This window comes from Pelodiscus sinensis, chromosome 6 (genome assembly GCF_052426305.1).
Source record: "Pelodiscus sinensis isolate ZL-2025 chromosome 6, ASM5242630v1, whole genome shotgun sequence".
Taxonomy (NCBI): Eukaryota; Metazoa; Chordata; order Testudines; family Trionychidae; genus Pelodiscus; species Pelodiscus sinensis.
The window spans coordinates 96,276,485-96,564,842 of NC_143057.1; the positions used below are offsets into that span (position 1 = coordinate 96,276,485).

Sequence of the window (288,358 nt, forward strand, 5' to 3'; positions counted from 1 at the left end):
GTCAGACGTCACGTCACCGAGGCTCCGCCCCCGCCTCGCGTCACTGTCCGGGCGTAGCCCCGCCTCCGCCGCGCCGCCCGTTATCCGGGCCGCAGCAAGGGAGCAGGCCCCGCAGTGCCGCCGCGCTCCCTGGGTGGCGCCCAGGAGGGACAGCGCGATTGCGGGCTGAGTGCGGGGCGGGCCGCCGGATGGGGTGCGGGGGCGGCGCGCCCCGTCACACACCTCCCCCTCCAGGTTCGCCCGTTCCTCCCCTCGTGTCTCTGGGGTCTCCTCAGGTATTCTGGAAAAAAAGTCTGCGTTCCCGTGGTCCTTCCCCGCCCGGTGGCTCACTTTAAACCGGTAGGGCTGCAGCGCCAGGTACCCCCTCTGGATGCGGGGGTTGGCGTCCTTCATAGCCTGGAGCCACCGGAGGGGTGCGTGGTCGGTCACCACCGTGAACGTACTGCCTAGGAGATAATATCGTAACATGTCAACGGCCCACTTAACCGCCAAAGCCTCTTTCTCTATCGTTGAATACTGCTGCTCCCGCGGGAGCAGCTTGCGGCTCACATATACTATAGGATGTTCTTCCTCTCCTTCCCCCTGGGACAATACCGCACCGAGACCGCGCTCGGAGGCGTCCGTCTGTAAAATGAATGGGCGGGAAAAGTCAGGTTGCGCCAGCACGGGGGCTTGAGTTAGCCTCTGCTTTAGGGTCTCAAAGGCCTGGGCGCACTCGGGGTCCCACCGCACCCTCTTAGGGGCCACGTTCCTGGTTAGGTCCGTCAACGGGGCTGCCACGGTCGCGAAGTCGGGCACAAAACGCCTATAATAACTGGCGAGCCCCAAAAACTGCCGGACCTGGCGCTTCGTGCTCGGGGGGGGATAATCTCGTAATGCCTCCATCTTCCCGATTTGGGGTCGTATCTGTCCTCCCCCCACCGTGTACCCCAAGTACGACACCTCCCGCTGGCCAAACTGACACTTCGCGGGGTTAGCGGTGAGCCCGGCCTCCTGAAGGGAGGATAATACCACCTCTATTTGCCGTAGGTGTTCGGTCCAAGTTGCGCTGAAGATGATTATATCGTCGATATAGGCCGCTGCATATGCCCCGTGGGGCCGGAGCACTTGGTCCATTAGCCTCTGGAACGTGGCAGCGGCGCCATGGAGGCCGAAGGGCATCCGTTTAAATTGGTATAGGCCGAACGGCGTGGAGAATGCGGTTTTCTTGCGGGCCTCCTCCGTCAGTGGGATTTGCCAGTACCCTTTCGATAGGTTGATAGTGGACAAGTATCGGGCATTCCCCAGCCGCTCCAACAACTCATCTATCCTCGGCATTGGGTAGGCATCGAACACAGACACTGCGTTGACCTTCCTGAAATCGATGCAGAACCGGGTGGTGCCATCCTTCTTAGGGACCAGTACGATGGGACTTCTCCACGCGCTGCGGGATTCTTCGATCACCTCCCACCGCAGCATTTTGTCCACCTCGTCACGTACCGTCCCCCACAGTTTCCTGGGCAGTGGCCTGACCGGCTCCCTCACGGGGCGACCGGGTGCGGTCACGATGGGGTGCTGGACCAGGTCGGTCCGCCCTGGTGTCTCTGTCAGGACCTGAGAGAACCTCCACAAGGTTTCTTGTAGTCCCCTACTCTGCCCTGGCGTGAGGCCTGGGCCCAGGTGGGGCCAGGCGGCCACCTCTTCTTCCCTCGGTTCTGCGCCCCACCCCGCCAGGGCCTCCCGGGACCGCCACGCTTTTTAAGCAGGTTGACATGATAAATGTTGGTTGTCTTCCGTTTCCCGGGCATCCTAATCTCATAGTTCACGTCCCCGACTCTCCTGATCACCTCGAAGGGGCCCTGCCAATTAGCTAACAGTTTTGAGGATTGTTCGGGCAACAGGAGGAGAACCCTATCCCCGGGCTGAAAGGTGCGCAACCGGGCATTCTGGTTATAGTAGCGGGCCTGTTTCCCCTGTGCCTCCTCCAGGTTGCGCTTGGCGAACTCACCCACCCGACGTAGCCTTTCCCTGAGCCTCAGGACGTACTGCACTGTCCCTTGTACTCGGGTCTCCTGCGCCTCCCAGGCCTCTCTCACTATATCCAGGATCCCCCTGGGCTGCCTACCATACAGGAGCTCGAACAGGGAGAACCCTGTGGAGGCTTGGGGTACTTCCCTTATTGCAAACAGGAGCGCCGGCAGGGCTCGGTCCCACTCCTTAGGCTCCTCCTCCACGAATTTCCGGAGCATCCCTTTGAGCGTCCGATTGAATCGCTCCACGAGCCCGTCGGTTTGTGGGTGGTAGACCGATGTCCTCAAGGTCTTTACCCTCAGCAGGCGGCACAGTTCCCTCATGACTGCCGAGGTGAAGTTCGTCCCTTGGTCGGTGAGGATTTCTCCTGGTATGCCTACTCGTGAGAAGATCTTAATCAGTTCGTTCGCGAGCGTGGGGGCGGTAGCGTTCCGAAGTGGTACGGCCTCGGGGTAGCGGGTTGCGTAGTCCACTACCACAAGGATATACTGGTACCGGTTCTTCGTCCGCTCTAAGGGTCCTACCAGGTCCATGGCGATTCTCTGGAATGGGACATCTATCACCGGCATTGCCACGAGCGGGGCCTTGGTTACCCTCCCTGGCCCCATTCTCTGGCATTCCGGGCAAGATTCGCAAAAGTCTTTAGCCACCCGGTATATGCCAGGCCAATAGAACCGCTGCAATAGGCGCTGCACCGTTTTCTCATACCCCAGGTGCCCGCCCCAGGGGTTGCTGTGGGCCAGGTCCAACAGCCGCCTGTGATGTAGCTTCGGTACGACCAGCTGCGTGATCACCTCCCCATCCTCTCGTCCCTCAGTGATCCTATATAGGCGGTCGTCTTGGATCTCAAAGCGTGGGTAGCCCCTTTCTCCCTCTGCCCCGGTGGTCGCGTTCTCCCATGCTTGCTGCAGGAGGGGGTCCTCCCTCTGTTCCCGGACGAAGTCGGGGGACCACTCACCCTCTATGTCGGTCGGGCCCTCCCCGGCCCTAGTTCCCGGCTCCCTCATTGGGGCCTCTGCATCTTCCGTGGCCAATGCGGCTTGATCCCCCTGCCACTCCCGGAGGGCCTGCCCGAACCCGCTCCAGTCTCTTCCAAGGAGCACGGGATATATTAGTCCCGGTACAAGGGCAACGTAGGCCCTCCCTTCCGAGCCCCCATCCTTTAAGCGCACCCAGGCAGTGGGGTATGGCTCGACGCGCCCGTGTACGCATTGGACGAACACGGGGGGCCCCCGGGGTTCCCCGGGGGGAACTAGGTCAGCTCGGACCAGGGTCTGGCCGCAACCTGAGTCCACGAGGACGGTGACTACCTGGCCCTCTACCTCCTCCTGACGCAATATCCTTCCCGCGGGTTGGGGCCCCGACCTGCTCTGCCCTGTCATTACCTGCGTAAAGGAGCAGTCCATCAGCGGGCAGTCCCGCTTGAAGTGTCCCTCTTGGCCGCATTGGTAGCATGCTCCCCCGGGACCCCGTGCCGGGGGCGGATTGATCTTCCGCTCTTCCAGGGCAGCTGGGCGGGGGGTTGGCTCCTCCCTCGCGGGGCGGCTCCACACCGGCGCTAGGCGTCTGCCCCCAACGCGGCCGGGGCTGAGGGGGGCACCCGGTCCCCTTGCCTCTCCTTGCCGGGGCGGGGGTCTGGTCTCTCTTGCTGCCCCACTGGAGTGCTCCCCTCGGGACCCGACCCCTTCCCGGCCCCCCTCGGCCGACATATAGTCCTCCATTAAGGTTACCGCGTCGGCCAGAGACGTAGGGTGGTGCCGTCTCACCCACCGCTGCCCTTCGCCCGGAAGGATGTGTATAAACTGCTCCAGGACCACCTTCTCCGCTACCTGGGGCCGTGACCGCTGCTCGGGTTCTAACCAGCGCCAACACGCCTCCCTGAGCCGTTGTGCCACGGCTCGCGGGCGGGCCCCCGGGGTGTATTTTTCCTGCCGGAACCGCTGTCTATAGGTCTCGGGGGTGACCCCTAGCTGGTCCAGGACTGCCTCTTTCACTTTGTAATAATGTAGGGCGTCTCGTGGATCTAGACTCCGATAGGCCAGCTGAGCTGGGCCGGTAAGGTACGGAGCTAGTAGCGTAGCCCGATGTTGTTCTGGCCACCGGGCGGCTGTGGCTACTCTTTCGAAGGTGACCAGAAAGGCCTCGGGATCGTCGGCAGGGCCCATTTTAGTCAATCTTACGGGGAGCTGGGCTAGGGCCCCACCCTCCGCCCCTTCCCCCACGACCGCTGGGGCTGGCCCCCGGCCCGCATTTTCCCACTGTCTCACCCAGTGGTCCTGTTGCGCCCGGAACTGCTCAGTCACGTCACGCATTAGTTGGGCCTGCTGCTCCCGATGCTGCGTGGCCAACTGCTGGAGGAGGGCCGTCTGCTGTTGCTGCTGCTGGTGTTGATTGTCCGTCAGCCATTTGAACACGTCGGCCGCGTTCATGGCTCCGCGTTGCGCCCAGTCACGGCTCTACTCGGCTGTGCGTCCCGTTACACCGTAACCTCCTCCACCCGTGGTTTTTTTTTTTTTTTTTTTTTTTTTGGTGAGTTGTTTTGGGGGTTGTGCGCTTTTATCTAGAGTTCAGTGCCCACATTCTCCACCACGTGTAACGCGGGAGCCCGTCCTGCTCCCCGCCGTGAGTCTGCTTGTCCCCCCTTTTGACGCCCCCCTCACCACTTGTGCTCCTCCGCTTCCCTCCTCCTCGTGCCGCGTGCCTCTCCTCCAGTGCCCTGTGCCTCCTTCCTCCTGTGTTCTCCTCTCCTTTCCTCCTCCGCTCTTTCTCCCGCCTCTGCTCTCTCCTCCTTCTCCGCTCCTTCCTCCTCCACTCGCTCTCCGTCTTCCTCCTCCCCTCCTTGCTCCTCCGTGCTCTCCTCCTTTCCTTCCGTTCCCTCCCCCTTTTGAATTCCCCGCCGGCGTCCGGCCCGGGTGACGCAGTGCGCCACGTCACCAGGCTCCGCCTCCGCCGTGCGCCTGTGCCCGGTGACGTCAGACGTCACGTCACCGAGGCTCCGCCCCCACCTCGCGTCACTGTCCGGGCGTAGCCCTGCCTCCGCCGCGCCGCCCGTTATCCGGGCCGCAGCAAGGGAGCAGGCCCCGCAGTGCCGCCGCGCTCCCTGGGTGGCGCCCAGGAGGGACAGCGCGATTGCGGGCTGAGTGCGGGGCGGGCCGCCGGATGGGGTGCGGGGGCAGCGCGCCCCGTCACAATAGCCATCAAAGCTTTCTTGTACAAGAGCATCCATTCAGTGTGGATACTCTCTTGCACCAAAGCATGTCACTGTTGCAATGTACTTTGAGGTGTGGATGTGCTCTTGCGCTAGAAGTTTTTGTGCAAAAACTCTTGTGCAAAAGACTTCTTGCGCAAGAAGCCTGCAATGTAGACATAGCCTTAGTAAGTTCTCTCTCTTCTGGCAATTCAGTGAATACCTTCAAACCAGTGAAGACTCACCCCAGAACCATTGGAGTATGCCTAGCCTTAGTCAACATGCAGCAGGATGATACTAACAAAGCAAAAACTTAATAAACAACAAATAGTCTAGCAGCACCGTAAAGACTAACAAAACATGTACATGGTGGTATGAGCTTTCATGGGCACAACCCACTTCTTCAGATGAATGGAGTATTAAAAGTCCAATTTCAAAATAAATAGGAGATGGGGGGGGGGAGAAGGAAGGGAAAAAGGGAGAAAAATGTTAAGTAGAGTGTTCATGTTACATGCAGCTAATAGAGAAGATACAAATTGTTCTTAAGTACCCATTATTTGGGTTTTTTTAAATCATTAGGATGTGGAAGGTATTGTGCTAGACAGGGTAACGTCTTTATTCATACCTTTGTGATGGGTCCCAAACCTGTAAATGAAGTTAAGTTACCAGGTTTCCCTGTGTATTTATCTTGTAGAATTGGCCTGAAACAACATGGTGACTTTGAGATCCACTAATGAGTGCCTGGGCAGGTTAAAATGTTCTCCAACAGATTTCTGTGTGTTGCCTTTTCAGATATCTGATTTGTGTCCATTAATTCTATCCCATAAGGTCTGTCTACACTGCATTCCTCTTTCAAGGTGGAAAGCAAATGAAGCCAGGCGAAATTGCAAAAGAAGTGGGGATTTGGATTTTCTTCACTTCATTTGCATAATCGCATCCGGCCGCTATTTTGAAATACCCTATTTCGAGATAAAAACGCCGTCTAGGTGCAGCTATTTCAAAAGAAACCCCTCCTTTTGAAATAACTGTTTTACCTCATTTTTTAAGGAGTAAGTGTTATTTCGAAAGAAGGGGTTTCTTTCGAAATAACTGCATCTAGATGGCGTTTTTTATCTCAAAATAGGGTATTTCAAAATAGCAGCCGGACACGATTATGCAAATTAAGCGCAGGAAATTCAAATCCCCACTTCGTTTGCAATTTTGCTCAGCTGAATTTGCTTTCTTCTCTCGAAAGAGGAATGCAATGTAGACGGACCCATAGAGACTCTCCAGTTTGGCCAATATTGCTGGCATTTGATGGCATAGATCACTTTAGTAGATGTGCAGTTAAATGAGCCCGGATGTGGCAATGGGCCAACAGCAACTGCAGGGCCATGGGGCCAAGATGCAGAGACTTGGGTGGAAGAGGTGGAGTCGAGGGCAGTCAGCCCTTAGCACCACCCACACCACAGTACTTCCCCCCACCTCCCCAACAAGCCTCAGTGCCATGGGGAGCAGCACTTCAGCAGCAGTTCAAAGTGGGACCTCAGGGCTTAGCAGCTAGGAGATCTGGGCTCTTTGAATCTCTGGGCCCCGGGGCAGTTGCCCAGTTTGCCAATCCCGCCAACCCACCCCCGTACCGGTGGGCCTAGCTGTAAGTTTTCAAATGGCTTCCTTTTTATTTATTTTTGCATAGCAGCCACAGACCGTGAAGTTCAGAGGCCAGCAGGATATTAGCTTGACTGGAACAAATGCAGGCAAGGAGGAGGGGAAGCAGACATTGTCCCAGTGAGGCTGCACGCAGATTAGGACTATAATAGAGTTTAAAGAGAAGCTAGATAATTTCATGGAGGTTAGGTCCATAAAAGGCTATTGGCCAGGGGATAGAAATGGTGTCCTTGGCCTCTGTTTTTCAGAGGCTGGAGAGAGATGGCAGGAGACAAATCGCTTGATCATTGTCTTCGGTCCACCCTCTCTGGGGCACTTGGTGCTGGCCACTGTCGGTAGACAAGATACTGGGCTAGAAGGACCTTTGGTCTGACCCAGTACGGCCGTTCTTATGTTCTAGGGTTGCCAACTTCTTATGTTCTTATGTCCCCTTCTCTGCCCCTTCTATGAGGTCATGCCCTCCGTTCACTCCATCCCTATTCCTCTGTCACTTGCTCCCCCCTACCCTCACTTGCTCATTTTCACCAGGCTGGGGCAAGGGGTTAGGGTGTGAGGGGGGTGAGTGCTCAGCCTGGGGGTGCAAGCTGTGGGATGGGGCCCAGAGATGAGAGGTTTGGGTTGCAGGAGAGAGCAAAGATTCTTCTGGGATTTATAAGGCAAGTCCACAAAGTTCCTGCATGTCACCTGCCCCTTTCCCTTTGTCCAACCTGAGTTTTTAGCTGGAAATTTGTTTTAAATGTAATTGCCTCATTTTGAGTTTCATTCTTTATATTTGTCCCCACTTGGATATAGAATATTTCAGCAATGCAGTTTAGGTGGTGAATATGCCACAAGCCACAGATTAAAAAGTCTCATAGAAATAATAATATTGCAGTAGTAGAAGCAGCAAATGTTCCAGCTCTACCAGTCATCCCACAGCATGGCTGTCAATGCTCTGAAAGGCCTTCAAAACCACAGCCCCATGTTAACCCTTTCTCTGCTGGCTCCTGGTGCAGTGAAAATGTGGCTACAGTGTTTGAAGTAGGATGTTGCCAACTCAAGAGTGATGTGCCTGGTTTATGGGGCAGAACTGGCAGTGCATTTTGCTACCAGGTGCATGAACTAACACTGAAATAGTTAGTAGTAATGCTCATCAACCTATAATTTAACAGAGGAATTTTTTGTGGTTTAGTTAATTAAAAGATATTGAAAGAATTTTTTGTGGTTTAGTTAATTGAAAGATGTTTTATGAAATAATTGATATCAATAGTCTTATAGTCCAATAAAAGCTAGAAAATGAAACATTAACATATAGTAGCCTCTTGAGTCACAGTAAATGTGGAGATAGGAGACTTTCTCTTTTATGTCTTTTGCTGGCAGACTATTTGTTTGTTTATAACAAATATGGAAATCTAAATGAGAGCTAAATAGTGTGGCTAATTTCCATGGATGCTTGAGAAATTCATACTTATTATAGAACACAGATGGGAGTAGAGCAGAACCTTTCAATTAGAATGGGCATTTCCGATTCTTGGGTTCTAGAACTGGGGAGAATGGTTTAAAGATTTGTTCAAGTTTGACAGGAAACATTTTATAGTAATCAAGGTCGAGATAAGGATTCTACTCTACAACTTCAATACTGAGGGGGTGCATATGGGAACCAGAATCTCCCTGGGTTTATCCAAAGTGCTGGATCTGAAGAGGTATTTTGATGATGAATAAAATAATCAGCATTGAAACTGTTCTTGATTTTTAAATATTTTATAGCTCTCCGTATATGAAATATAATTTTCCACAGTAGAGTTCCCATCATTCTTTTTTGCTCCACTTACCAAATAATTATGCTAAATACCATCTATTATTCTTCTATATCAGGATATAGTGAGAATTCTAGACAATTCTTGGTCTAGCATTAATGCAGTTCCACCAGTGCTGCCAATTTGTCACATTTTTTATTTTTTATTATCTTGTCTATGTAGAGATAGGCTATGATTTCCATCAGCCTTCTCGCTGTCATCTTCTAGTCACAGCTGGCCTGAGTTCAGTATGAGCTAACAGTCTAGAAGTGACCATATCCTACTTCCAATTTGGAGTCAGCCAGGTACTCACTCCCACATGGAAAACTTAAATATCCTTTCCAGCCAAAAAACATTAACTGGGTGCCTCTCTTTCTTGCCTCATCGCCTATGCAACGAAACAACCAGCATGAAGAACTGAATTGCATATTATTTAGCATATCTGTGGAGACCTGAGACCAAAGCAGGCTTCGGACAAAAGTCAAGAGTCTCACTAATCTCATGGTGCTTTCTGTTTGGCAAGCAGATTGCAAAACTACCACACAATTTTAAAGTCTCTGTTCAAAGGACAAATGGGATCGGAATAACATGGGTGTGGTAGGTTAGGAATTACAGGTAGTTCCCGAGTTACGCAGATTCGACTTACGTCGGATCCGCAGTTACGAACGGGGATTTTCTCGCCCCGGAGGACTCGAGCGGCAGGACGCCTGGTTCCGCCGCCCGCCTCCTCCGGGGCGAGAAAAGCTGCTCCCCGTCTCCCTGGTCTGCTGCGGGAGCCAGCAGACCAGGGAGACGGGGAACAAAGTGGCGGAGGACCCGGGGCCGGACCCGCGGCCGTTTCCAGATCAGCTGGAAGCGCCGCGGGTCTGGCCGGGTCCTGCGTGGCTTTGCTCAGCGTCTCCCTGGTCTGCAGACCAGGGAGACGCTGAGCAAAGCCGCGCAGGACCCAGTCCGACCCGCGGCGCTTCCAGCTGATCTGGAAGCGGCCGCGGGTCCAGCCCCTGGTCCTCCGCCACTTTGCTCCACGTCTCCCTGGTCTGCTGGGGGGGGACGCAGCTAGTGCCCCCCCCAGCAGACCAGGGAGATGTGGAGCAAAGCCTGGGGCCTGTGGTAGAGCAGGTGGGGCGCTGCCGGTTGGTCCCGCAGCACCGCTCCTTGGCGCTACTGGACCAACCCGGCAGCACCCCAGCTGCTCAGCCCCAGGAGTCCTGATTGAGCCACTGCTGATCAGTTTCAGCAGTGGCTGAATCAGGAGCAGCTGGGGTGCTGCTGAGTTGGTCCAGTAGCGCCGAGGAGCGGCCGCGCTACTGGACCAACCCAGCAGCACCCGAGCTGCTCTACCCCAGGCGTCCCCAAGTTAGCCGCTGCTGAAACTGACCAGCGGCTGACTACAGGAAGCCCGAGGCAGAGTTGCTCTGCCCCAGGCTTCCTGGAATCAGCTGCTGATCAGTTTCAGCAGCAGCTGAATTGGGGACGCCTGGGGTTCTTAAGTTGAATCTGTATGTAAGTCAGAACTGGTGTCCAGATTCAGCCGCTGAATCTGGATGCCGGTTCCGACTTACATACAGATTCAATTTAAGAACAAACCTACAGTCCCTATCTTGTACGTAACCCGGGGACTGCCTGTATCTGTATTGTTAGAACTGTATTGATCCATTTGCATGTCTAGGACATGCCTCGCTCCAGCCAGTGCATAGTCTCTCTCTCTCTCAATCAGATTTACCCACACAATAGAAAGACAGACAGACGGACTGACTTAAAATAAATACAGTTTAGCTGTATTTATCCAACTCTCATCAAAAGATGTTGTTACAATAGGTTAGTTTCAATGCTAATCTAGACAAGATTTTTGCAAGTCTGCATGTTACTAGCTGCAAAAATAGCTGCATGAGAACAGATTGGTTAGAAAGCACTGAACATTTTTTTCATAGGGGTTTCTATTTATAAACAACTGTGTAGTTATCTTAGTCTGGAAAAACTACTTGGTTTCATCCAACATGAAGCTTAGGGTTAGTTCTCATGCATGACACATGCTGAAGTTGCTGTGCATGCATCTACAAGAAACATTTCTTCCTCTCTGTTCAGATATGTAAATACTAACCATGCAGCTGGAGCTAGGAAATTGTTTTGCTCCCAATGCTAATTAGAACCACTAACCAGGAACTTTGAGTCACATAAACATAAATGACAATTTGTAAGCAGGTGAAAATAATTTGCGTCTAGATAAATAATACAACTATTCTTGTTGTCCTTTTGCTACTGATTTTTAAAAAATCTCTCAGGGAGGCAGTATTGTAATCTCTAGTTCAAGAGGAAAAGCAAGTATATGGTATCTCTTTGTTGTCTGCTGCCATTATCTTCCTCTTCCTGTTCCTCTTTCCCCTTCCTTTCTGCCTCATGTATGGAGTAATATCTATAGATTTAGAGAAATGGGTCAGCTGATTAAAAGCCCAGTCCTTCCTGCTTCTCTCCTATTCCTTTGAAGACCTCATCCTGTAAGGAGCTGACATCTTCAGTTCCCATTTCAGGAAATTCGCAGTGCTCAGTGTCTTGCGGGAAGTGTATATAGCTTGGATAATCGATGCCTCGTTCAGTGCTCACAGAAGTAGCAGCTGCTGTCAGTCATGCAGCTTTAGGCTTTTAGAGTCAACCTGTCTATAACAATGTGTGTAGTGACAGATGGTGGAACAGGAAAGACAGACAAAAAGTTGCTGAGGGGAGAGGGAATGTGTTCCCAGACAAAAGCTGTGTGTCACAAATACCTGTACTTTATGAAAAGATAACCATACACACAAACTGGCAAAAGGTCAAATTTCAGAGACAGACAGACTTTCCTCAACTCAGGTCTTTTAATGTTTACAGACTTGATTCTCAGCCTTTGAGTTTCCTGGCTTTTGTCAGCTTTTATTGTGTCACAGTGATCGTACCATTGTCTAAACATTGTCTTTGAACAACACATAAAACACAGACTCACACAAGAAAGTAAATATTTTAAAATCTCTTCATGGATATTTGAGCATTCCTAAAGACTGAACAATGACTCCCTCATCTCCCCCTCTCCCACCCCCCATTAAGAGATCAAAAATCAAGGTTCTTGCACAACTCAAGTCTCACTTAAGATCTGTTTTGAGGACCTAAGTGGTGCATGGTCTTGTGTAATGCTTTACACAGATATGAATATAGCCCAGTGTTTACATATTACCATGCATGCATTTTGATGCTGAGTTTATTGCATTTATTTGATAAATTGGAATGATTTTGCTCCCTTGGTTAAGAATCTATTTTGGTAAATGCACTCATGTTAAAAAAAACACACATTGAAATATTTACTGGGATATTAATAAATCTGAAGGGCAATTAATATGGACCCTTTTTAGAAAACTGTCAATAACTTGGAGATAATCAAGTGTCTGCTTGGGTGGGCTTAATCTCTCATCCCCCCCGCCCCACACACACACACACACAACTCCCACCACTACCTCCCAGAACTAATAGGGAGTGTTAGCCTCTTATTCAAACCTTTATTATCCCTTTTTTTCTCTCTCTCCCTCATTCACTTGATTACTTGAGAAATCAAAAAGGACTTTTCTGTGTGTTACACACAAATCTCTGGGTAACATTTTTGTTGAAACTGCCTGACCAGATTGTAGTACTCCCATTTAAAAAAATAATAAGAATCAGCCTAGAAATAATACCAACAGCCTGTCATGTCACTAGTAGAGCTTTCATAATTAATTATGCTAGTTGGCAGGGGATGCTCTGATGCTTATTGGAAGGAAATGTGTCTGCAACTTATTGGTTTTCTGTGTACCCTTTGCAAATATGGTGCAAAATGCTAACGGGCTCTGAGTACCTGCATTCCCATTTGTTTTGCAGTGTTTCAAAATAATGGAATTGCTGTGTAGACACTCACATTGTTATTTTGGACTAACGGCCGTTATTCTGAAATAACGCTGCTGTGTAGATCCACCCGCAGTGGTTTTCAGCATGTGATCCATTGGACCCCTGTGGGTTTACAGACTACTTCTAAGATTTCCAAAGAGATCTGCACTTCCATTTGAAAATTTGAGGTATCCAAAAATAAAATTTAAAAAAGGTAATATTTTTTTTCCAACCACAGACAAGATCTGAGGGTATGTCTACACTACAAAGTTAATTCGAACTAATGGATGTTAGTTTGAATTAACTTTGATAGGCGCTACACTAGCGCTCCGCTAGTTTGAACTTAATTCGAACTAGCGGAGAGCTTAGTTCGAACTAGGTAAACCTCATTCTACGAGGACTAAGCCTAGTTCGAACTTACTAGTTCGAATTAAGGGGTGTGTAGCCCCTTAATTCGAACTAGTGGGAGGCTAGCCCTCCCCAGCTTTCCCTGGTGGCCACTCTGGCCAAGACCAGGGAAACTCTATTGACCCCTTCCCGGCCCCAGACCCCTTAAAGGGGCACGGGCTGGCTACGGTGCCCGTGCCAGGTGCAAGCCTGCCAGCACCCAGCTAGCAGACCCTGCACCTGGCACGGATCGAGCCAGCCACCCGATGCCCCCCAGCCCTCCCCCTCTTCCCAGGACCAGGCTGGCGGCTCCCGGGAGCTTGCCCAGGACCGCAAGAGGCGGGCACCCGCCTGGTCCAGTGCAGACATCGTGGACCTCGTCCACGACCTCCGCAGTAGGCACAGGAAAGCGGCCGTCTAGGGCAGGAGAGCTGCCAGCCTGGCCACCCAGGAGCAGGTTGGCATGAAAATCAAGGTGGTCCAGTGAGACCCCCGTCCCTGAGCCCTAAGCTTAGAATGGCCATACTGGGTCAGACCAAAGGTCCATCTAGCCCAGTAGCCTGTCTGCCAACAGCGGCCAACCCTAGGGACCCTGGAGGGGATGGACCAAAGACAGTGACCAAGCCATTTGTCTCATGCCATCCTTCTCCAGCCTTCCACAAACTTCGGGCAGGGACACCACTCCTACTCCCTGGCTAATACCACTCCATGGACCCACCTCCATGAATTGATCTCACTTCTCTTTAAACTCTGTTCTAGTTCTAGCCTTCACAGCCTCCTGCAGCAAGGAGTTCCACAGGTTGACTATTTGCTTTGTGAAGAAGAACTTTCTGTTATTAGTTTGAAGCCTGCGACCCATTCCTTTCCTTTGGTGTCCTCTAGTCCTTCTATTATGGGAACTAATGAAGAACTTTTCTGTATGCACCCTCTCCACCCCACTCATGCTTTTAGAGACCTCTATCATATCCCCCCTCCATCTCCTCTTTTCTAAGCTGAAAAGTCCCAGTCTCTTTAGCCTCTCTTCATATGGGACCTGTTCCAAACCCCTGATCATTTTAGTTGCCCTCCCCTCTCCTACCCTCTCTCTTCCCCTCTCCCACCTCCTTTTCCCAGTCTCCCCCAGTTTTGTTCAATAAAGAGAGATTCTATTTTTGAACACAATTGTCCTTTATTTTGTGCAACAGGAAGGGGGGCTAGGGAAGGGTAAGTGGAAGGAGGTGAGGGAGGAATGGGGTACGAGCCCCCGATGGGGAGCACTGGGCTGGCTCTGCGGGCTTCTGGGGGTGGAACCTCTCCTGCAGCCCCCCAATTGCCCACTCTCCCCAGATGGCAGCCCACGGCAAGTGCAGCTGGTCTGATGGCCGAGTGCTGTGATGTGCCCAGTGTGGGTAGTCCGGGCAATCCAAGCCACGACTGCTTTGCAAGCGGGGCACCCCTGAGAACTGTCTGTCCAGGGTGGGGGTCAGGTCCCTTTAAGCACAGCTCTCGGCTAGCCTGAGACAGCAGCTCCACGTTCTAAGTCCTACTCTGATGCTCTGCCGGCACTGCTTCCGGCCATCCTTAATCCCGGTTCAGGGTCCAGTTAATGTGGACATGCTAGTTCGAATTAGCAAAATGCTAATTCAAACTAGTTTTTTAGTCTGGGTGCGTTAGTTCGAATTAGCTTAGTTCGAATTAACTAATTCGAACTAAGTTAGTTTGAATTAGCGCTGTAGTGTAGACATACCCTTAGAGAGTTAGCATAGCAAATTATGCCCCCCTCATAAATCTTTCAACATTCTCAACATGGCTTAGTATTTTGCTTTTATGTTGCACGAATGCTGCCTGATCCAAGCGGACGTTAGTATCGAAGGCAACCAACCAACATTTCCAATGTTCGCTATCACCTGATACCAGGCTCCTTTTAACATATTACACAGTCTAGGAGATTTCCATTATTAAGAAATAAAAGAAACTTGCACAGCTCATAAAGCAATTGGGTGTCACTGTTGAAAAGGCATTTTATATGTTTATTATTATTATTATTATTATTATTATTATACATAAGTGTCAGCACACTGGTATTTGACTCTGGGGTGGGGTTCCAGAAGTCAGCACTGCAGTTTTCCCAGTGCTATGGCCAACAGTAGGAATATAGTCAGGGAGATTTTGAAATAGCACCGCCCCACTCCTGTGAAAATGTCAGTGAAACTATTTCAGCGGCAACTTGGTGTTGCAACTATGAAAATAGTTAGGTCAGAGACATTAACATTCCTTTGGCTATGTTGTTTCTGCAGTGTGACTAGGCAACTGAGCCCATTAAAGTATCCCAGGCCTGGTGGTTTCCTCAGTTTTACCAAACATGCAGTATATTCCTATAAAACCTTAAATAAAGTATAACAAGGCAATTTTTAGTAGCTATTTGATTTCAGCATATACAATAAAAGTTCACATATACCAGATACTGAAGCATATGCTTAATTTTAAGCATGTGAAAAATCCCACTGATCAGTGCTTACATAGCTTGCCTTATTTGGTGTAAATTTATTCCATGAATTTTCCATGATCCCCAAAATGGAAATATTTATCTTCACCAAATCGTTCTCCATGATCTGAGGTTCTCAACAAAATAGGATCTGGATTCAAAATACCCTTTTCAAAACAAAACTTGACCAATATTTTACAGAAGCAACCCCCCTCTGACCCTAATTTTGTTATCTCTATTTTAAACCTAGTCACACCTAATGGTAATAACTGCTGCCTGTTGGGGACAGTAATTATGCTTAATTGTAATGATGCCTTCAGGTGATTTAGTGGTACTTAGGTTTTTATGTCTCAGTCTCTTCCTGATTCTGTATGCTTGTGGCCACACTTTTCAGTTCTTCCTTGCCTTGGATACCTAAGGAAAGCACATATAAATGATAGAATGCTTTGCTGTTGCTTGAGGTGATTGTCCATTTGCTCCTTTCATATAACATACTCATATCTGACAGCTGTTCTGACCCTTAGTCAGGCAGCAGGCTGAGTGCTTATCCAAGAGCAGATAGTGCTTCCTCTACAGTTTATCATGATGTGACAGGATCTCCACAGTTCTCCAGCAGTAATCATTTCATCTTCTGTTAAATCAGAAGTTCTACTTCTTGTTGGTTGTCTCTTGGGAGCTGAGGAAGACATGTTGTGCATAAGAAGTTCTACTTAATTGGGCTAAAAATCATCCAATAGGGCCTCATGACTTAGCAGATTCTCTGTACTGTGGGCTAAATTCTCTGCTGACTGGAGTTATATTGGTAGAGAATTTGGCCCCTGTAACAATGAATACATTAAAATAATTCTAGATTTGCAGTTTACTCTAGTACACCATGAACATTTCTTAAAATATAGCCATTACAGATATTTATAGACAGTTCTTATGTGGCAGTGTGATAATCTTTGGCAATAATAATAAAAGTTAGTTTTTATACAGCATTTTATGAGGTCACACAGGAGGCCAGTATCATTTATCTCAGTTTACTGTTGGGGAAACTAAGTCACTAAGTGGGCAATGACTACAGGCTGCCTGTTTAACAGGTGAACTCTGAATATATTCCATAACATCTTAGGGTTGTCTACATGGTAGGGAAATGCACAATATAGGGGCTGTGATTTCTAACATATTTCATGCTCACTGCACGTGGGCCCTATTGGTTCACACAAAAAGTTCCCTAATGCAGTTTAAAGCAGAATTGTGCACAACATTAAAGTTCAGTAGAGAACTTTTACTTTGCATCGTCAGGGTTTACGTTGACCAAAGAACGTGTGGCACATATCAGTGCACTTTGGAAATCACACAGCTGTACTATCCATTACCCCATCCCGAAGACAAGCTTGACGGTATGTTCTGTGTGGAAAGGACTGTCACTTAAGTTAAATGTTAAATAATGACTACTGCAGTTGCTGTGAGTACAAGTTGGGCTAAAATGAAATAGTGTTCTGAAATGACTATTAAACATTCCAAACAAACATTCCAAACATTATGAATATGCCAAATTGTAACAGTCTATGCCTTATTGTTTTACAGCAGAGCTTGGCAGCCTTCGGCAAGCAACCCATCAGGATAAGCTGCTGGTGGGCTGTGAGACATTTTGTTTACACTGACCGTCCACAGGCAGAGTCCTTCTCCTTCCCCACCACAGATCTCAATGGCTGCGGTTTGTCTCACAGCCCACCAGCAGATTATCCTGATGGGCTGTGTGCCAAAGCCTGCCAATCCCTCTTTCACAGTATAGAGAGATTTTTGCTAAATAATCTTAGTGTAATTGACTTATGTCTGCCTAAAACGGAGATTCCAGGTAATTGTTCGAGATGTGCATTTATTCTTGGTTTGAGGCATATTGTTTGGGACTGGAAAAGGCTTAGTGATTATATCCTACCTGTTTTCTTTTAAAAATATTTGTTATTGAAAGAGTGGTTTAGTCAAGCTATGTTGTGGCAGTGTTGATCCCAGAGTACGAGAGAGACAAGGTACAGGAGGGAACAGCGATCTGCGGCCAACAGGAACTTCAAGTGACCATACCTGTGTACACACAGGTAAATAATGCACCAGCAGCCCGAACATCCTCTAGCTTACTGCCCACCTCTGATTTAGATTCTTCCTTCACAAATTGGCGAGGAGTCCTGTGGCACCTTATAGATTAACTGAAGTGTAGGAGCACAAGCTTTCGTGGGCAAAGACCCACTTCGTCAGTCTCCTATAGACAACCACCTAACCTCAAGATGATTCTTACCAACCACCACAAGACATACCACACTAATACCAACCCTGGTACCTTCCCTTGCAACAAACCCCGTTGCCAGCTTTGTCCACATATTCATTCTGCTGATACCATTATTGGACCTAACCAAGTGAGTTATAAGATCAAGAACACATATTCCTGCGCATCCAGAAATATAATCTATGCTATCATGTGCCGAAAGTGTCCGTCTGCTATGTACATTGGACAAACATCTCAGACACTTCGCCAAAGGATTAATGCCCACAAAACAGATATCAGACAAGATCACAAAGAGAAAACAGTTTCTTGTCATTTCAACCAGAAAGGACACAGTCTCAATGACCTGCTAACCTGCATCCTACTTCAGAAGACATTCAAATCTGCACTTGAAAGGGAATCCTCTGAACTGGCATTCATGCTAAAATTCGACACCCTCCGCACCGGACTTAACAAAGACCCCAACTATCTTACACATTACAAAGATAGCTTCCCCAATTATCACCTCTAATACTATTAACTCACAGACATTTCCCCTTCCCCACCTCTAATATCATTAACTCACTGGCACTCACCTTCCTTCCCCCCCTCCCCACATCCCCCTTCTGTTCTGTAATGTGATTTGTCCTTTTCATGTGTGTTCATTTTTTTAAATTGTATCCTTTGGTATATATGGTTGTGACTGTTTTCTTCCATTATTTGATCTGAGGAAGTGGGTCTGGCCCACGAAAGCTCATCATCTAATAAACCATCTTGTTAGTCTTTAAAGTGCTACATTGTCCTGCATTTTGCTTCAGCTACCCCAGACTAACACGGCTACATCTCTACCACTATTCTAAATGAGATGAAGCACTGGTTGGATTAAGTATGGCAATTCCTATGTCTCTATTGTCATTTGTATCTCAGGTCTTGCATTGTAATGTATGGGAAAGGAAAACTTGGACAAAACATGAAGTATCAGACGGGTAGCCGTGTTAGTCTAGATCTGCAAAAGCAACAAGGAGTCCCATGGCACCTTATAGACTAACAGATGTACTGGAGCATAAGCTTTCATCTGCAAATTTGACACCATGGCTGTGTCTACACTGGCATGAATTTCCGGAAATGCTTAAAACAGAATAGTTTTCGTTATAAGTATTTCCGGAAAAGGAGCGTCTACATTGGCAGGCTGCTTTTCCGGAAAAGCCCTTTTTCCGGAAAAGCGTCTGTGGCCAATGTAGATGCGCTTTTCTGGAAAAGAGCCCCGAGCGTCATTTTCGCGATCGGGGCTTTTTTCCAGAAAAGACTACTGGGCTGTCTACACTGGCCCTTTTCCGGAACAGTGTTCCGGAATAAGGACTTATGCCCAAGCGGGAGCAGAATAGTTTTTCTGGAATAGCGGCTGATTTTGTACAGTAGAGCATCGTTGCTTTTCCAGAAATTCAAGAGCCAGTGTAGACAGCTCGCAGCTTATTCCGGAAAAGCGGCTGATTTTCCGGAATAAGTGGCCTAGTGTAGACACAGCCCATCAGTTTAGGATTAAACAAAGACTGTGAATGGCTAGCCAAGTACAAAAGCAGTTTCTCCTCTCTTGGTGTTCACACCTCCACATCTGCTGCTAGAAGTGGGCCTCACCCTCCCTGACTGAATTAACCTTGTTATCTCTAGCCTACATATTTATACCTGCCTCTGTAAATTTCCACTACATGCATCTGACGAAGTGGGTCTCTGCCCACGAAAGCTCATGTTCCAAGTCTATAAGGTGCCACAGAACTCCTTGTCGTTTGGACAAAACAGTGAACCAATGCATATGAAAAGTTTCTCACTTGAGCCTGAATTCCTAGAGCCATATTTTCAGATGGAGAGGTCTGAGATCAGCATACATAAAGGTGTACTCTCAGTTACTGAAACTGTATGTGCAGTCACATCAAATGTGCATAGAATTGTGCATGGTTCCTTGGTATCGCTTTCTGGAAGTTTAACTTGAACATTTAAAAATGTAAAAGAATGTTTCTGATCCATTTAAAAATTAATTTGACTTCTTTAATAGACTTGTGTTTCCTTTCTTCCATCCTATGCTCCATTTTTGCGTTTGTGATGGATAGCACTGGCGTTGCCTGAGAACATCTGGGGCAGGATATCACAGGGGCAGTAGAAGCCAGTCAGAGGTTGAGCTGCTTGGATGGTACTTTACTTGTGCAAAGAGACACGGTTCAATTCAACATTCTCAAGGAATCAGTTAGACAGAGCAAGAGTAAACACTCGGAATTTCACCAGTGCTAAGGAGGTGGAGTGAAGGGGCCACAAACTTGCCATTAATGGGGCAGAGCTCAGAAGGGAGCAGCGAGGAGCTGGCTCTGTCCCTCTTGCTCCCTTGACAGCTCTGATCCTCAAGACACTGGAACTATCTACTGTAAGAGACACAAAACAGAATCATTAGAGTGTTTAGAAAGGAAGCTGATAAACAGGGGAGCATTCAGAGAGAAGCCAAGGGAATGATTAGAACAGTGGCTCCCAACCTTTTGGAGCATATGGATCCCTTTTCCGTCAATTAAAATTTTACAACCCCCAAACAATATAGCTGTGCCTGCAGCCTGCACATCCCTCAGCCTGCACTGCTTCCCACAGCTCCCCTTGGCTAATGGGCCCCGCCCACTGGACTTCTTCCTTCGCTGCATGTAGCTCAGCTATACAGTCTGCTCAGTCCATTTGCCACTGCGATCCTAGTGGCTTCATGCTCATTTGAGAGGCTCCATGCCGGCAGCCAGCACATCCCTCAGCCTGCATTGCTTTTCGTGCCTCGGGAAGAACCCGTTCATAAGCTGACGCCCGCTCTTCACAGCGGGATTTTTTTCCAAAAAGGTTAGCTTTTGAATGAGTCTAAACAGTAATTAACACATATGTGTTTTTATACACTGTACATTTACTTTATTTTCTATTTTAAAGTTTCTGTGGACCACCAGGGGCTGCAGACCACATGCTGAGAATCACTGGATTAGAGGATTGTGAAACATGCTTTCTAGTGGGAGACTCAGGGAGCTCAGTCTATTTAGCTTAACAAAGAGAACGGTAAGGAGTGACAATTACAGAATACAAGTACCTACATGGGGAATCAATAGGTGATAAAGAGATCTTTAATCTAGGAAACAAAGATTCCATGGCTGGAAATTAAAGCTGGACAAATACAGATTGGAAATATGGGGTACATTTTAAACAGTGAGAGTAATTAATGCTTGGAACAATTTACCAAGAGTCATGATGCACTCTCGGCCACTTGCAACTTTTTAAATCAAGGTAGGATTTTTTTGCCCCTAACAATATATGCCTTGTTTAAATAGGAATTATTTGGGGAAAGTTCTATGACTGGCACTCTACAGGAGGTCAGGCTAGATGATCATAGTGGTCCACCCTGGCCTTAGAATCCATTAATACTATCCTAAGGGCTGAGTGTTATAGGAGAATGATATTAGAATGATGTTGGAATAACCATCTAAGATATTATTACAAGTGAATCAATGAATAATTATGACAAATGTGAAATGTGGCAACACTGTACACTTTAAACTTGTCTTTATAGAGCAAGAAGGAGAAATTCCAGGGACAACCTCTGATAAGTCATTATCAGAATGAGGATATGGGATGGAGGCCAAAACCTCCTGTAATTGAAATATAAGCAAACAAGTATGCAACCAGTAAGGAAAAGCTGATAATATCACCTCTGCTAAACAAACCAAATTGTAGGCCGTGGAATTTCTGTTAAAATAGACCAAACTTGGAATATGGATAAAAACAAACATCTGATATACCAAAGGAAAAGCTGTGTCTTGCATATACATCATGCTCCAAAACAAGGAATGACTTATGACAGGCTGAAAACAGCATAATTATGAGCAGTCTGTATGAACAATATAGCACAGTATTATAGGTAAAAGGACAGAGATATATATGTGCCGGAGAAATTATCTAGAGCAGACTTGAAAAGAAGGATGTTTTCTAGATAACATTCAAGTTTTATCTCCTCTCATTGGTCATGGAAAATGACATCATAAGCAGGTACTTCTAATCATTCATCAGAGATTGTAGGCCAGATCCTTGTCCCTGATTAAAACCCATTTGTACCACTCCAGCTGCACAAAGGGGACTTAAAGATAAAGCTGCATCAAACAGGTTACTGAAGTTTACCAAGTGCGAGGGGATCCTTAGCTGGCATAAAACCAGTCTAGCTTTATAATGGCTGCTCCTCCAATTGAGACATAGAAGCATGGATGGAGCACGCTGCTGTGGCATGCAAAAGGTCCAAAAGGAAGTAGATTTAGAATTGCCCTGTTCTGGAGAAGTGCTCAGCTGGGACAGAGCTAGTGTATCTGACTCATGCAACATCCCCACCTGTCCTGGATGTAGGCAACATGCATGAGGTGTGAAGGAGACATTTCCCATTTCAAATACAAGGAACACGTGGTCAATGACTGGATAGCTCATGTGTCATGTGGTGGTCACTCATGCTGCGAGCAAGCAACCCAACATACACTTCATGTGACTTTTCACCCTGGAATGAGGAGGCAGCACCTCTTGATACGTATGTATTTGGTGTCTGGGAGGTGCCAAGATAGCATGGTGATGGGCACAATACTGAGGCCCTGACTGAGTCCAGCACTGAAGTACTTGGGTATTTCCATCCGTATTCAACAGAGCTCTTAAACATGTAGTAGTTCCATTGACTGCCCATTGAAGTTAAGCATGTGCTTAATGAAGCACTTTGCCAGATCAGGGCTTCAGACACTGACATTCGCTGTCCGCTCACTATGCTGGCTCCTTGGGAACAGTTGAAGGGATAGAACATTTGCCAAAAAAGGATGAATGTGATGTAATCAAAGGGAGCCCTGAGACATCAGTGAGACAGCTCACTGGAGTGGTATAGTGCACTGAAATAAAAATTTCTAGCACAGTACCCAGGGAAGAAGAAACAGGCTGAGTCCATGTTCCAGTATGACATTGTGGGAAGGGTGAGACACATTGTGGGAGGGGCAAGAAGAGGGTTAGACAGCAGCTGGGAATTTTGTGACTCCCGTGCAGCATACGTGGTCCAGCCTGTTATAGTCTTACCACATTCTTGGATTTCTCTATTGGCAGAATTCTCACTGCCCTTTTGCTGCTGCTCTGATGAGTGCTGTGCTAGATATTTCCAGAGCTGGGCCAGCAACTCTTGCCTACAAACCAATAAACACAGGGAGGGAAACTTTCAAAGGCATAGATGGCAATTGTCTATACAAGTCATATGGGAATTTGGGACCCAACATCAATTTGAAAATCCCCTTCCCATGAAATGAGGAAGATGTTTCATTAAAATAAAGTTAACTACTCTCCCATCACCACAGACATACAAAACTGGAGGTTACTGCACCCAACACTGAAAGATATTAAAAGATTTAGAAAGCTCAAGCTGAATGACCTCAATGCTTTTATCATACGGCAAACATATTTTGCAGCTTTATTTTTCCGATTCATATACTTGAAATGTTCTTTTTCACAGTGCTCTTAGTTTCTTTCATAAGCTTTTTTCTCTCCTCCCTGTGTTTTCCTCCATCTCCATAACTTCTGCCTAATAATTTTCTATATGTCTTTTGCTTTATTTGAAAAAGTTTTCACTAGGGAAGTTTGTGTTTAAATAGTGTTGAGCTTAAATATATCATTAGATGTGTTACAAAAATATCTCATATAACCAGAATAGCTGATTTCTCAAACTATCAAATTCAGGGATTTATTCTGGGTTTTTTTTTTTTTTCAGAAAAAGATTTAAAATTAATTAAAATAATTTAAAATTAGCTTTCAAAGTTCTGCATTTAAAAATGAGTACGTTTGTTGTGTACATACCTATTGTACACTTGTAAAATGACTATTTGAACGTACATGGCAACATAAGTGTCTAAATGGCTATTTGTGCATGAAAATTCATGATTTTCGTACTTAATTTAGGTGACTACAAAGGTATAAGTGCAGGTCTTAAATTGTTGGGAGGGGTTAGTTGTATGTGTGTGTGGAGGAGGGAAGTGAGGGGTTTGTTTTTTAAAAAGAAAGACAACATTTTAAATAGTTTAAATTGGTAATTTTACCCATTTGGCCCAATATGAGATTTATTTATTTATTTATTCATACCACAGTAATTGCACAAAATGAAAAGCTCATCAGTATTTTGGATAGGTGGTATGTTACGTATAGTGTAATCTATTTCTCTGTAAACATGGCACTTGCTTAACTGTTGCATTCAGCTGGTGTATAGTGGTTGCAGTCCATTAATTGATAGGCACGGGAAAGGCTAAACTTTTTATCAGTTCTGAGATCCAATTTTTAGGCCATAGATTTGGTTTAATTGGATTCTTCAAAGTTTTCTTTACAGAAATGTAAGTTTTATGTATGCGGAAAAGCCCGCCCTACGGAACTGCTCACAGGGCCTTCACAAAGAATAACTGATCTATTTGTAACAAGTGGAGTACACCATCCAGCATTTCACTTTTACTTCTAGTAGCACCAGCTCTGCAGCACAAACCCTAGAGCTATATTTCAGGAGGCATGGGAGAGGGAGGGGAAAATGTTGAATCGCTGCATATAGACAAAGCATGACTGCATACACAGCTTGATAGTTTAGCACAGTTTATTCATTCCAGCTCCTGCACATGTGTGGAACGTTTCTTCCAAAAGAATAACGCCATCTATACTTTATAGACTGCTATAGCAGCACTGATAAATCCAAGGGCATATTCACTTTAAAAAAAGAAACCTTGAACCTCTCTCAATATATTTATATCCTGGGTCAGAGTGCCGGCACTTTGCAAATCAGATTAAAAGTACAATGTAGCATTGAACAGCACAAAGCGTCAGTGGTCCCTTCTTCTACTGAGGGAACCGTGAATTAACCACAAAGAACCAGCAAGAAGTAAAGATCTCAATTCGGGTGATAAGGTGGTAGCTTTGTGCATTAGAATTAAATGCCCTGTGTAATCTATGTCTATATAATTTTGTGTCCGGCATTATGCTATTATTAAGCCCACTCATCAATTTGCAGAGAATTTTACATAGAGGTAACTCCCATTCATTTTAAGTCAATATGGGTATCTCCTAAGACATGGCTGCTCTGTTTTTATTAGTCCTTTTTATTATGTCTGCTGAGGAAGGGAGAGAAGGGCAGGCTGTAATATGACATCATTCTATTCTGTACTGGAAACCATTAATGTAATATAAAACACTGAAGCATGCTGAATGGCCAGAGGAGGCTTAATTTAAAGTAATGCAGTTTAAAGAGAATGTTGTAGAGTGATAAGAGGCTAAACCATATAAATGGTGTCATGCAATCAGTAGACTGCAATGAAGAGATATAGTAGGAGTGACTGGCGGCACTGATACAAATAATGGATTTGTGAAATAAAGGCTGGAGTTCCGCTAGTCTCATTTAATGAAGCTCATTCAGCTTCTTGGATAATTGATTTCTTGTATTCTTTTCACTTTATTGGAGCAAATGTATGGGCACCCAAAATACCTATTACAACACAGAAACCAGCGGTAATGGTACTTTGCAGCTAAGGATTTTCAACATTTAATGAAGCCTCACAAGTTATACTCCTGGTGAGCATTGTTCTCCATCTACTATATAATTGAGAGAGATTATCTGTTTATTTGTCTGTTTGTTCAGGAAATCCTCCTAAATGGTAAGAGCTAGGACCACCAAATTTAGTGTACAGCTTCCTCTTATCATAACTGAAAGCAAGGGTGGGGAATCTTTTTGGGGTAGGGGGCCGCTGACCCTTAGAAAAATCAGTCAGGGGCCACACACAAGTGAGAGGCAAAAACAAAAACTAAACCCTCACCAATGCAGCCCCCTGACTGAGAAGGAGAAAGACACTCCCCACATTCTCCTCACACACCAGAGCCTAGGGGGGCTCAGACTAGTAGATTTGGAGTGTTCCAGCCCTGCAGTGGGGGAGGGGCCTGGAGTGCCAACATGGGCTCTCCAATATTGGGGAGGGCATGAGCTTTGAGGGCCAAGTCCAAGCAAGCCAGGGACCACATCCAGCTCCTGGGTCTCAGGTTTCCCATCCTTGACTTAAAGCAAGGTCAGGGTTTGGTTGTACCAGAAAATGGGATGTGCCTGGAATGGGGCTGCTTCTTATAAAACTATACACAAAAGAGAGAGAATCACCAGGCCAATGAAAGGGGCTGGACTGGGGTAACCCCCACCCACCAGGCTGAGGAGCACAGGGGGCATTTGAGATTGCACTTTGCTCTCACTCCCTGACAGTGACAGGAAGGGGAAAAGAATGCAGCCCTGGTACAAATCTCAGAGTGGGGGCTTTGGCCCCTCCTGCTCTCCCCACCCCCATACACAAACACAAACACACAGAGTCTCCTGCCTAGGGTCCCTGCTTATCCCTCCTCCCCAATCTTGACCCTATGCTTACCTCCTTAAGGTAAATGTGCTAGTGTTTTATAAATGAGGAAGCTGAACACAATAGTATAGAACAATTTGCCATAGGTAAGACAGGTAGTCTGTAACAGAGTCTAAAATAGAGCCCCGATCGCCTGCCTCTTACTCATAATTTTAACACAAAACCCAACCTTCCTCTTGCATTATAGGGTGGAACAGCACATTATGCCTTCAATGCAGAGTAATAAACAGGAAGCACAGATGCACTCTGAAAAAAAAATAATGCCATTTTCATGCAAAGGTCTCTAATAACAATAATAGAAAAATGTGTTAGCAGAAATTGCTCTAAATAGGCTGTTTATTCCTGAGATTTTTATTTGATGGAGAAATCATGTCCTAGACTTAAACATTGAGGCTGTGTCCAGACTCAGGGGTTTTTTCGGGAAAAGTAGCCTTTTTCCGAAAAAACTTCCCCTGCGTCCAGACTCAAGCCGCGTTCTTTCGAAATTAAATCGAAAGACCGCGGCTTTTCTTTCGATGGTGGTAAACCTCATTTCACGAGGAAGAACGCCTTCTTTCGAAAGTTCCTCTTTCAAAAGAAGGCGTTCTTCAATGTAAATAGGGCTTCTTCGAAAGAGAGCATCCAGACTCACTGGATGCTTTCTTTCGAAAAAGCAAGCCGCTTTTTCGAAAGTTCAACGTGCAGTCTAGACGCTCTCTTTCGAAAGAGGCTTGCAGTCTAGACATAGCCTGAAGAAAGAATGCCTTATTTTCATTTTCATATAAAAAAGGGTCTATGCCACATTATTGTAAAATCTAGTTCTGGATTAAACATATAAAAGCATGCTTATTTCCCTTGATGGCTTTTTTATTTTATCAGCATACTTTGGACTTGGACTTGGACCTGATTAATGAAGTAGCTGGTACAACAGCTGCAAATTATTTTTATGCCTGTTGGTGAGAGCTTCAGAATGAAACATTAAGAGAAGTTTCCTAAAATACATGAGCTTGGTTTTATTGTGTATTTAAGAAAATGGAATAAATCTGAAGGAAGTTACTTAGGATAGCTTTTCATGTTGTTGAAGAAAAGAAAATTGCAAGACATCTCTGTGCCTGCAGACCTGGAAAGTGGAATCCGCTTGTGAAATGTGGTCTTAGAAGAATGGGGTTGAAGCTAAAGGTGCTCAGGTCAGTGTGAACTTGCTGGCATTACGTAGGAACACACTAAGAAAGATAGAGACATGATGGAAGTTCAATGAAAAATAAGAACCTACTGTTCAATGGTGCTAGAAATTACAATCAAAATTGCAAGCCAGTGAATCAAAGGACCAAAGTAGGGACTAATATTTCAGAAACATTAAGTGACTACCATGCAAGATGTATATTGAGAGACTATAATGGGAACGGAGATAGAATGGCCCTTCCAATGGAAAGAGACCCATGGTAGGGAAGGGGCTACAGAAAATGAGGAACTTAAGCCAACCCAGGTTGCTTACTGTGGCACTTTGTCTATCTATCATCCTGGTGCCCCCATATTCACCTATAGCAGTGGTGAATGCCCTCTGATATCCACTGTATAAAGTATGTCTTGTGAGGTAACATTGTAAAAGTTTTGATCTGCTGAACATTACTAATCAGTGGGTTGTAGATGCTATCACTGTATGTGAAGTTATGAAGTTTTGCTATGTGTGTGTTACCGGAATGCGTTGTGGGATTGGGTTCACCCACAATTAGCTTTTCATGTACAGCAGTGGAGTAGCCAGACAGTGTTATTGGCTCATCACCACCCATCAAGGAAAGAATCCACAAGCCTAGGAACTGTGTACAATGGAGACTTCGCAGAGTGCATATGTACAATGGAGACTGCTTCAGCCACATCATAGCAAAAGATAAGTCAAGCATGCTGGAAAAAACTATAAAAGAGGGGAAGTGACATCATGATTTGACCTCACTCCCTCCCCACAAAACTCACCACCTGGAAACGCATCTGAAGGACAAGGACTTTGAATTGGGCTGGCTGGTCCCAGGCTGGGAAAAAAGTCCAGACAATTTGTTGAGGGGCTATTCCATCCATCAGGGAGAAACACTGCTTGATTCAAATCTCGTTTTGTATGTAGAATTGCGACTTTACTATTATTTCTTAAGTAACCAACTTTGATCTCTAGTCCTGCTACTTATAATAATTTAAAATCTATCTTTCTGTAGTAAAAAAGTCCATGTTATATTTTACCTAAAAGTATATTTTGGTTGAAGTGACTGGGAAATTTCAGCTCAGTTTACAAAGGCTAATGTGCATCCATTCCACAGTCTAGATAATGAACTTACACTGGGCAGGCTTCTAAGGCAAGAAAATACTGTTTGGGGATATAAGTCTGGGAAGCTGGCAGGTATTGGCTGGTGCGTCTTGATGAGATGCTAGGGAAAGCTTTCATGTAACTCAGTGGATGTGTCCCTGCCTGTGGATGTCTGTAAAGGCAGTACCTGCCTGAGGTTTGTACCTTGGCAACAGAGGGCTCAATGACCCCACAGTCCAGGTTGCACCACAGGAACCTTGGCACACTTACAATAGGCTCACCAAAATGTGTATGTGGTCTGGATGTAGGATTATCATTCACCATCCTCCCTTTTTTCTACAAGGCTGGGTAACCAGTACTCCAGGCTACAAGCACTCTGTCAGTTTTCACATCAAAGTTTTCAGGGGTACATTGACCACATTTTCACAAATGTACCTAGTTTACAAATACCATTTACATGTGTCAGGAGAAAACAGAGAGGTCCATCTGAGGGCTCACTAAACACTTGATTATTCAATTAAAAGAAGAAATCACACTGATTATAACTCACAACTTCTGCATTTTTTTACATTACTGAAGAGAAGTAATTACAAGATTTTTAAAAAATATTGCCATATGTGTGCTTGTTTTAAAGAAATGTAATTTTAACTGATTCCAATTGTGTAAATTATATCCCCAAATCCCTGCCTCCCACTGGCAGTTTTGAATATAGACACTGCATATTAATAGCATGGGTTGAACAAAGGGCATGTTTACTGTCTTTCTGAATAAAAGTGATTAGGAATATGTTAATGCTCAGCTGTATGTGCACTTAATTATGCAACAGAGTAACCAATGTTGCTGCCTTCTGCATACAATTCTTCAAGTAAGCTGTTGACGTCATGGAGTCAAATTGAAGCTAATATTCTCTGAGTTTTGGTAGTCATTTATGGCTGAATGAACACTAGGCCATAGAGAAGTAGGTAAACATTCTTCCAGTAATATGGCCTTCAGCCATTGTTACAGAAACCTCATCATTTTCTATGTCTAGTACTAATAGGCTGCATCAAGACTGGCAAGTTTTTCCGCAAAAGTAGCCGCTTTTGTGGAAAAACTTGCCAGCTGTCTACACTGGCCACTTGAATTTGCGCAAAAACACTGACGATCTAATGTAAGATTGTCAGTGTTCTTGCGCAAATACTATGCTGCTCCTGTTCGGGAAAAATCCCTCTTGCGCAAATGTATTTGCGCAAGAGGGCCAGTGTAGACAGCTAAAAACTGTTTTGTGCAAAAAAGTCCCGATGGCGAAAATGGCGATCGGGGCTTTCTTGCGCAAAACTGTGTCTAGATTGGCACGGACGCTTTTCCACAAAAAGTGCTTTTGCACAAAAGCATCTGTGCCAGTCTAGACGCTCTTTTCTGCAAATGCTTTTAACGGAAAAACTTTTCCGTTAAAAGCATTTGCGGAAAATCATGCCAGTCTAGATGTAGCCATAGTGACTAAGATTGAATTCTCCATCCACTGAAGCCAGAAGGGGCATGTGTGTGAAAATTTAAGAACTCAACCATTATTCAAAATCTCAAGTATTTTTGCCCCCCAAAAGATACATTAGAACGGCACTAATTCTATAGGGATTCAGGTTTCACTTTATTTCCTCTTTATTGATAGAAAATTTTTAAAAACTCACTGCTAACATGTTTTTAATTTAACTAACTGCTGGAATAGTCAGTTTAACAAACTTCACCTCTAAATGATTTTCCCAACACTTTTATTCAGAGAATGAGACACATGATACTTGAACAAAAGTGAAAATGTGAATTGTCTGTAGTAACATATAGACTTTACTAATTGCAGAGGTGGTAGCTACATTGTTCCATAGAGAAGAGAAACTGAGATTTGTAAGTAGGGGATTTAAAAGTCTTTGCAATAGTATTTGAATTAGGATTGAAATTGCCAGTGGCCAGGCAGAATGGAGCCCTGACCTAATGGAAGTGAAATGAATGAAGCAATGGGCAAAGATGAAGTTTAACCTTCTTGTGAAATATCTCATTAGAAAAATCCTGCAATCTTGCTTCCAAATTGTGTATGTGTCAAAATATATATAGTACAGTAGTAGGAAATGAGCTAAGTACACATTAGTGGCTTAGAGCTCTTCGAAAGTTTAAGACTTACTATTACCAAGAATGTGGCCTTTCTTGTCTCCACTGCTCATGTTAGAAAGAAAAAGAAAAGAAAACAAAGATATTTAATTCAGGCTCTGTAGTACACACACACACAAAATAATTTTCTCTTAGAGCCATGCTGTTTGAATGCTATGACAGTCAAAATCTGATGCAAAGTATTAGTTCATTGTACATGCATTGTAAGGCATATTCATTTCCTAAAGTTAAATATATTTACTGTGTTTTCAAAGCAAGCAAAATTGCCATGGCCACCTCTGCTGCACAAGACTGTAGGAAAATCGAATAAATAACAAGCAATTGAGTGTGTTTTTACTCCAAACAGAAAAATGTCACAAATTAAAATACAGGAGCACTTATATCTAATTAGACTCAGGACGGCATGCAAATACATTTCCAGGCTTTCTGCAAATGATATCTTTGTATCCCTATTCATTGACAGATAGGCCATTTTCCTAATGGAGGTACAATTGTTCAGATGCCTTGTTCAACATCCATGTGAAGATGCTCTGCTTCCTTAATGAAGAGCAGCCATACCTGCTGTGGAAGAGTTCTCAGTGGGCATGGAGCCAACATAACTAGCTTGTATGCCAACCTCTTTATTCCCAGTACAGGAAAGTTAGAGCAGTTTCTCCTCCCTCAAGCTATTCTAATAGACAATACTGGCCGCATGAGCTACAAGCTGTAACTAGCTCCATCGCCTCCTGTCAGCTGATGGTGTGTGTGTGTATGTGTGCTGAGAAGAGGTTTAACGTCCGTGACTTTACTGCTAGGACTGGGGTCCCGTCGCAGAGGGCAGCCAACAGACTGACAGACGCCCCTGTTTATAGGAAGAGCTTATTACACCTCAGATTTTAGCTGCTAGAATACAAGATCCCTTCGCAGCGGGCAGTTTAGGAAAGACTGAGAGATGCCCCAATGGATCTGTCACCTGGGAGTGACACAAATCCAAACGCCCAAGTTCTTCCTATACCTGTCCCTTATGACCGGCTGAAGTTCTTTTAAATTGTGCTTGGTTCTGTTACAGCAACTGAAAGAGTCAGGTTAAAACTTAAACAGTTACAGGTTTATTTTAAAAAACTTATAAAAGCATATGGTTACAATGGCTATTGCTCTCTTTCTTAACTGCTAGCAAATATAGATCTTAAAAATGGTTACAAAGAAAATAAAGATAGAAAATAGAAATAATGGTACCAAGTGACAGCTTAATCTTTAAAGAGCTCTAAGTCTATGTGTACACTTAAGACAAAGGACCACATCCAGGTACAATTTTTACCCCCTTCTGTGCCTCTCGACTCCAGCTGGTCAAGCCAGGGCCGGTCTCTCAATTCCTAGGAAAGATGAATATGAGGTGGGCGTCCCATTGGAACCTCGGGAGATCAAACACCTAACCCAACCAGCAGATAGATGGTAGATTGACGCTCAGAGTAAATGTGCTGCTGGACCCATCTTTATACCCCTGGGGGCCCTTATCCTCTTTCTTATCTAAGAGGCCAAATTGTACTGGTCCGTTTTGTGGCGCCAGTTCTTACAAGCAAGTTTCAAGTTAATTTACACTTGCAAGAGAGATAACTAAATTGTGAGTACTAGACACTTTTTTTTAATGGGCAAGAGATTCCTCCCCCCGCGGACGGCTGTGTGTTTGTATCAATATGGGTTTGAGTCAAGGGCACTCCTCTGCAGCCTCTTGGTCAGCAGTTAGCATATCTCTGTTTACAGCCATTCACAGTCACACAGCCTGGGCCTTCTGCTCTGTGTGCCCTGTATGCTCCAGGCAAGCAAAAATGGATGTTACAGGGGGGTTCCTGTCTGGCTACACCTCCCCTGCCTCACATATGCTTTGTCTCCCCCTGAAGAATCCAGACTATTATTGCCTTCTGAACAGATTAGTTTTGAGCATTCTCCTCAGTTATGTAATGGCATGGTTCAGAGCATTGCTAGCACTCACCACTCCGGTAACAGCCTTGGCAGTCAAAAAACTCAACAACTTCAGTGCTTCCAAAAACCCCTTTGTTCAATGTGACAAAGTTTCCTGAATGGATTTCTCTTCTTTCTGGTCTCTTATCACAACCCAAAACGTAGTCTGTCAGGGATATGCACATATTACTTACAAACAACACTAACCCTCTAGTTTTCTGGAGGACAAGAGAGGTTGAATACATAATAAACAGGAAATGCATTAGGCCAGTGTTTTTCAAATGGAGGTATGTGTGTTCATAGGAGTATATAAGCTCTCATCAGGGGATACACAAGAAAAATCCTGGAATGGTGAGCAAGGCACTTGACAATCTAAGTGTAGGTATATTTTATAACTGTCTCAGATAGGGGTGGAGTAGACTACATTATTTGGAAAGGGTATGCAGCATAATAAAATAAATAAGAAAGAGAGGTAAAACATGTAACTGGTTTAATTATTTATTTCAAATTCACAACAATAATTCTGGAGGAGAGCTTTCATGCTGCCTAATTTTGAACTCAACTTAATAGGGTGGTGAGAAATTCGGCTTTAACTCAAAATCATTGTTTGCCATCCATTAGGGAAGACTATGAAAGAGAAAAGTAGGAAAGAAAGATATTTATTGAATAAATGGGATGACAAGTGGAGGTGAAGACAAGAGAATGTAGATCATATACAGAATAGTGATAGAGATGCAGCCGTGTTAGTCTGGTGTAGCTAAAACAAAAGACAGAACTATGTAGTACTTTAAAGACTAACAAGATGGTTTATTAGGCAATGAGCTTTCGTGGGCCAGATCCACTTCCTCAGATCAATTTGTGGAAGAAAATTGGCACAACCATATATACCAAAGTGATACAATCAAAAAAATGAGCACATGAAATTGACAAATCAAATTTTAAAACAGAGTGGAGGTGAGGTTATCACAATAAGGGTGATAATGGGGGAAGTTTATGTGAGGTAATGACATTACAAAGATAGCTTCCCCAATTATCACCTCTAATGTGATAAATTAGTCGGAGGCAGGCTTCCCTAATGTAGACGTGCTCTCTCCACATAGAGCCCCAGAAGGAATAACTTAGAATTGCCCTGGTGCGGGGCCATTTTGAAATAGCAGAAATGGAATGTCTACACATACCTTATTTTGAAATAGCTATTTCAGAATAGGCCTTATTCCTCATAGAATGAGGTTTATTTCAAAATAATTTCAAAATAGCGGAATTGCTCTGTAAACGCTCACATAGTTATTTTGGAATTCACACCATCAGTGACCTCTCTCTTGGCCCATGGTTCTCTATATCCCTAATTTCAAAATCTGCTTAGACACTGAGGATTTAATTCCATCACAGCGGCAGCAGAACCAGCCTTCAAGGTTCTTTAGCACAATATTTTATCCTTTCCACGTACTTATTCTCATCTCACTATCTTCTCGCTCCCAGTTGCCCTTTTGTCAGCTCCCTAAATCTGACTTCATAAATAAAGTTTGTCTGCTGTACTAATACCCAGCAGTCAACAAAAGATTAGTTCCACATTTCAGGTTTCTGTGAGCATCCTGGGTAGCCCTGTTCTTCAACAGATGGTTGTGTAAGCTTGTTCTGGCAAATGAAAATAATGTGATTGGAGTGATGAACAGACTTTTTCTGAGCTCCTTAATAAGTCAGCCATCCCTTTCTTTGAAGTTGAAATTGTCCATATCATGGAGTGTGATCACTTGATGTATCTATAGTCCTTGTCCTTACTTTGCATTAATAATCCATCAGGTGTACAGCTTCTTTCATTGCATTGTAAATATTGAAAGCTCAAAAATAATCTTCATAAAAATCTATTATGCCCTATCTGTAAGATTTGTTTTAAATTGTGGTAATTTTTAATTTTCAAAGCAGTCCATTGGTATGTACTAGAGTTAGATGTCTTTCCAAATCTCAGCTTGAGGCCTCCTAAACATTTTATTCCGGGCTGCAGGATCAACTCGAACCCAAGCATTTTCTCATTTATTTTTCATTCATCAACTTTTCTTGGGGGTATGTGACTGTGATGTGTTGCTAACCCCTGAGATTTATTCAGCAGCTTGCTTTGATGAGACAGACTGAATCATCAAGTCAATCCCCATGCATTTGCAACTCTAGCCCTAGCTGTGAGACATTTCAAATTAGCAATTTATCTCCCAAAATACACGTATAACTTCTTCTATTCTGTTTTTTTTTAAAAGGCCGAAGAGCAAAAAATGTATTGCTATGAGACTTTAGGCCAGACCCAAAGCCAACTGAAGTCAATAAAAGGGTTTTTGGCTCAGGTAACTACTGACCTCAACTTTGTTGCAGCCATGTAGTCACATTTCTGCAGAATATGTGCAGTCTCTCTCCCGGCTTCCTTGTCTGTGAAGTGGTAGAGTCCCCTCAGGTAGTAGCCATCTCTTTGGTCTTTTGTGACTGAGAGTAGGTGGTAGAGGCCAGGGCCATGACTCCACCTCTTTCTTGTCTTTGTAGCATGACATGCCCGCAGGTACATGAAGAGAACAGACTCCACCTTAACCTGAATTCAGGGACTGCTAGTGTGTCTGGCTTCTGCAGTGTTGTACAGTGTGAGGCAGGATCCAGACTTAGTAAAATCATCCCATTTGATGTACACACATCAATTAATCAGGGATAATCCCACTATCAGCTACCAAGTGCAGAAAGTGCTCCTCTGTCAAACAATGGCTCACTTGCTGCCTGTTTAAAGGAATTTCTGTGGACATCTTTGTTCCTTCCTTCAAGAACCAGAGAGAAATTCTTGCATTTTTCAGATTTGTCTTCTCCACCAGCATAATGGCAAAGGACCTTTTCCCCGTTCATCACACATCCCTTTGGTTTTGTAATTTACCTCCACAGTGCTAATTGAGCCAGGAATAGTTCCTGAAAACATAATGCATTTAGTAGCTTGTCTAATATAACAGCGGAGCACTCCAAGGGGAGACACAGCTTACATTGGCAACACTGAGGTTTTGCCAGCATAGTTGATCTCAGATCTCTGAGTGAAGGAAGCTGTACTAATAAAAGCACAATTTCACTAGTACAACTGGGGCTCTTGCCAACACATCTGTGTTGGTCACACTTCATTGCACCCCGACTGACATTTTTCGAGTGGTGAAAGTTTGTAATGTAGACCTAGCCTGTACCTAGAGTAAACGACAAATCCTGATATTCGAAAATGACCTTTTAATTTCTCTTTAATGGCAGCTAAATGGGGGAGGAAGCACCTCCCTCCCATTTTAAATTGGCAGAAATAGATTTGCATCATTGACCTTTAAAGATTTTGATTGCAGAAAAAGTGCTTCCAGTTTGACTCGTTCTTTTCTTCTCAGATACTGTCTCAGTTTGTCATTAAGGAATGTTACAAAAGCAGCTCTTGACAAAACATGCTGGGTTTTTCAGTTGTAGTGGGAAGTATAATTACAGGATAAGCCGAAATGAATTTATGCCAACACACTCAGCTCATGTCACGTGTAAGAGGGAATGAATTAGCACAAAGGTAGCACTAAATCTACACGTGTTCTGCCTTCTTAAACTAGACATTTGAATGGTATGTCTATTTATAGAGACTTGTTCCCCCCCAAAACCAAACCAATCTCTTCCATTACATGGAACTTGTAATTTACCAAACCTGATCAGAATACTGGTATGTCTAATTTTAAAAAATGGATCTATTTGTTTGTTTTTGTTTCTGTGAGCAAACATCAAACAATACCTATTAATTTTAATCAGGGTCTCAGGGTTTGTTATAAATATTAATTTCAGCTGAGAATCTTCGTGTTTTGAGTTGAAGAAGAAAATGGGACCAATGTGGCAAGAATGCTATAGTGCTGCTTATCCATGCCTTGTGTGCTAGCCCTTTGGGCCCATAGCTAATAGGTGCAGTTTAGAGCAGCTCCAAGATTATATAAACACCATTGTAAAAATGGCTCAGGGAAGAGAGAATTCCCCCTTAGCTGTCTTGCACATAGCAAATAATAGGTGCAGCTGAGAATTCAGCCTGATAGAACTTGACTATATATGGAATGGCAAAATATTACTTATATCTATACAGGTTCCTTTTCAGTAATACAACCTACTGTGCTCTCTCCCCCACCTCTCTCATTCATTTTATAATTTAATAATTTTTATATTCTCCCCTAATAATTGGACTTTGTTTTGTAGGGAGTTTTGTAATCACACATCTGATTTTAGTCTGATCCACTCTGTGATGTCTCTCACTTCTTGAAATAAATAACAGAAAGGGAGGAGAGGCAGAGTGAGAAATGAATCAGTGAGAGACAGACAGATACTATTAAATCTTGAAAGGGAGCAAGATTAAATTCGGAACCTGGAAAATTTCTGCAGTCTCTCTCTTCTACATTATTGTCACAATACCTCTGCCAGGTGCTAGATTAATGGAGCTGATTTGCAGCTTCTACCAGATTTAAACCACGATGACCCTTCAAAGTTTGAAAGGCTTATTATAAAGCCAGAAAGCTGACTGATTCTACCAGCCTGGTTGATTAGGAGACTGATCTTATGAATGCCAGGAGGGAAACCTGTACAACTGTTACTTTCCCCCCTCAGCTAGAAACTACAGGAGTTGAATGTGGAGTTCTCTTAGCCATCTTTGCAAAACCTAGCCAAATTGACTGCACTATAATTGTCGTCATTCATTTCAGCACTAAGAGAAATAATTCCCTGAATATGCCTGAAATACATTACATAGTATCTTAACATTTATATAAAACTCTTAATTTTATGAATACTTTCGTACCACAATATATTTTATTTTTCCTGGTAAAGCTTTATTAAAGAATAATATTATTCCTCTACTTTCAAACTCCCCTTCACTATGTCATTCTTATATGCTTATAAAAGTCTCTGAAAACTTAAAGCTACTGATGTTCTTACTGTGGCTAGCTAATCAAATCCTATGGGATGAGATTTTGTCAAAAGTCATTTTCTTTTATCTTTCAGTCTCTTACCAGTGTTGTAGCAGCTGTAATTTTTCTGGTATGTTTATTGGAATACAAAATAGCAACAATATAACCACACACACAATGCTAAAGGCACATTGTAATAGTCATCCAACCCAGTTCCACTATGTAAAAAGGCTTTAGGAAACTGTAAACAATCTTCAAAGGAACATTTTATAATGGGAGTTAGAAGTCATCATTTCCAGAAGAAATGTGAAGAACTGTGGAGTTTGGGGTCAGGAGGGAAATTTAATAAATTCTTAGAAAAAATAATTCTATCCAAGAATGTAAGCAGAAAAGTCACAAGACAGGCAATTAAACTTATTCCCAGACAGAAATTAGGTATCTCAGCTGCTTAATACATCAGTCCCTTTCTGTTGAAGAACTAAGACAAACTGTGCTTCAGGTCACTAATCAAAATGGATTTGGTGACCTCATTCATAAGCCTGGTCTAAAACTCCTGGAAGTCACTGGAAAAATTCCAATGGCTCCAAGGATCTATTGGGCATTTGCTGGCATCACAAAACGGTCACACTATTTGGCTTTGCTCAAGATGCACACAGGTCTGGAACGGCAATTGTGGTGGTGGTGAGGTCTGAGGTGCTTTCACAGAGCTTTTGGAACTAAGCTTCACCACAGCTTTTAGTCACTGCTTTTAATTCCTCATTTTGAGGTGCCCTTTCATTCCCCCATACATTTTAAAAAAAAAATAACCAAAAAATGGTGCAGGACAGAAGGAAAAGGAAGACATTTGAAGATGTATTCTGGGATGCTCTTGGAAAATCTATAATGGCTGCCTATCTTGAGACACCCCAGGTTCTGCTTAGCTCAAACTCACTTTAATAAAAGTGGAGAAACAGGCAATTATCGATGCCTCACAAGTATAAATGTGTATTTATGCTAGATTTATCTGGGCCCAGACTGATATTTTTCCGTGCCCATTTTATCAGGGGAAGCATGGAACAAATTGGGACAGGAATATCTATGTGTAAGCAAGGGCTGAGAATAGAAATTAATCAAATTGATTTGAATGAAATGAAAATCAAAACCAAACTGGCCCTCAAATCTCAGTCAGAACATGTTTCAAAAAGGTGATTTAGCTTTTATTTAAAAGATGTCCACACTTGGACAAAGTTTAATTTTGATGAACTATCAAAATACCCCTGGAAAGGTGGTTGTTATAAGACAAAGTCTCAAAATCCCTACCCAAGAAAAAATCCCTCTGATGAAGGAAATATCTTTGCAGTTGAGGATGGTATCATGGAGATGGCTGACTCTCCTTTCTTCCAAGCAGGGGAAAGGAGATCTGCATGGAGCTATTTAGCACTAACAGGATTTTGAACTTTGTCCAAAATGTCCCTAGCAAATCTTTATTATTTCATACATATCAACTCATCCTGTAATTAGGAAACGTTATATTACAGGCACCTGCTGATGTAGTAGGTAGATAAAATGTACATTGTGTTTTCTTTACACTCTTGGATAGTGTGAACGTAGTTTGTGGAACCTCCATCATTAAAATGTACCACCTTGGAGTACTCACACAAACAAAACTACCACTGAAGTCCTTGAAGGATCAAGCTTAATGTCCTTGTCAAAAGATGTAGCAATTCACAAAGGTTAGAGAGAGAGGAATAACAATAAGGAACAAGCAGGTATGATACACAAATAGTGATTGTTCTCACAGATATTTACACATAAATGTGTCCCATTGGGACTATTTACATGAGAAATATAACTCACATGTGTAAGTATTTGCAAGATTGGACCCTTAGATGAAATATCTGGTGTTCACAGTGGAAAGTACAGTAGTAACATATACAACACTAAATAATTGAAACTCACTGTTGAAAATGTGACATGTCAATATAACAAAAGATACAATAAAATAAAACTAGCAGGCCTGCTTGCTACGAGAAATGAAAATCCACAACAAAAGCAATATTTTGTAAAGAAACAATTAAGCCAATAAGTTTTACTCTACTTCAAGTGCTGCTCCCTTTGTATATTCCACACATAGGTATGCATGACCCTGAGTTCAGAGAGTCTTACCAAGCAGTGCCCATTGGCCCACACTTCTGCAGTTACTCTCCTTCGGCTCCAGGCTGAGGGCATAAAAGGCCATTCAGGCTTATGCCTCTCCAGTTCCTTCGTGCCTCCATACAGAGGGTATATCTACACTACAAAGTTAATTTGAACTAACAGACGTTAGTTCGAATTAACTTTGATAGGCGCTACACTAGCAAACCGCTAGTTCGAACTTAATTCGAACTAGCAGAGCGCTTAATTCGAACTAGGTAAACCTCATTCTACGAGGACTAACGCCTAGTTCGAATTAACTAGTTCGAATTAAGGGCTGTGTAGCCACTTAATTTGAACTAGTGGGAGGCTAGCCCTCCCCAGCTTGCCCTGGTGGCCACTCTGGGCACCACCAGGGAAACTCTTCTGCCCCCCTCCCGGCCCCGGAGCCCTTAAAGGGGCACGGGCTGGCTACGGTGCCCGTGCCAGGTGCAAGCCTGCCAGCACCCAGCCAGCAGACCCTGCACCTGGCACGGCATGAGCCAGCCACCCGCTGCCACCCAGCCCTCCGCCTCTTCCCGGGACCAGGCTGGCGGCTCCTGGGAGCATGCCCAGGTCCGCAAGAGGCGGGCGCCCACCTGGTCTAGTGCAGACATTGTGGACCTCATCCATGACCTCCGCACTAGGCACAGGAAAGTGGCCCTCTAGGGCAGGATAGCTGCCAGCCTGGCCACCCAGGAGCAGATCTGCATGAAAATCAGGGTGCTCCAGTGAGACCCCCGACCTTGAGCCCTGAGCTTAGAATGGCCGTACTGGGTCAGACCAAAAGTCCATCTAGCCCAGTAGCCTGTCTGCCGACAGCGGCCAACACTAGGGACCCTGGAGGGGATGGACTGAAACAATGACCAAGCCATTTGTCTCGTGCCATCCATCTCCAGCCTTCCACAAACAGAGGCCAGGGACACCATTTCTACCCCCTGGCTAATAGCACTCCATGGACCCAACCTCCATGAATTGATCTCACTTCTCTTTAAACTCTGTTCTAGTTCTAGCCTTCACAGCCTCCTGCAGCAAGGAGTTCCACAGGTTGACTATTTGCTTTGTGAAGAAGAACTTTCTTTTATTAGTTGAAGCCTGCTACCCATTCATTTCATTTGGTGTCCTCTAGTCATTCTATTATGGGAACTAATGAAGAACTTTTCTTTATGCACCCTCTCCACACCACTCGTGCTTTTATAGACCTCTATCCTATCCCCCCTCAGTCTCCTCTTTTCTAAGCTAAAAAGTCCCAGTATCTTTAGCCTCTCTTCATATGGGACCTGTTCCAAACCCCTGATCATTTTAGTTGCCCTCCCCTCTTCCACGCTCTCTCTTCCCCTCTCCCACCTCCTTTTCCCAGTCTCCCCAAGTTTTGTTCAATAAAGAGAGTTTCTATTTTTGAACACACATGTCCTTTATTTTGTACATCAGGAAGGGGGGCTAGGGAGGGGTAAGTGGAAGGAGGTGAGGGATGAATGGGGTACGAGTCCCCAATGGGGAGGACTGGGCTGGCTCTGCGGGCTCCTCGGGGTGGAAGCTCTCCTGCAGCCCCCCAATTGACCCCCCCCGGATGGCAGCCTGTGGCAAGTGCAGCCAGGCTGATGGCCGAGTGCTGTGATGTGCCGAATGTGGGCACTCAGGGCACTCCAAGCCAGGACTGCTTTGCAAGCGGGAAACCCCTGAAAACTGTCTGTCCGGGGTGGGGGTCGGGTCCCTTTAAGCACAGCCCTCGGATAGCCTGAGAGAGCAACTCCACGCTCTAAGTCCTAATCTGATGCCCTGCCGGCACTGCTTCCGGCCATCCTTAACCTCGGTTCAGGGTCCACTCAATGTGGACATGCTAGTTCGAATTAGCAAAATGCTAAGTTTTTAGGTCTAGATGCACTAGTTCGAATTAGCTTAGTTCGAATTAACTAATTTGAATTAAGTTCGAATTAGTGCTGTAGTGTAGACATACCCAGAGTGGTTGGAATCCTATGTCCACAGATATCTCCAGCTTCTTATAGTCTGTAAATGGATATTGTAATATAATGGATATTATATTAGACTAGTTAGATTTTTACAGTATTGTTAGTGTTGTGTTCTACATTAGTTGGGAGTGCCTTTCCATGGTCCCAGAGTCCTGGAGTTCAAGAATTTTATCTCTTGCTTTTGCTCCTTCTCTGTGAGCGATGACCATCAAAGCTATCTCTACTGTTTGGAAGCTTCAGGGGGTAGCTGAGTTAGTTTGTACAACAAAAAACAAACTCCGGTCATCTGAAGAAGTGTGCTGTGCCCACGAAAGCTCATGATACCATCTACATGTTTTGTTAGTCTATAAAGTTTCTACTGTTTGGGTAAGATGCAAACATTTGTTTTCCCCATCAACACCCAAAGGTTGTGAACCATGGTTGAGGAAACACTTTATGGAGAAGGTTATGATACCTTACTCTGATCTGGTCCAGGGAGAAATCCCTTGCATATTGGCCCCAATTAACTAGCTGTTCTCTGAGCATCAGCCTGGGAGTGGATCCTAGAGTTACTAAGCTCAAAAATAGTAATAGAAATGTAGCTGTGTTAGTCTGCTGTAGCTGAAGCAAAATGCAGGACTATGTAGCACTTTAAAGACTAACAAGATGGTTTATTAGATGATGAGCTTTCGTGGGCCAGACCCACTTCCTCAGATCAAATAGTGGAAGAAAATAGTCACAACCATATATACCAAAGGATACAATTAAAAAAAACACATATGAAAAGGACAAATCACATTTCAGAACAGAAGGGGGATGCGGGCGGGGGGGAGGAAGGAAGGTAAGTGTCTTTGAGTTAATGATATTAGAGGTGGGGAAAGTTAGATGTCTGTGAGCTAATGGTATTAGAGGTGATAATTGGGGAAGCTATCTTGGTAATGGTTAAGGTAGTTGGGGTCTTTGTTCAATCCCCCCGGAGAGTGTCGAATTTTAACATGAATGACAGTTCAGAGGATTTCCTTTCAAGTGCAGATGTAAATGGTCTTTATAGCATAATGCAGGTGGTTAAGTCATTGAGACAGTGTCCTTTCTGGTTGAAATGGCAAGAAATAGTTTTTTCTTTGTGATCTTGTCTGATATCTGTTTTGTGAGCATTAATCCTTTGGCGAAGTGTCTGAGACATTTGCCCAATGTACATAGCAGATGGACACTTTCGGCACATGATAGCATAAATTATATTTCTGGATGCGCAGGAATATGTGTTCTTGATCTTATAACTCACTTGGTTAGGTCCAATAATGGTATCAGCTGAATCAATATGTGGACAAAGCTGGCAATGGGGTTTGTTGCAAGGGAAGGTACCAGGGTTGGTATTAGCGTGGTATGTCCTGTGGTTGTTGGTAAGAATCATCTTGAGGTTAGGTGGTTGTCTATAGGAGACTATGGGTCTGTCTCCCAGAGCCTCTTGGAGTATGGTATCCTGTTCCAGTATAGGCTGTAGTTTATTGATAATGTGTTGGACAGGTTTAAGTTGGGGGTTGTAGGTGATGACAAGTGGTGTTCTATTGTTGGTTTTCTTGGGTCTGTCTTGAAGTAGATGGTTTCTAGGTATTCGTCTGGCTCTTTCAATTTGCTTTTTTATTTCTCTGGATGGCTAGTTGAGATTTATAAATGCTTGGTAGAGATCCTGAAGCTTCTGGTCTCTGTCAGTGGGATTAGAGCAGATGCGGTTGTATCGAAGGGCTTGGCTATAGACGATGGATCGTATGGTGTGTTCTGGATGGGAGCTGGAAGCATGTAGGTAACTGTATGAGTCAGTGGGTTTTCTGTAGAGAGTGGTGTCTAATTTTCCATTGTTGATTTGTACTGTGTCCAGGAAGTGGATCTCTCGTGTAGAATGGTCCAGGCTGAAGTTGATGGTGGGGTGTAGGTTGTTGAAATCTCTGTGGAATATCTCCAGTGTTTCTTGGCCATGCGTCCAGATCATAAAGTTGTCATCGATGTAGCGTAAGTAGAGAAGGGGTGAAAGGGGACGGGAGTTGAGGAAACATTGTTCTAGGTCAGCCATAAAGATGTTAGCATACTGTGGAGCCATGCGTGTACCCATGGCTGTGCCGCTGATCTGGAGGTGGAGAGATCCACTTCCTAGACACCACGGGATGATTTAAGATCCCCAAACGGAAGGATAAAGTGTGGAAGAAAAAGAATCTACTGGTTCCATCGGTGACTCTGACTCTTAAACATCTATTGGTACTATCCAAGTGTGCTGAACTTAACTATTTGATAGTACTGATTCACCCTTCTAAGTACTGGCCACCCACAACATCTCAGGGCACATTGGACCCATCAGTCTTAAGGCCAGAAAGCCCCAAACGCTGTAATGTATGGACAATCATGTCTCACTGGAGGATATCTGTCTTCCTTATCCTCAGTTCCCTCTTCTCTCAAGCCCAGTCCTCCTAAGGAAGAAGTAGAAGAATTTACTTTTTAAACATAGGAACCCTTTCTGCTCCAACCCTCAGGCATGAGTGTTCATCCAATGCTGATATACAGGCAGTCCCCAGGTTACGTACAAGATAGGGACTGTAGGTTTGTTCTTAAGTTGAATCTGTATGTAAGTCGGAACTGGCGTCCAGATTCAGCCGCTGCTGAAACTGATCAGTTTCAACAGCGGCTGAATCTGGATGCCAGTTCTGACTTACATAGGGTATGTCTACACTACATAGTCTGACTTACATATGTCTGACTTACATAGGGTATGTTCGAACTAGCGGGGTAATGTAGGCATACCGCAATTACAAATGAAGCCCGGGATTTGAATTTCCTGGGCTTCATTTGCATAAGCCGGGCGCTGCCATTTTTAAATCCCGGCTGGTTCGAACCCCGTGCCGCGCGGCTACATGGGGCACGAACTAGGTAGTTTGAACTAGGCTTCCTAGTTCGAACTACCGTTACTCCTCATTCCGTTACTCCTCACTCCTCCAGGCTTTGCTCTGGCTTTGCTCTGGGACTCCGCTGCCGCTGCCTCGGCTTTGCTCCCGGTGTCCCTGGTCTGCTGGAGACGGTCTCCAGCAGACCAGGGACACCCGGAGCAAAGCCGCAGCAGCAGTGGAGTCCCGCGCCTCCCCGGCTTTGCCACAGCAAAGCCTCAGAGGCGCGGGACCCCTCCGCCTCCCCGGCTTTGCTCCGGGTGTCACTGGTCTGCTGGGGACGGTCCCCAGCAGACCAGGGGCACCCGGAGCAGCTTTTCTCGCCCCAGAGGTCGAGGTGGCGGGACCGCTGCGCTCTGGGCGGTCCCACTGCCTGCGAGCTCCGGGGCGAGAAAGCCCCATTCGTAAGTGTGGATCTGACATAAGTCGGATCCGCGTAACTCGGGGACTGCCTGTATTCACAAATGTTTCTCTGTAGTGGTAGTCCCAAATAAGACATCATGGCTACAGTCCTCCCATTGAATGACTAGCTCCAAATAGGTATCTCCAATCATGCGGTCAGGTCAGCAACTTTGTTCCTCCTCCATCTTCTAGAAACACTAGTTGCCTGCATGAACAAAGATAAGTTCATTTAGACTCCCAGCAGAGGTGATAAACTTTATCAGAGTGATCCTGGGCACAATTTCAGCAAGAGTTTTCTTCCCCTTTGAAAGATTTCAATCAGTTAGCATCCTGATAACACCGATGATTTGCAAGTCAGAAGGTACAGTCCAAGTATACCTTTCTCTACTAAGTCATGTGGGCTTGTGTACTTCAGTGACTATTCATCAGACTTCATCTGTGCTGCATGCAGGTCAGATGAATGACCACACAAACACTAGAGCAACCATTCCTGACAGGGTCATCACCTATCTTCCGTCATAGTCAAAGTTGGAAAAAGTGCAAGTTGCCTTCTACGCTCCCAGCCCTAGTATCACCACTATAAAAAATACATCCTTTCTGTGTTGGGGTGCTCACTTGAGGCCACTTGGACCCTATATGACTTCACACTGCACATCACCCTTCTGGAATGACAAACAGTCTGCCTGGCCTGAAGGGACTTCCTCTCTCTCAGACATTAACACTGTATCCAAATGATACTGGACATTACTATCATCTTTAATGTAAACAATGAGGGTGGAATAACATCCTGTAAGTTCTGCCTGGAAGCAGTCAGATTTTGGAACTGGTGCATTAGATACCACATCACCAGCCAATCATATACCTACCAGGTGTTCAGAATTCTCTAGTGGGCAACCTAAATGAAGAGGAAACTTCCTCGTAAAGTTCCAGAGCAGGTGTGGGCCATGACTCCCAGGGCAACACACTTCTGTTATCACTGAAAGACCATTTCAGATATGCCTTTCCACCCAACCCTCTGCCACTACGGGTCTTCAGAAAGATCCATCGTGGCAGGGCTAGAGTCATTCTCATAGCACCCAACTGGTCCAGATAGTTTTTGGCTCCTGGTATTTCTAAGAATGTCAACTCATCCTCCTTTCAGGATCAGTCTATTCCTAGATCTTTCAACTCAGGAAGATGACAAAATCAGATATCTCAATCCAGATCTATTCTATCTCATAGCCTGTTTATTGGATGGGCATTAGATCTAGAATGCTCATGTGTGGAAGCTTTTCAGACCATTCTTAATCAGAGTAGGAAAGATTCATTAGGAACTGCTACTTAACTAAGTGGGTATGTTTCTCTACCTGGGCACAGTGCAATCAATCTTCCTCAGATTCCACACATGTCCTCATCATTTTAGATTATCTCTTGTCATTGAAGAATGTTGATCTTTCCATTAGTTCACTGCAGTTCCGTTTAACAGCAATCAGTGCTTTCCTTCCTCCAGTAGACAGACATTCTATTTTTACACCCCACAACAGTTAGAATCATGAAGAACCTACTTAGGGTCTTTCAGCCTATGGTGAAGCCTCAAAGAGACCACAATCTCATCCTGTCAGTACTCACCAGACCAATATTTGGCCACATACTACATGTCCCACTTTTCCATGAAGGTCACATTTTTAGTTGCTATTACTGCACTAGAATGGGTTACCTAGGGAGGTGGTAGAATCTCCATCCCTAGATGTTTTTAAGTCTTGGCTTGACAGAGCCCTGGCTGGGTTGATTTAGTTGGGATTGGTCCTGCCTTGGACCTGATGACCTCCTGAGGTCTCTTCCAGCTCTATGATTCTATGATTCTATCCAGAACGGTGAATAAGATGGGAGCACTTGTGGGTAATCCACTATGTACTATTTTTCATTCATCCTAAGTTCCTCACTAAGGTAATTTCTGAATTCCATATTGACCAACCTATCTACTTACCTATTTTCTTCCTGAAACAATGTGTTTTCACTGAAGATAAAAGACTTCATTCCCTGGGTGTCGGATGTGCTCTGGCATTCCACCTGCAAAGGACCATGACAATCAGAAAATCATCAAAACTATTTCTCACTAGAGCAAAAAAGGTCATGGCAAGCAATATCTTTTCAGAGAATCTCTCAATGGATATCTGGTTGCATCATCCTGTGCTACCAATTAGTGCATATCTCACCCCCAGGTAGGGTCTGAGCTCTCTGGGCTAGAGCACAATCTGCTTCTGCAGCATCTCTACAGGAATTACTGATACTGGACCTATACAGAGAAGTTACCAGGAGAAACAGTCACATGTTCACAAAACATTACACATGAGATGTAGTGGTAAGGACTGCAGTTCTTCAAGCAGCTTTGCTGCTGGCATCCTTGTACCACCCTTCCCCAGTCTGAATACTTGTCAACTACCTACATGTGGAATACATTTAGAGATCAGCACCTGAAGAAGTGGATGTTATTTACCTGTAACTGGAAGTAGTTAGTAGTAGGAAGAGGAAATGGAAAGACATCAGCCTGCATTGCCTCCTATGCCTTTGGTCTGAAGTATGAGGAGAGCAACTGCAGGGGTGTGAATCAATAGGCACTGCTTGTTAAGAATCTCTGGACTCAGGTACATGGCATTCATGCATACCTACAAGTGGAATACAGATAGGGACCACACATCTCAAAGCACTTCCAGTAAGTCACCTCCATTTATAACTGCTTGAATTCCATTGTAAGCTATTCTAAGAACTAATATTTTAATTTCACTGGAAATTTCCACTACATGCATCTGACGAAGTGGGTCTTTGCCCACGAAAGCTTATGCTCCTACACTTCAGTTAGTCTATAAGGTGCCACAGGACTCCTCGTCGCTTTTGCAGATTCAGACTAACACGGCTACCCCTCTGATACTTTAATTTCACTGCCACTGGTATAAATCTGGAGTAACTTAATTGACTTCTGTGACTGGCCAGATATAATTTAGAGCTCAGTCCTGTAAGGCACTGAACATTCTGGCCCTCAGTTAGCAGTGCATGTAAGCATGTACTTAACTTTAAGGACATGAGTAGTTTTATTGATGTCAATGAGACTAATCACATGCCTAACTACATGCTTAAGTGCTTTACTGGATTTGGGCCAAAGTGCCACATAGCACCTTGAAGAATTGAGCCTTTAAAATAGTTTTTATAACTGAAGGATGCTAACAGAATTTATGGAAGATTATTTTTTAGGGAATCCAATTCTGCACTAGCCTATAGCTCCTCCATATATTTGTCAAATTAAATGTCTTCTGGGCTGTAAGTATTATTCATAGAAGACATGACATTCTTTATAAATGACATTTCCATCCATTATAACTTGAAAACAATCTTCCAAATTGAATAGAATGTTTCATTTGGGAAATCTGTTTTTCTGTTCTACATAACGTTCAGTGATGCAATCTCTAAGCCCACTTTATAAGTGTTGTACGTGGAATTAGCAAAACCCCGGGGTTATAAGGAAACCTTTCTTTTCCATCTCAGTAACTTATTTCCCTATTGAGGATTGGAATTCCATTTTCAAAGGTGTGAGAAGTAAGTTCATAGATCTTAATATTGGTTAATGTTTATCCTTATAAATCCTGGGGCTTTCAATTTTCTATTTTCAAAAGGAGGTGACAAAATATTTGGAAGTAATTCCTCTAGAGTGAAGTAGCTACTGACACATAAAATCCTCTTATAATAGTGTGATGAATGGGAGAGGCACTACCCTTTTCTGGACACCCCAGCCATTCAGTTAACTAAATTGCCTGTAAGGCGTAAGGGATAAAACCCAGAGACAGTGGGTCCTTAAGAGTCTCCAGGAAGTGTTGGCAGGAAGCCAGGAAAGCCAATCAAAAGAGAGTGTGAGTTTTGAATAGAAGTAGGACTATCCTGTTGCACTCTTTTGTGTGAGTAGAGCAAGAGCTAGGAGAGATGAGTTAAGCCAGGAGCAAGGCATGGAATTCCCAGGCTAAACCTTGGAACAACAGAGATGTACATATAATAGGGAATGTTTAGTTAGACATGATTAGGTTATTTTCTTTATTTTCAATTTATTGAACTCCTCTGTGCTAAGTCCATGTACTCCCCCTGTGCTCTATAACTTTTAAACTAAATTCCAGGGAAGCAATTTCTGTGTTTTTAATCTGCCCTTTTTCAGTGGTTCTATAACACCTAGCAACCAAGTATGCTTTACCAAGTATATCTTCTTTGTTTCATTAAGAAAATCACCTTTTTTAGACTATGATCTGACAGCTGCATGCTAGAAGGGAGGAGTTTCCATGTGCATGACATGCCTGAGACTGAAAAGTTAGCTATTAAGAAATGAAAGGGTTTTTTTTCAAGCTCTCTCCTGAGGGAGGGTTAAAAAGCATGGGAGTGCCCCACAGAAAGAAATTCCCATGTGCATCTTCCTGGGTTTTCAAAGGGGCTTTTGCATTTGGGTGGTGACAGCGTACTATCCAAGGACAGGGAAACTGTGACCGTGGGGAGTTTTTAAGCAGGAGCCTTTTGTGGCAGGGTATTTTAATATCTCTTGAGGGTCTCCACCTTCTGCACTCGGGGTACGTCTACACTGCAATACTATTTCAAAATAACTAGCACTATTCCGAAATAACTTAGTCCCCATGTACACAACAGGCAGTTATTTTGAAATAGTGTCATAATACTGTCAAGCTGGAGGTCTTCTTACTCTGACTCCTGTAACCCATGGGCTACGTCTAGACTCGCATGATTTTCCAGAAATTCTTTTAACGAAAAAGTTTTCCGTTAAAAGCATTTTTGGAAAAGAGCATCTAGATTGGCACGGATGCTTTTCCGCAAAAGCACTTTTTGCGGAAAATCGTCCGTGGCCAATCTAGACGCGCTTTTCTGCAAAAAAGCCCCGATCTCCATTTTAGCGATCGGGGCTTTTTTGCGGAAAACAAATCTCAGCTGTTTACACTGGCCTTTTTGCGCAAAAGGGTCTTTTGCCCGAACGGGAGCAGCATAGTACTTCCGCAAAAAGCACTGATTTCTTACAGTAGGAAGTCAGTGCTTTTGCGGAAATTCAAGCGGCCAGTGTGGACAGCTGGCAAGTTTTTCCGGAAAAGCTGCTGATTTTCCGGAAAAACTGGCCAGTCTAGACACAGCCTCATTGTATGAGGAATAAGGGAAGTCAGAAGAAGAGTGCTCTATTTCAAAATAAGTGCCATGTAGACACTCCCTATTTCGAAATAAGCTATTTTGAAATGCAATTGATGTAGCTCATTTGCATAGCTTATTTCGAGTTAAGCCCTGAAATGTAGATGCATCCCAAAAGTGTCAGAGTGGGGAACAGTCTTGACAAGTAGCATTTACATTAGAACAAGCCAGACATAAATTGTAAATATGCTGATTGAAAGGAATGGAATGTTACCTAATGAACCCCTAAAGTCAGGGGGACTGTGAATTAGGACATCTTAGTTTGGTGTTGTCTGACATTAATCTGCATCACCTGCAGTGAGTCCCCCACAGTTAACGTATCTGTATTGTACAACTTATACAATAAACAAACAAACAAATACAATAAATTTAATCATAAGTACTCTAAGCCGCAGACTCCAATAGGGAGTTATTTCTAAATAACTCGCCTTATTTCAAAATAGCAAGCAGAACGCCCACACTACGAAGCCCGTTATTTTGAAATAACGGCCTTATTTCAAAATAATAACTCCTTCTTATAATGAGAAATAGCGCACTTTCAAAATTGTTATTTCAAGAGTTATTATTTTGAAATAACTTATTTTGAAATAATTTCCTAGTGTAGACATGTCCTAAGAGAGACTACCATGAAAGCCCAAAATTGTTATAAATGTTACAACTGGGATTCATTACACAATTGATCACCAACCATTTTTTGTATGTGCCTATAAAATATTTCCTGGTTGACAGACCAATACGTTTCTTCTAAAAGCTTTTCATTATGAAATTGAAAAAAAAAATCCAGCTTACATTTCCCAATCATAATATGAGCTCTTAATATTTCAATTTGAGTAATTTGACTTGTGCCTATTTTCTCTTTTCTATATTTTTTGCACAAGGGAGGTGATGTCCACACACTAGCAAAATAGGTTTATGAAGTGTCAAAGTAAGCTGTCAGAATTGTGTCTTCAGGTTCCTCATGTCAAATTGCACACCAATCCTTTACCTCAACCAAGTCTGGATATATCCAAGTTCAGTATGTAAAGGGTGTCTGCTACACTATTTGCCACTCCAGAAAAAGCAGAATTGTCATAGGGAGAGAACTGCTTAGAGGCTGGAGAAAACTGGTTATTTACATAAGAAGAACATAAGAACATAAGAACGGCCGTACTGGGTCAGACCAAAGGTCCATCTAGCCCAGTATCATGTCTACCGACAGTGGCCAGCACCAGGTGCCCCAGAGGGGGTGGACCAAAGACAATGATCAAGCGATTTGTCTCCTGCCATCCCTCTCCAGCCTCTGACAAACAGAGGCCAAGGACACCATTTTATCCCCTGGCTAGTAGCCTTTTATGGACCTAACCTCCATGAATTTATCCAGCTTCTCTTTAAACTCTATTATAGTCCTAGCCTTCACCGCCTCCTCTGGCAAGGAGTTCCACAGGTTGACAACACGCTGTGTGAAGAACTTCCTTTTATTAGTTTTAAACCTGCTACCCATTAATTTCATTTGGTGTCCTCTAGATCTTCTATTATGGGAACTAATAAATAACTTTTCTTTATCAGCCCTCTCCACACCACTCATGATTTTATAGACCTCTATCATATCCCCCCTCAGTCTCCTCTTTTCTAAACTGAAAAGTCCCAGTCTCTTTAGTCTCTTTTTAATGTCTGAATGTCTTTACTGAGTCACTTCTCTGGCATGTGCTGCCTCAGTTCTGCAGCATAAAGACAAATATTTTCACAATTGTGACATCTATACATAGATGACTGAATGGAGAATGCAAAAAGTGAATTATGCTGAAACAGGGCCTGATGCTATAAAATGCCAACTGTTTATTGGCCAATTGGGTAGGAGCACCCTCAACTTAGTCAACACCAAAGGCCTATAGAGTTTTCACACTTCACTGCTGAAGTAAGGATTTGGAATGCAAGAGGAATACCCAGTTTCTGAGCTGTGCCAAGGAACATTCAGTGCAGCTTTAGTGGATGGGTAAAAGGGAGAAGATAGTGCAAACATGTCTCTATGCCTTTATATTACCCTGATCCCAAAGCCATTCAGGGGACATTCCACTCCCAAATTTATTTCAGCTGCTAACAGTCCAATCTGGCATCCAGGGTGTAAGAGAGGCCCAATCATGCCACACTTTCCCCAGTCACATTCCCACTACTCTGTGCCACTGAAAAATTCCCCATGTAATGGAAATCATTCAGCAGCAGGCGACGCTGTTTCTAAGTGGGTGGAGGGGCTGTCCTATTGTATAGGAAAATCATGCCCTCTGTGTGAAAGAGCTGAAATAGTGATACATGAAAAAGGATGTCGGGCGGAAGGTGGTCAAAAATAAAAATAAATAGACTGGTTCTGAATAAAGGACTTAACCACCAGATTGCTTCAGAACATTTCAACTGTTAAGGTCCTGTCAAGGATAGAACTGATACTACAGTAGGGCTGGGCAAAATACAGCCCAGGGACTGGATCTGGACCATGGACCACCCTTCTGGGACCGTCAGAAATGTAGCAGCTGCGATTTAAAACACAGTCCCTGAAGCTCTATGCTCTGCGGGGAGGGGGAGATTTTGTGTGATCGCCCCAGCCCCAGCCCCAATACTCAGCTCCTTTTGGCCAGAAACAACCAGCCAATAAGAACTGACTTCAGCCAATCTCTCAGCTCCTATTTGCTGGAAACAGCTAGCTAATTGGAGCTGAGAGATTGGCCTAAGAGACTGGGGCAGTGCAAGTTTCTTCCCCCACTAGGAGTTGAAGACCCATGTGGTGGGAGCAGCCTGTATTTTCAAGCAGGCCGGGGCTGCAGCAGGCAGGGAGGCCAGCCTGACTTGGGGGTGATGCAGCCTGATGGCCAGGAGACACTTAGCTAAACTCCTGCAAGCTAGCACCTGCTTCGGGCACCCCAGCCCCTCCTGCACCCCAACTCCCTCCCCCAGATCACCATCCAAACTCTCTGCATCCCCTAACCCAGATCACAACTCCCTCCCAGACCCTGTACCCCCTCCTGCATCCCTCCCCCAGGCCTCAACCCTCTCCTGCACCCACACTCCCTCCCTGATCCTACACCCCAATCTCCTGACCCAGGTCACAACCCCCTCCTCCATCCAAACACCCTCTCAGACCCCACACTGTCTCCTGTACCCCAGTCCCTTACCCCATGAGCCCTTCTGTACCCAGCCTCCATCCTAGACCCCACTCCCCCTCCACAGGAAAGTGTAGCCCTTGACCACTTACAAAAATCTTGGAGTGGCCCCTCACCAAAAATTATTGCCCACCCCTATACTACACAGTAGGAGACATTAGTCCATACAAAATATGTCAGAATAAGGTTGGTTAATTTACTGAGTAAAAGGCATGTTAGGCGCTCAGTCAGTAGGAATCACACTTTCTTCAGTCAGATGTTTTAATGAAGATTGAAGTCATGGCTAATTGTTGTATAAGGGGGAGGTCGATCTTTTAGTGTTTGATTTAGCGCGTCTAGTGTAGACCCCCAACTCAAATGCTGAGGGCAGCCTCCACTGATGTCCAGTACTACTCATTCTGCGAGGAGAAGGAGAAGCCAACAGGAATGGGCGCTCCCATCAGCCACCCACAGTGTAGACGTTGCAGCAGCTCAGCTTAAGGTAAACCGATTCCAGCTATACAAACCGTGTAGCTGGATGGCGTACCTTAAGTGGACCTGCCTGGTCTAGTGTAGACCAGAGGTATGTGATTGAGCTCTTTCTCCTAAAATGTGTGCTACTACATTAATATGGGGTGAGCCCTCTCCATGCTGAAAAACATAAAAGGGAGGTTCCAAGGACAGCAATTTGGACTTCCAGGCAACAGGAGAGAACAGGAGATTTGTTCTCCTGGTAAACCTCCAAGATCCTCATAGATAATGAGGAAATTATGATGTATTATGAGCCAACTCCTGTCTGGTCTGGAGAACAGATAATATCCCTGCCCCACAGAATACTTTGGGGGGAAATACATGAAGGGAAATGTTCAGGAGTTGTTTTCTTAGAGTCAACTCCTTCTGCAATAGGATGTGATTTCAACTCCCTGCCCCTACTGAGGTCTATTTGTTTACCAGATCATCTCCTAAGTGAAAGCCCTATTAGTTGAGGTGTTAAAAATCATACTGCACAAAATAATAAAATGCACAACAACCTGAGCAAGAATTCCTCATTGCTTGAGAGATGACTGGGATGATCTAACAGAGTGTTGCCCTCTTTAACTGCTGTAATTGTGTGAAATAGTGTTACTTGTTTTTTCCAAACCAAGTGTTACTTGTTTTGAGAGCTGATGTTAGAGGAAAGACCACTGGTGCCAAAGGAAAAATGAAAAATAATAGGCTTTTATTCTGTGCTTTATCTTGAACAAAATGTATTGTGTGTAGCATTGCAGAGATGTGTCTCTATATTCATAATATAAAGCCAGGTTCTCATTTACACTAGAGTCCTTTTACACTACTCTAGTTCTCAGCGATGTAGCATCATAATTTAGAACATGGGCAATAGTGGTATAAAGGGGCCTCATGTAACTGAGAATCTATGTCTTACAGTGTTAACTGATGACTTTTACATCAGAATGAAGATTTAGTTCTTTGATATGTACAGCACCAGATATTACAGCTGAAGATAATCCTCAAAGACACCAAGTGACATGACTATTAAAACCTAATATCTCTTCACAGAAAGCCAGATTTTGCCAGTGGCCCCTGTCCTACAAGACTGCCTCTGCCACTGAAGTAATCAGCTTTACTCTAGATTTACATATCTGGTCCTTAGCTTGCATGCTACATGATTTGCAATATATAGTCAAGCTTAGCATGACTGATTTAAAAAGAAAACTTGATGAGATGAATGAAACCACAAGAACAATGACTCTTTAGATACCATATGTAATTAATGTTGATAACCTGAACCATTAGTATAAACACAATTCCTGCAGCAACTTAAAGTCGAGTTGAGGAGTTGGAGTCGTTAATTGGCATGCAGTGCGAGTAGCTTATTAGCCTGCTTCTATCTCTATGGTAACATAACTGTCACTTTGCAATTGATAACACTGAGCTGAGAGGGTTTTTTTATTTCTAGTTCTCCCTTCTAGCACCTTATGTTTATGAAATTAAAAAATAATGTGTAGCTCCTGGTCCCAGAGCATCATAGGGAAAGGAAACAATTTTAACCACAACTCAGCACCGAAATTTCAGAACAAAAATTGGAAACATGCCTTCCTTTTATGGTCTGTGCTCTGCAATCTGGAAAATGCAGAGAGTTGAATTAGATTTGCAATTGTATAAAATATTGCTCGCACAAAAATCTATCAAAAGAACATTAAGGTCTACAGTCCATTTGCTTTCTAGAATCTAATTTTTATTTACAGTTTTAGATGGTACAGAAACATCTTATTCTGCCCTATATATCTTGCCTTAGTGATAGAGAATGTTGATGATAAAATCATGTTATCTCTTTCATTGGATGTCTGCAAAGGAAAATAATTGTGATTCTTCTTTATTAGGTGGGTACTGTAGACAGCATCAAATTGTTACCTCAATTAATACTCACAGATCAATATTATACACCATTGAGAATCAAAATAAGTTTTAGCAAGAATGTGCCAAAAATACAACCACACTCAGAGATGAAGCACAGTGAAAAAATGTGTTAGGGGGATGAGCCACACCAGAGCTAAATCAAATGCATGAATTTTTCATAACCTGTTCTCCATTCTTTTCGTGAATTCATTAAAATTAGTATTAGGAAGCTATTAAAAGAAACCTCTCCTAGTTAAAGAGATGGGGATTATTCCTACAGCTTTTAAAAAATATTTTTAGTTCCTCAGTGTTAATTTTCTTTGCAAATGATCTCACTTCACCACTTATTCATATTTCCCTAGTGTAGACAGACAAAGAAAATAAAAGAGCTATTTCTAATGTGAGTTCAATCATACAGTCTTTTAAAACAAATGGTTATTTTAAAACTAGATCAGAAATAATAAATTCCAAATTCAGAGAAGTTTACTATATCATGCAATGACACATGGTGCATAGAAAGAATTCCAGACACTAATGTTGCTGTGAGCTCCTATCCTGCACTCTGATCAAACACATGCACCCAAAAGAAGTCTTGCTGATTTCAGTGGGACTCCTCTTAATGCAGAAGAGACAGTCCTTCCATTATGCTGGACCCAGCTCTCACAGGGCATTCTCAGTCTTAACCAACACATTGATTTCCACTCACAGGTCAACAGGGAGTTCTGAGTGCAGATCCCAAAGCACGAGTGTCATGTGCTCCCAAAGAGATGTCCCGCTGAGAGGATGAGCTGCTACTTGCCGCACTACCTTCAAACTCCTAGTTATATAGCTCCATGTGGAGTACATTACAATAGTCTAATCTAAAGAAAACAACAGCCTGTATAGAATGGCTCACTACATCTGAAAAGAAAGGATTATGAAATACATGATTATAAATTGTGTTCCCAGGACATGGACAGCATAATAGTATTAAGTGTTAAAGATAGGGTTGCCAACTTTCTACTTACACAAAATGGAACACCCTTGCCTACCATTGCCCCGCCCCTCCTCCATGGTCCCACCCCTCCTTACTCCCCTCCCCTCCCCACACTGTGCACTCTCCCCACCCCCACTCACCCTTTCATTTTCACTGAGCAGGCTCAGGGGACCTGGGCTATGGAAGGGAGTGATAGCTTCAGCTGGGGGTGCAGTCTCTGTGGCGGGGCCAGAAATTAAGAGTTCAGGGTATAGGAGGAGGCTCTAGCTGAGGCATGAGATTTGGATGTGGGGGGTGGTGAGGGCTTTGGCTGTGGGTGCAGGTTCAGGGGTGAGGGCAGGGATGATGGGTTTGGAGTTCAGGAGGAGGTTCCAGGCTGAAGGGGGGAGCTGAGGGGTTTGGGAGCTGAAGAAGAGGGTTGGGGTACAGGGGGTTGAGGAATCTGTCTGGGGGTGCAGACTCTGGGGTGGGGATGGGAATGAGGGATTTGGGGTGTAGGAGGGTGCTCTGTGCTGGGAACAAGGAGTTCAGAATGCAGGAGGGTTTCAGGGCTCTGGCAGGGGGTTAAAGTGTGGGGAGTGGGATGAATGCTTTGGCTGAAGGTACAGATTTTGAGGTAGGACTTGGTATGAGGGTTTTGAGGTATAGAAGAGCACTGCAGGCTCAGGTTGAGGGGTGCAGACGGCAGGAGGGGATCAGGCTAGGACAGAAGTTTGGGGTATGGAGTGTCTCAGGGGTGCAGGCTCCAGGCAATGCTTACCCCAAGCAGCTTCCAGAAGCAATGACATGTTCACTCTCTGGCTCCTCAGTGGAGTCACAGCCAGGCAGCTCTGTGTACTGCCCCATCCGCAGGTGCTGCCCACGGAACTCCCATTGGCTAGAGTTCCTAGCTGATGGGAGCTGCAGAGCCTGCACTTGGAATGGGGGCACTGTTTGGAGCACCCTGGCTGTGCCTATGCATAGGAGCTGGAGGGAGGACATGCTGCTGCTCGTGGGAGCGGTGTGGGGAGACAGCAGCTTTTAGCCCTCCTGTGCTGCCAACCAGACTTTTAACAGCTCAGTTTGCAGTGCTGGTCAGAGTTACCAGCATCCCTTTTCAACTGGGCATTCCACTCAAAAACTGGACACCTGGCAACCCTATTTAAAGTTTATAATTGCTTTATAACTGGTTGCTCTCAGATATTTTTAAAATACTTTATAGAAATTATCTATGCTAATGGACTTAACTAACAATATTACTCTCATAACACAGCGTTAATCTAGCATTTACCATCGTTTTTAGATAATTAAGACAGACATTATGTGACAATCCTCAGGAGGGTAAATTTAAAGACAGTAAACAGTCCTGTGGCACCTTAAAGACTAACACATTTTTAAGAGTTTTAGAGGGGTAGCCGAATTAGTCTGTAACAGGAAAAACTTCAAAAACAACAAATAGTCTGGTAGCACTTTAAAGATTAAAAAACATGTAGACGGTATCATGAACTTTCATGGGCACAGCCCACTTCTTCAGATGACCGGAGTGTTGGAAGTCATCTGAAAGTCATCTGAAGAAGTGGGTTGTGCCCACAAAAGTTCATGATACCGTCTACATGTTTTGTTAGTCTCTAAAGTGCTACCAGACTATTTGTTGTTTTTTAAATTTTTAACAAATATTTATTAGCCTTCACGATGCCACAGAATTGCTCATTCTAATGTGACAATGGAAGCCAGTGAAGCTGTATCAATTTGAACAGCTCTAATAAAGCTACTCTGTATTTTTAAAGTCAGCTGCTGTATTCTGGTTTTCTACCAATGCCTGCTTAGTAATTCATTGATGACTGTAATGGGTTAGGACTTCCATTGACTTCACTGGATCCAGGATTTCCCATTAGATAGTTACTAAGTATTGATTATTGTTTATTGTTAGAATTATTTTCATTCGGTCTTTCCTGAGGCAATCAGACTTCATCACATTTCTTAATGTCTTGAAAGTTTGGGAACTGCATAACCTCTGGGAAAACAATGACCTTTCAGCATTCCATAGACAAATCATAAAATGAACACCTGCATATCTCCTTAATGCACACACTCGTAATAAAGACAGTGCAGCTGTGGTAGCAGTGCTGAAGTCAGCATAAATAAACACAGTGGTTCCTCATCCCTCGCTGACTGACTATCACACTTATGGACAAAAGATGTGATGTTAGAGGAAAGAGGTGGTGTTCTTATCCATGTAAAGAGGAGCACTGCTGAAACATGTATCTGATGCCCTTTTGCATGTCCCTTCCCCAGTGACATCTCTAATGCTGCACATATAATTCACTGAATCACAATCACAGAGGCCAGATAAACATGAATGAAGCCACAGAGGTGGAAAATCCAGGATAGCTAAAATGCAGATTGTTCATCCAGTGCAATCTCCTAGGTGCTCTCATATGACTTTAATGTACAGGTGGGACTCTCAAAGATTAAAGGTCCCAGCATTAGAGATTAATTTTTTTATATTAAGATGGAGTAATGCATGGCATAGTTTCTGCAAGCTGCTCCTCCACTTTATTTATTTATTTATTTATTTAGTTTCTTTGGTTTGGTTTATTACTTGCATTATCACAGCATTTAGGAGCTCCAATAATGGGCCAGGACCCCACTGTGCAAGGCGCTGTTCAAACACAAAGTGAAAAGATAGTTCCTGCAGTGATAAAATAAAGAGAAGCCGACTGCAGTCTGATCCACATTATGAGCCTGATCTTGAACAGTTTAAGTCAATGAGAGTTTCTCCGTTTACTTCAATGGGCTCAGCATCAAGTCCTATTGAAATACATTATTCCAGTTTGCTGGCAATTGGCCTTTATTTGGTAAGAATTTGGATGCATTTGCCCTAACCGTGGCAGTTTCAGAGAGCTGTGTGGGGTTGCAGCCACCTGCTTCCCCTTAAATATATTGTATTTGTTTAGATTTAGTGCACTGCAAAGGACACCTAGCCATATGCTTTCTAGACAGAATTTACAAACACCCACATTAAAAAAAAACCAACACGTCAACATAACAGAAGCATAGCTGTGCCATTCAATATAAGTTATACCTAGCAATCCTCCCAAGCCAACAAGTCAGCAGCTGCACCATAGTTAACTGTTTAAACTAGGAGATAGGAAGTAGCGGGACACAATCAGTTAAAGAGTCATCTGGCTAAAATCCCATTGAACCCTCTGAAAATCATCCCCTACAGATGTTTGCTTTCCTGCAAATTTTCTGCTCCAGGTGAGTAACACATGTTGTTGTAGAGTTGTCCGTAAACATTTGGCACCTACTGCAAAGCTGTTGCAATTTCCATTTATGATGAAAGCTGGCGCAGATCGTATTTCACATGGGACTGTTCACTTCATGCCAAATAGGCCAAAAGCACAAATAATATTTTGTTAATTAATGTAATAATGACTTATATTTCCCAAAACCTTAAGGGTTGCAAAGATAAAGAGTGGAGTTAAAGAGCTAGGATGAAACATGTTGTCAGTGCGTCACTGGAGCTTGCTTACTCAATGATACCTGGAAATCCTTATTGTGGCAAACTGGCAAAATTCCCATTGAAGTCAATGGGAATTTTGCCAGAGTAAGTGCTAAGTAGGTAATTCATGCCTGGGCCCACTAAAATCATCAGTGGAGTGAGAGGCCACGCAAGTAAAATACTTCCTTATGACTTGAGTGGCGACCTGGGTAGGGAACTGGGATGTAAAAGGGGGTGCAAGTTTGGGGACGAGAAGGGTGCAGGAGAAGGCTCTGGCCTGAGGTAGGAATGTAGGAGGGAGTACATGGTTTGGAAGTGAGGTTGTGATGTGGGGAAGGGGGATGGAGATTTTGGATGGTGACTTGGTGCAGGGATTTGGGGTAGGGGTGCCAGGTGCAGGCTCTGACCATGCTCTGACAGGAGTTGCTTACCTAGGTGGCTTCTGACCAGCAACCCAGCAGGACCCTCAGGCTATGGCTACACTGCTGGTTTTTTATAGAAGAGGATATGCAAGTCACACTCGCATTTGCATATCTTCCGATTCTTTTTGTGGAAGAGGTTTTGCCAATAAAAAGCCCAGTGTAGATGGGGCCATTTGTTGGAAAAAAACCTCTTTCACAACATCTTGTAAACCTCGATTTTTGAGGAATAAAGGATCTTTGTTTTTTTTCTGACAAATGGCTCTGTCTACACAGGGCTTCTTATCCGCAAAACCTCTTCCGCAAAAAGAATTGGAAGATATGCAAATGTGAGTGCAATTTGCATATCCTCTTCTGCAAAAAAACGGCATTGTAGCCATAGCCTCAGGCAGGCTTCATCTCTGCTCGATGTGGCTCTCTGTGCTATACATTGGGAGGGAGGCTTTCTGCACTGCCTCAACCTCCACCACGATCTCTCAGCTCCCATTGGCTGGTTTCTGATCAATAAGAGCTGAGAGATTGTGCATGCAGGCAGGGACAGGGCACAAAGCCTCCCTCACCCCTGCACATATGGTACAGAGAGCCACATGGAGCAACCAGCTGCTTTGAGCAGTGTGGGGCTGCTCCATTCCTGAAGTTCCTGGTAGGGTGGGCAGTAGGCTGGATTGAAAGGCTTGGCAGGTCAGATCAGGCCCGTGGGCTGTATCTTTCCTGCTCTCTGCTCTTTCACAACTGTGTCACTCCTATGTAGACTCATATTCAATTTGTCATCTACTGTAACCTCCACAATGTTGTCAGAAGTACTATTAACCAACAGAGATTGCTCCCAGTTTGACAGTGGTAACTTTGAATACTGTCTTTCCATCAGTTGTGCACTTACTTCATAGCAATTTAATCTAGACTGCTTTCTCCTAGTTTACTTGAGTGTGTCATGTGGACCTGTATTAAAAGACTTACTAAAATCAATGCAAGTTTTAAACTAAATGTAATTTATTTGATTTCTGCTCCTGAAGAATGGTTCTCCACCATTCCCAGTTCCTCCTTTATGTTTCTGAAAGTACAATGTCCCCCTGTACAAAAAGGTTTTTGCAAGAAAATGTGATATGCTCTTTTTTTACCTCCTTGTAAATGTTCAGATGAGCTGCCTAATGTGCAAGTTTTACTTTCTAAGGGAAACTTTGTGACTGCTTTGGAAAGCAGCATTGTGAGGGTTTTGTCTACAAGCTCTATCTGCCAGTTCAATTTTGCTGAACTTCAAAAATATTAAATGGACCTCGGCAAAACTTTACAAACGCGGACTCGACTGTACCTCCGTATAGGTTACATTTTTACAGCATGATACTTCTTCCCTAGAGGTGTCCTGGAGACATTCCAAAAATGTATTTATTTCCTTATCTCACACTTTGGCACTAATTAATCTTGGTAGTGGAAGGCTTTGTGAAGCACTGAACTCACATCTTGAATGAGGCCTCATATTTCAAAAGGCTACCATATATGGTTCACCTTGCTCAGCAGGAGCCAACCCAGGTTTGCATGTATCATTTTGTGGTGGTTGGGTTTGTTATTTTGCAACAGCATCAAAGCAAAGGCAAGACTCTTTCCTGTGTTAGGGTAGCGGTGCGCCATTTTCCCAGAGCAAAGGTACCTAGAAGTTAGTTAGGTTTTTTTTTTTTTTGGAAGATTCTTACGTAGTGTAGATTTGCCATTGCAGCTCCTTGCCAACTTCTCTTCTTTGTCACCTGTTTCCAGGCATGGTGCTAGGAAAGGAGGCTTAATAGAGCAGCTTTCATGAGGCCACGTGGGGTAAGCAACCCCAGGATAAGGTACAACGGTAACTTAAAGCCATCTCCTGCCCACATTCAATTGCATCAAGCACTCCGCAGCTGGTGCTGAGGGTTGGTTCCAAAAGGTTTTACCCTATGAATTACTAACACTTCCCTTGCAGATGGCATATGATGGAGGCTGCAGTGGGCATATGCACAGAGAAGCATTGCACACCCCCCCCCCCCCAGATGGCAGCCTGCGGGAAGTGCAGCTGGGCTGATGGCCGAGTGCTGTGATGTGCCGAGTGCGGGCATTCAGGGCACTCCAAGCCAGGACTGCTTTGCTGTCCCTCATCGAGTTAGACAAGCGAGCGGGGAACCCCTGAGAACTGTCTGTCCGGGGTGGGGGTCGGGTCCCTTTAAGCACAGCCCTCGACTAGCCTGAGAGAGCAGCTCCACGCTCTAAGTCCTAATCTGATGCCCTGCCGGCACTGCTTCCGGCCATCCTTAACCTCAGTTCAGGGTCCACTTAATGTGGACATGCTAGCTCGAATTAGCAAAATGCTAATTTGAACTAGTTTTTAGGTCTAGATGCGCTAGTTCGAATGAGCTTAGTTCGAATTAACTAATTTGAATTAAGTTAGTTCAAATTAGTGCTGTAGTGTAGACATACCCTTGATTTGGGTTTCTACTGGGAATCTTAAAACAGCCATGAAATAGTCTAATCAAAAAAACTTGTAAAATCTCATAATTGAATAGCCAGCCAACAATCTGGGCTCTGGGTTGTCCTGGGTGGGCTGCAGCAATGGGAACGGGGAAGTACTGCAAGTCTGCCATACCTGCAGAAATCTGCATATTTTTACAAGTGTTTGATCATGTCTCCAGAAAATCTCACTCACCGTAGGCCTTTCAATGAGATGGCATTAATGCAATATAGACTCTGAGTTTAAAGTGTCAGAGAGGCCCCTACGGCAGTCTTAATTAGAGGTTATAGTAAGATATGGTTACAAACATTTAGCATTATGCAGATACTTCCCAAACCTAATCCCTTATTTCTGAAATACCATAGGATTTATAATTGTGGCACAGGATTTATAATTGCTGCCTTTTGCCTTTTACATAGTTCATCTCACCACATCCTGGGTGAAGTATTTGAAGAAGAATGTAAGAAATATTTGTGGTTCTGGTGCACTAAGAGGAAGTACTTGGTGAATGAGCATACCAGGGTACAACCTATATGTACAGGCAAAATAAAACATGAATATAGTTGAACTATTAACAACATTGAGCACTGTGTGGACAGCTCAAATATGTTACTCACAGAGAATTTACAAGTATATCATCCTGGTTTGAACAATTTTGTTGGGTATTTGTTTATGGCTTCAGTGTCATCTAAGATATTAAATCCTTTTGTGTCCCTCCTTTATCAAATACATATCTAGGATTTCAGGTTTAAACAAAACTAGCTCAGTAGAATCACTTCCAATGAACACTGTAATAGGATGACAGTTAAACCACAGGCGTGCAAACTTTTCATTTAGTTGATCTAACATGGAAGATACTCTACATTCACTAAGTTTCAAAATTTAGCATTTACTTTATAGAGAGGCCCACTAACAGTGCTGCTAGAATTAAAAGACTGTCAGCCTTTTCCATTGTGAAAGTTTGCTCTATCTGAAATCTGCTGAAAGGGGGGAAATAAAGAAAAAAATCCAAGCGGGATTTTTCAAGTTGTCATGTGGTTCGATTTATTTTAGATCCAAGAGAAACCCAATACATGCCAGGGCTACTTACCCACTTTCTTATTTATTGCAAGTTTCAAGCAGTTAATACAGGTGTTTAAGTTTGACAAGCCTTAAGCACAATTACTATGCAATTTAAACCATAAATACTATAAATTCTAAAGCTTCAGAGGGTAGTCGAGTTAGTCTGTACAGGATAAACCAGACCATTTGTTGTTTTTTAAGTTTATAAATTCGAAAGCAATTATTACAGTGCAAAGCAATGCAAAAACAATTACTAAAAGATCTGCTATATACAATAATAAAGCCTAATTCACTTACGCTTCACACATATGCTACCTACAGTGCCAGGCAGGAGGTCATGATTCCGTTTCTTCCCAAACAACGGAAAGCCACGCACTGGGTAGCTGGTGGGAAGGGCCTAATTACTTCTAGTTATATTGAGCAGGACATGTGGGTCAATCCTGCCCATTCCCTCCCTCTAATTGTTCTTACTAAGCCCAATTTATAGCGAAGTGAAACTTGGTCATTCTAATAATATCTACCAATTGATTATGTATTGTGTAGGATATGTAAAATGCCCAATGCCCCTCTTTGGGGTACATCCTGCTACTCAGGATGTTACTGCTATGTGCGCAGTTGACAGTTTCATGGCTGCCTCTCTACTTTTTGCTTAACAGAAACAAGTACTAGTATAAGGCAACTTGTCCTATGTTCTAGATGTGGTCTTGTGTGCCATGCTTAATCTGCATTGTTATGCAAAACATTTCCTGACTCTCGGGCCCTGCCTATGCACTTTGTTGCACCAGACTTGAAATAGGCCAGAAATCCTCACTTTGGACAAGGCAGACATCACCATTTATTGCCAAGGCAGGGTAGTCCAGGCTCCGCTACACAAGTTTACCTTTTTTATTGGCTCTCTTTCTGAAGTGATCCATATATAGAAGCAGAGAGAGCCGGGGGAAAGGGTGACAGAAAGATCCTTTGTGCCCTTGCCCTCCAATCCCTCCTATTAAGTCTAATTGTATCCCAAGTCTGACTCTCAGGCCCTATCAGGCTGGGGGAGGAAGCCAGGAGGTCCATTTGGCCTGGGCCTAAGAAGACAAAGGGGCCTCAAATTTTGACATTTTTCTACCAAGTCATTTGCATGTATTATACAGTTGGCAGTTATAACAGAGACAACAAAAGAAGCTATATATGCCTGCATTGTGGGACCTCGGGAATTTTTTTGGTCACATCCAAATTTTCACCTGCATGACTGGTGACTGAATGAAATAGCTTCTGTGATTAGTGATTCTACGTTATGAAATGCTGTTTGCAGTCTTTGCATAGTTTAGAGGTTTTGAAAGTCATAATTACTTCTGTGACTATAAAGTGATTTTGTTTGGTCCGAGGGTGAGTTTAACCTTTAAATTAGATAAACTTAAAAAACAACAAATGGTCTGGTAGCACTTTATAGACTAACAAAACATGTAGATGGTATCATGAGCTTTCATGAGCACAGCCAGCTTCTTCAGCTTTTGTGGGCACAGCCCGCTTCATCAGATGAAGAAGTGTGCTGTGTCCACGAAAGCTCATGATACCATCTACATGTTTTGTTAGTCTATAAAGTGCTACCAGACCATTTGTTGTTTTATAAGTTTATCCTGTTCAGACTAACTCAGCTACCCCCTGAAGCTTTAAATTAGATGTTTATCTCTGCATAGGAGATTTTTGTATTCCTGTTTTCTCTCATATGTCTTCATATAAAATAACCATATCAGGCTCATCTGCAGGCTACCTCTTTGTCCTGTTTTAGATTCACCTTTAACGCCATTTTTGTGATAATAAACTTTAAACTTTATATATAATCTGGCAATCATCCCATGTTCATATTCATAATAAGGCACGAGTTATTAGAGGAATTTAAATGGGAACATGTTATCAGACAAAATTTCAGGATTTTGAAATAAGGTTTTAAGGGCCATGGTAAATAACATCCCCCCAAACTGTTATTATATAATGTTAATTGCGAAGTATATACAATTCAAATTTTGTATAACCAATAGCCTTTACTAAATTAATTTGTTGTGTGTTACTGTATTTTAAAAGAATCCCTTTATAAAAATGAAGCATAGATTTGAAAGTGGTGCAAGTAAGAGATGGCTAAAGTAACAGAGAGAAGCAGCAGTTAAGAGTTTAAAGCCAATAACATCATCTCTCATAGAAAAGTATCAGAGGGGTAGCCATGTTAGTCTGGATCTGCAAAAGCGACAAGGAGTCCTGTAGCACCTTATAGACTAACAGATGTATTGGAGCATAAGCTTTCGTGGGCAAAGACCCACTTCGTTAGATTCATGTAGTGGAAATTTCCAGAGGCAGGTATAAATATGCAGGCAAGAATCAGGCTAGAGATAATGAGATAAATTCTATTAGGGAGGATGAGGCCCACTTCTAGCAGCTTATCTGGAGGTCTTTCACGAGGCTTATAGGAGCAGTCGACAAAGGCTTCCCTTGTCAACCGAGCTGCGTCTAGACTGCCGCGCTGTGCCGGATCAGCTGATTGTCGGCACAGCGCAACGGCCATTTTTATTTTAATGAAGCGGGGATTATTTAAATCCCCGCTTCATTGACTATGTTGAGTAAACTATTTTACATGGCTCCGTCAACGGAACCATGTAGTCTAGACACACCCTCATTGAGGCCTCTAGGCACTAATGCAATACAAATTGTTAATAATAATAGCTCTCTTCTTGTACATCACAGTCACTCTCCTCCAGGTATAGTACATGGTTGTGAATTATCTGGTGCTCTGAAAGTTAACATACTAAAATTCTGTCAGACCAGCGGTAGAGGGAACATGTCCAATCTGCAGGCAAATCTAAACTCTGTAAGCTAGATCACCTCGAGTGGTCTCAGCACAGCACCTAGATATAGGAAGAGTGGTAATCTCAAGCAGATTGGTGTTTTTATTGTCTCTTTAAGTATTGACTACTGGCTTATATTTTTTTCTTCAGGGATGCTCGGGTTTCCTTGTCTTTCTCATTTTTATGGCCTTCTGCCATGCAGCAGTTTAGTTTGCAAATGTCTGGCAAGTGTAAAGGGTGGAGCTTGTTTTCTTTGCCTGACAATCAGTCTGGCCACTGTTAATTTCTCAGGTTTGTGCTATGGTTTTGCAAATTCATTTATCAGGGAAAACAGATTCTGTTCTTCATACCTGCCATAGATGTCTCACTTTGGCCATGCAATTTCCCCCTCTGAGTTTATATTGAAAGAGTACACCCATTACATTAGAGGGTATGTCTATATATACACTGCACTTAGTATAGTTTTATCTTGTCTTTAATTCCCACTGACTTTCCCAGTACATATGGTTCCATTATCCCTTTTCTGCAGATAGTTGGCTGAATATCTTACCTTTATCATGTCTAATTGCCTTATTTATTGCTTCCACGCCATCTCTGTTCCTTAGTTCTCCCTTCTGCCAGAGTCCCTATATCTAATGCTGGAAAATGTTCTCTTATTTTCCCCCACTTTAGTGACAGTTTGTAGGAGGGTTCCTGTATATAAGCACATTATATTGAGTTGTATATCACCTGTTTACAGGACAACTCTCCTAAATTGAATTCTCTCACCCAGAGACCCTGAGCCAAGAAGGGTAATTTCATTGCACAGTAATACTCTGTTCAATTGTGCCAATCTCAGGGTTCACCCTCTAGGAGAGCAGGTCAGGGTTCTCCTGCCTGACTTTCTTGGAGGGTCCCAATAGGGGATAGTAGCTTTAAAAAAGGCCTGCTGATAGAATCTGCTAAAGGGAGACACTGAATTGATCACCCAGAGAAAGAAAAGTTACAACTGCTTTCTGTCTTTGTGATTTCCTCGCATTCATGGACTGTGATGTGGACCTTGGGGTTACTTAAGCACTCTCCACAACTGGATGCTCTCACTGTAATTACAGCTGATCCTATCGAACAAGATCCAATGCAGAAAATTCACTGGGTAACATGGCACTATATTTGAAATGAAAACTCAAGGTGCTACTAAATAATTAGCTTTAATTTTTGTGTTGATTCCCTTTTGTTGGTAAGGCCCATTTAGAAACTTGAACATAATATTTCCCTAAGTCTCTTACTGGTCTCGTTTGGGGTCTCTAGTTGCTGCTGTAATCCAAACAACAATGGTTATTAGGAGAGATGCTGCTTGGGGAAGCAAACTCCCCAGCCTGTGACTCCACATAACCCCTACCCCACTCTGCCCAAGCCCCATGCCCATCCCACTGTGTCCTTTTTTTCTTCCTTCCCCCTCTCTGCTCACCTATTCCAACCAAATCCCTAAACCCAAATGTAGCAAATGACATTTGAAAAAAAAAATCATAAAATTTCTTTCTAAAGAAAAATGGAGCATGTTTTCCACTGCATTCCAGATTGTGAAGACTGAACATGCAGAAGGTAGCTAATTGAGAGCACTAGTTGGGAATAAAAAAATGTCAATCACAGGTTTTTTGATATACCCTAAAGGTTATCAGAGATTCATTTGCAAAATCTTTGTATGAAGGACAATTCAATTGTCCTGCTGAATACAATCTTAATTATTATAGAATATATGATGCATCTCTTCTCTGTTTTACATTTTCTTAATCAGTATTTCTAAGCTGATATTTTATTTGAAATATACTCTTAAGCCTTCATAAAGTAATCGTTCCAGATTACCACATACTCATTCCTGAAACAAAGACATTATTTTAAATTAATTAGTCAGAGCAGGTTAGTGTGTTCATAACAATGTTCATTGCTTTTAGAAAAAGGAAACACTAATTTATTTTGCGTGATCTCCATAACAATATAAATGCTCATAAAATTTCACCATATGTTTATATTAAATGTTTCCAAAGATTTTAGGCATAACGAAGGATTTTATATCTTTCTAAGACACTGATTTTGGTGGAGGGTTCTCTTAAAACTAGTTCATCAAATAGTCAGAAGGGAAACTCATTTGTCTAGCTCTCTGGAAGAAAAAGAATGTTGTCCCTTTTAAGGACTCTCTTCAACCAAGTGGTGAAAGCACACAGTGATAAACAGAAATGACAGGAAGACTTTGGTAGCAAGCTTTTGTACATAGTAATTAAAAATAAAACGTGTATTTTACATAAGGATGATCTTTTAAATAATGTATTTAAAAACTATACGTCAAAGGATACAAGCATTTAAGGCTAAAGCTGAATTAGGGATGTTAAATTTCGATTAATGAACTAATCAAAAAGTCAATGGGATTTCCATTGACTATTCAATTACTCAATAAAAACCAGCATGTTCTGCCTTTGAAATATATAAGGGGTTCTTGTGCATTTCAAAGACCACGGGCTCCAAGTGGTACTTCCGCATTAAAGCCCCCAACAGAGGCTCTTGTACTTTTCAAAGATTGAAATGCCACATGGAGCCCGGGGTAAGCAGGACTTCCCGCTGGCCCCAGGCTACATGTAGCATTTCAACTACTTGGTGTCTTGTACATTTCAAACTGGAAATGCTGCAGGGAGCCTGGTGCCAGCAGGAGACTCTGATCCCTGCTGGCCCCAGGCTCCATGCGGCACTTCCTTTTTGAAATGTCCAAGAGTCCCAGCGGCAACTTGTGTACATTTCAAAGGTGGAATGCTGCCGCTGTGCCCCTGCTCCCTCCCACGGAGCTGGGGGGAACTGGCTTTTAAGCTGTCTCCCTTCTAGCACCCCCTCCTCTTCCAACCCTTGCTGCCTCTTTTTGACAGAACCAGCAAGGTGGGGAAGCAACTAGTCAACTAGTGTGTTGACTATCCAATAAGCTTTAGCTTATCAGGTAGTTGACTAGTTGATTAGTCACATACATCATTAAGCTGAATACTCAGACTGTGCATGTAAAATATATGCAAGGATTTTTTAGAGATGTGATTTTATAATATTCAGCAACAAAATATTGAAAAGTTTCAAGTAAATTTTAAACTAAAGTAGACATATTACAGCAATGCACAATTATTTCTGTCAATAAATTCAGAAACTGACAGTATATACCTCTGGGTTGGCACATGCCTGTTAAATAACTACATAACCACTTAATGGCTCTTTCACAGGTTTAATGTTATGCTAAAAGGTCTGGCAAGCTGGAAGGCTTTTCACAAGTTACTAGATCCACTTCAGAGGAAGACTCACCATGCTTCTACAGCTTGCTGTGGGAGCTGGCAGTAAAGGTCAGAATAAGGATAAGAAGAGGGGAAAGGCTGAACATGAAGACCCAGGGAAGGCATTGCCTCCCCTTGCCTTTTATATCCATCGCCTATGCCAGAGGACAACCATCTTGCTCACAGCAAATTTCAAATTTCTAAATATGTTTGCATTCCTAATTGGAAAAAAACCTGAAACTGCAAACAATGATTGTGTTGAAACATCTGTTTTGAGGCTAAAAGGTCAGGTTTTCAATTTGGGCCTCACACTCTCTTTGGTCAGAAATTTTTCCACCAACATGGTATTGAAATTAGTACATTTCCACGAACGGAACAGCTCAACTTTCATACAATGACTTATTTCAACAAAAATACCTTACGTTGAATAGGTTCTAGGTTGGAACACTGGTTAGATCTAGTTATTATTTGTGTGACTGAACATTCTGAGTTTTGTTTTAATGGAGGAATTATGTTGAGTGTCTAACAAATGGCAGACACTCCAGGTTAGGGAAGCAGCATTTTGATCTTTGAACCTCATCTCTGTGTTCAAATGGGTAATCTGTAGAGAAACAGGCAAACAGACAGACAAAACCAAACCCAGCAAGCACTGTCACAACTTCCTATTTGAGGAATTATTAAACTGCTGGTCGGCAAATATTTGCGCTACTCGAAGGTAAGTGCGGGAGAGCGGAGGGTGGGAGGGGGAGTCTCTCACCATTGATTTCTTTTACATTCAAAGAGCAGGCTGTAGAATTTAAGGAAGTTATTCAACAAAATAATTTTTACTAAGGACTGTCATTTTATATGTTTACAAAGAGACAACAATAATTCAGATAATCCAGAACTAATGAAGCCTGAAAGCAGAGGAAAATGGCATCTTTTAAATGAGCACTCAGGGAGCAGAAAATATAAAGGCTGCTTTCTGCCTTCAACCCACATTTCTCCTCTGAGGGAAGTAGATCAATATGTATTTTTTTAAGTCACACCTTCATTAATTTGCTACCATCTTGTCAGAGTTATAATGAAAGCATTAATGCTAATGACTTGGAGAATGACCACAAATGTAATCACCCTGGCCGAGTTTAATGCTTCAGCCTTTGTTTCATCATTGTAATACTCACTTGGAGAAATACATTTAATTAAGAGTATAAATAACACAATGCTACATGGGGGAAGAGAACCATGGCAACAGCAACAACAGCTTTTGATGCACATTGTAATGCATACATAGATTTTACATTAAGGTGGGTGGTGAGCAGGGCTTTAAAACTATGCAGTTAAATCATGTAAGCATGCACTGAGATTTAGGAATATGAAAGTTATACATATCTGATGTTTCCAATGTTGCTATCTAAGACCAGAACCTCCTATTCCATTCGGTGTCTTCTTGATATATTTTAGGCTCTTCTAGTTAGATGACTAACAATTTATTGTGAGCCAGTTCTTCACATCCTTACTCAGACCACACTCACAGTCAGTTTATTTACCAATAATGATAGAAATGTAGTCGTGTTAGTCTGGTGTAACTGAAACAAAAAACAGGACTATGTAGCACTTTAAAGACTAACAAAATCACCTAATAAACCATCTTGTTAGTCTTTAAAGTGCTACATAATCCTGTTGTTTATTTACCAATAAGTACAAGATGGGAAAGGACTTCACTGTTTGGCTCTATGTTTTTATATATACAAGTCATTGTGACTTAATTTTACTGAACTGTGACATGTTGTAGAGAGCCAACATGTTGTCCTTCATAAGGAGTACAGGCAGTCCCCGACTTACGCGGATCCGACTTATGTCGGATCCACACTTACGTATGGGGCTTTCTCACCCCGGAGCTCGCAGGCAGTGGTCCGCCACCTCGACCTCCGGGGCGAGAAAAGCTGCTCCCGGTGCCCCTGGTCTGCTGGGGACCGTCTCCAGCAGACCAGGGGCACCGGGAGCAAAGCCGCAGCGGCAGCGGGTCCCGCCCCAGAGCAAAGCCTCAGAGGCGCGGCACCCCGCCGCTGCGGCTTTGCTCCCCGTGTCCCTGGACTGCCGGGGGGGGGGGCGCAGCTAGTGTGTCTCCCCCCCCCCCCCCCAGCAGACCAGACTTTTGTTGTGGACCCTGGGGCAGAGCAGCTGGGGCGCTGCTGGTTGGTCCCGCAGCGCCGCTCTGGGCACTACTGGACCAACCCGGCAGCACCCCAGCTGCTCTGCCCCAGGCGTCCTGATTCAGCCGCTGCTGGTCAGTTTCAGCAGCGGCTGACTTGGGGCCGCCTGGGGCAGAGCAGCTGGGGTGCTGCTGGGTTGGTCCAGTAGCGCCGAGGAGCGGCGCTACTGGAGCAACCCAGCAGCACCCCAGCTGCTCTGCCCCAGGCGGCCCCAAGTCAGCCGCTGCTGAAACTGAGCAGCACTGACTACAGGAAGCCCGAGGCACAGTTGCTCTGCCCCGGGCTTCCTGGAATCAGCCGCTGATCAGTTTCAGCAGCAGCTGACTTGGGGATTTGGGGTTCTTAAGTTGAATCTGTATGTAAGTCAGAACTGGCGGTCAGTTTCAGCAGCGGCTGAATCTGGGCGCCAGTTCCGACTTACATACAGATTCAACTTAAGAACAAACCTACAGTCCCTATCTTGTACGTAACCCGGGGACTGCCTGTAGTTCCATCTTGGAATTGCTCATTCCTATTGTCATAGATAAGCAGAGCAGCTAGCCCCTGCCATGGCCTATGTAATTTCTGTTGCTGTTTGTCTTCTCTACATGATGAAAAAACCAGAGAATGCTACCACAGTGATAAATAAATTTCCAAACAATTAGGAATGTTCACCCATCTCTCTGAGAATGTTGCACTGTTCCCTATCAACATTGTATCTGAGCGCCTTCCTCATATGCTAGATTGGAAATTAAAAAATCCATAGTGGATATCTTGGGGTCTCTGGCACTTGTCTCATATCAGTTTATAGATTGCTGGATTGGAGGTTTGGGGTATGTTTTGTTGATCAATTTCTTTTGTTTTTCTTTTGTTGCAATGTCTGGTGTTCTTAAGAGGATGGCTAGGGAGTGGGGGGAGGGTGGTGGTATGAATGGTCATTCTGATTATAATGGAAAATATCAAATAGGCCAGTTTCATATAATTTCCTCTCTGTGATCATATTTTAGTCCATATAATCTCCCCCCACAGACAAATCCTCTCAAATGAAAATGCTTTGATCCTGGCATACATTCTCTACTCTGAAGTTGTGACCTGTATTGTCCCAAGCAATACAACTGTCATGCTGGTGGTTAGCTCAAGTTATGTCATGTAGCTGGTACTTGAGACACTAAGTGCTTTGAAAATTAGGGCCAAAGCCCATAATGAGCAGTGGCGCATGATCTAATGCAGGCACTGGGACACCATGCCAGAAAAGCAGAAGTGGGCAGCTGCTTTTTGTACTTGCTGGTCCTGTGTACTGTGTTTATATTCACTTTAATGTAGCAGTTCTCACACTGTGAGTCAGCAGTGAAATGCTGAGGAGGGGGGCAAAAAGGTTCGGATACCGATGTGGCTGACTTGGTGTGCCTGGCTGACGGGCCACAGAAAGGTACCTCCCTTTTTTCAGGTTCTTCAGCTGCACACCCATGCCTGGAGTTAATCCCAAAGCAAAGTCAAACATTTAGGTAGGCCATGCCCTAGCAGCTGCAGCTTTCTGTCTCTCCTGCACACACCTGAAAATCTTTCACTTTTTTCCCGTACATTTTCCCTGTGTTCTTGGCTGCTGTTTATGTGGATGCTGTTCCTCCACCTTTTATCTATGAGATAAGCATTTCCCTACCTACTTTGAGACTCCCACTTCGGTGCCTCAGCTTGAGCAAGACCTCTGAGCTGCTGATTAGCTGTGGGGTAGCACAGGACTCAGTCACACATTAAGTTAACGCAATTGCTGATTGGTGGAAATGTAGGTGCCTTAAGAAATTAGGCATCCATGGGATTATACACCAGCTGAGTGGCAGTTTTGAAAATGTCAGTGATGTTTAAATGGCAGTAATTTAGACAGGCATCTAAAGAGGCACATAAATACCTTTGAGGATCTGAGTGTATGTTCCATTAAGATTCTAGAGAAGTTATTAACTGCAAGAGGGAATAATGAGGGTATTATGAAGTTAGCATAACCCCCAGATGCAGAGGAAAGTTTTGTTATGAGGTGTTGCTTTTCTGGTATTTCATACAGTAAGCACATCCTATAGGTATGGTAGTAGTAGACCAACACCCAAGAGTTTAAGGTCTGACTTGGAACCCACTTTTTCCTTATTAGACCATTTCAGTTTCCACAGCAGTACAATGGAAACACCAGGAATTGTTAAGGGGTAAGCATGGCAGTTATTTTTTTGTCGGAGAAAAGGAAGGGAAAGCCAGTCTTGAAGCTGTGTTCTCCATGAGTCTCCAATTTGGAGGCACACTCTTGAAGACCGTTTGAAAATGTGACCTTCCAATTCCTGAATGCCATCCTTGAAGGCTCCCAAGTAAAAAGGAAGTTCTCCCACAGTTTGTTCTCACAGGGCAGCAATAAGAGTCCTTTCTTTTTCTGCAGCTAAGAAGCAGATCAATCCTCCTCTTTCCTCAGAGAGTTAATAACGAGCAGTATCCACAAAAACCTGACATGGGCCTTCCAGATAGGATAGGGACCTAAGGAAGTAAAAGAAAATAAATTGGGCACTCAGTTGTTCTGGCATAAATATCTCCATACTGGAGGTGGGTGGATATAGTTCATTCTGTTTCCTGGAGGATTTTGATATTTAATTCTGATTTGTAGTGAAAACCAAATATTACAAAATTATCTGTGAAAAGGAGTGTAGCCCCATCCCCAGCTGTGAAAATCCAGGCTGTTCCTGAGCTTGGGCACCAAGATTCTTGGGGCTTATAGGCTTTCATCTCCTGATCTGCCCACCAGGCGGGCTGCTAAGGAGCCGGGCAGGCAAGCTGGCAGAAAACCATACAGGATTACATTAGAACAAGGTCGAAATCTAACTGATTCTAATTGTCCGGAATGTTTCAATTCTGATGAGTTGGCAAATTCTGACAAAATTGTTTCATCAGAATTTTTCCAAACACATCTGTTCCAAACCCTTCAACAGTACTTCCCATAACCACGACATCACCCTTATGGGGTTGAAACTTCTGTAGCAGATGGCGATGAATAAGACTCCAAATGAAAAAGACAGACTAGAAAGAAGGGAGGAGCAGACACTTCTTCTCAAAACAGTCTTAATTGTTCAGTCACACATTAAGCTAATGGGAATTCTCTTAGCATTGGTTAATGGACAAAATCAGGACAGAATAAGGTGCATGGACAGAATAAGGTACAGCATGATGAAGGGCCCATCCACAAGCAAAAAAAAAGGGGGGGGGGAGGGGAAAGGGGGATTTTCAAGAAAGCCAACAGTAGCAAAACCATTGCCAAATTATGAGCAACAATTAACAAGATTCTAATAGGCCACACATAGTGTAGGAGCTTATGTACTCATTTAGTGCAGTCCGTTTGTTTAAATAATCTCAGTTTGCTTTTGCTCACTCTGGACACTGCAGAGAAAATTAGATCTCTTTAACACAGTGAGAAATTGGAGCTCAGTATGTAAACTGTTAATCTCTTGTGTAAATTTGCCATTCCAAATATAGTCTTAAGAATAAATATACATTCATATTTTAATTATTTAAAGATCAAATAGTACATGTAAAGAAATCAAACGTAAGTTATGCATGAGAATTTCTAAGATAAATTTAGTCACATTCCTTTGGTATTTTCACATTCCTCTTTCTAATGCTCAATTTCTCTTTGCTGAAAGTGGGTAGCATAAAAAACAAAACAAAAACAAATTTGTTTTCCATTACCAATGTGTATGGTGCAACGTTGCTCACAAAAAGAGACATGAAAGTAATTGATCTGACCAGTAAGCACAGGCATTATTTGAATCTTCATTTTTCATCAACTAGCTCTCTTCCTTAGCAAAAAGTGATGTTTGTTTATTAACTAGTAGAGGGGAAACAATTCCTGTTAAATTATTTATCTGATTTATCTTTTTTCAGATGCCAAATTTCTCAAATTTAAATATCCCATACTTCATTAGCATAAACCAGGCCGCCACTTTTTTTTCAAAATGGAGCTTTTTCTAAAAAACCAACAGTCTAGATGCGTATCTGTCGAAAATAAATCCTTTTTCAAAAGATCCTGTATTCCTCAAAAAATGAGGTTTACAGGATCTTTTGAAAAAGGGATTATTTTCGACAGATCCGTGTCTAGACTGCAGGGGTTTTTTTTTTTCAAAAAAGCTCTGTTTAGAAAAAAGCAGTGGCCATGTTTATGCTAATGAAGCACGGGATATTTAAATCCATGCCTCATTAGCAATTTCAACATGCCTAATCTACATCTCTCTGTCAACAGAGAAGTGTAGTGTAGACATACCCCCCATGTATAGACTGTATAGCTAAAAAACAGTTCATGGAAATTTTAGCCTATTAATGTTGATTGCATTTTGATATGGTGTTGAAAACTACCTGGCTCCTTTTAAATTCATATATATTGAGGACACTTAGCATCTAATACATCACACCTAAATCCCATTAAATAATTTGGAAGGCTGAACAATTATTTGAACTAGAATAGTACATTCTCGAAAAATTGACATCACAAGTATAATCTTTATTCCAGCCCCATAGTGGTGATATTTGAAAGTCCCTTGAAAGTTCATATGTTTGGATAATTTTGGATCAGTGCTTTTCTGAAGTTATCTAGCCTCTTGTTAAGCTACAGGGAACACAAGAGCATCATTTCTCATTTTATTTCTCCTAGTCACTTCTTATTCTTTATTGTACTGGATACAAAACCAGAGCAAGCTCTCTCACTATTATCAGGTCCACCTCTGGACCTGACTGCTAAGAGCAGAGACTAGGAATACAAATTAATGCAGATACATTTAAGCTATTGGGCTTTTTCTGAGCCCCAGAAATGGTTCAACTTGGGTTTCACTTCAGTATTGGACAAAGGTTCACATTGATGCTTATTTTCTCTCTCCTGATTAGAGAAAATATTAAACTCAAATCATAGCCCAATAGTGAATTCTGTTAACGAGTGGAACCAGAAAAGTCATGAATTTTATATTTTTTTCTGAATTTATGGTGATGTGTCATACTTTTGCTCCCGAAGGGAAATCTTTATGATACTCTGAAAGTTCAGATTCTGGCTGCTGTCATGAGTAATCCTTGCATTAATGGGTGTATTTATAGATAAATTACAAGCTCTTCATCATTTTAGAAATCAATGAAGCAACTTACCAGAGGAAGCTGGAGTAATTCGTTGCTATCCATTGCTCTACTATATATTTTAAGCAATAAAAAGAAAGATAATTTTTCCATTAAGGACACTGTGACCGTGTATCTTAGAAGGGAATTCATGAGGCTGACAGAAGAAGTTATGGAATGAATTATAATTGAGGGTTAGAAAACAGGTTTGGGTTTCAAAGGCTGGTTGTTCTGTTGCCGCATTGGATACTCTTGCTGTTCTTTGACAAGATGTAATATGATAACATGGGCTTATTTGTTCCCCTCCTCTGTGTAGGTGTGCACAGAAGATGGGGAGAGAGAAAAATTGATCCCCATTCCCTTCCTCAAAGAAAGTGGATAAGGGTGGGAAAGGAAGTGGGGTTATGACTCAGCTGGCCCTGCATGAGGGGACTGACACAGCACCCATGTTGCATGGCACAGGGATCAGTATGCCCCTGGGGGGCAGTGTGTCTTGTGGAAAAACATTAAGCTGGAGCTTAATGCCACAATAGAGCCAATAGTGTTTGAATAAGCATGTGTGTGATGGGGTGACCTGGTTTTAGGTAAACATTTGGGGGTCAGTGTTTTCAGAAGTGCCTATTATGTAGATGTCTCTGCTTTAGAGTGTCCAACTTGGGACCTTTTACGGCCCAGGGTTCAGAATGGCAGAGAACCTCTAGTTCCCACCACAAGGATATATGTGCATGGTCTGCAACACAACCTAAGCATCTGGACATTTTGATCAAGAATTTGCTATAGCTACTAAGCTCATCAAACTGTTGAAGTGCCAGATACATCAAACCAGTCTGATCAATTTACGCTCACAATATTTAGTTCAGATCCAATTGGAAAGATGTTTAACCCAGCAGATAGTGCTGAAAATGATTTTCCCATACAACTAAAATATGAGTTAAGAGAACTCAAGTGCTGTCCCTAGCTCACTTTATATTTTAATTTACCTTAAAAGACTTGATTCATTTTGTCTCTTCCGGTGTCATGAGACCTGCATATGTGGGAACAAGTTTAGCTGTTAGGCTGGGATATCTGGCTTCTTTATCTCGCCCACATCATGGCTTCCATTGTTAACCACCTTAGAAACCCTTAGTCTGTTCATAGCACTTTAAAGACTAACAAGATGGTTTATTAGATGATGAGCTTTTGTGGGCCAGACCCACTTCCTCAGATCAAATAGTGGAAGAAAATAGTCACAACCATATATACCAAAGGATACAATTAAAAAAAAATGAACACATATGAAAAGAACAAATCACATTTCAGAACAGGAGGGGAATGCGGGGGAGGGGGGGGAAAGGAAGGAAGGTAAGTGTCTGTGAATTGATATTTCCACTTACCTTCCTTCCTTCGCCCCCCCCCCCCCTGCATTCCCCTCCTGTTCTGAAATGTGATTTGTCCTTTTCATATGTGTTCATTTTTTTTAATTGTATCCTTTGGTATATATGGTTGTGACAATTTTCTTCCACTATTTGATCTGAGGAAGTGGGTCTGGCCCACGAAAGCTCATCATCTAATAAACCATCTTGTTAGTCTTTAAAGTGCTACATTGTCCTGCATTTTGCTTCAGCTACCCCAGACTAACACGGCTACATTTCTATCACTGTTCATAGCAAGAGAGAGTGAGAAAGGTGTTTCTTGTTCCTTGTAATATGTTTGTCTTTGCATACCGTCTGCCTTAAACCACATTCTAATGCTGCTTTCAATTCTGCCTTATACTGTAATGGGATCTGGTAAGTACAGTGTTTTATCTGAATGGGTTATGAAATAGCACCCCCCTGGGTAAAGCTGAATGTGAAATAATTTCCTCCTCTTCATTCTTGAGGTCTATTTTTGAGAATTCATTGTCTTATTTTGTATTAGATTGTTTCACAGAATTGTTTCTTTTTTCCTGGGGACTGAATTTGTGTGTGTGTACACACATGCACGTGTGCACACATTAAGGGACAGGAGAAGAGAAAAGGAGCTTTGTTGTTCATATATGGTGCATATAGAAATCCTTGTGCATATTTTACAAGAGAACAGCCTGGGAGTGGTGCTACGTTCAGAGGCTGTAGAGGATTTGCCTCTCCCAAAGTGCAGATCCCCATTCACTCTCATTTCTGCATCTCAAGTAGAGGCATGTGTCTTTCTTTCCCTCATGTCGTGAATTTTTCCAGGCTATGATTTTCTCCCTGCCTGCACTGTCAATTTCCCAGCAAGTCAGAATGACTACGCAGGCCTTTGCTTTCTCCTCAAAGTCTACAAAAGTACAGCTGCCCACAGCTAAAAGGTAGAACACAGCTGTTTTTAGTGAGCACATTTATTGTTAAGGTCAATGTATAACAGAGAAAACATACTCATTGAAGCAACACACATGGTGCACGTTGAACCTCTCTAGTCCGGCACTCTCTGCTCCAGTAACATCTGTGGGCCGGCATGATTTTGGTTAGCCAGATGTCTACTTATCATGGATGTGGTGACATTTTCAGCAGTCCCATAAAGTTTGTTTACAGACACAAGTCCTGGCTCTCAGTGTTTTCTGCTATTATTTCACTCAAATTTACCCCAAATGTCTTCTAAGAGCCCAGCAAGCAGTGGAAGTGTTGGTAATGCTACTAGACAATATTGACCTCCCATGGTTTGGCAAATTCTCTGGTTCAGCCCTGGTAAGGTCCTGAGGGTGCAGAACTAGAGAAGTTCAACCTAAGCTTACTGGAGGTGACTATTAGCTCCAACCAGGGCTCTGACAGGAAAAAATCATTCAAACCCCACATAGGATTTTTTTTTCTGTGCTTGGAACTTCATAATATCCTTTTCTCAGAAAAAGAACACATATTCATACATTATCCTTTCCTTTATACAGCTTGGTTACGTGATCTACCAAGACCATGAATAGATAGTCAGTCAGACAATAGTTTCCCTTCTGGGCATAGCTTCTAAAGCTTGGGTCCAGAGATAAGAATTTGCATTCCCTTCTCTGGGTATCTCCTAGGAAACCCACATCATCTTGTTTTAAAAGTGACTTCTTGTCTGGTACATGGTTTAAAATTCTTTAATGCTTATAACATTTCCAAGATTTTATATTGGCCAAGTCTTCCCCTAGGAGTACTAGGGAGAGACATAAATAAAGGTGTCCCACAGGGGTCTATACCAGGACTGATATTATTCTACATATTCATAAATGATATGAGAAAAGGGGTAAACAGATAGCAAAATTTGCAGATGATACAAAACAAGACAGTTATGTCCAAAGCAGATTGTGAAGAGTTACATAGGGATCTTGCAAAACTGGGTGACTGGGCAACACAATGGCAGATGAAATTCAGTATTGATAAAAGCAAGGTTATAGACACTGGAATATAAATATCCCAACTGTGTAAATATGACATGATGGGGCCTATGCTAGCTACCACCACTCAAGAAACAGATCTTGGAGTCTTTGTGGATAGTTCTCTGAAAACATCCACTCAGTGTGCAGCAGCAGTCAAAAGTATCTAACGATGTTGGGAATCATTAGGAAAGGTATTGATACTAAGACTGAAAATATCACATTACCTCTGTATAGATCCATGATATGCCCTTGGTGCTGCTCTTATAGGGTATGTCTACACTGCACTGCTATTTCTGGGTACCGGAGGTATCCTGAAATAGCTATCCCACGTCTACACAAGCCACTCATTATTTCAAAATATTTTTCAAAATAAAAGGTGTGTTATTTCGCCATCCCGGTAAACCTCGTTGCACGAGGGATAAGGGAAGGCTTGAAATAGGCCATTATTTTGAAATATGGCGCTCTACAGACATGCCAAATTTCAAAATAAGCTATTTTGAAATAGATTTGAGATAATATACGCAATTTGCATAGTGCAAACTGCGTATCTTATTTCAATTTTAGGATGCTGTGTAGATGTACCCATAGTGGCAACAACAATGGAGAATGATTAATGCATGTCCTGAGTGAGATTACAGGGCACAAGGCTGAATGGCTTTAACTACAAGTATACCAATCACATCCCTGATTTTCACAACCTGGAACACTTTATTGCAAATACAAAATGAATGTCACTCATAAAACTAAGGAAAAGAATCAGACCAGTTTCTGTTGTGAGTATTACAGGAATTAAAGATGAAATCAACAACAGCTAGCCCAAAAGCTCCATGATCTGAACACTTCTAAAGCCATTTTGTAAATAGAACAAATTACAAGCAACTGTGATTTCAAGGACTTTCTTTCCATCCCAAGGTCTTTATGACTTCACAAAGCCAAACAGCACTGGGTTATGCAATCAACAAAGTCCTGGCAAGGACTTGAAGCACGGTAATTTAATATTTGTCTGTTTTAATTACATACAGCTCTCTGATCTGCTCCAACTGTATCTGAAGCCATCTATACCTTGTCCTCTCTCCTTGTCACCTCCATGCTGTCATCTCCCAAGTTATTTCTCTCCGGTCTGAAGCACCTTCTGTGTACACCCTTTCCTCTTTGTTTTTCCTCCCCTGAAATCACTGACAGCTGTTTTCTGCCTGTCTCTATTGAGCCTGTGCCTTCATGTCCTACATTCACAAAGCTGAAGCACACAGGGATGAGTGTTTCTGTGGGAGATGAAGAGAGTGTTGCCATTCACCCATGAACAGTGATGATACACACTTGAGAGTAGATGCTGAATCTTCCTCATTTACAAGTTTATTGTCACAAATGTGACTCACGCTAGCTTTTGGTTACAGAAAGACAGAAAATGGCAGGTACAAGCAGCCCAAACAACCTGTTTGGCCTGGATCATAAATTCTGCTGTAAACATTCTCAGCCTACAATGTATATATATTTTACTTACACACACACACACACACACACACACACACACACACACACACACACACACACACTTTTGCACATGACAGGAGGTCAAGTGCATTGGAGAATTACCTGCAAATAGAAAATATTGCATCACTGGTCTTCTTCAGATAATTAGGAATTCATAAACTCGAGCTTATCTGTTTTTATTACAACAATGGTTAGTAGGTCAGATCCCTTTATGAGTTCACAGAGCAGCTAAGTTGGGCCTATAAAAGTCCGTTCAACTAATATCAAATATTTTCAAAAAGAGCTGTGTATTAAATTTTATTTTTCTGTCAAATGAGGGGGCAAAAAATCTCTACCAGACCTCACACAAAAGCTGCTTTGTGTCTCTTTTGAATGAAGAGTGACTGCATTTACACTTTGTTTCCTTCTGAAGCTTCCTCATAGAAAAAATAATTCATCGCTAAAATGGGCTCTGCCTGGTCAAGGTTTCCTCATCCTGATCTCACAGTTAGCTTTGTACACTTCACGTTCATAAATAGCTTGAGAGTTTTCAAGCATCTGAGGTCATTGAGCTTCACACAATTGTTCTTTGTTGTGCTACGTGAAGGAGATTGCATAAGGCCAAGCTTGGAGTTCCTGGGTATTATATTTCTCAGCATTGAAGGCCTATCTCTTTGAACTCAAAAGTAGTGAGGTTATCTAGAATGACCGTGGCAATTGTTCTACATGCTTTGTAATATCACACATGATTTCAGAAGTGGAAGTCCTAGAAAATTATAGCAACCTTCAGAGTGGATAATATCTATCAAGTCTAATGAAATAATATTGAATGGATAGTATTATTGATTGAATGGATCCTTTATTTGTCAAAGAAGTATTTAATCAATATTTTTATGCATTATTTGTCCAGGTTAGCTGCCTATTACATTAGTCTATAATGAGTGATTGAACATTACCTCAATGTTAATCACAGTAGCCAAATTAAAATTAAAAACATAAATGAAAATTAATTGCTACTCACTTGGCCTAAACTACCAGCAGTCTGCATTCTGCACTGAAGAAGCTCCCATTTTTATTAAAGAAATTAATCTACATTTGTGGAACAATAGATTAAATAGCCCATCCCTATAATATAAAAATGGCCCATGTTAATTTTCTTTACTTTTGAATACTCTTGGACCTAAGCCTGCTAGTCTCACTTCACAGTGAATGTGTACCATTGATTTATAAGTGACAGACCACTTGATTTAGTACCCCACCCGACACTATATTTCTGCACATGGAGAGGGTCCAAAATGCATGGATCAGGGCCAAGAAAGGTGCATAAGAGGAAGCGCCTGCTCGCCTGTTGTTTTCCCCTTAACCGTGACATACGTTGTTCTTAATGAGCTCTGTACTGATCTGGAACCACAGCTGAGACTAAAATAGGAAGGGACTGAGTAGAGATTGGCTACTTTCAGCAGCATAGGTTCTTGTTTGTTTGGTACTGATTTAGAAAAAAGGATGCCATGCATGAGTCACCACCGCTACTGCTGCTTGCAGCTCCTTGGAAGTCACCCGTCCACGTACTGATCTGGAACAACCATATCTAGCTTTTAACATCAGATGGTCTGATTGCAGTGAATGATGCAGCTAACTAGATGGTGAATTAGTAAAATAGGTGAATGGTTGTTCTTTCGGTACATTTTAGGTTCAGTCAGAGAAGAAATCGCTATTATCTATAAAAAAGGTAATGCAAGATTAAAAGCATTTGACAATGAATTGACTGCTAGAGGTGTGGGTAAGAATAAAACCCAGATCCTCCGCTGATATAACTCATCCTAGCAACACTGAGTCAACTATGCTATGCTGATTTATACCAGCTAAGGATCCGTCTGACAGTTCATAGACTGTTGCCTAGGTATGCATGGAAATTCTTTTTCTTTCTGAGATATATTCGTCTTGCCAGAACTAAGTAGTGTGTGGGAGCTTGTATTCTGACAACTGCATTGCCTGCTGCACATCTTCACGCCTCAGACTTCTTGCCTGTCTTGATGAGAACATCTCCAATCAGTTATTTTTTGCTCTTCTGACTTTTTCAGCAATTATACCATTCTCTTTGTTCCTCAATTTATTCAAATAATGTAATTGTGGCATATTCTGGAAAAGCATGTAATGCTCTAAAAATGTGAGTAGTTACAAAGTGTTCACAGATGCAACATCTCTCTCCATGCCCTTCAATCCTGGTTGCCTGGTCAACTTATATACAGGACACATTTTCAGAAGGGCAAGTGATAAATTATATCGCAATTTCTGTTATGCACATGCAATACACACCCATAGGTACATACACATAGGTATTGAAAGCTGGATGCCCAAAAACTGAGGCTATTTTTTTGAAAAGTGAGGCATATTACCATCTGCTATACTTGTATGGTGTCTAATGATAAAGGAGTCAATAATTTCCATTCAGTGTCCAGCGGGCAAGTTTGTACATTATAATAATCACCCATATAATTGCCAAACCTCAAGTGGGGATGTAAAGTAGAGCTGGTCAGAACATTTTAAGTAAAATATGTGGTTTTCTCAACATGGAAATGGGGCACAGGAAGAGACAGTGTAAGTGGAAAACCCAGATTCAAGTCCATCCTTCGCCTTCTTCAGAATGAGCATGGATGAAAAATTCTGCTCCAGATCAGGCAGAGCGGGGACTTGGAGCTGGGCCTTCCAGGCTGTGCACACTTCTCCAAGAAAATAAACCTCAGATTTTATCTGAAAACCAACATTTCACTGCAGTTCCATTTTGTGACAGGTTTTGGTTTCATTCCAGTGTGGAACCCAAATAAATTTCGAAACCTCAAAAAGATTTTGTGTAATGGAATTGTTCTCCTCTGGTCAGCTCTAATGTGTGTAGTGAACTCACTGCTAGATGTAGTCCCACCAGGATAGGAGCACTGAAGAAGTTTGTTTCATTTCGTATACTGCATCTATTCTGTGATCGACGGAACATTTTGATCATTAGAGCTATCAGGCCATATCTGCACTATGTCTTTAAGTCAGCAAAACTTTTGTCATGCAGGAGTGTGAAACACACACACACATACACACACACAGAGCAATATGTTTTGCTGAAATAGGTACTGGCTGAGCTATTTTACTATGTCAACAGGAAAGCTCTCTTTGAATGGCATAATGTGGTTGCATGAGCAATTTTACAGCAGCACAGCTCCTATTGCTTCTGTAAGCTTGTAAGTGTAGATATGGCTTACATCTGAACTTTGTTAAAGGCACTCAAAAATGTAAAAGGAAAATAATCCTAAATTCAATCAGGTATGAATAAAATAACCTTCAACTAGCAGTTCTCTTGAGTCCCCTTCCATTAGTCTAAGCTAATTTCAGCAAGCCATTGAATCAGTAGAGTACAAAACAGCATACATGATAGAAAAGATGTGATTTCCCAATCCTGTAAAGTAGTTGTTAGAGCTGGTTAGAAAAATTCCAATTAAACAGCATTTCATCAGTATTTGCTGATTCTGCAAAACTGAAACATGTCCCAGAAATGTTCTGATTTTGCTGAAATTCTAACAGAACGCTATCTGCCAGGTGTCCTTCTACCTTACCCACATAATTCATTGCAACCTGGACTTTCAGGGTCCCTGGCTCTGGAGCAGACAGTGGATGCAAACTGTCCTGAACCCAAGGACCACAGGACTTCCAGGATCCTAACAGAAATCAAAATGGATTTTGAAATAGCTAAATCCTCCATTAAATGGAATTACCTTTCTCCGCACATTTCTACTCATCATCCCTGTAGGCCAGTTCTAGACCTACAGGGTTTAATTCTTAACACCTCCCCATGTAAGTAGTCAGTAGTGCAATGAGAAGAGTTTCACTGACATGAGGAAGGATTTGCGGCCATGGACCCAATGTCATTGGGAATAGTGGGGTCACTTTCTTGGTATCAGTAATCATACTTAACCACAAATTAAATGATGCAACAAGGTAACATTTGAGTTATTTCTCAAATATCTCATTAATATTAGAATAAAAGGAGACTAGTATTACATTACTTTATCATTTAGTTTGACAAGCCTTGGAAATGGGTTACATAGGGGATTAGCAGTCAAAAGTTACAAGTCAGGAAGTTGATTAGGCAATTTATCTTTCAGCTATCTTACTGTTAGATTATTAAACCCTGACACTTGCAGCCATGCATGCTAATAGAGAACAATTTCTCAGCTACAGTGTAATTGCTGTTGCCAGTTTATTTTAGAGTAAAAGGTGCTACTGTTTCAAAGGGGATTAAGTTTATGGAAGAGTCTGGATGTTGACAATCAATCAGTGATGTGCTGCCAATATTGTAATAAAAGATTTTACTTCCTTAGCATTAAATAAACTATGTGTTCCACGGCACATATGTTTGCAGAGTCAGAGGTTAGGGGATATAAGAACTTACACAGAAAAGACCAGAGCTGGGGATTCTACCGATAGCCAAAATCAAAGCTACATTTTTGTGACAGTCATGGACTCTATGTGTTTTAAATAGAATGTCTAAGGCTTTAGATATTTCATTATTTCTCCGGGGTTTGAATCAAAACAAGCACTAGGTTTACAGAGGTAGGCCCTGACCCTGCAGTTTATGGTGGTGGGTGGATTACTGCACCCACATGAAACCTCAGTTGCAAAGCCCTCTTCCTGGATGCTGGCAGTAATAGGAATGTGGCCTTAGCAAAAAGGTATCTGTCCAGGTTCTGCTACTCCTCCCTTGGCACAGTTTGATAAAGGGAAGCAAATGCAGCACGAGCTCTCTCCCTTCACCTATCTTCCTGCATTGCTGTTGCTGTGGGGGAGAATAGCATTTTAATAGTTCAAAGAAGCTGTATAATGTTGTTAATGGTTTAGATTGTGAGCTCTCTAGGACTCTGGCTGGGCCTTTGTATGATATTGTAAATATCTGTATTGCAAAATGAAAGATATTAAAATAATATGACCTATAACTATGGTGCTGGAAAATTGTTACTTTTGCCGCTCCTATCCCCCTAATTGTGATATTTTGGTAAAATTTAGTGTGACGAGCTACCAGCCCCCATCACAATGGGGGAAGAAGGTGACACGGCTTTGCAAACAAGCATATTAAATGCAACTGATTGAAGTGTTTACACATAGAATATATTGCTAACATTGTGTTCAAGTTGTGGAATTTGAATGAGGTAACACCATTGCTAGAATTAGCTGACTTTCTGGCCTCATGGAATTCTATGGCAAAAGTTCTATTCACTTCAGCAGGATTTACACATTCAAGATAAGATTGCAGGGTATGCTCACCTGTAGGGTTGTCAGGTGTCTGGTATTGAACCGGAAAGTTCAGTATTTTCACCTCCTGTCTGGTAAAAAAATTCAGAAAATACTGGACACCTAAAATTTCCGGTACTTTCTGATTTTTTCCCAGCCAGGAGGTGAAAATCCTGGGCTGTCCAGATCAATACAATGGCAGCCTGGCAACCCTAGTGCTTATCGGGTTCTGCAGGGGAGCTGTCCAGCCCACGCAGAGAGGCAAGATGGCGGACAGCCACCGGAAGCCTTATAAGGCCAAAAAGTCTCACCATGCGTTTCTTAAAGGGGCCACGCTGGGTTTTTTTTTTTGCTTAACAATTCTTGGGGTCCTTTTTGGGGGGGGTATTTTTTCTGAAACCATCTGGCAACCCTACTCACCTGGCAACGTTATTTGAAACTGCTTGTCACTTAGTGCTCCACAAAAGTATTTTTAATGGGTTGCTGGAAGAAAAGTCTTTTGTAGCAGGAATAATGTAATAGTACTGAGCTGAGTGAAACTAGCAAACCATTCTTCACACTGAAAGTCTCCCCAGTTTGTTCTGTGTGATGTTAAACAAAAACTCCAGCTCCAAGTTTACCTTTTTGTGACATCTGGAGGACGTCACACACGTCTGACTACATTAGGTACTTATATGAACCCCATTATTGTAGTACTGATGTGTCTCGTAGTCTTTAATATATTTATACTCATAGCACTCCGGTGAGATAGAGAAATCTCATAATTCCCAGATGAGAAATGGAGGCACAGAGGCCAGATTTCCAAAGTTATTAAAGTGCATAAGGATGCAGATACCTAGTGACATTTTCCAAATGAGCTAGAAATTAGGTTCATAGGTGTTTCTGGAAATCCAGTTACGTGCCTATCTGCAGCATTAGGCACCATTTACAAATCTGATACAGAGAGATTAAAGACCAGAATTGTAAAAATATTTAGGCATTGCAGCTCAGCATTGCATTGTCTAATTGATTTAGGGGCCTAAATATAATTTACAAAAGGATTTAGGCTTTTAATCCCCAGACCATTTCACACATGTGAAAGCACTAGCAACCTAAATGTAATGCAGCTTAGCTAAGGGTGGGACCTATAATCTTCTAGGTTCTATTCCCACTTCTGCTGCTCACTTATCTGACTCATAGTTTGTGTGGATGCACCATTATACAAAGGTTAATTAGGCTTTGCAGAAGTCCTGTGGGGTAGGTAAGTATCACTGTGCCCATTTTACATAGGGGAGTTGGAGGATGAGAAGAAATAAGTGAAATGGCCTTCTAGTCCCATACCAAGTCTATTAGACAGGGGCCCGCAGCCAAGCCATAGAGAATATATGGGAAATATTTTTCACTAAATAGTATTGTTAAGCGATTATATCTATTTATTTTAATTTATTTTTGTTTGTGAAAATGCTCCAAATTTGGTGAACTTGAAAATAACATTTGCTTGGGCAAAATTCTGATTGAAGTTAGTGGGAGTTTTGCATGAGTAAATACTAAAGGTTCTGTCACAACTTTGTCTTGGCAGCAACCCCTTAAAGGAGATGTCTGGGGAGCAGAAGTACACATGTCCAGCTGCCTCCACTAAGCTCTGGGGTACATCAATCTAATGGGGCCAGCACTCTGCACTCCAACCGATGCCTTCTTGCTGTTTCTTTCCCCCATAGAAGTCCCAGTTTAGCCAAACGAAGCAGTGCAATCAGCAAATTAGGTTTAATAAAAGTATAAAGGAAAAGCAATAGATATTAAAGGTGAACAGGCAGGATATTGCAAGATGAACAGGCAGGATATTGTCTTCTCTTAATTCAAAAGGCCTTGGGTATACCCCAGTTCTCTCTTCCACCCCATGAGTTCACCTTGTCTCAATCTCTTTCCTCCTCTCAGCCCAGGGATCTATGCTCTGCTTTCTGCAAGGGCAGACATTCTGTTGGCTGGCAAACCTCTCTTGGGATTTCAATACCTGTGACCCCCATCTGAGTGGAATTCCCTCTGTGTAACTCCTCCTCCAGTGCTGGAATGATTTTCCCATGTAGATAGATGTGGCCATGCTAGCCAAGAGCAGCCTCCTTAACTCCTTCCATAGTGGGAAAGGTTTGTATGCCTTGTCACAGGGTCACTTTCATTTATTCACTAATATATTCAAACCAATGTGACTAAACATTATTCTTTTGATTTTTCTTCCTATGATGAATCATATCCTAAAGTCTATTGTTAACAACTGGATGCTTGCCACATTCACAGCTGAACAAGCTGCAGAAATATAAAAACATTTTCTGAACTAGCTAAGTGACAAACCTATTAAAAGCCTTTGATGGTGTGCAGTGTATTTGCGGCTCAAGCGTGGGATAATTTGCTGCATGCTTACCATTGTTGAGAAATGAAGTTTTAGGCACCATTTTGCTCACTGCTGAAGGGAAGGCTTAATGCTATATGCATTGTATATGCCTGCTCAGTCTTAGACAGTTACAGTGAGAGTGTCAATCTAATAAGAAAGAGCTGTAAATAATAGTCATTTGTAGCTTTTCATAAATGCACACCATATTTTACAAGCACCTGTCTTCCTCAGTCTCTGTCTTTGAATCCCTCCTCATCCCCTCCTTTATTACTGTAACAAGTTTAAATTCCTCACGTCTGACCTATGTTTAAACTCTCATTGCTCCAACTGGTCCTTTAGCCTCGTGATAGCTAAAGAAGATGGAAAAAAGAGGACAAGCTTTCATTGCAATAGCCAAGGAGTTAGAGAAAGCTGGTAGAGAATGCAGCTTCTCCCAAATCTGGAAGAGAAGAGAGCTCCCCTCAGCTTTAAGTGTTCTCCCTGTCAGTGATATCCACCTCACCAAACTCTCTTATTTCCTTTTCCTCCTATTCATAAAACAACTCCTCCTCCTCCTGCCTAGTTATATCCTCTAGAAGATTTATTTCTTCAGTAGATCCACAAACACTGACCCACAGCAGTCAAATGCCTTCCCCCTTCGCCCACCCTCAACTTCATGACTTTAAACATCTCTGACTAGTAGGATGCGTCTACACATTATGGGGCTTAACTCGAAATAAGCTACGTAAATTGAGTTACATCAATTGCATATCTTATTTTGAAATAGCTTATTTTGAAATAGGAAGTGTCTACACAGCACTTATTTCAAAATAGAGTACTCTTCCTCTGACTTCCCTTATTCCTCGTACAATGAGAGTTATAGGAGTCAGAGTAAGAAGTCCTCCAGTTTGACAGTATTTTGACACTATTTCAAATAACTGCCTGCTGTGCAGGCACCAAGTTATTTTGGAATAGCGCTAGTTATTTCAAAATAGTATTGCAGTGTAGATATACTCTTATACTATGTCTAGACGGCCCCTCTAGCACAAAAGTATATGCAAATGAGGCAAAGTATGGGATATCACTGTGCCTCATTTGCATAATTAATGAGGTGCTCGTTTTTGCGCAAGAGGCTTTTGCACAAAAAGAGCCATCTGCATGGTTCCTTTTGCACTAAAACCTCCTCTTGTGCAAGAGCTGTTCTTCCTCTTTCTTTCAGGAAGAATGGCTCTTGCGCAAGAGGGGGGGTTTTGCGCAAAAAGGAACTGTGCAGACGGCTGCTTTTTGTGCAAAAGCCTCTTGCACAAAAATGGAGTCTCATTAATTCTGCAAATGAGGCACAGCAATATTCCACGCTTCACCTCATTTGCATATTCTTTTGTGCAAGAGGGGGCAGTCTAGACATAGCCCCTGGGTTTTATACTGTCATCAATCAATGTGGTATCTAAGGGCTAGAATATTAGAAGTAGTTAGGTGCTTAGCTTTCACTGAGTACGTTCCATGTAAAACTAGTAGCAGCAGTGAAGATCCTAGTGGGTTTAATGGAGTCTCTGACACTTCTGTTTTTTAAACCCTTTGCTTGGAGTAGCATTTGTTTTTTTATTTTCCCTCCCTTTGTTGGCTTTTTATTGTTGTTGGTAGGGGCTACAGGGCAGTAGGGTGTGTTCACATTGTTTTGTTCTTATGATGAGGAGGCCTTTTCCAAGACAAAGGCTTTGCAGCATTCCTAAAGATGCTCAGATTTTAGATTCACTTGATCTCTGGAAGCTCATGCCATAGTCAGATCTCTTAGGCAAAGAATGCTTTGTCCCCAGATTTCACATGCTTCAACCTGGAATTTGCAATCTGCATTGTGGCAGAGAAGCACAATGGCACAGCAGTTCATAGGCTGAATATCATTCTGTAATGTAGACGCAGCTTGATTTGTTAATTTCTTTGGAAGTTAGGACCAAAAGCCTTAAACTGGCAGCAACAACAGATGCATGAGCATGAGACTGATATGCTAACAGTGGACTAAGCCACAGAAGGCAGACAGTGGCAGTCTGTATTAACTGGCATCTGTGCGTCGTCAGTAAATCGGTACCCTCTGGTTGTTTCAATGTGTGTTATCTCTCTGGCTGTTAGACTGTGAGCCCTTCAAGCAGGGACTTGCTTTCCATTTGTGTTTTGTACAGTCCCACTAGGTGCCCGATTTTGAATCACTTACTCGACTGGTGAGCCAGCTCTCACACACAAGTATCCCCGCTGAGGTCAAGTGAGCAATTGTTCCACAGTGTTAAGGGTTTGTAATGTGGCCCTTAGTAGGCCAGATTCTCCCAACTCTTTGAATCAGCAGCTGCTATTAATTTCTCAATTATTTATGTACTTATTTAGCCATGACAGATTATGTCTGGTTTGTCTTCATCCCTTGTTTTTGAGGAAAGGCTCATGCAAAAAGAGTGAGGCTACTTCCATAAATATAGGGTAAAGGTTTTTCCATGACCCAAAGATCCCACCACCTGACAGACAAAATAAACAGAAGACAAAGTACAGGATAACAGTTCAGGGAAGTCATAATGTGGAAAGAAAACAAGAGAACTGAGGGAGTTACCCAGTGTTTCTACAATGAAGAGGTGGAAAAAAAAAACTAAGCAGCACAGTTTTGGGGGATATATGCAGTAAAGCCCCTTACTCAGATTCCTGGGGCCTCCACTGTATCTCCCCAACATTTATTAATTTCCCAAATCCCCAAAACATAAACATATTCAAGATAAGAAAATGTAATTAAAATCTATTTGGCTGTAGAACAGTCTGCTACGAGCAGAGGTTGAAGCTCCACATTTGAACTAATATCTAAAAGGCAGTGCTGTCAGATGGGTGTAGCAGGTGATTCAAGTTAGCCACCATCTGTGCAAACTCCCGCATACAATGAATGAAGCGGTGCCATGCAAGTTAGCTATAGAGTAAGGGGAATGATTGGTTAAGTTACATCTGATATTACAAAGGCCTAGGACTTGAATTGCAGTTGCATAGCCTTACTAGAGCTGTACACTACACAGGTGCAATTTGTAAAGTGAAAACTTACAAATGGGATGCCAACAGGTGTGAATCTCAGGGAGATTGAACCTGGTGCTAATTCTGAAAAAAAACAGTCCTCCACTGTGCTTGTATCTATTTCCATCATTTCACACTGATTCAGTAAACAGTATGGGCTTCAGAGTGACACACAGACAAATGACATTCCTAGAATCTTATTATAGATACTGGAATGTAGAAAACACTTAGGATCTGAGTCTATCACCTGAACTTCTATTGAGATTGAAATTGAAATCACTGGGACTGCTTGTGGATCTGGGTATTATTCAGCAAGAGAAAAACAAGCAAAATTAGGCCCATTGTGTATATATTAGGGAACAATCCTCCATTGGGAAAATGTATGTGAGAAAAAAACTACCTTGAATATTCAAAATGTGTGGCTCTGTGGTCTGTAAGACCTGGAAAGGAAATGTACTGCACTCTGTTTTATGCACTGCTGGATGGAAGCATGAGTTCAGATTCCAAAATAATGTAGATTGCGTTTTTGTAGAGGTGACATTCTATATGAAATAGATCATTCCAATGGACATTGTGTGAAGCCAGGGTAATGACTTAAAAAGTGGTGTTATGCCAAAAGAAATATGAACCTGAGTCAGTAAATGCAGATTTTAAGAACTTGTTTTTTTTCCAGATGTGTATTTATGATAGCATTGTGAGCCCCTAGTACCATACAGACTATGCAAATCTTCCTATTTTTAGGTTTCTATGACCTTTGGAATACCTAAACTTGCACTGAGCTCAACAAGCTTCTATTAAAAATTTACAGATCTTATCTAATACGTAAACTGCAGTGTGGACTAAAGAAGAGACTGGAGGAAGAAAATATAAATGGTAACTCTGTAAGCCTTTGCAGTAAACAAAATAGTCAGAAAAAACCCACTAACAGCAAAAAACATAAAAGAATCCACATCACCTATTCCTTCCTGATTGCCAGGCAAAGGAAGTAGAAAAGGTGATTTAAGACAGAAAAACAGAGGCAGTTTTTTATAGGAATGCACTATCTGCTGAATAGTGACTATAACTTTAGTCTTAACAGTGGTACCATTGAAGTCAAAAGTAAATTTGCCACTGACTTCTATGAGACCTGGATCTATCCCTTTGTAATCCTATAATCCAATGGGTATTAGTATAGACCAGACCAAATGAGTGAGGGGCTTTGTTTCTTAATAGTGACTGCCCCATATAAAAAGTTAATGAGCCTGTCAATTACCAGATGTTTTCAGTTTTAAAGATTACAGGTTCTAACTCAGCTGTTCGTCCAGATTTGCTTATACTTGCACTATGTAGAATGCACCAGTTTTGCTTTACAGATGTTTATGTGAATGTTTTCTCATGTCTCAGTTCTTCAAAGTGTGTTCTTCATAAGAATTGCCTTTGATCCTAAGATTCAACACATTCAAAATCTTGAAGGAAAATAGTAAAAAATGCTGAGTTTCTACTGGTTTCACAAAACTGAAAGTTTCACAGGGTTTCAGTGCAAAGCAGAAATGCAAGATTTGCAATTTCAGGTTTGACTGAAAAAGTTTTGTACAAAATGTATCAGAGAACCCTCCTATGCACAAACACAAATCCTATTAGCTGATTAATTAAGGAATTAACAGGTGCACTTATTAGTAATTATGTTTTTCTCAAGGTCCACATGTCTTGGTTAGGGTATAATCAAGTCCAGATTTCAGAGAAAATAATAATTATCAAAAGATTATATTAATTAAAGAAGAAGATATAGGGGTCCATTCAAAAGTGTCTGGTGGTCGGCATTTGTACCACACTCCACCTACTACCCCAAATTAAATGTATTGAAATCAATGGCTGTTATGCATACATGGCACTCAAGAACATAAAATAAGAACAGCCATACTGGGTCAGACCAAAGGTCCATCTAACCCAGTAGCCTGTCTTTTGACTGTGCCTGGTGCCAGGTGCCCCAAAAGGAATGAACAAAACAGGTAATCATCAAATGATCCCTCTGTTGTCTTCCATCCCCAGCTTCTGGAAAACCTCTGAAAATTGTTCTATAAGTTTCTCAAATTAGACATCCTAGAGCCCAATGAGACTTGCCCATACTCACATAGGGTATGTCTACACTACCCTCCTAGTTCGTACTAGGAGGGTAATGTAGGCATACCGCACTTGCAAATGAAGCCCGGGATTTGAATTTCCCGGGCTTCATTTGCATAAGCGGGGCGCCGCCATTTTTAAAACCCCGCTCGTTCGAACCCTGTGCAGCGCGGCTACACGGGGCACGAACTAGGTAGTTCGAACTAGGCTTCCTAGTTCGAACTACCGTTACACCTCATTCCACGAGGAGTAACGGTAGTTTGAACTAGGAAGCCTAGTTCGAACTACCTAGTTCGTGCCCCGTGTAGCCGCACTGCACGGGGTTCGAACGAGCGGGGTTTTAAAAATGGCGGCGCCCCGCTTATGCAAATGAAGCCCGGGAAATTCAAATCCCAGGCTTCATTTGCAAGTGCGGTATGCCTACATTACCCCGCTAGTTCGAACTAGCGGGGTAGTGTAGACATACCCATAGAGAGTAGGGATGTTAAGGACTAGTCGACTATCCGATCAGCAAATGCTTATTGGATAGTTAAGTTGACTAGTCGCTTCCCCCCCCCCCCCTCCTTGCTGCCTCTATCAGATACAGGCAGCAAAGGGGACGGAAGGGGATACTTCAAAGTGGCAGCACCACATAGAGCCTGGGGTACGGGCTCCATGTAGCGCTGCTGCTTTGAAACACCATGCCGGCATTTCAAAGGGGCAGCGCCGCACAGCTGATCCCAGGCTCCACGTGTCACTGCCCATTTGAAACACCACCATGGCATTTGAAAGAGGCAGTGCCGCGTGGAGCTGACCCCGGGCTCCATGTGGCGCTGCTCCTTTGAAATGATGAGGTGGCATTTCAAAGTGGCAACGCCGCGTGGAGGCTGGGGTTAGCTGGGGACTCTCTAGATGACCCCAAGCTCCGTGCGGCATTTCCGCAGAACCCGGAGTCAGATGGGGAGTCTCCAGGTGATCCTGGATTCCGTGATCTGCTGCCACTTTGAAATGATGCACGGAGCCCAGGATCAGCTGAAGAGTCCAGCTGACCCTGACTCTGCATTGCGTTTCAAAGTGGCAGCACCACATGGAGCCCGGGGTCAGCGAGGGACTGCTGACCCCATGCTCCATGAGGGCATTTCCACCTTTAAATGCACAAGAGCTCCCGCTGGGGACTCTTGTACATTTCAACGGTGGCACGCTGCATGTAGCCCGGGGCCATTATCCAAGGTAAAAGCATCAACGTGACTGAGCAGTTACATAAAATTATAACAAAGTTTTCTTAGAATTGGTTCCTCTTTATTGCTTTTGTATGTTTTCTGTTTCATTTTACTGTATTACCTTTTGTTCAGTATATTAAATTACATATTTATGGATCCGTCACAGGGATATGAAAACAGACAGAAGAAACATAAACGGGTTACTGAAAATTGTATGCAGGCTATTCGAGGATAGAAGCTGCATTATACCTAACGTCACAATCTTGTGCAAAAATATTAGCATCAGGCACTTTAAAAAGTGATTGTTATGATTATATAACGGTAGGATGGGTAAAAGAGGGACATGACCAGCTGGAAAATGAAATGGCTCTGCTCAGGTTTTGAACATGTCAACAGATAATGAAAAAAAAGGGGGGGAGGAGCTGTTATGGGGACAGGAAGTTTTGCTTATAAATAGAGTATCATTTACCTCATGATGCTGCAGAAATCAACTCTTGCTGCAGACTTGTGCTACAGCGTGAAACCAGAGTAAACAACATTGGTCAAATCATGGTGTACACCAGAACATTTACACTAGGGCTACGTCTAGACTGGCATGATTTCCCGCAAATGCTTTTAACAGAAAAGTTTTTCCGTTAAAAGCATTTGCGGAAAAGAGCGTCTAGATTGGCACGGACGCTTTTCCGCAAAAGCACTTCTTGTGGAAAAGCGTGTGTGCCAATCTAGATGCGGTTTTGCGCAAGAAAGCCCCGATCGCCATTTTTACCGTTGGGGCTTTTTTGCGCAAAACAGTGTTTAGCTGTCTACACTGGCCCTCTTCCGCAAAAATATTTCTGGAAAAGGACTTTTGCCCGAACGGGAATGTCAAAGCATTTGCGCAAGAAGCACTGATTTCGGACAGTAGAACATCCGTGCTTTTGCGCAAAATCAAGCGGCCAGTGTAGACAGCTGGCAAGTTTTTGCACAAAAGAAAAACTTGCCAGTCTAGACACAGCCTAGGGGTTTGCAAAACAGCTGCATGAGCAGCTAAAAATGCAGTGTACACAAGGCAGTCATGTTCAGTAACAAAAAATGTTGCTAATATTTACACAGGTGGAGAAAACCTTCCAAATCATCAGACATCCTCAGAAGTTCAGTGACATCTTTCTGATTCTATAGACAGCCTGAAACAATTACTGAGACTATATCTAAACTACGGACTTTACAGCAGCACAGTTGTGCCACTGTAAGATCTCCTGTGTAGCCACTTGATGGCAAAAGGAGAGAGATCTCCTGTCCACACAATTAAACCACCCCAATAAGTGGTCTGTTTTTCTCTCCCTACACTCGACCAACAAAAGGGCTAGTGCAGACGTAGCCTCAGATTTATGAAATGCTCCATTTATAACAATGAGTTGTTAACTTAAACTGAATCATGAATTCACTATTTTAATATTGATAATTGTTTAGCAGAACTGTCCAGATAATTGTTTAGCAGAACTGTCCATAATAAACTTTATCCATGTTTACTTTTGGGCATGTCAAAATTTCTAGCTTTTTCTCTGTCTTCTACAGAGAAGTTATTTGTTATCAAGAAAAAATAATTGTGTAACACTGCAAACTGAAAAGCAAAGAGTAAAATAAATGGAATGTAGTATTAACAACATGTAACACTGGGTTGTTTGTAGTATTCATTTTCATATTTAATTGAGTAAAAACATCTTTAAAAAAAATCCTGTAGCTGCTGCAGAATTTCCAGTCTGCTGGAGAATCCTGGGCACTTTGGCACACATTTAGTTTTAGCTTGCCAACCACTATAGAAGACCTTGCTTAAAAATGGAAGACAAATTGGAAACTGGAGGAATGAATCAAAACAGGAAAACAGTGTTCTTCAGATCAATTTCCTAAAGGTTTCCTTGACAAGCTTTCTTCACCAATTTTGTTGAGTGGTTCATGTTAGAGAGGTTGTCTGTTATTGGCAAGTTTCATTACATTTTACAGTTTATTAATAAACAGTGTCCTGGCTCCAACAAGAAAGGGCAAAAAGGATGAATAGAAATTCCCTGCACAATTAATCTCATTGGTGCAAGGCAGTAATCTATAGGGTGGGCTTCTGCCTGTTTTAAGGGTATATTCTGCAGCTACTATGAACAAGAATAAAACACATTGGCCTGCTGCTAATGAAGATGGTAAAAACCTAAGTACTAGCTGGTTAGGGACTAGATATGACTCTCTTAGGGTATGTCTACACTACCCCGCTAGTTCGAACTAGCGGGGTAATGTATGCATACCGCACTTGCTAATGAAGCCCGGGATTTGAATTTCCCGGGCTTCATTAGCATAAGCGGGGAGCCGCCATTTTTAAATCCCCGCTGCTTCGAACCCCGTGTAGCGCGGCTACACGGGGCTCGAACTAGGTAGTTCGGACTAGGGTCCTATTCCGAACTACCGTTACTCCTCGTGAAACGAGGTGTACCGGTAGTTCAGAATAGGCACCCTAGTCCGAACTACCTAGTTCGAGCCCCGTGTAGCCGCGCTACACGGGGTTCGAAGCAGCGGGGATTTAAAAATGGCGGCTCCCCGCTTATGCTAATGAAGCCCGGGAAATTCAAATCCCGGGCTTCATTAGCAAGTGCGGTATGCATACATTACCCTCCTAGTTCGAACTAGGAGGGTAGTGTAGACATACCCTTATAGACCACTGTGTCATTGTCAACACATAACACATATGTCAGGGTATGTCTACATTAGCCACCCTTGTTCGGACTAGGGTGGCTAATGTAGTCATTCGAACTTGCAAATGAAGCCCGGGATTTAAATATCCTGGGCTTCATTTGCATGTTCTCAGGCGCCGCCATTTTTAAATGACCGGTAGTTCGAACTCCCTGCCTCTGGCTACATGTAGGAGGAGTAACGGTAGTTCAACTTAAGAGTTTTAATTCAAACTACCTACCCCGTGCCGAACTAGGGTGGCTAGTGTAGACATACCCCCAGTGATTAGCTTGATATGCTTCCTGGTGCATGTATGTCTCTCGAGGTATTCTGCCCGCCTGGCTGGTTATTTTGCAAGAGGCCTGTTTTGTATCTGGCACTGAAGATTCATAAACATGAAATTCAGCTCTCACCAGCTGCCAAAGGGAGAGAAGATTCATAGTGAGACCCTCCACCAAGACGCCCTTAACATCCCCAGTGTGGGCAACTAGGAACTGTCAGCAAAAATATCTAGACTCATCTCAGCCATCACAAAGAGACACGGGCAGACTCTGAAAGAAGTAGAGTAGAACCAATACATTGGATAGCATGCAACACCAGCATAAAAGACTGTTCAGTTTGTAAGACACTTGTATAAATGAAATCATATACTTCTAGTATGGAATTTGGCTACTGCGTTCTGTGTTGGCTGAAACTTCAACTGACCTTCATACACAGTCCGGCTAGGTCACTTAATTGATTCACCTTAGAGGAAATAATAAAGACATGGATGAAATAATAAAGACATGGAATCCTCACGTGATCCCTCCCCTGTCACCCACTTCCAGAGAAACAAGAGGCTAGGGACACCATTCCTACCTATTCTGGCTAATAGTCATTGATGGACCTAACCTCCATGAATCTTATCTAGCTCTTTTTTGAATCCTGTTAAAGTTCTGGCCTTCACCACATCCTCTGGCAAGGAGTTCCCACAGGTTGACAGTGCGCTGAGTGAAGAAAAACTTCCTTTTGTTTGTTTTAAACCTGCTGCCTATTAATTTCATTTGGTGACCCCCTTAGTCTCCTCTTTTCTAAGATGAAAAGTCCAAGTCTTTTTAATCTCTGTTCATATGGGATCTGTTCCAAACCCCTAATCACTTTTGTTGCCCTTTTCTGAATCTTTTCCAATGCCAATATATCTTTTTTGAGATGAGGAGACCACATCTGTATGCAGTATTCAAGATGTGGGCATACCATGGTTTTATAGAGACAATAAGATATTTTCTTTCTTATTCTCTATCCCTTTTTTAATGATTCCTAACATTCTACTTGCTTTTTTCACTGCCACTGCACACTGAGTGCATGTTTTCAGAGAACTATCCACAATGACTCCAAGATCTCTCTCTTGGGAAGCACTTACATAAGTGTCTCCAGGCCAGCAACCCTGTGGCACCGCCAATGCAGGCTAGACTTCCTGCCTGCTGCAGCCCCAGACTGCTTGAAACTTCAGACTATTCCCTCCACGTGGCTCTCAGCTCCAGGAAGGTGAAGAGGCTTGCGTTGCCCCCATCCTCCAGGCCAATCTCTCAGCTCTTATTGTCTGGTTGTTTCCAGCCAATAGGAGGTGAGAGATTGGTTCAAATCTGTTCCTATTGGCTGGTTGTTTCCAGCCAATAGGAGCTGAGGATTGGGCTGGGGGCAGAGAGATCACACAAAGCTTCCCCTGCCTGCAGAACAGTGACCTACATGGCCTGCGCTTTAATCCATGACAGCTGCATGCCTGAGGGTCCCAGTAGGGTGCTCTAGGGGCCGGATCTGGTGGTTTGGAGGGCCAGATCCAGCCCCTGGACCATATTTTGCTGTATCAATGCTTTGTGTCTGTAGTCATCATGAAAGGAGTTTTGCTAAATGCATATCATCTGTTTAAACCATAACTGCAATTGGAGGATTTGTACTGGCATTTTATCCCAGTCAGTGAAGTTCAGAATTTCAGTTGGAGCTCAGATTTTCATCACACAAAACAAATGGATTGATTAGATTACTTTTCATTTTTAAAGCACCAACTGTATTCCTGGTTCATGCTTCAATAACATTTATATGCTGATTTTAAAATCAAAAGAGCTACAATGCAGTTAATGTATAGGTTTGATTTTTTTGAAAACTGGACACTTCAATAATCTAAATACAGTATACATGTCTCAGCAGAAGCTTGAGTTTGTTGTTAAAGTTTAACTTTTCTGCTTAGAATCTAAATTTCAAACCTATGTGTAACCAGGGTCTCAGAGAAGGCCACACTGAAGTTACTCAGTACGGGCAAGGTGCAAAGAATGGGCTAGATAAGCTCCAAAGATGGTGGTCATTCCAGTACTAAGATGCACCGAGCTAGACTCAACACAGCTTCTATAATACCTAAGGGTACATCTGCACAGCAGTTTTATTTTGGAATAACTAACATTATTCCGAAATGACAAAAGAGCATGTCTACACTAAGGATGTTAAAATGTGGTTCATTGACTAGTTGACAGGCACTTCCACATTCCTCCTTTGAAATGTACATTTCAAAGGAGGAATGCGGAATTCCGCGTACAGCCCAGGGCTAGGGGGAAGTCCCGCTGACTCCGAGCTGCACACAGTGTTCCTGCTTTGAAATACACAAGAGTCTCCAGCGGGGGCTCTTGTGCATTTCAAAGACATGGAGCCTGGGGTCAATTGGAGACTCACAGTCCCCGCTAACCCATGGCTCCATGCTACACTGCATGCCGCTAGGAGCCCGAGTTCAGCTGGGCAGTCCTGGCAGTCAGCTGCCACTTTGAAGTACCCCTTCCCCCCCCCCACTTTGCTGCCTCTATATCATGGAAGCAGCAAGGGGGCGGGGGAATATTGACTAGTCAATTAATCAAAAGACTATCTAATAAGCAAATGCTTATTGGATAGTCGATTAGTCTTTAACTTCCCTAGTCTTTAACATCCCTACAAGCTTTTATTTCGACATGTTGAGTTGGAGGACTTCTTACTCCTACTCACGGTAACCCTCATTTCACAAGGAGTAAGGGAAGATGAAGGAAGAGTGTTCTTCCTTTAACTTCCTGTTGTATAGGCAATGCCAAAAGCCAAGTTAGGCTATTTTGACTTAAGCTACGCAATTGACATAGTTGCAGTTGCTTAGCTTAATTCGACTTTAGCTCTGCTATGCAGACATACCCAGCTGATTACCCCAAAGTCAAAACACAATTCCCTTAAAGTAACCCAGCTTTGGGCTTCCATCCAGACACCTAAGGCAAATATGATGATGATTATTGAAAATTTTATTCATCATATAAGAAAGTGTTACCAATATCAAAATATAGGAGGCATTATATGCCAGGTTAATTAACATTCTTATTAGATCATATTAAAATACAGGCTTGTGGTCAATTCTCATGAACTAAACTAAAATCTAGGAAAAAAGAAAAGAGAGAATATTGGTTAAAAGATCAAAATACATGCAGACATGATTAGAGTTCAAAGATCATTTTCCTAGTAGTGATGGTAAAGCTTTGTAGTTGCAAAAGGTTCTTTCAGAACTAGTCCATAGATAATAATTCAATGTTCATATCAAATGTGATCCAGATGGAACTGGATGTATCAGGTTTATGACTAAAGCTTCCCCTGCATAAAGCATCAGTCAGCTCTGAGATAAAAAGGATCAGGATCCACCAGCTTTTTAGACAGTTCCAGACCTTCTTTTGACAGCTTGGAGTCCTTAGCAGAACAGGCAATTGTCCTGACTTTGAAGTAGGCCTACTTCCTGAGCATCACTGGTAATTAGCTACATAGATTAACATAAGGCAATTGCCTATTTTCTACCATTTGCAGATGATCCACTGTATACTTCACACAGAAATCAATCCAGTGGTATCCAACTCATCTGATAAGTGGGTGGTGCCCACAAAAACTCATGAACTTGTATATATATTTTGTTAGTCTTTCTGTTGATTATATTGTGAGCTGATGTTCAAGAATGTTAAGTAGCTGCCTTTTTTGCTTTAGGAAATATATGAGGATGTCACTTTAAATCGGCAAGGAGGGCACAGGTACAGTATGCTTCCTTTTCCATGCTTTATTTGTGATTTATTAAAGCCGGCAAATTGAATTTGTGAACGAAATTTGGCTATATACTATATACTGTAAACATTAACTTTTTTTTTTTTACAATTATTGAATAAATAATGAAACAGTAATGCTGCTGCTCTTTCTTGGGAAGAAAATAAATGGCCATAGAATTGGAGAGGAAATGGTCCTGTCCAGTAGGAAGAGCCCTCACCTCCTAGAGCTGGATGGTTTTTGTTAAGTTTGATGCTAACCCAAAAGCCACACTTACTCTTCTGGCCTTTACTGCCGGTGATCAGGTGTACATTAAAATAATTTGTGCTGAAAAGAAATATAAGTAACATATTCAGGGCTGGAACTTCAGCTGTGCCAGAGAACCATTTGATGCAGTTGGGTCAAAAGGCACCTTTAAGCCTCCTTTGCACTCTCCAAATTTTTGGGTCTGCGGCAGACAGGTCAGCACTCAGAATAATTTAGCTAAACTGAAGGTATCTTTTTTTTTCAGTTATGCAGTCTGGGATGGGACTGTGGTAGGTGTGAGGAGGCACAGGTTTTCTACCCTCAGACATCTTGTTAAGGTAGCTTTCCACTCAGAGCATAGGCTGGGGTCTATCCCAGTCTGTGCTGTATGTTACATAGCTTACAAACTTTCCATATAAAAAGTCTATTGTAAATTATTATTTTGTCCATTGACACAGAATTTGCATGTGGTGATGCTGGTTGTTCTCTCATTTTGCATTTTCATTCTTATGAACAAAAAAAGTAGAGCTGCAAAACAGGGTTTTTTAAATACATCTGGAGAAACTAATAATAGTGTAGGCTCCAGCCTGTCTTTGTGAGGTGTACACAGGGATGGTTTTTTTTTTTTTTTTTTTTTTTTGGTTTTAAATGTCATACAAAGGAAACAATTCTTTCTTGGGGAATATTCAAATTTTAAAGCAAGGTACATGGAAAAAAACGTGATGGAGACCAGGAAAACTTGGTGAAGTGTGCAAATGACTTATGTTCTCATGCCTTCCTATCCAAGTTACCTGAGTTGATGCACATAAATTAAGTCCTTGTTAGCAAAATCTTCTAAAAATACATAGCAGTGCTCTTTATAACATTTATCATCCAGAATATAGAGAGTAAAAGGGGAGTCAGATTAGGCTGTTTATTAGTAACTCCACTGTGATGACTTGTATATTACAGTGTGGCACAGTGACATCACTTCACGTACCAATATTCCATGGGACGCTTGGAGATCAGTCAAACTGAACGAGGTAAATGAGGCAGCACTAGGGTTGCCAAGAGTCCTGTTTGGGAACCTGGCATTGGCCAGTCAGATGTTCTGACTGGACACCAGGGCTGTGTCTACATTGGCACCCTTTTCCGGAAAAGGGATGCTAATGAGACACTTCGGAATTGCAAATGCCGCGGGGGATTTAAATATCCCCCGCGGCATTTGTATGAACATGGCTGCCGCTTTTTTCCGGCTCGGGGTTTTTCTGGAGAAAAGCACCAGTCTAGATGGGATCTTGCGGAAAATAAATCCTTTTCCGGAAGATCCCTTATTCCTACTAGGAACTCCTACTAGGAATAAGGGATCTTGCGGAAAAGGGTTTATTTTCCGCAAGATCCTGTCTAGACTGGCGCTTTTCTCCGGCAAAAACCCGAGCCGGAAAAAAGTGGAAGCCATGTTCATGGAAATGCCGCGGGGGATATTTAAATCCCCGGTGGCATTTGCAATTCCGAAATGTCTCATTAGCATCTCTTTCACGGAAAAGGGTGCCAATGTAGACACAGCCCAGAAGTCTAATTACTGAGAGCAGGGGGAAGCATTGGGTCATCAACCCGAACCAACTCCTACTCAGCTGGGGCCACTTCTGCCTCTCATGGGCAGGCATGCTTTGTATCAGCAGTTACTGATCCCATCCCAGCCCTGGAACAGCAGAAGCCCAGCTGTGGATGAAGGAGTGAGGTGGAGGGGATTGAGCGATGAGGAAGGGAGGAGGAAGAGCCATGAGCAACAAGGGGGAAGAGCGCACAGAAGTTAGTAGGGGCTGGACCTTGGAGAAGAGACAGAGTGAGGACAAGGCAGGGGCTGGGCCTCAGGAACCAGGGGTAGAGCAGTGAGGACCTAAGAGGGGAAGAGGCCACACAGGGGGCTGAGGGACAGTCTGATGCACTCCAGCTGTAGTGTTTAGTTTTCAGAGATTAGAAAGCTGGCAATCCTAGGTGGTACTTGGGCATTGAATGGTTTGGCCACTAACTTGGTACATTAGGCCTCTTTGATGCAGTTAATTACCTGAGAATTTTTCCAATGGCTCTCTCATCTGTTGCTCAAAGATAGTCAGTCCTCTCCTTTTAAACCAAGGTTTTATTTGAATCTCAAAGGGAAGCACCTATTCAAAATATGCACCTTGATTTAAGCTGCAATCAACTAAGCAAAAATGTTTTACTGGGAAAAGCATCTGAATAGCTCCACCAAAGCAGTCGTACATTGTACAGAACCTGATCACATATGTAGCTCCATTTAAAGTTGATCATACCTGTGAAATACAATGACAGATTTAGGGGCAAGCTATGGAGAGCAGAATAGAGCCCTTTTGTGTATAAACTAAAGGCTGAAACCTTTGCAATTTAGTATATCACTATTATGCTCAAAATGAGCCTGGAAGTGACCGTTAGCAGATGAAATGAACAAATATCTACTGCTCCATCACTCAGGCTCCTATATTCACTTATCTTTACATCCCCTCCTCCCGCCAAAAAATCCTAAATATGAGCCCTCTGTGGATTAAGGGCTAACTTTCCAATCAGGTTTCTACCTGGCCTCCATCTCTGCATATGCCAATTTCACAAGCAGGCTACTGCACCTGGTGTAAAAAAATCTGCTTAAAATGCTGACACTATTTAAAGGGCATGCATGCATGGGCTGCCTGCATCTGCAGGGAATGGGCACAGGCAAGTGTACATACAAAAAACAAAGGCTTCCCTACAGAAGTGTTCTAGATGTCTGAGAGGATGCATGGTGCTAAACATGAATAACAGACCAGGAAAAACATTGGAGCCTTCATCACACAACCATGACTCCAGTGCTAGCATGGGTCTCCCATTAACAATTGCACTACCTAGGCATCACTACAACAGCACCACATCACTCCCTCAGGGATCCCCCAATGTCTATTCCTGTTGGTAGCAAGTAGGTGGATATCAAGATACACACATGTCCTATCCTCAGGGGTAGGGGAGCTTGCCAGCCTAAGTGGGAGCCAGGATCTGTGCAGGGAACTCACTTCGGGAATGAGACTTGAGTTGCAGCATCTGAAGCTTGAGAGCAGGAGCTCACGATGCAATCTGTTCTGTGAACAACCTTTTCCATGTTATTTCTGGCTGCTTCTGCAATGTGTCATTGAATGCTAGTCATATTACGAAGCACAATAATTGCATCGCCTCCTTTCTTTGTTGCTCACTCTGACTGTTGATTAAACAATCTATGAACTGCTATTAGTTATAACATGTAAGGGCAAAATCCCACTTCCCATCTGCAGCTGGGACCCACACAAGCAGAAAAATGCCCTTTAGCTCTCCCTCGCCCTCCTCCCACATCTTAAACCTCTTTTACCTTTAGGAGTTCAATTATACAACAGATACGGGTAAAATTTGTGCATTTTCTTATTTGAACCCACCTTTTTAGTTTACACTGCCATGCTTAACGCTGAGCACCACTGAAAACCCCAAATAACTAAGCCTTGTTAGTTTTAATGTGCTAATGCAACACAACTACTACTATTAAAACCTTGTACTCCAAATGGAGCATAGGTCATCTACAAGTCCCCTCCCTTCACTCTGTCTTGAGACAAAACTTCTAACCAACTCCGGGAATACTCCAATTGTCATTCTTCAATCTCAGTAGATCTTCTCCACATTGTCCGAAGTCTTCCTCTTTTGCGTTTTCCTTGTGGGTTCCATGTGAGAGTTTGACAGACTATACTGAAAGATGGTTTTCTGAGAATATGGCCTAGCCATCCCCACTTTCTTCACTTGATTTGAACGTCAAGTGGTTCTTTTCCTGCTCTGTTCCAAAGCTCCTCAAAGTTCTGCTATTTGATGCGAAGAATGTACCTCAGGCATCTGTTTATGAATGTCTGTAGCTTGTGATTTAAAGACTTTTTAGTATACCAAATGCAACACAAGCTGGCAACTATATTAAATACAAAATGCAGCAACATGCAGGGATGGAGTCAATACATGGGTTTAATCTTTTTTTTTTTTTATAGCGAATGGTGTGACAAAGTGAGCCATTTTTAATCTTGTGTTTAAATGTGTGCCTCAATTTCCCTTGTATGTTGCACAAGTCAGTAGGAGGTGGGACAAGGGTGTGTAATCACTGCAGAGATGCTTACAGGGTAAGCGTGACTGTGCCCAGACAATGACTAGACCCACTATATCTTAGCAATTGATGGCCGTGGCCCATCCTCTTCAAGGTAACTGAAGCTGGAGAACAAAGGCAAAATAAGTGACCAGTTTTCCTGGGAAAGAGACAAAAGACAGAGGAAAGGCAACTGGGCTTGGCTGAGGGTGGGTGGCTGGCAGCTAGTCAGTCTCCTGGTCTGGAACTCACAGGAAGAGACCAGGGCTCTGGATCTTCCCCAGTTGGACTTTGCTGACTCTTCCTTCTTTTCTGTGCTTACTAGAACTGCTCTACTCTGTGTCCCATGTGAGTAATTAACCCCTTTATTTTACAACCTTGGATGTGAGTCACTGCTGACTGTGGAAAACTAGGGCACACACCCTCTTTGCGGGGGGGCATGTGAGGCTTCCCCAAATGTCCTGTTCAGATGGACTCACTGCTGTGGGGAGCTCATGACATGAAACAGAGTACTGAATGTGCCACGGTCATACCCAGGAGGCACCAACACAGGTTTGTCCTTGTGGGAGTATGGCCCAAGGGGAAGTCACAATATAAGATGGCTGAACTTCCTTCCGAGCTGGTCTAGAGCAAGTAGCCTGTTTTCCCCTGACACATGGCCCAAAATGTAGGAACAGGTTTTATCACTTCCAAACTAAAGGTAAATTAGAAATGATGGGTCAAATTCTGATTTCATTCTTATTTTCATATAACAGCAACAACTGCTCCAATGAAACTGCCACATGTTCCTGACCTTTGGTCAAAGCCAATAAGATTTGGATGATTTCTACCCTCACACTATAAATTGGCCCATTTTACCACTTGGTACCAATTTAAGAACCTCCCCCAAACATATCAGGCACTTGTTTTCATTATTTTTTCAAGGAAAATTCTACACGTGCTATTAGCTGCAAGCCCATTTTAGGTGTTCCCCCTGCAGTTGTACAAAAACGAGATGGACAAAGGGGAAGGAAAACAGTCATAAAGGGTCCCAAACTTGTAGAAGTAGACAAATGGGGATTTGCAAGACATGTCTTGACCTAATCATGGTGGTAGCTAATCCAAGGGAGTGTCATACGACTGGAGATCTGCAGGTTTTGCTGTACATCAGCCAAAGCTGGGCAACAACTCCACACCAGAAATCCACAGAGGTACTAATTAGTATCAACATACCTTTGGGATGTTTTGGCATTGAAATAACTAAAACATTAATCTTTACTCGGTACACTAAACATAGTCTTTTGCCACTTGTTCAGACTGAAATGGTCATCTGGGATCTTTTTTACAAGCTTTTCTTTAAAAAATATTTTTCATGTATCTGCAGTAATAAGGTACATTGGCTGTATGAAATATAGTAGCGGGAATAGTTTCAGGTGTATTTAAATGTTAAGTTAAAATAGCTAGCTACTCCACTTTATGAAAACTTACAGGGGGGAGTCCTGGCTTCATTTAAATCACTGACAAAGCTCCTACTGACATCTGTGGAGCCATGATATCACCCAAAATGTTTAAACAAAACCCTTCCCTACACATTCTTCATTCCAGTGCCCAGAGTGACACCCACTGCTGACAAATTCCACTGCAGGACTGTTCTTTAAAGTGGTAAGAGCTGACATCAGCTTTCTCTTGGCACAGGGTGTTGAATTATCGAGTGTGTTCATGTTAGTTCCCTCCCCCGCCACACACACTTCAGAGACCTTCTTTAAGCCCCCATTGCTATTAACCATCTTGTACATTTTCAAGTGATTGCAAACTCCTCATTGATGCATTGAAATACTTCATTGCTACGTTTGTTCATTAGGTGAAGGATAAAAGAATCTCACTGATTGACTAATAGGTTGGAACATGTTGGAAATGCTGATGAAGGTAATTTGTTTGCAGATTGTTTTGGAGGAAAAAATCCGTTTAGAAACTTTTTCTTCCTGATTTCTTTGGCTTTCACTTAGAAGAAAACTTATTTTAACATTTCAAAATAAACATTGCTTTTAGAATTGTTTCCTTTGAAACAAAAGACCTTGTATATTGTAGGTGGTTAGACTTAGGTGCCACAAACTCCTTTATTATTATTTTTTATTATTATAACTAGCCACAGCCCAGCATACCCGGATGACCTGGAGGAGGTGGCTGCAGTAGTTCGGGCCCGGGGGATGGACAGACACCTCCACCCCTGAGCACGGGTGTGGGCAAGGGGTGAGAGTGCCAAAAGCTGTGAGCCCCCTCTTGGTGGCCAGCAGCAACTCTTCGCGAGGCCCAACTCGGGCACGGCTGCCATTTTGAGTAGTTGCATTGAACGTGGCAGGAACTGCAGGAGCCTGACCGCACAGGGGGATAGCCATGGATGGTGGCAGGATACATGGGGGACATGGGATCTGGTTCCTGAGAGATTCCCTGGTGGATGGGGCGAAGGAGATGGGGGTGGCTGAGTAGCTGAGGTAAAAGGCGCATGGAAGTGGGAAGCCCTGTGCCAGTCTGGGACAGTGGGAGAGGTGCGCTCCTGGCGGCAGGCAGTATGGAGGCCTTGCTGCAGCCACAAAGGTGGGCAGCAGCAGCACGAGATATCTCTGCCTTGTTGAAGAGGCAGTGCTGCTATAATAAGGCACATGGGTCCTTGCATTGTCATCCCAGTGCTCAATGTCGTGTCCTATTGTGAGACCTCCTTGTGCCACATGTTCAGCCTCCATGCTCCCAAGGCCAGCCTTAGGCCGATTCATCCGAATCGGGCCCTGCACCTAAGGGGGCCCCGCGCCCCTGCACCCGGAAAAGCCAGCAAGTTACAGTCGGGGCCATGCTCCACCACTATGCGGAGCTGGGTCTCTCTCCGGCTCTGCCAGGAGCGGGTCCTCCGCGAGTCCTCCTACCCCGCCCCCAGAGCATCCCCCTAGACCCTGAAATGTCCCTGCCGCTCGCAGCTCCTCCTCGCCGCCTGCTGCTGTCCATGCGCGGCGCTGAACGTGGGTGGGGAGGACGCCCGGGCAGTCACATGACGTCACGGAATGGGATTTTGAAACTCCTGGGAAGCACATTGCGGGGCCTCGCTGGCTACGGGTTCAGCCTCCGGGACCTGAGCGCAGACTCCAACCCCGCAATGGAGAAGGCAGAAGGTAGGAAACAGGCTCGTGCGGCGACGGCGGCAGGGGAAGGAAGGGGGCTTGGGCGGAGGAGAGGAGGCAGAGGGGGAGAGGTGGAAGAAGAAGAGGTTTGGAAGAGGGAGGCACCAAGAGACAGGTGTGCAGGAGAGACAAATGCCAGGGGGCCAAGTGCAGACAATAAGGAAAAGGGCAGGAGGGGAGGTGTCAGTGGGAGGGAGGACAGGGTGATGCTGGGAGAGGAGAGGAGAGGGGAAGGGCATTGGGGGTAGAGGGGGAGGTGCTGAGTGAAGGCTTGAAAACAGGGGTGAGCATGAGAAAGTTGGGGATGGAGCAAGGCATGTGTGAGGGCACAGAGGGGCAGGAGGGGAATGGGGCAGAGAGTGGTGAGACAGCTGGTATCAGGGAAAAAGGGTGCAGGGGCAGTAAGGGAAGGGGGAGGCACCTGGAGGGTGCAGGGCTAAGGGAAGGTGCAGGTGCCAGGGGATTCTGGGGTGAAGCAGAAGGGCAGACACCTGCAGGGGAGGGACCAGTACCAGAGGAGAGAGGCAGGGCAAGTGTGTAGAGAAAGGTGTTAGAAGAGGGGTAGCTCACATGATCAGAGTGGGGCTACTGGAGGAGTGGGCAAAAGGGGGAGAGAAGGGCTGGTGGAGGGGGGGCAGGTTGCAGGAGGGCTGAGGGCAGTGAGAAGGGTAGGAGTCAGGACAGCAGAGGAGAGTGAGGACTTTGGGGCAGCAGGAACCAGGGGAGATGATGGCGCAAGGAAAGGAGACATGGCAGCAGAGAGAAAAGGTTATGGTTTATAAAATATTTATTAATAACTTGGTATGCTGCCTACGGTCAGTTTGTTGGTGCCCCGCGGTGCAGTTTGGGTTTATGTGGGGATCAACACGTGGCCGGCGAGTGGGAGCCGAAACAAAAAAGTAGTCAGTGTAATGATCTTCTGTTGATGTGTGTTTCAGTAGTTAAATTCTTGGACTGTCATTGCTCATGTAAAGTGCTGTCACATGGGTAGAAATCGGGTAAATATTGCATTTTATTAATATCAGCAGAACTGACTTAAATGGGGCCTGTGTGTTGTGTAGTCTTGCCTTAATCTTTGTATTCATACCTGTCAGTGTCAGAGAAGCTATTTGTATATATTTGCTTGCATATGCAACCACACTTAAGTTGAGGCCCTTAGCATGTTCTGTAAGTATCAGTGTGGCCCCTGGGGCTTCCAAAGTTGAGTTTCCCTAGCTCATCCCTGACAGGTGTCTATCTAACCTGATTTTAAATATCTCCAGTGATGGAGATTCCGCAATCTCACTAGGCAATTTATTCCAGTGTTTAACCACCCTGACAGGCAGGAAGTTTTTTCTAATGTCCAACCTAACTTCCCTTGCTGCAATTTAAGCCCATTGCTTCTCATCCTAACCTCAGATGTCAAGCAGAACAATTTTTCTTCCTCCTCATGATACTCTTTTAGATTCTTGAAAGCTGCTCTCATGTCCCTTTTTGGTCTTCTCTTTTCCAAGGTAAACAAAGCCAATTTCTTCAGCCTTGCCTCATATCTCATGTTCTCTAGAGCTTTCATCATTTGTGTTGCTCTTCTCTGGACTTTCTCCAGTTTCTCCACGTTTCCTGAAATGTGGTGCCCAGAACTGGACATGATACTCCAGCTGGGGCCTAATGTAGATGGCTCATTCCCTGCCTACGGGACGCGAGACTAGGTGGGTTAATTTCCAATCCTCCTGTTTATTCTCTTCCTAAGCCAGGAGGGCACGGTAGTTCTGATGGGGGCTCTGCAGGAAGGCAGCCCGCTCTGCGCCCTTCCTGAAACCTTGTGCAGGTGTTAAACAGCTATCCAGCCCACCCTAGAGGTGACTGCATTTCAGCGTGCCTGAAGCAACACTGCACCAGCAATGGACAGGAGAATGGTTCCCGGGTATGGCTTGCTCATGACTGCTTCAGTCCCATTGATGGGCCTCAGCCTCTTTCCTTCCACTCCTCTGCTTTGCAATGGGGCTGTAGACTCTGGGGGACAAGAGTGGAGGCAGGCAGAGGTGTCTCCCTGCAGCAGATGTAGACACATCTCTGTATTAATCATTCTCTCACTGAAGTTTTTAGCTTTGTATTGAGTCCTTTTACATGGAAACTTTGTATTGCATCTCGGTAGAATAGTCCCTAGGACAAGTGAGGCAGAAACTGTCCCTGTGGGGTGAATGAGGTGAGAATGGATATGGAGGAAGGTGAGCACCTCTGGGCAGTTGCAAAGGTTGGAGAGGGGATGGAAGCCAGATCGAAGATCAATGAGCTCTGGGAAGTGGGCCCATTGAAAGGAGACTGGACCCGTGGATGCTTTGGGGGTCTGCAGCAAGGGCCTGCTTTGGGAAGCCCCCTCTTTGGAGGTGAATGTGGCAGCATTGAGAGATAACCCAGATGCCGGCAGATACTAACTGCAGAGTAATGGGACGGCTCGCACTGATCTTGCACATGCATAAGATGATAGATATTCAGGAAGGTGTGTGTGTGGGGGGGGGGGAATAGTGAGGGGGCCGGAAATAGTGTGATCCCAGGCACGATCTGACTGAGCCTCCTGCCCATTTAAAGTGAATGAGTTGTCCCCTTTCCCCAGGTTACTGCAGTCTGCTCCCTAAACTGTCAGAATAATATTTCTGGCATTTTCTAGAACTCAAGTCTTCCAGTGTATTCTAAAATGTTCTCTGTGACAGACGGCATGATGGACACTTCCCCTTTTATAACAGTTTAGATTGTGTTATTTTTATTTGTGATTTCTTTCTTTCTTTATTTAAAATATGTTTACCCCGCCTCTCCATTTTAAATATTCGAGGTGGCTTACAACATTTTTAAAACTATAAAATGTGAAATATGGGACCCCAAAGAGGGGAGGGACATAAAACCTGCTAAAACACCTCATGAGGAGGGGACACACACACACACACACACACAACTAAACACCAATAAAAGCATGAGTAAAAAGGGTGACCGTGGCCTGGTACCAAAACAGTGCTAACGTTGATGCCAGGTGAATTCCATAGCCTAGGGGCAAAAGCTGAGAAGGCCCTGCTCCACACAGATACCAGCCTTATCTCCATAAGTGGAGGAACACAGAGCGGAGCCTCCTCAGCTGACCTCAATCCCTGGGTGAGTTTGTATAGGATGAGACAGTCCTTCAGATACCCCATTTCCAACCCATTTAGGGATTTATAAGTCATAACCAAGACCTTGAACTGTGCCCAGAAACATACTGGAAGCCAGTGCAACTGCTGGAGCACCAGCATAATGTGCTCCGTGTAACGAGTATTAGTTAAAACTCGAGCAGCTGGATTCTGGACCAGTTGAAGCTTCCGAAAACTCTTCAAAGCCAGCCCCACATAGAGCGCATTGCAATAATTCAGTCGGGATATGACAAGAGCATGAATCACTGTAGCCAAGTCATTCTTATCCAGGAAGGGTCATAGCTGAGCTAAGTAATTTTTAATTTATTTTCTTGTTTCAACTTCTGGACTTACCCCCATTTTCACTGGCATTCATTGTGTTAGACTGTCATGTTATTGGATTTTAATGAAGAGCAGCGTTGTACCCAAATTTGTGTGTTTGCCACAAATTTGGTACAAAGTGGCAATGTGAGATGTCAAATGAAAGTTAATGCTATGTTGGTGCTGCCGAGGCTACTCTTATACTTGTACAATCTGTGGTTGTAAAGTTATGAATATAGGCTTTGTATCCATATTTTAAATATTTTCTGTCTGGGAGGTACAGTAGGTGTCGACCACCTACTATGAGAGGCCTTTGCTCAATGCTTCATGGGAGATGGCTCTCAGGATGTCAATTGACACCTGAGGAGCACACTATGTCCCCTTGCCTGACGCATCTGAATACTCCTTGGCTAAAAAAGGACATAGACTGGTTTGGTGGTCATGCGATCATCCCATTTTGGGAGGAACCAGCACCCAGGAGAACAAGGGATTTTCCCATCATATGGGAAAGGTTATAAAAGTATCCTGAGGGTGTCTCCATCTTGTCTTTGCTCTTGCCCTCCTCTGTAGATGCACCTTTGCCTAGAAAAGAGGGCTCAGAAGGATTTGTGGACCTATCCTAATATAGGATGTAAACCAGCAACCTATAACCTGGCAGTTTGTTACATCCCTGCTAAGAGCCTGCATCAAGAACTTGGTAATTGATGTATGTAATGTATTTTCTTTAGCAATCTTACTCTCAACCTTTTCTTTTATTAATAAACCTTTAGATTTTAGTTTCTAAAGAATTGGCACATTGTGCTCTTTTGGGTAGGCTCTGAGGTATAAATTGACCTGAGACTGTAGCTGGTCCTTTGGGACTGGGAAAACCTGCTCAGGGTTGGTGAGATTAGTTTTATAACCTCTTACATATGTAAAGTGTGGGGCCGGTTGTGGCACGGGTAACGCTGGAGTGTCTAAGGGGATTGCTTCTGTAACTTCTTACTGACCCAACTGGCAGCCAAAGTGTACTTTGTGACTGGTTTGGGGCCTTATAGAGGGGAAGCCCCAGTCTTGGTCTGTAAGTAGCCCTGGTTATAAGCAATTTACCCTGATTTGACCCTCTCAGCAGTGCCCTAGACCACCTGTTATATTACAGTAAAACTCCAATAGTCCGGCATCCAATTGTACAGCACTCCTGATAGTCCGGCATCAAAATGGCAAGAGCCTAGTGAGTGAGCTTCGGCAAAAAACGAGTCACAAGGCAACAGCGGTAGCAGCTGAACTGAGCAAAAAGGGTTAAAAAAACTAAAACATCACAGTATACTGTATACAGTATGTACAATAAAAAGGGTTAAGAACACTTTATATACAGTATATAATGTATACAGTATACATATAACCAGCTTATAGTACCTCCTGATAGTCCGGCATATCCGATAATCCGGCACCACCTAGGTCCCAAAAGTTCCGGATTATCGGAAGTCAACTGTACATAGGCATCCAGTCACCACCAACCTTCTTGGTGGAAACTGATTCAAAGAAGTCATTAAGCACCGTTATCATTTCCACATTTTCTGTTATTGTTTTTCCCCTCTTCATTGAGGAATGGTCCTACCCTGTCTTTGGTCTTACTCTTACTGCTAATATATTTGTAGAATATTTCTTGTTACCCTTTATGTCTCTCGCTAGATTGAGCTTGTTTTGTGTTTTTATCTTTCTAATTTTGCCCCTACATACTTGTGTTATTTGTTTATATTCATCAATTGTTCTTTGACCAAGTTTCTACTTTTTTATAGGACCCCTTTTTGATTTTTAGATCATTCAAGATCTCCTGATTAAGCCAAGGTGGTGTCTTGTCATATTTCCTAACTTTTCTATGTAGTGGAATAGTTTGCTCTTGCACTCTTAATAATGTCCCTTTGAAAAACTGCCAACTGTTTTCAATTGTTTTTCCTCTTTGTCTTGCTTCCCTTGAGACCTTACCTACCAGCTCCCTGAGTCTACTACAGTCTGCCTTCTTGAAATCCATTGTCTTTATTTTGGTGTTTTCCTTTCTACCATTCCTTAGAATCATGAACTCTATGATTTCATAATCACTTTCACCCAAAGTGCCTTCCTCTTTCAAATTCTCAACCAGTTCCTCCTTATTTGTTAAAATCAAATCTAGAACAGCCTCCCCACAGTTGCTTTCTCCATCTTCTGAAATAAAAAAACTGTCTCCAATATATTCCAGGAACTTGTTGGATAATCTGTGTCCTGCTGTGTTATTTCTGATCCGATGCCTGGCTAATTGAAGTCCCTTATTATCACAAAGTTGTGTGCTTGGGATGATTTTGTTAGTTATTTAAAAAAAGCCTCACCCACTAGTTGAACATCTAACCTAGCCATTTGTTTGTACAATTCTGAATACTTGGACTTGTGTTGCATAGAACTATGAAAACAACAAATATGAAATAAACAGCAAGTCCTTTCAGACTAAGGGATATTTTCAAAAGGTTGAAAGGACTGTTGGGCACCTTTTTCCCACAGAAAATCAAGAAGAACTAGGCAACTTTGTGCCTTTAAAAATCTCTCCTAGGTAATACAATCATCCTGGTGCAGTAAATTATGTAGTATGTCATGGGCATAGAGCCTCAGCTGCCTCCTCATCCCTCAAAAAGGTCCTTCTAAACCACAGCAGTGCTGAGGGATATTGGTAGAGTGGCATGGAGAATTGTGACTTCCATTCCCTTTGCTCTGCCAGGTTTTAATGCTCTGCCAGGTTTTAATGTGACTTCAGTATGAAAGATGCCAGTGAGTAAATGGAAGTCTAACTTCAGTACCGGGCAAATTAGTCGAAACAATAGTAAAGAATAAAATTGTGAAGCATGTAGAAGAACATAATTTGTTGGACAAAAGTCAACATGGTTTCTGTAAAGGGAAATCCTGTCTTACTAATCTATTAGAGTTCTTTGAAGGGGTTAACAAACATGCGGATAAGGGGGATCCAGTAGATATAGTATACTTGGATTATCAGAAAGCCTTTGACAAGGTCCCTCTCCAAAGGCTCTTGTGTAAACTACGTGGCCATGGGATAAGAAGGTCCTTTCTTGGATTGAGAACTGGTTAAAAGACAGGAAACAAAGGGTAGGAATAAATGGTAACTTTTCAGATTGGAGAGGGGTAACTAGTGGTGTCCCCCAAGGGTCAGTCCTGAGACCAATCCTTTTCAACTTATTCATAAATGATCTGGAGAAAGGGGTAAGCAGTGAGGTAGTAAAGTTTGCAGATGATACCAAACTGTTTAGTATAGTCAAGACAGAAGCAGACTGTGAGGGACTCCAAGATGATCTCACCAAACTGAGTGATTGGGCAGCAGAATGGCAAATGAAATTTAATGTGGATAAGTGTAAAGTAATGCACATTGGGAAAAATAACCCCAACTATACGTACAGTATGATGGGGGCTAATTTGGCTACGACAAATCAGGAAAGGGATCTTGGAGTTATCGTGGACAGTTCTCTGAAAACTTCCACGCAGTGTGCAGTGGCAGTCAAAAAGGCAAATAGGATGCTAGGAATTATTAGGAAAGGTATAGAAAATAAGACACAGAATATCTTACTGCCCCTGTATAAAACTATGGTACGCCCACATCTAAAATACTGTGTACAGATGTGGTCTCCTCACCTCAAAAAAGATATTTTGGCCTTGCAAAGGGTTTAGAAAAGGGCAACTAAAATGATCAGGGGTTTGGAATGGGTCCCATATGAGGAGAGGTTAAAGTGACTGGGACTTTTCAGTTTAGAAAAAAGGAGACTGAGGGGGGATATGATAGAGGTCTATAAAATCATGAGTGGTATGGAGAGGGGCGATAAAGAAAAGTTATTTATTAGTTCCCTAAATAGAAGAACTAGAGGTCACCAAATGAAATTAATGGGTAGCAGGTTTAAAACGAATAAAAGAAAGTTCTTCTTCACACAGCGTGTAGTCAACCTGTGGAACTCCTTGCCAGAGGAGGCTGTGAAGGCTAGGACTATAATAGAGTTTAAGGAGAAACTAGATAATTTCATGGAGGTTAGGTCCATAAAAGGCTATTAGCCAGGGGCTAAAATGGTGTCCTTGGCCTCTGTTTGTCAGAGGCTGGAGAGAGATGGCAGGAGACAAATCGCTTGATCATTGTCTTCGGTCCACCCTCTCTGGGGCACCTGGTGCTGGCCACTATCGCTAGACAGGATCCTGGGCTAGAAGGATCTTTGGTCTGACGCAGTACGGCTGTTCTTATGTTCACTTTCCTGTGATGGTCACTTGGCACCTTTCACCAAGACTGAAGTAATTAAACAAGAAATAATTGATTCTAATTGATTCTCTGTTCCACACTGAATCACAGCTTTGCATAAATTAGCAGGGTTAAAAAATTCTTAATAAAATTGCCATCACTTCCAGTAAAGCACAATCTCCCTTTACTTGTTTTTCTTTTGATTTTGCATGCTTAGACCCCAAGGAACAACATTTACCTGAGAGCATCTGCAGTCTTTGAATGGTAATCTTGATTTCTAGCGAATAAAGTTCTTAAAAAGCATCTTCTCTCCACATTGACAGTAATTAAGTCAACGTTGAGGCATTCTAATTGTTAAATAGCACTACAATTCAGCAGAGCACCATAAGCGAGTTTGCGCATAACACAGCTCACACGAAAAGTGGGCTTGTCAATGGCATAAAACAAGTTTGCTGTTCACTTTAATTTTGCTATACATGAAACAGCTTTCCTTAGCCAAAAATTGATTTTCACATAGAAAACAAGAAAATAACGAGCCAGATTTTCAACCAGTGTAAATTGATTTCATTCTCTCTTGCAGTCAATGAGTTATAGCAATTTACACCAGTTCAGGATTAGGACCAACTATTTCCAATATGGAACAGAGCCTGCTTTATATCGTATCAGACTGTGAAATAAATTGCAGAAACTGCATGGCACAGATTGCCTGTAACTCACCTTTTATTGCTCTGCAGTAGGTGTATCACCCTTGTAAATGGGACATTAGCCACTAACAATGGGTAATGCACTAGGTTCCCTGTTACTTTTGCATCCTTCATTTGATATTCTGCCATTTTCTTAAGCCAGTTCTCTAACACCCTACCTTTCAACTCCGAGAGTAGGAGGCATAGGAAGATATGGCAGGGGGAAAGTAGGGGTGAGTACAGGGTATTTCTGGGCTCTTGCTGTCCCAACATGGTGTAACAAACCTTGAGGCTGCTCTAACTTGTTCTAGGACCCAAATCAGCCCTTGGCAGCCTCAGCATTGAGGAAGTGCAAAAGAGGTGTCAAGTTCATCTGGATTCAGTGTCAGGGTTATGCAACTTATGTATAGCATATTGTGACTTCAGTGTCTCAATATTTTCTTGGAGTTTCTTTTTAATGGCCCGTATATACATATTACAATGAAGTGCCTATGCCCCAGTATTTTCAAATCTTAGCCTTCATTAACCCTTCAGTAACAATTGTGTTAGAGCAACACATTCAGAGAAAAAAATTGGCCATTTCTCCCAAAGGCAGTTACTATGGTTTCCAGCCTTTTATGAGCATTGGGGAAGGTAGAAGAGTTGAAGCAGTGCATGGGAACCCATGTACATAAATCTCATTAATGACTAGAAAGATTCATGATTTTATCATCCACCTAGTCTCTTCCAAATGTTCCCAAGCATGTCAAGACCTTGTACTTTTTCATATGGTTGAGGGAAGAAGAAGGCTCCCAAAAGGAATCAGTATTTCCAGCAGGGACTCAAATTTATAACCTAATGGTTAACTGCATTGGACAACAGGAAGCACAAAAGGTAGCTCTTGCTTTTTCACAGCATGGACAAGGTAAAATAGACACTGAATTGCAGATGTGTGCTTCCAGGCTAATGAAAATCACACACAGTGACAATTTCACTAATTAACAGAGGGAGTGCTGGGGTAGTTACACCATAAATGCAGAGTTCATAAAAATGGCTGTGATGAGGACAGCTTGTTCTTATGAACACTGCAAATCCTAATTATCTGAACATGAGTTTTCATTAATGTATGCCACAGATGCAAGCTGTGATATTGCTGTAGCAAAGGGATCATTCTGCATATAGTACTGTAGCCAAAGTCGACCTGGGAAAAGAACAAAAAACATTTTTATCATGGCACATGGACTGCATTTGTCAGTGACTGACATTCAAAACGTGTCTAGCCACTCTTAGGGTATGTCTAGACCGTGGGGGTTTTCCGGGGTACCAGACGTATCCTGGAAAAACTCCACCGCGTCCAGGGAACATGTCTGCTCTTCCACACAAAAAAAAAGTGGAAGAGCAAGCACGCTTGTTCGGGAAACCCTGTATACCTTGTTCTATGAGGAATAAGGGTTACTCCGAAAGAGGAGGCTTTTCCACCATTTGGCTCCGTCTAGATGGGGCCAAATGGTGGAAAAGCCTCCTCCAGAAAAGCAATCAGAAAAAGCTATGCAATTTGTGTAGCTTTTTCTGAAAACGTGCTAGAGTGTAGACCTATCCTTACATTTCAGCCAGGGTTACAGCACAATCAGTGGCTAAGTATGGCATAGTAATACATCCTCTGAGGGAACAATACATATACATAACCTTGTGTAACCCACATGCCTAGGGTACGTCTATACTACAAGCCTCTTGAGAAAGAGCAAATGCAAATGGAGTGCTCATTTGCATAGGTTGTGCTCTCATTTGCATTTTCTCTTCCTTTCCCTTTCACACAAGAGATTTCTGAGCAAAAAGGTGCTGTGTAGACGGCACCTTTTTGTGCAAAAAAACCCTTTTGCGCAAGAGCCGTTCTTCCTCATTTTTTGAAGAACAGCTCTTGCACAAAAGGGGGGTTTTGGCAGAAAGGTGCTGCCTACACAGTGCCTTTTTGCACAAAAACCTCTTGTGCAAAAGGGAAAGGAAGAGGAAATGCAAATGAGAGTGCGACGTATGCAAATGAGCGCTCCATTTGCATTTTCTCTTCTGCAAGTGGCTTGTAGTATAGATGTAGCCCTAGTGTGGTTCACTGTCCCATGCAGAGGCACCTAGACCACAGCAGCAAATAAGAACAAAAGACCTCTACAGTAGGGGCTAAGAGCTCAGAGGGTAGATGCTCCTATACTAAGCTCCAGAGTGTCCCAGGTTCAAATCTGCCTGGTGGCAGGTACACTTCCACTACTACAGCTTTTGCTCCCAGCCTTCTCATCCAGCAAATAATTCCTCCAGAAATGTCTGGTCTATATTTTCTGTTTCTAGCTGAGCAAAGCCCAGTGACCTTTGGCATCAGTAGTCTTTATCCCTTTAGCGGGATTCTGGTTACTGCTTAGTGGTCTCTGTAGGTGACGTGAAGCATGTTGTTTCCTGGGAAGGTCTTGGACTAAATCCCAAGTGGGACGGAAATGCTAGGCACCATCTTTTGTCACAGATAAGATTTAATGGGGCCAGAGGATGTGAGATTAAAGGACGTTTGCAGGAAACAGCAATCATGTGATCCTTATGATTAATTTAAAGGCACGTGTGAAAATAGTATAAGGGAAGTTAAATAGTGGAGTCTAAAAATGCTAGAGTTCTAAAGATACCAGGCTGTGATGGCCTAGATTTTCATAATTGAAGACATGCACACTTTGCATCTACAAATGACCTCTGAGAGTCTGCACACATTATCATCACATTAGCATATGCAATCACAATATCTGCACATACAAAATATGCACATGTGGTATTTTGAAGATGTGGGTCAATAGTTTGAGGCTTATAGTGATATCTTTTTGTTTAAAGCATCATGTCTGCATAGATTTTCACTATGGGCAAATAAGGATGTTTTCATCTGTTTGAAAACAGATTTCATTGTTGATGATACGCAAATGATCTTTGCTGTTCAAGCTCCAGCATTCATTTCCAAAGCCAGTCTAATTGATCCCTGGGTATGAAACAGTTTAGGAATTTTCTATTACAATATTGTCCTTGTGTGTTCAAAAGCATGCAGATCAAATGCGGGTTTTTTCCCCCCATGTTTCAGTCTTATTCAAAAGTTCTGGGCCATAAATACCTCATCAATAAATTAACATAGTTAATGAACAGAAAAGAGAAACATTTTTAAAAAAACAAATCAGATTTAAGCTTTTTTCCTTGTAGTTCTGGCAATTGCAAATACTTGCTTCGCTATGTTTAATTTCATGACCGAAATTGACCCTGTCTAACTAGATTAAAAGGGGAAAAAAAGGTATATTTGAACAAAAAACATTAAAGTGAGAAAAAAATTAGAAGTGGCTAACAATAAAAAGACTTTCCAAGAGGGATAGCTTACCAAGTTCATTTCACAAGGAATATTTCAACTAATAGTGAGACAATCTCGGTTTGGAAAATTTAAATTTGAGTATCTTGCTTAGATGCAATGTGAAAATTAGAAACAAAAATTTGGATACAGTGTTATAGATAGGCCAAAGTCTTTGTTCTAGCCTCACTTTATAATATATGATTTATATTAATTTAAGTGGAAAATATGTTGGCACTTTTCTAGCATGATTAAGCACATGCATACTTGAAGATTTCTGAGATGCATAGATTCCTTAGGGATTCTGACTTTTGGAGTGTTAAGAAATGTGCTTGCTTAATCTATTAGGCATGAGTTTAGCTCCAGGTTCATTTTGTTATAGACTCAAGGGATAGTCAAGGAAACTCTCTACTAGCAGTGGCTGAATAGCCCAATAGCCATACTCCAGGGTCCAACATTTTGGCAAATGTTCAGATACCTTTAAAGAAATATAATCTATGATTACAATATTTATCTGGCTGTTATTTTCTGTTTGTCCACTTTAGCTGAATCAGCAGCAATATTGTTTGAACATAAAAGTAGAGGCATATGAAACTCATTGGAGGGAACTAATATGATTAATAAAAGCAATGACTAACAACTCTTGAAAATATCACTCTTTGCAGATGCTGATTTTCTGATCTAGTCAAACCCTGCTCAGTGCTGTGCTGGAGAGAAATTGAAGGTTACTTTGAGCTATCTTTACAGTTACCTGTGCCTGTCCCATTATTTAGTACAGAATAAAGCAGTTTGAGATACAATGGTTGCTGTGGTGTGTTCCAGTCATGAGCCCTTTTCTCATCAGGCTGCAGGTACACATGTGTGTGTAGACTGCAGGGTGTGTGGAGGGGGATGGGGGAAATCAGGGGATATAGGAGTGTGAGCTGCTATGGTGTGTCATAAGAGAATTTACCCATGCAAGGGGAATGCTCTTCGGTGTTACTAGTACTTCAGTTGAGACCATTTATCTCCAGCAAATGACTACAGAGTAGTCACAAAATGGCCCTGAATTCAGATCACACGTTTTAGTCAAAGTAAGTTTTTGTCTAAGATCTTAGATTTAAATAGCTGACTTGCTCCACAGACTGACAAGAGCATTAGAAGGATCATGCTGGGAACATACTTGCTGGAAGGGGAGGACTATTTCTTGTAGTTTGTTTATAATGGTTAATTTAACTCGTCAATTTCATCAGGTAGCAAAATAATTAATGATGAAAGTGCCCAGGTTAGCCATGAGGGTTTTATCACGTCAGCTTACTACTGTCCCAACTATATTTTTATTGTTGGTGAGTAAGGAATATTAAATATACTCGCAAATATCTTTTTCTGTATTGGCTGAAATGCATATTGAGAAAAAAATAATCACATTAATGTCAATTGCAGGATTAATGATGAAAGTCAGCATGCCTGAAAAACTTATCACCATTTAGCAGCCAGAAAAAAAAAGGCAGATAGTCAACTGTGTAATTCATAAAACAATGTTTCTCTGGAACTGTAAAGGTCTAATAACTGTTTCTTAAAGTGTGCTGACTGTCTTATTGAGACACAGAAACAGAACTACTTAATTTCCCTGAATTAACTACAGATTAGTCACTCACTCAATTTTTGGTGCAAAGCTACCTAACATGCCTCAAGATTTGTCTTACCAGACTTTTATCTATGAAAAAATAGAACTGTTCTTGTCTCTCAAATTTAATTTATATTGCTCACTCTATTGTTCTGTTATTCAATATTCACAGTATTATTTTTTGGCAAGTACAATAGCTTTTTTATTTTTATTTTTTTCTGAAAATTTGCATCAGATACAATTTGACAACAATCTTATTAGATTTTTAAGTGCTTGGTTCTCTTTGAATGTCCATATCTAATTTTTTCTGTAGCTGAATTATTGTGTTTAATGGGCAAGGCCAGAGAACATTATGCAGGCCACATGACAGATGAAAGGAAACTCACAAGATATACATTTGAGATATTTTGTGAAAACGAGCCAGGAAAATAAGGGAAGCGGTCTGGCCTGATGTGGAAGTAAAGTCCCAGGCTTCTCTGAGAATTCTGATCCCAAATCCAGCAAGGCATTTCAGTCATACACCTAAGGACACAAATGACCTCTTTACAGTCAGTGGACCAGTACACTTTTGTGCTGTACTGGATTGGGAATGGAATTGGGGATGAATCTTTCAGAGTGGACATGCTGCTGAGAGGACTGAATGAATGTTTAAATTAAGAGCTAAAGTTCTCCTTCCTAGACTCTCTTTTCCTCCAGTTTCCTGGAATTGCTTTCACTAGCTCCACCATTGTAGCAGTGGAGGCCTCGTAATGCAGGTAAATTGCAGGGTTGTTGCTGGAATTTTTAACCTATAGGTAGACACTTTGCTCTCTGCCTTATTTTCTATATTTGTAAATTATTCTTGTAGCTAGCTCCCTGTAGCATCCTGGGAAACAGGCATTAGTTGGGTTTGAGATTATTGGCAGGAAAATGGACTGTTACAGTGCTTCTGTCGCAGGACAAATGTAGGTGAGTAAATAAAGTAAACTGCACTTAGAATGTACCCAGACTTCATGTCACTTGATTTCTCCTTCACTGGGAAGCCAACATGCAAGACCCCAGGCATCTACTGCTACCTGTTGGAAGAGGGGTGACTCCACTGGTAACAATGGGATATTGGTTTCAGAAAAAGGGCCAAGAGTATTATTGTTATTAACTTAAGTAATAGGAAACAGAGTCTTAGGGTCAGTCCTCAGAGTGAAGCCATGTTAATAATGGAGTGGCCCAGGAGCGGGCAAGGGGACCCATGATTTATTAATGACACAGACGGATATGAAGAACAAATTGGTGAGATTTGCCGATGACTAGGGCCTTGTCAATGGCCCACTTTGGTCAATTTCATGATGATAAATGTCATGACCTGAGGTACATAAATCTGAAATGTCACAGTATAGTAATTGTAGGGAGTTGGGAAGGGTTGCAGTGTTATTGTAGGGAAGGCTGAGGCACTGCTACCCTTAATTCTGTGGGGCTGCTGGTGGCAACAGTGCCTTCAGAGTGGGGGAACTAGAGACTGGTGGCTGCTGGACAGGAGTCCAGCTCTGAAGGCAGAGCTGCTGCCAACAGCTGGCACAGAATTAAGGATGGCATGATATGGTATTGCTACCCTTAGTTCCTGACTGCTGCCTGAAGAGCTGGGCCCTCAGTCACAGCTGCCACTCTCAGGCTGCCTAGCTCTGAAGGCAGCAGTGCAGAAGTAAAGGTAGCATGGAGTCTCACCCATAGAAATCAAGTTCATGGCTAGCAAGCCAAAAGAGACTAAAAAATAAACAACAGGCGGTGCGGTGACTTTTCTGGTCAGGAAAAACAGGATGTGTCTATGTGTAATTTCCAAATTTAATTGTAGAGTTTATGTAAGCAGCACTAAGAGCATATGTTAAAAGAGTCTGTTAGATCCTGGATGGCACAATGAGAAGTGATGGGAGATATATTGATTGTGAAAGTAAATATTCTTGGAGAAGAATGAACTGGGACCATGCTAAAGATTATTAATATACTTCCGGACTGTTTCTCTTGGTTTCAGTCTCTATTCCAGTCCCTCCTCTTCCCTTTGTTATGCGAGGCTTCATTCATTTCACAGGACATTTTGACAGTATTGAATTGGAGTTCAGCAGAAGTAATCACTGATGGAAAATTCATAGCCAGAAATTAGGCTTTTTTTAAAAGCAATATTTCTGCAGAGTGAGTAATATCTCTGATTCACTTCTCATCTTTATCATTTTTGTGTTCCCTGCTAAGAGAGAGGAGGAGGATTGGCGAGAGACTATGTGCTGAATGCAGAGTGACTAATGCAGCTTTACATTACATGTCACCTTACTGCTAATTTCCATGTGGGAGAGAATAAAAAACAATTTTTTAGAAGGGAGAAAAACATCATAAAATTGGTTTCCAATGAGGCTAAAGAAGGGTGGTGTCATCAGTCTATGTGAATGAGTTACACTGGCTCAATTCTACTCCTACATTGCAAAGTGTCCTATGATAATGGCCATTAACTGGTAGCTTATTGGCAGCCTTGGCAGAGAAAACAGAGATTGCTCAAGAAGAGACAATAAACGACTCTTAGGAGTAATTAGTCTAAGGGACTCGGAGACAATGTTGGGGTAATCTGTGGAAGCATGCATAGTTGTTACTTGTGATCTACCTGTTTTGTGGAGAAACAGAAAACTTGAACCATGTGTCTGTCAATCTTATATCTTTCACCAGCATTACAAATTATATACAGAACACTTTTTTAGGAACAAAATATTCAAAGAATTATCTTAATATGAAAGTAAAAGAATCTTCCAAGCTCTTTTTCTTAGCTAGCGAGCAAATGTTCAAACATGCTGTATTTGATTTAGTCATTCAATGTTCTAGGTGGAGACAGTGGTCCATGTAGAAGTGGCTGTGTGAGCAGCAGGAAAGTGTGTTCTCTGCCTTGATCGCTGATTAGAATCAGTTTGGTTGCAGAGCTGCTCTGTGGGAACTGGGCACTGGTTTTCAATAGATTATTGAAAGAAGAATTTGCTTTGCATGCTGTTTGTAACCATCGGGGATCTAGGACTAGTGTAAATAAAATAAGTAACATCTTGAACATACCCAGATATTTCTGCTTTTTCCTCTACCGATATAGTTATCTTCAAGAGTTCAGACATCTGCTATCAATCAGCAGAGGAATGATGCGGGTTTCAGAATGGGCTATTGGTGCTGGAAAGGGGGAAGAATTAAGTAATTATTGTATTGTATTCACTGGATGCTTTTATGTCACAAGAAACCCATGTGCAAATAGTAAAGACAAAGACAGAAATCACCACCTTTTCCAAATGTAACTAAGAACATATACAGTATTTCAGATACTTTATTTCCCATCTTAAATGAGGCAAACTGAATTTAATATGTAGCAATAAAAATATTACAGAGTGTAAGGCAGAAAATAACAAAACTTCAACTTACTATAAATGTATTATCTATGTAGAATAGGGGAATGTTAGAACACTTGCTGTGAAATTCTAAGGGCTAGTTTCTGAAACCCATATTCACATTGAATACTACTTTACTCCAAGACTGGTTCCACTGATATCAGTAGGATTATTTGTAGAATATGGCTATCAGAACCTGGATATAATAAATTAACCACTTCAGTTAGAACACAAAGGCAACATAGAGTTCAGTCATCTCCCATGGCAACTAGTACAGTTAGGATGCTCGAACACTCATCATCTCAACCTCGCTTCCCAAAATAACTTTATCCTATTTTACCCCCAAACCAAAAAAATATAAAAAAATCCTTGATGTGTATTAGTGATAAGGAGAGAATCAAGGATTTCCATTTCTTATTCATTCTTCTATTTAATATTTCCAATCCTGATTCAATTAATGTCTATGGAAAAAATCCCATTGACTATAGTGACAGCTGTGTTAAGCATAAGGTAAATATATACGGTTTTTTTCATGTCATTCTGAGTAGGAAGGGAGACATGGGATGATGTAAGGATTTACTCTTGCCTGAAATTGGTGGGATTCAAGATCTTAGGGGATCATAAGTTGGCTAATTTGATTAATGATTCATGAAGTAACAAAGAACACAGCTGGCTGTTTCATAGTTAAAATGCTTCTGCAATGCTCCTGGCAGTAAAATTTGTTTTTATCCACAAGTCTGACATAAAAGACTGGGAAGATACCAAAGTATACTAGTATAGTGACTAGAATAAACAGGTCTGTTCTACTTATCATCAAAGGCTTGCTTAACATGAAGCCATTTATCACAAGATGCCCTCTCTCTCTCTCTCTCTCTCTCTTTTTTGAGAAGTTCATTAAACTGTTATGCTACGTCTACACTGCAGGTTTTTTGCACAAGAGTTCTTGCACAAGAGTGCGTCCACACTGCCATATGCTTTTGCGCAAGGGTATCCATGGCAGTGTGGATGCTCTCTTGTGCAAGAAAGCTCTGATGCCCATTTTAGCCATAGGGGTTTCTTGCGCAAGAAACCCCCATTGCCCATCCACACTGCCTTCTTGTGCAAGAGCTCTTGCTCAAGAGGGCTTATTCCTCATGGGGAGAGGAATAACTCTTGTGCAAGAAGCCGTCTTTTCTGACGCTTTACTGTAAATTTACTTGTGCAAGAATGCACATGCAGTGTAGACGCTCCGCAAGTTTTTGAGCAAGAACAGCTGATCTTGTGCAAAAAGCTTGCAGTATAGACATAGCCTTACTGCTTCTGCTTCCTGTTTTATTTTCTCCTAATGAAATTCCTCTACAAGTATGTGAAAATCTTTCTGAAGGTTCTAAAAAGGTTGCCTGACAGCTACCTGGCAGAGGTTTTTTTGTATAGTGAGGCAAACTACAGAATTCTTCCAGCATTCTTATATTATTTCAACTTTGTTCTGTAGATCCTCTAAAGTTTTCAAACCCTAATTTGTGTGTGTGAATGTTCAGGGTCTCATTATCTTTCTTTTTTTTGGTGAGTTTGAGAATGTAAAAGTAGATTATATGAGCCAGATGCAAAATTAATTGCAGTCGGTAGAAAGACACTTGTTGACTTCAATGAGTTTTACTCTTCTCCTATAAATACCTCTTCAGAGACCATGCTCTTAAGAAAATAGAAAATTCCTTGCAGATATTATTCAACAAATGACATGATCTGTGGTATCAATTATTTGATGAATAACATGCGAGAAGCATGTACTGATTGACTAATGCAAGGCATTCTTTATCAGATAATTACAGTGCAAACATAAAAAACTCACTTAAAAACTTGGTTGACAAATAACATACAGCCAACTCCGCTACCCACCATCTCCTTCAGCATCCATCAGATTTATATTGTAATTATGTTTCAATTAAATTAATAAAAGCACATTTCAGTAAGTCATCAATTTAAATAAAAATCAGCAACAGAAGTTGAGTGGGGGTAGGTTTTCATCATGTTTCTGACTGATGGCATAGAAAACCAAAAGAGTCATGTTCAGGATGTATCCCAAACACTAATTCTAACTTTACTGGTATCACAAGCTCCCTATTATGTGGAAACAATTCTAGTTCCTATATTTCACACCCGTGTGATCCCTCATGCTATCCCTTTGAAGGACCCCATCTATGATTGACATGTAAAGAATATACCGTATTTTCCGGCGTATAAGGCTACTGGGCGTATAAGACGACCCCCTAATTTTTTAGTTAAAAGGTTTTTGTCTTATATCCCAGTGCCCCTCCGCCTCCCCGGCTTTGCTCCTGGTGTCCCTGGTCTACTGGAGACGGTCCCCAGCAGACCAGAGCAAAGCCTCAGAAGCGCGGCACCCCGCCGCCGCTTCGGCTTTGCTCCCGGTGCCTCTGGTCTGCTGGGGACCGTCTCCAGGAGACCAGGGACACCGGGAGCAAAGCCTCTGAGGACGCCCCAGCAGCGGGACAGCCCCGGCGCGCCTGGGATGCCCCGCCGCCGGCTTCTCCTGAGGCTTTGCAAAGCCACGGAGGAGCTCGGGCGCCTGTATACCCGGCGTATAAAATGACCCCCGATTTTTGGGGGATGTTTTTTAGCATCAAAAGTCGTCTTATACGCCGGAAAATACGGTACAAAACGTAACAGGAAATTTTAAGTCAATTCTACCTATCAAAATTTGTTGTTTGTTAATAATATTCAGTTTTTTACAAAATAATTTATTTCCATGAAATGTACAAAATGATTTTTTCATTGTTGCTCCCATCAGTCTGATACAATATTTGTGAATCAAAATCTTGAAGCTTCTGGCAGAAACATTTTGCTTTTCCATTAAAGATTGAACCATCTACATTTTGCAGGGATGGGGGAGGGGAACAGATCTCTATTTCTCAGCTTGCAATTGTAATAATATATTTCTTTAACACTGTCTTTGACCTACTTTCATGGAGGTCAAACAGATCAGAGGTCTAAGGCTATGTCTACACTGCAAGGAAAAGTCGGAATAAGATATGCATATTGCCAACCACATTTGCAATATGCATATCTTCCAAAAGAGGCTTTTCCAACATTTAGCCCATCTATAGCAGTGTATTTTTTTTTTAATTTTAAAGAAAATGTGATATGAAAAATTACTCAGTGAAATATACTGATAAAAGAAGATGGGTGATTCATAATCACTAGAGTGAACAAACTGTTCAGGTTTTGCTTCAGGTATAGTGAAAGAAAAAGTTCTTAAGTTCAGAAGGGAAGGAAGGGAAGGGAAGAGAGATAGCAAAAAGAAAATCAGTGCATCTCCAGGAAGAACTTAGAGGAATCGATACAACATTTGGGCAGATGGTGAACTCTTAATCACACTGATGAGCAATGGGAAGTCAGTGGAAATACTTGTGTGAGTAACTGCAGGCAATCTGCTCCTCTTAAGCTAAAACAGATCCTGAAAAAGGCAAAGGGGGCACTAAGCTATAAATATTAGAAAAGCAGAATAAGGGAAAGGAAAAAAGGAGAAAGAAAGAACAAATATATTTAAAAAGGCCACAGCAGGGCAAATTATTTACTTTAACCAAAGCAGCTTCATTGAGTTCATGGGTGTAAGCTGAGCCCAGGAAAGTTGCATGGTATAGTAGAGCAGAAGTCAGTAGTATAGTACAGAAACCAAAATCTGACCCGTAGATTTATTTCTTTAAAACAGGAAGTTTGCCACAGGAGAAGCTAAAATTGCTCACTGAAAATGCCAGAATCATAGAATCATAGAATCATAGGACTGGAAGGGACCTCAAGAGGTCATCGAGTCCAGCCCCCCGCTCTCAAGGCAGGACCAAGCTCCGTCTACACCATCCCTGACAGATGTCTATCTAACCTGTTCTTAAATATCTCCAGAGAGGGAGATTCCACCACCTCCCTTGGCAATTTATTCCAATATTTGACCACCCTGACAGTTAGGAATTTTTTCCTAATGTCCAATCTAAACCTCCCCTGCTGCACTTTAAGCCCATTACTCCTTGTCCTGTCCTCAGAAACCAAGAGGAACAAATTTTCTCCTTCCTCCTTGTGACACCCTTTTAGATATTTGAAAACCGCTATCATGTCCCCCCTTAATCTTCTTTTTTCCAAACTAAACAAGCCCAGTTCATGAAGCCTGGCTTCATAGGTCATGTTCTCTAGACCTTTAATCATTCTTGTCGCTCTTCTCTGTACCCTTTCCAATTTCTCCACATCTTTCTTGAAATGTGGCGCCCAGAACTGGACACAGTACTCCAGCTGAGGCCTAACTAGTGCAGAGTAGAGTGGCAGAATGACTTCACGAGTTTTGCTTACAACACACATGGCAGTATAGTCTGAAGGTGAAAGAGACCTCATGGAATTTGTTTCTAGTGGAATAAATACATATTAGTTGTTAAAGTGAAAACTTTTTGAATGTGCTGTAGTATTGTAATGCATTTTGGGCTTTATTTGTATTCAATTAGGAAGCCTGGATTTTCCAAAGCTCCTAAATCACTCAGGAGCATAAGTTCTCCTAAAATCATTGAGACTTGTGTTCCTGAGTAATGCAGGGGATTTTGAAAATCTCACCTAGTGAGAGATTATTTTATAGACCAATTTGTAAAAGAGTTTATATAATTTCTGGGTGATGATTATCGTATTTGGGATTAGAATATTAAAGTGAACTGGTCTGGAAAGAATAGACAGAAATATCCCCAGATATTTTTATAATTTTTTTTAAAAACTTTGCTAAAATGTTAACTCATATTGTGTTTCATTTAACTGTCATTCTTATTTGTCTATGTGTATTAGAGTGTGTCTACACAGCAAAGTTATTTTGGAATAACAACTGTTATCCCAAAATAACTATGCGAGCAGCTACACAGCAATTCTGTTATTTTGAAATAATTTTGAAATAATTAATGGCTTAATCTGACTTCTGTAAACCTCATTCTATGAAGAATAATGCCCATTTTGAAATACGGCATGTGTAAACACTTCACTTCTGCTATTTTTAAATAGCCCCTCACCAGGACCATTCTAAATTATTCCTCTCCAGTGCTTCCTGGGGCTCTAAATCGAGATAGCGTATCTACATTAGAGAAGCCTGCCATGGACTAATTTTGAGGCTTCCCTGCAGTGTAGACATGCTATTTTGAAATAAGCTATTTCATAATAACTATTCTGGAATAGCTTATTCCGAAATAACTGTCTTAGTGTCTACACCAGGAAGATATGTCAGCCTAACTTTAAGCGTAGCCCACATCCTAGTAATAAGCCCTTCACTTCACTCCAGGGAGTCCATAAGTGCTAGAACCAGCAATGCTGTCATAACCTGTGGCTTAGTGATTTCCATCATATACAGAGTTTTCAGTTTGGTTCATTGGCTCTCAGCATCCCCTCTATACAGATTGTTCCAGCACTTCTGAGAAGTCCCGTGAATGTGCCACTCTCTGGTTGAGTCCCTAAACTTTAGCTCCCTGATTTTCACTGTGGTTGCCTTAATAAGGCCATTTCAGCTTTGCTCCTACTTGGACATTAGATCAGCCCTGATTAGCCCAGGCAGTCTTCAGTTTTAGTTTGGGATAGACTGTCCCTGTAGCATTCTCTCAGAGTTTGTCTACACATAAAATGCCAGGCCCATACGCAGAAATTTCTGTGTGGGGTGTGTGCTTTTTTTGTAAATGTGGACTGCAAGGGTATGACAGCACACCTCCCCCACCCCCACACACACAATCCCCCAAGTAAGCAGGGAAATCAGCCCCATCCTTTCCTCAGCCAGCCAGAGCATGGCTGTTTCATTTCCTGTTTGTTTTTCCCTAGCAGCTTTCTTTGATAGGCAAAATATCTATCTCATAAACTGAGGCACATATAATTAGACTCTGTGTTGACACAAAATTTATATCTGCATGTGATCTGCAAACATGGTTCTCGGATATCAAATGTGGATATCCACAGATTTGCAGGGCTCTTCCTGTGATATTCAAACCATGTTCTCCATAGTTGTATTTTTTGTTAACAGCTGCTAGACTGAATCAGATTACATTGTCTTTGGAAATTTGATCTTTAACCATTATCTATAATCTAGGGTGTTTCATTTAACTTTGTTCTAATGAATATTGTAGATTATTTGGCCCTGATTCTGCTGTTGCTTTGTTGATATAAATGAAATATAGCTTACTTGAAATAAATTGAATTGGTTTGAGAGAGCTGAATCAGTATCTGTTTTGCACATATGAGAAGAATCATAAAACTTTCGGCATCACCATGCTAGATCAGACCACTGCTTCATCTAATCTGTTCTCTTGCTGTCTATTTGTAAAAGTATCTAATGCTTCAGAGAAGGGAAATCCATACTAAGCCTGAAAGAATTGTGAAAGAATCCAGTAATCACAAGAGTATAAGGCCATCTGTCCAGCTTGCAAACCTAAAGCCAGATCCAAACTTGCTTGGTTTCCATTGGTTTCCAGAACAAGGATTTTAGTTTGCAGACATCACTAGTATACTTTTATGTTAGATCTCTTCTCTCACACTCTTGGCAGACATTGAAAATAGATATAAACCTAAATATATATTAGTATTGTGTTACCTGTCAGCCTTCCCATAAATGACCTTTGTTCTTCTCGTCTTGGAGCTTGCCTAAACTGAAATACAACTGGCACAGTTACTTAATGTAGTCAAGCTGCTAACTCAAAGGCTTGTAACAGATCCACCTGATAGCATGGCTTATCTCCATGCTGTGTGAGGGATATAAATAAATTCTACTTATAGTAGATTTTCTTTAATTCAAGCCCAATTTCACTTGAAGTAGGACAAAGTGTGATACTTTGTGTAATATTTCCTCCTAACGAGCCTACTGAGTGTAAATGAACCTAAACTTCTCACTGTCACATACATCACACAGCTTTTTCATCTTCAATTTATCTTTCTGGAGAGAAGACTAAAAGTGCAACATAGAAGATGCACATAGCAGGATGCTGTACAAGGAAGATAAATACTGCCTACTGAACAGCAAAATCAATTGGTGTCTTTGGGTGGAGTTATTTTTTCTCCAAGTGAAGCTCTCTTCAGTTCATTTCCCACAGTTCTTGCGATAAACTGAACTAACACTGCTCCTGGAACTAGTCGATAACTTTAACTCTGTAGCTGGTGCCATGGGTATCATTTAATAAAGACTTCTGAATGAAATTACTTCCCAGCAGGAGTTACAAGAGGGAGGATTCAAAGATAAGATTTTATTTCTAGTAAAATGTGAAATTATACAGTTTACTCACTCCATGTTCTCTGTTTCTAGCTTCTCCTTTGACATACACTACTTAGCATGTTTTACATAATGACAGTATGTCACACATCCTCCCCTTTGTCTTCTGTGTCTATTCCCTGACTTGCCTGATCAAAGGACTGGCATTATTTGCATTGTTTTCTGTGTAAGTATTAACAGCTTTTAGTTACCTAAATTTCACATACTGAACTTTTTTTCCTCTTTCACAAAAACAAAGGGAAACTTTTCATTTAATCAATAATTCATCATGTTACAAAAAACCATAGGCCTTGTTTAGAAGGAAAAAAGTGTGAGGAAATAGAGGCTGCAAATGAATGAGTAATGAAAAGCACTTAAACAACGGGAGACACTTGGCTATCATGGACTATACAAATACATCGAAGGAGACAGCCAATGTTTTCATCCCCCTCTTGTTGTCTCATACCTAATTTCCCACTCAAAGTCATCACTTCTTCTCATGAGGTTAGTCTCAGATACAGAAATATCAATTGTAAGAAGCAAATTTTGGACCAAATGTGTATTTTACTTAGGAGGGTCATTTCCCCCCAGATTTAATACAGCAACAAGAGCTGTTAGAAATTCTATTTTCCATTCTGCAGACAATTGGTATTTTGAAATGTATTCTGCACCAGACAAAAAAGTTGAAATTTCACACAGACTGAAAAATTTGAAAAATGTAAATTTGGAAACATCAAAACATTCCAGCAAAAAAAGTCATCAGTCATCACATTCCACAATCAGAAGTCATCACTATTCAAAGAAGTGAGTGAAACAGAGAAGAAAGCTGCTGAGGAAAACAGACTCAATCTGCCATAACTTAGTAGAGTGGCAGAAGGTGGCTTGAGCAGGCATGTCCCACTCTCCCACCCCACCCACCATTTATAATCATGTTGACTGGCAGGAGGCAGAAACAACCTTGTTACAAGATTTGCCCAATACTCTGGGGTATGCTCGTTTATCAGGGTTACTCTTATGGGACTGTGGGAAGGTTAACAATTCTATCAGTGTGCTGCTTGTGCTCTCATATGGAGCTGAATTCTCCCTGCTGCCAATTCCTCCTCCCACTGGAGCTCTCCTACAGGAACTAGGTTCCTCAGGATGGGGTTCTTCCCACCTTAGCAACGCACACAGACACTCACACCCAGTAACAGAGCATGTCTGAGAAGACTAGGCAATAAGCACTCACAAGCTGACCCCCTCATATGTCCCTGGACTCAGCTGGCTGGGTTTAACAGCAATGCCACACTGCACCCTCATGTGCCTTTGGACTCAGTGGGCTGGATTAAACAAGCACTTTAAGCTTCTATCCTCATAAGCCCCCAGGTTCAGCACCCCCTATCACCACTTTCACACCACAGTCATTCACTGGTAAATCACATGATGAGCAAGCCCCACAGGATTTTGGGCATTACAGGGATCTTTAGCTTGGGTACAGGAAGCGTTGTTGCAGAGCGAATGGGGAAGCCAAAACAACACCACTTAAAGAAGAGTGAGCAAAAGAGAAAGGAAGAGAGAGAAGCAACCAGCTTAACAATTAAAGTTATTTATTTCTGAGTAGTGACTAGATATAAAAAAGTTACAATATTAAATCTAACAGTTATGATATTAAATCTAAATTGAAACTTATTACAAATGTTAGGTAACCATATAACAGTTTACATAGGGCAGGGTCAGCAGGCTGTGCTTAGAGGTAGTTGATGGGCGGGAGAGACAGAGAGAGAGGAGACCTCACCACTCCATGGAGCTTGCACTGATCGGAGTTCCCAGATGATAATGGTAGCCGGAGGTCCAGAGGGCAGGAGACAAGCAGAGCATAGCCCCCAGCATGATCAGACAGGAGACGAAGAAGTCTCAATGGAACTGATGCAGTTTAAATCCAGGTATCAGAACAGTTTTTCTTGGGGCAAGGATAGAAGTTTTTATAGAGGTAGGACAATAGTTCAAAGAGAAAGAGGTGAGACAATAGAGACTGATCACCCCTGGTTATGGGTGATGTTCCTTGAACGAGCTCACAATGCAACTAGGCAGTTTCAGTATTTTAGATGTCAATAGGATCGTTCCTAGAATTGGTCTGATAATGACTAATTTGGATATAAGCAGGCCTCGGTTCAGTAGCATCTGGAGTAGAGATTTCCCATCAGGCAGTGCTTCTCTGCTTTCGGTATCCCATAGTTCACTGCGGTTCCTGTCTTGGAAGAGCTGGTCTCTATTCTGTATGCTAATGAGTTCTACCTTCAATGCAGATGAGGCTGGGGTGTTTCCTTAATTAGTTTAGGTGTGTCTTCCCAGGCCTTTTCATTGCTTTGTCTGATTCTAGCAAAGGCTTAGGAGAAGGGGAGGGGGATGGTTTTTGATGAATGTCACTCAATGACTCCCAAGAGCACAGGGGTGGTAGGTAACAACTGTCGGCTGTTCTGAGAGATGACATGGAATTCCTGCCAGCAAACATAATGCAGTGCTTCTCTATGGTATCAGAAACATTTTGATTACTGAACTGTCATTCAGTGTATGGATTTGGGTATTGTTAGGAGCTGACCAGGGGGACAAAGCAGCCAGCTGCCCCAGGGCCTGATGATTCAAAAGGTCCCAGGAATCCTGACTGTTGCTCCAGGTTGCATTAAGGGCTGGTTGGGGGGAGGCCCACAATGTGGCTGAGGCAGCACTGAGGGCTGGCTGCACCAGTCCCGCCCCTTCTACTTGATGTCCCATCTTTTCTGGGAGTGCAGAATAAGCCCCCCACCTCTACCAAGGGGCCCAGCAGTTCTGTCAGCCTCCTTCAGTTCGATAATTTCCTTCCACAAATAATTTCTAACTTTGACTTAAGCCATTGGGGTTTGCAAATATTTCTGCCAACAATTATGCATTGATAAAAAGCAAACTGAGCCAAAGTGAATTCAGTTTTTCACTGGTGTGACTATCCATGGAAATATGTTTGAGGTGTACATAATGCTTTAGTTGTGTGTCAACCTCTTTCACAAAAAATGGAAGAGTATAACCTCTAGACCAGGTGTGACATTTATTTGCTGAATATCAAACATTCTAGCAATTCATGGAATTAGTGTTGGGGATTATATTTTTTTCTAGTGATATTTACATTCCATCTGCCTATTTGAAATAATTGTATATGACTAGACAAAATTATTTTGCATGACTGTTTTCTTATACAATCTTATTTGTTACTCAGCCCATACATACTATGATCCAAAACTTTTATAATCTAGGATGTGCCCACTAATGATCAGAAAAAGGAGGAGAAAAATTAAACATAACCATGCAACTATTGAGAAGCAAAAAGTTAAGACCCTGGTGTTTGGCATAATGGATGGTCTGAATAGGAGAGGCAGACCCCACAGAGAATGGTTAGATGATATAGTAGATTGGTGCAGAGTTAGTCTACAGAAACTAAGCCACTCAGCAGTGGACAGGGAAAGATAGAAGGAAATAGTGAGGGAGGCATTGGACACCAACAGGCATTGTGCCTATGGTTGTTGATGAGGATGATGCAACTATTTGATAGCTTTCCAAGAACTATATTTTCAAAAGGTACCCATTGCCTTATTCCTGACCCTGTGACATTCCTATATGCTCTGGAATTGTACAAAGCAATATTCAGGTTAAAGATTCAAGTACTGGAAAATATATATATATTTAGGCACGTTCAAAACACACATTTGTGCATGTGTTTAAGAAATATAAATTTGCCTTTGTACATAATTATTCATTTTGAATGTACAAATGTATAATTTGTTTGTTCATTTAATGTGTGTTTGCGCACAAATGTGTAGGATGCTACTTGGCATGAAGGTTAGAATTTTCAAAACAACCTAAAGGAGTTAGACCCCTAAATCATATTAAAAGTCAATGGGGATTGGACTTCTAAATCTCATATGCTCCTTTTGAAAAATCCAAGCCCTCATTTTTAAAATTTGACCCTCAAAGATACTCATTTTTTGTTTACAGCTAAAACCAACATTACCTCCTTCACCCTCCCCTACCCCTCCCCCCAAAAAAAAGTTTTTAGGCTGTGTGTCCTGGACACCAGCATTCTCCCGCTAGCGGAGTCAGCCGCTGGTCAGTTTCAGCAGCAGCTGAATGAGGGATGCCTGGGGCAGAGCAGCTAAGGTGCTGCCAGGTTGATCCCGTAGCGCCGCTCCTCGGCGCTGCGGGACCAACGGGGCAGGCCAGGTGCTCTGCCCCCAGCTTCCCCGATTCAGCTGCTGGTCAGTTTCAGCAGCGGCTGAATCGGGGAAGCCAGGGGCAGAGTAGCTCCAATGATTAGGCTGCCAAGCACTTCCGGGTTCCCGATGGTGCCGGAACATTGGATGCCGGACCAATGGAGTTTTACTGTACATGATTTTGAAACTGAAGGAAGTAAAGAACAGAATCCAGCCAAGTGGCCTCTTGTTCAGTGCTTTGGCTTGGCCCAGAACAAGATTGCTGATGCCCTATCCCAAAACACGGAATATCTTGCCAACCAAGAGCCCCCCATCCAAACACTAACTGCCCATGAATTCTTAATCCCCAGAATTACCTGAATGCCACCAATGGACTAAAATTGAAAGGAAATATTTACTTTATTTTTCCCCAAAAATATTTCCCTAGTATCTAATCCAATATAAAAGTTTTCTTTATTCAAAAGCCCTGGCACAATCATGAGGAAATGTAATACGGAAAGAGTAAGATAAAGACCTTTTTTGTACTTGCAATATGAGACACTTCTGCTGACGATCACAAATGCTATGATATGCCTGTGATTTTATGTCTCCCAGTATCGAAGGTCATTTAGACCGGATTAAGATCCCTTCCTTCTATTGCACTTGTGAGTTACAGAACTTTTGCTCACTGAGGAAAATACTGATTTGAAGATCAGGAGTTTAATGAGAAGAAACATTGCATTTACTCAGTCAAACCTATAGTACATCTGGTACTATTGCAGAGGAAGGAAACAAGTATTAGTTGTGAAATATTTTAGCATGATTGCACAAGTTCTGCTGCAAAACACCTATCACTTCAGCACAGACATTATCTTTACAGTCACTTTGACCCAGAAGTCAGGAAATCAGCATTAGTCAGGTTGCAGAGCTGAAGTGGAAAACTGAGGATGTTGTTTCAATATTCAATTGGGAACAGCTGAATATTAACAATATTAATGATGATGATCCTTGAAACAGGACAGGGTAGTCCTAAAGCTATGACAAACACATTGTCTAAAAGCCCTAAATCAAAACAATATTGCATCCATGCTTTTTTATCTTTCTACAATGCAAATTACATATACTGACCTGAGTGAGCAGTTATCTACTAACTTTTTAGAATTGTAAGAATAATTTCTTTATTCATTTCACACAAAGTTCTCTTCATATATAAAACAAAAGGTCAGCTGCTAAACACAGCTCCTGTGAATTACAAGGGAATATAATCTTGGGGAGATTTCAGAGACATTTTTATGGCTCATTTATTGGAGATGAAGGAGGACTTCCCCCGGGACCAGGAGTTGAGAAGATCTTAGTCCTTGATTCAGCAATTCAGCCTTACTGAGGCATGTGAACAGTTCTGCTTTTTAAAGTTAGGCACATGTTTAAGTACTTTTCTGCATCAAGGTTGTAATTAAGAGGTGAGACTTATGAAGTAATTTGGGAATTAGCCAAATCTTCATTAGATGTGGCTGACAAATATTTGTCACACTACAGACCTGTACATTCATGCAAACAGCTACTAGGAAAGTGAAAACCTTAGTGCAAGCCTTTAGTATGGCTCAAGGGGAGATACAAATAATAATGTACGCTCATTAGCCTGCTGAAATCACTCGCTGTTTTTCAACATTTTCAGAGGCATTTCTTTCCAAGCATAACCAGAGAGGAGAGAGACCTAGGCATGCTCATGTTTTCTGCAGCCTTAAATTAAAAAGCCAGTTTCCAGTGCCAGCATGAGCATGACTCATCATGCCCAAAGCACTTGCAATATTAATCCAGTTGCTGGAAAGGGAGCTGTTCTACTTAAATCAAAATTCATCCAAACACACAGAGATTTGCTTGAAATTCAAACCAATCCTAGGATGGCAGAATGTTTTAAGTGGCGCTATCTTCAAGTTCGGAGGGAGGTATCAGTTATGAAAACAAAACTTCTTCTTGGATTCTCCTTGGAACTCATACATTCTAAAACAGAAAGCATGAACTATTAACAAAGGTGAAATACCAGAGGGATGACTTCATAAAACAAGTTAAGTCCAAGAATTGGGCCCATTATACATACATACATAAGCAAAGTAGGAGGAAATGTGTATAAGGAAACTGACAATTTCTAACTGCTTAACAATTTAGCTGGCTCCACAATGCAGCTTGTTAGATCTTCTCAACAAGGAATAAAATAAATTAGGTTTCTGGTGCTTGAAAATTATCCTCAATATAAGTGTTTTATGTTTTCCAAGGCTACAGGTCATCTCTCTGCATCATCTGTATAAATATAGAGTAGAATACTTAAACAGAACCCTAGACATTTCTGTGTCTCCCTTGCTCTTAAATAAGTCAGTCTTTGAAACAGGTACAAAGATAACACTTATTTAAGAATCCAAACTACACAAAAAGAGAAAAATCAAACCCTTGAAGGAATAAGAAGTTGCATTTAAAAAGGTAAGTTATAGGACACTAAGGGTATATCTTGACTACATGGCTCTGTCGACAAAGACATGTAAACTAGCTTACCCGACAGTCAATGAAGCGGCGATTTAAATAACCCCCCACTTCATTAAAATAAAAATGGCCACCACGCAGTGCTGACAATCAGCTGATCTGGCACAGCGCGGGAGTCTAGATGCAGATCGGTTGGCAAGGGAAGTCTCGTCAACTGCTCCCTTATGCCTTGTGAAATGAGGTTTACAGGAGCAGCCGACAAAGGCTTTCCTTGTCGACCGATCCGTGTCTAGACTCCCGCGCTGTGCCGGATCAGCTGATTGTTGGCACAGCGCGGCAGCCATTTTTATTTAATGAGGAGGGGATTATTTAAATCCCCACTTCATTGACTATGTCGGGTAAGCTAGTTTACATGGCTCTGTCAACAGCCATGTAGTCTAGACAAACCCTAAGAATCAGCACTGAATTAGAACACAGTATTCCAGTTTATTCAAATATTAAAATGATGTGATTGCTGCATCTCTTTCCACAACCAGAGAGAAAGTTCATAGTGTACCTTCAAAACTGGAGATTTGTCACCTCAGCAGTCAAACCCATAACCTGACCTGCTGTTCCCTTTACTAAATCAGGCTCTGAGCAGGTGATTTTTGCCAACACAGGATGAAATCCTTACCCTTCTGAAATGAATGGCAAAACTCTTATTGACTTCAGCAGGGGTCAGATTTTACCCATCCGGTACATCTGGACAGCAGCTGGGAGGTAGACAGACAACACACATTAGCGATGTTAAAGTAGCGGTATAGCCTGTGGTCGCACAGGCAGCTGCTCAGGTTTGACATCTGAGTATGCACCTGAGGTCTGTGCAACTCACAGCTATGCTGCTAGTTTCAGTATACTAACTTGAGTAAAACTAGTGTGTATCTACTTTCAATTGGAAGCACTCTCTCAGCTGCAGTGTTGACATACCCATATATTGCATACAAAACTTCATTTTCTCAGAGGTTGAAAACCTGCTTCTTTGGTAAGAAAAAGAAATTATAAGACCACATGTAACAGCACCATCTGGTTACCCCTCCTCATGAGAAGACTATCCACCTTCGTATAATATTCTATTCAACAGTTTCAAAGTGCTTTCCATCATTAATAGATGAAGGATCACAACACCCACCCAACTGTTATAGGAAAGTATTTTCTGCCTGGAAAAATGGAGGTGCCCCAACTCAATTGAGAGGATTATGTGTTCTTGGACAAGTCATTTTGGCCCTGATGCAGCAAAGGTTTATGCACATGCTTAACCTCACACACTGAGTAGTCCCATTGATGCCAGAAGGGATTTGTGTGCAGGGGTCTTTGCTAGATCTGGGGTTGTATTTATATTTGTTAATAATCTGATTAGGACTTTAATCTAGAACTTTTAAAAATCCATCTTCAGGATCATCTATGTTCTATTTTATTAACTTGCTCTATTGAGCCTAAATGAGCCAAAATACAGGATGCACCTCTGAAATCCAGGACTCTCTAGTCCAGCAACATCCATGTCCATGCTGGATCAATGAGCCTGGAGGCCAGGTATGGGAGCATGCAGGGCTGGGGAGCTCTGGCGGGGACAGGCAGTGGCTGCGGAGCCCTGGCCAGGTCAGGGAATCTCTGGTGTCAGTGGGGCTTGCAGGCTTAGGGAGCCCCTGGTATCAGCAGGGCCAAGTGGCAAATGGGGAGCCCCAGCCCTGGCTAGGGAATCCCCTGGCAGCAGCAGGGCCAGGCAGCAGCCAGGTGATCCCAGGGCCGGGGAACCCCTGGCTGGAGCGGGACTGGCTCTGGTAGTGGGGACGGTAGAGGACAGGCGGCCCCAGACCAGGGAACCTTCAGTGGTAGCAGAGCCAGGCAGTTAGGGAGTCCTGGCCAGGGAACCTGGGGAATCCTCAGTGGCAGTGGGGCTGGAGTGCCTGAACACCCCGGCCTCACCATCACTGGTGGGAGTGGGGCCAGGTCAGGGAGGGTGCTGGACTAGGAAGATCCAATCTGTACTAAAAGGAATACATGCTCACTGAACAGCAAACATTTGGGACTCTTGCTTTCAGCCTAACACTGCAACTAGCATTGTATATAATACACAGTTTCATGACTAGTTCAACTCAGAGCAATGCAACCACTGTCACAGAAGTATACACTGTAGACATCATCTGTCACTCAGCTCTTTAAGGGTGAACCTTAGTGCCATTGGACTGCACATGTATGAAGCATCCACGTGGGTGGGTCTGATTCAACAAGCAGTCTTTGTAGGATTGTTTCCTTGGCCAGATGATGACAATTCCATTTCCTGACAACTTTTGAGGTTTCAAAATTTGTTTTTGTTCTTCACTGGAACAAAACCGAAAATCCTTTTAACATTTTCAAGAGTTGGATTTATTCCAAAAGGTCCATCTTCTACTCAGTGATCAGGTTTTCAGATTTTCCCTCTCCAGAAAGGATAATGTAGCACTTTAAAGACTAACCATCTTGTTAGTCTTTAAAGTGCTACATTGTCCTGCATTTTGCTTCAGTTACCCCAGACTAACACGGCTACATCTCTATCAGAAAGGATAAGATAGCTTTGGAGCGCACAAACCTTCTGAATATTAACTTCCTCAAAGTCAATTAAATCTCCACAAAACATTCTGGCTTTGACAAAACAGCATATTTGGGGGAGAGAAATACATTTAATAAATATGTTCTGACCAGCTCTGCTTGTTACAAACATTTGTTTTTATTGTTTCCAGAAACTGTTAAAAATGAAGGCTAACATCCACCACTGTGAGTTTTAGCATTTTCAGTGTTACATAGCACATATCAATTTAAATGCAAATATCATGGCAGTCTTGAGGCAATCTGGGAAAACTGCTCAGATACTAATAATATGGACCCAGGCTTTCTGTACTGCAGCTTTATCTTGTGTTATTTTATCAAAGTCTTTTAAAAGATAAATCACCACTTGTGCAACATGTGGGGGCAGAGTCAATAAAAAAAAAATCCATCCAGCTTCTCAGCCTCCAAGCGTCTGAATTCAGAACTAGAGAATTACAACCCTGATAGGCAGGACATAATAAAATAGGCAAACATTTTTACCAGCTCAGGTAATATTGCTTTGCGAACCTGAAGTTCAGATATTTTGCAAAATTGGTACTGAATGTGGGATGGAGGGGTAAGAGTTTATTGGAAGAACCTAGTGATGGGGGTATCTTTCTTTAATCTTTCTGAAGTAGAATTAGCCCAAGATTAGAAGTCAGAAGATACTGAGTTTTGTTCCCAACTCTGCACTGGCTGGCATTAATAAATGCTTGCTCCTATATGCTTCCCAAACATCATTTAAGTTAGACCACACAAATTTCTCTGTGAGGGGACATGTTATGTTTCCAGACACAAAATGGCAGAAAACGAAGGCTCTGGCAAAAAAAAAAAAAAAAAAAACTACTTGTCTTAGATTAATGAACTACAGGTATTATAGTAAATACTCCATGACAGATAGCAGAGTATGTGTCTGTCACTTTAGTTTTATGTTAAAAACAACTCTGCACACAGGAATAGTTCTTAGAATCTTAAAAGGTGAATTACACAGAAAACAAAAACATATATATCTACATATAGCACCATAAATAAAAATATTTCCACTTACAAAATGAAAGAACTAAAACTGTCTTAATATTAGTATTTTCTGCATCTGATAATTGTGTAATTTAATGTTTAAAATAAATTGCTATGGCATCTGGCTGGCAGGAAGGGAGCTTTTGTTATTTTTAAACATTTGTTTTCTGATGTGACTCCCCCTCCCCCCAAGCTCAAAAGGCTTCATCATCAAGCTGAGTGGGCTTGCAAGGGGGCTTCGGTTTCTGACAATGGCTGGCAGAAGGCACTACCAAATCCTCAGAATGGTGTCACATGACTAGAACTGCAGCAGAAACTGCCATAGGAACAGTAGATACAAACACACAAGCATTTCCACAATCATTTCTGTAAAACATGGAGATACCAAAATATTCCTGGGGCACAAAGCAGTTGAAAGAATTCTCAATCCCAGTGAAATTTTAAAGGGAATTGTGGGGCAAATGATTCCACTAAGTTTGTAGCATGCACACATGGGCAAACACTCCCGCACACTCACTTTGTGCCACCAATGTTTCCCAAACATGCCATACCACTAGGGTTGCCAGGTGTCCGGTTTTGAACCAAACAGTCCAGTATTTAAGCTTTCTGTTCAGGAAACAAATTTAGAAAATATAAATGTCTGGTATTTTCTAAATAAGATGTAATGTAGATTGTGATGTAATGTCAAGTGTGTCTGGTATTTTTGTTGAAACCATCTGACAACCCTATGTACCATTCACATGTGTACTGACTGCGGGTGGCAAAGGGAACAAACACCCAGGGCCCCAGTGATTCAAAAGGGTCTGGGGCTCCCTTACTGAAGCAGTGGCTTGAGCTTTGGACCCTTTAAATCACCAATGGAGCACTGCACAGTGTGCTCCAGGTGGTGCTGAGGCTAGCTCCAAGGGTGGGAGGCTAGCTCCAGGTGGTGCTGAGGCTAGCCCCAGCCCCGCCCTTTCTGCCCGAAGCCCCATCCCTCTAGGGTGCGGAGCTACTCCCCCCTTATTGCCCAGGGGGCCAGCGAGTCTGTCGGCCCCACTGGCCATTCACAGGTGGAATGTTTGTTTGCACATGCCACTACTTATGAATTGCACAGTGGTTGCTGTTTAAGTCTACTGGGGCTGCAAGCTCCAAAGTTGTACTTTCAATACTAGGTTCCTCAAGGGCCATACAGTACCTCTGATTTGCATTTGGCGCTCCTAAATACATGAAGAGTGTCATAAAGCCATAAAATGCTTTATGGACAAGACAAAATGCTTTAGCAGGACAAGACACCTTCTTTCAACATAACTACACAAGCCAATACCAATGACCTACATCTGATTTTGGAGGAGAGGGGTTAGAACTGAAAACATCTTTACTACCTGGAGAATGTCTGAAATCTACAGGATGAAATTCAGTAAAGCAGTGGCAAATTAGCCACTGGGCCTAGGGGCTCCAACCAATTGGGGGATCCCCAGAAAAATGTGTACGCCCACAACCTGATCCAACCTGCTTTGCCCACCTGATGCTCCTGCTGGGGAGCTGGGCAAGCCCCCTCACCCTGGCTATTTCCCCACAGAACATCGGGCAGATGGGTTCGGAAAGCCCCTGTGCCCCAATCCCATTTCTCCAGCAGGAGCACTGGAGGAGTTATGGGGAACTGAAAAATGAGGTGAGGAAGGTGCACAACTGGCTCTGGCCCAGAGCCCCGCAGATCCCTAATCTGCCTCTGCAGTAAGGACAAGTGCAAAGTATTACACTTAAGAACAATCAAACACAGAAACGCAAAATGGGGAATATTTGATTAGGTACTAATACTTAGAGTCTTGCAACTCCTCAGATATCTGCTTTATATCCGCAGATACCTACAGCTCATTTTTGCAGATATGGATTCAGAGTCAAATAACGTATCTAGAACCCTGCAAATGTGCAGATATTGGCTTTATATCCATGGGTATCCCCATCTCTGGATGTCAATGTGGGTATCTGTGGCTCATTTTTGCGGATACATATACACATTTTGTATTAGTGCAGAGCTCTAGTAATACTCCTGGAAGTGATCTGGGGAAAAAATAAATTAAAAGATCAATATAATTCTGGGTTATATTAGTGGAAGTGTCATCTGTAACATGTGGGAAGTACTCTTCCTGCTCTGCTCTGTACTGGTGAGGTCCCAGATGGAGTTCTGTGCCCAGTTCTGGGTTTCACACTTCAAGAAACGTGTGAGCAAACTGGAGAAAGAGGAGACCACCAAAAATGATAAAAGGATTTTAAAATCTGCCTTTGAGGAAAGAAACCGGGCATGCTTAGTCTTAGAGAAAAATGGCTGAAGGGGAGACTTGATAACATTCAAATAGGTTAAAGGCTGTTATGAAAGGATGGGGATACGTTTTTCTCCATGTGCTCTAAAGGCTGAACAAGTAGCAATAGGCTTAATTTCCCATGGGGGAGGTTTAGGTTAGATACTAGGAAATACTTTCTAACTAGAAGGGTAGTTAAGCGCTGGAATAGGCTTCAGCGGGAAGTTGTGGGATTCACATCATTAGTGGCTTTTAGGATTTGTCTAACCTGTCCTTATCAGGGATGGTATAGGTATACTTGGTCCTGCCTCAGCATAGGGAGTTGGACTAGATGATCTCGCAACATCTCTTACACCATTACATTTCTATAATTCTGTTATTTAAGTATCAAATATCCAACATGGGTCTAAAATAAAATAAAATAAAAACAGATGCACCACTCATGTATATTCATGAGATATATGTTGCTCTTGAAAACAGCTATGTAGTTGTAACTTTAAGACTCTTAAGAATTACTGACAAGTTATTATCAAGAACAATCTTTTTTTCTTAGTTTTAGCTACATTACTTTGCAGAAAGTGAAAGATTGTTTAAAAGTAAAATAATAAGAATAAAAACCCCAAACTTCAAATATAAAGCTATTCTGATATCATTAACGTACTGTCATGCTCAAAGGAATAATGGGGAAGTAGCAATCTGTGCTAATTAGTTGAAGGAATTTAGTATTTTTCCATGGCAAATGCATTTTAAGGATGCTGAAGGGTCATGCTGAGTTCATATAATCTTTAAAGAGTGCAGGAAATTAATAAGCTTTTGGAAAAATACAAGCAGTTTTCTTGTGGTGAGCCAGGTTTAGCTTTCAGCACGTATATGTGCTTTTTCCTTCCTCCACCTCATTTTTGCCATGATATTTTTGTAGCATATAGCAAATGTAATGGACATGTTTGCAAGATGTTTCACATCTATTTTCTCTATTAAAGGCACCAAATATCTCTATTCTATACTATGCCTATAGTACAGAGATATTTGGTTCCTTTACTAGAGAAAATAGATGTAACAAACATGTTTGCAAGATGTTTCACATCTATTTTCTCTAATAAAAGCACCAGATATTTCTATACCATACCTATATACTATAACCTAGTAAGGATTGTATCAAACAGATTGATATGGGAGCTTCAGTACTTGTGCTCAGATGCACTGTGTTAGGGATAACCTGGCCCATGTGTCACCTGGAAAAAACCCAAAGATCTCCTAAAAGGATATTGGCCTACAGCAGTGTTTCTCAACCAGTGGTATGAGTACCCTTAGGGGTACTTAAGAGAAATCTGGGGGATATGTCAACACAACTGACATTTGGAGAAAACTGAATTTTTGTTTTAAGTTTTACAGTGCTTTACTATTTTTGTACTTTTTACACACAAAAATTTCATCAGCCATCCCCGGCTACCATTAAGCTGTTTAAACAATTGTGTTGCAAAGGTAGAAAAAAAATGTGTCTGAAAACTGTAGGTACTGGGGGTACTTTATAAAAAAAGGTTGAGAAACACTGGCCTAGGTACTGGCCTATTTCTCTAAAAAGCTCAGTTACATTTTACAACAGGCAAATAAGGATTAAAATGAAACAGACAATTTACTATATTAGAAAACCAGTACAAGTGGCAGCACCTGCTCAGGGAATGTGCAAATAGTATCTTGCCATGAAATGGGGCCAGTTAGAACATTGGAAAGTTGTGGCTAAGCTGACACAAATTTACTAAACCTTTCTTGTCAAACAACCAGTCCTGGCAGCAGTGAAAAGGGGAGAGTGCATGTGTGTGTGTGAGAGTAAACAACTGTGCCGAGCAGTCACCAGCAATTCCTTTTTTTCATGCATAAAACCAGAAAATCCTGGGCTTCACCAGTTCCTTGCACAAGAGGCCCTACTGGCCCATATAATTCCCTTGCCTAAAGAAGGTTCACAGCCCCATCAGGTACTGCATGGCGTGAGGCAATCACCCAGTTTGCCACAAGAGCTCAGGCTCTCCTATCAATGAAATCCTGGTCTACACAGATGGCAGACTGATGCCTCATTCACAAGATGATGGCATACATCAGTCCCCCATCCCTGCAGCATAATTACAAAATAGAAATTAACTCCTCTTGCTTCCAGCTTTGTGCTTTCCTTGCATACCCAACCAGTACAACAGGCAACATGCTTGAAATCCATGTCCATGTTAAACACATGGACCCCCATATCCAAGAGAGAAATTATCTGGACAAGAGAGTTTCCAGCAATGGTAAATAAGGCTTCACTATGAGATCTCTTGCTAATGTCCTTGCATGCCCACTTAACTGACACTGTTTGCAAATCTCTCTTCAAATCGTACAGTGTAGAAGCTTGGACCATTCCAGCCTGGCCCACAAACACAGCTGTTGCAAGGTACCTTACCCAGCTTTCCCATAATGAGTGTTCTGGTGCTCTTGTTCACTCAAAATAGTTTCTCCAAGATGGCAAATGCTGGATGCTGGAACTCATAGATCCAAGGACTTGGTTGGGCCCACTGCATTCCCTAGCATTTCAACAAGTTATGTTTGGTCCCATGAATAATCCATTTGGGATGAGAAACTGTCCACTTGTGAGCCCAATAGACCATGCCATGGCCTGAAATCCAGATCAAGAAGGAAGCCTGCTGTTCTCACCCCAACACTCTCATGTGGAAAACTACTAGAGCTGACAAATGAAATATAATAAATTGTGGAAGAAGGATGGGGAAAGAAAACAAGTAGGAACCAGATTTGATGCAAGGAGGGAAACTGAGGGGAAGTCATCTGCAGTCCTCTAATTTCCAGTACAGATAGAGGGGGTATTTCCAAAATCTGCAAAACAGTGCTCACAGCTGTCCATAGCCAGCAGCACGTGTTTCTATGGGAGATGCACATCTGCACATGCCTCGGTACACATAAAATTTATTTTGCACATCGATGGAAAAAAATGAGAGAACATATTAGTTACTTCCAATTTATCTCTAGAATATGTCTCACATACCTGCAATGAAATCATATTACTCCCCATAAGATTAATAGACCAGATAAGGAAACCAGTTCTCTAATAGCCGTATCTGTACATTTTTAGTAACTTACACATTTTGCCACTAAGGAAACATCTGTGAATGGAAGACTAATTCTTTATATTTAAATGTACTTACTTACTTTCTTATCTCTCATTTAAGGCTTTTCTGTAATTATTCTGTAAGAAACAATACAAAGGGTTTTGTTTTGTTTTTTAAATCCATTTGTAAATGCACACACAGTGCTGCTTGTTCATTGTGGTAGTTTTATGTGCTGTAAGATTCCAGCAATATAGTCTCAAATTGTGATCCTCTCTTCACTTTTGTTGTTCAATGAATTGCCACATTTGCATCAACCCCCTCTTTGCATTCCACTCTGAACCCTGATTTTATTATTCAGCTATGAGACACACACAGTGAAGTCTAAATTACTGTGTCAGAATGAAATTGGTTGCTGCCCACTCAGATGTGTGGATGTGGATATGGACAGAAACATTTCCAGGGAACAGCAAGAACATTTGTTGAACCATTTTGCTTGAATTATTGCAATTATCTCAGATGACATATTAGAATTTTTTCCCCTCCTTATGATTTAATACAACCCAATGCCTATCCCATGTGAATAAAATGTTTGTCTAAAATATAAATCCGGAATCATGAAAGAATTTCAGCATGGCTTTCTCTCAGAATTTGCTATTACAACCTGCTTCATATGCTAAGACACAGAATACAGGAAACACTGAGTGCAAAGTAAAGCTCACCACACAAAGTGTAATGGAGAAAAGAAAAACAAGTATTCAAAATTACTCCCAAACTGAAGATTGCTCAGGATGACAGCTGGTCACCTATGCTGTGATACTAATAAATATTTGGCTGGCTCACAAAATGCACATGGCATGACAAAACATGATAAAGTTATAATGCACTATGCCATAATATCCCAAAATTTCACCCTTTTTCTAGTCACTGGTTTCCAAATGAATGTTGAATAGCTGTAGAAAACCCATCAATGCAGCTCTGTAATAATTTTAATGTCAACTACATTTTCCTTGATTCAGGTTCATGTAATCCAGCACTGTGGTACATGGCCTACTCTGTGTCCAGACTACAGAAGGTCTGTGTTTGTTACCGATATTATATTGAGCATATGGATTTTTAGCTCAGATAGTAAAGATTCGTGTTTTACCTCTGGACGTCTCTGATTCAGTTCTTGGTGTGTCAGCCACATTAGAGGCAACCAAATTATAACACAAAGCAAATTAATTAATTATGCAGATGGTATCATCAACTTTTGTGGGTACAGCCCACTTCTTCAGATGACAGAGTTTTGAGTTTAGGATGTGCAGACCCAAAATAAATAGAGGAGAAAGAAGAGGGAGGAAGGAAAAAAAGGAGGGGGTGGGCGGGAAACAAGGAGCAGAGAGTATGGAAATATCAAAGGGAAAAACAGGAAGGCAGAACTGGCAATCAGTAAGCACTTGAAGATTAGATAGGTAAAACGAAGCAGATAAGAATCAAAGGCAATAGATAGGAAGGATACTAACACACAGGAATCTACACAAAGAGCTGTTTGCACCTTCATTGAATGTTAGGTTGATAATGTCCCAACCATCCCTCATCACGACTGAGGCCATCAGCATGAGAACTGAACTTGTGGATGAATTGTAATTCCAATGCCTCCCTTTGTATTTGGCTAATCAAATTGGTTTGTGACAAGACAGCCACTTGAAGATCTTTTAAACAGTGATTAGGTAGATTGAACTGTTCTCCAACAGGTTTCTGTATGTTCTCTTAATGGATATCTGATTTGTGGCCATTGATTCTTTCCCATAGGGACTGTCCAGTTTGTCCAATATATATAGCAGGGGGGCATTGCTGGCATTTCATGGCATAGATCGAATTACTGGATGTGCAGTCAAATAACCTTTTGATTTGGTAGCTTATGTTGTTGGCTCCAGTGATGAATTTGCTTGTATAGAAGCCTACACGCACATTTAATCTTCTCCAGACTTTACTACACTTCAACAAAGCACCTACAAGGACCACTTCATCTCCCTTCAGAAGAAAAAGGACAATAAACTATCCAAACTGCTATATGCCTCAGGATCTCTTATTCCAGATACTTTCAACTCGCCCAACATCACCACCAATCTATCTAATCAAGCGTTCAGCCCAGCAGAGGAATCTGTCCTGTCCTGCGGACTCTCCTTCTGCCCCACTACACCCACAAATAAGATTCAGTTCTGTGGGGATCTGCAGGGCCGGATTAAGGGGGGGGCTAGCCGGGTAGCTGCCCATGGAGCCAACCTATGGGGGGTGCCTGATGGCAGCTGTAAGGGACGTTGCGCACTCGGCCGCGCGGTGCCCCTTAGAGCTGCAATCAGGCACTGCGCGCCCAATTGCAGCTATGATGTGTGCAGCGCGCCGGAGGCGGGGCCGCACATGCGCCATGTGCCCGGGGCGGAGCCGCGCATGTGTCGCACGCCCGCTGCCCGGGGCGCAGGAATGGCTTGAGCCGGCTCTGGGGATCTGGAACCCTATTTTCGCTGCCTCTGCCTGAAGGAATATTTCCAACACACCAATGTACAACACACTGACCATACTGCTCCCCCTCCCGCCACCAATCCCATAAGAGGAAGGCTTCCGTGTGGACCCCCACTAACAGACGTAAAGAAAGTCTTGATTTCTACACCGACTGCTTCCACAAATGTGCTCAAGCTGACATTATCTCCCCCCCCCCTCCGCTCTGCGAGCAGCGTGCGGCGCTTCAAAGCGCCACGTGCTCCTGGCAGGATGGGAGGAGGCTTCGCGTGGTCCCCTGCTCCCAGGTCAATCAGGGCCTGGGGGCAGGGGAGCTGCGTGAAGCTTCCCTTTAACTTGCCCCGGCCCTGCGAGGAGCCCATGTGCGCCTTGCAGGGCAGGAGGAATCGTCCCGCACTCCCAGGCCCTGACTGGCCTAGGGGTTGGGAAGCGTGCCAAGCCTCTTCCAGAGTATGGGTGCCTAGTGAGAAGGGGGGCAAAGGGGCTCTCCCACCCCTACACCAATCATGGCCTGGGGGTGGGGTAGCCCCACTCCGTCCCATCTAGGTCCTGCCCCTTCAAGGGTGACCCAGGGCTACTTCACCCAGGAAGGGAGAAAAAAAGAGTCAGAGTGATTACCATTTAAAGTTAACATTAAGTGGCGTTTCCTTCACCGTGACGTAAGAGATTGAACAGAAAATGACATTGGTATTGAAAACCTTCTTGTATGGTCTAAATTGGCAAATACTGACTTCGTAATGGCAACCACTGTACACCAGAGTTACATAGCTGAAATCAGTTTTAAAAGAGGAATTATGTTATTATTATAAACAGAGCATGCATTGTAATGCTCATAGGCTTATTAAATCCTCACTTGCAGTATCAAAAGACTTAAGATTACATTTATTATCCAAAGCCATTTTAGTGTATAGATTCAACCAATTATGCACAGCTAGATGTTCCTTCCAGTGGGTAAGAAGGCTGTTATAAATAGTGTTCATTGTAATTTTTAGTTTTTCATATATTCTGTTTCTGATATGGGTGCTTAACGTGCCATTCAGCTTGAAAGATGGTTAGTGTATTCATCTGTTAACTTTAATAAGAAAAAATAAGTTTTAAGCCCAGAGTACTGCACAGGCAAGAAGAATGAACTGCAGCCTCTTTCTCCTTGGCTGTGTCTACACTGGGCCACTTATTCTGGAAAAGCAGCCGCTTTTCCGGAATAAGCTGCGAGCTGTCTACACTGGCCGCTTGCTTTTCCGGAAAAGCAATGATGATCTAATGTAAAATCGTCATTGTTTTTCCGGAAAAACTATGCTGCTCCCGTTCAGGCAAAAGTCCTTTTCCGGAAAAACTGTTCCGGAAAAGGGCCAGTGTAGACAGCACAGTAGTCTTTTCCGCAAAAAAGCCCCGATCGCGAAAATGACGATCGGGGCTTTTTTGCGGAAAAGCGCGTCTACATTGGCACGGATGCTTTTCCGGAAAAAGTGCTTTTCCGGAAAAGCATCCTGCCAATGTAGACGCGCTTTTCCAGAAATACTTATAACAGAAAAACTGTTCCGTTTTAAGCATTTCCGGAAAAGGGTGCCAGTGTAGACGTAGCCCTTGTGTATTCGATGCACCTGTGGTAGTGAACAAAAGATTATCCCAAGCTCTGATTACAAAATCTCTATTATAATTACAGTGAGTCAAACAACTCAGCTACAGTGTCAGAGCCCAGGTTTGCAGGGCTATCAGTTAGGAAAAATGTCTCTATTTATGAACTGAACCAATATAGTGTGGTCTACCTTTCACAACCTTATTCTGCATCTTAAAATATGTGTTAACTGTTGTTTAAAGCTTCCAGTGCAGAACAGGTGGACTTTAGGGTTTTGGGACTAGACTCAGTCTAACCTAATGGTTAAAGCAAGAGAAAGTTGCCTGTAAGATAGGGATGAAGTTATAGTTTCTGAACATTATTTTTAAATCCATAATAAAAGACAAAGCAAAGGGAGAGGAATTTGTGGCAGATCCATTCAAGGGAAAGACAGGAAACGGAATAAAAATCAAATAGAAAATGAGCTTATTTTGAAGCTCCATTCCATTGTCATGTAGAATAGTTTTAAAGCATCTTATTTCTATGGACTTTAGGGCTATGTCTACACTGGCAGCTTCTTGCGCAAGAACATCTTGCGCAAGGGTTCTTGTGCAAGAAGTCTTGTGTAAGAAAACATCCACACTGCCATGTGTGAGCTATGCTTTTGCGCAAGAGCGCCCATGGCAGTGTGGATGCTCTCTTGCACAAGAAAGCTCTGATGTCCATTTTAGCCATAGGGCTTTCTTATGCAAGAAATCCCTGCTGAGCGTCCACACTGCCCTCTTGAGCAAGAGCTCCTATGCAAGAGGGCTTACACCTGTTAAAAAAGAGCATAGCTCTTGCACAAGAAGCCCTCTCTTACCACGCCGTACTGTAAATTTCCTTGAGCAAGAGCAGGCAGGCGGTGTGGACACTCTGTGGCTTCTTGCGCAAGTATGGCCGTTCTTGCGCAAGAAGCCGCGAGTGTAGACACAGCCTAACAGAATTGCCGTGGATTTATGCTGGTGTCATTGAGACCAGAATCTGGTCTTCAGCTCTGATGTTAAGTTCAATTATTCTGTACACAGCCTCACTTCTACCAGGCTGAAAGCTCTAATTACCTAGACTTGATCTGGCTTTATAAGGTCACAGTGACCATTCTTCCAAACTTGATAGGCTCTTGGTTTTCATCAACGAAAAGTTTTAAAAACCAATACACTCATGCCAAAGAGCATCCTTAAAAGGGAAGCACAAAGAACACATATAGAAACTGATGACTAAAGTAGGTCAAGCTATTGTTCACCTTGTCTAATGCTGCAGACCTGTCAAAGTTTCTCTTATCATTGACACTCAATGAAAAGAAAGGTATTATATAGGAAAAGCTATAGTATTATTAGGCCTTTTGGGCCCAAATTTTCCATGGTACAAGATAATGTTGTGCATACATATATTCTATACACAGACCTTCTTTCTATGCATTTCTTGTAATCAAGCCAGATATATCACAATACCAGAAAGTTAAAAAGTTCAAACTGATCAGGGTGAAAGGATCTGACCTATGGTGAAAGATTAGAGGTCAATATTATGGTTTAACTAATTGGTGACTGGGATATTGTAGATGCCACGAAGGTAAAACATTACAAATATTTGAGGGTACAAGACACAAAAGAGGAAAGGAAATAGGAGTCATTTAGGTCCACATTTTAAAATAAGCTTAAGGAATGTATCTGGACTCTGGGGTCTAACTCCTTCAAGGAGATTGGAGGATCCCAGCCTTCAGGTTTCACATGTCAGTGTAACTACAAATGTTGGGGTAAAACTAACAGATGGCTAAGAATGATGGGGTAAAACTAACATTTAGACTGAACGTCACAAAAATGTTCTTATGCACTACTAGGCTGTGGAAAAGTCATCCACCAGAAATCATGGAAACCCCATTACATGAGATTTTTAATACTGCTCTGGATCAAAACATTAATGCTCTGAAACAGTTCTGTTCTAGCAATCACATAAACTGAATGATACAGAATCTTGTTGGGTCTTTTTAACTTCTGTGATTCAGTGCTAATCAACCAGACTGTTACATATGAGAAGGGGCCACCCATCTCATACAAAATTAATCACATTTCTCAAATGCATCTGCTTATTAACCCCCTAAAAAGAAGGTATTACATTTTGTTTTTCCAGGATAGACATTCCATCAGTGAGGAAAAATCAGTGACAACGTTGGAAATAATTATAGATTTAATATAAGTGCCTGTAGTTAAGTGAAGCGTTGGGCATAATGGTAACGACCTTGCAGGGTTTTTTAGAAAAAAGTGGCTTAAAAAAAAAAAAACCTTCACTTGCGTCTAGAGTGCCACTACATTCTTTTGAAATTAAATCAAAAGATAGCAGAGGTTTTTTGGATAGCAGTAAACCTCATTTTCGAGGAAGAATGCCTTTTTTCGAAAGAGCTCTTTAAAAAAAAAAAAAAAAAAAAAAGGAGTTCTTGAACTCAAACAGGGCTTTTTCAAAACAGAGCATCCTGATTGCCTGGGGGCTCTCTTTTGAAAAAGCAGATCGCTTTTTTGAAGAAAGTGGTAGCTGTCTAGAAGATCTCTTTTGAAAGAAGCTTTTTCAAAAAGCTTCTTCTTTCGAAAGAAGCATGTAGTTTAGATGTACCCTGAGTGCTGGGAGAAGTTTCATGAACAACTGACAGTCAGTGAGGACATAATTTGGGTTCCTTGCCATTCCTTTCCTTTGGCAACTACAGAGACTGACAAATGCCATAGGCAGTCCAAGCCATGCTCAACATTTGCAAAAGCAATCATTTTTCTCCTTTGAGCACTTCTTCTAGAGATCCCCTGAAATCAGAATAGAAACTGCTTTTCCAGGCTGAATACCACAAACAGTTCAAGCATAATTATTAGAGTTGTGTAATCTGAAATGAATAAAATATTCATTCAGAAGTTGAATATAATCTTTTGAGGTTTAAGAAACTCTGAATTGCTTAATATTATTTTTCATTTCCATGTGCCTTGCCACTTTCTGTTTCCAGATCACTCAAAACAAGAAATATCAGAAATTTTATATGAAAGTTGTTCTTGGGTATTCCCCAGCCCAATAATGAAGTTCCAGATAAAGCTCTAAATGAGTGAGCATGCAGATTTCTGAACATCTGAAAGTATTAGATTTGCTCTTTACTAAGTAACTGATTTAGTATGCAAGAATTACTAATTACATTATTTAAATTCAATAGGATAACACAAAGACTACGAAATAAGGGATAAGGTATCTTTCGGAAAAGGCTTTATTTTCGACAAGATCAGCGTCTAGACTGGTGCTTTTTTCCGGCAAAGCTCCATGCTGAAAAAAAGCAGCAGCCATTTTTATGCTAATGAAGCGGGGGAGATTTAAATCCCCACTTCATTAGCAATTGCGATACGTCTAATTTACATCCCTTTTACGAAAAAGGGATGTAGTCTAGACATAGCCAAAGTGTATAGCAGTGGTCCCCAACCATTTGGGGTTGCCGGGCGCCCGGGGGGGCAGGGCCCCCCCGAGCGGCCCCCCCCCCCATAGCTGCATTCCCGGGGCTGGCGCTGGTGCTCTCTTCCCCCTCTCCCCCAAGCGCCGCGTGCCCGGGGCCGGCGCTGGCGCTCTCTCTCAAGCGCCGCGCGCCCGGCGCTGGCGCTCTCTCCCCCCCTTCCCCATGCGCCGCGGGGGGTCAATCCGCGGCGCCCCCGGGGCTGGCGCTCACCGTGCGCCACGTGCCCGGGGCCAGGCCAGCCCTGAGCACTTGGCGGGCGCAGACAAATGCGCCCGCGGGCGCCATGGCGCCCGCGGGCACCGTGTTGGGGACCACAGGTGTATAGACTATGTTCATAGTTCAATGTGTCAGAGTGTGAATCAGAGCTAAAGCTGATTCTAGGTTTTTTCCACTTTACATAAACAACCGCCTGAATTTGCAAAGACTCCCTATGTTGAAGATTATAGCAAGTTCTATCTGTGTGTGTGGTGAAGAAGGTGGAGGATGGGAGTGAAATGCCCTTCTTAAGACACACTTCCCTGTGGCAGTGCACAGCTATTTTTCAGACTCATTTGCAAAAAACTCATTTTTATTAATACAACTAGTCTTGTTTCTGCACCATTTACACAGTTGCATTTAGCACAGTGAATATGAAGAGTCTCCAGAAGGTAAAAGCATACCACCAGGTGACTTATTAAAAGTGTTGGTCTGTTAGTGTTCAATTACAAGGCATACAGGGGGTGTGTGACAAGATCACAGCATTGGGCACTCTACTATATAACATTAAAAACTCTATTAAAAATTACACTGCCCCGTGGCAAAGCTATTCTTGACAGTGAAAAACTGAGAACTAGATTGTTGTGTATGATTTATATGATTGCATAATGACACGGTTCTGAAACTTTGATTACTCTTTTAAAAGTTATATAAGAATGTGTGTAATAGACTAGCTAGTTTAGATATAAAGAAAAAATTGATTTGTTTTACCTTATGGCTTTAAAAGAAGCACAAGCCTAAGCAATAGCATACTCCTACATTTCACATTTTTACACAAAATAGTACCACATGCAGGTAGTGAAAGGAAAAGTCAGCAGCTGCACAAAAGAAAAGTGAAAATATAATATCAAAGGACAAGAAATGTGTCACCATCTCTATTCTTTGCACTACCAGAACTGTTCATTTACAGTCAGATTTTAATCTCCCTGATGACATGGTCCAGCGAGGTCACTAGGACCACTCTTGAAATAATATTCTACTCAACATTAACAAAGCAATGGTAAATTCAGAGAGCTGGTAGGTAAGGACCCATGGGAAGCAAGACTAAGGGGAAAAACAACTGAAGAGAGCTGATAGTTTTTTAAAGGGACATTATTTAAGGGTCCAAAAGCAAGCTATTCCACTTCATAGGAAAGATAGAAAGGATGGCAAAAGACCGCTGCGGCTTAATCAGGAGATCTTGCATGATCTAAAAATCAAAAAGGAGTCATATAAAAAGTGGAAACTAGGACAAATTACAAAGGATGAATATGAGCAAACAATATAGGTATGCAGGGGCAAAATTAGAAAGACGAAAGCACAAAACAAGATCAAACTAGCTACAGACATAAAGGATAACAAGAAGACTTTCTATAAATATATTAGAAGCAAGAGAAAGACCAAGGACAGGGTAGGTCCACTACTCAGTGAGGAGGGAGAAACAATAACAGGAAACTTGGAAATGGCAGAGGAGCTTAATGACAACTTTGTTTCGGTTTTCACCAAGATGTCTGATGATGAAGGAATGCCTAACATAGTGAATGCTAGGAGGAATGGGGTAGGTTAAGAAGATAAAATAAAAAAAGAACAAGTTAAAAATGACTTAGAAAAATTAGATGTCTGCAAGTCACCAGGGCCTGATGAAATGCATCCTAGAATACTCAAGGAGCTGATAGAGGAGGTATCTGAGCCTCTAGCTATCATCTTTAAAAAATCATGGAAGACAAGAGAGATTCCAGAAGACTGGAAAAAGGGGCAAATATAGTGCCCATCTATAAAAAGGGAAATAAGAGCAACCTAGGAAACTACAGACCAGTCAGTTTAACTTCTATGCCAAGAAAGATAACGGAGCAAGTAATTTAGGAATTCATCTGCAAATATCTGGAAGAAAATAAGGCGATGGGTAACAGCCAGCATGGATTTGTAAAGAACAAGTCATGTCAAACCAATCTGGTAGTTTTCTTTGATAGGATAATGAGTCTTTTGGATAAGGAAGAAGTGGTGCACGTGGTATACCTAGACTTTAATAAGGCATTTAATATGGTGTTGCATGATCTTCTTCTCAGTAAACTAGGCAAATACAGCTTAGATGGGGCTGCTATAAGGTGGGTGCATAACTGGAAGGATAACTGTTCTCAGAAAGTAGTTATTAATGGTTCACAATCCTGCTGGAAGGTCATAACAAGTGGGGTTCTGCAGGGGCCTGTTTTGGAACTGGTTTTGTTCAATATCTTCATCAATGGTTTAGATATTGACATAGAGAGTATGTTTATTAAGTCTGCAGATGATACCAAGCTGAGAGGGGTTGCAGCTGCTTTGGAAGACAGGGTCATAATTCAAAATGATCTGGACAAACTGGAGAGGTAAACTGGTCTGAGGTAAACTGGATGAAGTTTAATAAGGACAAAGGCAAAGTACTCCACTTAGGAAGGAACAATCAGTTTCACACATACAGAATGGGAAGTGACTGTCTAGGAAGGAGTACTGCAGAAAGGGATCTAGGGGTCATAGTGGACCAAAAGCTAAATATGAGTCAAGTGTGTGACGCTGTTGCAAAAAAAGCAAACATGCTTCTAGGATGCATTAACAAGAATGTTGTGAGCAAGACACAAGAAGTCATTCTTCTGCTCTACTCTGCTCTGAGTAGAGCCTCAATTGGAATATTATGTCTAGTTCTGGGCATCGCATTTTGAGAAAGATGTTGATAAATTGGAGAAGGTCCAGAGAAGAGCAACAAGAATGATTAAAGGTCTAGAGAACATGAGCTATGTAGGAAGACTGAAATAATTGGGCTTGTTTAGTTTGGAAAGGAGAAACTAACTGGGCTGGTCTAGACCATCCCAGATAGATATCTTAAGATATCTCCAGTGGTGGAGATTCCACAGCCTCCCTAGGCAACTTATTCCAGTGTTTAACTACCCTGACAATTAGGAAGTTTTTCCTAATGTCCAACCTAAACCTTCCTTGCTGAAGTTTGAACCCATTGCTTCTTGTCCTATCCTCAAAAGCCAAGGAGAACAATTTTTCTCCTTCCTCCTTGTAACACCCTTTTAGATACTTGAAAACTTCTATCATGTTCCTGCTCAGTCTTAGAATCATAGAGCTGGAAGAGACCTCAGGAGGTCATCAAATCCAGCCCACTGCCCAAAGCAGGATGAACCCCAACTAAAACAATCCACCTAGGGCTTTGTCAAGCCAAGACTTAAAAACCTCTAGGGATGGAGATGCCACCACCTCCCTACATAACCCACTCCAGTACTTCACCACCCTCCTAGTGAAATAGTTTTTCCTCATATCCAACTAGACCTACCCCACTGTAACTTGAGACCATTGCTCCTTGTTCTGCCATCCATCACTATTGAGAACAGCCTTTCTCCATCCTCTTTGGAACCTCCATTTTCTTGTCCCCTCCCCTGAGCAATGGAGCCCGGAGGATTTGGGGAGAGCACAAGAAGGGGGTGGGTCGTGGGAGGAAGAGGTAGCTCAGGAGCATTTTTTGGCGGGGGTGACAGTGTGTGCATGGGGCCTTGGAACAAGAACAGCAGGGTGGGGGATCACGGGTCCAGGTGCTTTTGCCCCCCAACTCCACTTTTTGGGCACTTCTGTGATTCTGGGCTACGAGAGCTGGGCCTGCCCCGGAGCAGTGCTCAGCCAAGGCAAGGGACAGCACATGTTAAGGACCTGGAGTAAAGTGATGCCTTGGCTGGCGGGGAAGCAAGAAGAGCTTTGTAATTTGTGAACTCTGCCTGCAAGTGCTGGGAACTGAGGTGTGGGGAGCCCCCTTCCCCATACGCTGAATTTGCCAGTGACTTGGCACCCGGTTCCCTGCCCACTGACTTTCAGCCACTTGCCCACCTGTCATTGGACCACCTCACTTGATTTCATATGGACACAAAGCACTGTCAAGCAACTGATGGCACCATCTGCCCGCTGGAACAATACCAAGCCCACATGACCAAGGCAAGGCTAATCCTCTCCAACCCTTGCTCTCCCCATTGGTAGCACTCAGAGGGCTTTTCCAAGGGGGCCAGCATTGTTCCCATTTTACAGTTGGGGAAACTGAGGCATGGTGGGCACTGTGACATGCCTGAGGTCACACACCAGGCTGGACTAGAAGCTCAGTTTCCAGTGGTTCAGGGGCTGTCTACACAGATAGCAAAGATGTGACCGCAGCACAACTCGGCATAACCCAGCTCTCTACAATCTGACTAATGTGGGGAACAACCGCGAGTATCACACCCTGGCTAGCTCATGCTGCAATCAAGCCACCCCTGCTCAAAGGAGACAGTTCTGGGAGCTGCCCGCCGGCCCACGGTGCAGCCCAACTAATGGTACCGAGGGGCAGAGACTGATACCCGGCAGCCATCCCCTGCCCCTGCTTCTCCCATCCACTCGGCTCTCTCCCCGCCCAAACACACCCCACCCCCAGGCTTGCTGAGCCCTGTGGGAGGAATGCTTCAGACCTAGCCAATTCACTCCCCTCACACTGCAACACCTTCCTAGAGGCACCACAGGGCCTGGCCGTTGGGATCCCATAGTGTCGGAGAGAACAGAGCCGGGCCTGACCTGACCCCCAGTTCAAGAGATCCACTTGAGGAAGGAGCCAGGCACCAAAATCCCACTGGTGCACAGGAGGCTAAAGGGCCTCTCTAGGGGATGCTGGCTCTGGTTCAGTCTCTTGGACTGTCATTGCTTGTGAAAAGTGCTGTCACATGGGTGGAAATCGGGTAAATGTTGCCTTTTATTAATATCAGCAAAACTGACTTAAGTGGGGCTTGTGCGTTGTGTAGTCTTGCCTTAATCTTTGTATTCATGCCTGTCAGTGTTAGAGAAGCTATTTGTATATATTTGCTTGCATATGCAACCACACTTAAGCCCTCAGCATATTGTGTGAGTATCAGTGTGGCCCCCGGGGCTTCCAAAGTTGAGTTGTCCTTGCTCATCCCTGACAGATGTCTGTCTAACCTGCTCTTAAATATCGCCAGTGATGGAGATTCCGCAATCTTCCTAGGCAATTTATTCCAGTGATTAACCACCCTGACAGGCAGTAAGTTTTTCCTAATGTCCAACCTAAACCTCCCTTGCTGCAATTTAAGCCCATTGCCTCTCGTTCCATCTTCAAAGGCCAAGGAGAACCATTTATCTTGAAAGCTGCTCTCATGTGCCTTTTTAGTCTTCTCTTTTCTAAGCTAAACAAAGCCAATTCCTTCAGCCTTGCCTCATAGCTCATGTTCTCTAGACCTTTCATCATTTGTGTTGCTCTTCTCTGGACTTTCTCCAGTTTCTCCACATCTTTCCTGAAATGTGGTGCCCAGAACTGGACACGATACTCCAGCTGGGGCCTAATGTGGATGGCTCATTCCCTGCCTAGGAGACGTGAGACTGGGCGGGTTAATTTCCAATCCTCCTATTTATTCTTTTCATAAGCCAGGAGGGCACAGTGGTTCTGATGGGGGCTCTGCAGGAAGGCAGCCCACACTTCTCCCTGCCTGAAACCCCTTGTGCAGGTGAAACAGCTGTCCAGCCCACCCCAGAGGTGACTGCATTTCAGCGTGCCTGAAGCAACACAGCACCAGCACTGGACAGGGGAATGGCTCCCAGGCATGGCTTGCTCATGACTACTTCAGTCCCGTTGAACAGGCCTCAGCCCCTTTCTTCCCCCTCCCCTGCTTTGCAATGGGCTGTAGACTCTGGGGGAGAGGGGTGGAGACAGGCAGAGGTGCCTCTCCACAGCAGATGTAGACATGTCTGTGTATTAATCATTCTCTCATTGAAGTTTTTAGCTTTGTATCGAGTCCTTTTACATGGACACTTTGTATTACGTCTTGGTAGAACAGTCCCTAAAACAAATGAAGTAGAGACTGTCCCTGTGAGGTGAATGGATAAGGCAGAAGGCGAGCACCTCTAGGCAGTTACAAGGGTTAGAGAGGGGATGGAAGCCAGATCCAAGACCAATGAGCCCTGGGAAGTGGGCCCACTGAAAGGAGGCTGGACTTGTGGACGCCTTGGGGGTCAGCAGCAAGGACCTGCTCTGGAAAGCCCCCTCTTTGGAGGTGAATGAGGCAGCATTGAGACACCCCACAGAAGCAGGCACCACAGACACTAACTGCAGATTCATGCGATGTCTCTCACAAATCTTGCACATTCATAAGATGATAGATCTGCAGGAGGGGGGAGCAGTGGCATAGCATGGGGGCTGGAGGGGTCAGTGGCCCCTAGGCACCATGCTAAGGAGGCGCCAGTTTAATCCCATTCTGCTCCCTGTCATCCTTCAGCTTGCCTGTTCCTACTCCGCCTGCCGCCAGCAGCTGAAACCTCCTCCCTGCCTCTCTGCTCCTAACCCGACCCTCCTCCATCTCCGCCGGAGGGTTAGTGTATGCAGGAGTCTGGCCCCAAACTGGAGGGGGCACGGGAAGATGCAGTACAAGTTCCCCACTCCCTCTCTTCCCAGGGTCAGGCTCAGCTATGCACCAGGTTCAGGGCCATGCCACATGGCGGTGGCAGGGGGGGGAGGGCGCATATTTTTCATTTGTCCCCAGGTGCATAACACCCTTGCTACACCTCTGAGCAGGGGTTACCTCCTCCCTCCTTCCCTCCCCACTGGGTGGTGAGAGCCAGAGAGGCCCAGAGCCTGCTCTGCCCTGCTGCCCTGTCCCAGCCCACTGTGCCCCACTTCTACATGGTAGCAGGAAACAGAGTACCTTGGGACTGGAGCACTCTGCTTCCTGCTGCAGTGGAGAAGTCAAGCACTGAATTCTTAGAGGGTGGAGTGGAACAGGCTGCGGGGCCACTCTGGCTGTCGCTGCCCACATAGTGAGGGGGTAACCCCTGCTGTCACCCTGTGCCAGGCCCCCATAATCTCCAGGGTCCCTTCCATCCCTAGGACAGTTGAGGTGGTCACTGTGGGGCTCCCAAAAGCTGCTGCAATTCATCCTATAGACGAGATGGCTCTGGAGAGAGTTATATATCTGAAATTGTGTAAGCCCATTTTAGTGTGAACAGGAGCCTGAGAAGAGCATAACCTGTGTTCTATGTGCAGCATGCTCACACATTCTTTGCAGGTCACCTCTCCCACCAAAACAAAAGTAGTTTCATTGGGCTTTCTGCCAAACTGCTCGAGTGGGTAGGAGTTCCCGTCCTACTGTGTGAACTGCTGGCAGTGTGCGCAGCTCTTGGGCCAAGATGAAGGGTTTTGATTTTCTACTGTAAACATCCCTTTTCCTATTATTATCACTGACAATATCACTGAGCTCAATCTTAGCTACAGAGTTCAAAATAACTAAAAGAAAATGTTTCGACAACTAAAGCTCATTTCCATTAATATACAAGAAAACTTATGTGAAACTGGCCAAAGCACAGAAACAGCCTGCTCTTCACTTTAACCCATGCAGTAAAGCACATTTGTTAGGTAAGCTCCTACACAGCTATGCTGAACTTCTGGGACTCTGAGATATCCCAGTGTGAATCAAGGATGAAGAGATAAGTTGAATTCTGTGTGTGGCTGCATTTACCTGCTTCTGCTACTGGAGATTTGTGCATGTGCCAATTTCCATTATTTAGTTTTCATTGGTGTTTGCATTTGTTATATTATATGCATTTATCTAAGCAGACAGCCACCCACTCTTTATAAACATGTTACAATCTGGAAGTGAATCCAGCAACATTTTAGCACTCCTAGGAAGAAATGACAGTACAAGCTAGAGCCATCCCTTCTACAAGTCAATGCAATGCAAGGCTTCCTCCACAATACTACCCACTGAATCTCTATCCTGCCTTGGCATAACTCCTATTTCAATACTATAGGTAGCTGCTTTACAACAAAAGAAAAGAAGAGAAAAAAGACTCATATTTTTTAGTGTGTGTATCTCCCAGGGAATTAATTAATTAAGACCACTGAATTAATTTCACTTGCAATTTAAATTAGTCCACATAGTCACTGATTTGGCTGATAGCTAAATCTAAGCATGAGATTGTAATGGACCCCGAGGCAATAAAACTGTGTACAGAACGCTGTGAAAATCCCTACTGCAAGATGATAGCATCTTCTGATGGTATTCAGATTCTTTGCTTAGATCAGTGTTTCTTACATTGGAGTCTGCGGGGTGCCTCCCCTCCAAACCTCTCGTCAGCTGGCCTGATGATGATTTATTAGGTGAACTTCACACCAGAAAAGCTCTGAAGCAATCAAAATGTTTGTGATCAGGGCCGGATGAAGGGAAGGGAGGGCTAGCCAGGCAGCTGCCCATGGCACCAACGTATGGGGGGGCGCCTGATGGCAGCTGTAAGGAGCACCGTGCACCCGGGGCCGGGGGCCGCACGGGGCCTGATGGCAGCTCTAAAGGGCGCCATGTGGCCCCCAGACCTGGGCGCACAGCACCCCTTAGAGCTACAATCAGGTGCCGCGCGCCTGATTGCAGCTGTAAGGTGCGCTGCGCGCTGGGGAGGCAGAGCCGCGCATGCGCTGTGCACCCGGGGGAGGAGCCACGCATGCGTCGCATGCCCACTGCCTGGGATGCATGAATGGCTCAAGCCAGCCCTGGTTGTTATGTACTTCTGCTGAGCAATCAACTTGCAATCCATGGAAAAGAAACTCCTATTACAGGGTGATGGCTAGTGCAGTTTTTTTAGCTGTCCTGTCTTTGGCATTGTAACCTGTGTTTTAGATTTTTGGCTACTCTAGAAGGCCAATCCTCACTCCAAGAAGTTAAATTTGCAATACAGAAATTGCATTTAAATTTCCTACAGTTTACGAAAAGTAAACAAGGTGGTATCACTTTTGTAATTATGCCTCTTAAATTAAACATGGCTGCACACAAACTTTGACCTGTTCAGTAAAGGAAGCTGTCTTTCAAGTTCTCCATGTGCATGTTATAAATACTCTAAAACATGCATTATTTTATAGCACTCCTGCCATCTGTGTGCCATCGCTTCAAGGTACAAAAATTCCTTCCTCCTAAGTTTCTCACAACACACCTGCTTGGATAAGCCTCAATTTGTCTGAGAAAAATGTTCACAGAATCGTTTTCCTTTGACTTTCAACTCCACCTTTGCCAATGGCCTCAAGGGAAAGTCACATCCTCTTTAGTTGCTAGAGTAACACCCAGTAATCATAACTACAAAGCAACTAGTTATGTGATCTGGTGGAGAGCTCTAGTGGAAAACCAGCAGAAACACAAGTTTATGTCTGATACAAGAAAAGGTCTTTTCCAGAGAGAAAGCAAACTCTCCCACCCCAAAGCCAGTGAACAAGGCCAGATTGCAGAAGTATTTTGTTAAACAATTCACTCTGAAAATATACCTGTGTTGAAGATCTTTTTTCCTGAGCCAAGTCATACAATGCAAGCCTTATGCAGGGTGTGACTGGGAAAGAGAAATATCTATTGTCATTTTAGTTCTCTGGCATTTAGTGTTCAAAGAAAGATTCCTCCAAAACAAAGCCAAAGATTTTAGGGCTTATTCAAAGATTAACAGAGGGATAACCTGTGATATGCAGCCTTATGTTGCAACATATTTCTCCTCTCCAGTAGTTGTATCATTTGCCTTTCTACCTGGAAATTAGGAGTTGGCATATTTTTAATGTGAATGATGTAAGAATAACATGTGGTATAAATCTGTAAATTGCCACAAGGTTTTCAACTCCAGTAATTTTCCTCAATGGGACATTGCAGGAAAAGTCCAACGGCAAGAATCATTTCCTTCATGCACCAGGTATATCTATACATGGATAACTGCAGTCCTAATTCTGTTGCTACCCTGTACACTGAACTCCTATTGACATCTGCTTGCAGAACACAGGCTGAAAGATCAAATATATTCAATGATATTTTCACTGATGGCCACACTAGGAACATGAGCCAACAAGCATGCTGAAGCTGTAGCTTCTATCTACCTGTTTGCAGCATGGGACACAGATACTGGATTAGGTTTAACTGCCTGCTGACTGGAACAGCCAACGTGGCTGCCACAATGCATAGTTCATGGCCATAGTTCAATCTTCACGGTGTGAGTATGGGGCAGTGAGGCAGCTGTTCACACACATGGTGGAAGAGAGCACAATGAGAAGACAAGCAGCTTAAGATATTTTCAGTCCATTAACTTGACTTCATTTTTCCATAGTTAGGTTGAAAAATGAAGGAACTTGGAGGCACCTTCCTTTATTTTTGTACATTAATATGAATTTTATATGTGGCTACCCCGCTACTCTGCACCATGTACATTTCCTAATGTTTGGTCCAGACCTTCTGAGGCCTGTAGTACAGACAGTCCCCGGGTTACGTACAAGATAGGGACTGTAGGTTTGTTGTTAAGTTGAATCTGTATGTAAGTCGGAACTGGTGTCCAGATTCAGCCGCTGCTGAAACTGACAGCCAGTTCTGACTTACATACATAATCAACTTAAGAATCCCAGGCGTCCCCAAGTCAGCTGCTGCTGAAACTGACCAGCAGCTGATTCCAGGAAGCCCGGGGCAGAGCAACTCTGCCTCGGGCTTCCAGTAGTCAGCGCTCGTCAGTTTCAGCAGAAGCTGACTTGGGGACGCCTGGGGCAGAGCAGCTGGGGTGCTGCTGGGTTGCTCCAGTAGCGCCGCTCCTCGGCGCTACTGGACCAACCCAGCAGCACCCCATCTGCTCTGCCCCAGGCGTCCTGATTCAGCCGCTGCTGAAACTGACCAGCAGCGGCTGAATCAGGACGCCTGTGGCAGAGCAGCTGGGGTGCTGCCGGGTTGGTCCAGTAGCGCCCAGAGCGGCGCTGCGGAACCAACCGGCAGCGCCCCAGCTGCTCTGCCACAGGCGTCTGGAGAAAAACCTAGTCTTCTTGGGGGGGGGCGTACTAGCTGCGCCCCCTCCCCACCCCAGCAGACCAGGAACACGCGGGCGGTGGACCGAGACGCACCGTGGTCCCGCCACCTGGGTCCTCTGCGGCTTTGCTCCCAGTCTCCCTGGTCTGCCAGGGAGATGGGGAGCAAAGCCTCGGAGGACGCCAGCAGTGGGACAGCCGCGGGGCATCTGGGCTGCTCCGCTGCCGGCTTCCCCGAGGCTTTACAAAGCCTCGGGGAAGCCGGCAGCAGAGCAGCCCAGGCGTGCCTGGGCTGCCTCGCTGCCCGCCCCCCCCCCGCAGCTTTGCTCCACGTCTTCCTGGTCTGCAGACCAGGGAGACGTGGAGAAAGCCCCGGAGTACACGGGCGGCAGGACCGCGAGGTCCCGCAGTCCGTGTCCTCTGGGGGAGCCCCGTTCGTAACTGCGGATCCGACATAAGTCAGATCCGCGTAAGTCGGGGACTGCCGGTACCACTGTGCTAAATCTCAGACTGTGAAGACACTTCTATAGTCTACTGCACACGTCTGATGTACAAGCAGCAGGCAGATTCAGATGCACTGTGTAGTATCTCCAAAACAAGGAGAGGAGTCACTCTTATTGCATCTTTAAGAAAGATGTACTGTAGCTTCCCCAAGGACTTCTTTGCTCACACACTAGGGTAGGGAGCATGCCTTTTTCCTCAATCCACTTCACTACCACCTTCAAAAGTGACTAGCTCTGGTAGTAAAAACAGCCAGCCTCTTTGCTCTCAATTGCCAAAATTAAACCTGCATTTTTGACACTGCATCTCCCTATACCACGGGTGGGGAACTAAGGCCCAGGGGCTGGATGTGGCAGCCCTGGCTTGCCTGGAAGCAATGAAGAACCCACATTGGCACTCCAACCCTCTCTCCCCCCCCCCTCCTGCCTTCCCATTGCAGGGCAGGATCACACAAAATCTACTAGGCTGGGCCTCCTAGGCGCAGGTGTGCAAGTGGAACATGGGAAGTGTTTTTTGCCTTCTCAGTTACAAGCCACATTCACTGAGGGTTTGTGGGTGTTTTGCTTCTCACTTGTGAGGGGGCCCCAACTTATTTTTCTGTGAGACAGCGCCCGACAACCCCAAAAAAGTTTCCCCACCCCTGCCATATGCCTTCCTAGTGCACACATGCAGAAGTGTATATTTAGTTTAGCCCCATGTAACTCCTGAACATATTTAAACACTATGCAATTTCCTGTATCTTTTGTCTGATGAAACCAAAACTTTGATCTTATAGTTCACAGCTACATCATGTGATCTCTACTGTATGAAAGACAAGCAAAGCAATGGAAACGGATTTGGAACTCCTTGTGAAATGTTAAATAGATGGTCACAGGTATTATTTAGGTGACAAAGAAATTGCATCAAAAACGTTAAGTAAAAAAAAAGTAAGCCTTGTTTGTTTGGGCTCCCTAGAAAAATACCAGTGACCTGACACCTAGTGCTTTGCCAATGCACACCAGCAAGATGTCTGTTCCCACACAGATTTCAGGGGAGCAGTGCTGATTTACACCAGCTAAGGATGTGGCTCCAGGAGTTTGGAAACAAAAGAGGAATGTATTGCAATTTATGTTGTAACTCTGAGCTTCTACAGAAAAGGGAGTGAGCAATATCTGCTAGTAATAATTGTCCTGAAGGTAAATGCACCATATATTAACACCGTGTGAACTAATCAGAATTGTATTCAGTAGATCTTTAAAATTGGCCAATTAAATAGTTCCTTCTTGTAATCTGAGGTAATATGGTGCTCTGTTGAAACACACAACTGGAATGGGTATGCACAAAATAAAAAGAGCAAAACACTGCTGTGGGTGAAAGAGGTAGGAGCAAAGAAAGAGTTTAAGGGAGATTCATATGCTTGCTCATTCTGAGTCCTGCAGAGAAACCAAACTTCAGTCTAGATTCAAATGGAGTGTAATTAGATGCAACTCTACTAAATCAAATGTCCTGCTTCAGTTGGTGCTAAAATTTCCTGGTTATACGGGTGTAACCCTTCTGCCAGGTAGTGCCAGCAGAACCCAGGGCTGGGTTTAATATCTAGGGATCCCTTTTCATCCACCTCACACAGAACCAGTTCAAGCCCACACCCAGTAGCCTGGGAAATTCACACACCCCGGGCACCTCTGAGAGGCAATGCTTCCCTACTCTCAAGCACAGAGTCTGAGTGTAGAAAAGAGACTTCTAATGAAAGAGGGAAAGAAGTTACATGGCATTAGCTTGGAAAAATACCACAAACATAGTTCCAAACCCCCCACGAGTAACCGTCCCAGCTCAAATGGATCGAGCAATGTCCTTTCCCCTCAGGCTTACCAGTCCAACAATATAAGATTTCCATTCACTTTCCCAAACTTTCTCCGTGCCCCACTTCAAATTCCCTGCTTACAGCTCTGTCCAGTCAGTACGGACCCTGACACATCACCCTGATGACTCCACTCACTGAGCCTGAAGCCATGCCACCTTTGTGCTGTTCGTGTGGCCTGCTGGTGCCCCCTGCCACTGCTCCTATCCACCGCCTGCCAGCTGCTCTGCTGGCCACCTGCTGCGACTCCTACAGGCCGCTTGCCAGTCACTCCTGCAAGAAATCTTGCTAGTTGCAATGGGTCTGGCTCCAGGCCAAACCAGTGACTTCAGCTCTTAGTGATTTCAACTCTTTAGCCACCACCTAGGCTGGCAAAAGATTTCAGCTTCCACTGGACTAGCAAAAAGACTCCTGATGGAGTCTGCTTTAGGTCTATCCTTAAAACAAACGGGTGGAGAGGGGGGAAGGCAGATTGAACCAATCTTACAGCTCATGCCTGGCAGGCAGGAAGCAGGCTGGCTCAAGCCCTTTCCCCCCAACTAAGTTCACTCAATTCTGGAAGGGGGAGGCTTGTTCATCTGAGACCTCTTACAATGATGGTGTCTCTCCTACAAGCAATGGTGTCATATTTTAGAATTCCCACATTTGGGGTAGCATGTTTTGTGACCCCCACAACAGCTCAAATTAGTTACAATTCCACAAATTCAATTCTAATAACCGATCCTCCATCAGCCCTGGCTGAACTGGATTTACATAATCACACCCCGGATTCCTTCTCCATCCCGGCATGAGCTGTATTTACATATCAACAGTTAACAGTTAATTATCTTGCAGAGCTAACCAATCTGAGTGAACACCCCCACCCCCAGGGCAGCTCTCTCCTTTTTGCTGGCTGATAGCAAGCAGTAGTTCAGCCCCTGCTTACACAGGCAATCAGACTAGAGCTGTGGTCTACAACCTTTTTAAGCATGAGATCACTTTTTTAATTTAAGTGCAATTCAGGATCTCTCTCAAACCCAAACACCCTTGCCCCGCCTCCTTACCACCCCTTTTCTGAGGCACAGCCCCTGCTCACTCCATCCTCCCTCTCCCAGTCTCACTCACTTTTATCAGGCTGGGGTCAGAGAGCAGAAGTGCTGGGGAGGGAGATGTGAACTCTGATCTTGGGCTAAAGGATTTGGAGTGTGGAAGTGGTTTTGAGCATGGGGCAGGGAGTTGAGGTGCAAGAGGGGGTTCATGGTGCAGGCTCTGGGAGGGAGTTTGGGTGCAGGGGGACTCAGGGCTATAGCAGGGGTTTGGGGTGCAGGAAAGGTTCAGGACTGGGGCCAGGGTTCAGAACATGGGCTCCAGCTGGGCACTGCTTACCACAGGTGGCTTCTGCAGGGGTTGTGCAGAAAATGAGGAGTAATGTTAATTCAAACCAAGGGGCTTGGTTCGAACTAACGCGTCCCAGCATGTACTTCCTGGTTTGAATCAGCTGTTGAGCGGAGTAACGCGCCAGCGAGATCATGCTAATGAAGCGTGGGATATTTAAATCCCCACTTCATTAGCAATTTCGGTCGCCTACATTTGGATCCCTAGCTTGAACTAGGGAGCAAGTGTAGACGTACCCTAGTGTGCATGTACACAGCAAGCCAGTGATTTTGAAATAAATTAGAAATAGCTGACTTCTTATTCTGACACCTGTAACCCTCATTGTATGAAGAGTAAGGGAAGTCAGGAGAAGAGTGCTCTATTTCGAAGTAACTGCTGTGTAAACAGTGCCAAAAATTGAAATAAGCTATTTTGACTTCAGCTCCTACCTCAAGTTATGATGCTTATTTCAGGTCTAGCCCTTCTGTGTAGACGTGCCCTAAGAGACCAAAGCTTCACTGCAGGGGTTTAATTCAGTCAACAGTAAACACTACTGGGAACAATGTTATTGCAAGGAAAACCCCTGGAAATCAGAACAGAACCAATGTCTGACACGGTCCACATATAACAAAGTCCCGTTGTAATGTACCTTCATCTCAAAACTAGAAATGTGGACTTAAATATCAAGGAAGTCTTCCTGAAAATGAGAGCATGTACACTGGAATGAGCCCTCTTCACACTGTCCCCATCCCCTGCCAAGGAATGCTGTAAATTAGAAGCTCCATCCTTTGGATTTCTACATCAACTGGGCAAAGCAAGAGTGGTGGACTGTTCCCTACTGTTCACTGTAGGGAACAGTCCACCCATTGGATGGACTAGATGACCTCATTATTTTGGACTTTTTCTTCTCTACTTTTTATTGGACTATGACAACCAAATGAAAAGTTAACATTAATATTTTCCATAGTTAGAATTGTAACATTAAGAATTTAAAGGGAAAGGAACATCCATCCAAGTGAAACTTTATCTATTGTTACCATCAAGCCACATAGATACAATTGCCCTATTTCATTTATTGAACTTCAATTGACATTTTTTCCCTCCTTTTTATCCATACACAATACTTTTATTAACATCTTAACTATGTCAAGTTGTTCTAAAGAAGGATGTGAAAACACCCGAACCAGGTATTTTATAGATTCACAGATTCCAAAGTTAGAAGGAACCCTTGTAATCATCTAGACTGACTATCTATTCTGTATACACATGCAAGCCAAAGAACTTTCCCAAAATAATTCCCATCTTTTAGAAAAATCTTGATTTAAAAAATTGCCAAAAATCCACCAAATTGTCCTCCCTGTTAAAAACGAAGCAGCATTTTCAGTTCAAACTTGTCTAGCTTCAGCTTCCAACCACTGAAGCATGTTGTACCTTTCTCTGTAAGACGGAAGAGCCTATTATAAAACATTTGCTCCCCATGTAGACACTTTCAGTTTGTAATGAAGTCACCTCTTAACTTTCTCTTTGTTAAGCTAAATAGACTGAGCTCCTTGCATCTATCACCATAAAACATGTTTTCCAATACTTTAATTATTCTCTTGGCTCTTTTTGGAACCCTCTCCAACTTCTGAACATTCTTCTTGAACTTTGGGCACCAGAACTGGGTAGTGTATCCAGAAGTGGCCAAACCAATGCCAAAGACAAAGATAAAATAATCTCAAAATACCCCTGTTTATGCCTCCATGGATTACATTAGCTCTTTTGGCCACAGCATCACTGGAAGCTCATGTTCTTATGATTATCCACCAACATTTGCAATCTTTTTATGTCATTGCTTTTGAGGATAGCATCCCCCTTTCCGTATTTATGCCCTACATTCTTTGTTCCTAGACACAGATGTTTCTAAACATAGATGTTCACATTTAGCCATACTGTTTGCTTGTGCTGAGTTATCCAACTGATCCAGATCACTCTGTATCAGTGTTCTGTCTTCCTCATTATTTACCATTCCCCCCAATTTGTGTGCCATCTGAAACTTTAGCAGTGATATTTTTTCTTCCAGGTCATTGATAAAAATATGAAGCAGCACAAGCCCAAGAACCATGATTCTACAATTCTACCAACCAATGCCTGCAGAACCTTATTAGAAACACACTACTCAATAATATTTTCTTCCACTACTTGATCTGAGGAAGTGGGTCTGGCCCACGAAAGCTCATCATCTAATAAACCATTTTGTTAGTCTTTAAAGTGCTACATTGTCCTGCATTTTGCTTCAGCTACACCAGACTAACACGGCTACATTTCTATTATTACTCAATAATAATTCCTCATTTATAATTGCATATTGAGACCTTTCAGTTAGCCATCTTGTAATCCATTTATTGGTGCCATACCACTTTTATAGCTTTCTAGTATTTTTGTTCAAAATGTTGTATGATATCAAGTCAAATGCCTTAGAGAACTGTCAATACATTAAAGCAACACTATTAATTTCATCAGCCAAGCTTATAATCTCATAAAAAATCAGCTTAATCTGACAAGTCTATTTTCTATAAATCCATGTTGATTGGCATTAATTGTATTACCCTCTGTGATGGGGTGTACAAGTCCCACACTAGGCAACAAGGAGTTGAGGGGTTAATTTGGGCTCAGCCAGTCCCAATCTGCCACACCTACAGCAAATGCTCCATCAACTGGAGCAATTAAAAGGCAAAGAATTAGCTTTTTGGTGTGGCAGAGCTGAAGTTGTGCAGATCTGTTGCATGCAACTCGAGCAGAGGGAAGCCAAAGGATGCCCTTCCTGAGGAAAGGGGGAGGACACACCCCAGATACAACTAGAGAGGGCCCCATCCCAGATACAGCCAGAGAGGGAAATACCCTGTGAATCTCAGTAACCCCTTTTACCTATTGTTTGGATTTCCCTACCATGGGAAAGCCTTTCTTAAGCTGAATAGGGAGGGAGAACAAAGGGTGAGAGGGTTGACAAAAGGAAGAAAACAACCTCAAGCAGCCTTCATTGCCACACTACTGGTTGTCCAAAGGGTCCTAAATCAGTGCCCAATGGAATGGAAGGGTTTGGGCTCCCCTCCCCACAATCCACTTGGCACTCAGGAGTTGCAGCTGTGACCACTAGGCTATGCTCCCCAATTGGGAAGCATTACAGCCTCCCCTCATTATTTAACAATTGAATCCCGCATCAGCCACACCGCTGACTTGAGCATGATCGATGTCTAGCTGACAAGCCTATAATTACCCAGATCATCCCATTTATTCTTTTTTTAAATATTGCCACAACATTTGCTTTCTTCCAATCTTGTTCAGCTTCCCCAGTATCTCAAGATTTATTGCAAATCAACATTAATGATCCAGTGAGTTCCTCTGCCAGCTCTTTTCAAAATCTTGGATTCAAGTTACACGATTTACTGATTTTTAAAATGTATGGTTTTAATGGCTGCCTGAGATGGTAGAAGAATGAGAAGTATTGTCAAATATGACTGCATCATCTGTTTTTCTCTCAAATAAAGAAGAGAAATATTTATGGAACATGCCTGCCTTGTTTGCATTACTTTTGATAATCCTACCATTTTATAAGTTTCTCCTTCTGTCCCTTTGCTTCCCTTATATTAATTTTCTAAAATTACTACCTATCAACTTCTCCTTTCTCCCATCACTTCCTCTGTAAACCTCAGAATTGGCTCAATTGTTTTCAGTATTGTGAAATGGCCTTTTTAAAGCACCATATTACTGGCTTATTTATAAATGCGATCAAGTCGATTGCTTGTACCTAAGCTACCATTAATTTGTAGCTGGGTGATCAGTTCTTTATCTGTCAAGACAAAGCCTAATATAGTATTTACCCATATTGAATGCAATACTTTGAACTAGGAAACTGTCATGTATATTTAGTAATTCTGAGGATGCCTTAGTAATAGTAGCATGAGACTTCCAGCATGTGTCATTCAAACTGAAATACAATTTGATCACACAACTTTATTTCCTACATATCTATTGTTGAGTAAAGAGGTGGTCATCCTGTTCCCTAATGTGATTTGGTGCTCTGTAACAAACATGAAACAATACCTCATTTTCTGCTTTATCTGTTAGGGCACTGATCCATAAGTATGCAAGGTAATTCTCACTAGAGTTATCTGCAAATCTAAAACAGTTTGAGAGGTAACACCGTTTTTGAGAGAGTGCCAGTCCCCTTCCCTTTTTGCCCCATTCAGTCTTCTCTAAATAGTTTATAACCATTGCTGTTAATATTCAGTTATGAAAATCAACCCATTCCAGGTTTCAACAATTACAACTAGATCAAATGTATGCTAATAATTTAGCAATTCCAATTCCTTTTGTTTGTTACTCAGGCTCCCAGCATCAGTGTATAGGCAATTCAAGAATTTCTTCCCCTTGTGTCTTTCAGTTCCTTGCTTAATTTTGTTTTTAACACCTTGATTTTGTGTTAATATCTGTCCTTATTTACCTTCGCCTCTTGTCCCTCTCTGCCCATTGATCCACCTTCTACATTCCAATGCTACTTTGCTTACTTACTTTGGAAACCCACACTCAGCGGTGTGCTTCCAAAATCTTCTGCCTTTGCTTGTGAGACAAGAAGGATCTGAGAGAACACTATCTGAGTATTTTCCTTCTTCTTTAGCACGCTTCCAAGTTCACTGAAGTCATATGTAATCTGTGAGATATCCCATGATATTTGGCCAGAAACTTTATTTGCAGGAACTCAGTTTTAAGTAGTTTCGCCACTCTTTGAATGGTTGTTATCACAGAACAGTGGCCCTTAAATATGCTGCAGCCTACTTCCTACCACCAAAACTGGTTCCACACTCCCCTTGTGTATGTATGTGTGTATATACACACACACACACACACACACACACACACACACACACACACACACACACACACTTTACTACCACCTGTTCCAAGTCTAGAAACCACCTACTGTGAAGATCTTCTATGGGCCACCCTATAACTATTTCCTTTAGCTATGATTCCCCCACTACCACTCTGATAAGACAGCAAAATAGAATTTGGATTTCCCAAATACCAAAAGCAAAGTAGTTGATGTTTATGTAATCTAGAAAAAGTGATGGGTTCCCCTCAATACATTCCAGTTTAAAAAAATGTTAGAAAAATGACACTAATAAATTGTCCTTCTAAAGTACACTGCAAACCAATTGTCATGGTTTCCCTGTAGACTCAAAAATTGAACTCAAAGTGGCCTAAATTCACTAAAAAGCTTGAGGACCTTGGGTAGATCAATTAGGGTAAAACTTTCAAAAGCTCTTAAATGACTTAGGAGCCTTAAGTCCCATTGACTTGAGGTCTGGGGGAGCCTATTGGGAACCTGGCATGGGGGAGAAGAAATAAATGGGGATACACAGTTGCTGCCATGAGGAGAGGTCATACAGAGACACTGGCTGACAATGAGGGATACTGGGGGATTAGAGTGCCTAAAATAGAGGGGAATGGGAGGGTAGCACAGATTGCATTCCTCCAGAAACAAAGAGCTCACGCGTGCATACGAAGCTTGGCCTACAGAATAACAAAATGTGTGACCCTTTAATACTTAGCCCACAAATAAACAGGAATGTCTTGTTCATTAATATTCATAAACCATTGAGACAAGCTGGCTGCCCTCCTTTAAGCAAGCTGGGCTTGGCCTTGTAGATGATTTAGCAGCCATCTCCCCATCGCACAGATATACTGTAAACACACAGGCTAATTAGTGACCCCAAATGGGTATAGATGAAAGACTGTCCCAGCTACAATGGGGAAGTGGAGAGAGAACTACTGAAATACAGATGGGACCTCAGGAGAGGTCCTGTAGTGAGAAACAAGGGGTGCTGCTCCTCTCTCTTATAAGAGAGTCTCAGGAAATCAGACTGGGGCACCTGTAGTGAACAGGATAGGTTCCTATAGCAGAGATGCTTGAGTTGGGGGCCTGCAAAAGGAAAAGGCCCCACAGGAAGCAGAGCGAGGAAACCCTGAGATAGGCCTTGGCAGCTGCAGGCAAATCTTTAGAGAGAAACTGCTGGAGTCTCTGCAACAGGGAAGCATAAGAAACCCTATTAGGGAAGAAATTATTCAAGAGAATCTGAGCCTTCACTGCATCAGTTGGAAGTTGTTTGTTTATTGTATAAGTATCAAGGCAAATGAAGGAATGCATTGGTGGCTTTATCAACTTAAGTGTAAAGAATAAAAATACATTTGTAGATCACTTTCACAACAGTTTAAGAGCACTTGGTGTCAGTGGAAAAGTGGGAAGGGCAACTTATGTCATGTAACCAATGTTCATTTCACTTAGAGAAATAGGGGGTAGAATTAAAAGACTTAGGTGTTGAGGCTAAATAAAATATATTTTAAAAAACAGAAAGGTTCATTGCATCAAAGTTTTCGCAAGACTGTCACATTTGTGCTGCTGCTGCTGCTAAGTGTTCTTCCCAACATTGTCACATCAGATTTCTCTTTCATTCTTCATGCACCAAACATATACTCATGCTTTTGATTCCATTCTCCTATGCAGTCGGTGGCAGTCATTTTAGAAGTGGGTAATTGTCAGTTTTACAGAGCCATGTGTGACCTGTTGGAAATACCTTCTGTGAGCGACCTTTAGGAGAACTGGATAAATATTCAAAAGCCTAGATACCAAGCTGAACTCTGATTTTCTTGAGACTGCAAAACTGAGCTGGAAATCTCAAACATTTTTTCCGTAAGAGCTCCAATAAAGTACTTCCTGCTTCTGGCAGGGCACAAAATACAACAAAAGCATCTATGATTATGGAATTTCCAGCTCCAGTACTGGCCAGAATTTAGAAAAGTTGGAGAAGTGGCAGATGACTTAAAGATGGTTTCTGATAGTGCGTCTAAAGATGTTTCAAAATGAAAGGAAAACACCCACTCAATGGATTAAAGTCAGATGAGACAGAGGTAGAAAGACTTGGGTGTCGGGAAGAAGAATTCCATGACAGTGAGTTAACAACAGAAGCTACAGCTAACCCATTGCAATGCTAGATTACAATAAGTAAGAAAAGGAATGTTTCATATGAAAATTAAGAGTGCAGTGTTATCTAACTGTAAGTCTGCATAACGAGGTACCACTAAGAAGGCAAGGCTATTTCTGTATTACAATGTACAGTTTGTGTTGACTCACCTGAAAATGCTATTCATGATTAAAATAAAAATAGATTTAAGAAACTAGGTTCCATGAGAGGAATGCTAGATGTGAGTTATTTGGAGTGAGGGAGAGACCACAAATGATTTCTTTAGATTTTTCAATACCTTAGTCAGGCATAAGAGAACACAAGATTAATTCTTCCTACAAGAAATGGACAAAGCTTCACCACAGTTAAAAGTTGCAGAAGGAAAAGTTTATGAAAAGATTCTTCTTACAGAGTTTTTTGGGTCTTTCCTATCACAAAATATATTGAGCCAGATTTGGTCCTTCATCAGAAGCATGACGATGTGGGTCCTTGCTCATGAAAGCTTATGCTCCCATAAATCTGTTAGTCTATAAAATGCCACAGGACTTCTTGTTGTTTATGCAGATTCAGACTAACATGGCTACCCCTCTGATACAATACACCTATGTAACCTCGGTTGACATATCTGATAATTGTGTGTACGTGACTAGGGGCAGAATTTAGCATTGTACATCTATAAAATAGTAAAGTCTTACAACTTGACTCTAATCTCTTTTAGATTAAATTCTTACATTTCCTTAGAGATTCTAGTCAGAAATATAGCCATTCAATCACCACACTTTTGAATGCCAGTGTGTTTTGTTTTGAATAATGTATGGAGGAAACTGCATGAATTGTATGCATGTTTTCAATTGCACATAAAAACTAATCTCATACTTATCTTTGTAAAATCTACATTGCTTCATTGTGTATGTTCTATAGGCTGACTCATGTAGTTTGATCCTGGGAAAATTGAAAACCATTCTATATGAGAAGCAGAACTCATAGGCTTCATTATTTATGGCAATAAAATGCTATTCGCTCTGCTAATTATGTAGATTTGGTTTAATACTACTGTAGAGAAATTATCAGATTTTTATTTTCAGAGATATTAAGTGTTGGGTGTCTTCCTGGAAATTTTATGAGACTGAAGTGCAAGGGATAAGGAGATCTAGCAATGAACCTCTTCTCCCAGGTGTCCGGGAGGGATTGAAAGAGCAGACACGCCTTTTTCTCCAGGGAAAAAAGGAGAAATTGGGTGGATGACACCTTCTTAATTGTCTTATGCTAGAAAACACTGACTCAATCACACTTTAGCCAAAGGCCTTCTGTCCTCACTGACTGGTGCTTACCAGCAGCAGTAAGAGAGAACTGAATTTTCTGATTGACAGTCTCAGAGGGGTAGCTGTGTTAGTCTAAGTTAAAAAAACACTTAAATGAATGGTCCTGTATTATTTTCTTGGTTTTCTCATTACTATCGTCACAGTATTTCATGATGTAATAATGCATACTGGACTACTACTGACATAGTATAGCTTATTTTGATTTTTTTTTTCAATAAAAAGGACAACTGCTAGTTAGTATTGATTAAAAGATCTGAATTGACACTGCCTTCAATTTTAAAAATACAATATTTCAACTGAAATGTTATTAAAATGTAAAAAAGACTGAAAATCCATAAAATAAAATTAAAAGGGAAACTTCAAAATCAAATGTTTTAAAAAAAAATCAAAATATCATGGTCATTCTGCTTGACGGGAAATTTGTTTTCTATTCAAATCAGAATGAAACACAAGTTCCAAAATGTCGATTTCCCACAAACTGGAAATTCTGATGAGTTTTGTCCAGCTCATGCTGACTCAACACATATTCACATTCATGCTAAGCGAACCACTTTCTGGGTTTTCTTTATTTGAATGTAAAGAGTAGCCAAACCAACTATTGTCTGAACTTCCTCCAGAACTGGCACTTTTGAGGGGGGTCCCCTGCCTGAGCTCTTGCCTCTCTCCCTGCTCCTTTTTTTCCCCCACAGAGGAACATGACAATTCTTTCATATTATAGGCTGCAGCTAATGAGACTAGCCTTCCTTGGCTTCTTGCACAAATCACCAGAACAGCCTCTCCTCTGCCAATCTCCTTTATAACTACTTTCTATGTTTTCAGAAATCCACAGGACGGAGACACTCCAACACATTTCAGAGAGGCCATGTAGCAACTCTAAAATTTTAGGACTAGGTGTTGAGTTTTTCCTGCCAAGTTTGATCAATTCATTGTGTGAGAGTGGCGAGGAGTCCTGTGGCACCTTATAGACTAACTGAAGTGTTAGAGCATAAGCTTTCATGGGCAAAGACCCACTTCGTCTGATGGATGTAGTGGAAATTTCCACTACATGCATCAGACGAAGTGGATCTTTGCCCACAAAAGCTTATGCTCCAACACTTCAGTTAGTCTATAAGGTGCCACAGGACTCCTCGCCGCTTTTGCAGATTCAGACTAACACGGCTACCCCTCTAATCATTGTGTGAGGTTAGTTGTGCTCAACTGTGAATGTTACAGTAGGTAGGAATTTGTACTAATCTCACCATGCTGGTTCGCCAACATTTTTCAGACTGGTAAATGGCTGTGAACTATGGAGAATGCACCACTTGGAAATAGATATAATTTGCATTTTTTTAAACGAGCTCTCACTGTTGCATGATTTCACTAGTGTTCCTGACTGTTACGCTATGTACTACTGCAACATGCCGGGGTGATGAAATGTTTGGCCCCCAAGACAATAGGTGAAGTGGCATACACCCAGTACTGGCTGTGCATTAGGGGACTCTCCCAGCTCATAAAGGGCTTAGCACTGATAAAGAACTAGTAAAAATCAAAATATCAAAGGGCACAGACTCCATCCTATCATGTCTATAGAAATATGGTGGCAGAGGGTATGTTTATATTGTCCAGAGTCAGCAGTTTGCACAGCCACATAAGGCTCAAGGTTTGAGTCATCAAACTCTAAGGAGCTGGTAGCACTATAGAGGTGCTAGTCATGATTTTGGGGAGAAATAGGGATTTGTGTTATGGAAATAACAGTAGTCCCTGATGATCCTGGATGGAAGATAGTTTTCTGAAGGATGCTTTGCTGAAGGATAGGCCTGTAGGTTGGCTGATATTTAGGAAGGGGAAATTGTGTTTTCTGAAGACAGGAGGAAAGCCTTCGATATTCTCCCTTTGCATCTTATCCTCTCAAATCCAGAATCTGAATAAGGGTAGGAATCCTGCCCCTTGTACAGAAAATGTTCCCATAAGTATTAGATCCCAGGGTATCCATTAAAGCAGAGGTGGGCAATAAACCAGCAGCAATTCCTCAGACTTAGTCCCTAGTGTGCCCACCACCACTATATTCATCTGTGCTTCTACATGTATGGGTGCGTGCAGCTCCTGTTGGCTGTGAATCACTGTTCCCAGACAATGGGAGCTGCGAGAAGTGGCACAGACCTTTAAAAATATCTAAAACTTCCATTTGCTCAGTCTGATGGGGAAGATAGGGTACTGGTTGCACTGAAATGATGCAACAAAGCTGATATAAATTCCCAACATGTCTATCACTGAAATCTGTTTTCCCCTTACCCCCGCCCCTGAAAAAAGCTTCAACCAAAAAGTTTCTCTCTTCTCTACTTAGGAATACAGTTGCGATGGAAAGATGTGCTGCTTCCAAGGGCATAATTGCTGTTTACAATATGGATAGGGCCTACAAAATTCATAGCCATAAAAACATGTCACTTAGGGCATGTTTACACACCAGGGCTAAACTCAAAATAAGCTATGCTAATTGCTTAAGTCAAAATAGCTTATTTCGAATTTTGGCGCTGTCTACACAGCAGTTATTTCAAAATAGAGCACTTTTTCCCCCGGCTTCCCTTACTCCTCATACAAAGAATTTATTTCAAAGTAACGGGCTTGCTGTATAGACATGCACTAGGTTATTTCAGAATAACTGACATTATTCCAAAATAATGCTGCTGTGTAGTCACAGCCAAACTGTGAAATCTGACCTCCTCCCAAGAAATCTGGTTTTATGTGTGCTTTTACCCTATCCTATACGGATTTCACAAGGGAAACCAGCTTTTCTCAAATTGGGTGTCCTTGCCCAAAAGGGAGTTGCAGGGGAGCTCACAAGGTTATGGGGGGGGGAGGGACACATGATATTGCCACCCTTACATCTGTGCTGTCATCACACAGCACACAATAGTGGCTGCAGAGCGGTGACTATTGGTCAACACCCAGCTCTGAAGGCAGTACCCTGGAAGTAGCAGTGCAGAAGAAAGGGTGACAATATCATTCTAGCTACCCCTGCTTCTGTGCTGCTGCTACATTCAGAGCTGTGCTCCTGGCTAGCAGCCACCACTCTTGAGTTGTCCAGCTCTGAAGGCAGCACTGCTACCAGCAGCAGTGCATAAATAAAGGTAGCAGTACCACAGCCCCCCTACTATAACCTTGCAATCCATCGCCCAATTACAACACCATGAAATTTCAGATTTAAATTGCTAAAATAATTAAATTTATTATTTTTAAGCTTATGGCTGTGAAATTGACCAAAATAAATGGACTGTGAATTTAGTATGGCCCAAATATATTTTGGGGACAGATGTGGAATGTAAGGAAACATATTTAACCTTTGTACTATTGTGACTATTATTTAGCAGTAAAAAACAGCTGATAGAAGTGGTCCTCATAAAAAAAAAAGTAAAGGTCATTTGCTTTGCTCTTTTTGCCATTTTATTCTATTGCCACACCAATATTTTTACATCAGCATATCATGGTCTGCATATCAGCACCTGCATTGCACCCCATGGAGACAAGTTAGGTTTTTTCGAGGTCTCCTGAAAGTGGGGCTGAAATGAAGCAAGCAGGGGAACCTTGTAGTATCACTCCCTGAATGTGGCTTCCAAATAAGTTATTTAGGGATAATTTCAGAGCCAATGCTCTGCTGTAGTTTATTTGTTCTAATTCTGTATTCTGCAGAGTTGTTGATTCGAGTCCCACGACTTGAACTCAAGTCCGACTTAAGTCGCCTAGGTGACTCAACTTGAGACTCGACTCGGGTTCATTGTTTGTGACTTGAGACTCAACTTGAGACTTGCTAATTTTGTTAAATCAACTTGGTGAAAAAATTGTCCCAAAATGCCGATATTGATGGCTTATACAAAAGTGACTTGACATTTTTTAAATTAAGACTTGTGACTCGACTTGGGACTTGACTCGAAAGTGACTTTAGGGACTCGAGACTCGACTTGAGACTTGAACTGTAGTGACTTGAGACTTGACTTAGACTTGACAATGACGACTTGAAGACAACACTGGTATTCTGCAATAGTAATGCCAATTACCTTGCGTGAAGGCCTCAAGTCTTCAGCCAGCTCTCTTCTATTTGTTTTCAGAGAAGGTTCTTTGGAAAGCTTCCTGGAACTCTGGAGGTGTGGTGGTATATGTAGGAGACAGGGCCTCCAAGTAGGAGTTTATAACTGTGTCAATAAATTAGACAGCTAGGATAGCAGTTTCAGATGTAAAACCTGCTTTCCAAGTACAGGTCTACTTGTATGGTGGACTGCTGAACAGCACAGAGCAAGAGGCAGTCAGTGCATTGGGATTCTGCCAAAGGAAATGTTGATATCAGCAAAAGGTTGCTGAATATTTTCTGCTTGCTGTATTTTGTTTGGCTCCAAGTATACAACTCTTGTTTGTTAATCCAACTGGCCAGCATCAGGCATTGTGTTTTGCAGTTAGTTCCCTTATTATATTAAAAAGCTAGACCAACGTGGTAACTTATTGCAAACGAGAGATTCCACTTAAAAATAAACTGTGCTTAACTTTATAAAACAGCTTTTTCTTGACTAAATATTAATCTGTGATTATTGCAGGGCTATTCTGTTCATATATTCTGATTAGAAAATCATTCTCAGGACCATTAAAATATCCAAATTTGTGGATATAATTTGTATATGCTAGTGAAGAGATTCATGTGCATAAATACCACTGATGCATAGCTTTTAGTTATTAATAAAAAGCAATGTAAATTGACAGCCCACACAAATTGAGTATATTTCCTTTAAAATATATTCACTTTTTTCTTTTTTCAATGCTACTGAGAAGTAGCAAATAATCCTTTAATGCTTAGCTGCAGCCAGAAACAGTGTTTGATTTCTTGGCCTATTGAAACTGATATTCTGAGTGCTGGGAGTCTGTCCAAAGTGGTTGGCCTCTGCTCTGCACACCTGTGGTTTTATGAAGGTTTCAGGATCTGAAAGTCTTGGTGTTGAACCTTATAAATGCCCTCCGTACGTCATTTAGGCCAGTATATGTTTTCACCCATTATACGTAATTTGTGATGGTGAGGAGTCTTTAGGAAGAGAATGTGATTTCTCTGGCAGGAGGTAATATGGCTGCATATGATTAATAAAAGCAGAAGATGATAAGAGATGGCTCATGGGAGATACAAGCTTATCCTGGAACAATTCATTTAAGCCAAGGAAATGAGATACTAGAAAACAAGGCTAGGGAGGTAAAGTATCATACATAGGCAGATAGAAAACATACCAAAGTAAATGGGGAGAAATTAGAATAAACTGGAAGAACTAAAATGTGCTGTACCAGAGAACTAAGCTCTGGGAAGATGCACAGACAATTCACTCCAGATAGATATGGAAGTAGCTAGAGATTCATGTTAAGCTTTAGCAGATGAAAAATACACCTGAGAATCCAAGAGAAATGCTAGAGGAGGTGGAAATAACCAAAGTCTTTTTTGAGGAAAATAAAAAGCAAGCTGGAGAGGCAGAGATAAGCACTAGTAAGATGAATAGGAATAACCAAAAGACAATGCCAGGCCTCTGAAACAGGCAATGGAAGCCAACTCCAGATGCTAGGCACAATGAGCCTTCAGGAGCAAACAGGTCAAGACCGTTGAAAGCTGTGCTTTAGAAGACATGAGCCTCCAGTCACGTTGAAAGCTTATTAGACTTTTCTGGTGGCATGCCAAACGTAAGCCACCTTCCCTACTATCTTCACAGAGGGGAAACTGACATCTACTAAGGTCTGTTTTCATGGGGGATAGGAGGCATACAGGCTGCTAACAAGATTCTGTAAAGAGCATATTATTACACAATTTTTCTATTAAGTGGCCACGATTCTTGTATGTCTGTCATGGGATTTTCAACTTACCGCTGCTGCGCACATGCCAATGTGGCCTGGCTCAGTGCAGCACCTCATGGAGAGAGGAGTAGAGATAGTGGGAGCTGAGCCCGCAGAGCACAGAGAGAGGGAAGCGAAAGAGGAAGGAAGGGACTGAGCCATCAGAGCACAGGGAGAGGAGACGGTGGGAGCTGAGCCCCCAGAGCACCGGACTGGAAGCAGAGCTGCCCCCGAGCCAGAATGGGTTGCTCTTTCCCACTGTCCCCGAGCACTGGGCTGGCAAGAACCTTGCAGTTTTTACTAGTGGAAACACACTAAGTTTAAGACCAAAAAGACAAATATATAACTTTTTAAAAAGACAGTCTTTCTAAAAGCACACCAAAGTAAAAGCTTTCAGCTAGCAATTTAGGAGAAAGATTGGATAGCTAAGTACATACAATTCAAGGCAGTTGATTCAAGGGGTCCTGGGTCACGACTAGAGCCCTTAGCAATACTGCTGCTACTTCTGCCTCTTGGCCACTACTTGCCATTTTCTATAGCCAGTCATTCATGGTAACAGGATGAAGTTATTTCATTAACTTACTTATTAAGCAGAAATGTGAGCAATTTCATAGCCTTGTACTTTGTGTAGAGTTATGTAAAAAAATGATATTAGCATCAGCTAATCAATCAGTTACTTTAAGCTCATGGAAAACTGGAGTCATTAAAATATGAATTTCTAGCATTCTACAAATATTTGTTCAGAAACCCTTATGACTTGCTGGAATGACATTAGGTAAAAATGAGTCATAGGGCTGGTGTACTAACAAAATAAGACCTCTTTGATTGTTTTTCCCCACTATGAGAACTACATTTTAAAAGGTACTTAAATATATTTATATGAACACCAAAATCTACCTACTCAGGTTATAAGTTCAAGCTCCTTTTGCAGTGGCAAAACCCAATAAAGCTTAAGGAATAAAATAGCTGCTTCATCAAGGATAAGTTAAAGTTGAATCAGATATACCAAGCATGTTAACCACTCCACACATCAAAGCAATAATGATTAAATATTATAGGTCATCTTCCCACTGATTCAGCAAGCAAATTATTACACAATATTTCAGTGCACCAATACTGGGCCATGAGCTAAAATTTCCAGAAGCAAAAGCATCCCAGTCCTAATTATTGCTGCCTTTGCTACCTCAGAGCATGTCACAATTATTCATATGTCCCAAATGGAGATTAAATTACATTCATAGGTTCTCAAAGTGGGGGGCACGCAAAGAAATTCCAGACGGGGCACAAGGCGACCCTGCCGCCCTCCCCCCGTCAATTCCCCTCTCTTCCCCCCCAAGAAAGAGCCCGGTCTGTCCAGTAAAAACATTCAGAAAATACCATGTGAAATGTCCAGTATTTTCTGTTTTTCCTGGCTCAGGCATCCACTGGAACATGTGCAGCTCAGGCTGGCTGGGGTGGGGAGAGGATGGAGCATCTCTGGCAGACTTCAAAATGGCTGCCTTAAAAGGGCAACCTTTAAAAAAATTTTTTTTTTTGGTCAACTTTTCCCCTGGTGCACCAGCACCTTTTTTTTTTTTCTTACACTGGGCCCGGGAATTAAAGGGGCTGTGACTGTTTTTGGCCCTCAGTTCCTTTTTTTATTTTTATTTTATTATTTTTTTCAACAAGTTTTGCTGCTATTTTTGTTTTTCGGTCCAGTCAATTCCTTTTTTGGGAGGGGAAGAAGGGGGGGGCGTGAGGGTTTCTCAAAAATCAAAAAAGGGGGCGTAATGCCAAAAAGTCTGGGAACCACTTGAATCAAATGGGTCACCCGAAGCAGTACAATCACCTTAATATTGCTTAATGAAACCCATTTTTATTTCCTCTTGATATAACAGGACATTTTCAATGTATTTTTCACCTTTATTTAATTTTTTTTTATCAATTTTCTTTCAACACTCATGCACACCATATTATAGGACTGTATAAACATGGGACTGAAAGCATTATTTAAAGAGCAAAGTAAGCATTTGGAAGAGAATCTAGGATTATGTAGAAATCATATTTAGTGTAATTAATATAGATTTTTCTGCATTCCTGGATACATGTATTTTAAAAAACAAAAGACCATGAAATTTAACACTGTCATAACGTACCTATGCCAGGGGACAGATTTAAGGTTATATGTTCAACCTTAATTTTAGCATTTGTTATCTTTGGGTGCTTAATTCTGTACCTGTGACATTGCGTTTTTGCATACATATAACTCTCTTATAATTTAGACAAATTAGTCTAATTTAGGAAGGACTGTACTTCTCCCCAAGAGGAAGTTAATAAAGACAAAACCATAGTCATAATCCGCACTTCAATGCCAATTCACATATACGAAGGAGGCATCATAGTAATATACTCCACTACTCCTGAAAATTATCTTGCTTAACCACCTAAACATAAACATTTAGTTGTTGCTCCACATCAGCCATACAAAGATGACAAACTCCATGCATCCATGTAACTATTGTGCACAGTGACTAGACAAAATGAAAGAGCTCTCTTATGTGTTTGTACAGCACCTAACACACTGAGGCTTTGAATCCACGACTGGGCCCTCTAGCCACTACTGCACTACTATGCACAACCATCACCATATTCAGCAAAACCTGACTGCACTAGATAGTTGCCTTCACCTTTGTATGAATCTATGGATGACACTTACAACTAAGGCTAGCTCATTCAGCAATACAGGCACATTCTCATTTCCACATGTCTTAATTTTGCACAATATGCAAAGACCCAAAGACATCAATAAACATAGTCCATTCCTATTTCACAAAGTAACTGAGACCTAAGCATGGGAATTGCAATTGGTGTTCTGGGTAGGGGAGTGCATGGAGATACCCCCATCAGATGCTGCAGGGACACGAGGCTGCTTCCAGGTGAAGCACTGCATGGAGCAAGACAGGAAGGAAGCCTTAGCTCTGCTGCACCAGAAACAACAATGGTGAATGGGATGGTCTTATATCTTCAGAATTTCCTTCGAGGAGTGGACTGGAGAAGGGGATGGTTAATCAAATGCTCTTCAACCTCAGAATATTGCTTGGTTTAACCATGAATGGGTAATGGGTCAGGCATTCTTACTTGAACTGAACTGGCTAGATGTCAGCACGTCATAATTTATTCATGGCACAAAAATGCTCCTGATCGTTTGAGCTTTCAGACTGCTGAGCTGAACACAACTCATCTCCCAGGTAAACAGAACACACAATGGATCAATAATTCTAGTTACCCTAACTCCTAATATTGAAAATTCCTGTATGGGGTTTATTGTTATTAACAACTCATCTTTAGAAATATTGCTGAGTGGTGACCCATAGGGTGGAGGCAGAATTAGATTCCACAGCATTTATGCCATCATCTGTTTGGTATGTTACTTCCTTTCACTCTGTTTGGGAAGATCACACCCATCCCTCACATTCCTCTCAAACAAGTAGCATCAAAGAAAGGGAAGAGAGGAAGCTGCTCCCTATAATCACAGGATAATCAGAAAAGAAGGTCTTAATTAAATTTGTAGCAGTTTCTACAGAAAACCGCCCATCTTTTTCTCCATTCAAATCCAACTGTTACAGCCATTTTACTGGCATCCACTTAAGTGAGGACTCGTGGATAACAGCTTATTCTCTGGGGTTATTTAATGCTTTTGGCTTATACTGATGAAGGGACACTGGATTTCTTATCCACAGCAACCATAATAAAACCCCCAGGCTGCGTCTAGACTGGCAAGTTTTTCCGCAAAAGCAGCTGCTTTTGCGGAAAAACTTGCCAGCTGTCTACACTGGCCGCTTGATTTTGCGTAAAAGCACGGATGTTCTACTGTCTGAAATCAGTGCTTCTTACACAAATGCTTTGATGTTCCCGTTCGGGCGAAAGCCCTTTTCCGGAAATGCTTTTGCGCAAAAGGGCCAGTGTAAACAGCTGAAAACTGTTTTGCGCAAAAAAGCCCTGATGGCAAAAATGGCGATCGGGGCTTTCTTAAGCAAAACCGCGTCTAGATTGGCACGGACACTTTTCCGCAAAAAGTGCTTTTGCGGAAAAGCATCTGTGCCAATCTAGATGCTCTTTTCCGCAAATGCTTTTAACGGAAAAACCTTTCAGTTAAAAGCATTTGCGGAAAATCATGCCAGTCTAGACATAGCCCTAGAATGAAAGGATATTAGTCTATTGGAAGCAAACTAATGGTGTTTATTCTCTCTGACATTTCGGGCTGAAGTGAACTGATTAGGACAGACGTATCAGAATATGCTAAGGAACATGATTAGTGACAAACAACAACTGGCTCTCTCCTGGTCTGACTTTTCCTGGGCATTTCTTCAGCAGATTGATTGCTCTGAGAAGTATGGCTTATAAAGCCTTCAGTTATGTATATTCTGTAGTCTGCAGCAATAGCAAGACCTATAAATCACAATAAGCCCAGGAAATATAAAGGTAAGAACATGACAAATGTGATAGCGTACCTGAAATATTTCTGCCTCGTAATATTTTTAAGACATTGAAAATATTGTTATGGAAATTTTAAGAAAATCAAGTGCACAGTAAGAAACTAATTTCAATGATTCAAATACAAACATTTATGCATGACTTGAGAACATAAGAATGGCCATACTGGGTCTGACCAAAGGTCCAGCTAACGTAGTATCCTGTGTTCCAAAAATGGCTTCAGACGGAATGAACAGGTGACCCATCCTGTTGCTCCTGGCCAACTTCTGGCAGAATCAAGCTTCCCTGCCCACCCTGCTTAATAGCCACTGATGGACCTTTCCTCCATAAACTTATCAAGTTCCTTTTGGAACCCTGCCATAATATTGGCCTTCACAGCATCCTTTGGCAAGGAGTTCCACAGGTTGACTGTGTGATGTATGAAGATATATCTCCTTTTGTGTGTTTTAATTTCATTTGATGACTCCCTGGTTCTTGAGTTATGAGAAGTAGTAAATAACATCTCCTCAAAAACTTTCTCCACACCAATCATAATTTTATAGATCTCTATCATATCCAAACTTAGTCATCGCTTTCCCATGCTGAAAAGTCTCAATCTTATTAATTTCTCCTCATATTGAAGCTGCTCTATACCCTAATTGATGCTCTTGTCTATACTTTCTCCAATTCCAATATTTTTTGAGATGGGCTGACCAGATCTACACACAGTATTCAAGATAAGTACAGCATACTCGTGTATATACTCAAGTATAACATGGATTTATATGGAGGCAATATATTTTTATATGCCTTATTATCAATCCCTTTCCTAAAGATTCCCAACATTGTTAAATTTTTTTGACTGCTGCTGCACACTGAGTGTATGTTTTCAAAGAACTATCCACAATGACTCTAAGGCCTCTTTCTTAAGTGGTAACAGCTAATTTAGACCCCATCATGTTATATACACGGTTGGGATTATGTTTTCAAATGTGCATAACTTTGCCTACATCAACACTGAATTTCATTTGCCATTCTGTGGCCTTGTCACTCGGTTTTGTGAAATCTCTTTGCAACTTTTCACAGCAGCGGAGCCAACCGTGTGGGTGCTTGGGCAATGAAGGAGTGGCGGCTCCATGTTTCTGGAAAGGATGTGGCCAAGAGTGGAAGAGACAGGGCCAAGGACAGTCAGCCCTCTGTGCTTCTTGGAGCTTGGCTTACTCACTCCACCCTTAGTGCTGCTCAGTGTGTGCAGCTTTGGTGCTCTGGCATGGTGTTCTGGTGGCGATTTAAAGGGTTTGGGGCTCCGACACTGCTGCTACTACAGCAGTGGTGGGGGGCCAGACCCCCAGACCCTTCTGAAATCGTAATTGCCCCCTCTCCTCCTGGTCAGTTGGCCTACTTCACAGTCTGCTTTGGCTGTAACTATCTTGAGTAATTTTGTACCATCTGCAGATTTTGTCACCTCACTGTTTTGGAGCCAACTCAGCCTGAAACAAGCTGATTTTCTGCCTGTTTTTGGCTGAACTGGCATCACTGATATACCCATGTCACCCATGTTCAGTAATTTTTTCACGTGAAGAATATTTATTTTGATAAAGCACTATGTCACTGTGCTAAATGTTACTCTTCTTCATCCTTTGCCTCAGACGGCATACAGGATACCTCACTTTCTCACTTGCCTTCAGACTCATGTGCTACTTGTTCCCAGTTACCCCTCCAGCATTCTTTTTTGTTATTGTTTTGATACGATTAAGTTCAAAGGCCCTAATTCTTATTTATAGTTAAATTAGTTTAAGACCTCTTACATTATAAGAACAACTAAAAAAATATGTAAAAATTTACTCCTGCTTTAAGGACTCTGGTACACTCCCAGAGTGGTACAAGAACATAAGAACAGCTATACTGGGTCAGACCAAAGGTCCATCTAGCCCAGTATCCTGTCTTCCGACAGTGGCCACAGATGCCCCAGAGGGAGCGAACAGATCAAGTGATCCCTCTCCTGTCATCCATTCCCAGCCTCTGACAAATACCCATGCTAGCTACTTACCCATCATGGCTTTACTGCACATGAAACTCAGGCAATAAGAGTAAAGGCCAGTGGCAGCTGAAAATCTGGGCCTCTTCCTGACATCAACAAAAAAATTCTCTTTGACTTAAATAGGGATAGGATTTCACCCACTATGGTTACCAGCTCATTGATACCTCCACAAATTATTCAACCTGCCACTTCAACAATCTTCCTTTGGATGCTTTGCACTATAAGTGCAATCGTCATTTATCATTTTTCTCTCTTTATTCATTCTGTGAGTCAAAGTAGGCAATAAACAAGTTACAGAATGATAAATATACTACTGACATTTTGGCTGTGTGGATTGGCTTTTTTAAACTCTAGAAATATGATATAAAGGTTGCTAAGAGGCACATATAGTAGACATGCACTAACACTTTCACAGCTGTAACTCTCACGTATGACTGACCAATGTGCATGGGCACACAGGCACATACATTTCTGCGTCTGCAGACTGAGTTTGCAAAACATAGATTTTATGTTAAAAGCTATACAGTTGAGGCAGAGTTACATAGCTCATTTAAAAGCTTCAGAGGGGTAGCCGAGTTAGTCTGGGTGTGTCTAGACTACAGGGTTTTGTTAACAAAAGTGGACTTTTGTTGACAAACCTATACATGCGTCTACACTACTGCCGTGTTCTGTCGACAGTAAATCGACAGGACATGGCAGCTTTGTCGACGGCGGTAAACCTCATTCTATGAGGAATAACGCCTTTTGTCGACAGAGTTCTGTTGACAAAAGACACTATTGCATCCACACTGTGCTTTTTCAAAAGAGAGAGTCTGGACTCTGTCGAAAAAGTGGCTTGCTTTGTTAACAGAACTGGCTGTAGTCTAGATATGCTTTGTCGACAGAGACTTTGTCAACAGTATCTGTTGACAAAGCTTCTGTTGACAAAAGCCTGTAGTCTAGATGTACCCTAACAGGAAAAAACTTTAAAAATAACAAGTAGTCTAGTAGTACCGTAAAGACTCAATAGTTACAAGAGGCTGATAAGAACCATTAGCACCGATTATTTGGTTGGTAGGTTAAATCATAGGATGTGGAAGGTAGTGTGTGACCCAGGTGATGTCTTTGTTCATACCATTTGCATAAGAATTAAACTTGTGAACGAAGTTAAGCTCCAATCTTTCTGTATATTTGGCTTGTGGAATTTACCTGAAACAAAATAGTGACTTGGAGATCCATTAATGAGTACCCAGGTAGATTAAAAAGTATTCTCCAGCAGTTTTTTTGCGTATTGCCTTTTTGGATATCTGATTTGTATCTATTAATTCTTTCCTGCAGAGACTGTCCAGTTTGGCCAATATACATGGCAGTGGGGCATTGTTGGCATTTGACGGAATAGATCACATTGATGGATGTGCAGTTAAATGAGCCTTTGATTTGGTGGATGATGTGGTTGGGTCCAGTGATGAAATTGCTGGTGTAGATGTGTGGGCAGAGTAGGCACCAGGGCTGATTTCAGTGGTGGCTTCCTGGATGATTATGATGGAGATATGTTGCTTGGTTATTGGAAAGAAATTTGTTTGAGGTTAGAGGGTTGTCTGAGTGAGGATTGGCCTTTGCCCCAAGGCCCGTGAGAGTGAGGGGTCATTTTCCAGGATAGGTTGTAGATTGTAGATAATGCATTGAAGGGTTTTAAGCTGTGGACTGTAGGTGATGAAAAGTAGAATTCTATTTTCTTTTTTTGGCCTGTCTTGGCCTTTGGCCTTTCTTTTTTTGGCCTGTTCATGTATGGGTACTTTTTTAGTTTTACACCTAACTACAGCAGGAACAGCAGCAGCCAGAGCCTTGGGAGGCTCAAGCCAGGCTGCTATGAAGGGCTGGCTGGGGGAGGCTAGCCTCTACCCCAACACTTTCTGCCAGAGGCCTCCCCTTTGAGGGAGAGTCCAAAGCCACCCCTGCACACCTTGCCCAATGGCCCAATAATTCTGTCAGCAGCCCTGCCAGGACAGCCTTGGGTTCAACCACAGTGGCCATTGCAGCTGCGGAAATTGCTTTCACAACCTCCATGAGATTCACAACTTTAGTTATGGGCCAGGACAAACATCAGTAGGTTCATATCAGATAAATCTGGAGATGTTTGAAGGCTGATCTGAACTCTATGATCTCCCTATTCATTATTTTGCCTCCCCTCTTCCTAATCCAAGCGGCCTGATCCCAAATAGAGGCTCTGAATTCGGACTGTGGATTTGAGTTCACATGTCAAAACGCTAACAATTTAGAAAATCAGACTTCTAAAATTTAGGAAAGTTTCAGATTCTGCCATATTTAACAACCTCCAATATAAGAGTGATGCATTAAGATTTCATGGTGGTGGGTGCAATATAAGAATTTTAAATAGAGTGGAGGAAGTGTTTAGCTCTAAGGTTTTTATTTAGGATTATACTGAACTAAAGCCAGATCTTCTCCCTGATTTCCCTACAGATTTCCCCTTTCTACAAACACAAAATACAACTGTAGAAGTCTGGTTCTGATACTCGGTCCGCTGAATTCTATACCTACTGGTTCTAATCACAAGACAATAGCAAGTCTAGTTAAGACTTTGAGCCCAGCTGAGATCCCAGGCACTTCAGTACAGGTAGCAGGCCCACTTAGTACCAGAAATGTGGAAAAGGAATACCTACAAAGAAAGATTTGGGATCAAGATTTGAGTTAAGAATCAACCTGCTCGTCACTTCTGAACTGGACCATCCATCACTAATCAGAAAATGACTGCGCAACTTTAAAAAAATCAGTTTGATTTGCATCCTTTATGTAAGACAGAATGGAACTGTCAAACAAAACACAATTTAAATTAATGGCAATTATATTTTCCTTTACAGGCTGCCTTCACTGAAAAGGATGTGTTTTTCCCCTCTGAGGGTATGGCTAGACTGCAGAGGGGGTTTTGGGATACCAGAGGTATCCCGAAAAAACTCCACCGCGTCCAGGGAACACATTTGCTCTTCTTCTTTGTTTTTGCAGAAGAGCATACCGCTCTTTAAAAAGCCCTGTATTCCTTGTTCTACAAGCAAGAAGGGGGCATTTGAAAGAGGTTTTTTTTCCGACATTTGGCCCAGTCTAGATTGGCCAAATGTTGGAAAAGCCTCTTCTGACAAAAGAATCGGAAAAAGGTACGCAAAATGCGGAGCGCATTTTGTGTGCCTTTTTCTGACAAAAACTTGTAGTCTAACCATACCCTGGGATTGGTACCTTAATGTAAAATCCTTTGGAGACAAGCCATTTTAATTTTGACCTCAAAGTTGCTAGTCAATGTAAACCTCAGATGTAAGGAATATATAGTAGATCTTAACTAGCTACACTTCCATGCCTTGTCTCCAGGAGGATTTTGCATCAGAATATCTAGTTAGCTACCTCAATGCAAAAACAGTCAAAAGTTTAGCCACTCTGCAGCTGCACTCTCCAGATTTTGTATAACCGGATATCACCCTATCAGTAGCAAAGTAAAACAATGGGTTGGAATTAGATTCAGGACGTGCCGGGTATCCCCTTCCTGCAAAGTGCAAACCGCTCTGCTGATAGTCAGGAGAAAATAGTAAGGAAGTTAAAAGCTAAGCTGGAAAGCAGGCTGTACCAACCAAGATAGAGAAAACCAATCAGAAACTCTCTGTAGGCTAGGTGCTAACCCTACCAGCCAACTGAAATGAGAGGCAGCACATAACAGCTCTTCCCCAGGAATAGGATGTGAACCAAACGGAGTCGTGGTTTAGAGCTCTCCTTTCACCCAACAGGGAAAATAAGATTCTTCAGTTTTTCTGCAGGTGTGGCTTACTGCCCCCCCCCCCCCCCCCCCCCCCCAATGTGCTGGCTCCAGAGAACTGCTGGTGTGCTGGGGACTCCTGCCTGCCAACCTGCTATGGAGTGGGGGAGGACCTTGGGGGTAACTGTTCTTTCCCCCCCAATCTGAATTGGTACCTGACTTTCTCCTGAGTGGCTGCCCAAGTGCTCCACTTACAGGGAACACTGGTCAGCGCCCTTATTTGCGTAGGACCTTCATTCGCGCCCTAGTGGAGATGCATGTTGAAAGTCAGAGGAGTCTCACTAGAGACTGAGCTGGGAAATGTAAAGGATGTTCAGCCAATCAACTCAGGACTGCATGGAAAATGAAGCACACTAGATTTCAATGTGTTTGCTTCCACTTCATGCCAGCAGTAAGTGGAGTCCTGTGAGACTTATTTGTTAAAATGATCTAAAATGACATCAACTTTCTAAACAATTTCTCATCCCCTCTCCTGAAACGGTTATTTTATAAAAGCACTAGAAGATTTACCCACTGTTGCTCAGGTCCCTCAGGGTAGGGGGGACAGGCTGTGGGGGGTGCAGGAGTCAGGGCAGGTGCTTATAGATGTGGAGAGCTCAGGGCAGAGATCTGTAGGCCATAGGGGTTCAGGAGGCAGGGATGAGTATTGTGAGGGGCCCAAGGAAAAGTGGTGTTGTGTGTGTTGGGGGTACTGGTGTCAGAGTTGGAGAATGAGAAGGGGGATCAGGGCAGGGGGCTGGATGTGGGGGAGTGCAAGAGCCAGCAGGGGTCCTGATGGCTGGGCAGAGACTTCCAGGGCTGGTCGCAGTGGGGACTGTGTTGGCTGGGCAGGCGTGTCTGGTACTTTCACCCCTGCCTGCTGCTTTCCCAATGGAATTATAGCTGTCCCAGTCCCCATATCTGGCCCCTTGCTACCTCTTATGGTCATCACATGGTACAACTATCCCTTCTAGTAGCCCCCTCCCTTTGTCTGGTACAACCAAACCCTGACCTTGCTTTAAGTTGTGATAAAAAGAAGCTGCATACCAAATTTGGTGGTCTTAGCTGTTACCATTTAGAAGGAGTTCTTGAACAAACAAATTGACAGACAGACAGACTCGCTTGCTCGCTCACAGACAAACTCTCTCAAATATATAGAAGATTTCTGCTAATGTGTTTCTTCCCCACCACCATATGTGCATAGGGAGCAAATCTCTGGAAATATTTAATTTAGGTGTTACCCTGAGTATCACACACACAACGTGACAATGCTATTTATAAAGCAATTTCAAAAACATCTTCTCTCCCCCATCCCCTACAAAAAAATAACCCACGCCTTTGATTTATTGCTAGGATCAGTCACGTAACTTTTTCTTTAATGCACAGCTCTGTGGTTTAAACCGTTACTTATTTATAGCACAAGTTTTAAAGGGAAGCACTTGCTGCATGAAAATATTGATTTTTTACACATGTGAAAAACTGTCTTCAGGATTTTTTTTCCAAATGAGGTCAGGTGAGAAACTCCAACATTACTGTGAGAAAACAATGAGTAAATAAAATCTGAAGGGACAAGTTGGACAGAAGGAGGAGGTAGAAGGTCTGAACCCTTGGGTTAAGCCCACAAATTTGAAAGTCAAAATGTCCACTGTAAGACGGGAACAGAGAATAACACATCTTAGCTCTGTGAGCAGATTGTCTCTTGTTCTTCTCATGCCACTTTTATGGGAATTCCTCTATGCAACTGAACAGAGGATTTAGATTCCCTGTGACATGCCACAATTCAGACTGCATCTCAGTAGGTAACCTAACGTGCACAGAATGTTCAGAACAGAATGTTGGGTTGGTATCCCCCCCCCCCATATATTTCTACTTAGAAGAGTAAATAATTTCTGGGATAGGCTTCCAAGGCAAGTTGTGGAATCCCCATCATTGGAGGTTTTTAAGAATAGACTGGACAAGAACCTCTCAGAATGGCTGACACACACTGGACCCTGTCTCAGTTTCTGAGACTCGGTGTTATCTATTGTGCAAGTCAATCAAAGCACAATAATGAACATGCCAAAAATACAAAACACATCATAACGGTGATAACAATGTAGATGAAATAAAGTCTTATGGATAGTCAAATGAGCAGTGTTGCCAGAAGAACAATTCTCTCTAGAAATGCAATGTAATCCACAGTCAAACACCACTTTGCTTCTTACAGATTCTCAAGGAAATTTAATATGAATAAAGAAGAAAACTTTAAGAAAGACTAATACTACTGGAAGATCTCAGGGAATTTAACAGCTGGCAGATCCATAATAAATCAGAAAATAAAGACCATTGATCAAAGCCAGCCACTCATCTCTCAAATTGGACATTTACCAGAAACTCAACAACTCAGTGTATCAGTGCACATACAAAATAAACTTCAAACATGCCCCAAAATATAACTATGGAAACTACATCCATCTCAGGATCAGTAATGCTGTCAGCCATTCACTTTGGGTTTTTAGACCTTGAAACTCAGCCAGAGGCAGAAAAGTGAAATAAATGAAAGCAGATCCTGCTCTCAAAGGAAGTGGTTCTTCTCTGTCCAGAACAAACAAAAATGCTCATTCTTAAAAAGATAGCAACCAGCTGTGATAGGGATTGTGTTTCTAGAAGGAGACAGCTTGTCATCAACAGTGAACCCTCACTGAGGGTTCAAAGCACCTCTTCAGTAGAGTGAGACAAGGGAAGCTATTTTCTTGTTTAGAAATATGTAACATTTGAATTAAGATAAGCATTGTTGCTTGATCAATTAGCCTGGTCCACACTCGGGAGTTATTTTGAAATAACTCCCCTTATTTTGAAATAATTTCATTATTTTGAAATAACAGCCTTGTTATTTCAAAATCTGTACTCCTGTTTTCCTTGTGGAATAAGTTTATTTCAAAATAGTTATTTTGGGAGTTATGATTTTGAATTTAGTTATTTCTAAATAATTTCCTAGGGTAGACATGCCCTACGGGTCCTTCTCATTGTGAAGGGGTGTATCATGCTGCTTTACTCTAAGTTTCTGTTCACTGATGTCTCAGTTTCTATTTTGGATGTCTCGATAACTCTCAGAGTTTTCACTCCCAGGAAGTTTAGTTTAACAACCAAGTTCAAAGGGAAAATTGAACTGGGGGTTTCTCTTTAGCCAACTTGTTTCCTGCACTCCAGTGCTGCTGGTACTGGCTCAGGCCCTGCCCTTGGGAGCTAAAAAGAGTCTGTGTGTAGGGCTGCTCACATCACCCTTCTGCTCCTTATCAAGCAACATACTCCCAACCTGATGTCTCACTTCTTTCTCCTGAGAGAATCTAATGCCTCCTCTCCCCTGACCTTTATAGCTTCTTTTATCTACCCCAAATGCCTGAGTTAGAAACATGGCCCACCTGTTACGTGACATTACTCAATCTCTCCACATGAAGAGAAGTGAGGCTGGAGCCATTTTCCCTGAAAGGGGTAAGCCACCCTGTGAGAGGACACTGGTTCTCTAGGATGAAGAGAGACAGACAGCTGCCCTCAAAGCAGTCCTTTTTATAAAGTCTGACTCGATAAACAACAATACTTGGATTTTAAAAATTCTTTCTTCCTTTCTCGTCCCATAAGGTAATGAATTAATTCAGCTCAACGGTATAAATGGGCCTGAGTCACAACATGCTGAACCGGACTGGAGACAAAGTCAAACTGCCCCAAAGTCCAGGGTTAGAGTACAACACCTAGAGGTTTGATGTTTTAGGGATAGATTGCCCAATCTGCCCTAGGAGTAGTAAGGTTAGGGGAGGACATTTTGGTAAAGATCTCCTCGTGAGGATCCACATTGGCAGCAAGAGTTCTATTAGCAGGTGGAAAAGTCTATTGGACCTGCCCCCAATCCCTAGGTTATCAATAGGAAGTCGGAAGCATTTGCATGGAAGCCCTGTGTCTGAACAGGGTCTCCAGCACCCCACACTCAAGGCAGCGCTGAAGCCATATGACCAGGGGCTCTTCTCAGCCATAGCTACTATACAGACCACTCTTAGACAGGTATGGAAGCCGCTCCATGGAAAAGATAATACATCCTTTGCCTGACACACTCTTCCAGCTCTCAACTCTGCAAATCCTTTCTATGCTGGCTTGTGAAGTTAGCTTGCAACAAGTTATCCTGAACACAGATCAGGCTGCAGGTGAGCCTCAAGCACTACTGAACATACTTTGTTTTCTCTGAGTGAGTTGTGCTTTCATTGGAAAGAGGGGGAGTGGAACAAAATAAGAAATATGACCTGGCTGTGGGAAAGTTAATAAAAATGACACATTCTGACCAGCCTGGTCAACTCCAGTCCTTTATTTTTCCAATAACTGCCTTATGTCTGCAACCCCTCCTTTCCTAATACACTATTCTGAGAAGATGTGCAATGCTGGCAATGGGGAATTTTTTCTCATATAACAAACCTCCATTCTGTCTTTCTGTCATGTCTTTCAATGGATACAAGTGCTACCCCCTTGAGTCAAAATTGCATTGCCATCCCCTGACTTTCCTAAAGAACTGACTCCACTCCCAGACAGATGTGTAGGAAAGAAAATTTGTTTCACAGGAGACAAGAATAAACACTCAGTGTTGGTATAATTAGAATGAGCCTGCAGGTGAGACTAGCAAGGACAATGACTGGACTTTCAATTACAGTCAAACTCACTCAGAACTCTCAGAGCTGTCTGTGATTAGCGTTTCTCTGGCAAAGAGCCTGTAACCTAGCAAGGTCAACCACTAAAGCCTAGCAGGAGTTTGTCTTAAGTGGTCATTGCTTGGAGTTTAATTTCTGAAGATTTTAACAATGTTTAAAAACAAAGCATAAAGAAAGACCCTTTCAGGAGGTATTAACAACAGCAAAGTATTGTGTAATGTAGCAGTGGCAGTCAGCCTCTAAGGCCCTCTGGTTTTCCAGCTAATCTCACTTTCCTCCCTCACCTCCCTTTGCTTAGTGAGCCATTTTTAGTGGCCATACTCTCAACTGGCCTCATAACTTCTGGTTCCCTTTGCCAGTATGCATTGTGATACAGTCTTCATGTCATGCACATGTACATCGTGGAAGAGTCAAACAAGACCAGCATCGAAGCTATCATCATCTACCAACAACTTCGCTGGACTGGTCACATGGTCCAGATGCCTGCTCAGTACCTCCCAAAACAGATTCTGTTTTCCAGCCTGAAGGAAGGATGGAGCGTTGGGGGCCAGAGGAAGAGATTTAGGACATATTGAAGGCAAACATGAAAAAGTGCAGCATCGGTGTCGACACTTGGGAGAACCTTGCCCAGGACCATCCCAGTAGAGAGTGGTAATCTGTGAGGGGGTGGCGCAATTTGAGAGGTCCCACCACAGCGCAGAAGAGAAGAGGCAAAGAAGGAGAAAAGAGTGGCAAAAACTGCCCCGCATCCCTCCAACAGCCTCCAACACCTGCCCCTTCTGCAATAAGATCTGCATATACAGAATCAGGCTGGTCAGCATCAACAGATCCACAAATAGGAGAGTGACAGGAAGACATCTTTCTCATTATCGAATGACCGCTGAAAGAGACATACACAGGATGGACACACAAAAGGCCATTAAGGCTTCATGAACAACTGTAAATCTAGTATTCCCTAACTTCCAAATGTTTGACTTTGCAACCTAAAATCAACTCTCAATGTCCCTTTGTGTGCTATAAAATATGTAAAGCCTTGTGTTTCAGAGTCTGAGTCAATCTTTCACTATGGGCAGGAGGGTTAATTATGCCACATCTTCCCACTGCAGGGTTTCTTGCCTCTTCCTCTGAAGCCTCTAGCACTGGCCCCTGAGGTAAGAGAGTGGGATGGATGGAGCATAGAAATTGAAATGGTGTGTCAGGCTGAAGTGCTTAATTTGGAAAGGCTGCTGTTCTTCAGACACAGCCGGAATATTCTTATGAACTACGTGATAATTTGCTACCACGTTGCTATATTCAGTGGCAAAGAGGGAAAATAATGCAATATCTGTTAGAGTACCAGAGATCTAGGGGACACTAAACAGGCACAGACAGTACCTGCTGAGTGATGCAAAACCAATAAGGTCTAGTAAAGCAGTTGCTTCAGCTCTCCCCTTGTAGTTTTCTGAGACAGAATCATAGTTCACTACAGCAACACCTTCCAATTACTGAAGTGAGCAAGACTCCTACAATCAGGTAATTGCCACTACAGTATTGTAACAGCCCCAATGTAGCTTCAAGACAGTCTCCCTGCTTTCACTCTTTCCTTCCTTCTCCCATCATTTCCTTCATGGTCCTCACAGGCATTGACAAAAAAAAAAAAAACTTTGGTGCCAGACTCAGAACGCTCAGAGGGTAGCAGCAGCAGTGGATGGAGGAGAGGAGAGATGGCACCCAACAATTCTTCCAACATCTCAGGGGAAGACAACTGAACTGAAAAAATAATTTTAAAATTATGTGTCTACAATAAACAGGATTCTGGAGAGAACAGAAGAAAGGCATTTCAACGTTCTGCTACTCATACTCAGACCACAGAGGGATTTGAGCATAGATAAAAGTGTCATATTTTAGAAACAGCAAGGATTCCAAAGATTCAGATTATCTATATGAATTTAACAAAAGGCCCCATCCAAAAACAGATTTGAAGGAAACCAGCATCAGAAGCATCCCAGCAAAGCAGGGTTTTAAGGAGGCATTTGAAAGAGAAGCAAGATGTACCTTTGAGAATGTCTATAAGAAGCTCCTTTCAAAGATGAAGGCAGCATGGAAGATGGCATGAAGGTGCTTGTTTGAAAATGTAACTAGATGATGGAGACTGGTCTCATGGGATGATCAGAGGTGGAAGTTGTTTTGATAGTAAATGACACTCAATAGTAGGGTGAGAACAGGCCATAACTGGCCTTGAAAGGGATTCAAAAGGAGGGATGACTTGGTCAGAGCAAGGACTGGGAGAATGATCTTTGCATTCTGAACTGATATGAGCAGGACAATATTGCATTTGTCAAGGCCACAGAAAATAATTTTGCAGTAATTCATATCTGAGATGAGAACTATAATAATAGTTGAATAATAACTATAATTTGAAAACAAAGTAACATTTTGTTATGGTTAAGTTTGGGTGGGTATGGAGGTGAGTGACTTCAACACAATTCACTTCAGCAAAATATAACTAACTAAGAATGGAAATAAAAATATACAACAGAGAAAAATCCTTGGAATACTTGTCAGATTGCTGCTGTTTCTAGACCACCTTTACTAAAATATAGTAACGTCTAAAAGTACTAGATACAGTGCATGCCAGAATCTGATAGCTAGTCTGGTGCTAATACTGCAATATCTTTAGAAGACTGACATGTAACAAATCAGTTTCTGATGCATCTTTAAATTCAGTGGTAGTATATATCAGGTAAGCAGGTCTCTTGTGAGGACACACAGCTATGTTAATCAGGGCCAGCTTTAGGAAGTGCGGGGCCCAATTCGAACAGTTTTGGCGGGGCCTCTGCACCCAGGTTTTTTTCTTGAGCACCCACCTCACCCCTGGGCTGCTGCCTCTGTAGTGACACTCATACATAGGCAGCAACGTGGTGGGAGAGAGGGCTGCGTGTTACCGTGAAGATTAACCGGTGAACTTTATCCTATCACATTCCTAATATAAAGCCCTTGATGAAGCATTAGAATAATGGACCCACACAACAAACCACAACCACACACACAAATATCACATCAGAAGTAGAGCTGATCAAAATGTATATCAATATAGTTGAACATTTTCAAAATAATGCCATCCTTTATTATGCAAAATTTTACACAAAATTAAATCAGTTGCCTTAAGTGTAGGTCAAATATTTGCAAACTATCCAATCTTTTCAATAAAGTTTTAAGTTTGATTTTTAAAAAGTTACCAGAGAGCGTTGCAGTTTTCTGTTACATTGATTTACTTTTTAAATAGTAAAAATGGAGTCTTTGTTAAGAAAGTGTCAGTTCTGTGGTCAAATTCCAGTCCTTAGTGATTTCAGCACCACAGATTTCACTAGGTAATATAGTACCTCCCCACCATTGCCTCCTTTGCACTGCCCTTCAACACATATTGCCTACATGGTGAGTCCAAGGTCAGTCTACACAAGATTTTATCAATGGTTTTTGCTCAAGTGATCACTGAAACAAGACAAGGACTTTCAATTGATTCTAATCAGCTCTGCCTTTAAACACTGGATGTAAAGTGCCAGATAAAATTGAGGACTCCCAAATAGACTCTACACCACCAGAAATAAAACCTGTTTCCATCTTCTGTGACTTTCAGTTAGATGTGGCTCACTATCCTCTACTTAGTGTTCAAGTTGTGATAGACCCTAAGCCAGGTTATATTAAGTTCAGGTCTTTTACCTTTTAATCATACAATATGGATTACAACATTTCATTCTCCTAGCTCCAAGTCTTTAGTGAATTTCGACCCAAAAGAGCCCAAAATTGAGCACCTTGACACTGTGGCAAAGTAGGTATGTCTATATAAATAAAGTCTGCTCGTGAAGCCTTTTCCTACAGTTGATTAACAGATGGCAGTAGATAGCTCATTCAGACCACTGGCTGATAATAGTCAGTCACCCTTACCAGTCATTACCATAGTCATGGACTCACCCTACTCTCCATTGTGTCTATGATTCTCTGATGACCTGTGACGAAAAAGGAGGGTGGAAAGGGAAACTGAAGGGAGAGACCTCTCTAAATTCACCAATCAAAGAGCAGTATTGCCAACCCAAAAATCACAAGGAACGCCTACACAAAGTTATGAGAATGATCTACAAATCACAAGATATTTTAAAAATAAAACATGTTGGATTTTTACTGGCCTTTTGTTTAGTGAGTATTTAGGGTTCTTGTTTTAAAGCTTTTGTCCTTAGCTGTAAGGCCCAGAAATAGAGAACTTTTTTTAAATGAAAGCTGAGATTCCTACATAATCAGTTGACTCCAGGCCTTTGGAAAAACACCAAATGTTTTGAGAATCATGGTAAAACAATGGAGGAATTCTTGTGAGCCTATGCATTGCCCACAGTATAAATAAATACATAAAAACACAATATCTTCTCCGCTAAACATCCTAATGAGATACTACAAATGGGGAACTGAATTCAAATGAGGAAATGACCTCCTGATATGAACAGGTATCAACCTAGTTTTTCATATTTGAAATGGGTTACCAGGAATCATACATGACAATATGAAATCTTTCCACTCATGCCAGCATAGTCACAAAACACCTATAATTTTGATCCATGCATTTATTGGATAGTGAAAGAGAAAGGAGGCAAATTAGTGTAGATAAATGTTCAAATTAAAAAAAAAAGCCTGAAGCAATTAGGACTGGGCTCCTACAGCTCACGTTCAGAACTGATTAGGACACTTATGACCAGATTTTCAAAGGTGTGTAAAGATCAGATAGATATCTTTGAAGATCCAAGTTGGCAACTGTCTCTTTAGGAGCTTAATTACCTTTGAAAATATGAGCTTAGATTTCCAAGTCCAATTATCAAAAATGACTTTAGTCACTCAAGTGCTTTTGAAAATTTTAACTGGGGACCTAAAGAGACAAAAAGGTAGGAGATATGGTATTCCTTTTAAAAACGTGTGACATCTATTTTTAGCTAAATGTTATATTATTTTTCTCCCAAGGGCAACTGACCCCCTCACTACACCATTGCCCCCCCGCCTGCAGATCTATCATCTTATGCATGTGCAAGATCTGTGAGAGCTGTCCCATGAATCTGAAGTTAATGTCTGTGGCGCCTGCTTCTGGGTGGTGTCTCAATACTGCCACATTCACCTCCAAAGAGGGGGCTTCCCAAAGCAGGCCTTTGCTGCTGACCCCCAAGCCATCCACAGGCCCAGTCTCCTTTCAATGGGCCCACTTCGCAGGGCTCATTGATCTTGGAACTGGTTTCCATCCCCTCTCCAACCCCCATCAGAACTACTGTGCCCTCCTGGCTTGGGAAAAGAATAAACAGGAGGATTGGAAATTAACCCGCCCACTCTCACATCCCCTACGCAGGGAATGAGCCATCTACATTAGGCCCCAGCTGGAGTATCATGTCCAGTTCTGGGCGCCACATTTCAGGAAATGTGGAGAAACTGGAGAAAGTCCAGAGAAGATCAACACAAATGAAGAAAGGTGAGGAGTAACGGTAGTTCGAACTAGGAAGCCTAGTTCGAACTACCTAGTTCGTGCCCCGTGTAGCCGCGCTGCACAGGGTTCGAACCAGCGGAGTTTTAAAAATGGCGGCTCCCCACTTATGTAAATGAAGCCCGGGAAATTCAAATCCTGGGCTTCATTTGCAAGTGTGGTATGCCTACATTACCCTCCTAGCTCGAACTAGGAGGGTAGTGTAGACATACCCTAAAAGAGTATCATAAGGAGGAGGAAGAAAAATTGTTCTGCTTGGCCTCTGAGGTTAGGATGAGAAGCAATGGGCTTAAATTGCAGATATTTAAGACCAGGTTAGACAGACACCTGTAAGGGACGAGCTAGGGCAACTCAACTTTGGAAACCCCAGGGACCACACTGATAATTAAAGAACATGATGAGGTCGTCAACTTAAGTGTGTCATTAGCAATGACAGTCCAAGAATTTAACTACTAAAACGCATATCAACAGAAGATCATTACACTGACTACTTTTTTTTTTTGGCTCCCACTCACTGGCCACATGTTGATCCCCACATAAACCCAAACTGCACCGCGGGGCGCAAACAAACTGGCCGTGGGCAGCATACCAAGTTATTAATAAATATTTTTAAACCTTTACCTTTTCTCTCTGCTGCCATGTCTCCTCTCCTTGCTCCATCATCTCCCCTGGTGCCTACTGCCCCCCAACTCCTCACTCTCCTCTGCTGTCCTGACTCTTGCCCTTCTCACTGCCCTCAGCCCTCCTCCACCAGCCCTTCACTCCCCTGTGCCCACTCCTCCAGTAGCCCCACTCTGATCAAGTGAGCTACGCCTCTTCATCCCCTCTTCTAACACCTCCGTCTACACACTTGCCATGCCTCTGTCCTCTGGTGCTGGTCCCTCCCCTGCAGGTGTCTGCCCTTCTGCTTCACCCCAGAATCTCCTGGCACCTGCACCTTCCCTTAGCCCTGCATCCTCCTGGTGCCTCCCCCTTCCCTTACTGCCTCTGCCCCCTTTGCCCTCTTTTTCCCTGATAGCAACTCCCTCACCACTCTCTCCCCCATTAGCCTCCTGCCCCTCTGTGCCCTCACACATGACTTTCTCCATCCCCGACTTTCTCATGCCCACCCCTTCTTTCAAGTCTTCTCCCAGCACTTTCCCCTCCCCCTCTAGCTCCCAATGCCCTTCCCCTCTCCTCTCCTCTCCCAGCATCACCCTGTCCCCCCTCCCACTGATACCTCCCCTCCTACCCTTTCCCTCATTGTCTGCACTTGGCCCCTTGCCATTTGTCTCTTGGTGCCTTCCCCTTTCTTCCCCTCCCCACTGCACAAGTCCCTTTCCCTTCCTCTCCCCGCTGAACAAGCTCCTTCCCTTTCCCCCGCTGCACAAGCGCCTTCCCTACCTTCTGCCTTCCACGTTGCGGGGCCGGAGTCTGCGCTTAGGCCCCGGAGTCCAAACCCGGAGGCAGCCACGCAACATGCCTCCGAGGAGTTTTAAAATCCCGGGTGTGACATCACATCAAATCCAGGCCCCGCCCACCTGCAACTCCGCACATGGCAGCAGTAGGTGGCGAGGGGGAGCCACGCACAGTAGGGACATTCCGGGGCCTCGGGGGATGCTCTGGGGGCGGGGTGGGAGAACGTATGGGGCGATCAGCAGGGGGGGCGGGGCACGCTCCAGACAGAGCCAGGGGAGAGCCCCAACTCCACATATTGGTGGAGCAGGGCCCCCAGCTCTGAATTGTAACACGGCCGGCACTTCCAGGTTCAGGGGCCTGGGGCCCCCTTAGGCATGGGGCCCGATTTGACCAAATCGGTCAAATGGACCTAAGGCCGGCCCTGGTGTTAATAGTCATCTATGATTCTATGATCTTCTAACACTAGAACTGGAAGGGACCTCGAGAGATCATCTAGTCCAGTCCCCTGCCCTCACGGTAGAACCAAGCACAGTCTAGAGTCTAGACCAGTGGTTTCCAAACTTTTCAGCATCACACCTCCTTTTTGATTTTTGAGAAATCCTCAGCCTCCCCCCCCCCCCCCCATAGCAGCAAAACTTGAGGGGAAAAAAAAGGAACTGACTGGGGCTAAAAAACAAAAATAGCAGAAAAACTTGGGGGGGGGATTTGGAGGAGAGGTCTGGGTCACCTCGTGCCCCCCCCCCCCGGAATTTCTTCGCACACACCCCAGTTTGGGAACCCATGGTCTATACCATCTTTGATAGATGTCTATCTAACCTGCTCTTAAATATCTCCAGAGATGGAAATTCTACAACCTCACTAGGCAATTTAGTCCAGTGTTTAATCACCCGGACAGTTAGGAAGTTTTTCTTAATGTCCAGCCTAAACCTCTCTTGCTGAAGTATAATTGCTTCTTGTCCTATCCTCAGAGTCCAAGGAGAACAATTATTTGTCTCCCTCCTTCTTGTGACACCCTTTTATATACCTGAAAACTGCTATCATGTTCCCTCTCCGTCTTCTCTTTTCTAAACTAAACAAGCCCAGTTTTTCAGTATTCCCTCACAGGTGGAGAAATTGGAAAGGGTACAGAGAAGAGCGACAAGAATGATTAAAGGTCTAGAGAACATGACCTATGAAGCCAGGCTTCATGAACTGGGCTTGTTTAGTTTGGAAAAAAGAAGATTAAGGGGGGACATGATAGCGGCTTTCAAATATCTTAAAGGGTGTCAGAAGGAGAAAATTTGTTCCTCTTGGTTTCTGAGGACAGGACAAGGAGTAATGGGCTTAAAGTGCAGCAAGGGAGGTTTAGATTGGACATTAGGAAAAAATTCCTAACTGTCAGGGTGGTCAAATATTGGAATAAATTGCCAAGGGAGGTGGTGGAATCTCCCTCTCTGGAGATATTTAAGAACAGGTTAGATAGACATCTGTCAGGGATGGTGTAGACAGAGCTTGGTCCTGCCTTGAGGGAGGGGGGCTGGACTCGATGACCTCTCGAGGTCCCTTCCAGTCCTATGATTCTATGTCATGTCCTCTAGACCTTTAATTGTTATTGTTGCTCTTCTCTGAACCATCCCCAATTTCCCCACATCTTTCTTGAAATGTGGTGCCCAGAACTGGACACAATATTCCAACTGAGTGCAAAGTAGAGCAGAAGAAGGACTTCTCGTGTCTTGTTCACACCACTCCTGTTAAGATTCACCACTTCCCATTCTAAGCCAGGGTGATGTTTCAGAAAGAAGGATGTAGCTGCCACACCCACATGCATAAAAGCATATAAATTAAAAACTATATTCCCTGACACCAACCACACACATAATGATGGCTTGTCAGAGATATCGATGAAAAAAATTATAAAGAGTGATCACTGTGTGGCCATTTAGGGAGACTTAAAAGCCACTCAGATGATTAGCAGAGCACCTAGAACTAGATTTTTTGTTACTACTGATGCTGCACATTCACACATTCCTCAGTGCACATAAAACATTAATTCTGCACGTGGATGGAAAAAAACCCACATGTGGATGGAAAAGATTAGAGGGAACATTGAGCCTGATCAGACATGCCATCTTGTAGCTCTTCCTCTTAGCTGTGCGTGTATCTGATCAGCCTAAGTGCAAATCCTCGTGATTCACAGTCTGATCAAGTTATGGAAAAGTAATCACCTTCCTTTGAAAAGTGGCTCAGGAAACAGCCCTAGGTGTAGAAGTATTGACCCTATACTTGTGGAAGCACTAAAAACATATAGATTGCATGGGACAATTTTCTTAAAGACACTGTGGCAACATCATCAACAATGAGGCCATCTGTTTTTGTACCTCAGCACAGTGATACAGACTGATTACAGCATGGGGAGCGAGAGATAGAGGAATTTTGGGGCCCAGGAGAGCATTCAGAGCACGCTCTCCTGCCACAAATCCACCACTTGTCATTTGTTTCTGTCTGAAGGCTTTGTGCAATGGGAAGCTGCAGTCCTCGCTTCTGGCCTCCTGATGTTCACTGAAATGAATGGGCTGAAGACTCTGCCTCCAGAAAACCAACTGATTCACGGTCATAATCCAGCAAAAGCAGCAGAGGAAGAGGGACAAGAGCTAAGGTAGCAAAGGCTGTAACAAATGTTACATAACATGAACAAAAGGGGAAAGAATTGAAGGGGGGTAGCAAGAGGGAAAATCCCTCGGGTCCAGGAGTGACCAATAATTTTTGATGGGGAGCCACTCAAAAATTTGGAAAGTGGTTGATGGCTGCACTCTTCCATGATATTAATGGAGGAGGTGCAGGGTCTGGAATGGAACTTGGGTAAGGGAGGGAATTTGGATGAAGGAAGCAGCTGTGACCTGAGGCATTGGACTAGGTTGCAGGGGATTGTATTGTGACCTAGGGCAAGGCATTGGGGTACAGGAGGTTGTGAGCTAGGGTAGAAGGGGAATGTGATCTGGGGCAGGGGATTGTGGTGTCAGATCTGGGTGCAGGAGGGGAGCAAAGGATTTGGGTATGTGGAGTGGGCGGGGCAGGAGTGGGGGGCAGAGGGTTGGAGAAGGGAGGGGCTGGGGTGCCAGATGCAGTGTCTGTCCAGGACACTTACCAGCCAGTAGCTGATTTTGAATCAGCCTCCCTGCCTGCCCCATCCCCACATAGGCCACAGCCATGTGCTCTGTGAATACAGCCACGCCCCGACTTACGAACACACTGACTTACGACCAACCTCCCATTAACCCCATTATAATATTTTCAAATTGAGAACCATGTACGTTAAGTTTTTTGAACAGTGCGGGCAGCGTGTTTAAGGCTACAACCAAATCAAGTTATGACCAGATGTTCGGAACATAAACCTTTCATAAGTTGGGGACTGCCTGTCACTAGGAGCCCCTTTTGCTTCATGGCTGTCTGTTTTTGAAACAGGCAGCTCCCATTGGCCAGTTTCGGCCAGAAGCTGGCCAATGGGATTGTGTCAGGGGTGGGAGCTCCTAAAGCTTCTCCCCCTTCCCTCTCAGTTCAGAGTTTAAAGTGAAACTGCCCCATAGCCGCATTTCTGAATGGCATGTGCGTGGGGCAAGGCAAGTAGGGAGCCTTCCTGGGGCTTCCTGTGGCATCCGCAGGCTGGATCCAGTGGCTTGGCGGACCGTATTTTGCCCTGTCCTGCTCTTGTCCAGATCACCTGTTTTCTCTAAAAGGGAGCTGGAGCAGATCCTAGGCGGTGGGGAAGCCCAGATTCCACTGCGTGTGGTGGAGTCCGGGTTACCCCACCACATTGTGGACTGACCCACGCTGAGGGAGGAAGACCAGGCAGGAGAGGTGGGAGAGCTGCACCAGGAGGAGGAGGAGGAGGAAGAGGAGGCAGCAGGGACTCAGACCCAAGAGGGCTCCCAGGCATCTGTGGACATCGGGGAAGGAACATCAGGTGACTGCTTTGAGGGGTCACCACACATGGGCAGGTTGGCAGCGTAGGGGGCTAGCTAGCCTCATTGACACTGTGGGGCCCCTGGGAGGCTTTCAGGCCGCTGCTCAACTCATATGCAGTGTCACGTGTAACACCCCTGAGTCTCCTGTCCAAAGGAGAGCCCCTTACAGCCATGGCATGTCCTCAGGACAGCGGGGGTACACACAGACAGTGACTGTCTCCTCCTCGTTTCCCCCACAGACAGACCCTCTACCCAACAAGGGAGCATCACACCTGCCCCACCACTATCCCGGACCCGTGGCACCCGCAGGCACTGGTGGGTGTTCACGGACCTGCTGAGGAAGCATGTTGTGGCCCTGCAGGACCTCAACAGGACCCTCCAGCAGAGGACGAAGGCAGAGGCTGAGAGGCACACCAGGCTGATGGATGAGCTGGTCCAGCAGCGCACTACCATCTGTGCCACAATGAGGGAGCTCTTCATCTTGCCTGCCTCTGTCACAGCCACTGCTCCTCCTGCACGCCCTGCCCTCCAACTCCCCCATTCTCCCCAGTCCCGCCTGCTCCCAAGCCCTCACAGTCCCAACAGCTGGCCCCCCACCCCTCCTGTCCAGACCAGGACTAGGTCTCACGCCACCCGATCCCAAGGCCGTGGTGATGCCAGGACATAGGAAGGCAGCAGGGCCCTTCAATCAGGGAAGCAGTGGCCTACCTGAGCCCCTCTCCCCCTTCCAAGTTTTCAGTCCCCCTCCCCCCTCCAAGTTTTCAGTCCCCTAATACCCTAGTTAAAGGTCATTTCAGTTATATAACAAAATCTTTGAGTGAAAGATTTACTTTTACACATTTGAACAGTACACAGAATTTTTTTTTAAACATCACATTCTTTACTGATAGCGTTTCTAATAAAAAACGAATGTCTGTGTACAAAGAAAACCGGGTGTGTATGTATTCTTTATGGGAAGAGGGTGAAGGTAGTGGAGGGACAGGTAGGGGTGGGCCAGGCCAAACCCCCACATGGGAGAGGCCCTGGGGAAGTCAGTGGGCTCCTTCTGAGAATCTCTCCCTCAGGGCCTCTCAGATTTGGACACCAGCCTGGTGAGCCTGGCGGATGGCAGCCATCCGGGGCTGCTGAAATGGCCTGTCCCTCGCCATCAGCACCTGTCCCCCACCCCGGCAGGAAGGCCTCCCCTTTCCTCTCCACCAGGTTATGGAGAATGCAACATGCGGCCACCACCTCAGGGATGTTGCATTCCCCCATCTCCAAGCGTATGGGGAGGCAACGGAATCTCTCTTTCAGCCAGCCAAATGCGCATTCCACCTGGATGCAAGCTTGGCTAAGATGAGTGTTGAAAAGCTCCTTGCTTGCATCCAGTGGCCAGTGTAGGGCTTCATGAGCCATGGCATCAGGAGGTAGGCTGCGTCAGCCACTATGCACACCGGCATCTGCACGTCCCCAAGTTGACAAAGCCTCTGTCGAAAAAGGCGTGTAGTCTAGACATAGCCAAAGTGACTTATGTTCCACATGCGCAGATCACCCGAACTCAGCTCTTCCGGGTTACAATCTACTCGCCTCTGGCGAGTAGACTGTATTATTTGTTGAGCCCTACTTATGTTGACCTAACTTTATAGCGCAGCCCAGACTTGCAACCGATTTTGAGTTCACCTACACTAGTTTTACTCTAGTGTAAGCTGTTGTTTATAATAGTGAGAGTCAGAATCCGGCTTATAGACTTCAGCAGCAAACCAAAAATGCTAATCCATATACCTAGCATGCCACAAACACCAGGCAAAACAATTCAAACCACTCCCTGGAGCAGACACTGGCAAACATTGTAGGATCCACACATTGAGTTGGACTGTCCAATACCCCCAAGTTCTTGGTCACACATACAGCAAAGTTTCAGAAAAAAGATCACCGCTTGTGTATGTCTGTTGTGGAAGACTCTCCCCTGCCCCCTATCTCTATGGCTATTTATTCTGGTTAATAGCAGCAGCAGTTAGGAAATACATTATGACTCACAAAAGAAAACTTTAGAATTTGACTGCCGCTCAATAAAATATGAGCGGATTAAACAGACAAATGCTTGTGTCAGCCTGTTGCAATCCTGGTGAGACTGGGGTGTAGTCAGAAAGTTGCATGTAACATGCAAATTATCAAAGACAAACAACAATTGAATCAAACTAATGCCACCTCTAGCCATACATACAAAGTTGTCTCGATATATATTCAGGATGACCCTGATCCTGCAAGGTGCTGAGTGCTTTCGAAGCGGTGCAAGAGCAGTTCTCCCACAGGCAATGAAAAGCATCTTGTAGGACTAGACCCTATCTGAGTAACTACATATTTCCCTGCAGCATATACTCAGGAATCTACACTCACAATAAAACTCTGCATCAACCGTGGTGGCAGACCTGGCCCTTGGGCAAGGCAAGCAAGGCAGTTGCCTTGGGCTCTAAGCATTCAGGACCCCATGCTGCCCTGCTCCTGGCCCCTCCCACCCAGCTCAGCCACGCTGCCTTGGGCCCCACACACTGGCCGGACCTGCATGGTAGACTTCCCGTGTAACATCACTGCAGCAAATATGGATATTTGTCACTGTATAGAAAATAATACCATTTCCTGAAATCCAAGTCTTTGTGGATATATTTTGTGTGTATATTACTTGTACAATTACCTGGAAAGAACCCTAGAAAGTGAATATTTAAACAACACTCGACTTTTGTTTTTAAACTATACAGACTTAAAGAGCAGAAGCTTTATATAACATTTTAAATTAAATATTTCTATATTAAAATTTCTACAGTGTCTGACCATCACAAAATTAAGAACTCGCTGCCACTACAGCCCATATTATTTTGTCAAATTACAGTAGTACTCTGAGTTCAGTGGCTACAATAATCCGTTTTTTGAAGATGTACAGTTCAGATTGAAATTTTGAAATATAAACAAAGTGATGAAAAGAAAGCTAATTTCTGGGATATTAACATATAAGGTGCAATTTGAAGAAAGGCTAAGATCCAACACATTCAGCACTTTAAAACTCTATTTTTTTAAAATCAGCACTAGTAATGAGTAGTGTTCTACTATTTAGCTAGGAGGCATTTTAGGGAAGCCCAGCAGATTTGTTGATTGAAGGTAATCAGTCCAGTGCTGGAGGAACTCTCAGGAAGAAGCAAGGAAGGAGGGGGGAGTTCCTGATGGTCAACTCTAAGTTAGCATTTAAGCACTGGGAAAGTTTCAGTGAAGGAATTCCTATCTGCAAAGCTCAAAGAGCAGCAGGAACAATGCTGTGAAAGGCTGGTAGGCAACACCCAGGTCAGTGGGGAGAGACATATTATTCAGCACCAATGGTATCCCACAGCATAGCCTGGATTTTCAACAACATTGATGCATCATTGAGCTCTATTTAATTGCAGAATGTTAAGGCTGTAGTGGAGAAATGTATTATGGAGACAGAATTAGCTTAAGAAGTTAAAATAATAAAGCAATGAAAAATGACAATGGTGCCATTCCTCACAAATGTCAATCTACACAGGACTTGCCAGAAACCTTGTAGCCACATTAATCTTGCCCATTGGGAGTTTTATATATGCCAAGATCAGTATATCGTACTCAGTTTCTTTCATCTCTCAGATGTGGTTTTTGTTTTGTTTTTTTGCGCAGAAGATGGAAGTGTGTTGTGAGCAGCTGAGAGCAAAGGGTATCATCCTCTACTTTCTGAGCTAGACATGCTCTTGATGAGGAAATCTGCCTTCATAGCATATTGACTTATAGGAGAGGAACCAAAACCCCAGAAAAACACCCCACAGCAAATCAGCTAACACTGCTGTGGTGAGTTGAAGAGACCATACAAATGAGTTTGCCTTTTCCCATGCTGCAGTATTTCTGATTTTAGGGACAATTAGTCTGTCCATCCACAACATTGCATTTCCAACTATCAACGTGGGGAACAAGGCCAAAAGAAAAATGTGATTTTGGACCTGATGATTAAATTAATTCAAATTTTTTTCAAAATAGACTAGTTATGTGGAAGTCATTGGAGGTAGGAGATCCTCCTCAGTATTCATTGTTGTCTATGTGTCAGTGGTTTGTTACTGCTCCTTGATTCCTGGAGTGTTGGTACTAGGAAGAAATTCTTTGGATCAGTTTTGCATAGAGAAAGGCTCTATAGCACTAATTTTGCTTGCGCTTTCACTAGTTAGCCTCTCAAAGTATTCACCAGAAAACAGCTCAGTTTCTATGGCTCTTTAACCATTTTCTCTGGCTAAATGCATGCAGAAAAAGTGAATTTATTTATTCATTCATTCCTTGGTTGCAAAATTAATCCAAAATCTTAGTCACTTGGCTAACATTTCCTTTCACTCACATGTACATTTCTTCTCTTGCCCTTTTCTGTTTCAAACCCTTATGCATCAGTGACCTCTAGAGGCATGCACTTCAGTTTTGAACTGCATATTCAGATAAAATATGAAGAACTAAAGATTGTAATTCTTCCCATCTTTAAAAAGGACAAGATCATATTATCAAAAGGGGCAATAGGTGTTTATGCAAAAATAGTGCATGCAAAAAAATCTGCATATGCAAATGAGAAACATAATACAACCTGGGTACATTAAAATTAAAGGTTCTGATTGGTTGGTATAAAGAGGCAGCAGCTGGTGAGCATGTTACCAGGCACAAGGTGGCCTTAAACATTGGGGTGAGCACCTCACCCTGTATCCAATCCTACTACACCAGAAAATTGGAGTGGCAGGAAAGAGCTAAAAGAGGCCCAGATCCTCTCAGGACAATTCACCCAATGCAGGAATTGGAGAATTCAGATGTCTGGCTATCTTCTAAGAACCCCCATACAAATCCTGGCACAGGGAAGGCGAGTGAGAGGGGCAGGACAGTGAAGTCCCCCCAATGCAGAGATTCTAGAGAGTTCTGTATCCCAAATGCAAATAGGAACACGCTACTGTAATATAGACAGGTGCTCAGCCATGTCTAGAAATACACTGTGGCTTCAGAAAAGCCCAGGGCTGGGAGGGTGCCAGGCCACCTCAACCCCTTCCTACTGATCTATGCATTTTGTGCTGCTTCTCCTATATTTTAATTGTAGAAGTGAAATTATACAGCAAAAGGTGCCAATAAGGACAAACCATACGTAAGGAGAAGGAGATGAGTAGGTAACATGCACAGTGTGGGGCAGTGAGTCTCAAAGAGCAGCTCAACTGACTTGGACTCATACTATAGCACAAAGAATAGCCATTCTGGAGCCTAATGCTGAAGTCTAGGAAATGGGGGGCTTTGGAGCCTGAGCACTATCCCAAGTCACCTCATTACAGAACTATTTTTAGTGCTGTAGCTGAGCCTGTCAACCTGGGCTCTCAGACTTGCTAATGGCTGCTTACATAGTGACAGGACCCTGGAAACTGTCATGGTCTCTTAACCCCTTGGTGGCCATACAGTTAGCAAATGTGGCAAGCTCCATACAGGCTGGGAGAATTTTACTGGCAGCTGCAATGAGGGAATGTCTGGGATTTACACAGAATACCCCCAGTAATTCTTAGCAGTCCACAAAACAATTCAGGCCTCGCATAGCTCCTAGCACTACCTATCTACCTGGGAACATTTTTCTTCATTACTGTGTGACTCATAGGTGACCATATAGTATTTTAAGGTGATTGTTATGGTTTGTTAAGGGCAAAGGGGAAAAGCCAGGGAAGATCCTTACATGAGGTAAAAGAGTATCCAATGAACTCCACTATTATTATGAGGTCTCCAGCTGAGGGCAGAGCACTCAGTGGCATGATAATGGGTGTGGTAATATCTGGTTTTTCCTATATTGCTTTGCATCCAAAGTTCTTAACCTAGGAATGACTAGGCAGAGATGACAGGACATAATACATGCATGATTGATGAACTTATTAGGAGTTAAAAAAAATCTTATTACACCCATCTTCTGAAGCAGACTCAGTGTTGCTGCAGGACTTGTAAGAAACCCTTTCTCCTTCAAAATGCAATCATTAGCACAGATGGCTATGCCATAATTAGCCTACCCCTCTGCCATTACACCTAGCCAGTTTTACCACATCACAAGTTCCTTTATAAAATCCTGTGTGACCTGCCACTGCATCTCACAATCATTTTTTACTTACCCAGGGGTAATGCACATGTGGTCAAATACCTTGGCCCGTACTTCAGGCCACACCCAGATGTGGTATTTGATTGCTTGGGTTTCCCTGGTTTTCTGTCCATTGTAGGAAAGAGCAAAGTCAAGCTTGCAAATGTTGTAAGGTCCTTCTGTAGGCCAGATTCAAACCTAGTTAGGGGCTGATTAACACAAGGGAGCCCTGGTCCAGGCCTGGGGCTCCAACCTGCTACAATCATATAAATAATAAGTAGTTCATGTTTTTGTGATACTACCATCTCATGCTCCTGAGCTGATAGCACTATATTATTTGTATGATTGTAGCAGCTTGAAGTTATGAAGTTGGCTATGTGTGTGTTACTGAAAGATGGAGTGAGGTTGAAAACACTAACTGCCTTTCAGGTACAACAGTAAAAAGGCCAAAAAATGTGAATGGCTTATTTAGGAAATGCACACACGCACAAGGATTGCCCCAGGAACTGTGTGCAATAGAAACCGCTCAGAGATAGCGATGCACAATGGGAACTGTTTGACCCAGATCACAGGAAAAGAGCTTTTCAGCAAGTGGAAAGTAAATATAAAAGGGGGCCAATGACATATTGGGGGGGGCCCTCACTCTCTCTACAACACCACATCTGGAAACACTGAGGAACAAAGACTGAACTGATGGTCACATGCTGACAGGATTTTTAGAGTGTGTATGAAAACCTGTGGAAGCCAGAGCAATTTGTGCCTTAAGACTGCCAGCCTGTTTATCACTCAGTATATTCATTACCAGATTCTCACCCTATCTATCCAATGTGCTAAGATCAGTCTGCAGGTTTTGTTTATTTACTAATCTGCCTGAATCCATTTGCTAATCCCTTACAATTTACCTTTTGTAGTTAATAAATGTATTTAATTATAACAATCCATTTTGTGCAATTCATATCTTAGGGAAAGGGGAACAAGAAGTTATGAATACCTCTTTCCACACTGAGGGAGAGCATGAATTATGAGCTTGTGCTGTGCAGATCTTTCTATACAGTACAAGACCGTATTGTCCCCAAAAAGTGTGCATGTGAGTGCTGGGTGAGTCCTCTCACACAGCTGACTTCAGTCTATGGCTACATGAAGACTGCAAACTTTTGGAATAAGCTTTTTTTTTGGAAGAGTTCTTCCAGAAAAGCTTATTTTGAAGGAGAGTGTCCACATAGCAAAAGCACAATGAAAAAGTGATCTGCTTTTACAGAAGATAGCATCCAATCAGTGTGTATGATGTCTTGCATTTAAGGCCACCCCGAACCAGTTCAGGCCAGGCATTAGGTCAGCAGTTGCTTCTGAGTGGTATTGCCTAAGGCTATCTGAGATGTGTGCTTAAAGGTACCTTCCTGGAAAGCCATTTCTCTGTTTCTTCTGCTTGCTTACCTCTCCGAGGGACAGCAAATCTTTTGCAGTGCATGCTCTGGATGCCCAGCTATTTTGGACAGCACAGCATACTCCTTGCCAGATAGGGTTCCCAGATTTTTTTTTCTGAAACAAAGGACCCCGAGAGTTGTTAAGCAAAAAACGCATTGTGAGTCTTTTTGGCCCTAACTGGCTGCCAGCGGCTACCCACCATCTTACCTCCCTGTGAGGAGCCAGACAGCTCCCCTGAGGAACCCGGTAAGCACTAGGGTTGCCAGTCTGCCTCCGTATTAAGCCGGACAGCCCGGGATTTTCGCCTCCTGGTCGGGGGGGGGGGGGGGGGTTGAGAGAAAGAGGGGGAAATCAGAAAGTACCGGGCATTTTAGGTGTCTGGTATTTCAAGAATTTTTTTTAACCGGACAGGAAGCAAAAATACCAGACACCTGGCAACCTTAGCCATGGAGCCGGAGCTGCCTCTGGGCATGCGATGGCCCCACACTGCCATGCTGCACTTTCTGCTGCAGTTTGTGCAGGCTGCTTTCATGGCCCTGCCCGAGCTCGACACCGAGCTCGTCTTCGAGACCCTTTCCCTGTGTATGGGAGCAAGACCCTTGCAACAACACCCCAGAGTGGAGAGAAGGTTCTGGAGGCTGGACACCAGTTCCAACTGGTGGGACCGGCTGGTCATGGAGTGGTGGGACAACCAGCAGTGGCTCCAAAACTTCCACATGCGGCAGGCCACCTTCATGGAGCTGTGTCCCTGGCTTGCCCCTGCCCTCCAACGATGGGGCACCCAGATGCAACCTGCCATCCATCTGGAGAAGCGGGTTGCATCGCCATCTGGAAGCTCCCCACCCCAGACATTTACCGGTCTGTGACAACCAGTTTGGCACGGTAAAGTCCACCATCAGGGCCCTCCTCATGGAGGTAAGGTACTCTCGGGCTGCAGTCCCTGCTGGAGAAGAGGGAGACCCCAGGGAAAGGGGGATGAGGGTGCAGAGGGAGGTTGGGGGGAAGCCCCATCCCTGGGGGGTTCTGCAGTCCCACCCTCACACAGCTCTGCAGGCAAGACAACCTCATAGTGGCTGGCTCCTGGGTTGTGGGGGGGGGGGGGGAGATTTGAGGACCTACCAAGGGCTGAGGCACCCCCTCTGAATTTGTTGTGTCTCTCTTTCTGCCGGTGGTGAGGGCCATCAACTCTGTCCTGCTGAGCAGAGTCATCTGCTTGGGAGACCTGACTCCACCATGGCTGGATTTGCTGCTTTGGGCTTCCCCAGCTGCAGGGGGGAAACCAGAGATGAAACCCATATTCCCATCTGAGCACCACAACATTGAGCCATCCAATACATCAACCACAAGGCCACCTCAGCATTTGAAAGGGACAGCACCACACAGCTGAGCTGGAAAGCACATTTGAAACGCCGCTGCGGCTGACCCCGGGTTCTTGGGAAATACAACGCGGAACCTGCGATCAGCTGGGGAGTTCTCAGCTGACCCCAGCTACACTGGGGGCTCTTGTATATTTCGAAGGAGGAATGCGGAAGTGCCTATCGACTAGTCAAGGAATGCAGAAATTCCAACTAGTCAATTAACCGTTACTTAACGGTCTTAGTTCAAGTGCTTCCTCACCCACCTCGATATGGGGGAGCACAACATCCCCGAAGTGGTCTCCATGTGTTGCGTTCTCCACAACATTGTGTAGAGCAATGTGGAGGCCTTCCTACTGGTGTGGGGGGAGGGCAGAAGCCATTTAAGGGCCTTCGAGCAGCCACACACAGCTGCCATCCGCCAGGCCCATCAGGTGGGGGTACACATCCATGGACTCCAGTAACTCTCCCAAGAGCCTCCCCATTAGGGCCCTGTGCCTTGCACCCCTATGCCTTTCCCACAACAACCCCTCCCTTCTCTGTCAATAAAAACAATGTTTTTCAATAAGAGTAACTGGGGAAGAGAGGGACTCAGAGTCTGGCTAGGGGGAGGAAGGCTCAGGACTGGGAGGGTACGTCTAGACTACATGCCTCTGTCGCCAGAGGCATGTAGATTAGGCTACCCGGCATAGGAAAATGAAGTGGCGATTTAAATAATCGCCGCTTCATTTAAATTTACATGGCTGCCGCGCTGAGCCGACCAGCTGTTTGTTGGCGCAGCGCAGTAGTCTGGACGCTCCGCGGTCGACAAAGGCATTTGTTGACCTCCCAGGTATGCCTCATTTTCCTATGCCGGGTAGCCTAATCTACATGCCTCTGTCGCCAGAGGCATGTAGTCTAGACGTACCCGGAGTGGCAAGTGGAAGTTCCGCCTCATGGCTGGGGACCTTGGTGACCTCGGGGGTGGATGGGGGCCAGGGACAACAGGGGGGTAGGCAGAAGGGAGGACTGGAGCTGGGTCAGGGGGCATAGGCATGGCAGGAGCAGTGTACCCCATCATCTCATGGGTGGTGGCACATATGTTTTGGCCCTGCTGCACCAGCTCAGCCCACATTTGGGTCCGCCATTGAGTGTCTTCCCAGACCTTCTGGGCCTTCTTTGATCCAGCCCATGAGGCAGTCCCAAACCCCACCCCCTAGCACAGGTGTCGGCAGCCTACGGCACGTGTAGCAGCTACGCAGGGGAGAAGGGGCCAGAGAGCGCTCCCCTCCTTCCTCCAGCAGGTTAGGCTGCGGTGGGAGGAGGCAGCGCTGGGGCTGAGGCTCCTCAGCAGGGACTGGAGGTGCTGCAGCCACATGCTCTGGGGCTGCCCCAGTGGCTGGAGGCACCGCTGTTGTGGCCATGTGGTTTGGGGCAGAGTCGCTGCGGCAGCGGTACCTCTAGTTTCCAGGGCTGGCTATGGCCAGCATGGCTGCAGCCGTTGCTATAAGAGGGCACGAAACAAGTAAGGTCCCACCCTTCATGCCCAGACCCCTCCTACTCCAATCCTCTCACTTCCCGCCCCATGAACCAGCACCCCCAGCTTACTCTGACACTCTCCCTTGTTCCTGCACACTCTCTCCTGGCCAGTATCAGAGGGGTAGCCATGTTAGTCTGAATCTGCAAGAACAACGAGAAGTCCTGTGGTACCTTATGGACTAACAGATTTATTGGAGCATAAGCTTCCGTGGGCAAAGACCCACTTTGTCAGATGCATGTAGTGGAAATTCCAGAGCCAGGTATAAATATACAGGCATAAGAAAAGAGTTCCAATCAAGAGTAAGGCCAGAGATAACGAGGTCAATTCAGTCAGGGAGGATGAGGCCCACTTCTAGCAGCTGATGTGGAGGTGTGAACACCAAGAGAGGAGAAACTGCTTTTGTAGTTAGCTAGCCATTCACAGTCTTTGTTTACTTCTAAGATGATAGTATCAAATTTGCAGATGAATTGTAGCTCTGCAGTTTCTCTTTGAAGTCTGTTTGAAGACTCCTAGCCAGACACCCTACCCTGCTCCTTCATCCACATTGTTCCTAAACCCCCTCCCCTAGCCACATACTGCACCCTCCCTTGTGCCTGCTCCCTTCACTTGGCCAGACACCCTATTCCCAGCCTGCTTCTGCACCCCACCTCCCTCCCAGATCCTGCACTCCATCACTATCCTACTTGCTGGCAGCCCTGTCTCACTCACTGTACCCCTCATTTTTGTCCCTATCCCAGAGCCTAAGGAGGTCCATAATATCCACTAACTCTGGAACCCCAGGAAAGTAAATCTGGTCTATGGGAATTCCTGAACCTCAGTCCTCCCCTTTCTTTCAATTCACCTCACGAGGCTGGGGAAGTGAGGCTTCTCAGTTGGGGCCACATCAGTGAGTGATGGGAATTTTTTGCTTCTTACTTGTGTGGTCCCCAAATGATTTTTTCTGTAGGTCTGTGAACCCAAAAAGGGTTCACCACCCCTAACAAAGGAAACACTGAAACCTTGTGTAAGACATAATAGTTTTATTTAAAATTAAGTTTGATAAACTAACATGAGAAATTTAAAAGCTTAATCTGTTTCATAATTTGAATTAAATCATTCTCCCTGGTTCAGAAAATAAAGGTCACCACACCCAGCCTGCCCTTGCCTCCCCTCTCGTCAGCACACAGATCCGTGAATAAGTTAAATCTCAGTATGCCACTTCTGAAAGGTTGCCAACCCCTGCACTAAAAGGTAAAATCTGCATTTTAATTTATTAATTAATGAAGCTGCTATAAGTAGGACTATTAATGACTTGGAAAAGTATCACCAGCCCATGGACCCATACACAGAGGCGAATAAGTCAAATCTTGGCACTCCTCCTCTAAAAGGTTGCTGACCCCTGCCCTAGTGCGTTGCCTGGGAGCTGGAGACACGCAGGTCCTTTCAACTACTTCATTTAAAGGGCTCATGATTGCTGGATGTCTGCACTTCCTGGCAGCCACCCCTCAGGTGAAAGCCCTTTGAACAGAAACAATTGAAAGGGCTCGCCACTCTCGGTTCGTCTGGCCTGCTGCTTGGGAGCTGCCCAGGAGGGGCGAGCCCTTTCAGCTGCTTCTATTCAAAGGAATTGTGCCTTCTGGGTAGCTTCCAGGCAACAGGTTAGCAGTGGGGCCAGGAGCTGCCAGCCGTGTTACATGAATTCTAAGCCTCCACTCCAGACAACTCTGGGAGGTAGCTAGGCCCCAGCACCCTCGCATTTGCCCCAGGTCCCTTCCATTGTCCAGAAGTCGGGGGCAGGGTCCCCAGGCCAAGCAAATCTCCCAACAGGGCAGTTCTCAACCCCACCCCTTCTGCCTGAGGCCCTGCCTCTTCCATCTGAGGCCTGCGGCCACTTCTGAAATTTGTGAAGTGTCCCCCCTTCCAAAATTATTTCCCACCCCCCGATCTAGTCTAATCCCCCTGTCCAAGTTGCAGGATTTGTTGGGTCTAAATAAGTGATTCTCAACCAGGGATGTGTACCCCAGAGAGTATGCAGAGGTCTTTTGGGGGCACATCAACACATCTAGATAAGTACCTAGTTTAACAATAGACTGCATTAAAAGTACTAGATAAGTCAGTACAAACTAACATTTTGTACAATGGCTTATACTGCTCTGTATACTGTGCCCTAAAATGCAAGTACAATATTTATATCCCAGTGATTTATTTTACAATTATATAGTAAAGATGAGAAACCAAGCAATATTCCAGTAACCATGTGCTTGTGACACTTGTATTTTTATGTATGATTTTGTAAGCAAGTAGTGTTATAAGAGAGGTGAAACTTTATGCAAGACAAATCCTGAAATGGGTACAAATAGTCTAGAAAAATTTGAAAATCAATGCTATAAACGATCAAAGACAGATGGTCTCCAGCCTCCTTTTGAAACCACCAGTGGATTCATGGTCCATGAGTAGATGCTACAGTAACACTATAAATAAGGGAATGATCTCTGTGTTCTTGGTATTTTCAGAGAGAGAGAGAGAGAGAGCGCGCGCGCGCAATGGAGAAGCTGAAAAGATAGGGGTGATCTCTCACCCAGCCCATCCTTACCCTCCAGCCACACATCCCCTATGCCATTATGAAAGAGGCTAACTGGGCTCTCCCCCTACACAGGGGTGTTCACACCCTCCTAAACTGTGCCCATGCACACTAGAGCCATAGCAGTTCTACAGGTTTCTGTCCATGTGTTTAAGACAGTGGACTAGGAAATCTGAGCTTTGGGTTCCATTCCTAGTTCTGCCAAAGAGTTTGGTTGTCCGCTCTGTCTATTTAGATTGAGTTCTTTGGTAAGCACCCAGCACAACAGGGCTCTAGTTTCAGCTGATGGTGCCTCTAGTTTCCACTATCAGATAAATATTAATAATTTATACCCTCATAGCAACTGTAGGAACGTGCAGATGTCAGATTAGCCACCAGAGGGAGATTTTATTGTTTCTTATATGCAATGAAAGCATGTTGCAATGATAAAGATTCTGTGTGCAAGAATATCGTATATACGACCGACCCACATTCAGAAAGCACTTAAGTCTGTCTGATTTTATTCATTGTAGGTGTTGCTTCTTCAGCAAAAAAGAAATGTGAAAAGAACATATTTTCTATCTTCTAACAATTCTATTAATAGGATTGTACATAATACTTAGCACTTTCCTGAATTTTGTGATAACTCGGAACATTAAGTCTTCTAATCCTTCCATGAGGTAGGTAATTATTGCAATAACATCTATTGAAAGGCAAGCTAAAAGGTAGATGACCTTACTCTCCACTGACAATCTCCCTCAAACCCAGGGAAATCAGTGTATTTGTATAAAACCTGGGACAGTACCTAATTTGGACCAAAGATATTCATTGGTTTACCTTGGATCCACAGACAGTAGCAGATTTGGGGATGACAAACATGGAAGCTTCAAGGGGTAGTTGAGTTAGTCTGTACAGAAAAAGACAACACAAATGATCTGTTAGCACCTTAAAGACTAACAAAACATGTAGATGATATGAGCTTTTGTGGGCACAGTCCACTTCTTCAGATGCCATAACTCTGGTCATCTGAAGAAGTGGGCTGTGCCCACGAAAGCTCATGATACCATTAAAGGTGGAGTAAATCAGGGTGGCTTTGCAAACCCTTGTTGGCTTCATTTTCTAAAACCAGGACTTTGGTTGCAGATACCAGTTTCCATCTCACTCTGCTAAGGCCCAAATGCAGGACACAATGTGTGACATAAGACCCCAACATGAAGAGAACAGAAATATTTTGAAGAAAATTTAAAATAATGTAAGATTAATTCTTTAGTATAAATAAAACTTCCTATGATCACAATGGTCCCTTCTGACCTTGGAATCTCTGAAGCTATTTTATGGGTTATGTGATGCAAATAACTTTCAATCAACTTTTTTGTGGACAAGGGATAAATTGGGGGAATTATAATGAGTGGCATAATCTCAAAATAAAGGACAGTTGAGAGGGATATCATAAAGAGGATGAGATGGTTTAGCTAAATGTTTCCTGTTTAGACCCATCAGCAGTTTGTAATGTACCCTCCTGTTCTTAACACGAGAAAACCTTTATTTCCTTCCTCTCCATGCTACAAGGTCAAAGTGTTTGAAAGACAAATAAAAAACACAGAATAAAGGTCCAATGCTTTCCATCAGCAACAAACTAGAGTCCCCACCAGTCTTAGTTTTTGTGTTAGTCACTCGCTGCTTTGACCCTTTGTGTTGTACTTTTAGTTTACTCTTTATGTGCCCCTCCCAATACTGTGGATGAGTGAGTGAGTGAGCGAGCGAGCGAGCTAAAGGAAGCTTTTAAATAAAATAATAATAATAATAATGTAACCCCTTTTTCCTCCCCAGGTTACTGGGGAGCAGGTCACACTCACAGGTGTGCCTGGGCGCCTGGTGTTTTAACCCAAAAGAGATCCTGAGTACCCCAGGGGTGATGGTGTTTAGCTGGGGAAAGCTCTATCCACCCCCTTACTGCAGTCCCTTGCTGGCAATGAATGTAAAGTGGCAGTGCCTCCACCTGGCTGGCCTTGTACACACACTGGTGCCTTGAGAGCCTCCAGGAATATACCGTATATACTCGAGTATAAGCCGAGTTTTTCAGCACAGTTTTTGTACTGAAAAATGCCCCCCTCGGCTTATACTCGAGTCAGCATCTCGAGAACTGAGGCGGGCAAAGCCGCAGAGGTGCGGGACCCCCCCCCCCCCCGCGGCTGCGGCTTCAGTCCGGGAGCCTGTGGTCTGCTGGGGACGGTCCCCAGCAGACCACAGGCACCCAGATTGAAGCGGCAGCAGCGGCGCTTCCCCGCGCCTCTGAGGCTTTGCCAGAGCAAAGCCTCAGAGGCGCGGGGAACCGCTGCTGCTGCGGCTTCAATCCGGGAGCCTGTGGTCTGCTGGGGACCGTCCCCAGCAGACCACAGGCTCCCGGACTGAAGCCGCAGCCGCGGGGGGTCCCGCGCCTCTGAGGCTTTGCTCTGGCAAAGCCTCAGAAGCGCGGGAACCCGCCCGGTGCCCGTGGTCTGCTGGAGACGGTCTCCAGCAGACCAGGGGCACCGGAGCAGCTTTCGCCCCGACTTCCGGGGCTAGACCCGGTATCTATCTTCATTTTTTACATTTACCAGTAGCTGCCTCATTTCCTACCCTAGGCTTATACTCGAGTCAATACTTTTTCCCAGTTTTTGGGGTAAAAATAGGTGCCTCGGCTTATATTCGGGTCAACTTATACTCGAGTATATACGGTACTCATTCCAACATAAAGCTGGCTCTAATTCCAGAACAACTACAAATCATACACATCTAATAGAATACTTTAAAATAAACCATCTTTACTTAACTAAACAGGGATTAACAGATTAGCAAGGAATAGCATTAACAAAACACATAACAATAACTGAAGCTTATATAGCTAGACAACAATGACTCCACCCCAGAGTGTGCACACCCTTAGACTCAGTCCCAGACACGTGCTTGCATTGGGTGCTGATGTTGCAGCTGTAGTGAGGATTTGGTCCAGGCTAAACAGCAGCTCTGTCCCAGGCAGCACTCTTCCAGCAAGGCCCAAACTTACTGCCTCATGCTGTGCCTATAGGAAGCAGCCTGCTAACTCCCAGTTCCAACAGGCATGTAGTAGCTGCACTCCAACAGCCCCTGCACTGGGTCAATGTCCTTGGCAGCAGCCTGGCTCCCCCTTTGGTTCCAAACTGCAAGGCAGAGTCCCAGACTGCTAGGCCTCTTCTTCAAGCACATGGAGAGACCTCCTCTCTCTCACAAGAGTCCCTCCTACCTCTTTTGTTCCAAGGGCTCATGGGAATTGTAGTCTGGATTGTAGCACACAGGGTCTTTTTAGAATAAAACAGAGGACCCTTTAGTAAGGGGACTACAATAATAATAAATTGCTTCAAGCCCTCCCCCAAGAATCTTTTTTCCCCACTCAAGCACTCGGGATCCCTTGGGCCAGAGGAAATTTAAAATATTTCTCTTTCCCTAATAAAAAATATGTAATTACATAAAAATGAAATTAGCAAAAGCCAACAATGTTAGGTCCACAATCCTAATCAGCAACTGTGTGGCTGGTTAATGACCAGAATTCTTATTTGCAGAATCATTCCCATCACAAACTGAGTTAGTTGCAAATGTGACAAAGATAGGGTGACCATATTTCCCAAAGTGAAAATGGGACACAGCATGAAGGAGGCCTGAGCCATCTGGCTTCAACACTTGCCTGAGTCTCCCATGCAGGGCTGGTCTGAGCCCCTCTTCCCCAGAACAGTACTTGCCCTCATCAGCAGAGGCTGGGGCTGAGCACCTAAGCCCTGCCAGGTCTAGTCCCAGACCACACATGGATGATAGCCCAAGTTGCACCAACCAGCACCTCACATCTTCATTTGGCCCCCAAAAAACATTACTCTGTGCCCCCTGAAAATTTTGACAAAACTGAATATTTGTTCCTTTTTCTCTTGTCAACAGATGATCGTGGTTTAAGAAGGGGACTGACCCTGATAATGTATGAAGTATGGTCACCCTAGATAAAGAGGGCTCCAAAAGGTGACTCACCTCAGCCCATACACTTCAGTCCTGTGATATCTGCATCACCAGGACCCATTCTACTCAGCTGCTACTGCAAGTTTGGGGTTTAGTGAAGTCAGCACCTCAAACTCTGCTCATGCCTAATCTGGTTCTACAGAGTCAAATCCACCAGCTCCATTGTGACTAGGTGAAGTGAGTTCCATAGATACCAGCTTAGGTCACACAACGTTAGTCAGGGTCTAGAATCTCTGTGTGGGAAACCCAAAACAAAGCCAGACCCCCTGAAAACAATCTCTGGTTTCTGGAAGAATCTCTAGTCACCTTGCATAACTGAATTTATTACTGTAGTTGAGGATGACCCAACTTTCCCTAATCTATACTTTTCAATAATTTCTCCAGACATTCCTTTCAAAAATGCATTTATATCCACCACTTAATATCACTTCCAGAAACAAAGAAACTTCTAACAATACACATCATAAACCATTATATGAAAATGCAACATCATCATTCATGTCAATTAAGCCTGCCAGAACTTTTCCGCCTCTCTCCGATGAGGAGGACAGAATGTTTCTCTTTCCATTTCGGTCTTCTAGTTCTGAGGCTTACAGAGATAAATCTTGTTTAAGGCTTTTTCACTAGTGTTGACCTTTGAATCAAGCAAGGCATTCTCTGGTATTTAAAGGCTTCTTGCTATATAGACTATATCGGATTTTAACTGTACTATCCTTCTCTTTCAATTTAATTGACTCTTCTAGTCTAATCAAAGTTGATCTTTCTATACTGTGCTTACTGCAATTCATGTCTGTTCTAAGTACTTCTGGACATTTGTGTTCTTAGGTACCTTGTTTAATCCTATCAGTAAGCTCTATGCACCCATTTGTTTTTATTTAATTATACTTTGAACCAGTGAAAGTCAAGGACACATAATTCAACTATTAGTCCCATTCAGCTCTGAAAAAATGACCTTGGGTTAGCATGGTAATAGTTTTGCCAATACGAATAGAATATGCATATAAAATAACGTTCCTACAGACTTATCAGAAAAAAGCCATTCAGTTCATACATGTTCCACAAACTCCTGTGTGCATCTCTTAGGACACCCACCTATTTCATTCAGTTAAAGGAATAGGATAGCACAAACATACTAATAACTATTAGATTATGCTCACGTACCAAGCTGCATCAGCTACGCACCTTGAGGAAGAATTTCCAGACAAATGCACCATAAAACCAAGTATATGCCTGTGAGACACTGATAGGTTGTCTGTCCAGAGGATGAAACTAAGTCCCTCATAGATTTCTACCACAACTTCAACATCCATCATCCATCATCCATCCAAGCCTCTTTTGAAGAGTCCCACACCCTCATCAACTTTCTAAATACCACAATCAGTATTAACAATGGACCCTTACTGGCAACTATGGGACGGGTTTCCCCAGAGTGCCACCTGAACCTGGGTTATCTCTGAGCCTCCCTGACTCAACCAGCCTGGGCTCCCTCTCACACTGTGCTGCTGTGACAAGCTGCAGAGCCCCCCAGCCTGCACTTTTACCAGAATACATACAGGTAGGGACACACCCTGCTGCAGAGTTACATGCAAGCTCTCTGCCTAGCCCCTGCATAGGAACGCTATAGCTAGGGTAACTATCACATTCTCAGGCATTTTTCCTGTCTCTAATATACACCCAAACTTGCACCATCTTGCACTGCACAGCAAAGCTCATAAAATTCACCCCCTCCTTCAGTGTAGAGGGGAACATGAAACAGCCTTTTCCCCCTGAACTACGGATTACCACTTCACTCCAACTCACTAGTTTAGATTAACTACAAAAAGGGAGATTTTAAGCAACTACAAGCGATAGACAGATCAAAGCAGATTACCTAACAACTCTAAACTAAACGTAACGTACTAAATATGAACAGATTCACACCCTAAGAGATGATACAAGCAAGCTGCAAATTCTTAAGGGGCAAGCTGTACTTGCTTTGCAGCTTGGAATCTCCATATCTTTCATATGCAGGCTAGAAACCCCACTGGCCCACATCTAGTGCTTCACCCAGTTCAGTCTTTGTTCTTCAAGTGTTCCCAGGAGTCTTCTCAGGTGGGAAGTTAAAAGCCACAGATGATGTCACTCCCTGCCTTTTACAGTTTGTGCATATGGCAGGAAGCCTTTGTTTCAAAGTTTGGTTCCCAAAGCATTTTGTGGAAAAAACACTGATATCCCATGATGGTGTCCAGAATCATGTGACCTGGTCACATGTCCTTGTACAGCCATAGCAGCTATCACTCACAGTCTGTTTGGGGCATTCATAGGAAGGTTCACCAGATGAGAGATAAGCTCCTCCTAAGGGCCTCAGGCGCCTTTTTTTTTTTTTTTTTTTTTTTTTTTAAGACTGGCTCATTGCCCTGAATAGGCCTTTCCTTACCAGCTATACAGTCTGAAAGTACCTTGTCTAATGGACCTTACTCAGGTGTGACTACATTTGAAATTAAGATATTTAGTCAATATTCCTAAATTCTGATACAGATTGGTACATGCATACAAATAGGATAATCATTCAGCAAGTCATAATTTTTCAGTTACAATTTTAACTTCACAGATCCAGTAACCAGCCCAAAACCACCAAGAAATCTGATATCTACAGCCAGTCACTCAAATACTACAGAATATGCTCTGAGCAGACAGTCCAGGATACTCACCGTACCATACTTAACTGCTTTCATCAAACAGGGGTCCTGTGGCACCATCAAACAAGGGCACTCCACCAGAAGACTAGATTGCAACATAGAACAGGCCATCCAAATACTCCAAGACAAACTGCTTCAATACCAACAAAAAGATCTGACTACACAGCCCTAGTTGTTACCTCCAACCCTACACTGGAATCCCATACTCGAAAGGAACCACATCCTGATATCAGGGCTGGATTAAGGTGAGGGGCTAGCTGGGCAGCTGCCTGGGGCGCCAACCTATGGGGGGGGGTGCCTGATGGCAGCTGTAAGGGGCCCCATGTGTCCGGGGGCCACGCGGCACCCCTTACAGCTGCCATCAGGCACCGCACGCCCGATGGCAGCTGTAAGGTGGGCCGCGCACCGGGGGGCGGGGCCATGCATGCGTCACGTGCCCGCGGTACAGGAATGGCTCAAGCCGGCCCTGCCTGTTATAAATCTTTCCTGAACTTATACTTCATGCCTTCGAATAACTCCAAGCTCATCATCAGAAGCAAGTTCTCACTGATCAGGACCCACTAACTGAAAATAGCATCAGATCCTCCAACAACAGATGCAAAACCTGCATTTTTCCATTTCTATGATGATCAATATTCCCCACAATGAACCTTTCAGGACCCATGGGTCCTACACCTGGTGCACTCATCCAGTGCACTAAATGTCCCAACGATGGGGAGAAACAAGACAATTGGTACACTCTCAAAAACTCACAAAAATTATAAGAGTCAAAAACATCTCACTTGGACAAACATTTTAAAAAAGGCTCACACTCGAACTTCAGTCTTCATCCTCAAAGGAAACTTACACAATATGTTGACGAGACAAGCCTGGGCACTTTCATTCATAACTTTGCTAAACTCTAAAAATCATAAACTTAGAGAAACTGGATTTATGGTTTATTACAATGTGTAACCCATTATTCCCCCTTTTTTCCCCAATCCCATGTCCACAGAGGTATTAATTAGCCTATTCACCTTGAATGGTTTTTTAGAATGTGTTAAACGCTTATACTAAACAACCTGCTCCACACCTATTTAGTTGTAACACTCTGAGTACCTTTCCCAGATTCAAAGAGCTCAGAGAAGCTTAAAAGCTTGTGCCTCTTGCCAACAGAAGTTAGTCCAGTAAAACACATTCCCTCACTCACCATGCCTCCCTAATGTCCTGGGACCTAATTTGCTACAAAAACACTGTTAGACAGCTAAAACTACCAATGCAGAGGGGACAGCTGGAAAGTTCTGATATTTGTTTGTATATACAGAAGAACTTCAGAGTTACAAACACCAGAATTACAAAGTGATCAGTTAATCACATGCATTATCAGACATCATCAGACAGACACACACACACACACACACACACACACACACACACACACACACACACACACACACACACACACACACACACAGAGCAAAGCAAATTTAAACTACATAATAAAGTTTCAAAGCTGTATTGTTCTGTTTTAAATTTTAGAAAGAACCGTGTTTTGTGCAAATGTTTCAGAGTTACAAACAACTTTCATTTCAAAGAGGTTCTGAGGCTCTGCTGTGTATTTTTAAATTGATTTTGTGTTGTATCCCTCTTCCCTATCCATCTTATATCAGTAGTTCTCAAAGTGTGGTCTGTTGACTACTAGTAGTCCATGACCATCTTGCAGGTGGGATGTGGGCTTGGGGCTCACCCCCCCAGTGGGGAGCCTGCGCTGGCGTTCTAGCCCTGCATCCCTTCCCCCTGCACGGTGGGAATGCCAGTGCCAGCTTCCCACTGTGGAAGGCAGGGGACGGACAAGCCTCACTGGCTGGATCTGGCTTGCCAGGGAAGTGCTGACACTGGGGGACCAGCAGCACAAGAAACCACTTGCCTGGAGGCTTTTGCCACTGCTTTCATTGGCCAGAATCATAGCACAGGGTGCATTGACTAGGAGTACTGGGAGGCATGGAGCCAGGTAATGGGAGTGGGTTAGGGTTCTCCATCTCCCTCATGCCCAGATCCTGTACCCTTTCTCCCTCATGCATGCTCATTCTGCTGAGACCCCCCACCCTCACTTCACTCCTGCACTCCTCCACCCACCCAGATAGCCCACCTCTGACACCTTCCAGCATACGTTTTGTCATCATGGGTGGTTGGCTGGTGGCCCACAGAAAGGTCTGCATTGAATGGGGTGGGCTGCAGGCCAAAAAGTTTCAGAACCACTGCTCTTAGATTATGAGCTCTCCTTCCTCATCTTCCTAGATTATGAGCTCTGTGGAACAGTCTTCCTATGTATTTGGACAGCATATTGTAGATGCTATCTTAATAAAAATAATTATTGGGATTTGAAGGCCATAAAATTGGACATATTTCTATAAACCTTAACATTCAAGCAGAGTTCCAAGAGCTGTTTGAATCATTGGTCCCTTCACAAAACAGTAGGGAAAAGAATGAACAGGCAAACTAAGTTATTGCAATTAAGCAGAAGGAAAGGAAGAGGAGAGTTAGAAATAAATGAGGGAAAGGGCAGCAGAGACCAATGCTAAAGCATGATTGTGATTTTGTGACTTACGAAGAGAAGCAGTCTGCTGTGGCACAAAAAACCTTAAATGGGAGTCTAAAGCTTTAGTAGCTTGCATCCAACCTTTTAGTTAAAGTATTTGCAAATTTAAAAAACAAATATACAGATCTGCTGTATGAATTGAAAAATTTAACTTTTGGCATTAGAGCCAGGCAAATAACTGACTTTTTGATTCACCATCAGTTCCTTTTTAAAAAATGAATATATAGTGTGGCAAAGCTCCAGCCATGTCCCTGCCCTTCTAGGCAGTTGTTAGATGCCTCAGAGGTTTGCTATGATCCTTCATACTGCCTCTTATCTTTTCTAGCGGCCAGGGTCACAGTTTACTGATCAATTGTCATCATTGGCAAAGTCAAAGGATTAGGATAAACCCCTCTCATAATTCCTGGCTTCCCTTCCCAGGAACAGACTTTTATTGATGGGGGGGGGAGGGGGGAGAGAGAACCCAAGCCTGCCTATGACTCCAGGTTCCAGCCCAGGGACCCTAAATAGTGGCAACAGATGGGATTTTTCCTCAACCCTAATAAAACAGCCTTTCCCTGGGCCACTTCCCCAGTCACTCCCCTAGTACCTGAGCAAATCTTTCCTGCTTCAGCACAAATACTCTTTCCTTTTTGAAGTCCTCTTGTCTCCAGCAATGCTCCTCTCAGTCCTTCACTCTTCTCCTTCTCCCTCTCTTGCCTGACGGAAACCTTTGAAAATAGCCCACCAAGTCTTAGCCTGGTGCTTGATTAGCCTGCTGCTTTAGGTAAGTTCTTAATTAGCTGCAGGTGCCTGCTTGCCTTGATTAAATGGCAGCAGTCTCTGGCAGTTTATTCAGAAAACCATTCACCCAGCTCCTGGTATGTCTGTCCTCCACAAACTATAGTTGGAAATTTTTGTTTGGTGTCAAACAAAACATTTTGTTTTGGGCAATTTTAGCAAAAAGCAAAGGAAATCTGGATTTGAACAACAGGAGGAGACAACAACAATGCAACCACAAATAATCTGTAGCCCACTAGTTAGGGCACTCATCCAAGATGAAAGAGACATAGATTCAAATTCCCTCTCTGCATGATTTTTTTGCACAGTTCCTGCAGTGCTACCACAGCAATCCATACTGCCTTTGCTTTCTCTTAGAAGGCTATGAACAACTGTAATTGTCAGCTGTCACAATTCACCACACAGCTCTTTATAGGCAAGTACATTTATTCTTAGGATCAAAGTATTCCAGAGACAAACATGTAAAACAATGAAAGTTTTTGTGCATATGCTAAAAGCTTACTAGAGTTCACACACCAGTTTTATTGCATCTCAGTAGGCCAAAGGCCTTTCAGCCTTTCCCAGAAGGGATTGGGGCTCCCCGTGGACAGAAGGTCCTGTCCATTTGATGGATAAGAAGGCAGACCAGTTTAAACTCCGGATATTTATTCTAAGTCTCTTCTTTGTCTAATGGACTCTGGAGAACTCTGATTGAACTAGGTCAAGGTTCTTCTCTGGAGGTATTACAGCCTGAGTGAATTTTCCTAATCAGCCCCCACTGTTCTTTGTTCTTGGAAAAGCTGTGGTCACCAAGTTATAGACAATTCTCGGCACAAAGATACAGTAAAAGCTCCCAAAGATATTGCCATATCTGTCACAACAGTGTGCTCCTCTTTTCATGTCTTGCTTAAAAACTCAGTTTCTCAAACCTGCAAATTTGCATGACAACAATAACATTTTACAAAAAGATGTGGATAAACTCACAGATGGTGAGGATGAACCATCCACAAATTATACAATTCATAAAGCCAGAACAATTCTGTGCACCAAGTCCTGCAATGTTGGACCCTTTTGATTCTAGAGCTTGAGGCAGTAGCTTTACTATCTGCATCCAAATAGTTGGCAAAGGATTTCAAAAACATAGAAGAATACATTTGTGGTATCAGAACAGAAACTTGATTCTTTTTGTCTAGTAAACCACAGAGCCTGTGCAGAGAGGGACTGTAGCCAAACCTGATCCCAGGAGAATGAGGGCTGACCTCACTTGAATTCTTTAGTGGTGGCCAGGAGAGGTACATTGCAGCAACCACCTTGACATTAGTGCATTGCATGCACGTATGCTGGCTTGACTGGTGTTTAAAGGGGGTTCTGGGCCACGGGAAGCATCCCATTTTTCAAAACTCTTGCACCAGCTGTGCTAGATTCTCAGAATCTTGGCACTGAGAGTTGTGCTCTAAAGGAGCACAAGGGAGAAGGCCCTGTATGTCCCATGCCTCTGTTTGTATAGCTGCACAGGGACCACCACATTCTGGCTCTTTTTCTTAGCGAGCAAGCTGTGAAAACCATGCTTGTTAACCTTGCTACTTGCAGACTTGTTTTTAAATGCTTTTTTTTTTTTTTGCCCAACATGTGTTTGATATCACTACTGCACTTCCTCAATCTCTCTACTATCAACAACATCATGCCAGAGCCACCTTACAGTGCACAGAGTCTTTCAATGATTTCCCTTCTGATGAACACATGACATTGTTGTGAAGGTAAATACGTCATACGAACCATTCAAAGTGAACCAGCTCACACAATTATGATGCCAAAAGGGGTCCATGTGGTTGGCTGGGAGCTGTAGAAGTGCCACAAGTTGAGATGCATTACTTAGGACTTCCATGTCTCACCTTTCAGGTTAAGCAAAATGCAGGACAATGTAGCACTTTACAGACTAACAAGATGGTTTATTAGATGATGAGCTTTCGTGGGCCAGACCCACTTCCTCAGATCAAATAGTGGAAGAAAATAGTCACAACCATATATACCAAAGGATACAATTAAAAAAAATGAACACATATGAAAAGGACAAATCACATTTCAGAACAGGAGGGGGATGTGATTTGTCCTTTTCATATGTGTTCATTTTTTTAAATTGTATCCTTTGGTATATATGGTTGTGACTATTTTCTTCCACTATTTGATCTGAGGAAGTGGGTCTGGCCCACGAAAGCTCATCATCTAATAAACCATCTTGTTAGTCTTTAAAGTGCTACATTGTCCTGCATTTTGCTTCAGCTACCCCAGACTAACACGGCTACATTTCTATCACTTTCAGGTTAAAGCATCCCTAAAGCCTGTGCTTTTACACTGGGATTTCCCCAACATCCCCTCTGTTAGAGGAGCTCTGATGTCCAAAGCTTTTTATGAGCTACACTATGCTTCCTGGCTGAGAACAACAGAACAGCCCCCCACACTGTCTCTTTAATGTAGACTCATCATGATAATTAAAATACATTCCTAGTAAAAATGCAATCTCTAATTTTTGCTGCTTTAAATATAAAAAGCTATCATGGAGAGTGGAGGCCTTCAACTTTTTAAGATCCGCTGCTAGTGGAAGTGGGCCTAGTTCTATTGACTTCAGTGGCGCTATGCAGACCTGCACTAGAATATGGCCCCTAGTCTCATGCAGTCAAATCAAACATGAAGGTTACTTTAGAAAGAACCAACAACCCAACTAATCTTAGAATGGAACTTGATATGTTTATGAACCAGATGATATGGCAAGGTTGCCTGCTATAGCAGGGGACTGGACTGGACCACCCCGGAAGTCTCTTACTATGGTTATAATAACTATATAAAAGATAATTTAGTGTAGAACATTTCATCGAGCACTATAATTTCTAAGTGCTAATTTAAAACATAAATGGGTAACCTTTACATCTGAAGAGAAACAGGAATGGATTTCCAGTTACACTGAATAAAAGACTTAAAAATTGAGGATATCTGTTCAATTGTTGGTCCTTATTTAGGAGGGCAAAGGGAGAGATTTAAGATGGGCTTTAGAATAAGCTGATGAATAAAGGCTTAGATCTACAATTTTTTTTTACAGTGTTCCTCATCAGCTTGCAAATCTCCATAAAATAAACTAGTTCAACTCCCTAAGGGCTTTTTTTTTTTTTTTACAAACCCAGAATGAGCATAAATAATATAAATCAGTCCTTTCTTTTGTATCCAAAGTGCAAAATAGACTTTGTAAATCAAATTTTTATTAAGGTTTTAGCGGTGTTATTCATAATTCATTCACAGCAGGAATAGAGAGTAGACAATTACCTAATAACAAACCCAAAGCAGCAAATGCAGACAAAAACACAAATCTCCCTAACTCAGTAGCTTCAGCAGTATTTTATTAAGAAAGTGATGCAGTGGTGGAATAACCAAATGACACTGTGGGTGCCTTTATGGAGCACCCTAAATTCGAAATGAGACGCAATTTGCATAGCAAAAATTGCGTATCTTATCCTAAATCTATTTCAACATAGCTTATTTTGAAACTTGGTACATCTACACAATACCGTATTTCAAAATAATGCACTATTTCAAGCCATACCTCATTCCTCGTGCAATGAGGTTTACTGGGATGGCAAAATTGTCTGTCTGTTATTTCAAATAATATTTAGAAATAATAGATGGCTTGTGTAGATGCAGGGTAGCTATTTCAGGATATGGTACCTCTGGTATAAGTGCTGTGTAGACGCTCCCAATTTTGAAATAAGATATTCCAAAATAATCTACGCAATTGATGTAGCTCAATTTGCATAGCTTATTTCAAGGTAAGCCCTGCTGTGTAGACACACCTTTATAGACTGGGCATTGATTTATTGCTGGGATTCCTGAAAGAGGAAATTGGCTGCATGCCATCTATACGCACCTCTGCCAATAAGTGGTGTGTGTAACAGCAACAAGTTGCACTATGAATACTCCCAAGTCAATGTTACAGATGTCTTTTTCACCAGGAACCCAACCTGCAACACCCTGACCTCTGCTATCAGTTGGCAGAAGGGAAAATGGGTATTGTTCTGTAAAAGACGTTGCTGAAAGAATATATTTTTTATTCTTCCCTAACATGCATTAGGCAGGCCCCAATCCTGCAAACACATGCATGCTTAATTTTATGTGAAAAAGCCCGTAGAACTCAATGGGACTATGCATGTGCTTCCATGGTTTGCAGTTCATATGGATACATACACAATTTCTATTTTATGGAATAACAAAGTTGTTCACAACAGTTATCCTCAAGCCCAAGCTTTATTTTATTCAGCATATTCCTGGTTTCATGCAATCCTTTTTATCTTCACATGCATAACTAAGAAAAGACAGTCTCTAACACTTTCTAATGCTCAAACCTTGATCTATTTATCAAACACCCACTGGCTTTGATTATTGTAATGTTTTTAACACAAACCATTTTAGAAGTGCTTGCCCTCCAGTTTCTTAGGAGTAAAGTCTTTGAAAGTGTTCAGTATTAACCTAACTCTGTTCCCAAAGAAATCTGTGGGAATTTTACCTTAGACTACAATAGGAGTGAAAATAGGATAATGATAACAGGATAAATGAAAATAGGATAAATGATCTAGAGAAAGGGGTAAGCAGTGAGGTGGCAAAGTTTGTGGACGATACTAAACTGTTCAATATAGTCAAGACCAAAGCAGACCGAAGAACTTCAAAAAGATCTCACCAAACTAAATGATTGGGCAACGAAATGGCAAATGAAATTTAATGTGGATAAGTGTAAAGTAATGCACACTGGATAAAATAACCCCAACTATACATGCAATATGATGGGGGCTAATTAGCTACAACTAATCAGGAAAGAGATCTTGGAGTTATCATGGATAGTTCCCTGAAAACGTCCATGCAATGTGCAGCAGCAGTCAAAAAAGCAAATAGGATGCTTGGAATTATTTAAAAAGGGATAGAAAATAAGATGAAGAAGATCTTACTGCCCCTATATAAAACTATAGTACGCACACATCATGAATACTGTGTACAGATGTGGTCACCTCATCTCAAAAAAGGAGATCTTGGTATTGGAAAAAATTCAGAAAAAGGCAACAAAAATGATTAGGGTGTGGCAGCGTATGCCCACCCCGCCACAGAAATGGGATGATTCCAGGGGTGTTCACTGCCTGATTGGTCACTGGACCGGCAGCCGTCTTGATAGACCAGAAGTCTCTTGATCCCTACGCAACTCTAATTCCATGAGTAGTCCTACTCACTGGGCAGAATGGCCTACTGGCCGAAGTCAATAAGCCTTCCCAGCTCCCGGGCAATATGGCCTAACAGCCAGAATCAGTAAGCGCCCTTGCATCAGGGCAGTAGGGCCTAATATCCAGAGTCAATGGGCGCCCCCAGTTGCAGGGCAGTAGGGCGGTTTGCCCCTGGTAGGGGGACCCAGTCTCACCCTGAACTACTGGGTCCCAACCCAGGGCCCTATGAGCGTAGGGGTTGCCTACTGCTCCCTCTTGGCAGGGACTGTGGCCAAAACACACCGAGGATACCTAGGTGTGAGGGGCAGCTCCTGCACTCTCCTTGGCTCGCTTCTTACAGGCCCCATCGGGGTGTCCCCCCACCTAGCCATTGGGTCACACCATTCCCCAGCTATGGTTTCTCCCTGGATCTCCATAGGAGTTGAGCAGTCACTGCCTCTCGGCCTTTCAGTTCCCTGTATCTGGACTACGGGTTGTAACAGCGCTGGAGCTCCGCCTGGAGACCTTCCCCTTTGCTGGCCAGCCCAGCCTGAGCTGCTCCCTGGCCTTTTATACTGCCCCAGCACTTGGAGCATGCCCAGTCCAGTTGAAGGGGGGGGGGACTTCCTCCACCCACAGGGTTTTCATCCCTCCCGTTCTAGTGCGGAGTATGCCCACCCCGTCACACAGGGATATAGAATGGCTGCCATATGAGGATCTAGCCGTCTAGCCTTATGCAGTGTAATATGCCTCAGTTGACCATACTAGCCATCCTTTCTAAATAGCCTAATGTCAAGGCAGGAACAGACCAGAAGGGTCCTTGTTACTCACTATTGTCATCCTTTTCTCCTTAGATTGTTTTCTTCATTGAGAGTGTAATGTTTTTGGTATTACTGAAAAATGTGTAATAATAATAGTAACTTTAATCTTAGAATATTTTTACAAAAGCAATTGTGTAATCCTTACTTGTGTGAAGCAGCTATGGAATTAATTTTGTGTGTGTATGTGTGTGTGTGAAGAATGTGAGTGTTTCTTTCAAAAGAGATTAGTATGAAGACCAACACAGCAAGCAGATGATCAAAGGAAGGGCAAAGGAACTATCAAGTGTGCTCACAGTATTCAGTGATGGATGAGGGGCAGATTGGTGACTCTAAAGTTAGAAGCGAGCACTCCCAGGCTACGTCTAGACTGGCATGATTTTCCGGAAATGCTTTTAACGGAAAAGAGCGTCTAGATTGGCACGGATGCTTTTCCGCAAAAGCACTTTCTGCGGAAAAGCGTCCGTAGCCAATCTAGACGCACTTTTGCGCAAAAAAGCCCCGATTGCCATTTTCGCGATCGGGGCTTTTTTGCCAAAAACAAATCTCAGCTGTCTACACTGGCCCTTTTGCACAAAACTTTTGCGCAAAAAGGACTTTTGCCCGAACGGGAGCAGCATAGTATTTCCGCAAAAAGCACTGATTTCTTACAGTAGGAAGTCAGTGCTTTTGCGGAAATTCAAGCGGCCAGTGTAGACAGCTGGCAAGTTTTTCTGGAAAAGCGGTTGATTTTCCGGAAAAACTGGCCAGTCTAGACACAGCCCCAATGTGTGACGATAACAAATCTTATCAAAATCAGGGTGTGGCAACACCCAGAAAAGCCATCAGCAGATTGATATTAAACAACAAGGAAAACGATCTCCAGACAAACATATGTTGCAGAGTAACCCACTACAACATGATGCAGCAAAATCCATAGATTTGAATAAGAGATTCCTATAAAAGTGAGGTGTTTGCATGGTTCTTTGGGTATTTATCGTGCTAAAATTGGCACATAGGTCTGGACTAACAGAAGCCTGGCTCGTCCCTCGCATTCAACATAGCTGGCCACTAGGTCGATGTGAGCAACAGATTGGTAACTATAACAACAATAGAATGGTGTGCATGTGGGTGTTTGTGTGTGTGTGAATGAGTATGCTTTTTACTTTGTATTCTCAATAAACACAGTGTATTGCCTTTCCTCCTAAAAAGATCCCATGTGCTTCTTACAAGCATAACACGGAGACTTTGCTCCCTACACTAGCTTCTCCATAGACTTTTGAATCAAGTTCAAGGTTTCATTCCTTATCATCAAAGTGCTGCATGACCCGTGGCTTAAACATAAACATACACATACACACACACACACACACCTATACACTACCAAAACAAGAGACACTACTGCACACTTTTTCATCTTTGTGGAGAGGATAAGAGAACAACATGTGATAGAAATGTAATTACATTGCTTAATGTACTACAGGCGGTCCCCGGGTTACATGGATCCGACTTACATCAGATCCCTACTTACAAACGGGGTGAGGTAACCCTGCACTAGCTGCTTCCCCCCAGCAGACCAGGGAGACACGAAGCTATCGTCCCTCCCCCCCCCCCCCCCCCGCAGACCAGGGAGACGCGGAGCGGCTTTTCTCAGCAGACACCTCCGCTTGAGAATAAAGGACTGAGGGAAGAGAGGTGTTAGAGAATAAAACTGAGCTCTGGAGAAATGTTTGGCTAGAGTTTCTCCTACAATATGTACCAGTTCCGACTTACATACAAATTCAACTTAAGAACAAACCTACAGTCCCTATCTTGTACGTAACCCGGGGACTGCCTGTACTAGAAAGAACTCAGATACTATGGTAATGAGCAAAGTATAAAAACCTGAATAGAATGATTAGCAAACTAGAAGCAAGTGAATTGACTATGGTCATTCTAATACTTCTGTGTCAGCAGTTCCCATACTGTGTGTTGTCACCTACTACCATCAGCACATAAGGTTGTAAATTCATTGGGCCAGATTTGGCCAGTGAGATGATGCTACCTGGAACCCAATGTGTCAGGACTTTCTTCATAAGCATCATGCTAGAAAACTAATACTTTAATCACAGAATGGCAGCTTCCCCCATAACATGAGCTGACACAGAAGCCACCATTTTGTAAATCACAAAATTAACTTGTCTCTCACACCATACGTGCGTGAAACATCACATTAGGCAGAGATAGCCATTTTGTAAAATGGTGGCCTCCTGGCAAAACATTCGTGGAGCAGGTCCAGACATAGCTGTGCAGATGCCATTTTGCCATGTGTGCTATCTAGCTGTGAAAGCATCTACCTGAGAGAAATTTGAATCCAAAACATCCTTACCTCTGAGTAGCAGCTTGAGCTTGTGCTAGAATTTTCTGAAATGGGAATCTGCAGTAGCTTAAGGCAGAGCTCATATCTTGAATACCCTATTGGCAACATGATAAAAAAATCAATGTAAGTGACTGTCTTTGTGCTGACCTAGTATCATGTGGTATCCTAAAAGCTGGTTTAATTTGCTTACCAATGAATTCCTCTTTCCAATTTGTGGTAAGAGGCACCATGGACACACCTCTCGGGGTTGGGCAGATCATACTTAGTCCTGCCTTGAATGCAGGAGACTGGACTGGAAGACCTCTTGAGACCCCTTCAAGTCCTATGTTTCTGTGATTTATCCGTAGAGTATCTGCTTCAGCCTTCAGCAGTGAGTTTAGTGATACAATTATGAACAAAAACAAGAGTGCAAGAAAGATGTTCACATTTATGACAAGGCTTTCTTTGAGTATGACATCACCAGTGTTTTTGTCAAGAATGAAGAAAGGCCAAAATTCTACTACTGTATCTCCCATAGTGTTATCTAGTGAAAGAATGAAGCTTCATAAACTTAAACAGCACTTGGAAACCGTTCACAAGAAATACACAGGAAAACCGAGGTAATTTTTCCAGCATCAGAAAAAAAGAACTTTTGGGCAAACAAGCACAATTCAAGAGAGCCAAGTCAGTTTCTGACCATACTCAAAAGGCATCATTTGAGGTGAGTCAACACATCACACACAGTCCAAGACCCCTACACAACTGGAAATACTTTGATTTTGTCAGATACAACTGATATGTTGAAGATAATGTATGGGAAAACAGCCATATCGCCCACCAACAATAAGTGAAGGCAATTGATTGAGGCAATAGCAGCAGATGAGGAAAACATTTTAGTGGCACATCTGAAAAACATGGATGCTTTTGCTCTTCAGGTTCATGTGAGCACTGAGTGCTATGATGCATGTTTCTTGGCTTTTGTGAAATACAAATGGAGGATGCAATTGTCAAAGACCTTCTGTTCTGTCTTCTTCCTGCTGGACATGAGACAGCACAAAGAATGCTCCATGTGCTATATGCAAGACAAAAGTGACTTGTGGGATAACATAGTACACTTTTGCACAGATGGAGCTTTGTCTATGGCAGGCCACAAAAAGGTTGTGGTAAAGAAAGTTCTTCCATCTGGTATATGGACTCGCTGTATGATTCACAGAGAAAAATTGACTTCTAGAGCTCTGAACCCAGAACCAGGTAAAGTTCTACAATTTTGTAAAATATATCAAGACTCCACTTCTTCATGCACATCTGTTTGTGAAAGCATATGAAATCATGGGGTCCAATCATGAGGTGTTGTTTTACCACACTGAAGCTCAATGGTTCTCAAAAGGAAAAGTATTGGGATGATTTTACAGTGTGAGGGCTGAGCTGCATGCCTATGCAATAGTCTGGGGAAAGAGTGACTCTGGTGATTTTCTGTGACCAAAGAAAGTTGTGCCTTCTTGCCTATGTCACAGAGACATTTGGGGAACTGAATTAACAGAATACAGGTCTGTCTGCAAGGAACATTGTTTTCTGGTAGAATACTCTATTGAAGACAAACTATGAATCCTTCCCACAGCTTTGCAAACTTCTGGCTGACTATGAAATCATTCAGTCTCCCACACAAGTGATTGCTAAGCATCTCAGCCAGAAGGAGGTACAGTTTACATCCTTTTTCCCTGACTCTGTCATGACCAGGGTGCCATAATGAGGTGCAAAAACCCATTCAGTGCAAGCCTGATGCCATGGATTTGCCAAGCAGCTGAAATTGAACAACACATTGAAATTTCCCGAGATCAATTCTTGTGAGGAGCATAGGCCCAGCATTCTCTCCTGGGGTTCTTATTCACTGTCACGAATGAACATCTTGCATTTTTAACATGTTCTGTGAAACTTATGCTGCCACGCTTAAGCATGTATTTCCGTGAAACTGAATTCAGCACACTTCTGTCCCTCAAGTCTCTATATTGATCAGTTGCTGATGTCACATAGATTAGATGTGCAATTTGCACTATGCCCCAGACTTCAAGAAGCTGGGTTGCAACATGCAAGACTGTGTCACATTAGAAAGCATTAAATAAAATACTCAATGCAACGGTTCCCAACATTTTTCAGATGGAGACCCATTTTGACAATTCAGGAAGACTTGATCACCCAAGGCAATTCAAAAATGGGGTGACAAGGGGGGGCAGAGCCACCTGGGGAGACACTTGGCGACCCTTTTGAAATGTATTGGTGACTCATATTTGGGTCCCTACCCATAGTTTGGGAAACCCTGACTTATTGTGTCAATTGCTTGAATTCCTTTGTTGTTAACTTGCTTTGTTGCTATCTATGGTCACAGAAAACAGTAAGTCTCAAAGTGGGGTCACAAAGGTAAAAAGTTTAGAACCCGTGCTCTAGCTAACACCATCCATATCCAACAACAGCTCTATAAATAGCTTCTGGGGGCACGGGTACTGAACAAGTGATTTCTGCCTCATGCTGGTCTTCGATCACTTCCTTGGCCTAGAGGTATAGAATGAGGTGAAACAACGTACCAAGGGTGACCACCTGAAGTGTGCAGTCATAAGTGCCAAATAATACTTTCCCGTGAGCTCCTCCATTATTTGGTTATTTTTTTGACTGTTTTTCAAAACCATGCTTATAAATGTATTTTAAAATCCAAGTTCAAAAGCAGACCCTGAATGTAAATAAGTTTCCCCAGTTAATTTTGAAAAAGGAGATAGGATTTTTGCCATATGCAGGCAAAGAACATATGGCTACAGCTTGAACATAGTTGCTGTTAGCAATCAATAAGATCATGTTTGTTGTCTTTTCCTGAATTATAAGCTCTGTAAAATGTTTGGCAGTAACTAATTCTGAAAACTGGTTCCTTGATGCCTGTAAAAGAGTAAATAATTGAACATTTTCAGATGTCATAGCAAAAATAACTTTGTTATCTGAAATTGTACCCATATGGTTTATATTTTATAAATTTCTGCATTTTTAATACATTTGAACAGCAGACCCAGCAGGCTGGGTAAATTTGTCCCCAATCCCTTATCCTTCAGGCACAATCCACCTGTATTAAAAATAAATTAAAGAAAGTGATCTACATGAAATGAGTTAGAATAAGAGCCACGAGAAACCCAGAAACCTTCCACCCATATGGAACACATTAACAAATGCAAATTGAATCAACAGCTTTAAAGAAAGAGCTGGGAGAATCTTAAAAAGTGTTATTTTATTTTCTGCTGCACAATGCACAAATTGGGAACAAAATACTTCAGCCTTCCTTGCTATAAACTGAGAGGAAAATAAAAAGGTCTCCAATAAAAACATAAGAAGCAAAAGTATGGTAGGTTTCTATAAATTTTTAAAAAGACAATCCTGGATTGCCTCTCAAACAAAAAAGTTCCAAATTTGTGAGGATTCTGGATTTTCCTTCTGAGTTTCTCTTTGTGTCATAGAACTGAATTGAGTCACTGAAGTGGAGAGGAAGAAGGGTGCATGAGAGGTTATGTCGTCCATCCTGTATTTGTTGAACATCTCACAAACATTAATGGATTTAGCCTTAAATGCCAGATACAGAAGCATTATTTGACAAATGGGGAAATGAGGCAAAGACAGATACAACTTTCACCCAGAATTCCAGTTGAAATCACTGGCACCTGAGGATACCCATCAACTTCGAAATTTAGCCTCCTGTGATTTGCCGACCCTGGCACAGGCAGCCTGTGGCAAAGTGGAACAGAACTCATTCCAGTCTTTTCACACATCCATCTTCATACTTGTAATCTCCCTGTCCTTTTCATTATTTTCATGTATGCCATCTTGATTTCTGTTTCAGGATTGAGAGCTATAACTGCAGGTGCCTTCTGTGATAAGGATTGTGAACTGGGAACCAATTAAGGAATGGATAGGATAAGAAGAAGGAAAAAGAAACACTCATATCAATAGTGATAGAAATGTAGCCGTGTTAATCTGGGGTAGCTGAAGCAAAATGCAGGACAATGTAGCACTTTAAAGACTAACAAGATGGTTTATTAGATGATGAGCTTTCATGGGCCAGACCCACTTCCTCAGATCAAATAGTGGAAGAAAATAGTCACAACCATATATACCAAAGGATACAATTAAAAAAATGAACACATATGAAAAGGACAAATCACATTTCAGAACAGGAGGGGAATGCGGGGGGGGGGGGGAGAAAGGAAGGAAGGAAGGATAAGTGTCTGTGAATTGATGATATTAGAGGTGGGGAGAGTGGGATGTCTGTGAGCTAATGGTATTAGAGGTGATAATTGGGGAAGCTATCTTGGTAATGGGTAAGATAGTTTGAGCATTTGTTCATTCCTTCCCGGAGAGTGTCGAATTTTAACATGAATGACAGTTCAGAGGATTCCCTTTCAAGTGCAGATGTAAAAGGTCTTTGTAGCAGAATGCAGGTGGTTAAGTCACAAAGAAAAAACAGTTTCTTGCCATTTTAACCAGAAAGGACACTCTCTCAATGACTTAACCATCTGCATTCTGCTACAAAGACCTTTTACATCTGCACTTGAAAGGGAATCCTCTGAACTGTCATTCATGTTAAAATTCGACACTCTCCGGGAAGGAATGAACAAATGCTCAAACTATCTTACCCATTACCAAGATAGCTTCCCCAGTTATCACCTCTAATACCATTAGCTCACAGACATCCCACTCTCCCCACCTCTAATATCATCAATTCACAGACACTTACCTTCCTTCCTTCGCCCCCCCCCCCCCCCGCATCTCCCTCCTGTTCTGAAATGTGATTTGTCCTTTTCATATGTGTTCATTTTTTTAATTGTATCCTTTGGTATATATGGTTGTTGTTACATCTTGTGACTATTTTCTTCCACTATTTGATCTGAGGAAGTGGGTCTGGCCCACGAAAGCTCATCATCTAATAAACCATCTTGTTAGTCTTTAAAGTGCTACATTGTCCTGCATTTTGCTACTGATATCAATGGATGCAATCCATTAATTGCACCCGTTTAACAGGGCACAAACCCCAATTTGTTGTGTGTTCTATAATCAGATTTCACCAGCTAAATACCTAGCATCAGCTTTTCAAGCACTATAACAGTCTTAATATGGAGTCACAGACAGTGCCCTGGATACATCTACCTTGACATCGAGGCAAATTTGCCTTTGTGATAGATGGTCCCTTATGCCAGCAGTTCTCAATTTTTTTTTCTTTCTGAGTCCCCTAAAACCAAAAATGCCTTAAAAACTCCAAAGCCCACCTGTGACACAAACGTTTTTCTGCATATCCAGTAGATTAAGAGCTGTATTAAATGGATTGTTACACACACACACACACACACACACACATATATAGGTAAAAAAATAAACTGAAGGGTATTTTTATTTACTCAGTGCAAAACTCGTCATCAGTGCTGATCAACAATTTTGTCAAGATGTGGGGGGCATCTTCGACAAGCACATGTCACTGTCAGCGTTCAATGAAAACAAAATATGGAACCAGGATGAGGTCGTGTCACAAAATCCAACTTCACATAAATAGGTGGTACTAAAGATGGATCAAAACTTTCAGCACTGTAGAAGCAGCATGCATTCATGAGAATACCCTCCCCCCACCCCAATTGTCTCTAGTGGCACTTCTTTGAACCTGGTTCTGCTGTCTGACAAAACGTCAATAACCTCTTCCATCAAAATTCTTAGGACATTGGATGGAAATTTAGCTTCAGTGTTCTCACAACATGTGTAGCAGCTTGTTCTGTTGCAAGTTCAGGGAAAATAAGCATTATATTTGTTAAGCAGATCAGCAAATGCAGTGCTAGCTGAGGTTAAATTACATCAAAATTGAGATTTCGTTCCTGAATGAAAGAATGTAAGAGCTCAAACGTACCAGTCATGCCTCCAAAGCCGTGGTCCCCAATCCGGTGCCCACGGGCACCATGGCGCCCGCTGGGCCCTTTACGTGCACCCGCGGAGCAATCTGGGCTGGCCCCGCCCCCGGGCATGCGGCATGTGCCAGCCCTGGTCGCATGGCCGGTGCCAAACCTGACCCCCGCCCCCGGGTGCGCCACACGTGCCCTTGCCAGACCTGGCGCTGGCCTTGGCCCCGCCCCCAGGGGCACTGAGCATGCCCTTGCTCGCCTTGGCCCCGGCCCCGGGGGCGCCGTGCATGCCCGCGCCGGCCCCGGCCGCGCGGAACCTGGGCATTCCCTACCCGGGATCGCAGCACATGCCGGTGCCGACCTCGGGTGTGCGTCGCATGCTTGGCCCCGCCCCCAGTCACGTGGCCTGTGAGCGGCCCTGCCCCTGTATGCGCAGCGCGTGAGCGGCCCTGCCCCCTGGCGCCCGGCAGCCCCAAAATGTTGGGGTCCACTGCTCCACATACACAAACTTTCCAGATCTGTAGTTTTCTTTTGATGCCTCACTTCCTTCATTCTGGGCAATAAAATTAGTGTTCCCACTTTGCACAGTTTTATTCCGGTTATTCATTTCACTGAACATGACTGCGAGGTAACCCAGGTTAGCCATCCTCACATCATTTTTCAGCATTCCACAAATTCAGTTCTCTTATCAGCTAAGAAACTACATAACTCTTCCTTGAGATTAAATATATAGGGGCAAGCATTCTGCCTTGAGATAGACATTTCAACTCTGTGTGCATAAGCAAATGGTGCTCTGTATTCAACTCCTCGCAAAGTGCAACAAAATACCTGGGCTACGTCTAGACTGGCATGATTTTCCGCAAATGCTTTTAACGGAAAAGTTTTCTGTTAAAAGTATTTGCGGAAAAGAGCATCTAGATTAGCACAGACACTTTTCCGCAAAAGCACTTTTTGCGGAAAAGCGTCCATGCCAATCTAGATGCGCTTTTGCGCAAAAATGCCCCGATCACCATTTTTGTGATCGGGGCTTTTTTGCGCATAACAAATCTGAGCGGTCTACGGGAGCAGCATTGTATTTCCGCAAGACGCACTGATTTCTTACGAGATCGTCAGTGTTCTTGCAGAAATTCAAGCAGCCAGTCTAGACACAGCCCTGGAGTTTTTTGCTCTGGATTTCATAAAATTAACAACTGTTACTGCAGCATTCAGAACCCTATGAAGACCTGGTTCACCATATATTTCAGCAAGAACTTCTTGGTGTAAAAAGCCATGTGTCCAAATAACACAACATGCAACAGCTTTTAGTTTTTGCACAGACCAGAATGCTTTCAGGTCATTGCAATGAGGGAAATCAGTCCAACTCAATTCTGCTGAAATAAGAAAATTTAAACAGTTTGAAAGTATCATCTGGGCTTGTTGTTATTTTGAGCTCTTTGCTAAATAAAATGTCTTCCTTTATTTCCTTATTCTACACATTCCAAACACAGGCAAATGCATGTCTGTGAATTCATCTAGTTTACAATAAAATTATTGTCACAGAGCCGATCAGTACACTAATGTCAGTATTTTTGTTAGTACCTTGCCCTTCTCCTCTCCAGATACTTCCTTTGTTAGTGCAATAACACATGTAATTATCGAAGGCTCACCACTCATATGGGGATTTTCTGTTTTAATAATTTTCTGTGCCACTATGTAAAATGACCTTAAAAGATTTTTATTTGCAGTAATTGTGCATTTCATTACCGATTTTTTAACAAGCAGTTCTTTGGCTTTCACTCAAAAAATGAATGGTACTTGAACTGATAGATTTCATGCTTTGTGATTAAATGTCTCTGCAATTTGGAGGTTTTCAACCATTCATTGGATAGCGCTTACACACAAGTTACCTCAGCTGCAGTGTGTATGTTTCCACTTCCAGAACACACAAAACCAAAATTCAAAAAGCTGTCTTCCTATTGCCTACATTTTGCAAGGTTAATAACTTTATGCTTCTTATTCATATTGCCTGCTTGGTGATTTTCAGCCCTTACAGCAACTGAAATTACTGTGGTTCTCTGCTTTAGCCCCAGGGTCATGGGCAGCAGTTATAATAGGCCAGCCTCACCTGATACTGCCACTGTCACCAGCTGCCCGCTTGCAAGTTTGGCAGGGGAAGCCTTTGTTTCATTATGCCCCATGCAGGTTCCAGGGTGGCTGAGGAAGGTACTATGTGCTATTCAGCTTCCTGGGTTCATCAGTAATCTCCCTGGATTCCAGATTACTGATGAAGCCATGTAGATGAGTAGCAGATAATGCCTCCCCAGAACCTGCATAGGGATATCAAAAGCTCTTTTAGGAAAAGACATTGTTAGACTATGGAAAGTTTAGGGTCAGGGAAGAGAGGGGAAAGGACGTGCAGTGCAGCTGTGGGTGAGCCAGGGCTCCTCTGCACAGGTGGCTCAGATGGCCCTGATCAGGGTGGGGGGGAGTGGATGGGTGGCAGCGAAGCCTCCTCTCTGGGAATTGGCAGCCTTGCTCCTGGGGAGGCTTCACTGCAGGCTCTGCAGTATAAAGCTACACTTTGTACCACGAAGCCCGCAGTGCGTGTAACCGCTAACATTTTTAGCAGTTACACGGTTACCTTTTTGATCAATTTTTTACATCCCTAATTAGACATACCCCCATAGTCACACAAGAACCCATGGACCTTCATGAAAGTCTGCACGGGTGTAAAAATCCATCTGAATGAATCTCTTTGCAGGATGCAGTCCTGGATTTTGCCCAGAGGTTAACTTCCAATCTATATACCCAGCATAGTTAGTTAAAAGCCCATGTACTTATTGCTGTACATTTTTCACATACATTGTAGGTTGCTGATCACTGTGGAATAGTTCTGAATGTGTCTCACTGAGGAGACCGTAGGAAAACATCATCCGCACCAACTTCCAAGGTGAGCCTATGCAGATTTCAGGCCTAATTCTGCATTCTTGTCACCCCATGCTGCTCACTGAAGTCGGTGAAATTCTTTGGGTGTGCAAAGAATGAATTATTACTGTGAATGTCTTTTTGATAGCCTGTTGTTTCCCTCCTCCATTATTAGAGGAAGAGAAAGATGTTAATATAAATGTGAATTATACTGGACTACTATACAGACTAAATACAGTAACAAAATACACACAATGTTTTGTATAGTATATCAAAAAGGAGTCATTATCAGAAGATATGGGATTATATGGCTAGAAATGAGAGGAGACTTCTAAAGCAGTAAGTTCTTTACCAGGGACTGCCTTTTTGTTATATGTTGTACAGTACCTAGCACAGTGAAACTGAGGTCACTAGGTGTTATTGCAATTCAAATAATAAATAATAACATTTCCAAAGCTTATCAAGACCTTTGAATCCTCAAAACATCTATTTTTTTAAAATTGCAATTGAATTTCCTTTTAAATCTTGAAAGATAAACTGCTAGTAATCAGCTAATAAGGATCAAAACAAAACCTACAAAGGCAGGCTGCTAATTATTTAACTCTGTTACTAAGTCTGTTTCTTTAACAGGAAGAAAGTACATTCATGAAAGTTTTACTGGTTAATGAAATATGTTTTCTTAGCCAAAAAAACCATTCAATAGTCCACAGTTGTCTGGGGGCGGGTAGCTGGTGTTAAATCAGAGGGTTTCTTTTTTTTTCCATTTATAATAACCACCCAGATAGCTCACAGCAGGAGTCAAGAATGCCTTGCTAATGATCTTCTATCAGTTTGTGCATCATGATGCATCACAGTCGTTTCGGTGCAGTTGGGGTATTTCAATTCACTCATTCCTTATGTTATCAACTGCCTTTCTTTTAAACACTGTTTAGACAGCACATAGTTATTCTTGAAAAGTGCTTCGCTATATGTACTTTGCTCAGTTATGTGCCGCCAATAATTTAACAAGGGACTCTAATAAATCTTATCCTTTCCCCATTTGCCTGTGATAAACCTTGTCTACCTGAGATGTGTGTGTTTACAGACAACTGTAGGGAAGGGCTGGGAAAACTATTTACATATTGTCCAATTTTAACAACAACAAAATCCCTCTGTCATGACCATGAGGCAAAACAAACTATAGTAGCTGGCCTTCTGCTAAGAAGGCTTAAACATTGTTCTTGAAACTCACACTGGGATTTTTAATAGTAATAGAGATGCAGCCGTGTTAGTCTGGTCTTGCTGTAACAAAATATAGGACTATGCAGCACTTTAAAGACTAACAAGATGGTTTATTAGGTGATGACCCACTTCCTCAGATCAAATTGTGGAAGAAAATTGGCATGACCACATATACCAAAGGGATACAATCAAAAAAGTGAACACATATAAAATTGACAAATCAGATTTTAGAAAGGGAGAGGGTGGGGGAGGTTAGTGTCTATGAGATAATGAAATTAGGGGTGATAATTATCCTGTTAGTCTTTAAAGTGCTGCATAGTCCTGTCTGGAATTTTTAAAGGAGCCATGCGAGTTAGGTGACTGAATCTTAATGAAATTCAGTGGGAGAATTAGGCACCTAATTCCCTTTAAATTTCTTTAAGAATCTCAGCACATATTCCTAATGAGGCCAGATCCAATTTCACTCAAGTCAACTGAACGACTCCAATTACTTCTGTGGTTTAGACCAGGCATGTAATATCGTTTGTGTCTGGTGTACTATGAGAAGACCTTGATGGGAAATCCTTCACCTGGTTATTTGGTGCATTCCAGCCCATTCCCAAAAGAAATGAAATTGCTCTTTGAAAGTATTTTTATGAATCCTTTGGATAAGCCATCTCTGAGAAGGAAAGATTTTGCTGTACCAAGAAAGGAGAGAACTCATTAGGAGCAGGGAAATCATCTGAAGTTTACCTTAAATTCGGTGGTAAAATTTTAACAAGGTTTTCAGGAGCCCTCCCCCATATCGAGACATCCTTCCAATACATCAGTAGAGTGGCTAACAAGGTGGCTCATGAGTATATAACATAAATTACATAACAAATTTCAGATATATACCTAAAGCATCCTCACTTGAAAGAGATTAGTATTTACCTTGGAGATGAAGACTAAAATAAATTCTAAATTGGGATTGGTTTAGGCTAGCTTTAGTGTTCCAGATCATCTTTATTCTGTTTTGCTTCACGTAGTTCAGTTTCCGAAGCTGTTTCACTAGGTACATTGATTATGCAAGGAAAACTCTTAGCATAAATTATAGGATTCACTTTCTACCAGTAAAAGGAAAAATACACTGTATCAAAAAACAGTCCAGGATTTTCCTTCTGAGCAGCTATTGTGTACAAGGTAGAACAGACCATCATGTAAACAGTAACAACATTCTGAACTTGAATTTCTCATTCATACAATGTCCTCTGAGTCACTAGCAAAAGCTACCAGATCTTCTTAGCTGTAGCTTTTTACCATTTGAATTTTTAATATAATTTAAGAAAATGTGAAAATCATTGATGTCCTTGACCATTTGGTCCTTTGAAGGACTCTGAGAACAAGTGTATGTCACATTTAAGTTTTCCCTACGTATTTTAGGGTTTTGCATAGCACCTGTCCTCACACTAATCATTACTCATACCGGTGTAAATAGCCAGTGAGATTGATCGGTTTAAGTCAACATGCTACAGTAAAAGAACACATACATAATTGTCCAAAATATGGAACCTGCATATCGCATCAATTTTTAAAAAATTTCTGTGCATGAAGATGACATATTTGGAGCAAATTCACCCATGATCAATACCAAGCATATATCTGGGACAATGAGCCAAATTCTCTACTTCCCGCCTACAATAGCCCAGTTCATTCAACAATGTTGTGCAAGTTATAAAAGTACAAATTACTCCTTTTGGTATATTCTTATTAATGGCATAACAATAGCACCAAGTAGTCCCCAATCACTATGGCCGTGTCTACACTGGTGCGATCTCGTGCAAAAGCGGCTGCTCTTGCGCAAAAAGTTGCTGCCTGTCTACACTGGCCGCGTGTTCTTGCGCAAGTAAACTGACGTTCTAATGTATAAAATCAGGGCTTCTTGCGCGAGAACTCTGACGCTCCCACTCAGGAAGAAGCCCTTTTGTGCAAGAGCTCTTCCAGAAGAGGCCAGTGTAGACAGGCAACGTGAATTTCTTGCGCAAGAAAGCCCTATGGTTAAAATGGCCATCAGAGCTTTCTTGAGCAAGAGAGCGTCTACACTGGCATGGATGCTCTTGCACAAAAGCACATCTCTTGCGCAAAAGCACATGCCAGTGCAGACGCTCTCTTCTGGAAGAGTTTTTGCAGAAGAACTCTTCCACAAAAGAGTTTTTGCGTAAGAATGTGCCAGTGTAGACGTAGCCTATGTGTGTATGTAATGAGATCCAGCCCTTTTCCTAGAATTTACATTTTAAATAGACAAAACAGACAAAAGATGTGAGGCAGTAGGCATTATAGGTGGGATCTAACTCCCAAGATAGAGAGCATGTCTAAATTTGAGCTTATTCTCAGCTCATGTAACTGACTGTACGCACGCTAATGCCTAAAAATAGCAGTGTGTTCATGTTACTATGGGCGGAAGCTCAGGCTAGCCGTCTGAGTAGGAATGAGTGGGAATGTACTTGGGGCAGCTAGTCCCAAGCTTTCATGGACATACTGCTATTTTAGGCACTACTTTGAGCAGAGCTAGTGTGGGTCTGGCTACACAAACTTAAAATCACACCTCCCAGTGCCAATGAATGTACCCTAAATGACGTGTCCAAGTTCACACAGGATATCCGGTGTAGTAACTTAACCACAAACCACCCTTCTGTTAAGTGTGTTGCAGCTGCAAAAGAGCAGGATTCGGCCTTCCTTCTTCCTTGCATTTCTAGTCAACTTTCTAAAGCAGATACTGGTGTCCATTATCTACTGCTCATCTCTGGAACTGCTACATGGCTACATTTTCCTGCACTTGTATGATTCAGAATGTGTAAGAACTGAGGGTGAATCTGCCATCGGGAACATGATCCACTTCACTGCTGGCTCTGCTGTATGAAAGAGAGCAGAGAATTCTTTATGTCCCTAGAAGTGGCACTTACACGTGCTGAGTACCCACAAACTTCTTTCTCTGTGGCTGTTCCTTCATAGATGCAAAAACATAATCAAGTCACAAACTCTTTTTTTAAAAAACAAGAGAGTGATAATTAATAGAAACATTCAGTTGAGAGGAAAATGCTGCTGCTTCTGTAAATGTAGGGACTGTGTCTTTGTGTTTGTACTGTGCCTAGCCAAGGGAACCAAAATCCTGCATCAAATCACTTGGCTTTACTACCATAATGGACAAATATGACCGTTCAGAACATCATAAAAGGATACCAGAGATTCATCTATTACTGTATCCTGTCCTCCAGTAGTGGTCAGAGCCAGGTGTTTAAGAGGAAATGAACAGATCAGGGCAATTACTGTGTGATCCATTCCATGTCATCCACTCTCAGGTTCTGGCAGTCAGAGACTCAGGGACATCCAGGGCATGGGGTTGCATCTCTGACCATCTTGGCTAATAGTCATTGATGGCTCTATCTGCCATGAATTTACTAGTTCTATTTTCAACCCCATTATATGTTTGGTTTTCACAACATCCCCTGGCAATGAGTTCCACATATTAACTGTGCATTGTGTGAAAAAGTACTTCCTTGTATTTGTTTAAAACCTCCTACCTAATAATTCCATTGAGTGACTCCTGCTTTTTGTGTTATATGAGGAGGCAAATAACACTTTCCTATTGATTTTCTTCACACCTTTCATGGTTTTGTAGACCTCTATCTCATCCCCACACCCTCTTTAATTTTCCCTTTTGTTAACTGAACAATCCCAGTTCTTTTAATCTCGCCTCATATGGGAACTGTTTCGTGTCCCTAATCATTTTTGTTGCCTTTCATTATACCTTTTCCACCTCTCATATTTCTTGAGATGGGATAACCACAACTGCACACAGTATTCAAGGAGTGAGAGTAGCATGAATATATCTTTATAGCATGATATTTTCTATCTTAATATCTGTCCCTAATGGTTCCTAACATTGTTAGCTTTTTCGATGCCACTGCACACTGAGCTGATTTTTCAGAGAACCATCTACAGTGACTCCAAGATCTCTTTCTTGAGTGGTGATGGCTAATTTAGATCACACCATTTTCTCTGTTTAGTAGGGATTATTTTGTTCCAAAAGTGCATTATTTTGCTCTTATCAACACTGAATTTCCTCTGCTATTTGGTTGCCCTGGCAACCCAGTTTTGTGAGATACCTTTGTAATTCTTCACAGTCAGTGTTGGACATGAGTAATTAGTATTGTCTGCTACCTTGAGACCTCACTGTTCATATCCTTTTTCTGCTCATTTATGAATATGTTGTGCAGCACAGGTCCTAGTCTAGATACCTGAGGGACACTGCTCCTTACCTTTCTCCATTCTGAAAACTGAACATCTATTCTTTCTTTCCTGTCTTTTAACCACTTACTGATCCATGAGAGGATCTTCTCTGTTATCCAGTAACCACTGACCTTGCTTAAGAGCCTTTGATGTGAGACCTTAATAAAGGCTTTCTGGCAGTTGATTGGATCATCCTTGTCTACACGCTTGATGATACCCCTAAAGAATTCCAAACAATTAGTGAGGCATGATTTCTCTTTCAAAAGGTGTGTTGACTCTTCCCCAAACTATTGTGTTCATCTAGAAGTTTGATCATTCTGTTCTTTGGTATAGCAACCAATTTGCCTGCTACTGAAAACAGGCTTACTGCCCTGTATCTGGTAGGATCATCTTTAAGCCTCTTTCTAAAAGTTGATGTCACATTAGCTACCCTCCAGTCATCTGTTACAAAGGCTGATTTAAGTGATAGGTTACATTATTATTCATAACAAACACTAATTCCCAGTGGCACTGAAAAGGCAGCTCATTGTGTTCAATACAGTAAAAGAAGGTTAGTCTCTGGCAACAGAAGAGAAAAGGAGTTAAGACTTGGGGCTTGTGAGAACAGGTTTCCTGCTGCCAGAGGCCTTGATTCAGGAAAGCAGTGATCACATGCTAAGCATGTCTTAAGTCTCATTTACTTCAATTCATGCTTTTGTCAATGGGGGCCAGAGGCAAAAGAGGTATCAGTAGCCTCCTAGGATTTTTATTCCATTGAAAGAGTAAGCTGACACGATCCTTTGCCCTGTAGATCTCTACCATGAGGAAGAAAGTGCTACCAACATCTCCCCCATGTTCTGGCGGAGCAGAGCTTGAGAACATAAGTCAGCTGCCCAATGGGTTTTTAACCTAAGAAATTATATAGAGTGAAAGCCTAGTGCCTTGTAGCCCCAGAGTAGCTGCCAGCTGTGCTTTTCATGGAGTTGTGCACAACCCCCATGGAGCAGCACTAGCAGGTGCTATTTTAATTAAGTGAAATTATGCTAACATTCCTTAATAATGATTAAACAGGGCACAATGTGATTGAGTAGGAGGAAGTAACTTTCATGTTTATACATGATTATGCTAAAAGGTTCATTAGTTGGGTTAAAAGACTACGTTTGGTACTTTGCATCCAACTATATTCCTTACATTATATTGCCAAGTGCACAATTGACTGCTAATGAGTTTGTGAAGGATGAGAAGTTTGTTCTTGCTTTTGCAGCTGTCAGTTTTAAGAGAAGTTCTCATTCAAACAAAGAAGAAAATGCTCTAGGCGCCTACATAACATGCCAGTATGGAAACAGTGAAATGACTACCATATTGGCCAAGTTTAATCGGCAATTATACTAAATCATATTCAGGTCAACCAACTCCTCTCCAGCTTGTTTTCTTTTGTTGCTGTGGCTGTTTTGTGTGCCATGAGGTATCGATATTGATTTGTGATTCTTGCTTTACTCCAGCGGCTAGTGCAGTTTGAAGACAAGACTAGATACAAAACATCAGAAGGGTAAAATGGTTGACTGAGTAGCCATATGCAGCCTGTCACAGCTACCTTTTGTTCTGTAGCATGTAGACCAAATAATCAATATGTAATTTATTTTAACAAAAAGTTTAAAGTCAACTACTGAAGAAGGTAATTCTGGATGACTCTGAATGATTTTCCAGTCAGCATACACATCCCTGCCAAAGTCACATGGAAAGAAAATGTATTTAAGGGCTGTCTGCAGCAGGTGTGAAGAGGCTGTTACAGCAAGAGATGTAATGCTGCAGGGGATGTTAGAGGGAAGTGTAGTCTGTAGGGGGTTATTGTACTCATTCCAATTTCCACATAATTATATTAACATTAGGGAAGAAAACAACACAAAGAATCCAGAGACTTCACTCTATTTCAATGACAATTACTAAAGCATATCTTCAGATTTCCTTTTAGAAAGAGGTGCAGTTTGGGAGCAGAGGGGATGTTGGTGGCAAAGCTTCTCTTTTCCTTCTCTCTGATCCAACAGATGAAGCATAGTTGGTTAGAACATAATTGGGAATTAGTAACTGATAAACCTGTGACAGCCTCTTCTGGTTTGTACTGTTATTGAAAAGTACAGCAAATGAATGTGGCATAGCAATATATTACAACAAGGTGTGTACCACAAGACTGCAGAGGTCTTCAGACCCTAAGAAGGTTACACATATCTTAATATTTTGGATTATTGTTATGAGATGACAGATCTTTCATTATAAATTTCATTTTTCCCAAATAACGTTGTTGCAGGATGACTGTCCCACTTAAGAGGAAGTAGTGAGCCTACAACACCTGTGACCAATTAACTTTTTCTGATTACCGGTTGCCTAGTTGGGCTTTAACGAATGCATCTGGCCCTTATAAAGAGGGGGACAGCAGTGGAGTGATGCTGCAGAGTCAGAAGGCTGCTACTCAAGAATCTGAGATTTCAAAAGGGGACCAAAAGACTCCAGCCAAGCAGGGCTAGGAGTGGCTTGTGAAAAGCTGGGGAAGACTCCACATAGAAAGGGAGATGAGGTTTGTCTTCTGCCAGAAGACCCGAGACTGAGTAGTGTGTGAAGTCTATGTAAATTAATTTGCTGCAGGAGGAAAATGTTTCAAGGACTCTGGTCTGGTGAAGATCACTTATAACATCTTGAAAAGGGGGGGAGAGAGCCAGACTGTGGCAGGGTGTTGTGGAGCCACCTCTGTGCAGATGGGGGTTCTATGGGGCAGGTGTGCCCTTTTAAAGGCATCTTAAAAGTCACTTTTAGTGGTGTGTAGGGTAGAAGTACATGCATTATGCCTCTCCACTAGGGGAAAGTACTTTGTAGTGAAACTAATGGAAATTAAAAGATTAAATAAAGCACAGCAACAGGGGAAAGGTTATAAGCAGCATTACTCTAGGATTTCCTAAAAGAAGCCTACATTTCTTTTTTTATTTTGCCAGGTTAATGATTTGGTCAGGTGCCTTGTTTCTTCAGAAGTCAGTCTGACCTTCAAGTTACAGAGGGTTAGACGTGTTAGTTCTTTTCAGCAAAAACAAGTAGTCCTGTCCTTCAAGCACCTCATCTCCAATCTTCTCAATTGCCATGGAATTTGCCTCTCCTAACTGTCCTATTTCCCTCCAGTCATAGAATCATAGAAATGTAGGGCAGGAAGAGACCTCAAAAGGTCACCTCATCCATTCTCATGTGCAGAGACAGGGTCAAATAGACCTAGAACATCCCTGACAGGTCTAACAGATCCAACCTATTTTAAAAAAACTCCAGTGGTGGCTGTGATGAGATGTTGGCAGATGTTTGGCTGCATGTGTTTTCTCTGTGTGTGCTGCTCCAGCCCTGAACAGACATCTGGAATGGAAACCCAGTGACCACAAGATCTGTTAAGGGATGAAAGCACCAGGCCTGGTTTATTGTTGATGAAGCACAGTCGTAGCACCTGGCGGACTCTACAAAGATTAAAATATGTACACCCATGACAATGGTGGTAATGTCCATTCCCTAGATAAAAATACTTCCTTTGAGATATATTTTATACCCCAATTCAAACAAGTTAGTACTGGCTCTCTGACAGTTACTTGACATTACCTTGTACATATTGGTTTGATAGTCTCAGAGGGGTAGCTGTGTTAGTCTATAACTAAAAAAACTTCAAAAAAAGCAAGGATCATCTTGTAGCACCTTATAGATTAACAAAAATATATAAATAGCACCATGAATTTTCACTTCTTCAGATGACAAATAATGAAAATATTTTGCTACATATTGTTATTCTGACCTTATCTTTTAGCAGGGGTCAATGTATTTCTGTTAGTCTTGGGGGATGTTTTGTACCATTCTTGATATTGGGGTTTTCTGGTACCACTTGACATTGAAATATGTTTGCATGAGCACTCTGTAACTGGCACTTTTTAGGAATGTGTTCTATAACCTCCCTTGGAAGCCTGTTCCAGAGCTTAACTACCCTTATATTAGAAAGCTTTTCTTAATATCTAATCTGCATCTCCCTTGAGGGAGCTTTAGCACATTAACTTCTTGTCCTGCCTTCAATGAATATGAAGGACAACTGATCACCATCCACTTTATAACTCCTCAATATATCTGAAGGCTATTATCAGGTCATCTTCTCCTCCCTCCCCCCCGCCTCCCCCATCTTCTTTTCTCAAAAAAAAATAAAATAAATACACCCAGTTCTTTTAACTGTTCTTCCCAGATCAGGTTTTGTAAATCATTTACCATTTTTTGTTGCTCTGGTCTGGATCCTCTCCACTTTATCCACATTTTTTGTAAAGTGCGGTGCCCAGAATTGAAACAATAGTCCAGCTGAGGTCTCATCAGAGCCAAGTACCAACTATATATTATACATGACACTCCTATTAATGCACTCCAGAATGATATTACATCTTTTATGCAGCTGCATTAGGGTTACTCCACTATAACCCCCAGCTTCTTTTCAGCAGTTCTACCACTTAGCCAGTTATTGCCTATTTTTAGTTGTTCATTTGATTTTTTTTCCTTCTTAAGTGTATTTCTTCACATTTGTCTTTACTGAATATCATTTGACTAATTTCAGACCAATTCTCCAGTTTGTCAATGACTTTTTTAATTCTAACCCTGTCCGCCAAAGTTACCTCCACCAGCAGGGTGCCATTCACAAATTTTATAAGCATACTCTTTATACTGTCCAAGTCATTAAGGCTAGGTTTATGCTCAGGGATAAATTTGTATTAAGATACACAACTCCAGCTATGTTAATTGCGTAGCTCGAGTTGAAGTATCTTAAATAGCATTTTGGGGCCGTCCACACAGTGGGAGGTCAACGGGAGCACACTCTCCCTTCAACTTCCCTTACTTCTCAGAGGAGCAGATCTACCGGCATCAACGGGAGTGCCCTCTATGTTCAAATTAGCGTGTCTTCACTAGACCCACTAATTCAAATCCAAGAAGACTGTGGCATCTTCAATCTTCTCTGTAGTGTAGACAAGCCCTAATGGAAATATTGACTACTAGACAGGCACCTACAGAACTCCACAGTTTGACAACAAGCTATTGATAACCACTCTGAGTAGGGTCTTTCAACCAGTTCTATGTTGTCTTACAGAAATTTAATTTAGTCCACATATACCTAGTTTGCTAATGAGAATGTCTTGTATGGCTATGTCAAAAGCCTTTCTAAAATGAAGTTATATCACATCTACTGCTTCCCTGTGCTGGGGTGGGCAATAAAAAAAACAGCAGTCTACAGGGTTAGTTCCTGGCTATGTTTATCTGCACCTCCACAAGTATCAGAGGATCACAGCTCTGGTTGGCCATGAATTGCCGTTCATGGCCAATGTGAGTGGCAGGAAGCTATGTTTCCCACTGCTCTCATTGGCCGTGAACAGTGATTCTCAGCCAATCAGAGCCCGTGATCCTCCGATACCTGCGGAGGTGCAGGTAAACATGGTAGGGGCCCACCAGGGACTAAACCTGCAGACCAATCCAGCCCACTACGGCCCACTAGCTGGAATTTTTCCACCCTTGCCCTATGCAAGAACCCTGTCATACAAGGAACTGAACTCGATTTGGCGTGATTTGTTCCATTATCCTCTAGGTGCTTACAAAATGATTGTTTAATCATTTTTCCAATATTTTTCAAAGTATCCAAGCTAGGTAGCTGGCTGTATAGCTTCTGGGGTCTTTTTCTGTTCCCCCTTTCAAAGACGTGCAAACACAGCACCTTTCTTCAATTCTGCTTTCAAATTTTTCTTTACTGTGGAAAGCTGATTTTCTACTTAGCTCAGGACCAAACTGTACTTGTCTGTTTTGCAGAGGCCTAATTCAACTCCCTAGCCTTTGAGTCTACTTGGTGCAAGCTAGTTACAAGTACTGTCCTGGTCTGAGCTAATGACACAAGCACTATTAGCAACCCTAAAAGACTACATTAGTAATATAAAGTCTGCATGGGTGTACAAAACTCATTCCTCAAATGAAATGCTCTATAGTCAAACAATTATTTTCCATTAGTCATTTGAAATTGTTACAATGAATGTCTCCCTATGTATAGATTATGTGTATTCCTATTAAGTGCTCTGCAGATAGTGTCATCATCTGATAGAGAAAAGTACATGTAAATGCAAAGGAGAGAAAGAGAGGGTTTAGTTTTCTTGCAAAAATATAGTAGCCAGTGAAAAGCTGTGGCCTATAGTTCTAAATATTTAATTAAACATACTGACTAATAGACATTTATATTTTCCTAACAAAATAATACCACAACAACAATCCCTTTTGTCACCATTTCCCTCAACAAAAAGAGCTGCAGATTTGTCTTTATCAGTGGAAATTGCCTTGTGGCATTCTGCAATGTAAAAAAGGTAAATATCCTTGGAATATAACTGTAGCATATGCTCTGCTGGCAGAGAGAATTTAAAGCAACAGACAGGATTTTAATTACTCTCATGTGTACCACTTATAATGACAATATAATAATTCTTGCACTTCTATAGCATCTTTCATGTGAGGAGCTCAAAGCACTGAAGGGGAAAGTCAATGCACTGAGCATCACAGTGCTCTTATGTGATAAGGCATCATTACCACCTCATTTTTAAATAAGGGGAAAAAGAGATATAGGGAAGTTATGAGACTTAGCCAGCGTCACACAGCAGGTCTGCGAGACAGTAAAAAAATAGAATCCTGCTCTCTTGGTGCCATATTTCCCACTAGGCCCCAATCAGAAAACTCACAAAACACTTGCAATGCATTTGTCCCTCTGGACACTCAGGCATCTAGTACAAAGGTAAGCTGACTTATTTTCATAGGTATTTGAGCAGGTGAAGATTAGTTAGACAGGGGCTAGGAAGAACACAGCAACACTAATTTTTCCTTTAGAAAAAAACATGTAATTGAGGCCTGTGGTGTTTTGGTCTCATACACTCACACTCTCCCTCCCTTCCTCCCCGCCTTGCTGGCCATGCTCACTCTACTGTTACAATGAAAGTATAAGGAAAGCCATATGGGGAAACTATTGACAGTTTTATAGCACTGATGTGACTATATGATCACATTTTATTTAACAAGAATATTATTGGTTAAAATACTATAGTCGTGCCTTTGGGTTCATTTTTAACTGTTTCACTGCAGGCTCTCTTACAGGTACATGCTAGATTTCTCCTGTACGGCTCCAAGTGCACAAGATACATCCTGGTGTCTCATGGGATTTCCAGTGAACCAGCAAAGGAACATGGCAGCTGGCCAGAAGCTGGCACAGAGAAGCTACTAGAAAAGCAATGGAACAGCACATGCTCGATATGGTTAAGCAATGAATCCCTCCACACTACGGGTGTGTCTAGATTACAGAGTTTTGTCGACAAAAGTCCACTTTTGTCGACAAAACTATACCTGCGTCTACACTACCGCTGAGTTCTGTCGACATAACGTCGACAGAACTCAGCAGTTTTGTCGACGCTGGTAAACCTCATTTTATGAGGCATAACACCTTCTGTCGACAGAAGGTGTTATTGCATGTAAACTGTCCTTTGCGTCTACACTACCATGTCGACCAAGCAGCTTGCTTTGTCGACAGAACTGAATGTAGTGTAGACGCTCTTTGTCGACAGAAGTTTTGTCGACAGTATCTGTCGACAAAACTTCTGTCGACAAAAGCCTGTAGTCTAGACGTACCCTACTTGCTGGACTCTGCCCTTTCACAGACTTTGTGCTTCCTGCCTTGCTAGGTCACTAGGTTCTCTGCAGCAAGTTAGAGGGAAGCAACTGACTCAGATGGAGATATAGGGCTGGATTCTGGCCCAGCAGGGAACAATGTGGAGCTGCAGTGTCCCAGGAGGAACTGGCAAGGAATTCCTCCCTCCCTACTAGTTGCTGTTAGAAGGATGTATTTTTTCCAGCTATGAGCAGGCTGGTCATGCGCTGCAGATCACAACAGCTCCTTGAAAGGATACGGCCCCCTCCTTCCCTATACTCCCTTTTGCCCACCTGGCTCCCACAGGTCAGGAGCACTACACTTTCCAGAACACAGGGGCTGCACTACTCTTGCACGCTGCCCTTTGGCATCTGGGAGGTGTACGTAGGGAAGTGGGTGGGGGGTGTAAGTGTTCTTGTACTTCTCCCCACCCTGGTCAAACTAGGCCAATATGCACTCTGCCCTAGAGTGTGCCTGCATTTTGGCATATTCAGCTTAATGACATAACATTCCCAGAAAACACCAACAACCCAGAGCCCTGACACTTGTAATTGCACAAAGCTAAGTGCAAGATACACATCTGTGCTGATCAAACTTCCTCCTAATGTTTGTAAACTAAGCCCAGGTACTATGACGTCAGCCAGGTTTCAGCCTGGCCCCGTGGATCTGATTTACAACTATTTGCACTAATGGAGAAAATTGCTAGAGAAAGTCAGAATAATTTCCTAATCAGAGTATTAAGCTTGCATCTCTGCTTCCTATTAGAGAAAGACAAATTAGTGGGTTACTACAATACCCAGGAATAAACAACACCAGAATTAGTGGACTAATAGGGTTAGCAGAGATCTGTAAACAGGATGCATCCCAAAATATATTCTGCCAGGGGCTTCATTGGCTAGATGTGAATTATTTCATGAGGATGGTGCAGCCATTCTGGGCAGTTACATAATTACATGCATGGGCCATTATATGTTAAGGGCCCACATATATAACCCCTATTCACAGAGAACTCACATTCACTCCCAGGGCAGAGAGATGGCATAAAGGCCTCTGTTCCACTTCAGATCTGCACAGGGCTCTGCAGGGAGTTAGCTGCCTGAGAAGCCATTCAGAGGTCCCTCTCACTGTAGAACTGGTCACCACATTGGCCTTCACAGGACTAGTAGAAAAGGTTAGTTTGGGTGTGGGCAGGAGGTGGGACAACTACCCTGAAAATATATAGTTATCCATTGTGTGTGAATAAACATAGATTTTGCTTGTGTGATGGATAAATGTGCATTTGCTGCTGGTGCAATGTAAGTACTAGCATTTGACAGTATAGCCTTACATGTCTGAAAACCCCAACTGAACTAGAATTCTCAGACAGCGCTTCACTTCCACCCTAAAAATGTATTTAATATAAAGATATTGTTTAAAAGGACAATATAAAGCACATCCTGCCCTTACAGAAAAATGTCAACAAAATATTTAAAATTATTTTACAAAATGTTATAAAGAACGGAATTCCCTGTCACGGAACTCTATAGGATGGTTCAAAATGTACAAAAGTCATTCTCTATTCATTCCTTTAATGTTTTAGAGTTACTTCTCCAGAATTATACTGCATTTTTATACCACCAGCCTTCCTCCCAGTTAAGATCTTAAGCACTCTCCCATAAAGATACATATCTCATATCATTGATGAACATAATACACATGTAAACTTGGTAATTTGACAACTATTGTCCTATTTGCAGGTGTAAATGTGAGTCTAGCATACAATGTTTGTAGTCACAATTTAGAAACTATAGCATTTGAAAATGTGGTCGACATAATCTATTAAATATTGTAGTAAAGGGCACAGCTGAGTAGGAATTAGAAAGCACCGTTATCTGTATTCCACTTGTGCACTTGGCAGACGTGTCTCCTTTCATCTAACAATATGCAGCTTAATTTCACAGAGTGCCAAAATATCCACAGCACAGTTAAAGAGCAGATCCTGATAGAACAATGCAGACTTTTCCCACATACTATATGGGTCAAATTACCTTCTTACCTTCAGATAGTTTGCTATTACCCACAAGTGTGACACATAATACCAGTCCAGAATTTTTAGCAGATGCAAAAGTAATACAATTCCTGCCAATATACTGAATAAAAGTCTATAAAAACAGGCATGTAATTAGGTTCATGCACATTCTTGCTGTGAAAGAAATTCAATTCATGCCTTGAGTTCTAAAGAATTATTTAAAAGTTATGCACATTGGAGTGCATCAATGGTGAATCTGACTAATAGCTGGCCAAATACAGGACAGAATCACGAACTTGGAAGTCCTTGACAGAGCAAGAACCACAAGCATTGAAGCCATGATTCTGAAAGCCCAGCTTCGTTGTACAGGGCACATCATTCGAATGGAGGAGTCAAGAATTCCTAAACAAATCCTGTATGGTGAACACTCCCAAGGCAAAAGGAATCAAGATAGGCCTCGCAAGAGGTATAAAGACTGCATAAAGGCCAATATTGCTCATGCTGGATTAAAGCCAAAGCAGCTAGAGCAACATGCAGAAGACCGAACAGGCTGGCGTACTCTTGTATGACACGCGTATGACAACTTGGAAGAGCAGTGACACATACGCCTGATTGATGCTCACGAGAGGAGAAAAGCAACAGTAGTAGCCACACTAACAGAGCCAGGACAATTCCTTTGCCCCCACTGTGAACGCCCATGTCATTCAAGGCTTGGACTCCTCAGCCACATGTGAGTCCACAACTGATGAGCCTGTGCAAGCTCAAGACGTCATTGTCGGACACGACGGACTACCATTATTATCTCAAATAGATGAGCTATGCCCCTGTTGATTTATTCCTGATACCATCTGGAGAGAAAAATAGTTTGGTTACCTCTGCCTTGGGGTCTGAAAACACTAAGTTGTAGCAAAACCAGGAAGTTAGGGAACTTACTTTGCTTTGTCTTTTGGACCTAATTTCTATAAATTGCTTTTGAACTACACTAGATAATTGTATACACAAATCATCTGAATGTAGAACATTATGTGCACAATTCACATGTGGAAAAAAACAACCACAAATGGAAATTCAGCCCTGCTACAAGTGGATGTCACTATAGAATTATGACCACTTATAGAAGGTATACATTTGTCCCCTGCTCCCTGCTTAACCCTAACTAGCATTAAGAGGAATTCCATGTGTGCATCAAGGCAGCCTTCAGTCACAAGCAATGCAAGTGACTATTTTGAATCAGCACTTTTGGGGGCCCTTGTAGATGTCTATGCTTATAGGTCAGTCTCTTTCCCCATCATTCTAGGGCTAGGACTGGGTGAGCAGGCAGTTCATCACCTAGTTTTTCAGTTTGCTCTGTCAGCTGTAATTATCTGGTTCCGGTTGAACCAAAACCATTTCATCACCTCCACAATTTCTTCTCAAATTGAAAAAAAATCATTTCAAATCTACCTATTCAAAAGAAGTTTTGTTTTTAAACGTTTCAGTCAACTCAACATTTATTTTATTTCTTTTCTAATTTTTCATTTTGATTTGGCTGGCTGTAGGTGTTAATCATCCTTTTCTGTATGGCCAAAATTTGCATGCAAAGTGTAGATATCAAAACAAATCATTTTGAAACAAAATAGTTGAATCTAAACATTTACACTTAAGTCTCCCCCTTGCTTTTTTACAACTTTTTTTCTAAAACTATTAATCAAATTTGATGTGAATTCACAAATCATTTCAGAACCCAGAAAAATGAATTTTTGGTTAAAACAATCTGGAGAAAAACATTAATTACATTCTATATTTCATCTTCCACTCTGGAAGAGAGCTCAAATGTAGAGACAAACCTTGTTCATTCTTGCTCACCTTGGCACCAACTCTGTGGGTGCTCTGGGGCTCGAGCACTCAAGGCGAAAAATTAGTAAGTGCTCAGGACTCGTGAGCAGCCCCACAGATCAGTTCCTCCCTCCCCACAGCTTTCCTACCTGTTGGCAGGCCCGCTGATCATCTCCTCTCTCTTCCTGCCTCCCTTCTGGAGCTTTACACCTGTGGTGATCAGTTATTTAGTGGCATTCAAGAAGTGCTGGGGGGAATGTGGAAGGAGTGGAGGCAGGAAGAGGCAGGTAACACGGCAGAATGGGGCAGAGCAGAAAGAGTGACTTCAATTTAAACAGGGCAGAATGTGGCAGAGCAGGAAGAGGTGGGGGGACTTGGAAGGGAAGGGAGAAGTGAGGGTGGGAGCCTGGGACCGAGTGGAAGTCAAGCTCCTCTTGGGAACTGGGGAAGTCGGCACCTAAGATTGTTTGGCTCCACACATGTTTTCAAAGGTGCCCCGGCCCTGAAGGAAGATGAGACAGCCATGGACTACTTTGAGCACAGTACTTCCCTCTTTCTAAATACAACTTAGCAATCTTGTCTTTTTAGCAAATACCATATTCCTCTTGTTCAAAGCCATACTATTCAAGCTAAACAAAGGTCTGGCTTGGGCTGCCAAAAGAGGACTTTCACAAAAGATAACATGCAGACGGCAATTGAACATCATCTGTTAAGATTACCACACTGAAAGTGACAGATTGCACATGTCTGTAGCCTGTGCTTTCCCTACTACATGTTAGTAAGCATAGTCTAGTGAAACTATAATGGGGGCAGTTCACTTATTCCTAATATATGCAAACCTTCAACAAAGAGATAGGCCACTGCTCTGGAAACTTGACAATGTTTTCAAGATAAAACATTAGCCTATGAAAGCTTTTTAGCTTCGTGGTTTTGGGTATTAAGGGAAGAGCTGCCAACGGAGATAAAACACTATTTCAGCAGTTAAGATATTTTAGTTGTAGGCATCTGTTTGGCATAAAATCTCCTGTGAAATGTGATTCCATGGCAAGAAGTTGTCTGTAATAGATTTCCTGGAATAACGTGTCAGTCTCAAGGAGAACATTTGTTTCTCTTTCATTAAAGAGGATTCAGAAATGACAACAGAAAAACATTATACAAGGAAATCAGACATGAAAAAGAAAGGTTTTTGAAACTATGATATGGAAGAAAAAAATTCCACCTAGAACTTGTAAGAATGAAATTATTACACTGGAACTGTTTTAATGAGCACACTGCCTCATGTGAAAGTCTTGTCTGCAGGTTAGACAAACATGAGCCACAAATCTACACATAGATTAATACAGGCAGTCTCCCAAATCCACGCAGGTCCCTGCTGACCTTAGTGGGGAATCAGGCTGCAGACTTCTCTTTTTGCAGGGTCAGGGAAATGGTTTTTGCTAGCTTTTCAACACCCTGGACCAGATCTTGATCTCAACTGTAACAGTGTAAATGTGGAATAGTAATAGAGATGTAGCCGTGTTAGTCTGATCTTGCTGAAACAAAAGAAAGGACTATGCAGCACTTTAAAAACTAACAAGATGGTTTATTAGGTGATGAGCTTTTGTGGGCCAGACCCACTTCCTCAGATCAAATTCATGAAGAGAATTGGCATGACCATATATACCAAAGGAACACAATGAAAAAAAAAATGAACGCATTATAAAACTGACAAATCAGATTTAGACCAGAAGGGGGGTAGGAGGGAAGGGCTAATATCTATGAGATAATGATACTAGGGGTGATAATTGGGGAAGCTATCTTTGTAATGGGTAAGGTAATTTTATAAATACAACTTAGATGGGGCTACTATAAGATGGGTGCATAATTGGCTGGATAACCGTTCTCAGAGAGTAGTTATTAATGGTTCACAATCCTGCTGGAAAGGTATAACAAGTAGGATTCCACAGGGGTCTGTTTTGGGACCAGTTTTGTTCAATATCTTCATCAACGATTTAGATATTGGCATAGAAAGTACGATTATTAAGTTTGTAGATGATACCAAGCTGGGAGGAGTTGCGACTGCTCTGGAGGATAGGGTCATAATTCAAAATGATCTGGAAAATTTGGAGAAATGGTCAGAGGTAAACAGGATGAAGTTTAATAAAGACAAATGCAAAGTGCTCCACTTAGGAAGGAACAATCAGTTTCACACATACAGAATGCGAAGTGACTGTCTAGGAGGGAGTACGGCAGAAAAGGATCTAGGGTTATAGTGGACCACAAGCTGAATATGAGTCAGCAGTGTGATGCTGTTGCAAAAAAAGCAAACATGATTCTGGAATGCATTAACAGGTGTGCTGTGAGCAAGACACGAGAAGTCATTCTTCCGCTCTACTCTGTGCTGGTTAGGCCTCAGTTGGAGTATTGTGTTCAGTTCTGGGCACCGCATTTCAAGAAAGATGTGGAGAAATTGGAGAGGGTCCAGAGAAGAACAACAAGAATGATTAAAGGTCTAGAGAACATGACCTATGAAGGAAGGCTGAAAGAATTGGGTTTGTTTAGTTTAGAAAAGAGAACATTGGGGGGGACATAATAGCAGTTTTCAGGTATCTAAAAGGGTGTCATAAGGAGGAGGAGGGAGAAAACTTGTTCATCTTGGCCTCTGAGGATAGAACAAGAAGCAAAGGGCTTAAACTGCAGCAAGGGAGGTTTAGATTGGACATTAGGAAAAAGTTCCTAACTGTAGTCAAACACTGGAATAAATTGCCCAGGGAGGTTGTGGAATCCCCATCTGTGCAGATATTTAAGAGTAGGTTAGCTAAATGTCTATCAGGGATGGTCTAGACAGTATTTGGTCCTGCCATGAGGGCAGGGGACTGGACTCGATGACCTCTCGAGGTCCCTTCCAGTCCTAGTATTCTATGATTCTATAAAGTGCTGCTTAGTCCTTTCTTTTGTTTCAGTGTAAATGTGGTGCCACTTTGGTGCAGATGAGGCCCACTTACACATATAAGCAACTTTATGAAAGTGAACAGTCTAATTGAATTTACTGAGACTACTCAGGTAGATAGTGTTACCGCTGTGCATAAGGATTTGCAGGATTGGAGACTGGTATCAGAATATGGCCCCCAAAGTGTCCTGCAATTTACCTCATTAATATATCATCCTCCATCTCATGGACCAGTTTTCATGTAAAACTTCTTGAAACATAAGCATCATCTCAGTTATGAGGGAGGAAGCAAAGCAAATATAGGTTGTGAGTCTGATTTAGGTTTCCTCCATACAGAGTAATTCAGAGCAATGGGAGAGAAAATATTCTCCATCCTCTTTAAATGAGACTCTGAACTGTGACAAAATAAAATGAAAGTTGTCCAGCTGTCCTAGGCTTCTTTAAAAATACTAAAATATTTTAATAAAAATATTTTCTTCAGCTACGTAGCCTCTGTAAAATCTTTTGTAACATTAAAAACAATTCTATTCATAAAGCAGTCTGTATTTCCCTCTCAATCCAAATGTAAGATTTCATTGATGCAGGCCAACTCTTATTTTATCGGCTGGTTCATATTCAAGCTGGTAGCATATGCAGCCAAGATCAATGTTCTTATTGTAATGGTAGCAATGCCATTTCTGTCTATCGTTCAGTTATTTATGCAACAAAAGTAATTACTCTACAATTCTTCTAGTGTTTGGCAGATACAATGTTGGTTTATGGTAATGCACAGCATGAAAGGCTGAACAGGAGGGAATTTAATGCAAACCTGAGAGAGACTAGCATTAGAAAAAATAAGGTGGAATTGATTTTCCTCATATTTGAATTATTGTATTTTGTATACGGATACGGCAATCTGATGTGTGCACTGAACTAGACACACACAAAATTGAACCTTTACACAACCATAAGTTCTCTAGGAAACAAGCAGGATTCCTGCCTCCTAATCCTTTATTACCTCACACATGCAAGTAGATTAAGGCAAAAACCAACATCTACCTACATGCACATGCCCTCTAGAAAGGGTGGGGTTCCTAGGCCATACATACAAATAATAAAATAATAATAAATAGATCAGACAAACATCTTAATTTAGAAGAGTGACAATAAATAATAGGGGATCCATGAAAGAGAGTCGTATGCTATTATAAAATAGTAAGTGGTACATGCTTCCATTTACTGTCTCTCCTAGTATAAGAATAAGGAGACACCTGATGACTTTAAAATCTTTATTAGCTTTAGAAGTATTGCTTTCTAAACAAACCATAATTGAGCTAGAGAGATTCATGACAACACATAGCGGAAATAGTAGAATTTTTAAAAGGAGTTATTTAGGTGAACAATATAATTTGCAGATGCAATAGCTAAGAGAAACATTTATAAGGGATATCAATCCACATTCTTCAGGATACAAGCTGACCATTAACTGCACAATGTGAAGAAGAAACTTAGATCATTCATTTGTTATTATATATCAAATATGGGCTATTAAGATTACCTCTGAAAATTCCAGATCTGGCTACTCGTGGAGGCAGACAACCTAACTAGATAGCCCATTGGTTTGATCTTGTATGACAGTTCCTATGTGCCTCATTATCATTTATCCTTGGATAATGTATTAAGAAGGCTCTTCCCCATACACTTTTTTGTAGCCACAGGTAATTAGCCATGCATGGTCTTCCTGAAGAGCAACTAGAAAGCAACTGTCTGAACAGAGCCAGAGAGTAATTTTAGAAATACAAGTGCCATGGAAGAAAACTATTTCTTCTACTATTTGGGCAGTGGTTGATTACAAGGAGACTGAGGTAGAAAGCTAGAGTTCATTTAAAACCAGGAGTTAGATGAACCAGTTAGTCAGTGTCCCTGGATTTTTACAAGCTGGTCAGCAAGGCAGCAAGCATTTGTCATTTGTCCAGGCCAAAATTTTGTAGTCCTGAGCTTCCAGACAAAAAATATTTTGCTTCAGTTGTCAGGAGTTTGTTCTTGCACACATCATGGAAATGCTCACTTAACTAAAAGGACGCAATGGGGGGATAGCCAGTATACCAGCAGCCAGCTGCCATTGGTGCTTTATTTTGAGGTTAGTTACATGTCACTCCTACCAAGCCAACAATAGATAGGAAATATATGCCCAGGAGAAGAGAAATGGGAATTATGTACAAAGGCACAAAGTAGAACACTATAATGAGAACAGTGTAGCTTTCCTGAACACAGCAAATAAATAAATAAATAAATAAATAAAATAAATTAAGGAGGCAAGGAAAGCTTGCCTCCTTTGCATTTTTCAATTAAGCTGGACTTACAGCTGAAGATTTGTCTAAGCCTGGAGCAATAATTTCTACAGTAATTCTTAATGGGAGCTATTGGTTTGCCTTCATTAGCGAAAAGGTGGATTTTTTTTTAACAAAATGGAAGATACAGTAAAACTCCAATTGTCCGGCATCCAGTGGTCCGGCACTACCAATAGTCCGGCACCAACTGGAATGCAGAAGTGCTCCAGCCAGCTGGACAATTGGAGCTGCTGTGAGCCCCATTGGCACTCACGGCTGGGAAAAGGAAAGGGAGAAGAGGGGAAGGGGATTATACCCCCGTGCCGTGTCTGCTGGGACCCGCACTGCGACTGGCCAGGGGGTGGGAGGTGGGCAGGAAGACGGGGGACGCGCCACATTGCCGCCGAGAGTTTCCAGGAGGAGAGCGGGCTCCCCACCCCCCAGTTTGCAGTAGTTATTGCCAAGCAGGGGGGTGAGGGGTGGCGCTGCGGGATCAACCTGGTAGCACCTCAGCTGCTCTGCTCCGCAGTTTCCCCAAGTCCACCGCTCGTCAGTTTCAGCAGCTGCAGTGGCGGACTTGGGAAAGCGGCACAGAGCAAAGCAGCTGGGGTGCTGCCAGGCACCGAGCAGGGAGGTGAGGTCCCAAAGGTGCCGGATTATTGGAAGTCTACTGTAGTTACCACTGCAAAATCAAAAAAGGAGACAAGGGATCCATAGTTTTTACCATGAGGTAACTCAGTGAGGTCAGCAGCACCACTGTGCTGCCTGTGGTTGCCTTTGTTTAGTTTAGCTTATGGTAAAACTACAGTGCTTCGTCTCCACCACATTTTTAGAGTGGGACAGCTAATATGCATTGCTTATCCCACATAGTTAAAAGAAAACTCACCTTTCTTGGTGAAGACAAAAGGTATGTCTACACACTATAGCAACACAGCTGCAGTGTTGCAGCCATAAGATTGTAGCACCATAGCATAGCTGTAGAGCATTCCTACATCAATGGAAGCATTTGTTTCAGTTGATGTACTTAACCGCCCCACCCCTCCCTGAGAGGTCAATAGAGAACTCCCTCAGTGACATATGCACATCTCCACCAGGGGCTAGTTTAACCTAGCTACCCTGCTCAGGGCAAGAAACTTTTCATAGCCTTCAACAGCAGCTCTAGGTCAACATAAGTTTTAAGTGTAGACCATGCTAATGCCTAACAGTAAGATGTGATGAGAAAGACAGGTCTAAAGGAACGGTAAAACCAGATGAACAACATAGGGTCCACATCAAAAGATGAATCTGCCATTTGTTCATTAAGTAAATGATACTGTCTGAAATAGAAAAAATGTCAAGATCAAAGCAAAGTATGAATTGAAAACGATGCCTGATCTGTACATGATTAATTATAAATCCTTCTGAAGTCTGCTGATGTGACCCATGTGCTGACCCAAGTAATTAAATCAAGTTTCCCTGACTAGAAGGGGAACTGTGAATAAAAGTTACTGTTTCAACCACAGACTATGTTGCTACATCAAAGGGAGAGCCAGATTACAATCCTGAGCCTCTACCTTTAATTAGGATGAAATCCACAGAGCAAAGGGCTTTTCCACCAGTAAGACCCGCTGCAGTCTCATCTTAAGTATGTGAGTGGGGCTGATGCTTAGTACAGGCCTGCAACACAGAAATGAAGTTCACCCATAAAAAGTGAGACATAAAAGGAGTGAGACAAGGAGGTTGTATTATTCACTCCTTTCTCACCCAGCTGAAATGAAGTGACAATGTGCTAAAGAAGAAGGAGCATGCTGATGACAAGGTGTACTTGACCCACATTATCATTCAGTGGCTGGTTTCTCAGTTATCAAACAATGGTCATTCTTTAAAGAGGCAGGAAACACACACAAGTATGCAGTCAAACCTGTTTGTTTTCACTGTTTTTCTGCGGTATAGTATTTAGAATATTAAATAGGAGAAAAAGGAGGCACACAACTACCCAAGCAGGCCTAAAACAAATCAGTACATTTTCTTCTCAGAAGTCAATACCTAGACCAGGTATTGGTCCGCAGCCTATTTGTTAGTGGCCCACGGTGTGGTTTGGGTTTATGCAGCACTCAACACAGCCGTGGGTGGGATCCTTAGAGCATGGTCTCCACTGGGAACATGATTCACAAGGGCAAGGCATCTTTGAGGCAGGATAAGCATTAAAAGACACAAGCAGATGGCTGGCTGGAAGAGACGGGTACACGGTGTCGGTGTTTCTAGCCCCCAGGGAGGAGATGCCAGGATCACCAGGCCATTGTGGGAAGTGCTTTGTATTCATGCCCGTCAGTGTGAAAGAAGCTATTTGCATGTATATGCAACCACACTTAAGTTGCGGCCCTCAGCACGTGCTGAGAGTATCTTTGTGGCTCCTGGGGCTTCCAAAGTTGAGTAGCCCTGCCATAGACCTATTGCAATATTAGTAATCAGAGGGTATGTGCAATGAATTTCAGGTGAGGGAGATCTTCTCCCTTCTGGTTCTGCACAGCATTGTTCCTACCTGTTCTGCTGCTCACTTCCTCATAAGACTGATATTATATTAACTAGCCAATTAGCCCGTCATAAGACAGGATTTTCAGGTCTCTCTTCCACGTTGGTCTTCTATCCTGAGCCCCCGGTCTCTCACGCCGTCTCTCTCTCTCAGCCCTCCTCTGCCTCCTGCCTTTCTCTCTCTCTCTCTCTCTCTTCTCCTCCCCCTCCTGCCTCTCACTCAGGGGAGCGCGGAGCCCAAATGGTCGCTTGTGCCACTTGCTCCCATGTGGCGGCCTGGCTGAGCGGCGCAGAAGTCAGCCAAGCGCCACGGCGGGAGGCGAAAGGGGGCAGGGCAGTGACGTTCACAGCCAGGGGGTGGGGCCTGGAGCCACTGTCATGATGCACGTCACTGCCCCTCCCCCCTTCCCTTCCCGCCGTGGCGCTCGGCTGACTTCTGCGCCGCTCAACCGGGCCACTGCGGGAAAGCAAGCGGAGCAAGCCGCCGTTTGGGCAACACACTCCCCATGCAGCACGGACCGCCCAGAGGGAACAGCCAGCATTTCAGCAACAGCGCTGCCCAGAGGGAACAGCCAGCATTTCAGGCAACAGCACCGCCCAGAGGGAACAGCCAGCATTTCAGGCAACAGCGCCGCCCAGAGGGAACAGCCAGCATTTCAGCGTTACAGACTCTCAGTCACTGGGCTACTATATATATGATTCCTCTTTTGCATCTCTCATTCATTCTCAAGCAAATTGATCACTCTATTCATGTAAGCTTTCACCAACACCCCTCATGCATATTGAGCATTTTCCCTATTCTCAGGAGCCGACTGACCCTTCTTCTCTCTTTCTCTGAGTGCGACCAACCCCCGCCTTCCATGACCATTGTTATCCTCAATCCACCTCTATCTCGGGGAATATATAAAGTTTTAAAACAGATCAAATATATTAAAATGGCTAAATAATTTAACAGGACAAGTTCCCACACTACACATACACCTCCATGAGCTACAGCCAAAAAAATCTCAACTGTTATTAAAATGCTCAGTTGAACAGCTGCATCTTACATCATGTACTAAAGGTCATCAAAGTCCAGCTGTAGCTAACCATCAGGGGGAATGAATTCCAACTCTTTCTTCTGAAAATGATGACAGGCCATCTCCAGGAACTCTTTTCTGGGGACAGTCTGCAACAAGCCATACAACAAGCTGCTGTCACAAAGCCTGCATCTCCACTGCCCTACTATTTGTGCAATCTACACAGCAAGTGTGTACAAAATTCTGCCACTGCCTGATAGTAGCATCTTACATTCATTTTTGAACCATACAGAGTGAGCAGCAGTGTAGAGTTAAGCCCACAGTCTGTGTCTGGCATATTCCAGTACTGTAAAGAGAGACCACTTTCTGACATATCATCAACATACACTTCTTTACTCATAGACCAACACACACAGAGATTTGTTTTTTAGATTAATTTCCCCCTTCGCTAAAGAGTCTTACAACTATAACAACATTTAATACCATGCTAATGACCTTAAATTTACCTTCATTTTACTGATTTGACTTCACTTTTTTCAGGATAAATTTCAAAAGGCATCTCCTGTCAAGGCTGGCCTTGATATATGTTGGGTAGGGTGATTTTTTTTTCCCGTGGTCAAAATCTTCCATTACATTTTTTGATGCTTGGAAAGAAAAAATTCTCTTTTGTTTCTGACCATTTTTTTCATTTTGTTTTTTGTGTTCAATTGAAAGTCTTTTATTTTCTGAAGAAAATTTAATTTTCCATGGAAAACAAATACTTTTCATGATAAAAAGTTTCAGCGGGGTGGCCGAGTTGTTAGTCTGTAATTTTCAAAATGAGCAGTCCTGTGGCATCTTAGTGACTAACCAATACTATATATACACACCATATAGAATCATGCACTTTCAGGGTCAAAACTCACTTCGTCAGATGAGCTGGAAAGGAATAAGAGGAACCCAGAAATTTACAACTAAAAAGAAGGGAAAGAAGGGAAAAATGTACCTTTGTTTAATCTAAATCCCAGTTTTCTGTTAAAAACTTGTTTTGACAGAATTTTCAACCAGCCCTAATCTTGGGGAGCTGGAATAGCAATGCTTTGCTCCCTTTCTTCCTCCCCCACTACAAATATAATTATTCCTGCTCACTAAAAATCACAACACTCTGCACAAGGGCAGCCCAAAGGATTGGAGTGACCCAGTGATTCCTTAAGGCACTCCAACATCAAACTGACTATGAAAAGACAGATGGTGAGGGATCTTCATTTTATGTCTAGGTGTCTGCTGCTGATGTGGAGGCTAACTGCAAGTGCTGGACACCATGCACAGTCACCAATGTTTAGAAAACTTTAACAAGAAGTTCCCAAATAAACTGGAATGTGGGAAGCAAGAGGCACCAGAACCCTGTATGCACACGCTGCTGACTATTAACACTCCTGTTTTATAGTAGGATTTCTAAGTACTAAATAAGTCTCCCAACTCCTGTTTTGGAGTCAGTATTATTTCAGTGTTTGACAGATGTAGATGCTGAGATTAAGAGATTAAAGAGCTTGACTAAGGCCACAGAGAGTCAGTGTCAGAGCTTGGATTAGAATGAGTTCCATGTGCTCATTCCTGTATTTAGCCCACAAAGCTAGGCTGCCACGGGGGCTGACGGAACATCTGTGTACATTGTGCAGTATTTGCTTGTGATTTACTATTGGAGCAGGGAAAAATTTGAGAAAATGCACCAGCTGGACAGAGAGAGAAACAAAGAAACGAGAGGTGAGTAAACATGGCTGAACAAAAGTAAACATCAGTGAGAAAGCTTTACATTATAAGGACTCCTTAGAATTCACTGCCCACAAATCTGAAGTAATGGTTTTAACTTTCAATGCACTGAGAGAATGAAAATTGTGGCTCCCTGAACCAATCCAGGGTGTGAAGTCATGAAGTCCCCTTGTATATGGTATATGTGATGTTAGATTTCACACTCTTTCCACACACCTTGCCTTAAACGTGCAGTCTGTATGAATTACGATTGCTACATATTCTCCTCAATTTCATTGCATTTGTGTTATTCCTCTTGCCCACCAGTATTCTCAGCTAAACCAGAAAATGAAGCTATCAGTGAATGTTCGTACATTTTTTAAAAAAAGCATACCAGACCAAATGCATCACTAACAAAATCAATAAAGCTACATCAGGGATTGTGCATATAACGTGGCCTATTTTGTGCAGGTCTTTGTATTCCAATCTATGTTCTCCTGAAACATTTGCACTATAAAGTTAACCCTGAAAGGCTGGCACAGCACTGGAAGGACATAGCTGACAATTAGGAGAAGACAGCTCCCCTCTCTGTGTCTTTCTGCCCCTTCTTTCCTTCCTTTCTCCTTACCTGAAGTCCCTCCAGGTCTGTGCTCTGGATTTCTTTCCTGCATTAGCTTTTGGTACTCACTGTGCCTCTGGAGTATTTGATTTCTTAATCTTAACATGGCATTCCATTTCCATGGAGAAATTTAAGCAGAGCAGCATGGGATCTGGAGGTAATCAGCTTGCACAGCTGATACTCGGTATGCAAGCAGAGCATCATGTCTGGGAAACTTCTTCAGTAGTATAGGATGCACATCAGTGAAATATGAATAAACACTTTATACGTAGGAAAGAGAGGCAGGTCCCTTGCATGTTCACAAAACCATCCAAGGAGACAATCTAAGAGATAAGGGAGGGAGAGACATAAAACTATTGGCCTGCAGAGTAGCATTCCTACATGCAGAATAGCTCCATGGCAATATAAGGTGAATTGTGAGACAGGTGTCAAAGCCTGAAGGCCACTCACATCCTCCAGCAACCCAAATTAGTAACAAATTCAAATCTGCTCTTGCTTACTTAAAAAAAAGCATCCCTTGGACTTGGTTAATCCTACCTCTAATTCCTGCCTCCTCATGTCAAAATAGCCACCACGCCATCCCTCCACACAATTCTGTCTAATGTGAGAGCCTTTACTTCTGCAGCTCCTGTGATCTTGCATCTCTCCACATCACTACCACTCCATCCCCTTTCACATCTCAGCTGAGAATGTACCTTTTCTCCTTCAACACTACCTAATTGTCACCCCCTTCTGCTATAAGTTTAGCTGTATAATTGTTGTGATATAGTTCGTATGAAGCAGCACACACACACAAAAGTTACATCTTCTCCTGGTCTCAAAAAAGGGTTGGGCTCATGCTGTATATTAAACCTGAGACATTTGCTCTCAATATGCAAGTAACACTGAAACGAGACACAAGTGTAATATAGTTGCATTTCAGCTCTTGACAATGCCCATGTTAGATGGAGATGCATCAATTTGGAACAGGATGACACTAGCAAATCAGTTCAAATGAAGGCGCAAGTTAATACAAACAGATAAGTTCAGCAGGAAACTACTCAATCATGATTAGTCATCAGTTTTTCCTAGTGAAGCTTCCCCTGCCCCAGATTTATACCTGGGACCTCAACAGCTCCCCTCGATAGTACCATGAAAGTGCACCCCTCGCTGTCTGTCCCAAATGGCACGCCACCAGTTTATGCTCTGGTTCTCTCCCTCCTTGCTGCACTCTCCTCCCTGACCTCATCAGCTCCCACTGCTTTCTTTCTTCCCCCTAAGCCTAACCAAATGTAAAATATGCCTTAGCCACAATGCCCAACATCTCTCATATACCCATATCCATATGTATCCTTAAATCCCATCAGTCTCTCTCTCACTTTCCACATAACATTCAAGCTCCTTGCTCTTGTCTTCAAAGCTGTGCACAGCTCTGCTCCAACCTACATCTCAGTCTTTGTTTCTTATACTCACCCTTCTCAGGCTCCGAGTTCTGTCAAGTCCCTTTTTTCCTGAGATTCTGTCTCACCTACCTCTTCACTTTTATTCCTGCTGCTGGTTACATTTGTAACAGCTTCCACCTGCCTTAGTGCCAGCTTTCTTCCCCAGCCTCCAAATTGGTCCTGAAAACCACCTCTTTTGTTTCACCCTCCATCCCTCATTTACTGTGTTCATATCTCTTTCCATGCTTGTGTCCCATTCTTCACACTGAATGTATTGCATCTACTCAATTTGGACAAAGATTGTTAGGGCACTCTCTCTCTCTCTGGGTTGGTTGTAATTCAGGGGTTGCATAATTTATTATGAAAGATGATTTCATGCTTACAAAATATTTCACCATGACATAACATACATGTGCTTAAAATTATTAATACCAGACAGGCCCAAGCACAGTATCACCAAATATAGCAGCCAAGCACAGAATAATAGGTAAGCTTTAATGATGTTATAGTCAAGAGAGATGGATCATCACCCTGACAAAGATACCACATGTCCAGGAAGGTGCTTTGGCAATGTACACAAGATTCATTCAGGAACAGAATTACAGATAGGATGGTGTGTTTTCAAAATTGTCTGCCTATATATCTGGGCAACGAACTATATCCAGAATTATCTTCAGTTTGAACAATACGCCAGGATCAAGGTTTTTCAAAAATGAGCCCAACTTTAGGCTTCTGTCCATTCCTCCAACTTCTTGACAGAAGAAAGGAGACATGACAAAGCCAGTCCATCAGCGGTACTTAGCAATGGTATGGACAAAGAGTCCGTTGCATGAGCAGCAAGCTCTCCCACAGCGACTACAAGTCCACTCGCCAGATGGCAGTTGAATCATACTCTGCTTCCTGGCTCACTTGCAAACCTCATCCAGGATCACTACCATGATTGCACCAGTCTTAACATTGCTTCTCTAAACTGAATGACTGGGAGCAGGAATATGGGAATGAAGTGGGAATGAAGAATTTCTTGAAACTTCGCCTGATCTTTTCATTGTCTTGGAGATTTGGCCTTCCTCTGCATCATAGGCAATTCCTAAGTTGGCCATAGAGCACAGCCTTTGGCAGATGATCTTATGGCCTGCACGCTGTACATCACAACCAGCGAAACTTATCAATCCACATACACTATAGGCCAGTTCTCTGATGGATCTTGTTACTGAGGATCTGCTGGCCCCAAGTAACTCCGAGCATTTTTGTAAGGCAGTGGAGGTGAAATCTGGGTTACATTCTCTGCTCCTGCTTTGAGAACATAACCCAGCTTCCACAAGCATAAAAGAGGATACTAAGGACATAAGCCTGATAACCAGTGACATTTGCGTTCAAGGTTAGCCAATTGTTCCACGCACATGAGGTAAATTTGCCAAAAGTGACAGCTTTGCCAAGTCTAGCATCAAATTCCCTATCAAGGATAAGAGATCTGGTAAGAACTGAGCTGAGATAACAGAAGCAATCCACATAGCCCAGCATTTCATTATTGACACAGATTGTAGGTAAAATGTTGGTACCTTGGGATACTGATTAGCATGCCAAACTTAGTGCATGTATCAGATAACTTGTTTATCATGACCTGCAATTCATCAGGTGAATTAGAAGCAGACCCTGAATGGCAAGCTGGGTGACATGCCTTCTGCTCTGAAATCACGTGATGTTAAACAAGCTGCCGTCCATTCTTCATTCAATTAGTACAGGAGTCCCCGGGTTACGTACAAGATAGGGACTGTAGGTTTGTTCTTAACTTGAATCTGTATGTAAGTCGGAACTGGTGTCCAGATTCAGCCGCTGCTGAAACTGACCGCCAGTTCTGACTTACATACAGATTCAATTTAAGAACCCCAAGCGTCCCCAAGTCAGCTGCTGCTGAAACTGATCAGCGCTGATTCCAGGAAGCCTGGGGCTGAGCAACTCTGCCTCGGGTTTCCTGTAGTCAGCGCTGGTCAGTTTCAGCAGCGGCTGACTTAGGGACGCCTGGGGCAGAGCAGCTGGGGTGCTGCTGGGTTGCTCCAGTAGCACCGCTCCTCGGCGCTACTGGCCCAACCCAGCAGCACCCCAGCTGTCCTGATTCAGCCACTGCTGAAACTGACCAGCAGCGGCTGAATCAGGACCTGGGGCAGAGCAGCTGGGGTGCTGCCGGGTTGGTCCACTAGTGCCCAGAGCGGGCGCTGCAGGACCAATCCGCAGCGCCCCAGCTGCTCTGCTCCAGGGTCCAAAACAAAAGCCTGGTCTGCTGGGGGGGGGCACACTAGCCGCCCCCCCTCAGCAGACCAGGGACACGGGGAGCAGAGCCGCAGCGGCAGCGGGGTGCCGCGCCTCTGAGGCTTTGCTCTGGCAAAGCCTCAGAAGCGTGGGAACCCGCCCGGTGCCCCTGGTCTGCTGGAGACGGTCTCCAGCAGACCAGGGGCACCGGAGCAGCTTACGAACGGGGCTTTCTCGCCCCGGAGCTCACAGGTAGCAATCCGCCACCTCGACCTCCGGGGCGAGAAAGCCCCGTTCGTAAGTGCGGATCCGACATAAGTCGGATCCGCGTAAGTCGGGGACTGCCTGTACACCAAACTAACCATTTCCAAAGGTGAATTTAAGAAGAATAAAGGAGAAGATACCGAAGCTGGTGGGCAATAAGATGCAGCCTTGCTTTATACCAGTATCAATTCTAAGCTACTATGCCGTTTCATTTTCATACTGATTGGTTACCTTCATTCACTTTTGTAACTCCTAGTATAGGCAGAACACCTGTGGACAGCAATTTTCAACAAAATCTTAGAGCAAACTCCTTTCAGAAAGTATTTAGAATTGTTTCAGCAGGACCCTTGCAAGCACTTTGCTGACCATACTGAGCAAAGATATCCCTCAACAGTTGTTGCAACCTGCTCACTATCCTTTTATATAGAGTAATTTTGCATCTTTTAGATCCTGGGGTATATGGCTTTCTTCCCAAACACATAGGCATAGAAAAGTGTGTAGAGGTCACTCGCAAGCTTTCTTCCCTAGTCTTTATGAGCTCCAGAGGCATCTAATCATTGCTTGGTGCTTTCCCAGACACAACCTCTTTAGTAGCCTTCTCTACATCTTCTAGAGTTCATGTTTGGCTCAGCTCCTGCATTAGCGGAAGCAAGAGAATGGGAAGCAAGGAAGTGTCATGGATAATGGCACACACATAGAGTTCTTTATAATGTTCAGTCCATTGGTTAAGAGATACTATCTTTTGCTTTCAGGTTTGCAATCTTTTTACAAGGTGGACCAAGAGCCGCTTTAATTCTGTTATTGGTACCACAGAGTTTCCCCTCTTTCAAAGTAGAGCTGAATCTTTTTTGCACAAGTCTTGCCAATACTTCTGGATACATTCTCTGGCAGCTTTTTGAACTGCAGCCATAACTTTAAACCTGAGAGTTCTGAACTTGCTTGGGGATTGAAGTAGACTTAGAGGAGCTTACTTTTTCTTTTCTATATGTGGGAGCAGCAGATCTGTGTCTGGCCGGTCCCTCTCCTAGGGTTCATCATCAGATTCATAGACAATGCAGGCTGTGATGCAATGGCAAGCAATAGGCATTGGTAAATAAACCTGTCTCCCTTTGAGATGCTCCAGAGGCTTTGGTCTGAGTGCATCTAAGGATGGGGTAGCAGAACTCCCTGGATGAAGGAAATATCCCCAGAAAAGTGGATGATCGAGAATTTTATTGGCCAATAGTACCCTCTTTATTGGGACCATCTCCCTCCAGAAAAGGTGCAGCTGAAGACACAATGTCCATTCCTAGTCACTAAAATAACTTCCCTAATTTTCAAAAGTGCTGAGCACTTAAAAGTTCCAAAGAACTTTAAATGTGGATCTGAGAAGCCTAATTTTAGGTTGCTATTTTTGAAAACTTTTAGACATGTTGCAAGTGGCTAGTGTCTCTATGGCATGCATACTGTTTGATTTTTTGACACAAATAGGCAGATAGCTGTGTGAGTTAATGACAAATAATTACAGAGATCCCATGTATGAATTAAACAACAGGATGCACAAATAGCTAGCTAGGCTCACTTGTATAACATGTGTATATAGTCATGGTAATTATGCACCTCACATTTCCCCCCATGTCATAACAAAACAAGAAATGCTTTCTGAAAGACATCTGAATGAAGAGGTGTTTATTAGATATATGCTAGAAGGCAAATTTTGCATTCGGTTGTACCGGTGTAGGTCTGGAGTAACTCCATTTATTTCAGTGGTGTAACTCCAGACTTGCATGTACTTTAGATCAGAGTTTAGCCTTATATTTATTTTTTTTAATCTAATTATTTTCTGCTGGAGCACTATGGCTATCGTTCCAGCATTTAAATAAAACTGTCAAAACACATTTTTTCACATTTCCAAATATAGCACAGCACAGCTATGGTTGGGTCAGTGTTTCCATTATTCAAACCAGTTTTTAACTATGTTAGATTAGAATCTTGTCTACAAAAATGTCTCAGATCTGAAACTTGACATAAGAGGATATAAGAAGCAATGTACTTTTAACAAATTCAAAAAAAATTCTATATATTCCTCAATTGTAAAAATGACAGGAGTGCAATGAAAAGTTGTTATTTTCACAGGTGGCTTTAATTATCAGATAGACATACTGTGGGCTGCTAGGCCACAATATGAAGGAGACATGAGGCTTGGTAAAGTCTAAGAGCAACTACAGCAAAATTCAGACTTTTTAAAAAGAATTTCTGAAAAGCTCAGCAGACCCAAGGTTTGACCAACATTTTCTCTATATTCCTGCTTGTGAAGTCCAGGGCGCTTTAACTATTAATTACATTGCAGCAGTGCTTGCACAAAGGCTAAGCTCAAAACCTTCATAAGAAGAATTATTCCTGGGCTGGGGGTGTAGAGACATAGCAAGAGGCAGATTTATCAATCCTACACTGGTATTTGCCTTTGGAGTGGTAGATAGACCATGAATCCTGCACATTACCTACATGAAACCTCTCGGTGCACTCTCTCTGGATCTACAAACTGTGCATGTAGCAGAACAGCACTGGGTTTGCTTTTAGCAGCTCTTGTAGTCATGCTGTCCATGTTAGAAATGGAACAAATGCTTCAATGCACTGCTCTATAAAGACAAAAGAAAAATAAGTGTCATCAGGCACTTGGGCACTGAGATACTTAGAACAATCAGCCTAGGTAGACACTGGAACAAGGGAGATTGGACTGAGCCCCATACAAGCACCAAAGTAGAGACAGGACTGGCCAGCACTCACAGGCAGTTCTATATTAATGGTTGTTCAGGCAATATGTGTAAAAATGCAACTTGATATATTTCAGATTCAAAAGGGTGACCAGAATAAAAAATACTTTAAATTATTTATTAATTATTATTATTATAAAAGCTCCCAACATACAAGGTGTCTGGTTAATTTCACACTACTTGACAGAGCCAGCATCCCTACCTGAATCTCCCCACCTACTAAATACAATACACACACCAGCCTGTAGAAACTTTTCAAAATCAGCAGCTAAAGAACAAACATTTCCCTCCTTAAAATTCCCTGCAAAGCACAAGAGCTCACATTATCTATTGATGATTGTTTTCTTTTGAGAAAGCACTCAGCATCTCAGGGATAGCACATGTGCCATGCAATATGGCAGCTTTTGCTGTGCAACTCCCATTTTTATTAACCGGACAGTAAGTAGTTATGTGAGGCCTACTTAACTACTTAGTGTAGTCTCAAGATCCCTGTCATATCTAATCCGTCTCTTCTCCTCCACCAATCAACATCTACTGTTCTCCTTTGGGTATACATTCACCCTTAGAAAAACTATTATTCAGCAATATTGGGGCCAAAATGGAGATAGCTTTTTCAAGGTTTTCAAAACCCAGACCACCATATATAGCAGTGGCAGAGGAGACTGATCTATTCAAAACACAAGCGCTCTCACTGAAAAAGAGAAGCCTCCTTGCTTCCCAGCCACTAGATGTGGCTCTTATCAGACCACGCCTCCCCCTTTCCCCCCACACACACAGGTCTGAAAAAAAGACCAACGCTTAACTCCAGCCAAAGCAATTGAGAAAGGGACACGGGTGAAGGAAGTTTCTAAAAAAGAATGCTGTGCATAAGAGACTGCTTATTAGCCAGTCTGAAATCCTGCTCCTGTTGTGACAGGTTTAACACACCAAAATTATTGAATGGGATGTTGCTGGTTAGTCACTTTTTAGATAGCAACAAAAAACAGTGTAGCATACAATAATCATTAATAAATTGTTGCTATAGTGTCATAGGTGTCTTGATGCATACAAGGAAGTTACTGTAAATGTGATTAATTGTAATGCCAAAATCATCATTTGAACAATCTCTATGACACTGCTAACAGCTATACATGGGAGGTGGATGATGGCATGGCCAAGAATTTCTAAGCAGGGGCGGCGGGGGGAGAGGGGGCAAAGGGAGGAAATTACTAATATAGTAAGCACATACAAATTCATAGTATTAAACAACATATCTGTCAAACTAAGTTGTAACATTGTATTGTAATGTCACTCCAGGCACTTCACAACACTCACAGATGTGATCAAATTAATGCATGTCTCACAGTAACAGT

At 42.9% G+C, this 288,358-nt stretch overlaps 2 long non-coding RNA genes across 4 annotated transcripts; one reads left to right on the forward strand and one right to left on the reverse strand.

Moving 5' to 3' along the window:
* The first annotated feature begins 69,914 nt into the window (after positions 1-69,914).
* Positions 69,915-213,145, forward strand: LOC142829946 (uncharacterized). Of its 3 annotated transcripts, XR_012904896.2 has the most exons (5): positions 69,915-70,658; positions 102,701-102,744; positions 210,610-210,757; positions 211,836-212,062; positions 212,303-213,145. It is a non-coding gene; the product is annotated as an uncharacterized LOC142829946 (long non-coding RNA). The 3 variants fall into 3 exon arrangements; XR_012904894.2 differs by lacking the exon at positions 211,836-212,062 and having other exon boundaries at positions 70,307-70,658; positions 212,303-213,136; XR_012904897.2 differs by lacking the exons at positions 102,701-102,744; positions 211,836-212,062 and having other exon boundaries at positions 70,517-70,658; positions 212,303-213,135.
* On the reverse strand, positions 138,734-235,036 carry LOC106732876 (uncharacterized). The gene is made up of 6 exons (XR_012904898.2): positions 234,870-235,036; positions 225,842-225,911; positions 220,711-220,856; positions 219,601-219,705; positions 141,540-141,618; positions 138,734-140,392 (listed from the first exon to the last, which is right to left on the reverse strand). It is a non-coding gene; the product is annotated as an uncharacterized LOC106732876 (long non-coding RNA).
* Between the last annotated feature and the right edge of the window lie 53,322 nt (positions 235,037-288,358).